This window comes from Onychostruthus taczanowskii, unplaced genomic scaffold (assembly GCF_017590055.1).
Source record: "Onychostruthus taczanowskii isolate IOZ18803 unplaced genomic scaffold, ASM1759005v1 scaffold43, whole genome shotgun sequence".
NCBI lineage: Eukaryota > Metazoa > Chordata > Aves > Passeriformes > Passeridae > Onychostruthus > Onychostruthus taczanowskii.
Window position 1 is genome coordinate 2325870 of NW_024501792.1, and position 280687 is coordinate 2606556.

Genomic DNA, 280687 nt, shown 5'->3' on the forward strand with positions numbered 1-280687 from the left:
CCTCTTGGAAGAGCAGGGTGCCACTTATCCTCACATCACCCACTGCTGGCCTGGTATTGGGCTTCCCCAATGGCTGAGAGATTACATCCAGGTGAGATAAGCACTCATTGCCATCCCTGCTGCAAGAGGTCATCCCCTGGGATTGGGCAACATGCCCAGGGTTGCAAAGGCAGCCTGAGGGAGAGCTGGGAAGTGCAGACAACACAGCCCCGTTGTGGTGCCCTGTCCTAAGCTCAGGTGTGAGCCTGATGCCAGACAAGTCCTTTATTCACAGCTAATTGCAAGGAAGTGGGTTATAAACTTAAAAGATTAATTTTGCTGCTGTGGTGGTGGATGTAACCTCTCTGTTCACCTTAAAGATCACCGTAAACATCACTGAAGTGTGGGGAGCACCCCGGGTCAGGGCAGGCAGGAAAGCTGTCCCGAGTGGAACAGGGAGTATGATCAGAGCCATTCCAGCTCCAGTTGTAGCTAAACACCCAAACTGAGCCATTTTTTACTTGGAAAATTAGATTTTCAAACATTTCCTTCTCACTGACAGGTGCTTGCAGGGTATTTCAGTGCAGAAACCCTGCACTTGTAACATTTGATGTCACACCAGCACCCTACAGGTGCTAACTGAGTGGTACAAATAGGATTTCAAACTTGCCATCCCACATTCACTTTGTGAATTCACCCTTCACTGAGCTGCCTCAGCAGATCTGTGGAGTTTCCACTCCTGGAAAATGTCCTGATATACTTCCAGGGGCTTGCTGGAGCCTGGCACAGGGCAGGAGCGAAGGGTGGCTGCTCTTCACTCCACACAGGAGGTGGCTGAACCCATTAAATCCTAAACATGAAACCCTAAAATGAACCAAAAATCAGGGAAGTGGGGCCAGTTTGGTGTCCTGTATGAGATATCCTAAATCCCTGGCAGTTCAACTGATTCCATCCCCAATAGGAGAGGTAAAATAACTCTGATATTCCAGAATTCATAGTCTAATAACTCTCATCTTCCAGAATTAATTCCAGCTACAGATTCACTACTCCCACTTTCCCCTCAGGTCTTTGCTTACTTTCTCCCTCACCAGGAGTGCTCACCATTCTCATCACCCCCTCCAGGGAATCAGGAAGGGAATGTTTGGGATGTTTTACCGTTCTCCATGTGGTTCCTCTCGATGAAGTTGCGGCCCAGGTCTGCCTTGCAGATCTTCTCCACGTGCCTCATGCAGACGTTGAGGAGGTCGTCCCTGAGCAGCCCCATGGATGGGCTCATGCTCTCCCCCTCCAGCAGCACGCTGTAGGTTGGGAGGGATGGAGGGGGCACATAATTCCTCATCAGAGCCCCAAATTCCTGCCAAAGAAAGGGATTGCATTAATGAGGAGCATAAAAGTGTGGAGGCTGAATCAGAGGGAGCTGGTTGATGTTAGAATCCAGAAGGGGAAAGGAAAGCAGGGAAGATGGACAGGGAGGTGTTCTGTCCATGGTTTGCAAACACCCATACAAACCAAAGGCATGTCTAAGTTCATTCCTCACCCACCAGAGCAGAGACAGCTCCAAATGTCCCTGTGAATCCCTGCCCTGGATGTGCGGGGAACTGGGGAAGGTTCACACTGGGGCACACAAGACACAGAGTGCTTTGGACCTGATTAGCATAAGAGATCTGATAATTAGCATGCCTTGGCAAGAACAAGCAGAGCTTCGAGGATTGAATCAAGACCAGCTGAAGGTTGATTCAAGGCTGGCTGGTAGGAAAAGAAGAATCAACTTCTGCAAGCAAGAGATGTTGCAGAGTGTAGAAGTTTGTTTATGTGATGATGAACCCAATGTAGTAAAACATTACTAGCCTTCCTAGAGTAATATATAAGAATATATAGTCCACAAAAAATTTGGATTCTGACCACCACTCAGTCGCTCACCATTGCTGATAGCTCACACATCTCACACTTCTTTGGGATTGTCTTTGGGACAAATCCTGCCCTCACAAGGACAAAGGGAAGGGAAATGAGGGTGTATAAGAATAGTATATAAGCACATGTAGGCCACAGTAAATTTGGATTCTGATCACCACTCAGTCTCCACATCTCTCTCACCATCTCACCACGAGAGTTTCACACATCTCACTCTTCTTTGGGCTTATCTTTGGGGCAAATCCCAAAGTCCTCACGGGGACAAAGGAAAGGGCAATGAGGTGTTGTCACCTGCAGGAAGAGCACGGAGTCGCTGATCTGGTGGATCTGCTCCCTGTTCTCCTTGTCCTCCCGCAGCAGCTTCGCCCTCTCCTCCAGCTCATCCACGATCTCCTTCACGTTCTCCGAGGCGATCTTTTCCCTCTGATCCAGGGCAGCCTTCACCTCATCCCTCTGCCTCTCCAGGTCACGGATCAGCTCCTTGAAGTGCTGGTCCACCGTGGCTTTCTCGTTGGTGGTGTAATTCTGGGTGGGGAAGGGGCAGAGAGAGGAGGCAGCGGGAAAGAGGAGCAAGACAATATTAAAATTTCACTGAGTTCTTTGCTAACAGAGAGACACAGAGGGGGATAAATCCAAGGATTCAGCATTTAGAGTACGGAAACTCCAGCTAGACAAGTCTCAGCTGCAGGAAAGTTGTGCCAAGAGAAGCAATACCTGCTCCTGCAATATTCACATGGATGCAATCCAAAAGGGCCACTGCCTTCCCAGCGGTAAGAGCACATCTCCAATTTCAATTCATGCACTCACAGGTGACATTTAAAAACACTCTGTAACCTAAAATCAGGGCTCTGGCTCCTGGATTGTTTGAGGACCAAATTCCCACCATTTCAAAGGATGAAAGGTGCTGAAACACTTTTTACAAGCCTGACCTCGAGGTGCCTCTGAAATATTCCTCAGAAGGACTGGGGATGTAACTATACTGAGAGACAAAATTTCTAGGTCAGGTTTCCAATAATAATAATAATAATAATAATAATAATAGTAATAATAAAGCAGATGAAAAGCATAGCTGGTGAGCCAATGTGCTAGCACCACATAAAAGGGAGAAGAATGGCTTTGCCTGTTAATATTATGCAAATTTTCTGGGGTGTCTCCAACTTGTGCTTTCACTGCTTTATTCAGTTAGGCTATAAATGAAAAAAATAATACCATGACTCTCTTCCAACCCTTACCACAGTGCAAGAATTACAAAGGAGCCCTCTCTCAGCATGGAAATAAGTTGTTCCACCATAAATAAGATATTTGTTGGGGTAAATTCATATGCTGCTGCTGTCTTATCTCAGTTTGGGCAACCCAGAGCCCTTCTGCAGGTTATTTGTGGATTTTGTTTCTAAATCTGCCTGGCTACTGGTGATGGAAGGGCCATAAAGGACCTAAAAAAGGAGCCAGAGCAGGGAGGTGCCTTGGTTCTGTATCAGGGCTCGATCTCCCCGCAGGGAATGTCGCAAGATGACTTCAGTGGGAGTTGTTGTTTCCAAGATTTGGCTTGGAGTTTGGGCTGGGGATGAGATAAAGGCCGGGGAAGGGATGCAGTGAGGAAGAGCTGGAGGGAAGGAGAGGGATGTGGGAGAGGAGGGGAGGAGGAATTGGTGCTCAGAGGAGGGAGGGGTGAACTGGACACCTGAAACGCACCTTGATGCGGTCCCTCTCCTTCTGCCACTTGTCCACCTCATCTTCCACCTCGATGATCTTCAGCTGCAGCTGCTCCTTCTGCAGCGACAGCTCGGTCTGTGGGGAGGAGAGGAGAGGGGAGGGAGCCTGGTGAGCTGGGCTGAGGGTGGCCCCTTCCACCAGCCCCGAGCCTGCCCTGCTGTGTCACTCTTGCGCCAAGCATGACACAGGGACAGGCCAGGTCTGCCTTGCAGGTCTTCTCCAGTTTTGTAGAAAGAGCAAAAGAAGGCTTTATTCAAGAGAAACACGTGGTTTATATAGAGTGATATGATACATTCTATCTGACTGGCTACTTAACAAAAATACTGTCCTCACGCTCCTTGAGAAGAACAGAAAGATGAAGCAGAACAACACCACCTGCAGATTGTTTCTGCTTAACAAGTTACCACATCCTTCCAACTCCCTAAAAGTTCTCACAAGCCCGTGTGAGAAACGCTTCCCGTTCCTCTCTCTCTGTGCCACGGCATCCACACTGCTGTGCTGAGCAGAGCAGCGGGGAGGTCCAGGCTGGGCATCACGTGCTGCCAGCGGGCACCGTCCCAGCAGATTCAGCTCCCTCAGCAAAGCAGCAGCACCCACCTCCCAGGCTGTCAGGGCGCTGCTTTTTAATCACATGGGAGTCATGAGCTTCAGGGGAAGGGAGCTGTTTCAAAATTCAGCTGTGTGTGCAGAGCAGGGCCCAGCCCAGGGTGTGCCTGTGCAGCAATAACAGTTTTCATGCAATTACGGAATGACGTTTGACGAGTGTTGCAACAAGAGGATGATGCCTCCGGCAGGAATTCTGTTTAGACAGGATTGTGGATTAATTTGCTCTGAATTGAGAGCTTTCATGTAGCGATGGAGCTGGGGAATGCTTGGAAAAAAAAATTGAAAAGGAAAAAAAAAAAAAGCCACAAAAGGAGGAGGGAAGAGGTGTAGTCAACCTGCTCGGCTGAGATCAGCAACTTCGCTGGGATTCATTTGCATTTCGTTGTGCAGTGGCTTCCCAGAGAAGCTCAGACCTGAGACTTGCACAGGAATTTGTGGCAGTGGAGACCATGCGCTGCTTCCCTGGATCATTTTTTCCCTGGATCAGCCCTGATGTTGGCAAAGACTTGCGCCGTTAACTCCAGCAATGCCTCCCTGGGTCATCCCAATCCTCCATCCCTGCCCCACAGATCCTGCCCCAGACTTTGTTGGGGCATTTCTGCATTTCATGTGTGTGCAGGTTGGTCTCAGCCATGGCTGGAGGCAATCTGGCTGTGGGATACCCAGCCCAGAGCTGTTGAGGAATTTCAGAGTTGGCAGAAATTCCGTGTTCTGTCATGTTAGGAGAGTCCTGAGAACCTGCTGTTCGTGTGGGATCTTCTGCAAAATCATTAGATTAACCCAAACCACTGAAATTCAGGCCAACAATTAGAGTCATGGATGGATAAATCCACTCTCACTTTCCAGCTGTCCATCCAGGAACGTACTGGAACATGGAAATCTGGGTCTTTATTGATCAGAGCTTGAAGGTTTTCAGTTCTCCACTCGAAATGAAGAGCAGGAAAGAAGCTGTGAACCAGCCCAGACAGGAGCTCTTGTCCTGATGCCAGGCAAGTGTCTGAACAGCCTCTGGAGCTGGAATCCAGCACAGCTGCTCTGAGAGCCAACAACCCCAGCTGTTCCAACTCAGAAAATCTCTGTTTATGGAGGGACAATGGTTGGATGGTGGTTTTGTTGCTTTATAAAACACAGGAAAAGTGGGCAGAAAAAAAGGGAAGTATGCTCAGAGGTGTCTCAGTGCCTCAAAAGCTGCATCCTCACATTGTTTTTAGGAGTTCTAAATATTATCCACACACCCTCAGTAGTGGCCTGAACGCTGCCATGAGCTGATTCTCACCCTCTCCAGGGGTTCAGGGCACACAGGGAAGGATTTTGTGGCACAGCTACAGCAGGGAACCCACACTGGCTTCCAGATGAGAAAATCTGCTCTGCTACTGATCAAAAGAACAAAGACAGGAGTTTGATCCCATCATTTTCACATTTTCAAGACAGTGGCTTGGAGGAATTCCTGCTGGTTTCCATTCCCACGTGCCGCGGGAGATGTCCTGTGCATGGAGACTCTGCACAGCAGGGAAATGCAGTGAGATGAAAATATTTTAGATCCATTTATCCACTGCATTAACCAATGTGAGAAATTACACCCAAATTCCAGTTGTTTCTTTGAGCCACAGAGATGCATCTAGTTGGCAATGATTGCTTGTGAAGTAAAAAGCTCATCTCCAGAGCTTTATTTCCCTCCTCACCCCCAAAAATCAGGACATCCTTATAAGAATGGGAGAAAAATCCTACAGAGAAGGACTGGGAGGAATTTTTGGGGAAGAGCAGAACTTTCACAGCCATGTAGACATTCAGAGAAAATGACAGGAAAAAAATATCAGGTGATGGCTGGAAGGTGGTGATAACAATATTGTGCTTTTGTGGTCCTTTTTAATTAAGATGGGTCTCCAAGGAATTTTAGGAACTATTATTTGTAAAAGTGATCGTGACTCGCAGCAGTTCAAACATCCCCCAGAAAGGTGGTGTGGGATGTAACAGCCATTTAAGAGCAGAGGCACGCAACAATTTGGAGCAGGTTTATGACTTGCAAATGGAAATTACAGAGATGGTCCCAATGGCCAGGATGCAAATCCCACACTCAGCCAGATTTGGCAAAGGGGAAACGCCAGCACAGAGTACAGCAGGGGCAGGGGAGGTGAAGGGAGGTGTGACTGTGGGGTACTGCATGAAATTAAATAAATACTACCAAAAAAACCAACCTAAACATAGGAAAAAATGTTAAAGAGAGGTGCAGGGAGACCCTGGAATAGTGGAAAAACTGGTGGCATGGGCAGAAGGGTTCAGCAAGGGTGCTCTGGAGGTGGAGCTCAACATCAAGGGTTCAGGAGGTGATTTCCTGATGGTTTTAAGAGCTTTTTTTTTGTCTGGAAGGTTGCTTTGGCTGCCCATGTATATGACAGAAACACAGTCACAGTGTGGGGGCCACAGGGCTTAGGGACAGGCAGTGCCTCAGCTTCACTGCCTAAGAGAAAACTCTTATCTGTCTTCAGATTTCTCAGAGTTTCCAGGGTCAGAAATCCTTGATGGACCCTCTAGAACAAATCCATTGGAGGATTTGGGGTTCAGAAGGTCCTAATGAGAGATAACACAGCAACACCCCCATTGTGGGGTCCCTCCAGAGCACAAACAACAGGAACAGTGAGGGGAAAAGCAAGGAAATCCAGACTTAGACAATTTTTTGAGCACAGCGGGCTGAGAAATGAAGGCACTGAGAACCTTCAAGCTAAGATTGGATCCCCTATTAGAGCCTCAGTTAATTAGGGCAGTTAAGAGTCTTCAGTGAAAGTTCAGAGTGTACATCCAAAGAGCTGAACCCAGCCCTGGTGCTGTGGAGGAGCTGCAGATGGGAGATTACGAGCCCTGCACGATGATGCAAGTGCTTTGTGCAAGGAGGCAGCAGCAGCACAAGCAGCATCATGCCCTGAACGCTCTGGGAACAGCCCTGTGTCCCCAGCCTGGGAGAGCTCTGCTAATTAACCAAGGGAAAGCAGAAGTGCTGTTCCAACTCGTTGTCCCAGTGCAGTGGCTGAAAAGTCAGGGAGGTGTTTGGGACATGATTTCTGCTGGGTGCACAACTGCATTTTCCCATCTCGGTTTCTCTTAAGCAGGGCTGGGTGTCAGAGGGCTGAAACCCCTGGAGACTCTGCCAGCATCCCTTAAAATGCCACTGGAAAAGCTGAGTCTGCACAGCTTGGAGAGAATTCCTTGCTTGCAAACAAGTGGATTTTCCCTGGATTCTGTCCTCAGCGTAGAGGATTAATGCAGAATTTGGGCAAACAGACAAATTTACTCCAATTTCCAGCTGGGAAGAGCATCCTTCCTGCAGGAAACTCTGGGGAAAGAACATCTATTTTGAGCTGTGTCCACAGAGAAGCTGCAGCTGGTGTAGGTAAAATCTCACAGCCATGCTGCAGCAGTGAGAAAGGCCCCCAAGCCCTTCCAAGGTTTAATTTTGTTTGCTCAGTGAAGGTGATGCAGGGATGGGAATCCCTCTGGATCCATCTCTGTGGATGGTTTTCTTCAAAGCCTGGCTCAACCTTTGTTAAAACCTCCCCTTTTCAAAGCAGCTCTGTGGGAAGGAGGAACATGCAGCTCCCCTTCCTGTACCCACAGCGAACTTCGCTTTAAAAAGATAAAGAATTACAGCAAAAAAAAAAACCAAAACAAAAACCTCAGATGAAAGTGTTTTTCAGCAGAGCTGACCTGGCGTGCTTAGCACCAAGGCTGGTGCTGGAAGGTAATGCCAGGTTCTTTCCAGCTCTGGGACTGGCAGGCAGAGGTGAAGTCTCCTTTGGAGAGCAGCCCTGTAAAACAGGTTTGGGATGAAGGATCCCCTTTCAGAATGAAGGATGCTGGCTCCAAGGGGGGGCTCTGCTGATAAATCAGGTTTTTATTGGACTGTACAAGCTGCTGTGGAGCATTCTCACTTTTCAAGTGTGAGTTGTTATTCCCCAGCCTCACAGACCTTTTCCTGGCTGTTTTTTTGCACTGGTTCTGGTGCAAACTGTTACTTTTCCTTTAAAGCTGCAGCAGGAAATGAATGCAAAGTGGATCTGGGGAGAGCATTAAAGGTTTGCTGGGTAAAATAGGCAAATAGCACTGGGTGGGAAGTCAGGACAAATGTCTCTGTCTGAGTCCCTGTGCCTTTCACTTGTGTCTGCTCAGCAGGAACAGGGGGTGAGTGACTCTCACCCCAGGCTCCTGAAAAGTGGAAGATGCTGCTGTGCTCTCTGTCTGGGACAGAGATATCAGGCTTTGCACTGCCCTAACTATAGGTGTCTGTGTTCTGGCTTGTTTGCATTCCTCTTCTCTGTCTGCCCCGTGAGACAAGCAGGGTTTCCTAATTCCTTTTCACAGCCCCTCTCCTCCCTGCAGGCCCACAGCAAAGACAGGCTGAAATCTGCATTAATTCTGCAGACCTGAAGGGCAGATGCACCTACACCAAGCTTATTCTGTGACACTTTTGTGCCACCAAATCACTGAGCTCCCAGGCTGGCAGTGCAGCAAAACAAACCCCGGTTCTGGAACCCTCTCCAGGTCAGCAGCCAGGGATGAGGAAATCCTTGCAGATAAATCCTGGACACCCAGCAGGGTGTGAAGGGCTCTGTCAGGACACAGCTTTGCTCTGGTCACCACTCCAGTGACAGGATGGATTTGGATGTTTTAAAGCTCCTCTGGAGCTGCTGGGATGCCAAGCTGGGAGAACAGGGCAGGGATGGGGATGACCTGGTGTGAGGTTGTTGCTTCTCCCTTCCAAAAGGGCAGCAGCACCAGCCACCCTCCCAGTTTGTGGTCACAAATTCCAGCTGGGCTGATTTGATAAGGAGAGGTGTTACACACCAGAGGCTTGGAAATATTCAGTGCTCTCTGTGGCTCCTGCTGAGGCTCCACCTCTGGTGAATAAATCAGGGGTGGGAACAAATTTTTGTAGGCAACAGCTTTGCTGCTAATTGTTTTTGTCTGAGTGAATGCTCGCTCGAGTTACAACATGATCAAACTCTGTCAGGAGAAACTCACACATGGGCATGATTCATGGTGATAAATCCTAAATCCTTTAGGCTGACTAGCAGCAGAGCCAGTGCAGGAGCTAAAGGTGGCACAAGGACTCAAGACAGGAATCAAGCAGCATTTAAATCCCATTCTCTGCTCATCCATGGCTGTGCCTTTAAAATCCAGGTGCTGGAGGTGTCTCCAGCCACAGGAGGAAGGATCTGAGCAGCTTTGCTTCCTCAGGAAGCAGCTGCTCACCTCGTTGCAGGCAGGAATTGGACACCTTGGCAGACACCAGGCACAGCTTTATGTCAGAGCTCTGCAGCGTTCAGGGCTGACATCAAAACCACGAGGATGGGCAATTATGGAACAAACAGCAGGCTGGCAAGCCCTGCAGGAGTTTGGGAAAGGCTGTCTGAGAGGTGGAAAAGGCTTTGTCTGGTTTCAGCAGGGCTGCAAGCTGGAGATGGCATGGCAAGAAAAGACCAGAGAAGCCAGAGATAAGCTCTACACAAAATGCTCTTTCAGCCTGATGAGATAAATCTTCCCAGCTCCTTGGAAAGAGTAAAATTGTTCTTCCCATTAAGGGAACTCAAGAATTTCTCACAGCGGGTACCTGTGTCTGCCTGGTCACCACATCACAGCACTGGTTTGGGGTTTAGGAGATCTTAGTGCCCTTCCAGGTTCTGACTGTGTGACTCCAGGCACATTGTTTTATGCAATTATTATTTTACAGGTCTCTTTACTGGCATCTCTCCTGTCCTGTCTGCTTAGAAAGTTTCTTGCTTTTACCACGGGAATGTGCAGCAACAAACATGGTGAGACCCTGATTTTTTTGCTAGAAGAAGTGAAATCCTCCTCGTCCACCCAGAAAGCAAACAACAGGAGGCTTTGAGCAAACAAAGGTGAAAGACATTTCATCAGTGAAATCTCCCTGGATGTCCATCCTCTGGACCTGGTGTAGTAACACTTCAGGGGAAACGATCAGGTTTTGTGCTTGCACCCAGGTTTGGGGTTTTTTTTCCATCTAAACTTCAAAAGACTTTTTCCATAGGTGTGGCTCAACAGAAAAGAAAAAAACAAACCTAATCTCACTCTCGGGAGCTGAGATAACAATTTTCAATAGTTATTAGTGCCCATGAGTAACTTCAGCAGCCACTGATTTGACAATTTGTATTCTGGAGGTGCTGACCCTGAGCAGTGCCCCCTTTCTGTGGGCAACACCACACAAACACTGTCAAAACTCAAGAAAAATTTTAAAAACTTATCATTTAGGGCTTTGATTCAGCTTCTGCTGGAAGTCAGGTGTGCTGGCAGTCAGGTTCTCCATCCCTAAATGCAGCCTGCAGCCCAACTCCAGCGCTGTGCTGCTGCAGCCAGGATCAGGAGAACACCAATCCCATGGAAACAGCAGCCAGGCAATGTCAGCTCTCCACTAAATACTTCCCACCAGCACCACTGCATCCAGGATTCCACCCCAGGCGTGACCTGAGCAGGGATTGCAGGCTGGAAAGCAAAGGCTGTGGTGTGACATGGGCATCTGCAGGCTGCTGGGAACATAAGGAATGAAAAGAGAACTAAAAAGAGAAAAAAAAAAAGGAGAATAAAATTACCTCTTTCCCCGCCTTCTCGATCTCCACTGTCACCGTGCTGTGGTTCTTGTGCTCCTGGAACATGCAGAGGTAGCAGATGCACATCTGGTCTGTCTGGCAGAACAGCTCCATGGTCTTGCCATGCACAGGGCATTTTCTGGCTTCGAAGTCCCTGATGGGGTCCAGGAGCTGGTGGTCCCGGAAGGCTGCTCCCTCCAGGTGGGGCTTGAGGTGCAGCTCGCAGAAGGAAGCCTGGCACACCAGGCAGGACTTCACAGCCTTCTGCTTGTTGTCGATGCAGGAGTCGCAGAGAACGTCCTCCAGCTTCACGCGGGGCCGCGAGCCCGCGGCTCTGTCGGCCTTGTTGAAGGGTCTTCTCAGGTCCCCCGTCTCCACCAGAGGCAGGGAAGATTTCTTCAGGTCCCCCATCTGCCCTGCAGAGAACAGGGACTTCCTCCCTTCCCCATCAGCGGGCAGGAAGCTCTTTTTGGAATCCAAGGAGAAGAGGGACTTCCTGAGGTCGCCCTTCTCCGGGAAGTTCAGGGCTGGTCTCCTCATGTCTCCGATCTGGCCGCTGGCAAACTGCATCTTCTTGGAGTCTGCCGAGTCCATGCTGAAGTAGGTTGACCTCTTCTCGTCGGATGACTCCACAAACTGAATGATGGGCCTCTTCCAGTCACTCCCAGAGAAGAGGGAGCTCTTGATTTGCCCTGTCTCCAACGCAGCGCCGCCCGTGCCTTTTATAGCTTCTTTCTCACCTCCGCCAGGGCTCGTGGCCTTCTTGGCTTCCTCTTCTTTTTTGGGAGCAGTTGGGCTCTTCACGTCCTCGGGCTTGCTGGCGGTGCCGTTCGTCCTGGCTGCGCTCCCCGTTTCCATGGCCTAAACAGGGTCTGAGGTTTCTCTGCTCGCTCTCTCAGCCCCCTCCAAGGCAGGCAGGCTCTGCCTGGTGCTGGTCTCAGCGAGGAATGGCTCTGGAATGCAGAACGCAGGGAACCTTCCTGCCCCAGTGACGCACCCCGAGCTCCTGAGGAGGAGCAGCGCGCCCGGATCGCGCCCAGGTGGATGCAGGGGGAAAGAAAGGAGGAAAGGAAGGAGCAGACGTGGAGGGATCAGAAGCTCCAGCTGTGCACTTAATTATACAAGGCAGTCCACACCCAGGAACATTCTTGTCTAACCAGGTTGGGGAGGAAGGGCTGTTTATATACATAGAAATGTCTCCTTAAAAAAAAAAAAAAAGAAAAAAAGAAAAGGAAAAAAGAAATAATTTTCATTAAGATGTGGCAACCAGTTCCACTGCTTGTTTCAAAAATAATTTGGCCAGCAGCTGAGGTTCCCTCCTTGCAGAGATGGGCAGGGTCGGGGAGACCACGAGATGCCCAAGGTGGGTTTGTTAACTGGGTCATAGCCATGCACCTAAATAATTAGAGTTGTAATTAAAATGAACGCCTAGAATAAAGCATTCTTCAAGCAGGCTCCCCCCAGGGCTTGCTGTGTTCGGGATGGAGGAGAAATTCATGGTTAATACTGGGTTTAAATGGCCCTATTATCTTTATTTTGATTTTATTTTGGGTTTGTGCAAGGTCTGTCCATCTAGACCTGGAAATAACCCAGCCACGGATCAGAACAGGTAAAAATTGGCTGGCCCTGCTTTTCCCACAGGCCAGGCAATCTCCAAAAGATGAGTGGTGAAACAAATCCCCCATTGTGTGCTCTGAGATAAAGGTTCAGGTGTATCCTACATAGCTCTTCCCATAAATGCCTTCAGAACTGGAACACACCTGGAAAAGGAACCATTGTGCAGCTTAGATGGTCAAAATATGCCTTGCCAGGGAAAAGAAGTGAAAAAGTTTGAAAAACAGTCTGTCTCCAGCAGCTGAATTCCTGGGAAATGTTCACTTGTTGGAATCACAGACTATTTCAGGAGGAAAAAAAGCTCTTTATGAGCACTGGTGGATTCCAGTGACTTCTAAAGGATGAGGCTGATCTTCCTTTCACATCCCTTCAGATTATACTCAGAATTTCAGTGAGATTTCTCTGAGATGAATGCCCAGGATGCAAATTAACCACGCCAGAGATTTGTGCTTAATTGAGTTTTCTCAGAACGCCCCGGTGGCGCTGCTGGAGACGGTGATTTTTGCCTGTAAAAAATCTCCTTAAACATCCACCAGGAACCCCCTGATGGAAGGGATTTGAGTGAAAATCCAGCTCTGCATTTTCCAGCTTTTTTTGAGATATGGAAGAAGCAGAGGCAAAGCAGGAACAGCATAAATTCTGGATCTGATAGGAGAAGAAAAGAACCTGCCTTACAAATGTAATTTTTAAAGGTCTTGTCTGTGCAAAATGAGAGAAAAAGAAAGTGAAATTCTTTTTCTGGGCCCCTGGCTCATAGATCCAGCCCCTCTCGCTGCCTGCATGTCTTCACAGCTCTCTCTTTATGAAAAATGCCTCAGCATTCTGCATTTTTCTGGGCAGTAGTTGTTGGGAAAGGGCATTTCTTTCATTAATAATTTTTTATTAATAGGCCCACAGCCTTTCATGAGTCAGAATTCATTCCCCAGCACAGGAAAGGGCAATGCCATTTTTTAAGAGCAGATTTCATAAAGGAAAAATTTGACTGACATCAATGCATTTCTTTCCCCCTGGCTTGCTGGGCTGAGCTGTTTTTTAGAACATCAACAGTCCTGTAAGTCTCCAAGTAATTAAAAATTCTGCAGGGTGGAGGCTCCTGTTCTCACGTGTACTGAGGAGACTCAGCAGAGCTGTTCCAACCAAGGTTCATCCTTCAGGAGCAAAAAACATCCCAAGGAAGAGAGTTCTGGCTTGGACAAAGGTGGCCTTGGTTTGTATTGATGCTTTGATAAGATTTTGGGGTGGGTAAGGCAGATAAAAGGTTAAGGATTGAGTTTTTAGAGCTTGGTTTTACTGATGTAAATGCAGATAAATCCCAGAATCCTGGGATGGGTTGGAAGGGACCTTGAAGCCCATCCAGTGCCATGGGCAGGGACCTTCCACTGCCCCAGGCCTGGCCTTGGGCATTCCAGGCATCCAGGGGCACCCTGTGCCAGGGCCTGCCCACCCTCCCAGGGAACAACTCCTTCCCAAATTTCCCCTCTTGCAGTCTGAATCCATTTCCCCTTTTCCACTTCCCGATCCAGAGTCCCTCTCCAGCTTCCCCTGCAGATCCTGGGAGGTGCTCTGAGGTCTCCACACAACCTTCTCTTCTCCAGCCTGAACATTGCCACCTCTCAGCCTCTCTCCAGCCCCTTTATCAACCATCTCACACCAACTCTGCGTGGAGGCTCCAGGGACACCTCCCTGTGGCTTCCCAGCATTAAGGGGGTTTATAAAAAGTGCAGAGGGGGACTTTCTAGATGGGCAGATAACAACAGGACAGGGCTGGAACAGATATTTAGAAGAAATTCTTCACTCTGGACCTGCTCCAACACTTGCATGTCCTCCTTGTGTCGGGGACCTCATATTCCAGGTGCCAATTTGTGCACACACACATTTTCCAGGCAATTTAGGAGCCAAAACACGGCCCAGCCTGGACATCTCCTTATCTCTGCCCCTCCCAGAGGTGGCTCCTCCTGCCTCCAGCATGAGTTCATTTTTGCAGGAGCATCCCTTGGGATTTTTGCTCTGGTCCCTGCACAGGACAAGTGTCCCCTGGCAGGTCCCTGGCTGTGCCTGTGACTCAGAGCACACACCCACGAGTGGCATCTGCAGGGCCTTTCATCTCCAGGACTCGGCAGAGCTTTTCAAAGGTTCGCAAATTAAACCTGACAACACCTTTGCAAAATAGGTCTGGGCTGGGAACCCCACGTAGCAATCAGGGAAACTGAGGCATGCACTGGGGAGCTGGCAAATTTTTCAGCAAAATGAATGTTTTTTTCCCTCCTGAAATCTCTGTGCAGCCTTTTGGCTTTCTCTTATTTTTCACCTTTGCATCCTCTTATTTTTCATCTTTTGCATCCCCTTATTTTTCATGGTTGTGACCCCTCTAAATCCTTGCTCTTTTTTCTTAATACCTCACGATGCTGCTGTTGGTCGTTTAGAACTTCATTTTGTTGTTACCAGAAATTTCGGGTGTTTTATTAAAACATTTCCACTCTGCAACATCGCTGCACACGGTTGGCGTTGGAAAACCAATCTCCCCAGGATGAAAAAGTGAAAGAAACTGAGTCCACTTCAAACTAAATAGAACAGAAACAGTTAAGCCAACCCCGGGGCGCTCCTTTAGACAGGCTCCAGAGCAGGTTTTCAAACAGCAGCGAGTGATGAAGTCATGGGGAGTCAGGGAGAATTAGCTCAACCAGCCCATGATTCACTGGCCCTGCTTCTCACAACAACTGCGAGCCAGGCAGGAGCAGGGAACCTGCCTGGTAATTGCCTGCTAATCCACAGAGCCTTGCACATCCTGCATGTTTCCAGCCCTTTCTCATTTCTTCCACCTTTACATGGAATAAATCCCAGGAGATGTGACGCCGAGGCGCAGCCGGGGTGTTCCTGCTGCTGGGGAGCTCCGAGATCAGCCCAGCTCCCAGCTGGGCAGCGTTGGGCAATGGCAGGGCAGGAAAGCAGCTGCCAGGGTGACAGCAGAGCTGGCAGAACGAGTTCAGGGCTCCCTGCTGCTCTCACGGGGATCACATCCAGCAGCAGCGCATCCAGCTGGGTCACTGGGCTCTCCTGGGAGAGAGGGCAGCTCTGCACACACTCTGGGTGGGATTTCATGGCTTGGGGTGGAGGGGAGATTAAATCCCATCTCATTCCAGCCCTGCCATGTTCAGGACACCTTCCACTATCCCAGCTTGGCCTTGGACACTTCCAGGGATCCAGGGGCAGCCACAGCTGCTCTGGGCACCCTGTGCCAGGGCCTCTGCACCCTTTGAGTAAAGAATTTCTTCCAAACATCTATTCCAGCCCTGCCCTCCTTTATTTAGTGTAAAACCCCTATCCTGTTGTTATTTACCCATCTAATAAGTCCCTCTCTGCACTTTTTATAAACCCCCTTATCACTGGAAAGCCACAGGGAGGTGTCCCGGGAGCCTTCATGCAGAGTTTGTGTGAGATGCACTCGACTTAGATGAGATGGACTCAGTTTAGATGAGACAAACTCAGCTTAGATGAGATGGACTCAATTTAGATGAGACAGACTCAGTTTAGATGACATGGACTCAATTTATAGGGCATAAAGTGAAGCTCAGATGTTTGTGATGATTTGACCACCAGCTGTACGTCTTAGACTGGAGGATGAAGGGAAGGAAAGCAGAACCAACAGGATTCAGTAATTTGGGGGATGAATTTGGTTCAGTTCTGGTCAAGTCCTACTCAGGATTTGGCTTCCTGCACCAAGATTTGGACTTTTAGGGTGCTGTGAGCATCCAAGGAGCTCCTGCAGAGTACCACAGAGGTCAAACACCCTTGCAGGGCTCAAACCAGGCCTGCAGGCTATGAGCAGGACCACGGGGAATGTTAATTATTGGCAGAAGTTGCAGCAGGACACGAGTGCCCTGTTGTGTAAGAGCGATACTGGGCGAGGCAGGGCAGCAGTGACAGGGGTGTGACAGCACAGAGCATTTCTGCAGCCTGGGGGACAACCCCTTCCCAGGGCTTCTGCTGAGTCTGGAAAAGGGCAAAACCACGGCTCAGCGTTAAATGAGAGGACACACAGAGGGGAGTCTGAGTTAAAGGCCAACGCCAGATCAAAAATTGTGAATTTACTCATTAAAAACACAGCCTGGGAATTAAGGGAGCACCACAGGGGCAGAGGCCAGGCTTTGGAGCAGCCTGGGACCCCAGAACCCAGGATTCTGCAGCCATCAACACGTTGCATAACTGTGCAGGGATCCTGCATGCCTTCCACGTGCTCGCAGGGCTTGTTGCACCACGCTCACATTGTTTATAATTAATTAATTAAAGCTGCTTTTCAAGGCTTCTGCTGGCTGTCTGCTGAGGCCAGGAAGGACCCCCCCACACACTTTGATGATTAATTTAGTTTCTGTGTCATTGAGTTTTGAGTTTTTGTTTTCTTTCCCACCTCCTCTTCACTGGGGTTGGCCTGGTGCACAGGGGGAGGCTGGCTGGAGCTGGCTGCAGCTCTCAGGTGTCTGCTCAGCCCTAAAACCAGCTCCAAATCTGGGCTCAGCTGGGCTGGAAAAGGAGCACTGGGGATTTCATGTCATCTGCTTTGGTTTCTTGGGCCTGTGGTCACTGGCAGTTTTCAGGCTCTGACTCTGGAGCTGGGATTTCATGGATTTCATTTCTCCCACTGGAACTTGGGAGATGGAGACTCTGCTCTGCTCCAGCCTGTCTGAAATGCTCTGGGATCTTTGGGAACAAAGAAAGCTGCAAGAGAGAGAGATTATTTGTGTCAAATTTATCATTTATAGAATCTCCTGCTTTCAGGGGGCTGTAGAAGTCTTACAAAACATTCTGCTCTTTTTATTGTTTATTTGTCCTTTATTTGTCCTGCAGCTGGCAGAACTGACTAATTGAGATCTGGCTGCAAGAGGTTTTATTTCCACAGAAAGGTCTGGTCCTGAGGTGTAGCTGCCATCAGGAGTCTGTGACCCCCAGGATCTCCTCTGAGGATGCTTTTTTTAACCTGAAATTATAATTTTCAGCATAATTTGCTGTTGCCCCCCAGCAGCAGGAATCCCTCTGTCAGTTTAGCTCTCTCTGGATTTGCATCCCAGCAAGAAATTCTGTGTCCAGGGCTGCAAAGCCAAGGAATGCCATCTCCATTATGTGCCTCAGGAAACTGCAGCCTGCCAAAGCTGGGAAACTCTGCCTTCCCAGAAATCCAGAGACTGGAAATCCCCAAACAGAGACCTTTTTGTCCCTGTTAAAACCTTGCTTTTCCCCCTAGAGCTTCTTTTCCTGCTCTGTGAGATACCCTGAAGCTCTGCAGCACTGTCAGCAGAAGGGAAAGGCTCCCAGGGCCCAGGGCCAGCTTTGCTCCCTCTGAGGGGCTGTGCTGCTCCAGCTTGTACTGCTGGGGTCCTAGACTGGGACAGAGGGGCTGTGGGATGGAGCCCAGGCTGGGCAAGGGCTGAGGGCACCACTTGGTGATGGGAGGAATGTGACAAGCCCAGATATCCAGAAGCTGGGTGATGACGGAGCTGGGAAAAGCTCTGGGTGATAAGAGGGTGTTAGAGGAACATCAGCACCTGCTCCTCTTAATCTCTTTCTAAACAAAAGGGACAGCGAGGCTGGAGAGGGGCTGGGAACACAAACCCTGAGAGGAACCCCTGAGGGAGCTGGGGGTGCTCACCTGGAGAAAAGGAGACTCAGGGGTGCCCTCCTCACTCTGCACAGCTCCTGAAAGGTGCCTGTGCTCAGCTGGGGCTGGGCTCTGTCTGCAGGCACTGACAGAGGCAGAGCACACAGCCCCAAGCTGCACCAAGGGAAATACAGGCTGGATAGCAGGAAAAAGTTTTTACAGAAAGGGTGATAAAGTTCTGGAATGTTCTGCCCGGGGAGGTGGTGCAGTCACCATCCCTGGGTGTGTTTAACAAAGCCTGGATGTGGCACTGGGGGCCAGGGTTGAGTTGAGGTGTTGGGGCTGGGCTGGACTCGATGATCTTGGAGGGTTCTTCCAACCTGGTCATTCTGTGATTCTGTAAAGGTTCTCCCTTCCCTTCATGGTTCCCTGTGTGCCTCTCCAAGCATCTCTGCTGCTCCCCAAGTCCTTAAATCCCAAGCCCAGCTTCCTGGTGAGGTCAGGGAGTGCAGCCAGGGGAGCCCAGCCTGGAGAGAGAGTGGACAAGCAGCAGGAGAAAGGGCAGCAGAGCAGGCTGGCAGGGAGAGGGAAAAGGGCAGCCAGGTGTTAGCAGAGCCTCCTGTGAAATCCTGTGAAACCCTCAGCGTTTGGCAATCCCAAGCCAAGCATCCCTGCAGGCCGTGTCCAGCAAGAGAGCTGTGCAGGGAGCACTCCCTGCCCCGGGGACAGAAACTGTGCTCTGTCCCTCCCCAGGGTCACCGGGCAGCCTGCCACGGGCAGGGACAGAGGACAGGTGAGGATGAGGAAGGGGCAGTGAGGGGCAGTGCCTCCTCCCCTCCCCGTGCTCCCAAATTCCAGTGGGAGAACTTGACATGCAATCCACGAAATCCCAGAGGCAGAAAAGTGCCAGTGAGCACAGGCCAGAGAAGCCAAAGCAGATGGTAAGAAATGTCCAGTGCTCCTTTGCCAGCCCAGAATGGGAGCAAGGAACTTTGAAAGGTCATAAATGGAAAAGAGAATGGCAGGGAAAGACCTAATCAGGATAGAAGCAATCTTCTCCTGAAATTTGACAGATTGGAATCTTCACTAAGGATCTTTTTTCCTGGTGAGTGCCATGAGACAAGAGGAATTGCTCCTTGGAAAACAAGGCAATTCAAGAGCCACAAGGTGAGATTATCACAAACAGATTAGATGAGTTTATTAATACTAAAGTTTAGTATTAGGATGAGCCCAGATTTGGAGCTGGTTTTAGTGCTGAGCAGACACCTGAGAGGAGCTGGGGATTTTGGGGTCAGCTCTGGGGTTTTGGCCAGTGTCTTCACTGCTCAGAGCACATGTGGGGTCCCCCAAGTGTCCCTTTAGTGCTGGGCAGACACCTGAGAGGAGCTGGGGATGTTGGATGTTGGCAAAGTTGTGGATTTTGGGGTCAAAATCCACAACCCCACTGGCTCTGGGGTTTTGGCCAGTGTCTTCACTGCTCAGAGCACATGTGGGGTCCCCCAAGTGTCCCTTCACCTCTTGGAAAAGCCTCCAGTGGGATCTGACTCCTGAGAAGGCTCAGAGGGGTGGGAGGCAGGGCTGGGCTATCCCAGCAGACAAAACCCTGCTCCCGTGGCCCTGCCCTGCTTTGGAGCCAGCTCAGCACCTGGGCAGCTCCAGCTGCCCCACAGGGAGGCTCTGGGTGGGCTTTGGGTGCCTGGAAATCAGGAAAAGGAGAGGAAAATCCTGAGGAGTGAGGCCACCAGCAAAGGAGAGTGAGCTCAGCCCTGCTGTGTGGCTGTGCAGAGGAATTCTGGCTCTGCAAAGGCCCTGGGAAGTGAAATGGGAAAACGTGTTGGAACAAGGACACTTATTCACCCTGTGACTGAGCAAGACAAATATCCAGCCCATGTGTGTGCCTGCACGTGTGGCTCTTGATTTACTCCCCTCTGCCTTCCCACTGTAAATACAGAATGAAAAAATAGGACAGCAAGAGAAATATGAGACAGGGGAGAGGGGGGAGAGAGCAGGAAGAGGGAAAACACTGGGAAAATGATTGAAAAAAACCCAGAGATAAATACAAATATAAATACAACATCTAGATAAGAGCATGAACTTGGGGCCTGAAGCTGCCTTACTCGTGGCAATAAATTGAGGATAACGTGACAGGAGCCGAGGCAGGTGGAGGGTCAGGAGCAGACCTGGGGGAGGGTTTTGCATCCACCACTCTTACTCAGCAGCAGCAGCACCGAGCTGCCTTGTCTGGGCTTGCACTCCTGGGTCAGCATTATCCCTCTGCAGCCCAATCCCACCCTCTGGCTTTAGGGTGGTGGCAGCTGCCTGGGAAACAACTCTGAGTGTGTGATGCCATCCCCTTTTCCAGCAAAATCCAGCAGGATCAGCAGGCCAGCCCAGCGAGGCTGCTTTCCTGCAGGCAGCAGCACAGAGAGGGTTTTGGTGGCTGGAACTGAGAAAGAAATGGGATCAGGTAGTGCTTGACACAGCTCCTCTTCCCAGCTCCCTTATCTGCCCTGCCAGGGCTGCTCGGTGGTGGAGGCTTGGGAAGGGATCTGCAATCCAGCAGGAGCATGTGGACACCAGCCCTGGCTTGCAGGAAAGGGAGGGAAATTTGGCATCCTCTGGGAAGCAGCGTTGGATGGAAAATGTCTGATGTTTGCCTTGGAAAGGAGCTGAGCACGGCAGCCCTGACGTCAGTGCCACTGACTTCCTTCAGCACCTGCTTGTGTCTCTTCCAGCCCCACTGGGATGGCAGGGCCCGCACCTCTCATCCTGCCCCAGGGCTCCATCCTGGACAGCTCCCCGCAGCCCAAAGGCCCCTCAGCGCCTCCACCATCCTGGCAGCACTCTGAGGCCAGCAGCCCTGACGTCAGTGCCACTGAGCTCACGGGCGTTCCTTCAGCACCTGCTTGTGTCTCTTCCAGCCCCACTGGGATGGCAGGGCCCGCACCTCTCATCCTGCCCCAGGGCTCCATCCTGGACAGCTCCCCGCAGCCCAAAGGCCCCTCAGCGCCTCCACCATCCTGGCAGCACTCTGAGGCCTCTTTGCCTCACTCCTGCCTGCTCTGGTGGCAGACAAAGCTCTTCCCACCCAGCCAAACCAACCTGAATGTTCTCCAGCCCCAGGAACCCCTGGCAGGAGCTGGCTCGAAGTCAGGGCAGACAATGAGGCTGTGGGTGGCACAGCAGTGACCTCCTGCTGCACCCCTGCTGTCCCTGCCCACCCCTGTCTGTCCATCCCTGTCTGTCCATCCTTCCTGTCCATCCCTGATGTCCACCCCTGTCCATCCCTGCTGTCCATCCCTGTCCCACCCTGCTGTCCATCCCTGCTGTCCATCCCTGCTGTCCATCCCTGATGTCCATCCCTGTCCCACCCTGCTGTCCATCCCTGCTGTCCATCCCTGCTGTCCATCCCTGATGTCCATCCCTGCTGTCCATCCCTGTCCCACCCTGCTGTCCATCCCTGCTGTCCATCCCTGATGTCCATCCCTGTCCACTCCTGTCTGTCCATCCCTGATGTCCATCCCTGTCCACCCCTCCTGTCCATTCCTCCCCAAGCCCTCCAGGGCAGGATTTGCTGTGTTCCAGCTCTCCCTGGGCTCAGTGGCAGCTCTGTCACTGCAGCAGCTCTGTGTGGGGAGTGAAGAGCCCAAAATAACGTGCCCAGAAGCAGCGAGGGCAGAGCCCGAGACCTGTCACCACTGTCACCCTGTCACCACTGTCACCCTGTCACCAGGGTGGCCACCGAGGCTGCAGAGCTCCCGTGCAGCTGCATGGCAGCTTTGGGAGGTGCCCAGAGGGCGCAGGAACTGCTGCACTGCTGCCTCCCCAGCGTGCAGAGCCTGCTCCTCCAGCAGGATCCCAGCTCCTCGTGGGTGGGACTGGTGTGAAAGGGGAAAATCATGGGCCAGGCATAGAAATCTCCCTCTTGGCTCCCCCTGATGGGGACACCCCTAAAAAGTTTTTTGTTATGATGAGAGATGGACAGAACTCTTGTTTTTTTGGTCTTTAGGTTGTTGTTTATTTTTCTCTTATTAGAAGTTCTGCATGTCTACATCTTGGACTTAGTGTACAAAGAGAAGGCACCAAAAGTTGTAAGACACACAGGTTTGAGGTCTTTTAGAGCTATTTTGTCCAATTAATTATTAGAATATATTTTATTTCTACCTTTCTACCAATAACTAATTATTTTTCTGTCCACACAACATCTGTATTGTAGCTCTTTTGAACCAATCACCCTGTGCCACCAACAGTGCAAAAATGGAGCAGATGAAGAACAAGAAGGAGCTCAGACAACACCCAAAATCATTCATCTTGTCTCCTCTCCACCTCCATACTAAACACCCAAAACTCTAAGTTTTTCACCCTGTGATAAACTACACTACTATTTCACACACTCGTAGATGCCAATTCATCCCAAAGTCTTGGAAGTTTTCTCCACGGACAGAGGTTAAAAGCAGCGTGCTCCTGGGGGTCAGGACATCTCAGGACAGGCAGAGAAACATTCCCTGGGTTCCAGCAGGCAGGGATGAAGGGATGGATGCTGCTGGTTGTGCAGGGGCAGGGAGCACCTGGAGCTTGGGCAAGGCAGGGAGCCCGGCCTGCTCTGCTGCCCAGCCTTCATTACATTAATTGCACTCAGCTTGGAGGCTCCATCAAGTCCCAGCTCAGCCTGCTGTGGCGTCCTGGGGCTGGCTGGCACCCAGGGAGGGGAGCCAAGGGGTGGAGGAAGGTTGGGAGAGGAAGCTGCAGCTCCCTCCTGGAGCAGGGAATGGCCTGGCCCCACATTCCAGGGATCCCTGGGGCAGTCTCCTGGCAGGGGACACGTTGGGGACACATTGAGGACACACTGGGGACACACTGGGTCTCACTTCTCTCTCCTGAGGCTTCGGTGCTCGGATTCTCCTGCCCTCAGTGCTCACATCCTGCCCGTGCAGAGAGGGAAAGTGAAGCACAAGTGGAGATGTCCCTCCCAGAGCACTTCCAGTGTTTTTTTTTCTAGAGAGGACCCTCTGAGCATCCACCCAGGCCCCCCAGGCTGGTCATGCAGCCCTGCTGACCTCCCAAATCCCTCCACCTCCTCTTCAGGCCCATCCCAGCTGCCCTCATCCTGCCCATCCCCGTGCTTGGGAGCACAGGAGGTGCTCACTCCTCCTTGCTGGCTTTCTGCATCCGTGTTCCCACCCCACAGAGCATTCCAGGGGCTCCCCACAAGTCCTGCTGGGGCCAGGCCTTGGCTGGGAGGGTGCCACAGGTGCTGGTCAGGTATGGAACAGGACAGCCTTCATCCCTGCCTGGTGGATATCCTGGGATCTGGGGTCTGTGTGAGCATGGGGGATGGAGGGGGGACGTGGAGATGGAGAGGGAGAAAAGAGAGGGGAGAGGGAGAAATGATGGAGATGGGAGAGGGGAGATGGAGATGGAGAAATGATAGAGATGGAGAAGGGAGATGGAGAAATGATGGAGATGGGAGAGGGGAGATGGAGAAATGATGGAGATGGAGAGGGGAGATGGAGGAGGAGATGGAAATGGAGAAAGGAGAGGGGAGATGGAGATGCAAGATGAGGATGGAGAGGGGAAATGGAGATGGTGAAATGATGGAGATGAGGTGGAAGATTGGAGATGGAGGGGGAGATGGAGGTAGAGGAAGGGCACGGAGGGGGGAGATGGAGAAAGGACATGGAGAGAGAAGATGAGGATGGAAAGGGGAGATGGAAAGGGAAAATGGAGATGGTGGGATGGAGAGATGAGAGATGAGGAGGAGATGGAGAAATGGAGATGGAGAGGGGAGATGAGGATGGAGAGAGGAAATGGAGATGGAGGAAAGGCACGGAGTGGGAAGATGAGGATGGAAAGGGGAGATGGAGAAGGAAGATGAGGATGCCGAGGGGAGAGGCTGGGGAGCTGTGCCAGCAGAGGAGGTGCTGTGGGGCAGGACACCCCGCACGGGTGGCAGCCACTAGGTGTCCTCGGTGGCCCACACACGGGTGTCAGTGGCCCCAAACATCTGGGCGTGCTGGAAAATCCCCGCGGAGCCCGGCGGGTCAGTCCCTCTGCACCCCGGAGCCGAGCAGGGCAGGGGTGTGACCACAATTCCACGGTTTTGGTGGGAAGGTGGATGCCCAGACCTGCAGGGATGGCTCCATCCCTGGTGTGTTGCACTGGGTGTAATCCTCCAGGCTTTTCCATGCTTTGGGAAAGGGGGAAATCCACTGGGATGACAGTGCAGCCTGGGGAGCCTGGGCTGGACCAGGCTGTGTATGTGCTGCTCTGTGCCCATCCAGGGCTCCCCTGATAATTCCCTTTCCTCTCTCCCCCCTGCATGCTGGGAAGGATCCCTTGGGTTTACAGCAGGGTGAATGTGGCATTCCCATTCTCTGGAAAAATCCCTTGGCCCAGGATTTTTCTCCTGGGAAGCTGAGAAGCCTCAGAGAAAAGGAAAACAATTCTTATCTCATTTGCTTCTCCTATGTTGTGCTCACACGTGGAATATTGTTTACGATTGAAATAATTTGGTTTACAATTGAAACAATTTGAAGATTGTTTAACCCAAAGGTGGTTGTTTCATTAGATTCTGGTGTGAGTTGTTTTGACTCTCTGGCCAATCGGGGCCAAGCTGTGTCTAGACTCTAAAAAGAGCCACAAGTTGTCATTATTATCTTTTTAGCATTAATTAGGTATCCTTTCTGTATTCTTTAGTATTGTAGAATATTCTTTAATATAATATAGTATTATAAAGTAATACATTAACCTTCTGAGAACACGGAGTCAGATTCATCATTCCTGCCTTTGTCGGGACACTCCCAGCAAATACAATAGGTGAACCCCAGATCCCATCCCGGGGTGAAACCCTGGGAATCCCAGCTCCCCCAGTTCTGTTTTTGTGTCCTGCAAAGTCCCTAAACGGCCGGGGGGAAGGGTCGGGAGGGAGCGGCGCTGCCTCTGCTGGGTGCAGGAGGGAATTTCCCAAACATTGCATTAAGGTGATTTCTAGTTGGGGAATAATGTGTATTGACTTTATGATTTGGAGGTTGAACAATTTTATTAAGCTATATTATATTATACTACATACTATACTAAACTATATTCTACTAAAGAAAAACCCGTGACCCTTTTAGACAGTCACGACACAGCTTTGACCTAATTGGGAGGTCAAAAAAAAATCTAAAAGAACCATTACCAGTGGCTAATTAAGAAATCCCTTTTGGTAAACAATGTCTATAACACATTCTACATGTGTAGGAGTAGTAAATAGAGATAAAAATGGTTTTTCTCTTTCTCTGAGCTTTCTCACTGCCTTCCCCAGGAGAAATCCTGGGAACCTCGTGCCTGCTGCTCTCTGTGAAGAGAGTTACAGGCACAACCCGGCAGTTCCCATCGCCGTGTTCCCTCCCGGCTGAAATCCCCGGCTGCTGCCTTATCTTATCAGCACACCCATTATCCCCTCAGAAGCACCGTGTAAACATCCCGCAGCAAACCGCTCTCCACGACAATTTCCTCGCCAAACAAAGGCACTTCCCGGCTCGAGTGATGCTTGAGAGGGAGGATTTCTGTACCTGCTGCTGTTTGAACAAGGCAGGAGCAAACAGAGCTCCTTTTTCTGGGAGCTCTCCGTGCACCTGCTCGGCCGAGTTTCATCACAGGAAGGTGTCTGTGGGAACTGCTCATTAAAATCCTGGCAGCTCATCAGGGCTGCTTTGTGCAGCTCCTGACCTGGAATTTGGCTGAGGGAGGGAGATAAGGCGGGCAGGAGCTGCCAAGGGAGGGTTTTTTACACTCCAGGCTGTCAGGCAGCAGGGCTGATGTCTTGTTCCAGAGGATGGCACCTCCAGTGGCACAGCAGCTCCCACAGGAGTGCCAGGGCCTCTCTCCCCCCTGCATGCTGGGAAGGATCCCTTGGGTTTACAGCAGGGTGAATGTGGCATTCCCATTCTCTGGAAAAATCCCTTGGCCCAGGATTTTTCTCCTGGGAAGCTGAGAAGCCTCAGAGAAAAGGAAAACAATTCTTATCTCATTTGCTTCTCCTATGTTGTGCTCACATGTGGGATATTGTTTACGATTGAAACAATTGGGTTTACAATTGAAACAATTTGAAGATTGTTTAACCCAAAGGTGGTTGTTTCATTAGATTCTGGTGTGAGTTGTTTTGACTCTCTGGCCAATCGGGGCCAAGCTGTGTCTAGACTCTAAAAAGAGCCACAAGTTGTCATTATTATCTTTTTAGCATTAATTAGGTATCCTTTCTGTATTCTTTAGTATAGTAGAATATTCTTTAATATAATATAGTATTATAAAGTAATACATTAACCTTCTGAGAACACGGAGTCAGATTCATCATTCCTGCCTTTGTCGGGACACTCCCAGCAAATACAATAGGTGAACCCCAGATCCCATCCCGGGGTGAAACCCTGGGAATCCCAGCTCCCCCAGTTCTGTTTTTGTGTCCTGCAAAGTCCCTAAACGGCCGGGGGGAAGGGTCGGGAGGGAGCGGCGCTGCCTCTGCTGGGTGCAGGAGGGAATTTCCCAAACAGCCCGCATTGCATTAAGGTGATTTCTAGTTGGGGAATAATGTGTATTGACTTTATGATTTGGAGGTTGAACAATTTTATTAAGCTATATTATATTATACTACATACTATACTAAACTATATTCTACTAAAGAAAAACCCGTGACCCTTTTAGACAGTCACGACACAGCTTTGACCTAATTGGGAGGTCAAAAAAATCTAAAAGAACCATTACCAGTGGCTAATTAAGAAATCCCTTTTGGTAAACAATGTCTATAACACATTCTACATGTGTAGGAGTAGTAAATAGAGATAAAAATGGTTTTTCTCTTTCTCTGAGCTTTCTCACTGCCTTCCCCAGGAGAAATCCTGGGAACCTCGTGCCTGCTGCTCTCTGTGAAGAGAGTTACAGGCACAACCCGGCAGTTCCCATCGCCGTGTTCCCTCCCGGCTGAAATCCCCGGCTGCTGCCTTATCTTATCAGCACACCCATTATCCCCTCAGAAGCACCGTGTAAACATCCCGCAGCAAACCGCTCTCCACGACAATTTCCTCGCCAAACAAAGGCACTTCCCGGCTCGAGTGATGCTTGAGAGGGAGGATTTCTGTACCTGCTGCTGTTTGAACAAGGCAGGAGCAAACAGAGCTCCTTTTTCTGGGAGCTCTCCGTGCACCTGCTCGGCCGAGTTTCATCACAGGAAGGTGTCTGTGGGAACTGCTCATTAAAATCCTGGCAGCTCATCAGGGCTGCTTTGTGCAGCTCCTGACCTGGAATTTGGCTGAGGGAGGGAGATAAGGCGGGCAGGAGCTGCCAAGGGAGGGTTTTTTACACTCCAGGCTGTCAGGCAGCAGGGCTGATGTCTTGTTCCAGAGGATGGCACCTCCAGTGGCACAGCAGCTCCCACAGGAGTGCCAGGGCTGAGTGGGGAGGGGGTTGCTTGTGCTGGTGTTAAAAATAGGTTAAGAACTGTTGGAAAATAGTTGAGAGAGCGTTGAGCGTGTGCTGTTAGTTTGGTTATTGTATTGTAAAAGGGGTTAAAAGGGTCGTTATAGCAAATAACAATGTACCAGAACACACCTCAGGAAGGTGCACCACGATCCAGCCTGGACAGAACAGTCACGGGCCAATCGAGCGCCTTAAACCTTCATGCAAATGAAGGATCCAAACATAAACCAATCCAAAGGGACGGAAAACAGGATAAAAAGGGGCTTCTGACCCACTGAATCTGTGCTGCTCCATCGGGGACATCGCTGCTCAAGGAGACCCAGCGCCGGCGCTGCAGCATCCTCGACGGGAACACCCCGGCCCGTCTTTATTTTATTATAATAAATGCTGAAATCACTTCACTACCAGGAGCTTGCTCTCGTTTTTAACGCTGGGATCACAAAATTGTGGAGCTGAGTGGTTGTGGCAGCCTGGTCAGAGAGCGAGAAAACGGGATTCGTTTTCTCACAATGGACTTGCGAGGCTTTTTAGGGAGATGTGGAGAAGCGATGATAACCTGCTATCAAAAACGACCTGCAGGTGGTGTTTTCCTACTCTGTTTTCCTGTTCCTCTCAAGGACTGTTCGTGAGAAAGACGTTTCTGTTAATGAGCCAATCAAGCAGAATGTGTCGAACCTAGTTATAAAAGAAGAGAACTTTCCTATCAAAGCTGCTGCTGTGCGAACCAGCCTGCTGCTGAGTCTGTGCCACTTCTTGCTCAGCGGTGACAGAGCTGCTGCTGGGCACCATTCAGAGAGCAGAGGAGGAGCTGACAGAACACTCGGCGTCCTTAGTCCCTGCTTCTTTCTTCTTCCCTTCATTCCCTGCCCTGCTGTGGGATTTGGAGCAGTCCCTGGGCTGCTCCACCCCAGCCCAGGTAATGCTGGAGCCAGCCAGGACCTGGCAGGGATTCCAAGTGCTCTTCATCCTCAGCTCAGCCTGGGGAAGCCCTTCCAGCTTTCCCTGCTGTTTCCCCCTCCTCTGAACGACCCAGCCCGGCTGGAGCAGAGCCCTTGGCCGCCTTCCTCCCTTACTGAGACACAGAAAGAGCGAGGATGGGGAGAAAGGGGCAGAGAACAGAAACTAAATTAGCCTCCCAGCTGGTGGCAGCGATTCCAGGAGCCTGTCCAGGAACTGCTCCAGCACCAGGCTGTGCTGCAGCCCTCCCCTCCTGCCCCGCTGACTCCTCCGGTGGGCTGGGGAATCTGTTCAGCTCCTACTTCACAAAGATTCCCTTTCCCTTCCCTTCCCTTCCCTTCCCTTCCCTTCCCTTCCCTTCCCTTTCCCCTTTCCTTTCCCCTTTCCTTTCCCCTTTCCTTTCCCCTTTCCCCTTTCCTTTCATTTCCTTTCCCCTTTCCTTTCTCCTTGTAAATAACACTGCATTTGGCCCCAAACCGTGTGTGCCAGGCTGCTCCTGGCAGCAGCAGCACACAGCAGCCTGGGGAAAACCCTTCCAGCTCAGGGAGAAAAGGAAGAGCTTTAGACAGGAACTCAAATGTAATGTAGGAGAAAATCCCCCTGGGTGTTGTGCATCGGTTGCTTTGGTTTCTTGCAGGGATGGTGGTGCTGGAGGTAATTTCTGTAGCACTGCACAAACCCTGGCACACATTAGAATCAGGTGCTGGGGCTCAGGATGCTCTGCACTTTTGTCCTGTGTCCACGCTTTTAGCAGAGCCTCTCAGAGCAAAAAAAAGCTCTCAACATTGCTGTTCCTACATCACCAAACCACAACAACAAAACCTAAACTACTACCCCCACTCCTGGGGGCTCAACCCTAAAAATATGCAAAAACATCCCATATAAATCATTCACTAAACACAAGAGAATTTCCACAAGATTGTTTATGAAAAAAATATTTTTATTAATTAACCAATCAAGTAAAATCTATCAAAACTATCTATAAAATAATTCCTTCCTATTAAAACAACAACTATGCAAACCAACCTTCTTAGAGCCCATACACTTTCTTACTCAACACACACCAGCTCTCTGCATTTATCCAGCAGCTGCTGAGTGGTGACTGAGAGGAAAATTTAACTGCAGTCTTGGGGTTTAACTCTGGGTTTTTTTGAAGCTGGAGAGATTAGAAGTGAGAGAAAAGGTAAAGCCTTGTCCATTCTGGGCTGAATCCTGGCTTCAGCAGCTCCCTGCTTCAGGGAACTGCATCTCCTCTCCATCTGAGCCTGCCCTGCTCTCAGAGGTGGGTTACACCTCTCTGATGAGGTGCAGGAGCACTCAGGCCAGATCTGAAATAATTACAATTCCCCGAAGGGATGTACAGTAAAAGGGGCAATGCAGAGCTTTAGAGTGAGAATCCTCCAAGTCCTGGCATGCTGTAAAAATAATCTACAATGCTTAAGATCAGTGGGGAAAGAAAGCTGGGCTGGTCCTGGCACTGTCAGGGGGGGTTCTGAGCATTCCCAGGGTCAAACTGGGACGTGGAAAGAGAATTCTGCAGAATTATTCACCTGAAACAGAAAATGTGTTCTTAGGAAGAGAGGCTCTTACTTATCTTGGAAATCAATGGCATTAATCACAGCAGGGAATCTATTCTGGCACAGGATAGAGATGAATTTCCTCAGCAGTGCTCACTGAACCAGTGAGGAAAGGCATTGCCCTGTCCTGGGCTTTGATCAGCAACGAGGGCAGCACGCTAAGAAAGCAGCCTGGGATTCAGAGATTAACTGCTGATTCAATGAAAATGAAATGGAAAAGCAAACAAAGCCTGCAAACGAGATCCTCGATTTCACACAGGCCAGTCATCCTCGGTGGAGAGAAATCCACAGGAATGAATATTGGACTCAGGAGCTCAGAGGAGCAACTTTTCTTTTAAAAAAACCAAAAAAAAAAAAAAAAAAAGAGAGAAGAAAAAACCAAGCAGAGTTCAAACCGTTTGAGAGGACACCTTCCAAAGGAGTTTTCCAGTTCCAGCTGGATGAATAAGCACCTCAAAAGGATGCTGAGTGTCACCAGAATGCCTGCAAGGGATGGAGAACCAGGCCAGAGCAGCAGGGAGAGCAGAGGCCGGAGTGTGGAGGGATCAGCTGTCAAAAGCCAGGCTGAACAACCTCCAAAGAGGTGCTGAAATAACCCAGAGTTCCTCTGGTGCAGAACAAAAAGTGCAACAGGAGGGGAGAATGGGAGGTTTTGCAATCAGGAAGGGGTAGGGATGGGTTCAGCACTGCCTCAGAAGGGTTCAGCCATCGCTGGGAAAGGGCTGAGTGCGGGGCAAGTGCAGGCAGAGGTCCCAAAGGGAAATTGCCAAGTTCCTGGTGGAGGCAAAGCTCAGAGCTCTCTCTCTGGGGAGGAGGATTTGGGGGAAAATCCTTCCCTCTGCTGCTGAAGAGTGGGGGAACCACGGCTCCTCTCAGCATGTCACAGGGTCAGCACCTGATTCAGGATCTGTAATAAAAAGGGGATGGAGCTGGGAGAAATGATTGTAGATTTATACAGAACTGCTGCTTCACTCCCCAGCAGGGTGTCACAGAATCCTGGAGTGGTTTGGGGTGGAAGGAACCTTAAAAACCACCTCGTTCCACCCCCTGCCATGGTAGGAACACCTTCCACTGCCCCAGGGTGATCCACCCTGGCCTTGGACACTTCCAGGGATCCAAGGGCAGCCCCAGCTGCTCTGTGCCAGGGCCTCCCCACCCTCACAGTCAGAGCAAATTTTTCAGGGGAGAAGAGCTGAGATTACAGATAAATGGAAAACAAATTTAACTGTGGCTGCTTAGGTTGTTTTTCTGACTGGTTGCTTTTGTTTTCTAAAAGAATTTAACTTGTAGATAGAGCGGGGGGGGGGGAAGGAAAAACCTCTCTGTTTTGAGGAAAGCAGCTGTGATATGATTTATCCTGAGATTACTCCAGCAGATCCGAGCCCTGCTGCTGTGTCCTCCTTCCATGTGGCTGTGAGTGAGCTCTGAGATTCCAGAGAGGTCCCAGTGTCCTGCTGGTATTCCCAACCAGCAGATCCAGGTCTGCTCTGCTTCTCAGGTGTTATTCCCAACCAGCAAATCCAGGTCTGCTCTGCTTCCCTGCACACAGCAGAGAGGAGAAACCCGAGCCTGCCCTTCCCCTTTTCCTTACTTTCCTCTGCTCCTGCTCGGGCACGTCGCTGAGGAGGCCAAAAGTCAGGGCTGCTCCAGGAGGGAGCCCCAGAAGTGGCACAGGGGGAGAGGAGCCAGCTGGCAAGGGAGTGACTCTGGGAGGGGAGGCAGGAAAAGGGGAAAGAAGGGGAGAAAAAAGTTAAGGACAGAGAAAACATTTTTTCCTCCAATTTCTGAGAAATCTCCCCGTCGTGCAGTAGCAAAAATCTCCTTTTTTTCTTTTTTTTTTTTTTTTTTTTTTTCTTTTTCCTGCAGCAGCTGCAGCCTCGAGCTACAGCATGGAAGCTGGGGAGGATGAAAGCAAAGGAAGAGGTGGGAGAGGGTCCAAGCCCTGCTTAGGCAGCGGGATGTGGGATGGGGGAGCTGCAGAGTGCCCGGGCTGTCAGCACCTTCTGCTGCTCATCTGAGCCTGCACAGCGGGCAGGGCTGCAGGGAGAAGGGATGGGATGGGATGGGATGGGATGGGATGGGATGGGATGGGATGGGATGGGATGGGAGGGAGGAAAAGGGGGAGCTGTGCTGCCCACAGGCACCTCAGTGGGCAGAGACTGCCCAGGTGTGGTTGTGTTTGAGGGTCCCAGGATGAGGAAAGAGATGAGGATCTTGATTCCATGTTTCAGAAGGCTGATTTATTATATTATTGTATTATGGATTTTTCATAAAATGTCTGTGACACCCAGGACTCCCTCGGGGTCACTCTTTGCCAGCCAGGGCTGCCTCCAGCTCTGCCTGCTGCAGATGAAAGCTCCTCTCAGTGCCCTGTTCCACCCCAGCCCAATTCTCCTCCTGGCACTGCAGCAGCAGATGGGAAGATCTCCTGTCTCAGTTGGAAGAGCCTGTGGAAGAGCCTGTCCTGAGCTGGGGATTTTTGTTCTTTATTTACAGCCCCAGTTCCCGTCTCCAGCACTCAGCTGTGCTGCTCACAGCTCCCCAGATCCTGCACTGAGCAGGTCTGCTCCTGCTCTGGCTCAGGGGAGGTGTTCAAAGCGCTCCTGCAGGGCAGGGAAAGGGGCTGGCAGCTGTTCCTTCATGGTCCCTTTCAGAGCTGCTCTCTGGCCTGGCAGCTCTGCCCTCCTGGGGGTTCTGTGGGCACAGCATCCCTGCCTTCCCTCCAGGTGCTCCACATGGACCCTGCCACCCTCCAGCAACGCCAGGGCAGTGCCACCCATCCTCTGAGGGGCTGGCAGGGTCCGAGAGACAAAGCAGCCCCGAAACAGCACAGCAGACAAAACCCAGCCTTTGAGAGCAGCCTGCCCTGCCAGGATTAATCATTACACCAAGTGCAACCCTTCCATGGAACCCCGGCTGGCTGCAGCGCCAGGGCAGGGCTGTGCTGCCCTTTTCCCTGTCCTGCCCTTCTCCATCCTGCATTCTCCATCCTGCATTCTCCGTCCTGCATTCTCCATCCTGCATGCTCCGTTCTGCATTCTCCATCCTGCATTCTCTGTCCTGCATTCTCCGTCCTGCATTCTCCGTCCTGCATTCTCTGTCCTGCATTCTCTGTCCTGCATTCTCTGTCCTGCCCTTCTCTCCATCCTGCATTCTCTGTCCTGCATTCCCTGTCCTGCCCTGCTCTGCAGCGTTGCAGCAGTGAGCTGGGAACGCTGCCTGCCATCCTCTGCTCCAGGGGAACACTCCAGGGCTCTCTGGAGCTGCTCTTTGGAGCAGGGCCCCTCTTTCTGAGCCCTCCTCCTCTCCCCCTTTTACGAGGAGCCGGCCCCTCTCAACTGCCAGCAGGGCTCCCCTGCCAGCCTCGTCAGCTTTAGCTGGAACAATTTCCTTTGAACTCGGCTTGAATGAACATCTCCATGGCAATGGGATCAGGGCTTTGTCTCTCTGCAACCTGCCCTTCACCCTGAGCTCCAGGGAGGTGGGCAGGGATGGGCAGGGCAGCCCGGGCAGCAGCACCAGCCCCGCTGGGACGGCCCGGGGCAGGCAGGGCTGGTTCTGCCGCTGGAGAACCTGCAGGATCTGCCCCTTCCCGAGGGGAGGAGAGGCTGGCAGGGCCCTGTGGGGCTGAGCTGGGGATGTGTGCTGGGGTGGGAGCAAAGCAGATCCCCACACCATGAACAAAACCGAGTGGGGGTGCTGGGGATGGGTTTCTGTGGTTTCTGGAGGAAAGGGAAGGGAAGGGAAGGGAAGGGAAGGGAAGGGAAGGGAAGGGAAGGGAAGGAAAGGAAAGGAAGAAAGGAAAGGAAAGGAAAGGAAAGGAAAGGAAAGGAAAGGAAAGGAAAGGAAAGGTCCTGCTGTATCCAAACTCAGTTTTTTCCCTTCTTTCCCCTCATCTCTCCCACAGCCATCCCCATCTCTGCTCCTGCACCTCCATCAAGGGAATGTGGCTTCCTCCATGGCTTGGGAATGTGCTGCTGCCCAAGGAGGTTCTCCCGTGCTCCCAGGGCCTGACTGCTGCTCAGATTCTCCTCCTTACTCCCCCTCTAACTCCCCCAGAAGGAAGATCCCTCTCTTCGGGCTCTTTGGAAACTTGACCTTTCCAGTTTTGCTGCCTGTGCATCACCCCAGCCCCGGCCAGCCCGGCCTCCACATAAAGAGCCACTTTATTCCCTCCCTGTCCCACTCCTGCTCCCAGCCTGGCCCACGTGGGCTGGGCATTTTGGCAGGACTGGGCTCTCCAGAGCAAAATGGGGATTTTTTTTTTTTTCCTCTTGTGCAGTGAGAGGCTGCTTTTGCAGCCAGCTCTGTAGGGGGGGGAAAAAAAAAAAAAAAGAAAAAAAAATGTTTTTTTTCTTGGAATGTCGGGTAAATTCTTTGGGAGCTGCCTCAGGGGAATCACAGTTCAGCTTCTTCTCTTTGGAGGTGATGTAAACAGTGCAGGGCTGCTCCTCTTCATCCTTTTCTCTGCTCTGGGCAGGCTGTGCCCTTGCTGCTCCCCATCCTGGGCTGGCTCTGGGTGCCTGCTGGATGTTTCCTGTGCAGAGAGCTTTCCCTGGGGGTCACACCGAGGTCAAGGCCGTTCCAGCTGTGATCCCCCAAAAGATTTGGGGAGCAGGACACTCTGGGCTCAGTGTGGGTGCACGGGGAAAGCAGAGCAGGGCCAGCACTGCGAGGCTCAGGGCTCTGAGTGCAGTTGTGCTGCTCTGATTCCCTTTTCCACCTCTTTCTTCCCCCCTCCTCTGCACTTTTCATTCCCTGTTAATGAGAAACTCCTGCACTTTGTCCCTTGAAACAGAGCCACGTTCCCCACGTGGTGCTGGGGAAGGGCTCAGGCTGAGCTCAAGGGACAAGGGATGGAGTGGCTCCTGTCCTGCACGTGGTTCCAGGGCTGAGCTGGGGGAATCCGAGCCTGGCTGGAGCCAGGGAATGGGAATCCATCCCCTTCCCAGCTCCCCCAGCCCCATCCTGGCTGGGGTGAGCACAGCAGGCACGGAGCAGCCCCCACACTGCCAAAATCCTGACTCAGGCTGCTGGGGAGGATCCTGGAGCTGGACAGTGGGGTCATTCCTTCCTGAGGGGCTCCTGGAGCTGGACAGTGGGGTCATTCCTTCCTCAGGGGTTCCTGGAGCTGGACAATGGGGTCATTCCTTCCTGAAGGGCTCTTGGAGCTGGACAATGGGGTCATTCCTTCCTGAGGGGCTCCTGGAGCTGGACAATGGGGTCATTCCTTCCTGAAGGGCTCTTGGAGCTGGCCAATGGGGTCAGGGGTTCCTGGAGCTGGACAATGGGGTCATTCCTTCCTGAGGGGCTCTTGGAGCTGGACAATGGGGTCATTCCTTCCTCAGGGGTTCCTGGAGCTGGACAGTGGGGTCATTCCTTCCTCAGGGGTTCCTGGAGCTGGACAATGGGGTCATTCCTTCCTGAGGGGCTCTTGGAGCTGGACAGTGGGGTCATTCCTTCCTCAGGGGTTCCTGGAGCTAGACAGTGGGGTCATTCCTTCCTCACCTCCTGGCAGGGCTGGGCCTGGGGGAGAGCAGCTTTTGGGCAGGGCCAGGGAAGCCCAGATGGTCCCAAAAGCAGATCCAGGAGTGTGGTGGGAAGCAGGGAAGGGCAGATTTCTCTTCCATGAACCTGTTTTCCCTCTGAGCAAGCCAAGCCCAGTGCCCCAGCTGTGCTGAATGCCTCTTATCTCCAGCAAAAGGTCCCTCTTTCCTTGACAGGAGTGCCCTGACCCTTCTGGCTCCATCCCAGCCAGGAATTTGTGTTCTCTGGCACTCCTGGCCCTGAGCTGTGATGGGAATTTGATGTGATTTCTCCCCTCAGTTAATCCTGGGCTGCAGAATTCCTCAGAGCCTGGAGGAAATTCCTCACCCAGCAGCAGCAGGAGGGGTTCTCTCCAGCCTGGCATTTTCAGCTCTAAGTCTGCCTGGCCTGGAAGTGGTTGGCAGGGCAGCCCCAAGCAGGAGCATCCTGCCCTGTCCTCGATCCATCCCTGAGCTCCTGCCTTGTCCTCAATCCATCCCTGAGCTCCTGCCACGGTGCTTTGGGCAGACAGAGGAGGCTCCCCACTGGCAGCTTGGTCTGATTCCAGCTCTTGAGCCCCCTTGCTGTCTCCTTTTCTGCTTTTCCTGCTTCCCTGAGTCACCAGCTGATTGTGGAGCCCACTGGTTTTACTCTGCAGAAAAACACATCCCAAACTCCAGAGTCAGCTCGAGCCAAACCTCTCCAGCCTCTGGAGCATCTGAATTTCAGGGTTTCATGAGGGTGGGTTGGGAGCTCTGGGATTTGAGTCTCCTTTTTTTGGGGGTGGCTGCTCAAAAGGTGCTGCTGATTTTTCTCACCTGCCACAGAAAGGGAAGAAAAACATTCCCAGCTCTGCAGGCTTCTCAGCTTTTGCATTCCTGCTTCCCCCACTCCTGAAAGGGGGAGGGCGAGTCAGGGGAACAGGAAACTCTCAGCCAGCTGTGATTTTTCACCAGAACCCAACAAAATGCCTGAGCTCGGCAGCTGCACTTTGAGGTGGGTCATTAAAATGACACAGCAGCTCGGCTGGGCTGCAGGGGAGCAGGGAGAGCTTGGAGAGCAGGGCTGGGGGAAGCCCCTGCTCTGAAAGGACTGGGGGAGAGATAAAAAAAAAAAAAAAAAAAAAAACAAAAAAAAAACAAAACAAAATAAAAAAACCAAAAAAACCCCCAAACCCCCCCCCCCAAAAAAAAAAAAAACCAAACAAAAAAAAAGGAAAGAAAAAAACCAAACAAACAAAAATAACCAAAACCAAACAAAAAAATCCCCCCCCCCCAAAAAAAAAACCCAAACCAAAAAAAAAAAAAAAAGTTAAAAAAGGAAAAACAATCCTCTGGAAAGACTGACTGGAGATATGAAAAATATTCCTGTAAAGTCTGATCCAGTGCCCAGCTGGAGCTGCTGTGGTTTTCCCCCTGTGGTGTGGGAGCAGGGTAAAGGGTCACCTGGAAGAGTTTGGTTTCCTTGGCTGGCCTCGTGCTTCTCCTGCTTTATCTGAGGAAAGGATTATTTATTTGATTGTGCTCTGCTCCATCCCCCAAACGCCACATCAGCAGCAAGCTGCAGGATGACCTCAATGAGGAACAGATTGTCCCCTGGCCTGCCTCCATCTCCTGCCTGTGGGGACATCAGCCTTGAGCTGGGGACAGGGAGATGAGGCTGGGCTGATTCCAGGAGCCACGCGTCGGGATAACGTCAGCGGGGAGCTGGGAAAGGGTTTGGGAGCTGGAAAGGGTTTGGGAGCTGGGGAAGGGTTTGGGAGATAGGAAAGGGTTTGGGAGATAGGAAAGGGTTTGGGAGCTGCAGGAGGGTTTGGGAGCTGGAAAAGGGTTTGGGATTACAGCAGGGTCTGGGAGCTGGGAAGGGGTTTGGGAACTACAGAGCGGTTTGGGAGTTAAGGCAGGTTTGGGAACAGCAGAAGGGTTTGGGAGCTGGAGAAAGGTTTGGGAATAAGAGCAGGGTTTGGGAACAGGAACAGGGTTTGGGAACAGGAGCAGGGTTTGGGAACAGGAACAGGGTTTGGGAACAGCAGGGTTTAGGAGAAGGAGCAGGGTGTGTGAGGTGCAGGAGGGTTTGGGAACTGTAGCAGGAATTGGGAATCACAGCAGGGTTTGGGAATCACAGCAGGGTTTGGGAATCACAGCAGGGTTTGGGAATCACAGCAGGGTTTGGGAGCTGCAGCAGGCCTTCAGGAACGGGGCACAGGAGGGATTTTATTGCACCACCTCAAAGCCACGGGACACTGCCCCCATGCCCGATCCCAGGGGTAAACCCCTCCTTTGGGGTAAAACCTGCCCACAAGGACAATCCCATTTTTCACCCCACTAAATCAGAGGCTTTTTTGCTGTTCTCACAACTGAGAGCCCAGGAAAAGCAGGAGGCTCTGCTGAGCCACCCTGCCAGTCTGGCTCTGCTGTGGAACAGTTCTCAGGCACTGCCCAATTCCCAGTTATTTATTTCCCAATTCCCAGCTATTTATTTCCCAATTCCCAGCTATTTATTTCCCAATTCCCAGCTATTTATCTCCCAATTTCCAGCTACTTCTCAATTTCCAGCTACTTCTCAATTTCCAGCTATTATTTCCCAATTCCCAGGTATTTATTTCCCAGTTCCCAGCTATTTATTTCCCAATTTCCAGCTCACTCATTCATTCCAAGAGTCCCATCTCATTCCTTCCAGCATGAATCAGGCTGGGATTTAGGGGATGCTGATGCTCTGCCCACGTGCTCCATGCCAGGAAATGGGTTCTGGGAGGTTTGGCTGGAGGAAACTTAAATCAGAGATGGGATGGCAAAAGTGTCCTGGTCATCTCCAGCTGTTTGTTTGAAGCTGATCTCAATGATTGGATGAGAAGAAAATAATGAAATTAATATAATATAATAATAAAAATTAATATAATAAATATAATATGTCATATCATATCATATCATATCTACTATACTCTAACATAACACATATGATTTACAAAACAATTTCCAATAAATTTTAAGACCCCATTCACACAAATGCTGTCCATCTGTCCATAAATAAACTAAATTGACATTTTGGTTAACTTGGGTTTGTTTTTTGAGGTTTTTTTTGGTTTTTTTTAAGCTGTTTGACTCAGTGGCTGCTGAATCCTGCCTTAACATTTCAGGAAAGCACAGGAAATATTTCCAGTTAAATCTGCCAAAAAAATATTTGCATTTTCCTCCAGGCTGATTTTTGAACATAAATTGTTGGCGTCGAGAGTTTGGGGAGGGGGTTGCTGCTTCCCAGTGAGTTTCCACAAAACAGATATTTTCTTTTGCTCTGTAAAAAAAAAAGGAATTCAGGCCACTGCAGATGCTCAAATGCCAAATGACTTTCAAGCACGAAAAAATGTTGGAATTGCAAGAATAAAACATATGGCACTTTGGAGGAAGATTGGAAGGAAAAAGCACAATTGTAAAGCTGAACTGAGGGTGTTTTATTATTCAGAATGAAAATACTTTCTTTTTGCTAAAGCAGCCAGAATTTTAAGCAGACCTGGTTATTTTCTGGAATTGATTTTTTTTTTTTTTTTTCACAAAGACAAACAGCATTATTGATTGTGATTATTTGGATTGTGGCTGGATTAGGTCAATTATTGCATCACTCCAGTGGGGGGAGAAAAAAAAATACCTTTAGGAACTTATTTTATGTGCAAGTGGAGGAAAATGGAAACTGCAAATGAGATTTTTCCAGTTTAAGGCAAAACCAGTCCCCACTGTGTGTGCTTGTCTCCGACAGCAGATCTGGGACAGTTCTGCCTTTAAACACAGGAGGGAAAGGGGGGTGGACAAGATCCCCAAATCCTTCATTTTCTTTTGGTTCTTTCACTGTACACAGGAAAATTTGGGTTGGGAATGAGTAGGGGGGAAATGTCAGAGTTGTGCTGGCTGAGTTCTCCTGAGCTCCCACAAATCCCTGCTTGGCTGAGGATCCCCCAAAGCTCCCAGGACCTTGGGCTGGAGGATTCTGGCTTCCCCTGGCATCATTTTCACCATTTACCCCCCAAAACCTTCCCCATTTTGCTGCCTTGCCCTGTGAGATGTGGCTCAGAATATGGCATGTTACTGAAAAAAATAATATAATAAATATGATTTCCATTGTATTATTGGAAAAATAATATGTGGCTCAAGATGGGATTCAGAGTTGTGGGGAAGAGGAGCTTCCCTGACCCTTTTTGCAGCTGGAGCACAGCACCTCATTAACCTTGGTTGATTCTTTGTGTTTTTATTGCTCATAAACCTCTCCTGGTCCCCCTCTCCAGCTCCTCTCCTCGTCTGTGGGTCGTGATTCTTCTCCAAATGTCCATTTTATAAATCACTTTAATTAGTTTTAGATCATCCTGCTGTATTTATAGCACTTGATTTAGGGTTCAGATTGCTTCCGTTACATCTTCTGCATAGCTTTGATTTTATTTATGGTGTTTCTGGTGCATTTGCATTGCTTTCCTTAGATGGATATCATTTTGGCTGGATTTACAGTGTATTTCTCCTGTTAGATTTATATCACTTTAATTAGATTTATATCCTTTTAGAATTTGAGGGCTTCACTGAGATTTATAATATCTCTCACACCAGGCTTGCCTCGCACGGAAAATTCACATCCTTTTTGTTTTAAAGGATATTAACTCCACACTGGCATTGCTTTATCTGCTCTTTGGTCAGCCTCCCAATTAAAAATTCACCACTTGGAGGTTTTTTGGTTTTTTTTTTCCCCACTTTAATTTCCACAGGAATCATTCCAGCCTAAACTGTGCTGGTTTAAATTAACCCCTCCCACGCCAGCAGCAGCAGGGATGTGGTGGGGAGGGAGCATCTCCTGCCTGGATTCCTCAGGACACTTGGAGAGGCACCACTTTTATTGATGGCATGGTTTGGGTTGGAGGGGACATGAAAGCTCCTTCCCCCCATGCAGGCTGTCCCTGGGGGCTGTTGTTTCAGATGTTCCCAGCAGGATACTGGGTTGTTTTCATGGGAACATGTGATCCAGGGCTCAGAGCAGTTGCTGCTCCCAGACCTTGCCTGTTTTCATCTCCAACAACACTGATGGACTTTAATTAACTTTGACTTCCTGGATTGTTTCATTCCCAAAACCAGCACGGAGCTTCCTGTGTGCCCAGGGCTTTGCACTCCCCAGGGGAGACCCCTGCAGAGCCTTCCACCTTTCCAAAAACCTTCCCAAACCTTTCCACCCCTGCAAATGGCTGGCAGCTTTTCCCTCTGCCCACTGAGGGCAGCTTTCCTAGGATTCCAGAACAGTTTGGGTTGCAAGGGACATTAAAACTCATTTTGTCCCATTTTTACTAAACCAGGCTGCTCCAAACCCTGGCTTTGAACGCTTCCAGGGATGGGGGCAGCTTCAGAAGACTTTTTCCAGTGGGGTTTAATGGGATTCCTGTATTCCTGCAGCATTTGGGAGCCACACAGGCCAAGAGCTGAATCCAGGAAAGGAAAAGAAAACATTATTTCATCTCCCAGCCTCTTCATCATGCCCTGCTCTCCTTTTTCTCCCTCTGACCTCCCCCTCTTTGTGTTTATTCCCTCTGTGAGCAGGACAGAGGCAGGAGGGAGGGCAGGAATGTGCTGCAGAGATCCTGCTGCTGGGTAGTTGGATCCAGATGTTGAGGGGAGGAGCAGGGCTGTGGGAGCAGGGAAATCAGGAACACCAAGCCTGACTTCAACACAAAGGGAATGGGAATTCGACCCTTCAGGTACAAATTCTGCCCTCAGCAGAGGGCAGGGCAGCAAAAGGGGCGCCTGCCCAAATCTCCAGTGCCACAGGAGGCATCCACAGAGGAGTTTTCACTCATCTAAGGAGGAGTGATGACCATGAGGGAGATTTTTCCAATAATCTCCCTGCACTTCCCAAATCCACACCATCAGTGGGAACTCTGAAGGGTCTCCTGGAGGACCAGGCCCTTCCAGCTCCCTTGGCCTTCCTGAGAAAGGGCAGCCCAGTTTTGGCTGGGTGATCTCCACCAGCTCCCACAATTCAGGGTTTCTCTCTCGGGGTTTTGGGATCCTCACCTGGGGCTTCAGAATGATTCTTTTGTGGCACTTCCCTCTTCCACCAAACAGCAGGTTTGTGCTCCTGAGTCCCTTCTCGTGAATTGATCCAGGAGAAAAGGGGCAGAGCCCCTCCTGCACCCCCCAAAAACCTCCCCCACTGCTGTCCTTCCCCTCCTGCCCTTCCCACCCTCCCTGCAGCTGCATCAAAGAGCGTGGCATCCCAATTAACGTGCCTCTAATCAGGACAACATCTCTGGACAAGCATCTGCAGCAGCTTTAAAGCATTCAATCAACTTCCCAGTGCTCTGCTCATTTAATTACACCCAGGCTGCTGCACTGCTCGAGCCCTTAATTGCCCAGGACAGAGAATAGGGTGGTGAGAGGGTCAGAGCCAGGAGATGCTGGGCATTGTTCTAAGCCACTAAAGCTGGTTTTCACCCCCATTCAGAACCTCGGTTTATGCAATTACCAAGGAAAGGAGGGCGTTCAGGAGGGGCAGCAGGGAACACTAGGAAAGGATGTGGAATTGCTTTTAATTAATCAGAAATGACTCGAAGCCTGATTCCTTTCTGCAACAGTAAGGTCTCCACTGAACACCACAACACAAATCCTTTCCCAGGGCTTCAGATCAAGCCACAGGTCTTTGGGAGTAATATTCCTGATAATAGCTGGGATTTAGCCTACAAATTTAGGGACCAGGAGAGTAAAAAAAAAAATCCAATTAACTCTCCCTGAGCTCTTTCAGTTCTGTAGTGCTGGGGACAATGGCAAATAGCTGGGTTTTGTGTGTTCAGCTCCCCAAAATACTTGCCCTGATTGAATCCTTCAAAAAGCACTGATGGTTCTTTCGTGTTGCTTTAAAAGTGGTTTGGCACGAAAAAAACGAAGGATGGGAGATTAAAGAGCTCAAGGCAGAAGGTTTGGGCCTGACCCCTGCCCTCAGTTCCACCAACTGGAGTTGGGATTAACACCAGAGCAAACAAAACGAGAAACTTGGGCACTGAGCAGGCAGCAAAAGCTTGTTCTTGGTGGGTTTTAATTTGGAAGACTTCACATCTGAGTGGGGTTTGCAGAGCACAGTGCTGATGAGAAAGTGGCAGTAATTATTGTTCTCTGCTCCATGGGAGGGGAAGCTTTGGATGTTAATGGCCTCTGCAGTATAGGCTGATCACTCACTTCGGGGTGAAACAGCACAGGGAAAGGCCCTTCACTTTCTCTGCTCTTAAAAGCTCCTGTGCTCAGGATGTTGGGCACCCTGACTGCATAAAAGAGATTTGGATTAAGAGGGGAAAAGATGATTTATTTTACTTTATTTTATTTTTATTATTTTTATTATTTTATTTTTATTATTTATTTTATTTTTATTATTTATTATATTTTTATTATTTTTATTAGTTTATTATTATTATTATTATTTATTTTCATTAATTTTATTTGGTGTTGAGTGTGTGATGGACTGGAAAGGACTGTCTCAGGTGTGTTTGATGGCAGGTACCCGTGGACTGGGGAGACAGCTGAGAGGCTAAATGCTCCCCACATAAACATCTCAGACATATCATACCTGGCAAAGTCTTCTCAAACTTAAAGCTCCTTTCCTCTGAGAAACCCACCAAGCTGCTAATTGACAGAGTAATGCATTGGGGATTATACATTTATTATTTTATTTTATGTTATTTTATTTTATTTTATTTTATTTTATTTTATTTTATTTTATTTTATTTTATTTTATTTTATTTTATTTTATTTTATTTTATTTATTTTCTTTTATTTTCTTTTATTTTTTGTTTTATTTTTATTTTATTTTATTTTTAAAATGTTCATTATTTTAATTTTTTTTTAAATTTATTTTATTTTATTTCATGAAGAGGTACAACACCACACAGCTCAGAGGCATTCCCACAGCAAGTGAAGGGAGAAGACCCTGCAGGTATTTCTTCACCACCCCTGGCAGCATTCACACAACAACAAGTGGGTGGCAAGTGGTGAAGAGGAGGTGGCTACAAACATTTTGGTCTGCCTGGAAAATCTGCATGCGGGGAACTCCTGCGAGCAGAGCTTTGTGTGGATGCTGCAGCACCTCTCACCCTCTCTGCTCTGCTTTTCCCTCCCTCGCCAGGGCTCTGAGCCAGGCTTTGAGCCCGGTCTTGATCCCTTCGTGGTTTTCCAAGGTGCCAGCTCTGTTGGGACCTGAGTTTGGAATTGCTGTTTAATCAGCTCTTACCTCATCTTTGGAACGCAGATGGGGATCGGATCAGTGTATTGCAGCTTCCTCCTAGATCAGTGAATCCCAGGATATTTAGGTTGGAAAAGACCAACCTGTGCCTCATCCCCACCGTGTCACCAGCCCAGAGCACTCAGTGCCACATCCAGTCATTCCTTGGACACCTCCAGGGATGGGAACTCCAACACCTCTCTAATTCCTGAGCAGCCTTTCCATGGGGAAATTCCTGCTGGTGCCCACCCTGAGCCTGCCCTGGCCCAGCCTTAGGCCTGTCCCTGTTCCTGGGAGCACAGCCCGATCCCGGCTGTCCCCTCCTGTCAGGGGCTCTGCGGAGCCACAAGGCTCTGCAAACAGCTCTGAGGGGAGGAAGAAGCACTGAGGATTTGTAGCTCGGCCAAATCCCCGTGGTTTTCCCCGGGGATGACAGAGGCACCAAGGCAAGGCCTGGGTCAGATTGCACCTCCCTGCTCCCACGCACCCAGCTGGGATTTCAGCAGCACGTTTTTTCCCCCTTTACCTCGTGGCTGAGGTATTTTCGTGGCAGTTTTCTCCCAGTAAAAAGCTGCTCACGTAAAATGTGCTCACATACCAGAAAATCTTGGCGCGGGTCGTTAACATTCAGTCAGGCTGATCCTGTGGGGAATGTTTCACCTTGCCTGGGCTTCAGAGGAGATTCCATCCACGCAGCTGCCCCACAGCAGCAAACAGCAAAGGCAGGAGGGCAGTAAAGCCTTGGTTTGGCCACTCAGACCTGTCCCAAAGTCTTGCAGCTGCACTTGCTCTTCAGGAATTCTCCTCACTGTCTCCTGCCGACCACTCTGTCCCTTGGCACCTTCCAGTCCCTTTCAAACCTCATCAAAGCTGTCCCTCCTGTGCTCCCTGATTGTTCTGCTGCTATCTCCCAAACAGCTCCTTGCTCTTTAATTCTGTTTCCTGCCAGCATTTTTAATCCCCTGTCTGTATTTCTTATCTGTGTGTCCATTCATTTCTGGGACTGGGCTCAAACCAGGTCAGAGCTGCAATCTGCAGGAGCACTCCAGCATTCCTGGCAAGCTGCTGAGCCTCAGGAAGAGCTCCCTGAGCCAAAATGCTGATTTCCCCTGCTCTAGGAGCTACCAGGAGGAAAAGAACACCCTGTACTCCCAGGCAGCTGGGCTGCAGGATGGTCCCAAATCACCTCTCACACCCCGGGATCCAGGGCTCAGGTAAATCCTGAGTTAGCTCCAGTGCCACAGGGATGTGGATTCCAGATCTGGGATGAGAGGAGCGCTCTGGACTGGAGGTCCTCTAAGGGTTGTTTGTGCCCACTGACCTCATGGCGCTCTTCCCTCCAGCCCCTGCTGGGATCCTCCTGGCTTTTTGCATAATCTCCTCTGAATAAATTCACTGTGTGAGTGGGGCCTTCTCCTTTTGTAGCTTTTGTCATGAGGATCTTTCTGCGCCTTCCTACCTTGTGGGCCCTCCCTCTCTTTTTGTATCCGAGCTGAGCCATTGCTTTCCTCCCTCCTTTGCACCTCTTAACTTTCCCTTCTCTTATTTTTAGCACTGCTATTGTCCTGAAAAATGTTTCAAGGAGCCAATTATGCTTGAGGGGAGCTGTAAAAATTTAGAGTTAAAGCTTGTGTGAGGTCACACAAAAAGCACTGTTTGGACAAGAGTGATCTCCCTGCCTGGAAGCGTGGCTTTAAATGGTTGTTTCCATTTATTTCTGTGCTCCTCTTCACAAAGCTCTTTCTCCGAGGCCCTGATCCTGCTGCCACAGTGACCTTTGTGTTTGCAGAGAGACCTTTTGAAATCAAAGGGGCCCTTCAGCAGCATCTGCCCATCTGGAAATGATCACAGACCCGGGAAGGTGAAGGGCAGACTGGGGGCGTTTGGAGAGCGAGCTGCAGGCTCTGAAGTAACACAGGTCCCTCATTTCTGGGAGAGAGACTCTGAAGGTGTCCTAGTTACATCCTCAGGGGTACAGATGCCTCCAGCGTGGCTCACACCAGACCTGAGGCACTGGGAGCCTGAGGAATCACACCAATGTCGACTAACTTGCAGTTCAGAAAATTCCGAGTGTATTTCACTGTGGCTGCCCCTGAAGGTGTTCAAGGCTGGCTTGGACAGAGCTCTGAGCAACCTGGGCTAGTGCAAGGTGTCCCTAAGATGGGGGTGGAACTTTAGGTGATCTCTAAGGCCCCTTTAGCCCCTGTAGATACCATGTTCCATGGTAACATGATTTGAGCTGGGCTTTGCCCAAACGCTGCTCTCCCTTCTCCTTTCCAGCTGCACTTTGCAGCCAGTTGGGACCCGGGGAGAAAATCACAGCGGGAATGCAGGAGAGCCGTGGGGCTGGAGGAACAGAACCTCCCTCCAGCCGGGGCTGTGGGAGATGGACCAGCGAGTGCGGCGTGGGGTCCTGGGTGATGGATCCACGTGCACAGGGTGGGTTTTGGATGGGGACCCACATTTGTGGGTTTGCAGATGATGGATCCGTGGGGTCGGGGCTGTGTTTGATGGATCCATGTGTGCATCCAGGGCTGTGTTTGATGGATCCATGTGCACACCCAGGGCTGTGTTTGATGGATCCATGTGCACACCCTGGGCTCTGGGAGATGGATCCATGTGCACACCCTGGGCTCTGGGAGATGGATCCATGTGCACACCCTGGGCTCTCAGTGATGGATCCATGTGCACACCCTGGGCTCTCAGTGATGGATCCATGTGCACACCCTGGGCTGTGTTTGATGGATCCATGTGCACACCCTGGGCTCTCAGTGATGGATCCATGTGCACACCCTGGGCTCTCAGTGATGGATCCATGTGCCCCCCCGCCGCTCCCCGCTCCCCCGCCGGCCCGGCGCTGTTCCTTTAACGACGGGGCGGGCGCTGCTCGGCGGGGCCGTCCCGGGTCCGGGGGGGAAGTGACGGGCGGGGGGCGAGGGCAGAGCCCGCGCGGGGAGGGAGGGAAGGACGGACGGACGGACAGCCGGAGCGAGCGGGCGGGCGGGCGCTGAATGAGCCGGGCGGGCGAGCCACCCCCGCGGGGCCGGGGGCGCGGCGGGGCCGGCCCCGCGGCGCGGGCAGAGCTGCGGGTGCGGGTGCGGCTGCCCGGCGGGCAGGTGACGGAGGAGAGCCTGCAGGCCGACAGCGGGGCCGACTGCGTCAGCCTGGAGCTGAGGGCGGCCGACGGCGCCCTCGTCACGCTCACGGCGGATTTCAGACAGGTACGGGGCGGGGGAGAGCATCCCCGGGGCGTTCGGGTAGGGAGCGAGCTGGGGAGAGCATCCCCGGGGGGTTCGGGTAGGGAGCGAGCTGGGGAGAGCATCCCCGGGGGGTTCGGGTAGGGAGCGAGCTGGGGAGAGCATCCCCGGGGGGTTCGGGTAGGGAGCGAGCTGGGGAGAGCATCCCCTGGGGGTTCGGGTAGGGAGCGAGCTGGGGAGAGCATCCCCTGGGGGTTCGGGCAGGGAGCGAGCTGGGAAGAGCATCCCCGGGGGGTTCAGATCGGAACGGAGCGAGGTGAGCATCCCCGGGTGTTTCGGATAGGAACGGAACTGGGAGAGCATCCCCGGGCGTTTCGGGCGGGGACCGAGCTGGGGAGATCATCCCCGGGCGTTTCGGATAAGAACGGAACTGGGAGACCATGCACGGGAAGTTCAGACCGATATGGAGCGAAGAGAGCATCCCCGGGGGTTTCGGATAAGAGCGGAGCTGGGGCATCCCCGGGGTCCCGCGGTGGTTCCCGGCGGGCTGGAGGAGGGTGAAGGCTGCGGGATGGGAACGCTGGCCCCTGGCACCTCGCGGCAGGGTCTGGTCAGGGCTTTTCGTGCTCTCCCTGAGTGTTTCTTTTGTGGGATGAGCGCTGGGGATGGCGATCCTTCCCGTCCTCCTTCCAGACCCGAGTCCATCCCAACTCGGAAGCTGGAGAATCTTGGCTGGGGGTCCAGGAGCCAGAAGGACCCTGGGAATGCACAGGGAAAAGTCCATCCATCCTCTCGCACCGTCGGGGGCTTTGTTTGAGCTCTCCCGCACAGCTCCAGGACAGAGCCAGGCTCGCTGTCCCCACCGGTGTCACACCTGTGCCCGGAGCTGCCTCCACGCTGGAATCAGCTTGTGAAATATCCCAGGGGACGGGCAGCAGCTTCCCAGCTGGGTCCAGCAGCTCTGGTGCTCCTGGCTGAGTTTTGGGCAGCACGGTTTTGCACAATTCCTCGCAGTTTTGCACAATTCCTCGCAGTTTTGCGATATCCCAGGGGACGGGCAGCAGCTTCCCAGCTGGGTCCAGCAGCTCTGGTGCTCCTGGCTGAGTTGTGGGCAGCACAGTTTTGCAGAATTCCTCACAATTTTGCACAATTCCTCGCAGTTTTGCGTGGCAGGCTCAGCACAGCCAGGCAGGAGCAGGGTCAGGGCTGGGGAGATCTCAGGTTCCTGGCTCTGGTGTGGGATATCTCTCTCCACAATGCCATGGGGTGCAGTTAATTCCTCCAGTGGGTTCCTGCTGGTTTTGGGGGCTTGTGTGTGACTGGCAGCTGTCAGTTCTGAGCACAGCCCTGCTGTGCAGCACCCTCTGCTCCCAGCCCCGAGTCAGGGAGGTGATGCTGCTCAGCTGAAGCCCCAAATCCCACACATCTCATGGGCATGGAGATGCCAAGCCTGGCTGGAGGCAGGGACCCCCCAGTGCCCAGGGAAGAGCAGTTTGCCCTTGGTGGCATGGCTGTGTTATCTTCATTCCAGCCCCTGTTTGCTCAAGTGGACTTTGCTTTGCAGCAGGAGGAAGCCCAGACCCATGAGATAGGAAGGTGCTGTGTCCCAGCCTGCTGTGAACCTTGGAGCCTTTTTGCCAGGGATTGTTCTGTTGCCTCTCCCCTGTTGAATCTCAGTCTCCCTGCAAGCCCCTCAGCTGTCCCTTTTCCTCCCTGAGGTGCCAGCAGAAGCCATGGTGATTTTGGAAGTGGTGGCATGTTTCAAATACTCTAGCACATGTGCAGGGAAGCAGCCCTGTGACTCCTATTAAAGAAAATATGAAATAATTGCATGCCATGGCACAGCAGGGAGGTTAGGAAGGGCTCTGAAGCCATGGATTGCAAACTTGCACATTCCCAGGCGAGGGAAATCCAAACTCAGATCCTCTAGGCAGGTCCTTTGGGAACCTGGGACGTGACCTGTGCTGAGCTGGTGATTTTCCCAGCATTTTTCACTTGCTTCAGCTCCTCCTGAGAGTTCAGAGCTCACCACAAACCCGACTGAGTGTGTGTTACATCTTCTCTCCCTCCCGTCCTTATTAGAGCTGAGTTCCTTCTGGGTTGGACATCTTCACTCCCTCCCATCCTTATTAGAGCCGAGTTTCTTCTGGGTTGGAGTTCTCTGGAGGTGTTTTGGGTCCATAGGTTAAATCCTGAGCTCCACAGCCCCTGCTGGCAGTGCTGGTCCCTGGAGGGCTTTGCAAGCATCTGACTTGCAGAAATGCATTCCTCATCCTCAGTTTTAGGGCAGCTGGGGCCTGACTCTGTCTGCTCCGTGGATTTGCTGGAAAATAGCTGGGAAAAGCCAGGGAAACATAAAGGAGCAGGGAGCTGGCTTTGTGGTGAGGTGAGTAATGTGTGAGCAGGCAGCAGCCTGGCCGGGCTTCCCCCTCTGACCTGCTGCAGCTGCACCCAGACAGTTCCTGCTCTGCCCTGCTGCTCCTCTCGCCCAAATTACACAACTTCTCCCTGCGCTGGAGGTCGTGGGGCTTCGAGTGTTCCCAAAAGCAGCTGGGGTTGTTGTCTGCTGCCCTTGAGCCTGATGATGTGGCCAGGATGCTGGGGTTTTTCCACAAATGATTTTTCCATTCCTCTGGCTTAAACTGCAGGGGGTTCGTCCAAAGTCAGGGGTTTATTTACTTTTTTTTTTTTTTCCCCTCTGCTGGCAATTTGTGGTTGCCAGACCAGGGGCTGAAGAAGAAATGAGATCATTGTTCATTGCTTTGCTCTGACACTGGTGGGACTTGAGCAGTGCCTGGGGCTTCCACAGGGCTGGGATTTTCTTTTCTCTTCCATCCCTGCCTGCCCTCCAGAGCTGGACCTGCTGGGGCTGTGTCCTCAGAGCACACCAGGTTATTTTCCCCTTGGTGCAGCACAAACTGGGCAGCGCAAGTTCAAACTGGGACTCGATGTTTTCTGGGCAGAGCAGGGGTGACCCTTTCTTTTCTTGCAGTTTGAAAGAAGGGAATGAAAGCGCTTCTTTTTCTGTGGTCGGGCATAAAATGTATGGCAAAAAATAAAGTTTTGTACTGCAAAAAAATAAAGAGGGAGCTCTGAGTGTTGCGTCTGATTGGAGTGGAGTGATGTTGCCAGTTGTTAAACACAGCCTGAGAACAAAGTGGGTGGGTTTATTTCAAGGTCAGCACAAAGATAGGGAGAAGTTTCTCTTCTCTTCCCATTGCTGGAAAAGTTGGGCTTGGAAACACAAGGGAGGAAGCCTGAGTAGTGTTTTAACCCTTGCACTGCCAGTCCTTTCCGTGTTGATGAAGCTGTTGTGTGATGTTTTTGGGGTGGTGGTGTCAGAATTTCCTCATGCCAGGGGGCCACGTGTTGGGTGACAAATCACCAGGTGGCATGGAAAGCATCTGACCACAGATTTTATCTGTGTGGTTTGGGAAGCAGCTTCTTCTCTGAACAGATACCAAAAGTAGGAAATGAGGGACATTCACGAGTTTTTGGGAGGGCTCATTAGAACACCCTGGTGTTTGTTACTCCATAGAATCGTATTTATTGCTCAGAAAATTTGCTTTTTATTCCCCCTCTCCTGGCACATCTTTGATTTGCCTTTTCAGATATTGAATATAAGAGGCAGCACACCCAAATTCTCCATTCCAGCCACTTCCAGAGACAGAGGGGTTAAAAACCATCATCCCCACCCCTTCAGGGTAGCTCAGCTGGCTGGACCCCCGGTGTGGATGCAACACCAAATTCCCTGTGCTGTGCAAACTCCTGGAATTCTGGCCAGCCCTGCTGGATCCCTGGGGCAAAGGCTGCTGACAGCAGTGCAGAATTGGGCCCAGCAGTGCTGGTGTCACCCCCTGTCCCCAGCAGCACATTCCCCCTTGCCTGTGCCACTGCAGAGACAAAACTGGGTCCCCACAGCAGCACTGATGTCCTTAGGGGAGAGAAATTTGGCAGCAGAGCTGCCCGGGCTGCAGGGAGGAAGGCACTGAAATGATTTATTTCCCTGGGAACTGCTTTGCTCCACTCGACGTGGAATGGTTGCTGGGCTGGGAGCTGGACCACACAGGCTTGTAAATCCCTGCTGGAAAAAAATCCCCAGGCAGGGGGGGCTGAGCTGCTCTCACCCCCCAGATGACAGCCCCTGGCTGGGGAGGGAGGAGCTGGATGACTTCCCTGCTCCTCCTTGGAAGTGCCTTGGGTGGGGACGGGCAGCAGTGGGATTTTGGGAGTGGGAGCACTGATATCCCTGATGAAACAGTGGGATTTTGGGAGTGGGAGCACTGATTTCTGTGCTGTAGCAGCAGGATTTTGGAGCACTGATTTCCATGGTGTACCAGCAGGATTTTGGAGCACTGATTTCTGTGCTGTACCAGTAGGATTTTGGATCACTGATTTCCCTGCTGTAGCAGCAGGATTTTGGAGCACTGTTTTCCCTGCTGTAGCAGCAGGATTTTGGAGCACTGATTTCTGTGCTGTACCAGCAGGATTTTGGATCACTGATTTCCCTGCTGTACCAGTAGGATTTTGGATCACTGATTTCCGTGCTGTAGCAGCAGGATTTTGGAGCACTGATTTCCATGGTGTACCAGCAGGCTTTTGGAGCACTGATTTCCCTGCTGTAGCAGCAAGATTTTGGGAGTGGGAGCACTGATTTCCCTGCTGTACCAGCAGGCTTTTGGAGCACTGATTTCCCTGCTGTAGCAGTAGGATTTTGGAGCACTGATTTCCATGGTGTAACAGCAGGATTTTGGGAGTGGGAGCACTGATTTCTGTGCTGTACCAGTAGGATTTTGGAGCACTGATTTCCCTGCTGCCTTGAGGAGCTGCTGTGGCCTTGCTGCAGGGCTGGCTGTCCCCAGCAGCGTTTGTCACCCAAAGCCAAAGCCCAGCTGTCACTGCCCCACTCAGGGCTGAGGATTCCCCACCCTGAGTTATCTGGAGAGTCCCTGCCCTGCCCTGCTCTGCTCTGCTGGGACTTGTTCCCTGCTGGGAAATTCTGCAGGAGCCCGGAGTTAAAGGGGCTCTTTGCTGCCTTGGCTGGGTACCCACCTTGGCACGGATTCACTGCTTTTCCTGCTGGGAAAAGGAGGCTGGGGAGGGGAAGGTGCTCTCCAAGCTTTGGGGAAAGCTTTGGTGGTTCTTTGCTACGTAGAGATAGAAATAATATAAAATATTTTATATTTTATGTTATTATTTATGGTTATTTTATACATATTTTACTAAATTAGATATAATTTTTATTTTTCATAAAATATGAAGTAATGATATAGAAATAACTTTAAATATAAAATATAGAAACTTTATAACTTTAAAATGTAGAAACTTTATAACTTTAAAATATAGAAACTTTTAAACTTTAAAATATAGAAACTAGCTATCTCTCTATAACCAAATATAGAGATTTGACAGACATACAGCCTGGCCATTTACTGACCAATATACACAAATAAATAAGTGTATTGTTAGCCAATTAAGTCTTACACAGCTCCTTCTGATATTTCCTATAAATATGAGCTTTGTGACTAAAGAAAGGGCTTTTGTGCATGGAGAAACTGAGTCCTGTCTGCTTAGTAAAGCTCTTTCCCTGTGGAATCTTTCTGAAGCAGCATGGTTTGGTTCTTGCTCCACCTGGGGCTGTAGGGAGAGGGATCAAAGCCAAGTGAGGATTTGGGACAGGGCAGGGAAGAGAAGAAACTGGTTTTGCTCAGGACAGAGTGGTCACTGCAAAGGTCTGGGATTTCCCTTGGAATAATTCATGCTGCAGGAGCCAGATTCTTGAAAAAATGGCTTTTTTTTAAAGCTGTTTCGGTGCTGGCAGCCCAGCCTGTCCCAGTGCATCTCCCTTGGTGGCAATAAATGCTCTGGAAATCCCTGGCACCTGCAGTTTGGGCAGAGGGAGTTGTGAATTCCTCCTCTGCATCAGCCCTGAGGAGGAAAGAGCCGGCTGGCTGAAGGCTAATTCTTAAATAGATGGATCAGGAGGATTAATCAGCTGCTCAGCACGTTCTCATTTTACAAAAATTGCCTCCAACCTGGGAAGTGCTGCACTGTTTTTAATCTCCTGCCCGTGGAGGTTTTCGGCCTGAATGCAAAACGTGGCTATCCCTGCTTGCTTTTCCCAGACTGTTCAAAGGGAATTAGAATGAAACCCGCAGCTGAGGAATATGCCAGAGTCAGCTGCTGGTTTTAGTCCACTCATCCATGGGCCCTGCGTGCTGTGGGAGCTCCCAGCCTGGCCAAGTGTGGATGGGGAATGTGGTTTGTCCCAGTGCCTCAGTGGGACGTCTCCCCATTAAATCTCTCGGAAAAAAAGTAAAAATTCCACAGCAATTTCACAAGAATTTTTGGAATCTCTTTCTTCTCAAGCCTCCTCCATGCCCTGCAGTCAACAATCGCAGCAGCCAGATGATTTCTCCCATCCTGGGGGCGGCAGTGCTGTTCTTGCAGCTGTCCAGATGTGCACTGAATGGCATTCCCGTTGCTCTTCTGGGCATGGGAGAGAGGGCAGGAATAAACAGTGGGCTCAGTGAGCTTAGGAAAGCTCAGCTGGAAAAGAGAAATGCTCCTTTCTGGAGCAGAGGGAGGCTGGCAGAGGTAAGGCAGTGAGCCATGCAGCAGGAAGAGCTCAGGAGGAGAAGGTCTGAGCAGCTGGCACAGCTCTGCCCCCCAGCCTCCAGTGCCTGCCCAGCTCTCTGTGGAGGGCTTTGGCTGCAGGAGGTGCCAAGGGCAGGGATGCTCTCCCTGTTCCAGTCCTGCTTGGCCCTTGGAGTGGCCTGGGCTGGCACCAAGGGGTGGCAGATTCCCACAGAGGGCACCGATGCCCCTGAAGCCAGAGGGAGGGATTGATCCCTGCAAGGAAATCAGGGTTTGGTGCCAGAGCAGGACACAGGGAGGCTTTGCTGTTGACCAGGGAATTCTGTGGCTCTACATGAAGTGACTGTGACTGATTTGCAAGCTGGTTCTGGAAAGGACTGCAATCTACGTTATATAAAATGACAAAATTAGTGACCTGGACAGAAAAGGAAGTCAGCTGCAGCTGATCATAATGGCTCCTTCTGCCTTTAATAATCTCATTTTCACGTCTGTTCCACACGTTCAGGGATGAGTAACTTTTTTTCCACTATGTCACTTGTCAAGAAGCAAGTGAGGGAAGGCAGCAGAGGAAATCTGGGGCTGCTTACTCAGTAAGGCATGAAGATAATGGCTGTGTGATATTTGCTCAACAAAACCAAAGGAGGCTCCTTGGGGCTTTGCTTCCCTTCTTGGGAAAGCACAGAAACCCTCAGCTGTTGGGTGTGGGATGTGACCTGGCAGCAATTTGTCCTTGCCACAGTGGGATTGTGAAAACCCTTCATTCTCTACAGACACCAGGGATTCTGCTGCAGGCTTTGGGGTGGGATTGGAGCTGGGACCACACCCCTGTGCTCAGGTAGCACAAGTAGGAGACCTTTGGCTTTGTTTTAGGGCTGGAGCCTTTCTCTTTGACCCCGACATCTCAGTTCACCTCACCGATGCCAAAGATTTGCAGCTCTCACTCTTGTTATTTCTCTCTGTGGCAGGAGGTGAAGATTTTCCGTGCCTTAATCCTCGGGGAGCTGGAGAGGGGCCAGAGCCAGTTCCAGGCCCTCTGCTTTGTGACCCGGCTGCACCGCAACGAGATCATCCCCAGCGAGTCCATGGCCAAGCTGCGGCAGGTACGGGGCTCCCTCCTCCCATCCAGACAGCAATTCTCAGAGTTTTCCTGCCTGGATGCCCTTCCCAGGCTGCTGCCTGGCTGCTCAGCTCTTCAACCCACCTCTGAGCACCCCTCCTGCTTCAGGGGATTGGTGTTAAACTGAGTTTATAAGTGGCATTGGTCCTGTTCTAGTGAAGTTTTAGTTGAGCCTAATTTGTGTCAGGGATGTGAAAATCCCTGCCCCAGTGAAGCCAGTACTGATCTGGGACCATTAATCAGGACAAAACACGGAGAACCACCACAGGCAATGGTAAAACATCGTGGTTTCAGTACCAACAGGTTATTTTAGAGTGCCTCTCACCCTGCTAGGATGCAGGCGCACATCTGTTCCCACATCTGGTGTTGACAGCACATCTGTAAGGAGTAAGATGCAGCCAGGATTAAAGTTCTGACGATTTCCTCTGCAGAAAAACCCCCGGACAGTGAGGCAGGCAGAGGAGGTGCGAGGTGTGGAGCACCTCAGCATGGACGTGGCTGTGAACTTCAGCAAGGCAGCCCAGCTGAGCTCCCACATCCACAACGTCTGCGCAGAGGCCAGCGAGGCCATTTACACCCGGGAGGAAGATGTCAAGTTCTGGCTGGAGAAAGGTGATTTCCCGTGGCTTTCTCCTGTCAGTGGGCTGGCACGGTGCCGTGGTGGCTCCTGCCAGGTTTCTGGGGATCAGCACTGATTGTTTTGGCTCTGAGGCACGTGTGTCACCCTGCCTGTGTGTGAGCAGATCTCACTCCTCCTGCTGGCGCTCCCTGAGTGAACCTAATTTGGGATTTTAAAAGTAACCTTTCACCTGCTCCACCACCCAGAGGGAGCACATTGGTCTTGTGTATTTTGGCTTACTGTCCCCGGGGTCTTCTGTTCTCCTCTGGTTCTTATGCAGATTTAATCCCTGGAGGTGCTCTTTCCAACCTCCTCCTTGACCTGGGAACTGTGCAGATACCAGAGCTGGCTTTGGTGGCTGTCTCCTTTGGCTTTACCTGATGGCAGCACCCTGAGGGATGTCTGTTCACCCTGAGGGATCTCTGTCTGAGGTGCTGCCAGACCTTGCTTTCCTTGGGGTCTTTCACTCTCCCGTGGCTCCCATTCAGATTTAAGTCCCAACAGCTTCTGAAAACACTCTGTCCAACCTCCTCCTCAGCCCGGGGGCTGTGTGGGAATGGCTTTGGTGTCCCCTTCCCTTCGGAGCCTATGTGAGCTTGCTTTTACAGGGGTGGATGGCTCCATGTTCAAGGTGCTGCTGCAGGGCTCGGACCTTGTTCTCCTTGGGGTCTGTTATTCCTCCTGTGCTTCCCATTCACATATAAGTCCCAGCAGCTTCTGAAAAAGCTCTGTCCAAGCTCCTCCTCAGCCTGGGAGCCATGTGAGGATGACTTTGGTGTCCCTCCATCCTGAGCACTGTGTGTGCTTGCTCCCACAGGGGTGGACGGCTCCATGTTCGAGGTGCTGCCGCAGGGCTCGGAGCTGCCGAACTTTGTTTTCCTTGGGGTTCTTTATTCCTCCTGGCCGGACCTTGCTCTCCTTGGGGTCTGTTATTCCTCCTGTGCTTCCCATTCACATATAAGTCCCAGCAGCTTCTGAAAATGCTCTGTCCAAGCTCCTCCTCAGCCTGGTGCGTTGGTGTCCCTCCATCTTGACCCTGTGTGTGCTTGCTCCCGCAGGGGTGGACGGCTCCATATTCGAGGTGCAGCAGAACTTGGAACTGCCAGCCTTGCTTTCCTTGGGGCCTTTCACTCTCCCATGGCTGCCATTCAGATTTAAGGCCCAACAGCCCTTGGAAACATTTTCCACCCTCCTCCTCAGCCTGGTGCGTTGGTGTCCCTCCATCTTGACCCTGTGTGTGCTTGCTCCCGCAGGGGTGGACGGCTCCATGTTCGAGGTGCAGCAGAACTTGGAACTGCCAACCTTGCTTTCCTTGGGGTCTTTCACTCTCCCATGGCTGCCATTCAGATTTAAGTCCCAACAGCCCTTGGAAACATTTTCCAACCTCCTCCTCCGCCTGGAAGTCGTGTGGGGATGGCTTTGTTGTCCCTCCCTTCTGAGCCTGTGTGTGCTTGCTCCCGCAGGGGTGGACGGCTCCATGTTCGAGGTGCAGCAGAACTTGGAACTGCCAACCTTGCTTTCCTTGGGGTCTTTCCCTCTCCCATGGCTGCCATTCAGATTTAAGTCCCAACAGCCCGTGGAAACATTTTCCAACCTCCTCCTCAGCCTGGAAGTCGTGTGGGGATGGCTTTGTTGTCCCTCCCTTCTGAGCCTGTGTGTGCTTGCTCCCGCAGGGGTGGACGGCTCCATGTTCGAGGTGCTGCCGCAGGGCTCGGAGCTGCCGGAGCTGCAGCGCTGCGGGCTGTGCCAGGACCGCTGGAAGCCGTGCATGTGCAGCTACTCGCTGAGCATCGAGTGGTACCCCTGCATGCTCAAGTACTGCAAGAGCCGCGACGCCGCGGGCAGGGTGTCCTCCTACAAGTGCGGCATCCGCAGCTGCCAGAAGGGCTACACCTTCCACTACTACGTGCCTCAAAAGCAGCTCTGCCTCTGGGATGAGGAAACTTAGAGCCAGGCCAGGCTTGCCAGGGGTGGCTCGTCTGCCCCAGCGAGGAGCTGGCTGCTCTGAAGAAGGAATGATGTTCACAGCGGTGCCTTGTGCTCTGTGCCTTTCCTCGTGGCCTCCTGGCCTCCCTCTCCACGTGCTGTGACAAGCAGGCTCAGCTCGCTGGGTGGTGATGCTCTGGCTCTCTGGGGCAGGAGATGCAGGTTTTGGGGTGAAGCACAGGGAAAGGGATGTGCTGCCCTGCTCTGGAGCTCATAGGGGCACTTCCCAGCCTCGAGCTGAGCGGGCAGGGCAAGGATCTTGCTGACCTGGGTTGCCAAACATCTCTGCCGCTGAAGAAACCCCTTTGCTGCCTTCACCACCTCCTGGTGACACAACCACGGGGAAACAGCTGATTTCTGGGGCCACAGCCCCTGAACAAGGAGGCTTTGAAGCCCACCCAAAGCAAGAGCCTGCCTGTAGCTTTTCCTAGTGCCTGACTGGCTGTTATATCCCCCTGTGGATGGAAGATTCACCGGGGGATATAGCCCAGCATCTTGTACCCCTAAAGGGCTGGTAATTAGGGCTTTAATTAATCCCTATCTAGACTAGTGAAGGCTCAACTTTTTGTGTTGGTCTTGTGGCTGTTCCACCAAGAAAGAAACATCTAGAGACTCGTGACTGCCACCGTAACCCTGTGGTTGGAAGGGGAGAGGAGGATCCCAGGTGGGTTTTGAAGAAGATTCTACATCCACGTCCAGTTTTATGTCCTGCTCTGCCAGCTGTTCACAAGAAGCTCTTAAATAACTGTACTGCTTTGCTGTGCCTTGGTTTCCCCCATATGTTAAACAAGGGTGACACTGAAGTTGTCCTTGGCCCTGGAACATTCCTGGAGGGATCAGACAAAAAGCACTGGAAGTGCTGCTTGGGTCTGTGTCCTCTTCCACTCAAATTAGGACAAGCACAGAGGGGAGAGAAGCTCTTGGGGTCTTGAGGAACCCCTGTGCCTCCTGGTGAAAAGCCTTCACAATGTGCCTTTTTGCCTAAAACACAGGAATTTTTGCAAAGAAGAAAAAAAAAATAATTTGGTCACAATTATTTTTGTATCGATCACTTAAGAGGGTGGGGGGAGAAGGGAAAGGTATTTTAATATTGGAACATGAAGTAAAACACACTTGAAATGGTTTTTTAAACAAACAAAAAATTATTTATCATTTGTAAGGTAAAATAAACTGATTTTTTAAAGCATCCTTGGCCTAAAAGTTTCTCTGTGTGTGAGTTCAGAATTTTTCCTTTATGGGTAAGTCTCAAACCTGCACCCGGTGAAGAGCCATGGACTGGGGGAGAGCATGCAGGAATTTTTGACTCAGCAAGGTGATGCTGCACCTCAAACCCTCCATGGGGGAGACAGGTTTGAGGCTCATAGGGAGAGGTTTGGCTCATCCCGAGCAGTTCTGGGAGCTTTGAGCTCGAGTTCTGCTGGATAAACCCATCAGCAGAAGCAGGTCCTGGTCCCACGAGGCTTCGGTGGCTGTGGAGAATATTCCTGGTGAATTCCTGGTGAATTCCTGGTGGGTTCCTCCGCAGCTCCAGCTGATGAGGGCGGCACTTTGGGGCCAGCCCGGAGCTGCCGTGAGGGAGAAATTGGAACAGTGGAGCTCTGATTCCCTCTAGTGTGGGGAATGCAGGGATGGGACCGGCACCTCCTCCAGCGTTTCTCCGCTTCGCCACCAACAATTCACCTTTTTGGGGGGCAGGGGGAACGGGGCTTTGTTCTCTGCTCTCTGCGGGGTTTTCTCACGAGTATTGGGGTTAAACTCAGCTCTGGGGCAGGCGGGCTGTGAGCAGGGTGCTGTTGGATTCCAGGCACTGCTGTCCCTTCCCGCTGCTGCCGCCTGCACAGGGATGTCGGGACGGACACGGGCTCGCTCTGGGAGGATCGGGACCCATCCCAGCGAGCGCTGTGGGCTTTATTTTGGAATTCCGAGGCTCTGGAATGTCCGTAGCCGGTGCAGTTCCCCGGCCTCCAGCAGTGGGTGCTGGCGGAGCGCCGCTGCGCCCGGCCGGGTTCGGGATGTCGGGATGTCGGGATGTCGGGATGTCGGGATGTCGGGACAGGGATGCTCGTGGTCCAGCCGGTACCTGCAGAATCGCAGGGTGTCCCCAGCCCTGCCGGAAGAGAACGTTGGGGATTTTTGTAGCCTCTCCCTGCAGTTTGTGCTTCCAGGGCCCGTATCCCATAAATCGGGTGCTACCTGCAGAGTTTATCTCCCTCCAAGAGACACCTGGAACAGCAGGAGAGGAAGAACACGGTGCCTGCAGTGAGGAGGGGGGCGGATAGGTCATTGATGACCACACGGAAAAGAAATAGCAGCGTGTTTGGTGGTGTCTGGGAGTGATTTTAGCAGTGATCAGGGTAAAACTAATCCTGCCTTGCCTGATAGTCTCATTTCCCCGGCAGAAAGAAGGGGTGATGCTGTGATCCATCCCCTCATTTTCAGAAGGAGGGTGTGTTCTCTCCCGCACATCACCAAAGCTCAGGGCACCCAAGGGGATGGGCTTGGCTGTCGCAGCTATTTGGGGAGAAAACTATCTAAATATTTAACTTTCCCCTCTGTTTCATCAAGCACAAAATAACAGCCGGAAAAAGTCATTCCCAGCCGCGTCTGGGGCCAGGAGAGGGCACTGGTGACCTGCTCGTGGCCGGGACAGCATCCCTGCCCGGAGGATGCCCGGGATTCCTGTCCGGCAGGAGATGCCACCGGCAGAGCCGCCCCCCTGGTGGGCTCTGGAGTACGGGAAAAGCGCCAGGAAGAGCAGAGAGAGACGAGAAACTCCTGGCTGGTGAACAAAAGGTGCTCTGATGTGGGGGAAGGAGAGCTCCCGTGGTCGCCAGCCTTTCAAGCTGGCTGGGAGCCACCAGCAAATAAATTCCTGTTTGACGCAGTGAAGACACCCGATCACGTCAGGCTTCGGGATGGGGGAAAACCCAGAGAAAAACACACGAAAAGAGGGCGGCAGCTTCCCAGGAACGCCCCAGGGCTCAGGCCTGAGTGGCTGGACGGGTGGCAGGAGCCCAGGACCCGTGCCAAGCGCCCGCTGCTGCTGCCACCTCGCTGCTTCCTGGAGGCTGAAATCTCCCCTGCCCTGGAAATAAATGTCATTGTGAGCCGGGAACCCCCATCTTCCCTCTGTTTTTTCCTTGTTAGGGTTTGGCTGGGCTCCTCCGCCCTCTCCCGGGGATGTGCTGGCTGCCCATGCCGCGGGCAGCTCGGCCCCTGGGCTGGAGGTGAGGCTGGAGATCCTGCCCGCCCACCCATCCCCTGGGAGAAACCTGTCTTTCCAGGGAGGGAGAGCGGCATGTGGGAAAGCCGAGAGCCCTGGAACGTGAATTACCCGGGGAGAGATGAATGTGTGATAGCTTGTACCTGGCAGCTACTAATTGAGCGTTAACGCTTTCAGCGGGGCTCCCGGCGGCTGCAGCCCGGCCCTGTCACACGGCTGTCCCCAGGGTGCTGGGGTCACCAGGGTGGCACATGGCAGGGACAGCAAGCCTGGCTCGCTGGGTCCCTGTCACAGCACGGAGCTCAGCCTCAGGCCGGTTTCTGCAAAAGGAGCCAACGTTAGGGGATTTTTTTCTTGCCTGGCTTCCCTGGAAGTTGGTAAACACTGCGGCTTGGAGCAGCAGGGATGAGGAGGAAGAGGCTGGCTGCCACTTCTGTCCTCTCCTTAGGGGACAGAGATGGAGCTCGTCAGGAGAGCAGGGGTCTCCACGTGCCAGCCTTTATCTTTATTATTTATTCTTTAACCCTGCTCTTTATCTCCAGGTTTCTTTGATGCTTTTCACTTTCCTTTTCGTGCTGCTTCACTCAGCATCGAGGTGCAGCCCAGCCTGAGAGGACACAATGCCACAGGATTAGCAGAGTGACCCCAGGAACTGGGGCTGTTTAGCCTGGAGAAGAGGGGGCTCAGAGGTGACCCCAGTGCTCTCTGCAATTCCTGAAGGGGGGTTGCAGACAGGTGGGGTCAGGCTCTCCCCCCGGGCAGCACTGACAGAACCAGAGGACACAGTCTCAGCTACGTCAGGGAAGGTGTAGGCTGGATATTAGAAAAAAAATTCACCAAAAGAATAATAAATAAAGAATGCTCTTCCCGGGGAGGTGGTGGAATCAGCATCTCTGGATGTGTTTAAAAAAAGGCTGGACATGGCACTTGGTGCTATGGTCTGGTTGAAGGTTGAGGGCATGGGCTGGGCTCAATGATCTTAGGGATCTCTTCCAACCTCATTATTCTGTGATTCTGTGAAATCACACACCTGCCCTCGGGGCGCTGCCCACCCGGGGTGCTCAGAGCCCAAAGGGGGCACGGCAGGGCTTTGGGGCAGGTGCTGTGGGTGCTGCCCGAGCCCACCCGGGGTGCTCAGAGCCCAAAGGGGGCACGGCAGAGCTTTGGGGCAGGTGCTGCCCGAGCCCACCCGGGGTGCTCAGAGCCCAAAGGGGGCACGGCAGGGCTTTGGGGCAGGTGCTGCGGGTGCTGCCCGAGCGCAGCGCTTTCCTTCCTGCCCTCCTTCCCACCCCACCCCGCAGCCTGGCAGCGCTGCAGGGACTCATCCATTCCCGAGTTACTAATATGCAAATGGCAGCGTTTGCATGGGCCTGACGCCAGGCTGCTGGGTGTCAGGGCACCCGAGGGAGCCGGAGGTGGGGCGAGGCGTGGCACCGCGCCGCATGCTCACCTGGCCCTGCATGGCAACAGGCAATGGAGCTCTAGGTCCCTTGGGCTGCGGACCCACGGCCGCTTCGAGAGGCAGCGGGTGGCAGAGGAGGGAGGGCAAACTGGCAGCCCCTGGCAACCTGGGGCTGACGGCAGGAGGCTGGGCACACCGCGGATTTCCCCCCGCCGGCAGGATGGTGAACCTGGAGTCCGTGCACGCAGGTAAAAGCGCACGGAGCGCAGCGCGGAGCGGCCGGGGCCGTGGGCTCGGGCAGGAAACGGGCTCGCTCTGATTGCCCTGACCTTTCCTCGCTCTTTTCCCTCCTCTTTTCTCCCGCTGGCGCGCCTGGTGAAGTGCCCACATTCCTGGCGGGGGATGGATGCTGCCCTGATCTGTTTAGGGGGCTGCCAAGCCATGCCCACAAGGTGGGAGCAGCGCTGCCGCTGCCAGCCCCAGCGGGGTCAGGGAGCAGCGCAGAGGGCTCTTGGGTGCCTGGAAAATGAGAGTTTAGTGCCTGATCTGTGTGTCCTGTCACCGGGACAGAGCTGGGAGGAGGGAGAAGAGATAAACCCAGGGAGAGATGCAGCAGGGGTGGAGGGAGGTGTGCGAGAGAGAGATGGGGCGCGGGCTGAAAGGAGAAAAGTTCGTGGCAAAGAGGGAAAAGGAGGGAGAAATGAATGAGGAGGGAGCTGAGGGAGGCTGGGTTGAGTCAGGAATGAATGAGCAGCCATACTCAGGAGCTGCTTCCCGGGGTCTGATCCAGAGGGGATCTCACATCCCCTCTGAGCAGCCCCTGCCCTGCAGCGAGCTGGGAACCAGAGCAATCCCTGCCCGATCCCCCGGAGCTGTGCTGAGCCCTGCTCACCCTGCCAGAGCTCGATCCCAGGGCAGGAGGGGATCCCTGGGCACAGGAGCTGAGCCTGACGCTGGAACTGGAGCATGGGGGGCAGCCAGACCCCGAGAGCCCCGTCCTGGCTGGGCAGGCAGTGGCATTTTGGGGCACAGGAGCCATGTGCCCCTTTAGTGACTTCTGTCCTGGGCTTTGTGCAGCACAAACCGCTCTGTGGAGGGGAGGAGGCATCCATCACTCTGTGCCAGGCTCATTCCCTGGGGTACCCCTGTGGGGATCCTGCTCCTCAGGGACACCTGGGGGGCTGGAAGCCCCTCCACAAGCAGACAGGCCTGCAGGGCAGGTGCAGCAATGCCCCCAGCCCAGCCAGGGCCAGCGGTGTGTCAGTGGTGTGACAGGGGTGGCCAAAGCCCTTGCTCCACGGCCGTGTCCCAACCTCTGCACGGCTCTGGGATGCCTCTGTGGCCGGCCTGAGTGGGCTGGGGAGCCCTGGCCACGAGGAGAGGCTGCCAAGGAGGGAGGCTCGTGGTCTTGGCTCGGGGTGTGAGCCCGACTGGTCGGAGCACCTGCTCTGGGTGTGCTTGCGTTGGTGTCTCGGGGGGACACGTCCCCTGCAGGCTCCAACCCACCCACCCACCCATCCAGGCACCCACCCAGCCATCCACCCATCCAGACATCCACCCACCCACCCATCCAGCCATCCAGGCACCCACCCAGCCATCCAGCCGTCCCCTGGGCTCGTGGGTGACTCTTTCCTCACGGGGACATTCCCCACATCGATCCTGTGCCCTCTGCCAGAGCCGGTGGCATCGCCCCCAGGATGGATTTGGAGCTTCCCCTCCCCCGGATCATCCCCCCGTGCTGCAGTTTTGAGGAGTTCTTTGCAGGGAAAGGAGCCCAGCACGGCACCCACCCAGCCATCCAGCCGTCCCCTGGGCTCGTGGGTGACTCTTTCCTCACGGGGACATTCCCCACATCGATCCTGTGCCCTCTGCCAGAGCCGGTGGCATCGCCCCCAGGATGGATTTGGAGCTTCCCCTCCCCCGGATCATCCCCCCGTGCTGCAGTTTTGAGGAGTTCTTTGCAGGGAAAGGAGCCCAGCACACTTAGGAGGGTTTCCCCCCTGCCCTCTACAAAAGCAGTTCAGTTTTGGGGTCCCTGAGCAGCTTTGAGGCCCCTCTGTAACAAGCTGCTTGCAGAGCTGTGCTCAGCTTTAACCCCGGTTTTTATCTCGGATTTTTTCCCCAGCTTTAATGATTTTAGGAGAAGACAGAGCCCGCAGGGGGGCTGCCCATGCTCCTCACACCCTCCTCTCTGCTGAGACACTTCCCTGCTGGCTGCCACCACCCCCTCCCGGGGCATTTTGGATATTTCACCTCCCTGCAGCCTCCAGAGGGGCTCAGGCACCTAAAGCCCAGAAACCTGGGGGTGATGCTCCCAGCCAAGCCCAGCTCCCCCTCCTCCACCACGGGATTCCACTTTTCAAGCCACCAGGCTGGCTCACCCTTCTCCCATGCCCCGACAGCTACGGGGAACGAGGGCTTGGGAAAGGCTTTATTTGCTGACACCGTTTGTTTCGGCAAAAATAGAGATGCAGATATATCCTGGAGAAGTGTCTGCGCTGGCAGAGCTCCTTTGGTCTGGCTGAACCACCCAGCCTGCCCCTGCCCCAGCTCTGCTTGGGAGCTGGGGCAGAGCAGCACATTTTTAATATGGCCCAGGCCACAGTGGCGGCTCCTAATAGGGCTGTGGTTTAGAGTTAGGCTGTCCTAAGCTGGGTTATTTTTCCCAGAGAGGTTTTATTTATTATTTTTTTTTCCAAGCCTGATTATCCTGTGCGTATTGCTAAGCTGGCAAAGCTGTGTGGAAGGAGCTGGACTGCCAGCCTGCCCTGTCTGAAGGTGTTTTTTAGGATGGAGCAGGGGTCAAAGCTGGGTTTGCATGGCTCTGGTTGTAGTGGAAGGGTTTGGGGTGTCCATAAAAAGGTGTTGGCTGCAATTAGATTAGAAAATAATTGCTCTGTGTGTCTGCTCCTTGTTCCCAAGGATCCCTTGGAGGGTGCTGCTGCTGCCCTGTCATCCACAAGGATACAAAATCTGTCCTAAACCTTAAACCTCTCAGATGAGCAGGCACAGCTTTCCTTTTCTTCCTGCTTATTTTTCCTTTTTTATTTCATTTCTCCTGACAAGGTATTCAAACTGTAACAACTTGTGCACATTTATAGGGGGGATTTGAATCTTGTGCACCTTTATAGGGGATTTTTGAATCTCGCTGAAAATAAAATCCAATATATTCAAACTGTAATAACTTGTGCACATTTACAGGAGATTTTTGAATCTCGCTGAAAATAAAATCCAATATATTCAAACTGTAATAACTTGTGCACATTTATAGGGGATTTTTGAATCTCGCTGAAAAGAAAATTCCTGTGCATGGGAATCCCAGGGCATCTCCTTATCTCCCAGCTGCAGGAGGAGGGGATTTACCTGGTGGATAACATGTGATATGCAATCAAGTTGCAGCAGCAATTCCTCCTTCCCTCCCCACCCATCCCAGTTTTTAATGGCAGAAGGGTGTGGGGGTCACTCCTGCAGCAGGGACAGAGCTTTTCATGCTCTGCTTTTCTGTCTGTCCTTCCTCAGCTCTGTCTGAACTGCTCCAGCTCTCGCTCTCTTGGGAATTAGATATTTGCTTTCCAATTTTATTTTTTTTGCAAGCTTTCAAGCTTTCTCACCAAAGGAAACACCAAATTTCTGCAGGCTTTTAGATTTTTTTTTTTCTTCCTCTATTTTATGAGAACTTGCCTTTTTTTTTTTTTAAATACTTTTTGGCAGCCAGCAAAACTTTGTGCTTTGTAGATTGCCTAAGTTAGGGTCCCTTGGCAGTGGTACAAGACAAGAAGATGTTTATAGCTGATGGTAATTACTCTTCCTGCAGTAGAAATGCTTAGAAGCCCCACTAAACGTTCATGTCTTAATTGCAGAGGGTTTATTTGAAGGGAAAAAAAAAAAATCCCACAACTCTTTCTCCCTCCTTTTCCCCCCCTCACTCCTTAATATAATTTAAGGAAAGGAAGTTTCTGAAGTATGTGAAAGTTTCTGTGCTCTGGTATAAAATCCCGATTTTTTTTTCTACCTTTATTCATTTGCTGGAGAAAGTTACAGACTTTCAACTTGATCAAAGCTATGAAATCTTGGCCAAAAAAGCAGATTATCTGCTGTTTGCACACGAGGGCAGCTTTGAATATGGGCAAAGAAAACCTGCACACACACAAAGCCCTGCCTGTTATGGTGGGAGCAAAAGAGGGAAATGGGGATAAAAATCCAACGGGGCTGCTCTCATCCCTTTGGGAATAACAAAAGGTGGATATGGGGAAGAGGAAAAGGGTTTGCATGATGCTTTTAGGTGCTTCCACCTGCCTTCCCTACCCTGGCAAAACCACAGCAAACACCGGCCCAGCTTCCCTGCTGTTGTTATTCCCCGATGCAAATGGGGAGAGTCTGTGGCCGGGATTGGCTGCAGGAAGCACATGCAAATCACTCAAATAATAAAAATTTATCGCATTTTTTACCTTTTTTTTTTTTTTTTTTTTTTTTTTTTTTTTTTTTTTGCTCCCCTACAACGAGTCTGGAAACAGTTAAGATTCCCATGGAAAGGGAAAAGCTGAGGGGGTGTCCATCTGAATTTGAATAGGGACCCACCCTTCTCCCACCTCTGTGCCCTTGGCCTCTGTTAAGGGTGTGAAGTTGACCATTGCCACCTTCTCTTGCAGCTGTCCCCGAAGGAGAAAGTGGCCCCGGGTGTGGTGGCAGTCATCACTTCAAGGGTAAATGACAAATTTCTTGGTCTGGGTGAAGATGAGGGGGAAATTCAAAGGACAACACTTTGGGGCAGATCTTGGGCGGCTCTTGAGGGTTGTGGACTCCTACAAGTGACAGAAAAGAGGAGAAATAAACTGCAGATAGAGGCAGTGGGAAAAACAAGTTGGGTTTGAGGCATCGTGAAGGCCAAGGGAAGGATCTGGGAGAAAGCTGGAGGGATCCCCATCTCTGCAGGTGTGGGAGGGTGCTGTCACAGCCACAGCAGGTTTGGGAAGCCTGAGCAGGGCTGGGGAGCTCCCAGTGCTGAATCCATCCCTTGATCCCGTGGGTGAGAAGGGATGAGAGGGGTGAAACCCCCCCAGCAAACTGGGGAGGGGGGACAGGAGTGAGGGGGGCTGCAAAGAGCAACAGGAGGGAAAGTGCATCCTCAGAGCTGATGAATATTCTAGTGCCTGGATGTTGAGGAATCAGAAATTTGAAAGTCTGATGGTTTATTATAATTACACACATTCATTTGTGCTGTTTAGTGGAAGCCACATGTGCCTGTTGCCTGGGACTGTGACCTGTTATTAAAATCAGTTGTGCCTCCTTTTCCAGAGATCAAGATGAGCGGGGATGCAGCAGATTCCACAGACACCAGGCACGAACCTGACCAGGTGGAGCCAGGTAAGGAGGGTCTGGGGCGGCAGGGGCCGGAGAGGGAGGGGAAAGAAAAGAAAAAATAAAACGAAAAAGGGCAGTGTGGGTGCTGGAAGTTTCTCCCCAGTGCTTTTTCTGGGCTCCTGTTGCTGCTCTTGCAGCCTGGGAGTTGATCAGGAATGTGCTCAGGGCTAGGATTGCGTTGGTATCTTGATCGGGCGATGCAAGATCCCTCCTGTGTGACAGCAGCGAATCCCGGAGCGCCTCCCGCATGTCCTCAGCGGGTCTGACACGGAAATTGGCTCAGAGGGTGCCTCCCCCATGTCCTCTGTGGGTCCGAGGTGGAAATTCGCTCACAGAGTGCCTCCCCAATATGCTCGGTGGGTCTGAGGTGGAAATTGGCTCACAGAGTGCCTGCCCCATGTCCTCAGTAGGTCTGACATGGAAATTTGCTCACAGAGTGCCTCCCCAATATCCTCAGTAAGTCTGACAAGGAAATTTGCTCACAGAGTGCCTCCTCAATGTCCCCAGCATGTCTGAGGTGGAAATTCACTCACAGAGTGCCTCCCCAATATCCTCCATGGGTCTGAGGTAGAAATTGGCTCACAGAGTGCCTGCCCCATGTCCTCAGTGGGTTTGACATGGAAATTTGCTCACAGAGAGCCTTCCCAATGTCCCCAGCTCACAGAGTGCCTCCCCAATATCCTCAGTGAGTCTGAAAAGGAAATTTGCTCACAGAATGCCTCCCCAATGTCCCCAGCATGTCTGAGGTGGAAATTCACTCACAGAGTGCCTCCCCAATGTCCTCAGTGAGATTGGCATGGAAATTGGCTCACAGGGTGTCTCCCCAGTGTCCCCAGCTCACAGGGTGCCTCCCCAATGTCCCCAAGTCACAGAGTGTCTCCCCCGTGTCCCCAGCTCACAGAGTGTCTCCCCAGTGTCCCCAGCTCACAGGGTGCCTCCCCCGTGTCCCCAGCAGGTCTGAGGTTGAAATTCGCTCCCGCCTCTGCCGCAGCACTAATGGCTTTGGACCACTCCTGGTGCACTCTGCTCTGTATCCACAGGGTGCCAGGAGCTTTTCCACAGGGAGAACAGCCTTTTTTGGGCTATCTGTGCATGTGGGGAGAAACGGGAGGGACTTTGGGAATAATCAAACCCAGTTTGGGAGTTCCAGCAGCGGCGGGTGGAAGGCGCGATCGGGTTCCTCACCTGACGCTGAGCAGGCTCCAGCTCCTCCACGGAGCCCCCAAATTCCTTGGATCTGGAAAGCTGAGGCTCAGGATGATCCTTTGAAGGTGCCAGTGATGGTGTGAGCACCGATTTCTGCCAGGTTTGCCCACCACCAGGTGTAACAGGCACCTGAAAAATCAGGTTTGTGCTTTCGGGCTGCCTGAAGTGAGATTTGAATCACTGAGATTTGAATCACATTTAGCAGGCCCTGTAATTTCCCAAAGGGCCATGGTCACATCCCTTTTTAGGCAAATGAGCAACACCAAGAAATCATTTTAGCACCCACTAGGTACAGCAAATTAAGATTATTAAAAGCTGTGCTATAGGCTTAGAAATCAACACCTTTCGAAAGAAAAACTGGTGGAGAAAATGAGAGGAATCAAATATTCCCTGGGTAATGAAGAGCCCTAAGCTTGGGCCAAGGGGATGTGTAAGAGCGGGAGAAAACTTTGCATGGAATGATTTTCCTCTTATAAAATTTGAGATAATTTAGGGGGAAAAAAAAAGAGATTTTGGGTAAGCAAGAGAACTCCAGGTTTTAAAGGGACTAACCCCACCCCTTGATTTAGAAATGCTCTGTGTCCTTGGTTAATTGGGTTATTTGACATAATCTAAGACAGAGATCAAATCTGCTTCTGTTCACATCCATGAACTCGGATTGACTCTGGCTCAGCAACTCCTCGGGGCTCTCAAATCGCCCCAAATTTGGGATTTGGGATAAACGAGCACCAAACACATCCCCAAGACCCCAAACTCCTCCAAAAATCCCTGAGAGCCGTTACAGGGCCTTGAAGTGGGAACTGGAACCCCCTGAAATATTTGGCTTTCATTGATGGGTGGCAGGATTAATCAAGGTGAAGGAAAATGTGGATTTAATTCTGGTATTGGCTGTTATTAAACGTAGTGGGAGGCTCTGGAGTCAGAAATGCTAAACCAGAAGCTGGCAGCACATTTGGTTGGATAAAAATACGATTTTTTTTTCAGCTTCAGCATCCCAGACAGCCATTAGCGTGAGCTGCAGCGCCTCTTTTTAGTGGTAATTGAGAAAAGAAAGCAGAACAGTGAAGTCAATTTGTTTGAAAATAACAAAAAATATTCGCGGCAGCGCTCGGAGCCTTCAAATCAAGCAGGGAAATCAGGACGAGTAAATCTCCTTCATTTGCAAAGAGCGGCACAAAGAACCTGTTTAAATCGCTTTTTTTGCTGAGGCTGTCCCGGTGATTTTTTGATTTTTAAATTTTTTTCTGAGGCTGTCCCGGTGATGATTTCTTGATTTTTTTTTCCTGAGGCTGCCCCAATGATTTTTTGATTTTTAATTTTTTTTCTGAGGCTGTCCCAGTGATGATTTTTTGATTTTTTTTTCCTGAGGCTACCCCAATGATTTTTTGATTTTTAAATTTTTTTTCTGAGGCTGTCCCGGTGATGATTTTTTGATTTTTTTTTTCCTGAGGCTGCCCCAATGATTTTTTGATTTTTAAATTTTTTTTCTGAGGCTGTCCCGGTGATGATTTTTTGATTTTGTTTTCTGAGGCTGTCCCAGTGATGACTTTTGATTTTTTCTCTGAGGCTGTACCGATGATGATTTTTTGATTTTTTTTTCTGAGTCTGTCCTGGTGATTCTTAAATTTTTTCAATTCTTTTTAATTTTTTTCCTACGCCTGTCCCAGTGATTTTTTTTTTATTTTCTGCTTTTTTTCCCTGAGGCTATCCCAGTGATTTTTTTATTTTTTACATTTTTCCTGAGGCTGTCCCCCTGATTTTTTTAAATTTTTTTATATTTTGAGTTTTTGATGTTTTGATATTTTGATGTTTTGATTTTTAAAATTTTTTGATTATTTGATTTTTTTATTTTTATTTTTGATTTTTTGATTTTTTTTTCTCAGGCTGTCCCGGGGGGGATTTTTTGTTTTTTTTTTTTTGATTTTTTTATATTTTGAGTTTTTGATGTTTTGATTTTTTAAATTTTTTGATTATTTGATTTTTTTTTTTTTTTTTTGATTTTTTTTTCTCAGGCTGTCCCGGTGATGATTTTTGGATTTTTTTTTCTGAGTCTGTCCTGGTGATCTTTAAACTTTTTCAATATTTTTTTTTTTTATTTTTTTCCTGAGGTTGTCCCGCTGATTTTTTTGATTTTTTTATATTTTGAGTTCTTGGTATTTAGATATTTTGATATTTTGGTGGGGTTTTTTTTTGTTGTTGTTGTTTTGTTAGGTTTTTTTTATTATTATTTTTTGATTTTTTTTTTTTTTCGGGCTGTCCCAGCGATGAATTTTCTATTTTTTGATTTTTTTCCTGAGGTTGTCCCGGTGATTTCTTGCTCTGTTCAGATTCTTCTGAGAAATGAGACGCTGCAGAGTGCTGCGATGTCCTTGGGGGTGTCCCCAGCAGCAACCACAGCCCCCGCCGAGGTGCCACCCTTGGGGACACCTGGCAGGACCCTCGGGGGGTGGCACCGCCCGTCCCTCACCTGTGCGAGGCGCAGCTCCTCTCTTCCCCAAACCCTTCCCCGCGTTGTTTTCTCTCTCCTTTCAGCCCTCTCTGTTTATAAACAACAAAGCTCTCTTTGTGCCGAGCTTCCCGGGAAGTTTTGGTGCTCCTTTGCAGGCGTTGTTAGAGGAATATTTACTGTGTTTGGGTTCCCTGCTTCATGTGGGAAAAGGCTCCGAGTGTTTTCTGATGACTCATTAATTGAATTTCCCATTTCCTACCCAATTAGGCCAATCCACACAGCTCGTTCCCCCCCACAAAAGGAGAGGTCTCTTACCAAATTAACAATATTACACCTAGAAATCCTCCCAGGTGCAGGTATCCAAAGGTTTTTCATCACCAAAAGATGCAGGCTGGCTCCCAAAAAAAAAAAAAAAAAAAAAAGGAAGAAAAAAAAAAAAAAATTAAAAAGAAAAATGAGGGAATTAAGTACCAAAATGCTTTTGTAAACCAAGCCCTTGATCTAAAACTGATGCCTAAAGATCTGATGGGAAGTGTCAGAAGCAGAGGCATAATCTCATCCTTTCATATCCCCGCCAATTCCAGGCTTAGAAGGGGGGGGGGAGGGAAAAAAGGGGTAATTTGGGGCATTGTTCTACTTTGAAAGTGTTTGAAATAATTCTGGGGGGTTTTCTTTTTTTGAGAAAATTGTTAAAAATCGTTCGCCTTTCGTAGGAGGTTTGGAGAGTTCTGTGCTTTTTCTCTTTTCTTTTTTTTTCTTTTCATCCACACCAATTCCACAGAAAATGTTTCAGGGCTTTTAAAAAAACGATATTTTCCAGAATCTTGTCGTTTTTTGATCCTAAATCTACCAGTTATAGTGAAATTTTGCTATTTTACAAACTATCATTAAGAAATATATAATTTCTAAGGGATCTCTCTGCCCAGCCCCGTGAATATTAATATATTCAGCTCTGAATTTTTTCCATTGTGCGAGGGGGGAACAGGCACCAGTTGCCCCCAGAGGGTTGGTTTGCCTTCCCCATCACCCCGGGGATGTGGGGCAGGCTGAGCAGGGATTACCCCTCTGCTTTTGGGGTCCTTTTCCCCTTTCCCCACCTGACTCCAAGCCTTGGCAGCGGGGCTGAGCCTCCATGGGGGGTAACGAAGAGCAGCGAGTTTTCTGCTTGGCTCGGAGCTCTTTTCATCTTTTTTAAACTGATGAAAGCCATGCCAGCGAGCTCCGCGCTGATTTTTTTGATGGGAACTGTGGGGGCTTGGCAGTGCCGAGTGTCGCCCCTGGTCCTGCAGCCCCGGGGGCAGAGATCTCCCCCTTCTTGTGGTTTATCTAAGCCCTCGGTATCTGATGCAACAGAACGCTGAGGTGGGACTTGCCCCTGTCTGTCTGTTTGTTTGTGTCAGACACTTGTTCCCCGGTTATCTCCTCCATCAAAACAGGTTACACCAAGCAGAGCTACTTCCCTTTGATTTCATCTGTTGAGGCTATGGGGGGGAAGCCAAAGCTTTTACAAAAAGGGCGATAGGGAAGCGCTTCAAACACAACCACGGGGAAGGGAATAGCTGCAGGCAGCCCCAGCACCTTCCCTCCCCACCCTGTAACCCGGGGAGCTGGGCTCTGCCAGCAGGGCTGGCTCTGCTGGGCACCCCAGCTCTGGGGGGATGTGGGGTGCCCCGTGGGACAAACTGTGGGGAGGGTTTGGGGGGCTCCTGGGATGCCTTGGGAAGGGTGAGCTAGAGCAGAGGCTGGACAGAGTTACAGAATAAAGCAGGGATTTATTAAATGGATGCATCTTGGGCAGCACAAGAGCCCAGCCAGGGCTGCACCCAAGATGAACCAAAATAGTAAAAAAATGAACCCAAGATGAACCAAAATGGTCTCAAAAGGAGTCCAAGATGAACCAAAATGGTCACAAAAAGAACCCAAGATGAACCAAAATGGTCCCAAAATCAACCCAGGATGAACCAAAATGGTCTCAAAAGGAGCCCAAGATGAACGAAAATGGTCACAAAAAGAGCCCAAGATGAACCAAAATGGTCCCAAAATGCACGAGCGCTCACGGGGTCTCTCCCTGGGATCAGCTCTGCTCCATGTGCACATTGCAGTTCAGTGTCCAATTCCAGCTCAGCCCCTGCACTCCCATCCTGCTTGTTTTTCTCTCTCCAGCCCACGGGGTTTGTGCTCCTGGGCTGAGATTTGGATCATTTGTCCTTGGTGCCCAGCTGGAGCAGGAATTGTTTTGTGTCCCTGCTCTGTGCAGAGAGCTCCCCATCCCCTGATGTGAACCCAGACCCACACACTGAAGCAGCACAGAACCTGAAACATAGAAAAGCTCAAACCTGAGGCATCACCTGGGATGAGGGGATTGGCTGTGCCAAGGGAAATACAGGCTGGATAGCAGGAAAATTTTTTTCATAGAAAAGGTGATACAGTTCTGGAATGTTCTGCCCGGGGAGGTGGTGCAGTCACCATCCCTGGGTGTGTTTAACAAAGCCTGGATGTGGCACTGGGGGCCAGGGTTGAGTTGAGCTGTTGGGGCTGGGTTGGACTCGATGATCTTGGAGGTCTCTTCCAACCTGGTCAGTCTGTGAATTCTGTGAATTCTGTGGCTAGCCTGGGAGCTGGAGGGGAAGGGCATGGGGACTGAAGGGCGCTGGGGCGGTTGGTGGAGCTCTGGGCTCTTGGTGGCCGTGGCAGCTTGGGTAACTTCTCTGAGTGCTTTAGGATCACAGAGTGTCCTGAGCTGGGAGGGACCCACAGGATCATCCAGTCCAGCTCCTGGCCCTGCTCAGACACTCTAAAATCCCTGTCCAAATGCTCCTGGAGCTCTGGCAGCTCTGTGCCCATTCCCTGGGGAGCTTGGGCAGTGCCAGCACCCTCTGGGGGAAGAACCTTTCCTTGAGATTCATCCCAAATTCCCCTGGCACAGCTCCCGCCATGCCCTGGGTCACAGAGAGCAGAGGTTGGAGCTGCCCCTCAGAGCACTGTGAGTTCTGCCCTCCCCTGCAGAGAGCATTCATGCAGGTATCTTTGAGGAAATATGAAAGACCCTTCCCTTTAAACCTCGAGAAAATCGAGCACTGAGGGGCTGTGACGCATCTGCTCCTCAGTGTCCCTTCTGAGGAGAGCCCGCTGTGCCATCCATCCCTGTGGGTGCCATTCTTCATCCCCACCTTCATCCCTGGCAAGCTGTCAGCACCAGCCCTTCCTCTGCTGCAGCCACAGGACACCCTGGGTCCCCTGGCAGTGGGGACAGGGCGAGGGCAGCTCTGAAACTGGACACCAGAGCTCCCAGCCCAGCAAATCCCCTCCCAGTGCCAGCACATTTTGCATTAAATCCGTGCCAGGGCAGATGGAAAATCAGAGACTTTGCCTCAGTCTGCCTCTGCCACAAACTGAGTTCAGCCCTCAGCTGCCAGGTGAGAGTCCTGCTCTATTCTCACACCTCTCTGCAGGCTGTGAGCTGCCTGCAGGTGCTGCCTCTGCTGGGCTCTGGGGAGGAGGAGGCTGCTCGTGGCATTGCCATGGGGTACAGCCTCTTTGGAAGGTGATGGATCCTTCCAAAGGATGGATCCTTCCAAAGGATGGATCCTTCCAGAGGATGGATCCTTCCAGAGGATGGCTCCTTCCAAAGGATGGCTCCTTCCAAAGGATGGATCCTTCCAGAGGATGGATCCTTCCAGAGGAGGGATCCTTCCAGAGGAGGGATTCTTCCAAAGGATGGATCCTTCAAGAGGATGGATTCTTATAAGGATGCCTCCTTCCAAAGTATGGCTCCTTCCAGAGGAGCGATTCTTCCAAAGGATGGATCCTTCCAAAGGATGGATCCTTCCAAAGGATGGCTCCTTCCAAAGGATGGATCCTTCCAGAGGATGGCTCCTTCCAAAGGATGCCTCCTTCCAAAGGATGGATCCTTCCAGAGGATGGATCCTTCCAGAGGATGGATCCTTCCAGAGGAGGGATTCTTCCAAAGGATGGATCCTTCAAGAGGATGGATTCTTATAAGGATGCCTCCTTCCAAAGTATGGCTCCTTCCAGAGGAGCGATTCTTCCAAAGGATGGATCCTTCCAAAGGATGGATCCTTCCAGAGAATGGATCCTTTCAAAGGTTAGCTCCTTCCAGAGGATGGATCCTTCCAAAGGATGGATCCTTTCATAGAATGGATCCTTCCAAAGGATGGATCCTTTCATAGAATGGATCCTTCAAAAGGATGGCTTCTTCTAGAGGATGGATCCTTCCAAAGGAGGGATCCTTCCAGAGGATGGCTCCTTCCAAAGGACGGATCATGCTGGGATGAGGTTTGGAGGGTCTGGCCTCTGTGTCACCCCTAGGTCAGGTGAGAGGCTCCAGCACAGGTAAGGGATGGCAGATTGTGCTGCTCAGCCCGTGCTGCCTCCCAGCTTGGTTGGCTTTTTTCTTCTTCTTCTTCTTTTTTTTTTTTTTTTTGTTCTGGGAGCTTTTATTCCTCCTCCTGCCTTTTGTAGTTCCCTCCGCAGCTCGGGCTGGAAGCAGCTTGCCAGGCCAAAGTCTTTTGAGGAAACTTGGCCTCTCCCGGCCCCACGCTGAGCTCAGTCCTGGGCTACGCCTTTGCTCCCCAAGGCTGGCTCTCCCTCGTGAAACTTTCCTCAAAGCCTGCAGGATTTCTCTGGTCTCTTCCCCCTGCAGCCATGCACAGCCCCAGGACAAGTCCCGGGTAAATGAAAGCTGCAGCAGTTGGGCTGGAAACAGCTGGTTGCTATGGCAATTGGGGCTGCTCGGGATTTGCATGAGGCTGATGATTTTCATAGCACAGCCACATTTAAGGCAAGCAGGAGAAATTTCCATATTCCCAGCTCCGAGTCAGTTGGGGCGTGGGGGAGGCCAGGAGGGGGATATTTGAAATTCAAATGAAGGTGATTAGGGTTTGAGGTTGGGTTATTTTATTTTTTTTTCTTAAACATCCCATTATGGAAGAGGATAAAAAAGGATGGGGAGGGGAAAGGGGAACAAAAGGCTGGTTTGACTTGAATTAGAGGGGCAAAGGAAGAGCTGGTCTGATCTGCCTCTTGCCTCTGGTCTAGGAGAAGAGACTTGCCCTCTCCCAGCACCTGCAGGTGAAATGTTTTCCGTGGGAACAACTGCTGCCCTCGGGTTTCCTTCTGGAAGGTGCCCAAGTCTCCCACACTGGCTGTCCTGCTCTCCCCCTCTGTGCCTGCCCCACACCAGGGGGCTGCACAGGGACCCAGGGCTGGGGCTTCTCCCAGGCACTGCTGACAAAGGGAAGGCATTTTTATAACCCAGGGGTTTCCAGCCAAATGAAGCACTTGAGTGCTCAGTGAAAGCTTCCCCCGGAGTCTGGAGCTGTCTGAGTCAGCACAAGATTCACTTTTGCTCACCAGCCTTGGCTTTCCCATGGAGATGCTCTGATGGTTTGGGGTTTTTGTGTCTCTGGACCAAAGAGTTCAGATTAAAACTGCAGCCCTAGCTGGCTGCCTCGGGAACTCCCCATCCTGCTCACACTTTAAAAAGCACTTTTTTTAAAGTGCCTTGGGAGCATCAAGCATCCCAGCAGGGCATGTGGGAATCCGGGGAATTGCCTGGTGCCTGCTCAGCTGCAGTTCCTGCTCCCTCCAATGCTGCTGGAGGGAATCAGGGGTGGCCACTCCATGGGGAAAAGGTGACTTAAGGGAGCTCCCAGAGTTCAGGGATTCCTGTTGCTTCTGGGAAAATCACTGGTGTGGCTGCTGGGAACAGCAGCATGAAGGCACTACCTTGGTTTTGTCCGAATTTCCAAAATCAGTGGAAATCCTGAGGAGAATTTCATGCTGAATATCTTGTTTTGCTCATTCCTTCAGTGCAGCTGAGCGTTTGGCTTGGTTTACAGCCTGTGGGACAAGAACTGGTTATAGTTACAGTAATTGCCACTCTTCTCTCTACCAGCACTTGGGCAATCTCTTAACTTCACACCTTGTTTGGGCTGAGAGATTGGAATCAGTGAATTTATCAGAAATGCCCCTTGAGAGGCCCCCTGCACCCAGCCTGCTCTGCCAATCTCCCGTGGCATTGTGCTTCCTCAGTCGGGGTGCTAAAATCTCCAGGATAGGTGAGATTAATCTTAATTTTAGATATTGGATGCTCTGAGGCTGCAGCCTGCCCTGCTCACCCCAGGCTGGGAGCAGGGATGTGCAGAGGGTGATTCATCCCTGTGCCATCTAACTCGGGGGCGAGAGGAATTGCCCTCTGGAAGCTCCTGCTTCCTCTGCAGGGCTGCAAAGGGAGCCTACAGCACCTGGCTGCCAGTGAGGCACCTGAAAGGTTCAGAACTCAGCCCAGGCTGAAGCCCCTGCCTGGTCTCTGCCTGGCTCTGCTCCCCCAGCGCCCTTCAGCTGTCCCCATCTCCCTCCCAAAAGTTCCCTGCAGGAATTCCCAACACCTGCTGAAGGCTGGGGTCACCTCCTCATGCCCCTGTCCCTGCAGAGCCTGGGGTGAGCTCAGGGTGCAGCTGGGAGGAGGGATGAGCCCTGCTGGTGTCACTCCCTGGAGGTGACACCTGCCCACGTGAAGATGAAGGTCGCCCTGATTTTCCTTTTCCCCCATCAGGCTGCTTTTATCCCGCAGGGCTGGACTGGCTCTGCAGCTCTGCAGCTCCCCGTGGATCCCTCTCCCTGGCTTTTCCAGGGAATGGCAGCGGGTGGGGGGAACTGCCCGGAACTGCTGCGCTGCTCCCATCCCCAGAGAAACCTCCCCAGGCAAACTCGCACCAGATCTGATGCCAGGGCTATGCAAAACAGCTGCCAGGTGAACCAAGGAGAGCAGCACAACCCTGGGCTGCCGGGCTGGGGGAGCCAGCTGAGCTTATCTCTGCTTTTCCAAGCACCCAGAGCAGCAGGGTGAAGCCTTGGTGATGGGTGAGCTGCTGGGAATTGCAGGGGCTCCAAGCTGCCTTGCCCCATTGAAATCCCAGGGCTTCCCCAGGCTCGTGGAATTGCAGCAAGGGGAGGACTGATCTAGCAGATTCTGGAGGTTCTGGATGCCATTGTGTCTGGCTCGTGCAGCAAAAAAAATCAAGTTGTTGGCTGGGCTGAAGCTCCATTAAAATGAGTGGGGTTCTGGCAGTTTGCAGCAGGAGAGAGAATCTGCTGCCACTTACACTTTTCTTTCTTTTTATCTCCTGGAGCTAGAAAAGATTAAATCTTAAGTGCAGATTGTTTGAACAGCCCGTTCCTTTAAGGAGAGAAATGACTACTGCAGTGTGAGTCCTGATGTTGACAGAAACTGGGAGGAAGCTGAGGCTATTTTTGTAAAGCATTTGTAGGAAAGTTACAGTTCAACTGAAAGAGGAGAGTTGTTATCCCTATCACACCCAAACCTTGGCTCGCAGCTGCAATCACTTGACTCTTACATTTACTGAAACAGGAAAAAAAATAAAAAGGGGGCCAGATTTGTTTGCAAATAAATCTGCACCCAAACACTCGTGGGTCCTGCAGAGATTTGTGTATCCAGCTCCCATTTACATAACCACTGGCAGCAGAAATCACCCCTCCCAGTTTTAAATCTCTCCCTCTTGGACATCTGAGGCTGACCTGGTTGCCCTTTTGGAGCCAGCCAGGAGGAATTGTCATCTCCAGAGGGCCACTGATGCCAGGAAGATGGGTGGCTCAGATAGGGCAGGAATGGCCTCTGGAGGTGCCTCTTGCTCCTTCTGTCTGCCCAGGCAGCCCTGGGCAGCTCCCTCAGGCTCAGGCACCCCAGTGAGTGCCAGCCCCAGGAGTGGCACAGAATTCCTGGCTGGGGCGCTGCCAAATCCCCCCCATGCTGCTCTGCAGGGGCTTGGAGGATGCTGTGGGTGACTTTGTAGGGGAAAGAAAAGGTCTGAGCGTGTCTCGTGCCTGTGGAGGGAGGGAAAAGCAGGAGATGGGGAAAGGGGGAAAGGCTGTGCTGGGGGATGTGGGACTGTGCAGGGAAAGGCTGTGCAGGGAAAGGCTGTGCAGGGAAAGGCTGTGCTGGGGGATGTAGGGCTGTGCAGGGAAAGGCTGTGCAGGGAAGGCTGTGCAGGGAAAGGCTGTGCTGGAGGATGTGGGGCTGTGCTGGAGGATGTGGGGCTGTGCAGGGAAGGTTGTACTGGGGGATGTGGGGCTGGTCTGGAGGAAAGGCTGTACAGGGAAGGCTGTGCAGGGAAAGGCTGTGCTGGAGGATGTGGGGCTGTGCAGGGAAAGGCTGTGCAGGGAAGGGTATAGGAGGAAAGGCTGTGCAAGGAAGATAGGCTGTGCTGGAGGATGTAGGGCTATGCTGGAGGATGTGGGGCTGTGCAGGTAAAGGCTGTGCAGGGAAGGCTGAGCTGGAGGATGGGGCTGAGCTGGAGGATGGGGCTGTGCAGGGAAGGAAGGCTGAGCTGGAGGATGGGGCTGTGCAGGGAAGCTCCGTTCCAGCCGTGCCTCTCGGGTTCCAAGTTTTGGGGTGAGTGCTGGTGACTCAGCCGCCGTCACCGGGACCAGGGATTCCCCTGCAGCTCTTTGAATCTTGCCTCATCACCACTGAACGTGAGTGAAACTCCTGTCTCCAAGAAACCAGGAGGTTACCTTTTCCTTCCTGTTCTATTTTAGCAGCTGGGAACTTTTATTTCCTCCTTCCCTCCTGGCTTTGCTTCTCCTCAGCTGCTGCCTCCAGATCGCATCAAACACCCCCCCACACAGCTCGTGGGGGTTTCAAAGGTAGAAACTGCAGGCCTTGGAGATGCTCCTCGGTCCTGCTCAGGTGTGTGGATGCTGATTGTGATCACCCATTAACGCTATCAGCATTCCCATCGCTGGATGTGCCCTCCTTGGCTTTCGGGGCTGGAACGGAGCTGGAACGCAATGAATGAATCCCATTCCTGGGCAGGGAGCAGCTGGAGGGAGCTGGACAGGGAGCAGAGGGGGTTGGAGCGAGGGAATTACTCGGGGAAAAGAGATAAAGGGCTGGGATTGGGGAGGGAAAAAGCTGGGAGACAGCAGGATGGGAGGAAGAGCAGGGCAGAAATGCAGCCAGGCTGGGGGAGAGGGCTCAGAGCTGGCTGGGGTGTGCATGGTGAGGAGATGGAGGAGATTTTAGCACTGGGGAGGCACCTCAGAGCTGGCTGGGGTGCAGATGGAGGTTTCAAATTGAGGGGGAAGCTCAGAGCTGCTTGGGGTGCAGGGAGTGAGGAGATGGAGGTCTCAAACTGGGGGGGAAGCTCAGAGCTGCTTGGGGTGCAGAGGGTGAGCAGATTTCAGATTTGGAGGTACCTCAGAGCTGGTTGGGGTGCAGAGGGTGAGCAGATTTCAGATTGAGGGTTGGGGTGCAGGGGGTGAGGAGATGGAGGAGATTTTAGCATTGAGGAGGTACCTCAGAGCTGCTTGGGGTGCAGAGGGTGAGCAGATGTCAAACTGAGGGGGCAGCAGCTCATTCTGCCGTGGCCCTGCTCGACAGCACGGTCCCACAGCTCTGTTTCCACAGTCAGTGCTTCTCAAATGTCACAGATTAAATCTCCAGGGCTGTTTCTAGACAGCAGAGAGCAGCCACGAAGCTCTGTTATCCCTGACTCCCCAGTGTTTTGCCATCCGTGGATAATTGTACCAAGCACACTCCCCCTCAGGATCCACGCTGATTCACCTGGGAATAATCTGTGCATGGAGAAATATGTGCTGGGAAAGGATAGAGGCTTGTTCAGCTGAGGAAAGTCCATGGCAGAGCTGGATTTGCCCTCCTGCCTGCGCAGCCTCTCCCCAGCGCTTTGCAGGAGCCCTGAACTGCTGGAAAATGTGTTGGAGCTTGATCAGATCACAGGGCACGGGGAAAGTTATCCTGGAAAAAACAGCAGGAGCAGGAGGCCTGGGGGCTTGTGCCAGTGGGCTGTGAACAATTCCAGGCTCTTGATCACAACCTGGGCTGGACTGGCAGGGAAAGGGCTGGGGAATGTGCTGCAGAGGGAAGGGGTGTCTTGGGGTTGCCTCTGCAGCTCGAGAGCTTCGTGGAATCCCTTAAAGCATTCAGCTCTGCGGAGAGCACAACCTTTGCTCTGTGATGTTCTTGATGAATTTGGCAGGTGCGATGGGGAGGGGGGGGGATGTTTATCATCAAAGGGGAATGAGTGAGGGCCTGTGCGGTACCTTCAGGCTGAAACCTGTCTGATTTTTCCCCCTGTGCCTGCCAATCTCTTTTGGAATCAAGGAGACGCCTCTTGAGCACAACCCCACGGCACCCTGTGTTCCTCCAGGTACCCGCAAGCAGCCGGTGCCACGCGGGCTCCTGAAGGGCCTGGGTGAGCAGCCCTGGCCACCTGGCTGCTGGCCTTCCCCACAGCCAGCCCTGCACTCCCCTGAGCACTGCTGATGTCCTCCAGCTCACCCCTGCTGGAATCTCCCTCGTGCTTTCCCCCACCCTTGGCCAGGTATCTCCCAGGCAGGAACACTTTCATTATCCCTCAGCAAAAGGCTGGCACCACCTAAATGCTGCAGGAGGCTTCATCCTTCCATGTCTGCACCTTCCTCCTCCTCTCATTGCTCTCCCAGGGCCAGTTTTTTGGTTATGTGTGTCCCAAGTTTTGGAAAGCTCCCACCGGTGCTGACTGTCATTAATACTGAGATGTTTTTCTCTTTGTTTCCTTGTAGGGAATGAACAGAATGGGCTGGACTTTAACAGGCAGGTAAGATGCTCCCTGGCTTCCCAGGTATTCTCCTCCTTTCTGGAATGGCTGTTTTTAATTTGCTCTTCATGCTGCAAAGAGATAAAAACTGTTAGGTCAGAAGCTGCCATTAAGCAGACCACAGAACTTCTTCCCAGTTCCCCTTGTGGGATACAATGACAGATTGCACCTCTGCTTTCCCTCTCCCTAATTCATGGAAGTTCAGCTAATTACAGAGTTCTTTTAACTGACCATTTGCTTGAGGGGTTTTCTGGCTTTTACAGTTTTTTAGATCATCATTTAGAAACAAAAAGCACCTCAGTGATGGTGGCAAGGGTACAAATCCCTCCCAAAGCCCAGTGCTGGGACACTGGCACTGGCAGCACCTTGGTGGGCAGGGACAAAGGCACAGAGCTGACTCAGGAGTGTCAGCCAGCCCTAAAAATGAGCTGGTTTGAGGTCTTGGAGAGCACAGGTCAAATTCCTGTCTGCAAGGCAGCAGATAAAAATATGGGACAAGCAAACCCCAATTGCAAAAGGAGCAGCTGAGGGGCCGTGTCCCTGCTGGGGGTGCTCCTCTCCCCCTGCTTTGTCCAGCTGAAAGCATTCCCTGCCTCTGTGAGTGCCTGCAGAGCTTCCAGTGTGGCTCTGAAAATCCTTGAGTGTCACACCAGGAGGTGACAGCCCTCTGGAGCCCCTGGAGCTGTGCAGACACAGGAGCTCTGCTGGCAGGGTGGGCAGGCCCTGGCACAGGGTGCCCAGAGCAGCTGAGGCTGCCCCTGGACCTCTGGAAATGCCCAAGGCCAGGCTGGACAGGGCTGGGAGCAGCCTGGGACACTGGAAGGTGTCCCTGCCACGGCAGGAGTGGGATGGGATGATCTTTAAGGCTCCTTCCAGGGGTGCCATGGGATGAGCTTTAAGGCTCCTTCCAGGGGTGCCATGGGATGAGCTTTAAGGCTCCTTCCAGGGATGCCATGGGATGAGCTTTAAGGCTCCTTCCAGGGGTGCCATGGGATGAGCTTTAAGGCTCCTTCCAGCCCAAACCACTCTGAGATTTCAGGAAAATGCTCTCTCAGCCCAGAGCTGAGGCCTCCTGTGGCCAGCAGAGCCCTGGCAAGGCAAAGAGGAGTCTGGAGAGCCAAACCCTGCCCTGCTGCAGGGCTGCAGGGCTGCAGGATGGGAGCTGCAGCCAGGAATGCACCAGGGGCTGGGACTCCACGCACAGGCTTGAGGCCAGCGTTGGCACAGCCACCCAGCCACTTCCCATGTGCATTCCCCAAAGCCCAGGGCTCCAGCCCTCCCCAGAGGCTCCCTGTGAGCAGCACTGGGCAGCTGCACCTCCTCCACGGGGCTTTTTTGTGCCTCCAGCTTCCCTCGGTGGCTGCGCGGTGACAAATGTCACCACGCAGTGACAAACGTCGGCCACGCCGCTGTTTGTTTGTTTGCCTTGGCTGCTCCGGCTTTGGGTGGGTCTCCCTTTCCTAGCAAAGGTGTCCTAACACGCTCAGCCATCTTCCAGGATTCTGGAATCCCCAGCTGCAAACAAAAAGCCCTGTGTGTGCAGCCCAGAGCGCGGGCTCGCTCTGCACCCACCCGGGGAAGGATCCAACCTGCTCTGCAGGGCTGATAAAAGGAAATTCCCTGCAGGTAGAAACGGGCACGAGGTCATTCTCCCATGGCAGCACCACAAAGGTGCTGGGGCTGGAAGCTGGGCTGGGGTTAAGGGAGGAGAGGTGGTGGAGCAGTGCTGATTTACACCCACTGATCTGACCCATCCTCTGTGCTCCTCTCAGGGATGCTGGGGAAGTTGTGGGGGCAGCCAGGCTTGCAGGCAGGAGACATATCCTCCTCCTAAAAAGAAATTGTGGCTTCACCTTTGTTTTCTTTTTTATTTTTTTTTCCCCCAGCGTTTCCACTTTTATTTTCCTCCTTCCACCAAAACAGCACCACAAAATCCTATTAATTTATTCCAGCTTGTCCGTGTAACTGAATAGCCAACTCAGCTGGGCATTTAGCAAGGTTTAAAAAGCAAATGACTCTGAATGAGCTCGTTTTCTTGTTTTATTTTATTTCTGCTCTGCTCTGATTCCCCAGAGCCCACCAGGGGGGTTTGCAGTGATGCCAAGGATGGGATGCAACAGTCCCGGAGTGGACACAAGTCTGTGCAAGCAGCTCTTTGTCTCCCTCTCTTGGCCCTCCCAAGGCCATGGGTAAAGTGATTTAAAATAGTTATTATTTAAAATAATAATTACTATTTGAAAGTATTGTTATTTAAAATAATAATTATTATTTTAAATTATTCTCTTAAATGAGCAGGAGCCCGAACGCACACGGGCTCCACACTCACATTTAGGGTTGACCTCAGCTGTTGGTGAATTCACCCTCAATTCAGCAAATAGATTTCAAATGACGAGAAAAAAGGAAGAGAGGAGAGCTGGAAATATCAAAGTGTTTTCATGTAAAATCAGGTGCTGTGCTCTTTCATTAGGGGTGGAGGTTGGTGGGTTTTTTAATTTGGTTTGGGGTTTGAGGTTGGTTTTGGATGTCTTTTTTTTTTTTTTCGTTAGCTTGCAATTCAAGTTTTCAAACCGAAGCCAGGGCAGGATGGTTTGAAACCCAACTCCAAACTGACTGCAGGAGCTCTCTTTGCCTTTATTTGGAGTGCTGGGCTCTAATCACTTTGAAGATCATAAATCTCACATCGTTTAAGCCTCTCCCCCAGCCTTTGTAGATGGCCTACATTTCAGGTCTGCTTCCCTCCCTGCCTCCCGTGTTGTGCTCCAGGCGGGATGGGAAGGGTGGAGTGACCTGGTTAGACCCCTTCCCTGCCTCCCAATTCCCTGCTGGGGCTGCTCTCACCCTGCAAACGGGGAGGGAGGGAAACTCTTGCGGAGTTTGAGGTTTTCTAGCAGTTTGTGGGTCAGCCCTGCGCTTTATGAGAAAGCTGCCTCTGATCCCTCAGCCTATTTGGCAAACATTTCTGCTCTCCCCCCCTTCCCCTCCCCTCTTCAAACTCTCCTCCCACCTGGATGCAACAGTAATTTGTATGTGAATGAGAGGGAAAAGGGTGTGGATGGAAAAAAGCAGCATCTTCAGCCTTGCCTATCTGGTTTGGCTTTTTTATTTAGTGAGTCTAATGCTGCTTGTTTCCTGTTTATGGCGAGGGAAATGCAAAGGCACAGCAATAAACTTTCACCTTCGCTGCTGGCAGCCTGCACAGGGACATCCATCTGCCTCCTGATGGGTTGGGATGGTGGCCAGGGACAGACCTGAGTGACTCTGGCAAAATCTGCCTCAAGTGGGAGCGGGACAAGGGCCGGGAGTGCTGCAGTGGGAGCTGCTCCTGGCTGCCGTGTGGTGATCCTGCCCAGGTGCTGCGGTCTCCCCAGGTCTGCTGGGGTTGAATTCCCCTCTAGGAAATACCGGATTGTTTGTTTTTGTAGCTGCTCTGCAGAGCCAGGTGTCTGGAGCGGAGCCCTGGGATAATGCTGCCTGCTGCAGCACACACAGGGATGGAGGGCTGATGGTTTTGGGAGGTGCCAGGGCTTGTGTGAGGGCTGAGCCCAGCTCACGGTGCTGTGCACCCATGCACAGCTGCAGGAGGGGAATGCACAGCTGCTGAAGGCAGCAGGGAACTGATGGCAGGGGCGTTTTCAAGGACCCAGACGAAGGGAGGAATGATGAATCTGGCTCCGTGTTCTCAGAAGGTTAATTTATTATTTTATGATCCATATGATATTAAAGAATGCTATGCTAAACTATACTAAAGAATAGAGAAAGGATACAGACAGAAGGCTAAAAGATAGAGTCATGAGTTTTCATTATTTTCTCCAGAGTCCAACACAGCTTGGACCCTGACTGGCCAATAAGTAAAAAACAATTCACATGAAACCAATGGAACAATACTTTTTGGGAAACAATGGCCAAACCACATTTCAAAGCAGCAAAACACAGGAGAAGCAGAGGAGATAATATTGTTTTCCTTTTTCTCTGAGGCTTCTCAGCTTCCCAGGAGAGAAATCCTGGCAAAGGGATTTTTCTGGAAAATATGACGGTGACAGCAGGACCTTGTTGGTCCAGGGAGGAATGCAGCATCAGCTCTCCTCCTTCCAAGGAGGGAATGAGAGCTCCTCTGCAAGCCCTGCCTGCTCTCCAGAGCTGGGAGGGGAAATGTCCCCCTTGAAATGATGCTGACAGGGTTTTGTGTGAGCAGAGCTGGGCAGGATCTGCCTCTGCTCCCTACCCAAATGTGCCAGGCACTCTTCATGCCAGCAAAAGGCTGACCTTGCAGGACAGGCTGTCATTTGTTTATCACACCTGTCATTATCATCAGTCACATCGATCTGAAGCTGATCTGGCTGGGAGATTTGACAAAGTTTAGGACAGACAGGCAGGCTCTGAGGTGCCTGAGCAGGGACCAGCTTCAGTTTTAGTGCTGGTTCTTTATTCCTGTTCTTTGCTGCCTTGGTTCACCCCAATCTGGGGATGTAATAAGGATATGGATTTCCAACAGGCTTCCTAGAAAGCCTTTCCAGCTGGGTCTGTTGAAAAATTCCTCCTTCCTAAAACCAGCTCAAGCATCCTGTGTGTTACTGCTCTGACAGAAGGTGCTGAAGAGGTTCCCTCCCCTCAGCACCTCCTTGTCTAACTCCTCTCCCTGCTCTGTTCATATCTGACAGCCCTTGCCCAAAGAAACTTTAATTTTGGAGGTTTGTGTGGGACTTCCAGCTTTGAGGCACCAGGGTGAGTTATCTCAGGGCTCCACAGCTGATGTCCTGCAGGCACACGATGTGAGAAATTCAAAGTGGGCAAACTGCACCTGAGATGTGAAATCCCTGGTGGCTCCTTTTCAGCGCCATTAATGAACAGCCTGACCTCGTTTGGTACCTTCCACCCACACGTCTGAAGGCTCTTTGCTAATGGATTTAGCATCCCTTGGTGCCTCTGCAAGGTGGGGAGGTGTCTTGCAGACACAGCCCCGACTGCCTGGCTTTTCCCAAAGATGCTGAGCCCTGTGATTGCAGCTGGGATCAGGGGATGCTTCATGGGCCAGTTGCCCGTGGACATTGGGCTGGATTGAAATCCAGGGGCCTGCTCCCTGGCAGAGCTGGGTTATGGACTCCCATCCTCTGATTCATCGTCTTGTGCTCAACCACAGACAAGTTCTTCCTCCCCTCCATCCTTTTGAAGGTGCACAGAAGGGCCTAACTCGCCGGGTAGTTTGTTATTAATATCTGGGATGCAAAACTCCCTGCACATTTAATTTCGCTCCACCAGGGCTTCCCTCCCCCCGGGGATCTCTCTCATCGTTTTTCATGCTGTGTTCCCTCCTCCCCCCCGATCTCATGTGCTCCCTGGATGTCATTGCTGTTCCTGCTTGGCTTTTCCCCACCCCGTGGGTAGCTCAGGTTTCAGTCTGCCCTCCAGATTTCCATCCCAGTCCTGTTTTGCCCTCCTCTCAAGGGGAGGTTCACATCCTGCTTCCTTCTCCCCTCTGGGGATCAATTCAGATTTCACTCTCTCTTCTCCCCGTTGCCCCAGGGCATCAGCCTAAATCTTGCATCTGCTTTTCATCTCTTGAGCCTCCCCTGGCTGGAAATCAGGGCTGGCCTTGCGTCTGCCTCGCCTGACACTGGATCTAAGCTCAGCTCTGCCCTGGCCTTTCTCTTTTGAAGTCTCCCTGCTCTGTCCTAGGGACAGGCTGATTGCATAAATTTGTTTGTGTGCAGGTTCCTCATTGAAATGCAGCCCTTTGGGAAAGCATCAGAGAAAGCCCTGGCTCCAGGGAAAGTCCTCTGTGCCTAAATCTGGCCCTGCTTTGCTTAGGACAGATATGCAGAGGAACCCCTTCTTCAGGCTGGGTTTGTTCTGGCACCTCAGATGAGCTCGCTGGGAATGAACTCCAGAACAGGCCAGGGGAATTGTGAGAGAAAGGGGGATGCAATTAGGAGCGAGGATTTGGCCTTTTTCATTGTTTTTCTCAAGAGGTGGACCGAAACCACTGAATTAATTTGTTGACAACAAATTAACCCAGAGCTGGCTGCATTTTATCTGTTCCTTAACATCCAGCTGCAGTCCGTTCCCAAACTCCTGCTCTCCTGCTTTTAAAGGGCAAACTTCATTTACAACGTGATTCCTACACCTGTTTCCTTGGCAAAATACCTGGTACATCTGCTCCAGATCTGTCTGAGAGGGAGAGACAGAGATCTTTGTGCAAATTCCCTGCTCATCCTTCGGGAAACGCTTTCTGTGCTCACCAGGGACAAGCCCCAGTTTCATGGATCTGTCTGAAGGGTCACCAAACTTGTTCTCCACACCAGAAACTCAGCCCAAGGCACGGCTGTCACTGCCCAGCCACAATCCAGGTGGGCCAGCAGCTTTTTTGAGGGCTGAGTGGCACGAACTGCTGGATGTGACTCTCAGGGAGTCGCCACTAATGAGGAGAGGACTCGGAGTCCTTGAAGGCCTTTCATCTGCTGAGCTCCAAGAATTCCCCCCAAACCTGCACACCCAGCCAGGGTGGGGCCCTGCAGCCGTCCTGCACCAGGGCAGGTCCCTGCACATGGAATGGAAGGTGATGGGTTTCATTTTGGCCTTAAAAGGCCTTTTTTCCCTGCCCAGAACTGCTCCCTGTGGGTTTATCCAGCAGGGACCCTCCTGGCTGCTTCCCCAGCCTGTGGAATTCACGTGGGATGGGAGCAGAGAGCTGGCTCTGAGCTCCCCCAACCCTTGGACTTCATCCCCCCCACCCAAAGTGAAACCCTGTGTGATGCTCTCCCATCATCTTCCTCTCTCTCCCATCATCTTCCTCTCTCTCCCATCATCTTCCTCCCTATCCCATCATCTTCCTCACTCTCCCATCTTCCTCTCTCTCCCATCTTGCTCACTCTCCCATCACCTTCCTCTCTCTCCCATCTTCCTCACTGTCCCATCATCTTCCTCACTCTCCCATCATCTTCCTCACTCCCCCATCATCTTCTTCACTGTCCCATCATCTTCCTCACTCTCCCTTTCTCTTTCAATCACCCTGCTTGCTGTGCTGAATGCAATCCCTCCAGCTGCTCTTCTCCCGTCCCAGCTCCCCAGGGCGTGGCAGCCCGTGCCAAAAGTGCCAGGGACCAACAGGAGAGGCCTGTGGAGCTGGGATGGAGCCAGCCCCAGCCTGATTCTACCTTAATTCCTCCTAAAATGTGGTGGGGAGTGTGTCCCCACCAAGGGCTACCTGGGCTGTGTGAGCACTCTCGCTATGAATGACTAATGCAGGGATGCCCACACAGTGCCAAGTTTTGGATTTGTCACTGCCAGAAGGCACAGGGAGTCCTGAACAAACAGAGATTCCTCCCCACAGGCGAGGGATGCATAGGGGAAAAAAAAAACAACCAAACAAAAAGGACATTTTTCATGCAGGGCAGATTCTCAGCCCAGAAAATCCCAATAAGGCAACTTTGGAGTGGAAGAGGAACGTGCTCGGGCTCCAGGGGACCTGTGTGAGCTTGCAGGAGGGCAGGGGAGAAGCCATGGAGTGGTGTGTGTGAAATCAGGGTGATAAGGAAAGGGGCAGGGATGCAGCCCAGGGTGGGAGCAGAGCAGATAAGCACGGAGGTGTAAGCAGAGGTGGAGTTCTGGAGAGGTTTGGGAGTTGGGCAAGTGAAATGTGGAGAGAGAGAGAGAGAGAGAGGTGCAGGGAGCAATGCTGCAACCCACGGCAAGGCTGGGGCTGAGGGAGTCCTGGGAAGGAGACAGGGCAGAAATCCCAGCCTGGATGGTGGGAAAATCATTTCCAATGCTTTGAGTGGAGGTTCTGGCCACTCTGACCGAGGAAATGGCATCTCCTGTTAGACTGCTCCCAGTTTGGGATGCCCATAGGGAAGGTACCCCGTGCCTGAATAGTGCTGCTAAGAGGGAAGGTGCTGCACGTTGCTTTTTTAGTGTCTTTCCAGCAGTTCTGTGCCCCTGAGAGCACTCAGAGGCTCTGTGCCCCCCAGGATGTGGGAGCAGCCCTGGCCAGGACACTTCCACCTGAGCAGGTGAGCGTGGCCAGGCAGGGCAGGTGCTCTTCCCACCTCTGCTTTGCTTCTCCTCTCCCTTGCCCAGCTCCTGTGGCACAGGTGATCATCTGAGGTTCAGCACAGCAAGGGGGGGGACTTCTCTCTTTTCCTTGTTTATTTGGAAGCAAAAATTCCAGGGAAGAGCTGCGTCAGAGAGCCCACAAGAGCTGCGTGTGGTTCTGTTTGTTTTCCCCTGTCCAGCGTGCAGCTTGGTTGCTCCTAAAGTTTTGACTTGCCACCCCTACTTTGACTCCAGCACAACCATTTACACCCCAAGCCGAAGCTGAGGATAAACCCTATCAGATCACACCTCAATTAATAAACTCAAAGGCCTCGTGGAGGGTGATGCAGGTGTGCTGAGGTTTGGGATTGCATTTGAATTTGCCATGGCTGAGCTTTAGGACAGAGCCTGTTTGGGAGTTGATCCCACGCTGAATTCCCTTCTGTCACGCTGACAGCTTCCAAAAATTCCCAGCCTTCAGTGGGATATAAACATTACAGGGTGAATATCGTGGCATTGACATAAAGCTTTTCTCTCCAGGTGTCTGTTAAGCCCTGCTGTATGTGCAGGATAGTACATGTGGAAATAGTAATTGCAACCCCATTATTATTATTATTATTATTATTGCCATAATTCATTATTACTGTGTTTTTTATTTGATGGGGCCCACGTGTGCGGGTAATTCACGGCGGAGCACTTACGCCATCGCAAGGTGGGAAGGCTCAGCGAGCTGCAAGAGCCTTAGATCCAGTTTAATGCCTGTTTCCAGCTTGAATCCTCCTCCCTGGGCTCCAGGCAAAGGGTTTTGGGACAGCTTGAGGCAGCCCTGCTGTGCTGAAGAGCACTTTGGGGTGACTCAAAGCACTTTGGGGTGACTCAGAGCTGTTCCTTTCCAGCGAGGGCCAGGTGCTCCAGACCCTCTGTGTGCACCTGATCCTCCTCTCCCCTCTGCTCTGCAGGGCTGGGAGTGAGTCAAACTCTTAAACTCGGTTCTGACTGTGAGATAAGGCAGATGTGGAGGCAGATAAATGTGTTTCAAAGAGGTCACTGGCTAAATAGGAGCTTCACAACAAATGGGGGTGTCTCCATCTCCCACTAATGTGGTTCCTGCCTGATAACTGCTGCTGGAGAGGGCTGGCAGGGCTTGGATAGGAGAGAACCCAGAGCTGGATTTGGGAGAGGATTGGAGGCTCTGAACTGGTGGCTGAGCGAGGAGGATGATGGAGCACTGTGTGTGTCACAGCAGGAGCTCATCCCAGGGAGGGTTCTGGGCTCTGATAGATGGGGAAGACATTGAGGTGGTCCCTAAACTGGGATTCCCCGTGGAGGGCTCCAGCCCGACCAGTGGGATCCAACCACCAGCCCATGGAACCCAATACTGGTCAATCTGAAGGGAATAGCAGCAAGCAGAGCTGCTCAGGAGAATCTTCCCAATTTTCCAGTTTTCCAGAGCTCTCCAAGATGTCTGCAGGATGTTTTCACGAGCCGAGCGTTTGCCAGAAGTTCACAGATCAGTTACAAAACAGATGTACCTTTTTTTTTTTTTTTTTCCTTTCCCCTTCTTCCTACTGGTAAGGAAGAGTTTGTGCAGTAATTGCAGGCAGGTTGGGAGATGTTTTCTTCATAATTCTCCTTCTTATGAAATGTTTATGAAACACCTTCCACAAATCAGTTACGCAAGCAGGCTCCGGAGCTTTGATCATTTTCCATCACCCTCAATGTGTTTCTTAGTTTGTTTTGCTTTTTGTTTTCGTGTTTAGGCCAGAGATAGGTAAGAAACCATCCATCCTTGCAGCTGTTCAAGCCAACTTCGGAAGGGACTCTCTCTTTTCCAGCCAGTCACCCTTCCTGTGTTTTTCACTCGGCTTGCTCGGGGGCTGACCCTGTTTCAAGGCTGTGAAAACATCCAAACATCCACTTGAGATTTGCAAGTGTGATTCCTGCCCTGGCCCAGAGGAGCTCCCGTGCCTCCAGCTGCCGTTACCTGCTCCCAGCCCTGCCCTGGGCCTCCCCTGGGGCCCCAAAGAGAGGAAGGTGCTGGAGATTCACAGCCAAGAGCCCCCACACCTCGCCTCAGCCCTGGGGATTTGCAGGTCCTGCTCTTTCCCTGCTCGTTTTTCCATGGGTTTGGGTTGGAAGATCATCCCGTTGCAACCTCTTGCCATGGGCAATGAAGCTTCCACCAGACCAGGTTGCTTTCCTTAAATGCTGTTATTTGTTTTGAGTAAAATTCAGTGGGAACAAAGTCTCTCCACGACTTCTCGTTCCCCTTTCCCCATCCATGATCATCCCATAAAACCAAGATCCTGAGCAATCCCAGTGGGATCTGCTCCTGGTTTTTCCCAAATCACTGTTTCTCACTTGCAATATTTCAGCAGAGCTCTCATCAAATACCCCCACGAGGTGATTCTCTGAGGATTTCATCATTTCAACCTTGCTTTTCTCTTTTTTTTTTTTTTTTGTTCCTCAAGGAAAACTCTTCCCATATTTGCAGGCATTTTCTGCAAATCCGAGGCAGATGCACTGGGAAAGGAGGAGGCAACTCCTCCCCTCGTTTTATTAATTTGAAATTTACATTATTTTAAGGGAGTCTCATGATATTGAGTGGCCTCGCCCACAATGTGTGTGGTTTTTTGGGGTTTTTTTGGGTTTGGGTTTTTTTTTTTTTTTTTTTAATGTAGCTAAAACCCAAGAATGCGCAAGGTCAGTCCACCTCTCAGTGTCCATCTTTCTGGATTCTAACTGCACAAAACCATAAGAGCGGGATTTGCATAAACCATCCCCAAAGTTTTGGATAGATCCCGAACTCCTAATGAACAATTAGCCAGCTGCAGGCCTGTCGGGGAGAGGAAGAGGAGGGCGAGGTAAATTTGAGCCTAAACCCAATGGAAATAGGTGCAAGGGGGAGAAGGATTTGTCAAGAACAAACCCCAGGTTCCCGCCCACTGCGCAGGAGGGAGAATTCCAGGGCCGGGGGAAGGAGCAGTGGGAGATGTTGTTGTTTTTAAATCGGGAGCCGGTGCTTTGCCAAACCCACCTCCCGTTCTCACATCCAGCCATGCCGGGATGCGGCTACACACCCCTTTCTCCCTGGAGCGCCGCCAGCTCGTCCCGCTTGGCAGCTGGAAAAATTGATTTCAGTTTGGAAATGGCTCGTGCCTCTTCAACACCCCACTGCCATCGGGATCACAGCTCAGGCAGGATCCAGAGCCCGGCTCTCTGAGACGCCAAAAACTTTCATTTCTTGGGACTGCTCCGCCTTGGATGAAGCAGACAAACTTTAATTTTTTTTTTTTAATAATTTTTAGAATTTTTTTTTTCTTATTTGCCTCCAATGGATTCTTTTTAATGCAAAGAACATCCATAAATCCACGTGCCTGGAGTGACTGGATGGCTCGGGGGTAACGGGGTGTCCTCCTGAGCCTTTTTCCTGACATTCAGTGACTTATCGCTGTCAATAGCGATCGAGAAGATCTTTCCACCTGATTTTTTTTTTTTTTTTTTTTTTTTTTCTGCCCTGCCAGGCTAAGAGGGATGATCATGCCAACTTGAAAGGTAGGAAAGAGCTGGAATTCATAGCATGTCTACCTCTTGCTGCAAGGAGCTGGGAGTATTGCAAAACGAGTTTCGGCGGTGTCCAGAGCTCGAGTTGTAATGAAAGGGGTGTTGTAATCACCTTCCCTCCGAGCAGCACCTTCCAAAATGCTGAGGGGAACGTTGCAGCTCCCTTTTCTGGAGCTGTTGAGCTTCTTGTGATCCCATTTTCCCCCTTTTCTCCTCTCGTGGAGATCCATCAAAGCTTGGACTCGATGGTTGTAGAGGTCTCTTCCAACTGAAATTATTTCATGCATTTCTGTGCTTTGCTCAAATGGGCAGAAAAGCTCCTTCAGCCCCAAAATATTCACTCAGGATGGGGTTCGTAGAGCTGGATTTCTTGTCCCCCTCTGCTGGCAGGAGGCTGCAGGGCCTCAAGGCCCCATCAGTGGGGCAAAGACCCTGCTCACCTTTGGGGGATGTGGGGTTTGAAGGGATCTGTGGGACTGGGGATGTTCACTCCTTGGAGTCAGGGTGAATCTTCAGGAGTTTCAAGCTGTGTCCTTTGTAGAGTCCTCCTGGTTTTTCCAGTTTTTGGGAATTAGAGGCTCTTCTTGCTGTGATGAGGAATAACCCTTGTTCAGTGTTGAGAAAAGGTTTGGGTCAATCTTCTCTTGGAGGAGAGTTCTGTATCTTTTACCTGTCCCCTGTGCATGGACACTCCTCACTCACTTTTCAGGAATTTACCTAAAAACTTCCAAAATCCTTCCCTCCCTCCTGTCCCACTCAGCACCACCAAAAGACTTCAGCTACTACAATAATTGGAACTAATTTTTATCATTATTATTTCTTAATAAATTAATTTTTAAAATGTATTAGCAAAGTTAGAAATGAACGTGGAGATTGTGAATTAAACCAGAAACAAGTATTCAGTTCTGGTCCCTGGGTACATTTTTTTTTCTAAGAATGTTGATTTAAAAATCATTATTTTCTTGTGGATGAGAACTTTGCAAGAACATTAAAGTAGCTCAAAAACACCACTGGACACCTGTGAAGTTTTCCAGTTATTTTTCCACAGCTTGTAACTGAGGAAGGAGATTTTCTTTGCAATTTCTTGTTGCTTTTTGGTAGAAATGGAACAAATTAATTTGGTGCCTGGAGTGCTGCATTTTCAGTTCTGGGAGATTACTCTGCTTTTTTGAGGTCTTTTCCTCCATGGCCCATCCTTTCCCATCCCCTTGTACCATTCTCTGTTTTGTGCAGGGAAAAATGAGAGGTTTTCTATGTCCAGCCCTCCTATCAGGGCTTAAGTTGTGATCTGGAAAGGGTAATTGCTTCTTGTCTTCATTAAAACTCCACAGAAGGCTTTAAACTTTGAAAAGCTGCTTGAAATTTGTTGTTTTCCCGAAGAGTTTTAATTGAGCAAAGTGCATGGGGCTTGGCAGAGCAGGAAAACTGTCCATGGGAGCTGTTGAGCTTCTTGTGATCCCATTTTCCCCCTTTTCTCCTCTTGTGGAAATCCACCAAAGCTTGGACTCGGTGGTTGTAGAGGTCTCTTCCAACCAAAATTATTCTGTGTATTCCTTTGCTTTGCTCAAACAGGCAGAAAAGCTCCTTCAACCCCAAAATATTCACTCGGGATGGGAGCAGCAGTGTGGAATAACCCTGATTTTCAGCGAAGCAAACAGCAGAGAAATCCCTGAGAGGAGCTTATTCCAGCCTCTTGGACCCCAGCTGCCCGCTGCTCCTGCTCATCCCTGCTCCCTAATTCCAAAATTTTTGCTCTTTTGCAGATTAAAACCGAGGACCTCAGCGACTCCTTGCAATCTGCCATCCCCCCTCGGTCGGGTCACCTCGTGCAGGGATCATCCATGATGCCAGGGAGCCAAATCGCAGGGGTGAGTGACCTGCCTGCCCCTGGATCCCAGGAAAACAGGCTGATCCCGACCCCCTCCCCAAATTCCTCTGGCCAGTGGCACAAGGAGCCTGAGAGGGTGAGGAACACTGAGCTGCAAAAGCGAATCCTCATCTTCCTCCTCGGCTTTTCCTTGCGGGTTCAAAGTTAGGCTGGACACGTGCTGGGCTGAGATTTCCTCTGAGGTTTTGCTGAGCAGGGAAACCACCCCATGGCCAGGAAATCCCTTGGACTGGAAATAATTGGAGGCTGAGACAGCACCGTGGGGAAGTGTCTGATAATGCCTGCCCTGCTCTTCCTCATTCATGAGTGTCTGGTTAATGCCATTGTTGGAGATAGGGTTCTAGACCAGATTAACTCCTAATCTCAGCCTGTTGTTGCCTCAAACTGATTTACACCACAGGAAAAATTAATTCCTTGAGGGAATTTTTTTTTTTCCTAAGGTAAAAAAATGTGGAGTTCAGCACTTAACTCTTGTTAAATTCTAGTGGGAGTTGGATGCCAGGCGGCCCCCCAGGTGCTCAGGAATCCCTTCCCTCATTCTTTCATGGGGTATTCAGATCCAAGGTACAATGCAGGGATTCTTCAATTCCCCCAGTGTTCAGAACAGTCCTGTGGGTGAGTGTTGGTGAGCTGGGACAGCCTGCTGCAATGTGCTGAGTGATTTTAGGCAGCTCACTCTGGAAATGCTTCATCTGAAGAAACTGAAATCCAAGAGGTTTCCCTGTTCCAACAACCAGGATCTGATTGCCTCGAAAATGTCTTTACCAAGAGTTAGCTTTTCCAGGGAAAAACAGACACTTCTCCACATGGATGTCTCTGTATGCACTGAATTGTTCTCCTACACTTGAAACTTTTGGACCTGCAGCTCTCCAGCCCCCAAATTCCCCAAATTCAGTGAGAATTCTTCTCCTGCACCTGAAACCTTTGAATCTCCAGCTCAAGAATGTCACCAAGAGTTAACTTTTCCAGGGAAAAGCAGACAATTCTCCACATGGAGGTCTCTGTACACACAGAATCTTCTCTTACACCTGAAACTTTCGGTCCTGCAGCCCTCCAGCCCCCAAATCACACAAATTCAGCGTGGATTTGTGAGGAGATGCTGCATGAGGAGCATAAATCCTTGAGTTTTATTGTTCCCTTTGCTTTGTTTCTGTAGGACATGAGCTCTCTCCACACCCTGCAGCAGCTGGTGTTGCTTCCTGGGCACATGCAGTCAGTCCCCCAGTTCCTCCTGTCCCAGTCTCAGGCAGGACAACAAGGTAAGAGAAGGAAAAGCTGAGATGATGCCTTTTTTGGGCTACCTAAAAACAGAGGCCAGACAGAATTAAGAGAATAAAAAGCAGTTCTGTTAATTGAAGGGCCTCCAGGTACATTTAGGGCAGATGAAGCCCACCCAAAATGGAGAATTGGTCACAGGTTTCACACTTTTGTAAGTTTGGTGCATTTGCATTTTGGGGGTCAATCTTCCAATAAGGTGCCAGAAATGGAAAAATCTTTAAAAAGCTCCCTTCTGGTGGATGTCGGTTTTCCCGGGGGATGCTGCCGGTTCCCACAGCAGGGATGATCCCGAATCCAAGCGGAGATGCTGCTGGCACCCGAGCCTTGCGCGCTCCTCGAGTGCCACCTTGGGGCAGGCAGGGATCCCAGCCTGGAGCTCCGGACAGCGCCCGAATTCCAGCGGAACAGCGGAGGAGCTGCTCCCTCCCACGGCTCATTAATTCCAGAAACTCATCAGAGCTCGGGCTGATCCTTTGGAGGGAGGGGAAATGCAGGAAAGGAGCAGAACAGGTCCAGCTGAGCCAGGAGCAGCTCTGGGATGAGAGGGAGATGTTTGGGTGTTCCACAGGGCAGGAAAGATCTCCCTGCTCCCAAAATCCGCTCCAGGAAAGCGCTGAGGACTCACTGCATCCTCGAGAAACTCCCTGTAATTCTATTTTTCACCCCCCAATATTTTTACAGCATTTATCCCACCCCGGGGGTGTGGATGGAGGATTTTAGGCTATAATTCATATCCTGGCAGATCCAAGGGGATTTGGATCCTTTGCTTGTGCTTTGATTTATCCCAGCACAGAGCTCCCTCCACATGAACTAAAATTCGGGATTATAACATTAAATCTCTGCTGCTTGAACCCACTGGTTCACACACTCCAAAAGCAAGTGGGGAATTTATTTCTTCCTGACAAGATATAAATTCTCCTCTCTGCCAAATGACACTGATGGATAAAGATACTTGATGTATATTTACAAATAATTTTGAATTTATTAGTTTGAAATACGGTCAGGACAATCTATTCCTTGCTGCCTGCTTTTATTCATGAATAATAAACATCTTTTACTGCAAAGCAGAATTTGCTGCCTTTGATAAATTAGAATTTATCTGTTCAGTGACTTTTTTTGGCAGCTATGTTTGCTTGTCACCCCTTCCATTCCAGGCTTGGCCAGGACTGGATATTCTGGCCAGGAGCTGGAATTTTGTGCAGGACATTTCCATTTGCATGGCTGATTGCCAGGTTTTAATGATCCTTTTGCCACATGCATGCACAGCCAGTGGGGAGTGAAAATGGAGAGGAATTTGGTTCAAGTGGAGTCTTCTTCCTCCTGAAGAAAGGCAGAAAATATTCCAGAATTGTCCCTGGGGCCATCAGGGAATGCTCTGAGTGTCTCCTGGTTTTGGACTGTGGGTCCATAAATGGATTTTGTGGCCAAAGGGGCTTGGCTGGGGGCTGAACCTTTCCAACAGGGACATGGATTTTATTTCGGTTGCATTTTGAAGCTGCCAGATAAATTCCCAGGCCTCATTCCTCATTCCCAGAAAAACCCAAACACCTGAGTCAGGGGTGGGAGAGCTCTGTGAAGGTGGGAATGAACAGCCACGGAGATTTTGGGAATCCTGTCAGTCTAAATATTGCTGCTGAAGTCTTCATCTCAGCTGTCAGACCGGTGATTCCTGAACCCAGCCCTTCGTTTCCCTCGGAGCTGGAGCTGAGGTGTTCAATCATGATTTTAAAGACTCCAAATGACAGAGCATCTGCCATGTCCCAAGGCAAAGCCATTGCAGTGATTAATTACCTGCACTGGTAAAAATGTGCACCTCATTACCAGCCTGGATTTGAAATTTGAAGATGTTCCAGCGTTAGGGAAGGCTTATTCCAACCCCAGCCTAGGTAAATAAATGGGATTGTGCACATCAGATCTAAATTAAATAAGAAAAGGCAGAGAGAGAGGGGACAGTGATTGATTCTGGAGATTATCTGTTTTCCTTTTTATTAGCAGAACTCCATAAATTTCTATGGATCTCCCTGTAATTGTCAGTTACAATCAATTAAATATATTGACTGCTCGGAGCAAGGTTATAAATCCTCACTAAATTCTATAGGTTTCACTCACAATGGACTTGATATCAACTAAATTTCTGGGGAACTACACAACCTAATCCTGTAGGACATTCCCTCTAAGAGATATAGGCTTGTACTTGGCAGTTTGTCAACGAAACAATTACACACTCTCCATAAATCCCAGTTTTTGTTGAGTTTATGGATTTCCCTTCTTTCTGCCTTTCATCATTTCGTGTCAGCCCCGACGTTCTGAAAGAAATTCAATTTATTTGAAATACAGTAGGGTAGGAAAGAAAGGGTCAGATGGCTTCCAAATGACATTTGAAAATGAAATGTAGAATTGAGAGCAGAGTGGGAGGGCTCACGAGATTAACTGGAGGATCAGGGTTTTTTTAACAAGATCAAGTGGCTGAAAGTTGGAGTCACAAGGGCTTATATTGGAAATAAGATGTCCATTTTTCTAAGAGCTACAATGATTAAGCACTGAGAGAGATCCCCAGGAAGGATGTAGGAAATTCTCTGCTGCTTGGCACCTAAAATCAAGATTAGAGGTCTCTAAAATGCCTGAGTGTGATGAGTGACAGGCAGGGATCAGCAAATGAGATATTTCACTTCTATCATTGTTGTAATGATCCCTTGCAGGCTAAAAAGCCACGGGAAGAACCTTTTCTTTCTCTTTTTCTTTTTCTTTCCCCTGATCCAGCTCAGAGCCAGACACGTCCCTAACAGCTGAAATTCTTGTATTTTGGGCAAGAAATCACAAATGGAGCTTCCCACTCCGAGCTTCCCTGGGGGTGTTCCCTGACCAGATGTGTCTCTTTTTTTATCTCCTCAGCTTTGCAGCCAAACCTCCTCTCCTTCCCTCAGCAGCAGGGCAGCCTGCTCCTCTCCCAGCCCGGACCCAGCCTGGCCTCCCAGGTAAGGACACACCTGAGGGCGTGGCAAACTCCACCTGCTGCTTTAGGGAGGGCAGATGGGCCAGGAAACGGCGTGGCTTTCTGTTCTTGTGGCTCTCAGCATCTTTTTTGGGGTGGTTTGGACAGGCTGTGGGTCGCTCCGGCCTCCCTGGCTCCTCGGTTGAACCCCACCTGGACGTCCCCCAGCACTTGCAAGTGGCAAAGCACCTGACCCCAGCAGGGGCTTCTGAGGAGCCCAGCGACCTGGAGGAGCTGGAAAAGTTTGCAAAGACTTTCAAACAAAGGAGGATCAAGCTGGGGTTCACGCAGGTGAGAGGGGAGGGAGGGGATGGCGGCAGTTTGGGGCAGGGCTGTGGATGAAGGAAAGGCTGAGTTAGGTAAATTTGGGTTATTTTGCAGCATTCCCTTCCAAATACACAAAGAGACAAACCCTTCCTAGCACCTCACCACCATAACCTCGATGTCTGCACCTTCTCCAGCATTCAGGAGTGGGGGCAGATTCCTGGGGGGAATAAATCCTCTTTCCCTGGCAGGCAGGTCATGGAAACAAGACTGAAGCTATCCTGGAAGCAGCCTGAGGGGAAGTTTAGGCTACAAGAGGAATAAATCCTTCACTGAAGGAATGATTGGGCTCTGGAATCATCTGCCCAATGAGGTGGTGGAGTCACTGTTTAAAAAACGCCTGGCACTCAATGCCATGGTTTATTTAATGAGGAGGTGTTGGGTCATGGGTTGGACTGGATGATCTCAAAGGTCACAGAATTCACACAGAATGACCAGGTTGGAAGAGACCTCCAAGATCATCGAGTCCAGCCCAATCCCAGAATGACCAGGTTGGAACAGACCTCCAAGATCATCGAGTCCAGCCCAGCCCCAACAGCTCAACTCAACCCTGGCACCCAGTGCCACATCCAGGCTTTGTTAAACACACCCAGGGATGGTGACTGCACCACCTCCCTGGGCAGAACATTCCAGAACTTTATCACCTTTCTGTGAAAAACTTCTTCCTGATATCCAACCTGAATTTCCCTTGGTGCAGCTTGAGAGGTCCTTCCCAGGCTGGTTAATTCTGTGGCTCTGTGATTCTGAGTGGGGCTGGCACAGCTGTGGGTATTTTCCCTGTGCTCACTCTGGGATTTGGGTGTCCCCTGGCAGGGGGACGTTGGCCTGGCCATGGGGAAGCTCTACGGCAATGACTTCAGCCAGACCACGATCTCCCGCTTCGAGGCTCTCAACCTGAGCTTCAAGAACATGTGCAAGCTCAAGCCCCTGCTGGAGAAGTGGCTCAGTGATGCAGGTAGGTGACATCAAGGCAGAAATGTCACTGATGCCTTGTGAGGCATCACCAGCAGCAGGAGAGGATCCATCCAGGAACCTCAAACCCCTTCAGCCCCTCCCTGTTCGAGCTGGAGAAGAAGGGGAGGAACTGCTGAGGCGCTGAGGGATCAGCCCAGGAGGTGCAGCTGGAAAAGGAAGGATTTCACGGAGAGGGGAATTCCCAGGGGCAGCAGGATTCAGGGTGGTGTCCTGTGCTGACCTCACGTCAGCCTCGTGCTTCACCCAGCCCTTCAGGATGTCTGAGCCATTGGTCACATCTCAGCCACTCTGAGCCAAGTGGTTTGGTCACATCCTTTTCTGTGTGAAATTAAATTATTGGAACACTCCTGGTCCCTGTCAGAGCAGGCTGGAAATCAGGCTCACAAAGGAAAAACGGTGTGTGGGTTAAAACATTTTCCTTCTTTGATTTGGACAAGCTCATTGATGGATTTGGAGCAATTCTAATAACCATCAGAGGGAGGATCCACTATGCAGGAACAATTAATCTGTTTTTGAAGGCACCTTTGTTTCACAGGAAGTGAATTCTGGGAATGAAAATAACTCATTATCTTCATGTATATCTCTTTTTCCCCTCCCTCCTCCCCCAGAATCTGCTCCTTTGGATTCCTCCATGAGCACCCCCAATTCCTACCCCTCAGTGAACGAGATGTTCGGACGGAAAAGGAAGAAGAGGACCAGCATCGAGACCAACATCCGCTCCACGCTGGAGAAGAGATTCCAAGATGTGAGGGCAAAATCTTTCAGTCTGCTGGGAGCTCTCCCTGAGCCATTTGCAAGCCTGTGGCACTGAGTTCTCTCAAGAAAAGAGGGTTTTTTTGGGGGGTATTTATTTGACAGCAGGTTAGAAAATCCTTGAAGAAGCAAAAGGAAAAGTGTTAAGCCCAAAGGAATTCCCTATTATTTGACAAAATGCTTGAAGGAGTTAACAGGTAAAGTGTTAAACCCAAAGAAATGCCCAATTATTTCCCTGTTGAATGTTATTCTAAGGAAATTATAATTTCAGCAGCACATTTGCCCATTATCACCCACGGAGCCAAAGCTGATCTCTGCACCCAGCTCTTTTCTTTGTGAGTTGCAGATGTGTCACAGGAGCTCTGTGGCCACATTGCCCCATTGAGCAGCTCTTGTGAGACCCCAGAACTTTTTGCTCCAAATATTTTTCCTGAACCTATTCAGAAGTGGAGCCCTTCATACTTTTTCAGCTCCAAGAATTTCAGGAAAAATCACTACAGACCGCAAACAGAATTTTAATCAATAGGACTAAACTGTGCCTTGGAAAATTCTCAAATCAAAACTGATCAGCTTGGTTTTTTTTGGTTTCTCCCTCATATCAAAACTTGCTCAGTCATCATCAGCTCATTTGAGCAGCTCATTTTTAGCTGGTAGAAGGCATTTTCTGCAATGGGTATATTATCTTGGCACCTCTGTGCCAGGTATCTTTGACATTTCTGAGCTTCAGCTCTGACCAAACCCCTCAGAGCTAAAAGGAATGAAAAGAAATGACTCAGAGGGCAGGGTGGGCTCTGTTATTTCTCTTTCTAAATGAGACAGGGAAGAGAGAGGCAGTGACTTTTCTGAGCTCCTGTCCCCTGGACAGTGGCAAGGCCACCAGGTTTAGGTGAGCCCAGCTCTGATTTTGGTGCTGTTAAAGTCAAAGAGGGAAGAGATTTGTGACAGGGGCAGGAGACTCATCCCTCCTGACTCCACTTTGTGCTTCACAGAACATAATCTCTCACCCAAATATTTACCCTCGGAGCTTTTGTCCCCTCCCCAGCTCGCAGCCAGCCCCACCCTTGTCCTCCCAGCAGCCCCTGATGCTCTTTGGGGCTTTTCAACCTCCTGCCTCTCTCAGCAGAGCCCCAAGCCCAGCTCAGACATTTCCTTGTGCTTTTTTGGGGCTTTTAAACCTCCTGCCTCTCTCGGCAGAACCCCAAGCTCAGACATCCCAGTTCAGAGGTCCCAGTTCAGAGATGTCCTTGTGTTCTTTGGGGTTTTTTTAACCTGCTGCCTCTCTCAGCAGAACCCCAAGCCCACCTTAGAGATCTCCTTGTGATTTTGGGGGCTTTTTTTAACCTCCTGCCTCTTTCAGCAGAACCCCAAGCTCAGAGATCCCAGTTCAGAGCAGATTTATTAGGTTTTTTGGTTTTTTTTTAACCTCCTGCCTCTCTCAGCAGAGCCCCAAGCCCAGCTCAGACATTTCCTTGTGCTTTTTTTGGGCTTTTTAACCTCCTGCCTCTCTCAGCAGAACCCCAAGCCCACCTTAGAGATCTCCTTGTGATTTTGGGGGCTTTTTTTAACCTCCTGCCTCTTTCAGCAGAACCCCAAGCTCAGAGATCCCAGTTCAGAGCAGATTTATTGGGTTTTTTGGGGTTTTTTAACCTGCTGTCTCTCTCAGCAGAACCCCAAGCTCACTTTAGAGACATCTTTGTGATTTTGGGGGCTTTTTTAACCTCCTGCCTCTTTCAGCAAAACCCCAAGCCCAGAGATCCCAGTTCAGAGCAGATTTATTAGGTTTTTTGGTTTTTTTTTAACCTCCTGCCTCTCTCAGCAGAACCCCAAACCCAGAGATCCCAGTTCAGAGGAGATCTCCTTGTGCTTTTTGGGGTTTTTTAACCTGCTGCCTCTCTCAGCAGAACCCCAAGCCCAGAGATCCCAATTCAGAGCAGACTTATGGCGCTTTTTGGAGTTTTTTAACCTGCTGTCCCTCTCAGCAGAACCCCAAGCCCAGAGATCCCAGTTCAGAGCAGATTTATTAGGTTTTTTGGTTTTTTTTAACCTCCTGCCTCTCTCAGCAGAACCCCAGGCCCAGAGGTCCCAGCTCAGAGCAGATTTATTAGGTTTTTTGTGTTTTTTTTAACCTCCTGCCTCTCTCAGCAGACCCCCAAGCCCAGCCCAGAGCACATTTATTGGGTTTTTTGGGGTTTTTAACCTGCTTTCTCTCTCAGCAGAACCCCAAGTCCACCTTAGAGATCTCCTTGTGATTTTGGGGTTTTTTAAACCTCCTGCCTCTCTCAGCAGACCCCCAAGCCCAGCCCAGAGCACATTTATTGGGTTTTTTGGGGTTTTTAACCTGCTTTCTCTCTCAGCAGAACCCCAAGCCCAGCGCACACAGTTCAGAGCAGATTTATTGGGTTTTTGGGGTTTTTTAACCTGCTGTCTTCCTCAGCAGAGCCTCAAGCCCAGTTCAGAGCAGATTTATTGGGTTTTTGGGGTTTTTTAACCTGCTTTCTCTCTCAGCAGAACCCCAAGCCCAGAGATCCCAGTTCAGAGCAGATTTATTGGGTTTTTGGGTTTTTTTTAACCTGCTTTCTCTCTTTTTTTTGGGGTTTTTAACCTGCTTTCTCTCTCAGCAGAACCCCAAGTCCACCTTAGAGATCTCCTTGTGATTTTGGGGCTTTTTAAACCTCCTGCCTCTCTCAGCAGAACCCCAAGTCCACCTTAGAGATCTCCTTGTGATTTTGGGGCTTTTTAAACCTCCTGCCTCTCTCAGCAGAACCCCAAGTCCACCTTAGAGATCTCCTTGTGATTTTGGGGCTTTTTAAACCTCCTGCCTCTCTCAGCAGAACCCCAAGTCCACCTTAGAGATCTCCTTGTGATTTTGGGGCTTTTTAAACCTCCTGCCTCTCTCAGCAGAACCCCAAGCCCAGCTCAGAGGAGATCTCCTTGATAGCAGAGCAGCTCTCCATGGAGAAGGAAGTGGTTCGGGTCTGGTTCTGCAACCGGCGCCAGAAGGAAAAGCGGATCAGCTGCCCGATGCCATCCCCCATCAAATCACCCATCTACAACTCCAGACTGGTGAGGCCCTTGGGATCCACCCCCCCGAGTGGAATCTCACCCAGAACATTTCTTATTACGCCATCCACTGGAAACAATCAGCTAAATTATAACAATTAATTAAGATAATTCTGTTTATTATTATTTATGGAAAGAAAAGACAAGTTTCCTAGGAGGAATTGATTGGTTTAATTGTGGGATAATTTAGTCAAATCATGATGCTATCCCAAAGCTTTCCCCCTTGAGATTGATGAAGAAAATCTTTCCCAAATTAATGGGGGATGAGGATTGCATACAGTGATATCAATTTAGCTGCATTTCTGCTGCTTCATTTCAAGAGTTGCTTGGTGCCTTTGCCATTTAAAAGTGGCAGGAGCCTCCTCAGTGGATAAGAGAGAAAATTTCAGAAATTCAAGATAAAATTCAGATTCTGCAGCTCCCACAGGAGCTGCAGAATTTATTTTATCTTGAAATCTCCTGTTTTTTGGAATCCTCCATCAGAAGGCAGGAAAACATCAGGGGAAATTTGGTCCCCAAAAAAACATTTGGATTCCCAGAGCAGGAGCTTGGGTGAATTATTCCCTTGTGACTGCTGTCCCTGAACAAAGTGCTGCCTTCAGGAATAAATGCTAATTTGGATGGTAGCTCCCAAATTGCCAATTGTCACCTGAGGATTCAGCTCCCTGAAGGAGATTGGGATTTTTTTTCGTGCCCAAAACCAGAGGGAGCTGGGACGTTTCGGGCTGAGAATGCCCAGTCTGAGACAAAGACAATGGCTCCTACAAATTTACCTTGAGACTTCCAGAAAATGTGATTATTTCAGGCTTTTTCACAGCTGATTCATAAATGTAGATGGATGTGGAGAGTGCCAGGCATATGCAACACTAATTCTGATTTCTTCCCATGGCCTTGGATATACACACACACACACACATATACATATATTTATATATATAAATAACTATAAATATATAAAAATATATTAAATATATATTTTAATACATAGATATTTTTACATAACATAATAATATATGATGATGTAGGCATACAATATTTTAATATAATATAATAATACATAGAAATATAGTAATAGCTATATATGTAATTCTATAGATCTATAACATCTATATATAATATAATGATATAGAAATATTATAATAATTATAATTATAATAATAATAACAATAATAATTTTTATATATATGTATATATATATTCCTTGGATATGGGAATGGTGTTTCCACCCTGGAATATGACTGGAAATACCCAGGAGAGCCCCTGGGAGCCAGCACACCCTGCAGGGGCTGTGAAAGGAGTGGCAGGATGTGATTTCTCCCCTCTCAGTGCCTCTGTTCCTGCCTAGGTCTCTACCTCAGGCTCCTTGGGGCCCCTCTCCGTCAATCCAGTGCACAGCACCATGCCTGGGACTGGTGAGCCTTGGGGATCCTCCCTTCCCTCCTTCCTCTGCCTTTTATCCCTGGCTCCTCCATTCCTGGGTCACATCTGCGGGATGATCTTCATCAAAGCCTTGGCTTTGGCCAGGGAAAGTGGCCCCACACAGCTGGGATGGGAACAGCCCAGCCGTGCTGTTGGGTGGGGTAAAAACGTGGAAAACACTGGGCAAAAGAACATTTCCAGCACAATCCTGGGCTGGGGTGTTCAGGTTTGGGAGGCAGGCACAGCTGGGAGCCAGGTAAAGGGTGGGTTAGAGTCAGATCTCCTTGGAAACCTGAGATTCCAGATACAGGAACAGGGGACATTCCTGGGGTCCCCCCATGTTCCCCAGGGCAGGAATCAGAGGAGCCAAATAAAGGATGGGTTAGAGTCAGATCTCTGTGAAGATGAGAAACTCCCAGATACAGGAATAGGGGACATTCCTGGGTTCCCCCCATGTTCCTCACGGCAGGGAATCAGAGGAGCCAGATAAAGGATGGGTCAGTGTCAGATCTCCTTGGAGACCAGAAATTCCCAGATACAGGAACAGGGGACATTCCTGGTGTTCCCCACATTCCCCAGGGCAGGAATCAGAGGAGCCAGATAAAGAGTTGGTTAGAGTCAGATCTCTGTGGAGACCAGAAATTCCCAGATATAGGAACAGGGGACATTCCTGGGGTCCTCCCATATTCCCCAGGGCAGGGAGTCAGAGGAGCCACGGGGCGGGCACAGGGATGGGGTGGGAATTTGGGCAGGAAGAGGAGATGCCAGGCTCACTGTGCTCTGTCCCACGCAGTGACATCCTCGTGCTCCCCAGGGAACTCCAGCAGGCCCTCGTCCCCTGGCAGTGCCCTCCATGCCAGCAGCCCCGGCACAGCCCAGAGCAACTCCAAAGCTGCCATGAACTCTTCTGGCTTCAACTCTTCAGGGTAAGGCAGAAAAACCCACAAAAAACCCCAAACCAACCCAGGGCATCGGGGACTGGGGGAAAACCTTGGGATCTCCAGGAAGAACAGGAAAAGCCTCAGGGATTCCAGCAGTGTGGAGCGTTCCTGTGTGAAGCTTCACGTGTGACCCCTCAGGGATAGGTGGGATTGCTGTTGTGTCCTGTGCAGGGACAGAAGCTGGATTTGCTGATCCTGGTGGGTCCCTTCCAGCTCAGGATATTCTGGGATGCTCAGGAGTGGCAGGATGTGATTTCTGCACTCTCCCTCGCTGCCTGCTGAGCAGCCTGCAGGACGCGCTGACCCGGGTGGGGTTGAGCGGGAAATCAGGATGGTTTTTGTCGTTCCGTGCTGCCAACAGCTCCTGGTACCGATGGAACCAACCCACCTACCTCCACTGAGACCTCGTGTGCCGCGAGGGCGAGAGCAGCTCTGCCTCCAGGCCGTGCACCACCGACGACGCTCGGGGCCTTCCAGTGCCTTCCGCCGCCGGCTGCGCCAGGAACCCCCAGCAGCGGGGCTGTGCAGGGACTCAAACTGCAGCCCAGCCCTTCCCCGAGCCCCCACTGTGACATCTGCCCTCTCCCCCAGCCCCTGCAGTGACACTGTTCCCTTGCCCAAGCCCCCACAGTGGCACTGTCCCTCCCGTCCTTGGCTGTCCTCGCATGGCTCCTCCGCTTGCAGCTCCGCATCCTCCCGGGCAGGGATCCTGTGCCAGGACTCTCCTCTCTCTCTTTCTCTGTTTTCTCTGTCCCCATCCCGTCCCAGAGGTCCCCAAAAGGAAGGAGGGTCCCTCCTGCTGTCCCTGTCACGCACAGCCCCCAAACTGAGCCGAGGTTTGAGTTCATTTCACCGCAGCCCCGTGGCTGGGTGGGAGCCTTGGTTTGCCCCAGGCTCCCCCTCCACTTGCTTTGCACCTCCTGCTCCCTTTCTAAAGGTGCTTTTTGGTTTTTTTTCTTCCTTTTTTTTTTTTTTTTTAATTAAGTTTTTTAAACCTTTTTTTTTTTTCTTTAAAAAAAAAAACCAAAAAAAAAACCAAAAAAAAAAAATTGTCTTTTGCAAAGCTTGTGTCCAGGTCTTGTTATTGCTGGAAACCTTGGGGGAATTGTGGTTTGTGTTGATTTACACAAATGAATGGGATGGGAAGGAGTCTTGACCTTCTCTTTTTCATTTCTTTTCCTCTTTTTTTGGGTTTTATCTGATACCAAATAATAACAAGCTATTACTGAGATGCCTTCTGGTCTTTGAGCTGTAAGGAATTTATTTTCTGTTCTCTGTTTTTGTGCTCACGTAGTATTGCTTGAGGTTGGTGTGTACAAGTGCTTGGAAATTCCATGATATTCCAAAGGAAAAGTCAATTTTCACAGCCTATCACCAGGAAAAATATGGTTACAATTCCCCTCTTATTTCTCCTTTACTTTTTAATTAATTTTGGCTGATATGGATATTTAAGATTAGCAGATAAGCACAAATTTAAACACCAATCTGAACCTTTGGGCCACTCTGTTTTATTTTATTTCCTGCATGGAAAAAGTCCTTGGAAAAAGGACTTGAACCCTGATAGGCAATGGTGATGAAAATCCAGTTGCCTCCTCCCAGTGCTCAATTTGTGCCAAGCAGCAGAATTTAGGGAATGATGAACATCACAGCTGATTCTCCTGCCACCCATCACCGAGGACATTTATTAACCCAAACCTCAGCACAGCTGCAGTTTCCAGCTTGTTTCCACTGTGAAAATCTCAAATTATTTCCTAGATTATCAGCAGTTATTTCAACAGTGAGAACTGATTGTCTACATAACCTCAGCCTGCACGTTTTACCCAGGAATTCCTGAATTAACTCCTGGGAGCTGAGCTGTAATTTGTATTTTGCCTTCAGAGTCAAGTGACTTGTTCCAGGCTTGCAGAGGTTTCTGAGCCCCTTGATCAAAAGGGACCAAAAATAAAGTTATATCAGTTATTTCCAATAATCTATTTACAATTTACTGTACATCCATATGCTCTTAGAGCCTTGAGAAGATTCGTTAAGGTCCAAATGTGCCTTCTGTTCCAAACCATTCCATTTGGTTCTCAGGAATTCCTCCAAGTAATTTGCTCCCACCTGCATGAGTTTTGGAATGATGTTCCTGAAAACTGGGAGGGAAACCACCGATGTATTAAAAGCTGAATAACAGCACCTGCATGTGAATATTTCCACTGAGATCAAGGCCAAGCTTTGCCAGGCGTTGTGCAAAAACATCCTGAGGGTTCATCTCCTCCACAAAGTTTATAAACACAACGACAATTCCCTGGGATTTATTGATAAACTGGCCCTGAGTGGGAAAACAAACACCAGCAGTTTGTTTGCTCCACAAAAAGCTCCAGCTGGAAGGGAAAGAGCTTCGTTCCCCTGCCACCCAGGAACGCTTCCAGCCTCACATCTGAGGGATTTCAAATAAACACGGCAGGAAATTCCAGCTTTCCAGGAGCAGGAGTCACCTCCCACAGCCAGGGAGGAACAATGCAGGGAGCAAATTGCTCCCTGTGGGAACTCGGTGACCTCCTGAGCAGCAGAGCTGTGCCCAGAGCTGTGCCTGGACTGTCCCCGTGCTCCCTGTGCCTGCCCCTCTCCAAGGAGAGCTGCTGTGGCAATTCCAGCTGCACACCAGCACCTCAGCAATGGACATTTAGCAGTGCCCAAGTTCAAGCAGGGCTGGGGGGAACTGTAAAATTAACAAATTGATGTTGGTATTTAATTTCTTTTATTGTTCATTCATTTCTTTCCTCCTCTGATTTCCACCTGTGAGGTGAGGGAGTGCAAGCTGGGGGAATATTCCTTGTCCTTCCCAGGTTTCCCTGTGGACTGAAGGGAGATTTTGAGCATTTCTCAGCACCCAAATGACACCACCAAGTTTCCTCATCATTGCTGATGCTCACAGCCTTGAGATTTCCACCTGTGGTAAAATTGGAATAGATCCTAACAATCCAATAAAAGATTTTAGCTTAAATCCAGGCTCAGCTTTACAGATGCTCAAATTGCAGTGGGACCCCCTTTCTCTGTGCTGGGGCTCCTGCTTCAAAATGCTAGAAAAGGAGACAAAAATCAGCAAGTTTTAGCTCAATTATAAGAGCAGCCTATAATCTAGGATCCAATTAAAAGGATATTTGAGTGTATAACTCACAGGAGCATCCTGTGGAGTGCAGCACACACGGCAGATCTCACTGGGAAGGGCTCTTATGCTCTCAGTTGTTTCATTCCCAGTGTAGAGCTCTGGCTGCAGGGAAAATTTGGGTTGTTTGGGGGACACAGTGTCAGATTTTAAAGCAAACTGAGTCAGGGATGACACAGTGCTGATGCGGAGCTGGCTGGCAGGGCTTGGAAGAAGCACAGCCCTGTCCTGGTTACTCACTCCTAGCCATGAACTTGGCCCCAGCTCAGCTCCTGGCTCACTCATCCTGTTCTGCACGTTCTGTGGCACATCTCCCTGAGCACCGAGTGTCCAGCACCACTCCCAGCCCGTCCCGAGCCCTCTGAGTCCTGCCTCAGCCTCCCCTTCCTGCAATCCGCACAAAGGCGCTCCCTGCACCCCCAGCCGGGAGACAGATTGGAAGAAGACTCCAGGACACTCGGCAAAACAACAGAAAATTTTAAAAAAAGGAAGAAAAGAAGGTAAAGAACACCAGCACCTCCCATCCAGCCTGATCCAGCTTTATTCTCCATCACCAGGGAGGAAAACGCCCAGCCAAAATAAAGTCTGGGCGTCCTCCGGGACGGCTCCAGCCGGGCGAGCCGAGGCTGGGCGGAGGTACCGAGCGCCTGTTCCCGTTTCTCCCGCCCCGTTCCCCCTTCCCTGCCCTGCCTGGCCCTGCCTGGCCCTGCCCCGCAGGGCGCAGCTCCGCTCCGCGCATCCCTGTCCGCCCCCGGGGCAGGCACAGCGGGGATGGCGGGGATGCCGCGGAGCATCCTCGGGGGATGCGGCGGGGGCCGTGCCGTGCCGTGCCGGGCTGGGCAGGGCTGGGCTGGGCTGGGCAGGGCTGGGAAGGGACGATAAAAGGCTCCGGGAGCGCCAGCACCGCCTCCCCGGCCGGGCAGCCCCAGCCGGGCGCAGGTCCCGGGCACGCAGAGCCGGAGCGGGGTGAGGATTTTGGGGGTCCCGGGTACCCCCACCCCAGTGCCGGGATGGGGTCGGGGTCTGGTTCCCCCGCCGGTGCCCGAGGGCAGAGGTGCTTTGGCAGCGGGAGGGTTGGCGTTGTGGATTTCCCGTTCGGGAAATTTGGAAACGGTGCTAAGGAGGCTCGGGAGGGGGACAGGGTTTGTTCTGCTCCTTTCGGTTTTTGTGAGGTTTTCCCCCATGGATGTGCTGGGTGGATATGGAGGATGGTTGGGGTGAGCACGGCTTTCCGAGGGGCTGCTGCCCTCCTCACGCTGTCCCTCCGTGTCCAGCAGGATGGTTCCCATCGTCCTGGAGGTGACCTGCAGCTTTGTCACCTGGCTGTGTCTCTACAGCTGCTTCTGCCGCTGGAACAGGCAGCGTTCCTACAAGTGGAGCTGTCGCCTGGTCACTCTCCTGCACGGGCTCATTGTCACCTGCCTGTCTGGCTATGTCATGTTCCTGGATGGCCCCTGGCCTCTGACCCACGCAGGTATGTTTGGAATCTCACCTGTGCATCTGTCACAGGTGGAGCTAGGGGCTGATCTCCTCTCCTCTTAACAGCTGTGTGTTTGGGGCCAAATGTTGTTTAATTCTGCTGCTACTTTTTCCACCACTTCTCATTGTTCTTCCTTCTGTTATTTTAATTTTTTTTTGTTTGTTTTTTGGCTTGTCCATGTACAAATTGGAAGTTTCCAGGTTGGCAGCTTGAGTTTATTGCAGCATTAGGCGCAGCAAGGTGTGGAGAACAAAGTGCTTTCACATCTTGAAGGTTGTAATAACTCCTGAAATTCAGCTGCAGGGTTTTGCTGGCTGTTAAACCTCAGATAGTGCTGCTGATGGAGGTCTGGCTTTTCCAAAAGGCTGGAAGGAGAAGGGACGCAGCAGGGGGACAAGATGGGATGGGTCAGCTGGGCAGGCTGGGGTGTGAAGGGAAAGCAGAACCAAATATCCCTAATGGCCCTTGGATGAGGCTGGAAATTTAGGAGGAGAGAAGCACAATCGACTGTACTGATGCGTAAAGTAGAAAAAATCTTAAATAAAACCCCAGGCTTACGCACATCATCCATTCCAGGTTCACCAAACACCCCTCTCCAGATCCACGTGCTGTCCCTGACCTTGGGCTACTTCATCTTTGACCTGGCCTGGTGCCTGTACTTCCAGACCGAGGGGGACCTGATGCTGCTCCACCACACCCTGAGCATCTGCGGCATGATCCTGGTGCTGGGGCTGGGCAAATCCGCCACGGAGGTGAACGCCGTGCTGTTTGTCAGTGAAATCACCAACCCCCTGCTCCAGACCCGCTGGTTCCTGCGGGAGTTGGGCTCCTACCACACTTCCCTGGGAAAAGTGGTGGATTTCCTCTTCGTGCTCCTCTTCCTGGTGCTGCGGATCGGCGCGGGAGCGTGGATCATGTACGGCATGGTGACGTCCCCCGAACCCAACTGGCTCCTCAAGGCTGGGGGCCTGGCCATGTACGTGGTGTCCTTGGGGTTCATGGTTGAAATTTGTCGCTTTGTAAGGAGGAAAATGTGGAAAAAAGCCCCTTCCCTGGACGCACAGTCTCTTCAGGAGTAGGAGGGTACCTGTGGAAACTTCTTGGCTGCTCGTTAATGGGTTGTAGAGGATGATCCCCTGGGTTTGGGCCTGGCTGCTGGAGCTTGTTCCTGTGAAAAGAACTCCTAAAATGACAGAGAATTGACTTTCTGCTGCCCCTGGAGGAGATGGATCGGTGCTAGGAACGTGGAAAAGCTGAGAGAAGAGGGATTTGAGTGGAAACTGAGGAGCCTGGCACTGATTCCCTGAGTTCTCCAGCAATGGCACAGTCCCAAGGAGGGTGGCAATGCCAGAGATGATCAATCTGCAACCAATAATTGCACAGTTTGTGTGTTCTGTCCTCATTTTCAATGCAGAGTTATTTGACAGTGTAGAGAAAATCAAATATGAAAAACCCCATTTTCCTGCCAGTGGGACTGGGTAAGGGGCGTGACCTGGCAAAGATTTCCTGAGCCTCACCCTCCTTAATAATCCTGGATTTGGACAATGTGCTTGGCTAAATACTCGAGTGAAAGACTCTGAACAAGACTGAAGTGCTTGCAGGGGTGTAGTGGAGTTGTCCTTTGAGTGTGAAGTGATGGTACTCAAGGTGAGGCCATGTTTTACCTCCTTGTTTTTAATGACACATTTCCTTTACTCCTTTTTTAACACTTCCATCGGGGCAGGTGCTGATCTCAGAGCAGAGTGATTTCTCTGGGACTGACTCAGGGCCTCACAAACAAGAGTCAGGAATTAGACTTGTGCCTATAAACTCCATGAGCAGGTGTTGGCCTAGGCTAGGATTGCTTAAGAAGAATAATCAGGCTTTTTGTGGGAGAGGGAGGATAGCGAAGAGCCCCCCGGATGCTCTTTCTGTTCTGGGTTTGGCTCATTTGCAAGCCACTTAAGCTAAATTTATGGCTAATGAGTCAAAAATGTGACTATTTCCAGGAGTGACAGGAAAGTTTAGGCAGATCCACACTAGCAGGCCTCAGAGCATGGAAAAGTTCTCTTGTTTTCTTTACCTCTCAGAATCGTGTTCTGACATTTTCCCTGGGGTTTTAATGTGAATTTCCCTCTGTTCAAGGCCACAGTTCAGATTTAGTCTCCTCCAAAAGCCTCACTGAGAGCTGAGAAGCAAATGCAGAGGCGAGGAAGGGGAGCAATGGGGATGCAGCTCCTCCACTGCCTTTATCTCACTGAATTTGGCTCTGTTCAGGGCAGATATCAGCCTTTGGCTGGGGCTTCTCAAGGTGTCTGGAGAGATTAAAAAATAACCTGAAATAACCTCATTTTGGACACATCCACTGAAGGCATTGCAGCTGTGAACCCGGGCAAGTTCCTGGGCTAATATTTTTGGGATAGCAGGAGCCAGAGTGGCCTCCTGAGGTGTGGGCACCTGCCAGGCTCTCTGTGTTCTTCCAAAAACTCCTCCGAGTCACAGGACTTCTAATAAAAACATGTTCTCTTTTGAAAAAGAACCGATGGCTGTGATGTTCTTTTGTTCTGGGTTTTGAGGAGTGAGGGCTGAGGGGCTCGAGGGAAGGCCAAGGACGCCACGGTCACTGGTGCATTCCCTTTGTGCAGCTCAGGAAGCAGAGAGGAAATGAGGAAAGGTGAGGTCAGGAAGGTGAGGAAATGAGCCAGGAGCCCTGGAGGTCAGGCTGGAGCTGTGAGGCTCAGATTTGTGAGCAATGCACCCACAGCCTGCTTTGCCAATGAATCAGTGCTGCAGAGAGCTTAGGAGCCCCCAAACTGAGGGGTTTGCTCTTGCTGGACAGAAGAATAATTTCAATTCTGGCCATGGCCTTCTCCATCTTTTGTTTTTTCTCTGCCTCTCTGGTTTCACTGGGGCAATGCCCAGTTCTGAAGGGCTGCAGGGTAACTTGTCTGTGGTTTTTCTGGAGAAGCAATCAAAAGCATGAGAACATCTTGGGGGTTACAAGATGTCCTAATTCACCACTGAGTGGCTGGTTCTGGTTGTTTCTGCTCCTGCTGGGCCAGGGCTCTGCTGTCTGGAGTTGAGGAGAGCCTGGATTGGCTTCCAATGAGGAAAACCTCTTTCTTCAGCTGAGGGACAGTACTGGGAGAGTATCCCAGGGCACCCAGACTGCTTGTGCAACCAGAGTTACCTGGGGAGGTTTGGTGTAAAATAAGTGCCCTCAGGTTCTCATCTGCCAAATCACACCCAAGGATAATTTCAGTGCTGAACCCTCTAATGTGATGCTAGGAAATCACCCAGCTCCACTAGCCCACTGTATTTCTTATTTCAAGTAATGTGATTTTTCATGCTTTTAGTCTGTCAGATATCCCTGAGGGCTTTTACAGCCACAAAAGGTGAATTTTAGTAACGGCCTACTGAACTCCCAGGTTTCCAGCTCTTGTTTATTCCCAGCTTAATTGTGGACAAGGAGTTTCCCAGTGTAGGTAACATAATAAATACATTCTGTGATGCTTTTCAGTGCTGTGAGCTCTGGTTAGAACAGGTCCAGGAGAGCAGGGGGAGGCTGTGGCTGTACTAAATGAGGCAGCAGTGTGCAAACAACTGTCTGCAGAGGTTCCTGCCCTGAGCTGTTTTGCTGAACTCTGATCATCTGCAGGCCAAACGAGCCAGTGCAACACAGCCCATTGAAATGGCTGACTCTGCACAAAGCAAACAGGAAAATTGGTGTATAAAGCTGCACCTCGCTTCTGGTACGATCCACAGGGAGGTGATTTCACTCACTGCCTTGCACCTCACCGTGCAAAGTTTGTGCTAGGAACAAAAAAATCAACCCACAATTTCTGTGTGTCCCACCTCCTGCATGAAATGATCTGTGACTCTTTAGGACTCTGAGTATTCCGCTGTGAACATCTCTGTTTTTCTTCCTGGCTGCTCATAGAATCCCAGAGTGGTTTGGGTTGGAAGGGACCTTAAAGATCATCTCATCTTATTCCAAAAAATCCTCTGATTCTATCCCAGGTTGCTCCAAGCCCCATGCAACCTGGCCATGGACAGGCAGAACTTCTCTGGGAATTCCATCCCAGCTCCTCATCACCCTCACATTGAAGAATTTTTTTTCCCTAATATTCCACCTAACCATGCTCCTAATGTGAAAACATCAGCCCTATAATCTCCTGCCTGCCCACGCTTTTCTTTGTCTTAAGCTAAATATTAAAGCAGCTCCCACTCAGGTGTTACTGAGGCTACTGGAGGGCCAGCAGAGGTGGAGGGAGGAAGGTGAGACTTCAGATTTGTCAGAGAGGCAAATGCACTATTAATGCTCACGAGGATGTGCTGAAATAGCAGGAGGATGAGCATTTTGTAGCAGTAGGAACCTGTACCTGGCCTGAACTGGTAAAGTAAGATCTGTATCTTGTTGGACACCCAGCTGAAAGCACTAATTATGAGTGCTGTAAGAGGCAGGTCAACCACTCCCACCGTCTGCATTTCAAAAGGTAAAACTTGACAGGATGAAGGAAAAAACCAATGCCATGTTTTTTGGGTGTGAGAGGTTGTTTTGACTGTAACTCATGAGAGGTGGAAGAACTTCTGTAGCTGCTTTAGGTGTCCTGCTTAAACCCTGAATTAGGGATGTGGAAGGCAGCAGAGAGAATGGGCAGTGCTGAATGCCTGCAGTGAGAAGAAACTGCTGGGCTTGGTAACTGCTGCATAAGCAGGGGATGGAGGGGATGTGCAGGCAGGCTGTGAGCTCTCCCAGCCCGCTGCAGCTGCACTGCTCCGTTCCGGGTGACAAAACCCCTCGGGGGATGTCACCTTGGACTGCTGCTGCTCTGAGTGCTCCTCTGTGAACATCTCTGCTTTTCTTCCTGGCTGCTCATAGAATCCCAGAGTGGTTTGGGTTGGAAGGGACCTTAAAGATCATCTTATTCCAGAAATCCACTGCTTCTCCTGGATCCTAAAAATCCCAGGGTATGGAAACATATTTTTCATGAGTAGGTGTGGAAAAGACCTTGGTATTGTTACAACTCATTCCTCTTTCCACCAGCCTCAATCTGCTGCTTCCCCTGGATCCTAAAAATCCCAGGGTATGGAAACATATTTTTCATGAGGAGGTGTGGAAAAGACCTTGGTATTGTTACAACTCATTCCTCTTTCCACCAGCCTCCTCCAGCTGGTCAATCCCTTTTGTCACATCAGGATTCTCCCTTCCTTATCTGCTCTTGAGTCCGGACCTGGAGCACCAGGATGTGAATGGAGATGCCTGCCCTGACACAGCCCGGGAGCTCTGCAGAAGTTCTGCTCACAGGTGTGAGGAGAGCTGGGTGTGCTTTGTGCCTGTGAAACTCTGTGTGTGCTTTGTGCCTGTGAAACTCTGGGTGTGCTTTGTGCCTGTATCTCTGTGGCACACACGGGGTGATTGCAGCAGGCAGGGTGGCTGTGGGACTGGTTTCTGTGTCCCCAGGCTACCACGGTGCTCCTCTAGGTGTGCCCGTAGGGACACGACCTGGTGTGGCAGCTGGGCTGAACGGGTGAAGGGTTTGGAGGGGCCACAGGAGGAGAGGCAGAGGGCATTTGGACAGTTTCACCTGCAGGAGACAATTTGGGGTCTGCAGCTTCCTTACGGGGGGAGCGCTGATCTCTGTGATCAGGGACAGGCTGGAGTTGTGTCAGTGGAGATTTAGGTTGGATATCAGGAAAAGAGGGTGCTGGGCACTGCCCAGGCTCCCAGGGAATGGGCACCGCCCCAAGAGCCCCAGGAGCTTTGGGACACTGCTCCGAGGCACAGGGTGGGATTGGTGGGGTGCAGGAACAGGAGCTGGGCTCACCATCCTAATGGATCCTGCAGGGAGGGCAGGGATGTGCTCCTTCCTAGGGATGTGCGGCATCACAGGGATGTGTACCTCCCCAGGAATGTGCACCTCCCCAGGAATGCGCTCCTTCTCAGGAATGCGCTCCTTCCCAGTGAAGTGCACTTTCCCAAGAATCTGCTCCTTCCCAGGGATGCGCTCCTTCCCAGTGAAGTGCACTTTCCCAAGAATCTGCTCCTTCCCAGGGATGCGCTCCTTCCCAGGGATGTGCACTTTCCCAGGAATCTGCTTCTTCCCAGGGATGTGCACTTTCCCAGAAATCTGCTTCTTCCCAGGGATGTGCTGCTTCCCAGGGATGCGCTCATTCCCAGGGATGTGCACTTTCCGAGGAATCTGCTTCTTCCCAGGGATCTGCTCCTTCCCAGGGATCTGCTCCTTCCCAGGGCCGCTCTGCGGGGCCGCGGCTCGCCTTTCCTGCCATCCTGCCGCCCCTATTCCCTCCTCCCGTCCCTCCTCCTCCTCCTCCTCCTCATCCCATCCCTGCCGTCCCTCCTCCCGGCCGCCAGGTGCCCCTCGGCCGCCGCTCGCTCCGTGATCCGGGGCGGCTCCGGCAGCGCGGCCCGGCAGGTGGGTGCTGGGGAAGGGTCCTGTCCCTGTCCCCGTCCCTGTCCCCGTCCCCAGGGACGCGGGAGCGGCTGTGCGATGCGGCCGCATCCCGCGGGGTGCGGAGCGTGGGCCGGGTGCGCAGGCGGCGCCCGGGGCTGCGCTTCGTGCTCTTGGTATGGTCCGTGAGCTCCTCCATCTTCCCGCTTGCGCTAAAAAAATACGGATAACGGGATAACGGTGCTGTGCTGGAGGTGCCCGTGTGGGTTTTAATCGTTTTCGGGGTGTTCTGCACACAGGGTTTTTAGGCAGGCGTGTTTGTTGTAGAGGCTGTTTTCATTCAGGGCCTCATTGCTACCGATGATACAAATTATAATACAATATATATTATATATAATAGATACATAATAATGTAATATAATATAATATAATATAATAATATAACAATATAATATAACATAACATAATATAATATAATATTGTATTATACTGTATTATATTATATATATATTATATAATATATATATAATATAATACATATAAATAATATATATTACATAAAATATATATGGAAATACATAATTTTATATATGATTGCATGTTATTTCTTAATTTCTTGCGTATATGTATACTGTATAGAATTATTTGTTATTTATTAGGTAGGGCTATTTGTTATTTATTTGTTATTTATTGTTCTGTAATTATTGCTGGTTTTTAAATTATATTGGCCTTCCTAGCATCAATCCCTTTTGTCACATCAGAATTCTCCCTTCCTTATCTGCTCTGAGTCTGGACCTGGAGCACCAGGGATGTGAATGGAAATGCCTGCTCAGAGCAGTTAATCCCATCCTTATTTCATCTCTCCACGTTCCCAAGGCCCATTAAAACATAAAAGTTTTGTTTACCCAGCCTCCAGTCATGCCTGGGAAGGCTCCAACGGGCCAAACAGGAAGGTTGGGCTTTGCAGCTCTGACTCCTCATCCCGTGAAGTCCCTCTGGTGCTGCCCAGGCCTGGGGGTGAGGCCAGAGCTGGGCAGCAGGTACCAGCGCGGCTTTGGCACAACTGGAAATTCCTGTATCCCAAATTCTGACTCAGCCTCTTCTGCTGCACTGCCCTGCGTGCTCAGGAGCAGTGAGACACGCATTTCGTGGGAGGGCATTATATGAACGAGGTGTAGAATAGAGTAATGTGTATTTGGAGGGTTTCAGCAACATCCACAAGTGTTTATGTGCTGTAATTTTGTTCTGGCATTTGTCTTTTGCTTGTTTGAGAGATTATTGCACAGTGTGTGTGAGGGAAAATGTATAAAAGAAATACTGCTGCAAAAAGCAATCTTTATAGGTATAGATTCTTATTCTTTCGCATCTAAAAGATTTGGAGGTTTTGGTGCCAGTAAGGATGAAATGAAGCCTGCAGTGAGGAGAATAAAGTGGTTTTCACACAGAGAAAACGTTCCAGGAGCAAGCAGCCCCATCAGGAAGCAGCTCTGCACAATCAGGGCCGGGATGGTTACGGAGCAAAGCCGTGCTGGGCTGTGCTGACACTGCCACAGGCTCGACCTCCTGCTCACTTTGTCCTTCTGATCCCTTGTGTCCTGCTCTTCCCAGGACAGGATGCTGTTCCCGCTGCCCCTGCGTGCAGCCTGCAGCCTGCTGGCCTGGTTCTGCCTCTACAAGTGGTTCTGCCGCCGCTACCGGCACCGGAACCTCGAGTGGAGCTGCAGGCTGGTCACGCTGACCCACGGCATCCTGGCCACCTGTCTGTCTGCTTACATCGGCTTCATCGACGGCCCCTGGCCCCTGAGCCACCCAGGTGAGTGAGGAAATCGTGATCCCACCTCCCCTGGGGCTCTCCCAGCACGTCAGTCCCCAGCCTGCCTGAGGGATGGTGCCTGCAGTGGGATCTCAGCCGCTCTGTGGTGGAAAGCCCCAGAGGAATGGAGAGCCTGGTGCTGTATTTTGCTGGTGTCATGCCCCTCCCCAGCTGTAGTTTGGCAGAGCGTGTGACCTCGTGTGTGGCCATTACGTGTGCGCAGCTGCCGGACTAACAACTGTGGCATTGTCACTCGCGGGAGACTTCCGTGGCCGGGCTGTCACCAGTGCCACCCCTGCACTGTCTCACATCCTGTCACCTCCACGCTTTAAAGCTCTGCTTTTACCTTTCAGGGTCGCCCAACACAACCCTTCAGGTGCACGGGCTGTGCCTCAGCTTGGGCTACTTCATCTTCGACCTGTGTTGGTGCGTGTACTTCCAGACGGAGGGTGCCCTGATGCTGGCCCACCACCTGGTGAGCATCGTGGGCATCGCCGCCTCCTTGGCCCTGGGCGAGTCGGCCGCGGACGTCAACGCCGTCATCTTCGGCAGCGAGATCACCAACCCGCTGCTGCAGGCCCGCTGGTTCCTCAAGGAGCTGGGCCGCTACCACACCTTCACGGGCGACCTGGTGGATTTCCTCTTCGTGGTGCTCTTCACCGGCGTGCGCATCGGCATGGGGGCCTGGCTGATGTACTGCGAGCTGGCCTCGCCCAGGCCGCGCTGGTACATCAAGCTGGGAGGGGTCATCATGTACGTGGTGTCCTGGGTCTTCATGGTCAGCATCTGCCGCTTCGCCCGCAGGAAGAGCATGAGGAAGTACCAGGCCTGGAGGAGCCGCAGGAGCCACGAGCTGGGCTGGAAAACCAACGGGCACCTCAAAAGCCGCTGAGTGGAGGCTGAGCGAAGAGTTCCTCGAGTTCGCGGGCTGGCAAGGAGGGGGATCGTGCCTGAAATGCCGCTGTTGGGAGAGGAGCCAACGCACGTTGGCGGTTCTGGAGCCAAGTTTATCCCTGGCCTAACTCCACTGAAATCCGTGGAGCTATGCCACGGATTCACTGGGTCTGCAGTGCTCGGCCTGGCAGAGGCTGGCGCGGTGTGCACGCAAGCACGGCCTGAACGAGGAGGGAAAGAAGGGCTAATTTTATAGACTAAGCATGGCTAGTCCAGCAGCGCAGGTGTAAATAGTGATGTGTGTAGCCAGCTCCTTCAGGATCTTGGAAGAGAGGAGGAGGTAACGCTAGGTCTCCGTGTCCAGTGTCCTGTGCAGTCTAGGCAGCTAGAGTGGCTCTCCATGCTGGTAGAAGAAGTGTTCTAGTGTTGCATCCAAGCTGGGATTCCTGGCTCTTCCACCACCCCGTTGTGTGACCTTGGGCCAGTCTCACAACTCGAACTCTGTGCCTCATTCCCCCTCTGTGACTTGGGGGTGATGGAGCTGCTCCATCTGTTACGCACTTTCAGATTTTTACTTGAGAGGTGCTACATGAAAAAAGTGATGGTTGTTAGCTGCACTTGGTTCATCATTCCCGTGTTTCCCTCGGGAGAAACGACTTTGGTGGTCCAGCTAGAGCGAGACTCTAGAAAAATCAGTATTTTAGGTAGGTTGTTGTTTCCTACCCTTTCTAACTCCTTTTAATAACTTGTTCATTAACGTATTGATAACTTATTTTCCGTAGTGTCCAGAAGCTCTAATCAGCACTGCCTAATTACAGGGTTAGGTGCTCTGTGAATACACCCAAAGACACAGACCCAGAAGGGAAAATTTTTCCTGATTTTTCCCTCTTCTTCCCTGACTGTTAAAACTCCCCTACAAACACTGCTTTTAGCTCCTTGGGTAACCAGCACACTCCACTTTGAGAAGCCCCATCAGGATTTGCCAGTCAGGGGTTTTCTTGCTGATGATCCAAGCCCTGATTTTGTCTCCAGAACACCAAAATTCCCTCTGCTGTGCCCCAAATCCAAACTGGGATTTCTGGTTGCCCAGAATCTGCCCTGTGGAAGCCACAGACTGACCCTGGCTCTCCTTCATCTGAACTGATGCCTTGATCCCTGGGCTTTGATTTCCCTCTGACTGTGTCTGAGTCACTTTATAAAAGTGAATATTTAGAGGGTCAGAGAGATTTATTTTGCAGCTTAGTAATTAAAGAAATGAGAGGCCCAGAATCTGGTCTTTTTAAAGCAATAATAAACCTGACTGTGAGAAAAATAAACATTATTTATCTGGTCACATTTGTAGGGAAAAACCATGCCCAGCTGGCAGCTTGTGGAGTTTATTTCATTGCATGTCCTTAAGCTGTACCTTTATTTTTGCTGTGATTTTTAGCATTTCCTTTGAGCCTCCAGTGCAGCTCAGGTGCCCCCTTTTGCTTGAGCCTTGCTTGCTGCAGCCAAAGACCCTGAAGAAGCCCCAAAAAATCCCTTCAGATGAGCAGAGCCAACTGATGAGCTGGTCCTGGAGAGGAAACTTGACTCATCCTGCACTATCAAGCCTTGAAAGGAGACCAGAAGGGCTGGTTGGGGCTTGCTGGTTCTTTTCCCCAGCTCTGCTCCTCTGTTGAGCACATCCAGGAGCCTTTTTGCCTCAACTTAACCCACTTTGGGAAGTGGGTCCAGTCTAACCTACCTCACAGGGTGTTTCCATTTAGCACCAAGCCACCTTTGATGGATTCTGGGTGGTTTGTGTCAGGCTGTGCTGTGTAAAAGTTGCTTTGAGTGAAGCACTTGTTGCTGTGAGCCATCAGCAGCGCTTTGTCACCCGAGCTGGGCGCTTCCCAGCATCCCAAAAACAGGAGTGAGGTGTTTTGCAAAGGTGCTAAAGGGCAGGGGTCACAGGGAGTGAGCTGGACACGCTCACAAAGCCCAGCTGTGCTGCTGCATCCTCACAACCAGCCCTGAGCTGAGGAAAAGGGGTCTGCTGGGCTTTCAGGATTGCAGGAATCCGGAGCCAAAAGGGTCTGAGCCACTGGCCTGAGCAGGGAACGAGGGCTTTCAGCTGCAGCTCCTGCAGAAATGCAGGTGAAAACAGGCTGGTCCTTCCTGGGGAGCTGCTCAGTGCCCACCATGAAGAGTTTCCAGAGCAGCCCTGGTGGTTTGAGCTTTGCTGAGGGTTGGGGTGCAGCTTTTTGGGGTCCCAGCCCTTACCTGGCCAGGAGGATGAGGACGGCAGTGACTGCAGTATCTGTGAATCACCTGTTTGAAGATAGTTTGAAATAAAGTGGTTTGAGTGGTCCCATTTTCTGAACGGGGGGGAAACTTGGTTGGAAGAAGGAGAGCACTGCTCAGCTCTGAGGCTTTAGAAAGTAAAAAAAAAAAAAACCCAAAAGGGCAATTAGAAATGGCTTTATGAGGCAGAGCAAGGCCTCGTAGCCCATTTAGTGGGCTCCAGCATAGAATCACAGACCCAAAAGTACAAATTCCAAGCCAAAAAAAAAACCAAAAGGGCAATTAGAAACGGCTTTATGAGGCAGAGCAAGGCCTCGTAGCCCATTTAGTGGGCTCCAGCATAGAATCACAGACCCAAAAGTACAAATTCCAAGCTGTGGAGCACAGGGTGGGACCTGTCCTCAGGCTAGTCCATAGTGGCTAGAGCAAACAGAGGAAACTGCAGAACTAGTGTGAAATAATAACTTGTGTCTGAATTACTGTGTAATAGCAACTAATGTTCCACCAGTGAATGGTGTAGATGCTTTGTATTACGTTTTATAAAAATAAAGATTATTTAATTATATGAGGGATTGCGTTTCTCTGTTTGGGTGCTGCTCTTAAGTCACAGGTTGCACTTGATGGTTCTGGAGGGCTTTTCCACCCTCAAAGATTCAGTGGTTCAGTAGGATGGAGCAAAAATGTTCCCTTTGTTTTTCATGCCCTGGATGCCACGGGAGAAGATTCTCTTGTGTTTCCACACTGTGAGCTCTTCCCAATCATAAATTCCTATTATTGCCCAGGAAAGCCCTGTGGTGGTGTGTTGGTAAACAGCCACTCTGCTTGCTGATGGCCACAGCCAGAGACCCAGCACGCCAAAAGTCTTGCCTTCTATAAATAGTTAAGCCAATTTAGTTGTTTGCATGTAACCCTTAAGTCCAGCTTAAACCCCTCCAGCACTGGGGAGCAGCTGCTGAGCAGCACTGAGCCCTCTGGAGATGTTTTCTGTTTACAGCCTGGGGGTGGAGGGCTCTCAGAGCCTGCAAGAATCTGTGCTGGCACTTTGTTGAACCTCTGAGGTAATTCCAGATGCAGAGAAGAAAGTACAGCAGAGTTCTGGAGCTTTGCTTCAGAGCTGCAAGTGTCTCACAGGTCTCGTGTCTTCAGAAGTGACAAAATCTGGCGTTGTCAGTGGTCAGATGTGCTTTGTCCGTGAAAAGTGAAATCTGCCCCTCTACACCCAATTAATTTCATTTTTTATCATCCTGTTATTTCTTTACAGGCCACCCTGCTGCCTGCCTTTTGCTTCTCCTGCTGGCCCTGCAGTCGAGCTTTGTAAAATTAACCTCCCCTCTCAGCCCTCTGGCCTCTCTTTGTAGCTGAACTCCTTATTTGTACTTGAAAAAAATTGAAATTTTTTGATATTCACAGCTTTATTCCCTTGCAGCAGTAGTCCAGGCACTGATGTAAAAGCAGCATTTTAAGTCTTTGAAATCTGCTATTACATTAATACCATGGGGTTTGCCATGTCCAAAGAAGTCAAAGCCCTCTTTGCCTCAAGTTCCAGGGGCAGCTTGGCAGCTGACAGGTCAACAGTGTAAAATATCCTTAGGAAATTACTAAAAGAAGGAATATAACAGATCAAGGTACATGGAAAAGCTTCTGTAAAGTAATAAAGGTTGACAGGTAGATAATTTTGTATGGGAAGAAGGAAGTTTCAGCTTCTCAAATGTTACAAAACACAGATTTTCAGCAGTGCTTGTGTTGTGCAGTTTGAACTGTGTCTTGTGCCAGAATGAGATCTGTCCAGTGCCACAATCCTCAAACATGAAGAGAAATTACATTCTCTATTTAGATTTTACCTCTTTCATTTTAATCCCCCCTCCAGCCAGAGATGGAGAAAGAGAAGAAAACTCAGGGCATGATGTCCAGCAGATTCCTCTGTCCTTGCTGCTTTCATTATGCTGATATGGAACGAAAGCTCAGTGCTATAAAAATGCTGACTGCCCCTGGATTATCCAGATTTAGGAACTGTGATAAGCTGTCACTCTAGAAGCTCTGCTAGATTAGGCTCTCTGTGTCTCAAAATCATCAAAGCTTTGTGTCCCACACCAATCCTCGGTGCATTTCCAGAGTGCAGGACTGTAGGAAGAGAATCTGGTGCCCATTTTAAGGTGGGAGATAGATTAGGCTCTCTGTGTCTCAAAATCATCAAAGCTTTGTGTCCCCTGGGTGAATTTCCAGCATTTCCAGAGTGCAGGACTGTAGGAAGAGAATCTGGTGCCCATTTTAAGGTGGGAGATGAAAAAAGGTTTGGAAATTGCACAGAAATGTGGAGCACCGCACAAATTAATTTGTGGATTAGGTCCTCTGTCCATTAGGAGTCACAAATTTCTAAGCACATTTGGGAAATGAACTTGGGAATTGTTTTCCCTTTTCTTTTTCCCTCCAAGATGTAAAGGTTTGGCAGCTGGCTTGCAAAACCAGCAGAAAAACAGGAGCTGGATGAGCAACTGTTAGTGAGCATAAATAACAGTTCCAAATACCTGAGCATCCTCTCACTGGCTTGAAATTGATTACTTGTAAGGAGAAAAAGAGTCTTGACCCACTTAATTTTTGTGGTGGAGCTCAGCAAATCTCAGCTGATCATCCCATCTGAAACACAAACTGAAATTTTTCTGTAAGAGAAACGCTCCCAGGCACTGTTTATCCACACTTAAACCCTCAAAGCAGCACTTTTTGCTGCTTTTTATCTCTGTTTATGCCGAGCTGACAGCGGCGCAAACCCCCTCGGAGCATTCCAGAGCTCCAGGAACCCAGAGCTCTTGGGAATGTTCTTTTTCCCAAATTCCTCACCTTTTACCTGCCCCGGGAGCTCAGGTTGGAGGAGCCATTCGAGGCTTTCCCAGCAGATGGCAACAGCTCCTCGGTGCGAGCCTGGGAAAGGGGATTTGGCCAAAGGATCCTCGCTCAACACTTCCTCTCTAAATCTGATTTTACAGGAGTCCCTCTAAAGCACCTCCAAGGATCTGACCGTGATTTTAAGGTAAAATAAGAAGTTTTACTCCATCAGAATTATCTCCTCCCCTTCAGGGTCCTGCTTAGCTCTAAAAAACAGATTGAGGAGGTTAATTAGAGAATCACAAAATGGTTTTGTGTTGGAAGAGAACTGAAAGATCATCTTGCTCCAAGCCTGCTGCCACGGGATGGTTCTGTGTGTAAATTCAGGTGAAGTGACAACTTCAGAGCTCAACAGAAAAAAAAAAAAAGGGCACACTGTAATTGCTTATTGATTTCCTCACCCTGTATTTCAGGCTGTAAAACAGAATTATCATAAATACCTATCTTAATCTAAGTATGTAACCAGCTCCCACCAAAAAAAACAAAACAACCAGGATTTGCAGAAAAGAGAAAAGAGAAGCAGTTACAGTTTCAGAATCTATGTCTTAGGATTTCCTCCAGCTAATTGTTCTCGTTATGTTGTCATGCACAATAAAATATAATTAAAGTAATAAAAAAGCATCGAGGCCTAATATGCAAATGCTGGCCCTGCCAGGAATCAGATCTCCCAGGAGCCTTCCCCTCTCCAGGCAGAGTACTCGATGTTCCCAAAGTTAAAAGCAGGGAGGGATTTATTGCAGAGAAGATGCAATAAAGAGATATATATAATAAATAAATATAGATATATGGAGGCATTCAGTCACTTCATCAGCACTGATGACTGTACTGCACACAGCTGCACAAGGAGAGGCAGACGTGGCTGCTTGTCTTGCACTCCCACACTTTATTTATTTATTTTTTTTCCCCCCGAGCCTCTATTTTCCCCTAAAAGGAAACCAAAAAAGGAAGCAGCAATGTCCTGCGTATATACGTGAAGTATCATGAACATGATTTCATCCCACGCTTCCCCTCTTTGCTCTGAGCTCCATCAAAACAACAAATTCTTCGGGCGCTCAGACATTCGGCTGGCTCCCCGACCCTCGCTCCGAGCAGGACACAGCTCCGTGGTCCAGAGCAGCCGTGGCTGGATGTAGCCTCAGGCAAGGTATGGTCCTGTGTCCCAGCCAGGGAGCTGCTCCCCACTTTCCAGAGCCTGTTCTCCAGCCTCTTTCCAAGCCCAGTGTCCCGGCTTTGAAGTATATCCCGGCAAGATTAATTAAAGGGAAGAAGCGTGGTGTCCTAGATGATTTGGATTAGCTAATAAGGTTATTTTAGTCTGCTGGCATTTGCTGGGGGAGGCTGATGTTCCACAAGTTCCTTTGTGCAGAGGGGGCAGGAATTGCTGGCAGTGGAGACATCCTGCTTTTCATTCCACATCTGTGCTGCTCACGAGCTGTAATTTCTGGAGGAGTAGCATGGAAGTTTCCTGAGGGTCTCAGGTGTAGATGTTATTTCCAGGTGCTGGAGAACAAGTGGCTTGAAGTGCCAGGACAAGGGGGAATGGCTTCACACTGACAGAGAAAAAAAATATGATTAGGAAAAAATTTCATTGTGAGGGTGGTGAGGTTGCCCAGAGAAGCTGTGGTGGATCCCTGGAAGTGTCCAAGGGCAGGTCAGAGCAAGCTGGGATAGTGGAAGGTTGGAACAAAATCATCTTTAAGGTCCCTTCCAACCCAAACCATCCTGGGATTATGTGCAGATTCCAGACAGGCATTTCTCTCTCGGACTGTGCTGTACACGGCATGGAGGGCAGGAATTACAGCAAGGCTGAGTTTGTGTTCAGGCTGCGGCTGAGGAAAATCCAAACCTGCTGAAATTTAAATGCCCAAACACCCCGTGTGGCTCATCTTCTGCTGCTGGAGCTTTTGAAGGGGAGCAGGAACAGGCCCTCGGCAGCAGTGTTTCTGGAATGTATGTGCAGGGAGGGATCAGTTCTTGGATTTATGCTGACCTTAACCTTTACGAAAATTCCCGATGAAACACGCGTGGGAAATGCGGGACTGGACAACAGAGCCACGAAAGGCCTGGGAGCAAACAGCACAGGCTGAGGCTCCATTCTGCTCAGCTCCTGGCACTTCTACTCTTTTCATTCGCTGCTTATTTATTTTCTTTCTGCTCCAAGTTTCGCCTGTGTCATATTTTCCATGGAGATGGAGGCGCGGGCGCTGCCTGCTCTGGTGACACGGCCAAGTGTCGGCTGGCTGGGGATGGGGAATGGAGAAGGGAAAAACGGAAAAAGGGGAAAAGGGGAAAAGGGAAATATCCGCGGGTTAGGGACGCAGGGGGATGGAAAGCTGTTCGGCAGGGACACGGGGTGAGGGAGGAGCGGCTGCGACCGAGCGGAGACGGGAAGAGAAGGAAACACCCCGCGGGTCTGGAAAACGCTTCCCGAAGGGGAAAGGCCTCGGCAGGAACCGGGGGAAGGGCTGGGAGGGAGGAGGAGGAGGAGAAGGAGGGGAAAGAGGAGAAGGAAAAGAGAGGGAGGAGGAAGAGGAGGAAGAGGAGGGCGGCCGGCGGAGGGATCCGGCGGCGGGGCGGAGCGGCCGGAGGTACGAGCCCCCCGGAGGCGCCGGGGAGGGGCGAGCCCGGCCCGGCTCGGCTCGGCGCAGGCTCCCCCGGACGCGCCGCTCCCGCCTCTCCCAGCAGCGCAGCGGGGCCGCCACCGGGCCGGGAGAGCAGCGCAGCGGCGCCGGCAGCGCGGCGGGACTCGGCCCGGAGCGGAGCGCGGAACGCGAGCAGAGCACAGCCAGCCCGCAGCGCCCCGCTGGGTCCCGGGCCGGAGAGAGAGGCGGAGCGGCGGGGGATGGAGCCCCGGGCCTAGAGGCGGCCGCCCTGCCCGACCCCCTGCGGGCGCAGCACGGGCGGGGGTCGGGGCGGGCGGGCAGCGGGGATGGGCCCGGCCGCGGGCGGGGAGCGCCGCCCGCCCCCCGAGCGCAGCCCCTGAGCCCGGCGGGGCCGGGCACGGGCCCCCCGCGCCGGGGAGGATCGGCCGCTGCTCGAAAGGTTTTTTTCTTTTTTTTTTTTTTTTCCTCCCGAGTCCACCGAGATTGTTTTGTTGTTTCTTGTTGTTGTTGTTGGAGTTTTTTTCTTGCTGGAGTTTTTTTTTTCCTTTATTCCCCCGCGCGCCCCACTTCCGTGGTTTGGATATTCTGGGTGACTGCGAGAAGAGTTTTGGAGTTGTTTTGGATTGGGTTTTTGTTTTTTTTTTTTTTGGTTTTTTTTTGTTCCCTTCTCCTGCCCTTGAACTGAGTTTGTCCTCTGTGCATGCCGCTTCTGGAGCAAGGCTGGATCCTGAACCTCGGTGCATGTAAGGGGCAAAGCCTCGTTCATATTCCTGCAATAAGAATAAAATGTAAATTGGATAATACGACTTCTTGCCAAAGGCTCCAATGAGTGGCACACAGTCCACAATCACGGACAGGTCAGTATAAAATGAGATTTCTTGGTTTTTTTGTTTTTTTTTTGTTTTTTTTTTTCTTTTTTTGAAGCGTGAATATTCGCGGAGCTCACGTACTTTGTGTTCTGGCTTCAGTGACAGGATCAGAAGAGCAGGATTAAATCACAGGTTCTGGGAACCGAGGGTGTCCTGACTGTCAAAGCAACTGGGTTAACTTTGAAACCGGATTATTTCAAGTCCAACAGCTTTCAGGCCTGCCAGGCTGACTTTGTAGGAGCCAGGGGTGGTAATTCAGCTCCCAGGATGGGCTGGTGCTGCGGGGAACACCAAAAGCGAGGCTTCCTGCAAGGAGCTGCAGCAGCAGAAGCCACCAAAATTTGGTATCCAACTCAGGCCTGAACTCAGAGAGCGTGTTGAGGATGCGCTTGGGTCTCCTTGGGTCAAGTACTGCCGAGAGGTCACTCCAGGTGAGGGCAGGAGGGAGAGTTGACAAGCAGGAATGTCTGCTGGTGTCTACCTTAGCAGGAACCTGCCTTCAGATACCTGCTCAGCCCCTGGGCTGCTCTGCAGGTGCCTTTCATTACCTCTGGAGTCCTCTTGTTTGTGCTTGGGCGTTTCAGAGGAAGGGGAAAAAAAAAAACGTGACCAAAAAAAAAGTCAAGTAGGAAACATTTTAACATGCGAGTGAGTGCAATGAGTGTCTTCAGATTTTTTTTTACGAGAAGAAAAGATACCTTTTTTTTGACACTGTGTGTGGTAAAAACCATGTGATGTGTTTTATTGTATCTTCATCTTGGCTGTTTGGTGGTGAAGGTGTGAAGGTGTGTGGCAAAGGCCTTTCATGACCAGGCAGTTGTGGAGCTGGGATGGAGCAATGATGCTTTGGGTGCTTGAGCTCACCAATTTTAGGCTCCAGGTGTGGACAGGAGAGACTGAGTTTAAACCCAGGCCTTTTTGTGACGCCACAAGTCCTCGCAGCACAGTCCAAAGGGCTCAGACTTGTGTGCAATCTGTGTTTACAACTGTTCACACAGTATTAAATCTTGGCAATTAATTTTGTAGCTTGTACTAGCAGAATTTTCTTTTTTGCAGTGACATGATTTGAGTTGCAGGATGTTTTTCTCTGTAGCAGGCATGGCAGTGACAGTAAAAAGGCATTTCAGTGGATTTGGGAGGATTTTGTTACGTACTTCAGGCCATATGTCTTGTGGCAGTTGCATGATATCAAAAAAGAATGACAGGATTTTCATCCCAAGGAGCAGCTGAGTGATGCACGGGAAGGAAAAACACGAGAACAGGGAATTTAATTTACTTGTTAGTAAAACAAAATACTTTCCATTATTGAATTGGAGCAGCCAAATAAAAAAATGTCTCATTTCCTTTTGCTCCCAGTCATGTCAGGAGGATGTTTCTGTTTGGTGTTCCATTAAGGTTTTGGATCAAAAGGCTTTTAATGTCAGGTGAGGAGCTGTCTCCACAGCCCTCGGATTTCTGGGGTGGCTGGTGGAATGTGGGGGAACCGGATCTTTTCTTGTCACTATTTTTCACCTCTGGCCTGAAGCCACCCCAGCTCTGGGGTGCAGAGTCGTGGTTCAGGCAGGAGAGGAGAAGCTTTGGGGTGACCTCATTGTGGCCTGCCAGGACCTGAAGGAGCCTGCAAGGAAGATGGAGACAGACTATTTTAAAAGACCTGGAGTGACAGGACAAGGGGGAATGGTTTCAAACTCTGAGCAGGGTTAGATTGGTCATGAGGGCAGAATCCCTGTGAGGATGGTGATGGGGTGCCCAGAGCAGCTGTGGCTGCCCCTGGATCCCTGGAAGTGCCCAAGGCTGGAGCACCCTGGGGTGGTGGAAGGTGTCCCTGGATGGGAATGAGATGGGATTCAAGGTCCCTCCAAGCCGAATCCATTCTGGGATTCTCTGATGATTCTCTGATTTATTCCCTGTCTGAATCCTTCAGCAGAACCCCAGACGTGCTGGTGGTGTTTGTCCCCATCTCTGCCATTCCTTTTCATCCCCAGCATTGTGCAGGATTTGGAGAGGATGGGTTTTGTTCACTCTTATCCCTACAGAATACTCCCCTTCCCTTCAGGGCTGGGGAGTCTCTGTTGCCTCTTTCAGTCTGCCTCTGAAGCTCAGAATGCAAAGCAGGTGCAATAGAAATAATGTTGATGCCTCCACTGTCATTAGGTCTACGTGGATAAATCATCTGACATGTTCAATTCTCTTTGTGTTTGTCAATCACCTTCCTTGGTGGGATTGAGGTGGGAATTGCCTTAAACCAGGCAAACCCAGCTTTCATCCAGCCAGATGGTATTAGGAATATAATAGGGTAGCTTGGGCCTGGATTTTTCTCCATATTAGCTTTACATATTTGCATTTTGCATATATAGAGCTGCCTAAATCCACATTACAGACAGCAGATATTTCCTCTGGTATCTCTGCAGTTTAAGGTGGTAATGATTTGACAGCTGTCACATTTCCCTTGTGCAGGCTGCACTTGTCTCATCCTTGACATATTTTATATCTCTTGATGATGTCATGATTACCATTAAATATATAAATCAGGAGTGTATGAATGGCCATTTCTAATGCTGTTCTGGAACCAGGATGATAAATGATGTTTTTATTAAGTCCCCTCCTTTTCTTTTTTTTTTTTTTGTTTTGTTTTTTTCTTTCTTTCTTTCTTTCTTCTTTTATTCATAGTCTCTTTCTCTGGAAAGTTGAATGGATTTTAGTGTCTGGCACTGCTGAAAGACAGTCAGGCCAGTTCATATCTGTGTCTGGGTTCATTCTCTCCATGGATTAAACCTTAACCCAGCTAGTTTTGGTAGTGGTTATGCTCAGATTCTGTTACCAGAACTCCCAAAGCAGCATCGATTTCTGGTGTCTTTTTGTGCTGAGTTGGTGGAGGAGCTCCTGACACACACTGCTCGTTTTGGGGAGCACCTAAAGGGTGCAGGCAGACAGAAAACTATCTCCTAAAAAGCACTTGAGGCTTAAAAACACATCAGCAAAGCCTTCTCCAGGAGAGCCGTGGTGCCTTGCACGGCTGCTGGTGATTTGGGGGAGTTAAACACTGATTTAACTTCCCCTTCTTTCCCTCAGGATGTTCTTTTACTTTGTCAGCTGCTTTTTTTTTTTTCATAGTCCCGGTGCCCATTGGAGCGTATCAAACTCTTCATCTCCAGCCTTATTGCTCTGCTCCTTTATGTTTGTAAACATTTACACCCTCTTAATTTAATCCTCCCTTCGCTGTGCTGTGTTTGTTCAGAGGCCTCCTAAGGTGGCATTTATCCTGCTGAGCTTAGGAACTCTTTTGAGGTAGACATCCCTGAGCTGCTCATCTGGCTCGACTTGATCGTTAGTGGAAGGAAATCTGCACATCCAGGGGACCTTTCTTATCCTAAAGGTATCTAAAATCAGCCAGGTGACTGAGCTTCCTCCAGCTCTGGATTTAGGCGAGATTTCCCATATCTTTTAACCTGAAAAAAAAAAAAAAAAAACCTTATTTTTCACCCCTCACTGGTGCTGGGTTGGATTTTTGTTGCCGGATGCTGTTTTTGGTGGAGGGGGGTTGCAGATTTGAGATCCATCTGTGACCCAGGCAGCTGGGCAGGGTTTATTGGAGGAGTTTTCCTGTTGCTGCTGGAGTGTGCCCACGTTCCCTGCCTCTGGAGCTCTGCTGGCCGGACACTGGCCAGCTCTGGGCGTTGCTGTGTGCTGTGCATGGCCGGGTGAGATAAGGCCTTTATTCTTCCCAAGGCCACGCTGGGGCCAGGCTGAAATTCTGAAATTCGGCCATTTCCAGCCTCTGCTTGGCCACCAAAGGCCGGCCCGAGCTCGGCTGTATCCTGTTATGACACTGGAGAAACGTTTGTGTGCCATTAATTTTTTTTCGCTCTCGGAGTTAACTGTATTTTTCTTCCTGTCACCGTTCCAAACACACTTCAGGGTTGAGCAATTGCACGGCTGCAGGACTTGCTTTATGTTTCTTTCTGTTTATTAAAGGCCAATAAAAGAAAGGAGGCTCTTGCTTTTGCAGGACCTCGCCGAGGAACTGGTGACTCTTCTCTGCAGTTGCTTGCAAATGAGTTTTATTTATAACCCTGCTGTAGTTTCTGTTGCTATGATTGGAAAACAGCAGAGGTAGAATTTACACATAATTACCCTTGAGAAGTTTTAATTGGTGATTTGCTCCTGACTTGGTATTAAAATAGACTCTAATTGTTTCTTATCTGCCTTAGATGCACTTTCCCTGTCTCTGGCTCTTTGGAAGTCCCTGTAGTAATTTGGGAATTCTTTGACTGTACGGTGGGGAAAAAAGGGTTTTATTTCTTCCAGCAGGGTAAGAGCTGCTCAGAAAGTCACACCTTAGTGTTACTGACTAGTTAGATGTCATTACCATGCATTTTTTTAATTAGTAGAGTTAGTTAAAATCCAGTATTTATGGAAAATGGGCTGCAGCATGGCATCTAAGGATTAAAAAGAATAATAGTCTTTGAGTGGGGCTTTTCATCATTGTGCCTTGGCTGTGTTTGGAAATTAGCAGTTGACAGAGTCTGTGCATAAATTCCTGTTTTATTCTGCTGTTCTTGAGGCTGGCAGAAGAGAGGACTGTCTGGGGTGTTTACTGCTGGCTGGGACACAAATGCTACCACTTCATGTTGCATAGTTTATTAGGGCTTTTGCTGGAGACAGGAGCTGAGGTGAGCTTGATTTTCTAGTTTTGAGTAGAGCTGTGGGCGTTGTGATTATTTGGGTGGAGGCAGGAATGATATTTCATCTGTGAGCCCAATTGTATAATTTGCCTGTGCACAGAACTCCTGGTAATGGCATTTTAACATTTCAAATGGATGGGTTGGGAAAGGGACACTGGGATGTTGGCTCCTTCTGTTTTAGATTTTGAAAGTTCTGGTCCACATCTACAGGAATTTAGCAGTAGAAAAAAGTCTCAGGGCTGTCCTAGCTTGAGAAGGAAAGTGCAGCTTGCCCTTGGAGTTGCTGAGGTCACTGGTGGGATTTGTGGGTGTTCAGTGGTGTCCTTTGACTTCCATGACCTGTGTGGGAGGAGAGTTCCTTGGTCCTGCAGGGTGACAGCAGTGAGCACAGTTGTCCTGCTGGAAATCAAAGAGTCCTCTGTTCACTCTCACAACTGCTCTGGACCTTGTTGTACAAGTGATGGTTTTGTAGAAGCGGTGTTTTATTGTAGCACTAGTGATTTAGGCACTGCAGATTTTGGCATTTCATCCTAAGGCTACAGCCTTAGGATGAGAGCATTGGTGAATTTGCCTGGGGAAGGTGGCAGACACACCTGTACCTGTTATTTTCCATATTTCATGGCTAGACACCAGGATTATTTGGTTCTTTCCTGCAGTGGGGTCTCCCAGTGAATTTTGTGTCTAAAGAATTTGAGTAGCTTCAGTGACAGCTTCTGTTTTCCCAAGAATCCTTGCAGTATAACCATCAGGAATTGTGACATTAACTGCTGCTTTCCCATTTTTCCTGTAGTATTTTGAGCAGTACCCTTTGCCTCTCGTGGTTAAAATCCTCACCCCCAGCCCTGTGTGTAGTTTGCATTTCTGCAGAGAGGAGCAGTGTTTGCTTTGGTCTGGAGACTGAATTTTCTCCACTCCACCTCGAGGTGGTCCTTGGGGTCACCAGGGAGATATGTTGGCTGTGCTCCTTGGAAGATAAGCTCAGCCTCTTGCCCTGAGCCTTTATCCTCCTGGTTTGCTCTTCCTTCCCTCTGAAAATTAGCAGTTGGAGATTTATTAATGAATCCCATTTGTATTATCCTCGTGTTTCCAGTGGATCTATTGCTGTAAAAATGCTTTTTGTAGAATTCCAGATATTCCTCTGCCTAAGCACTCCCCCTGATATTTTATCTGCTTTGAGATAAGCAGATTTTCCTGTGTAAGAGATGTCAATAGCATTAAGAGAAAATAGATTTAAATGCATATTTTCAGGTAGGTGATGCTGTGTTCTGTGGCCCTGCGCTGGATAATTATTAGGTTTAAAGAATAAAAGTCTTAGTTCATGTCTCAGCTTGATTAAACCAAGGGTCAGGAGCCTGGATGTTGGTAATATCTCAACATCAGAAGAGAGGGCTTAAAATAAGGATAGGAGAAGCAGCAGCAAGGGAATTAGTAAAATGAAAAGGGATGTAAAACGTGCAGTGTTTGATTAAGAATGCAAAGGGGATAAAATACAAGACAGGATACATACAAAATAGTAACAGCACACTTAGAAAAAGACAGGAAGAAGCAACGTTTACTCATTTTTCTTTGAAAAGAAAACATGTAAAAATAAATACATTAAAATGACAGGAAAAAACAGCGTCCTTATGTTTCAAATGTAAGCATAAGTATAAATAGTAAAAGCCAGACAAACAGTGTTCAGCCTGTGACATTCACAGATCGTCTGGATGTTTTGTTATCACCCTGCATCCTTTCCTTGAGGATTTTCAGTGTTGTGTCTGTTTGACTTCTGAGGCCCATGGGCAGGAACCCTTTCTTGCAGCCTGATGGTAAATAAGAAACATTTCTGTTTACATTTGTTGGCAAACACTTCAATGTGATCCTGTGGGGCTATTTTAAGCTCTGTTTTGACAAGGCTGAAAGGTCTGGCCTGGGATGTTCGGTGGCAAAAGCGTTTCATGGAATTGCTGTGGCACTGGGAAAGCAGATGGGAGGTGGGAAAGATCACAGCACAGGTTTGTGTACTTGGAATAATTCTGCTGTGATGTGGGTCGTTGTCCTGTCCGTCCCTGGGATGCTGTCAGCTGTCCTGGCAGGAGGGGCATGGTCACAAGTGGCACTGGGGCTCAGCTCTTCCAAAAAATAAACCTTTTATGGGCAGGGAGCAGGGTTGGGTAAAAGTTGAACTGTGTGAATTAAGCAGCAGGGCCTCTCTTGGTGCTACAAAGGAGTTGAAATGTTAAAAACCTAAGAGAGAATCTCCATGTTCTGGCAGCTCTTGGTTGCTCTCAGTTGGCACAAGAACTGTGGCTGCAAGGGCAAAACTCGAACTGGTTTTACTCCTGAGCTCCTGAAATGTGTTTTGGACATTTTCAGGGATGTTGGTGGGAATCTGAATTTTGTTCAGGTGCTGTTCCTTATTGGATCTGTGAGTAGCAGCACAGTTGACTCTTGTCTGTGTGAGAAGCTGCTCCTGAATTTATTTGCAGGCGGTGAATCCTGGTTTGTGCTATCACGTGCAACCCTGGGTGACTTCCCAGGTGGAATCAGTAACCTAAGAAGAGTTCAGCACTTTTCTGGAGTGAGCTGCAGTGCTGGAGAGGGGCTGGAAAACTTAGGTGGGACCTGGATTGACCTGAGCAAGCATTTCCCAGTGTGGAGGAAAAGCCCCATGTGTTTAATAAAGCACCAGACTGATGTGAGACGGGCGAAGGACTGGGAGTCCACCACTCCCATAAACATACAAGCTTCAACCTGCAGGCTCACCTGAAGCATCTGATGGCTGCTTGAAAGTCTTTTTTAGCCTGTTATGATAGTGGCTGTTGGTGCAGCTTCTTGGCAGCACTTCAGACAAGGCGTCTCCTCCGAGTGCTCTGTGCCACAGAGGCACCGCTGCCTTTCTGCTGTGCCCAGATGCAAAAGAGGGCTCTGCCCAGATCAAAGCTGCCAGAAAAGTGATGGAAAACGTGGAAAGGGAGAGAATTAAAGGAGGGAAGCCATAACGAGCCAGCAGAGAAAGGAAATAGGAAAAAGCTGCAGTGCAAGACAGGAGAGATCAATAGGAAGTGAGCGAGAGGGAGAGAAATGGGAGAGCTGGTGGCAGCTGCCAGATAGGAGAGAGGTTTCCTGCCTCGCTGAGCTCTGGAGCACACGGCAGCCCCAGGGCCAGGAGCTGCTGCTGGAGGGCAGAAAGGCCTGAGAAGGCAGGGCTGCAGCTCAGAGTGCTGGGCAGGACTGCAGGAACACCTTCAGAGCTTGTGTGGCTCTTGAGGAGGCTGCTCTGGTGGCAGCAGCTCCCATGCTGGAGCTGGGTCCTGATAATTCCTGCTTTTCTGGGGACTGCCTGTCAAAGCTGCTGCTCACAAGCACAACGTTGTTTTCTGTTCTGTGTCAATAGGATTTTTTTTTTTTTTAATTATAATTATGGTGGTGTCCTAAATGAGGCAGTGACCTCAGCCAAAAGTGAGCTGCTGTTGTGGGGATTTAAAAGAGGGATTTTCCCTGCTGCTGCAGACTCTATCCTGACTGAAGCAGCAGCATCAGCTCTGGCAAAAATCCAGGGGGAACTGCAGTAGAGGAGAGCGAATTTCCATCATGTGGGCTTGCTAAATGTAAGGATGGGGGGGAATCCTCGTGTGCCAAGGATAAAAGAGATCTCCTGGTGCTGAAGTGCAGCTCTGCAGCTGGCAGTTTGTTCCTGCAGCCTGTCAGGAGGCACCAAATGATAGGCTGTGGTTTGCCCTGTGGTCTGGGGAGTGGAAGTGGTTCCTGTGGGCAGATCTGATCTGAGCAAAGCCAGCACCCTCCCCTGGTGGCTGTGCCTGGGGAAGGTGCTCTGGGATCCTGCACAGAGCCCTCTGCAGTTCTTGTGGCATTTGGAGGATGTGTTAAGGGCTGCAGGGTGCCCAAAGGAGCACCTGTGCAGTGCTGCTCTGCCCTGAACCATCAGCAGTAAAGGCAAACGCCTTGTAATAATTCAGAAATAATGATTAAAAGAGCAGAGCTCTCTAGATCATGACTCCCTAGAAATATCTGGATTATCTACATAGATATCTGATCTCTAGATTTAGATACTTCAGTGCTGGGTGATTAGATACAATATTGGGAATTGGTAAATATTTTTTGCCAAGCACAGCAGCCCCTTTGAGTACAACTGAAAGCCCCAAGTTTTACACTCGGGTCACTCACGTTATGGAAACTGCTGTGAGAATGAAATAGTGAGGGGAAAAAGGGAGGGAAAAAAAAAAAAAGGCAAGCACATGTTTCTTGCAGTCTGGAAAGCTGTAGGAATGTTGGTGCTGGCTGTAAATGCTGCACTGGTGTTTACTTTGGACGTTAACCAGTGCAGCTTCAGCTGAATGTATGGCACAGCAAGGCCTGACCTCCTCTCCCTTTCCCTTCTAGCAGGGAATTATCAGCTCTCACACTCACCAGGGACATCCAGCAGTGCTTTTTGGTGTCTGCACCTGCTCACCCCGTGCCTCGGCCTCCCTGCTGTCACAGGGCACCTGGCCATGCAGGCACAATCCCAGGTTTTGGGCAGGAAAACCCATTTTTCCTGGCAGGGTGGATGGCACTGCCTGCCTGGGGGTCAGCAGGAGGGGACAGTCCCTGGCTGCTGCTCTGGCATTCTGGGGGAGACTCTTCCCTCTCCCAGGAGCAGAGAATTAAACTTAGCTGGGAGGGGGAGAGGAAACAGCTTTGCAGCAGTTTTGGGCTGCTTGGAAAACTCAAAATCCTCTCCCTGGAATTCAGCCAGATGAAAAGAACCTGTCCCTTCCTACTCCCTTTAAAATTTTTTTTTTTTATTTTTAATTTTTAAAATTTATATCTGTTTTCATAATCATCCTGGCCCTGCAGCTCAGCTGAGCCTCCTCACAGGAACATCACAGCAACTCAGAATCTGCTGAAAATTTTTGCTCCATCTGTCGCTCTCCATACCCAGAGAAAATGGCTCCTTCAGATCTCCAGATTGATTCTTGGGATACTGATGGGGTTTGATCAGCAAAGGTCTCAGGAAACTTAAAGTTTACACTTGAAATAAGTTGGTTTCTCTGTTTTTTTTTTTTAACAGAAGAATCTGGCTGTGTTCTGGCCCTGGTAATCCAGGCACAATCCTTGGGAATATATATTATATATATAATTTTGTGGAATATATTCCCCCCAAATAAATGTTGTTGTAGAGTGTATATAGGGATTTAGGGTTTTCCTTTCTTCTGTACTTTTTGTTTAATTAAATGCCTTTTAGATCAAAAAGCTTTCCCCAAAAGAGCATTTCAAAGAAGGAGAAAAATAACAAAGAACATGCAAATAATGAGGTAGGGTTTGTTATTCTTTTTTTCTTTTTGTTAAATAAAAAAGGTAGTTTGTAATTGGTTGTGGGGATGAGCACAAAGGGACTCTGAGCACTTCAAACAAGGACGGTGATTTGTTTATTTAAATTGTAAATTTCATTGTGAAATCTTGTCATCTTCTCCCCTGAGTTGTATTTGGAGCACTTTGCTGTGGTAGTAAATTAGAATAAATGTAAAATACAGCAAGGATCTGTGTGGCAGTGAGGAGCCCTCTCAAATATCTGAGATTTTTGGGAATTCTCTCTCAGTTGAGCTGAGGTTGGTGGCAGCATCCCTGGATCTGTTCCCCAATTCCACGAAAATGTGCAGGAAGAAATGCCCAGCCGCAAACGAATTTTCTCTTGTAGGATCAGGAGCTGCCTGGCTCTCCCCCTCTCGCTCTGCTGCATCACGTGGAGATGTTTGCTTTAGATTAAAACCCTTCTCTGGCATCCTGGTGGTTTTCCTGCTGCAGCAAAGACCTTGGGAGGAGTTGTCTTACTGAACTGAGAGAAAACTGCATTTCCCTGTGCTTTCATGCACTCAGCACTGACATTCTGCTGGTGACCAGGGCTTAATTTTTACATTTAATTTTTACATTTTTTTACGTTTACTTTTAGCTTGGACCATCTCAATTTCCTTAAGCTCAGCTGCTGGTTCTGGTGCTAACACAACATTTTGTTAGTCCTGCGAGATGTGGACAGCTGATGGGTGATGAATGTGTCTGGTTGATACAGAGGAAATTGGAAATTAAAAGCTGTTTGGGCATTTAGAGTTTGCCAGGACAGCAGGGAGAGAGTTGTGGTTTCTTTCAGGCATGGGAGGCTCTGATCTAGCTGCTAACAGCCAGCATAATTCAACTTTCTAATATAATTCAACTAGGTGAGCTGTGTGCATGCTCTGCTAAAACAAATTATAGCACTTCATGTTGTCTATTTGATGATCAAATATTACCTGCAAAGCAGCCCCTGGTTAAAATTTCCCTGGTTTCTGCCCTGCTGAGGAGCAGGAAGCACCTCACGTCCAGCCCAGTACAAATATATGATGAGTAAATAATAAAAAATTCAGATGAATCAGCTGCCAGGCTCTCAGAGGAGGGGCAGCGAGCTGGGTGAACGTTCCTGCTTTGGAATCTCAAACCAGGGGCACATGCAGGAGTTAAACAGTAAAATTTGAGTTAAACAATAAAACTTCCTGGCAAGGTTTGAAACCTTCCTTCCATCTCTGTGTGTGCCTTTGGTGCTGGGCTTTAGGGGAAGGGGAGATGGAGAGCCTTGGGAAAGGCTGTGGTTATCCATAGGCTGGATAATAAAATGAAATAAAATGAATTTTGGGGGATATAAACCAGTGTTTGGCTCATTAACAGTACCTGGAAACACTGGGAACTCTTAAATTCGTGTGGTTTTTGTTGTACTGAAGCAGTGGGAAAATGAGAGTGTGTTTTAATGCATTAAAAAATGGATTTGTGAGTACAGGTATTGCTGCCTTGCATTTTTACTTGGGTTTTTCTTCCCTGCTTTTTGAATTTGGGTCTGTAAGGCTGCAGGTGTGGGATGGAATAATGATAAAGCCAGCCCTGACTTGTTCTGGGGTCAGCATTTTGATGTTGACCCTGTCCTTGAGTCTGTTCATGTTTTGTACTGTAAAACTGGGGTGGGATGAAATTTATGGTGAATTAAAAAGGACCTGCAAAATTCTTTGGAAGAATAAATGAAGCTCTGCCCCTCCCTCCCTGCTTCTTGACAAATAGTGAGCAGTTCATGCAGTTTTATAGGCCTGGAAGTATTTATTGCTGACAATTCCCAGCCCTGGAGTGAACCAGAGCAAGGTATTGAGTGCTAAATCCATGGAATCAGTCCTGTGTTTTTTCTCTCTCTCTGAATTATGACACAGATTTAACAACTGTGGTCGGTTTGCTGTGAATGAAATAGATTTTGCCTTAGCAAATGGAGTTTCCCAGCTCTCACTGCTCTCTTTTCAAATTGTCAGCTATAGAATAATTTCTTTTTTCTAATTTATGCTGTTTTGGCATGGACTCAAGTTTGCATTTAGTGGGTGGCATAAATATTATATTTTAGAGTTGCTTTGGGGGGGACTTTTTTTTTTTTTTTTGGTCAGACTTACTGGAATTGCTTGAACTTAATTCAATGACAGGATAAGCAAAAATTTGTTTAGATAGGCTGTTCTGAGATGTTTAATGCCTTCTAAAATTGTTCATGGTAAAAGATCAAGGAAGGAAACTCGGTGACCTTTTAAATGCAGCTCCATAGAAATCATTTTCCTATGCCAGAAGTCAGCCCAGACAATGAAACTGAAAGAGGGTTCTCTTTCATAAAGGATCTTTCATGTTTTGCTTGTGCAGATTTATTTTTTTTATCGCAGATTTAGCAGACTTCACAGCTGTCTTTTAATCAGTTTCCATATTTGTACCAGAACTTTCTTATTTTAATTACTGTCTGTAGAAACCACTCAGCTGCTTGTTGGGTGACACAGTAGAAAATGATAATTTTCTGTAATTCTTTTCTTGGCTTAGATCACTCCAGTAATATCTATTAGCAGCGAATGCTCAGAGTTAAAATTCGGTGCTGAAAGTTTTAATGATTCAGTGTTCTCCTTTTTTTTTTGGTTTTTTTTTTTTTTTTTATGGGGGCTGATTTTTAAAGCACTTTGCTGAGGGTTAATGCAGCCGTGCATTAAAAGCAGACAGCTGTGGTTCAGCCTTGTAATGATTGACTCTAAGCTGGGTTCCCAGTCTGATCCTAACTTCTGCTGATCTGGGTTTTTTGCTCAGGAGGTGGGTTTTGTCCAGAGCACAGGATTTGGGTGCTGAATCATCCTAAATAATAAATTCAGCTGTATCTCCAGCAAGAAAGTTGATTTTCCCACCCACTCACTTGATCAGTTTCTCCCCTGTGTAAATCACTTTTGCTTTTTCCTTTGTGGGTAGTACTTCTGCATGTGATTTAATCTTTTGTTTCTTCTGTGCCAGCTTTAATTTGAATTTTCCCTGGCATGGTGCAGATGCTGTCCTCAGGTTTCACTCAGTGACTGTTACAGCCCATGATTGTACTCGAAAAATTGAGGGTTTTTCTTAAGGCATTCTAATCTCCCTCCTAAAAACATTTGCTTAACTCTTATATAGCAAAATGCTGTGAAAATTGAAAGTTTGCAGGAATTCTGGCCTGTGCATTGCCTTCCCAAGTTGAATGTGCTGAATATCTTTGATATTTTCTGTGTATCACAAGGTGTCACTTCTTTTTTAAAAAAGGAATTCTGGTAGCGATGTAATGCAGAATGGCTGATCTGAGCAGCATTCCCACTTCAATTGCTGATCTCCTTCTTTACTGCAAAAACAATTTCCTCTTTCTGTACCTCAGTTTTTTGTTTTCCCAGCTAAGTTCCAGTAATTGAAGGAGCTGAGGTAATGGAGGGCTGGTCTGTGTGAAGCAGTGGGTTTGGAAAATGATTGCTTTATCTGCTCTAAGCTGTCCTTCAGCTGTCTCCCCTGACTTGCAGAAATTCCTGAGAGGAATTTTTGAGAGGAAAGCTGCTGTGTCTTTAACTTCCCCTGCCTCTTATGTAACCCAGCATAGCTGGGATACTCACATGAAATATTAACTCACTTCTTCATCAGGTTGTGTCCTGCTTTCCATAAAACACATCCAGAGTACCCAGAGAGGAAATTTCTTAGTCCTTTGCTGCTTGTGAGTGGCTGAGAGCAATAAAAGGTTTTGAGACAACACACAGACTCTTTTTTGATGGAGAAAAGAAAATACAAAATTCCCCACGCTTGATTAAAGTGCAATTCTGTGCCTCTAACACCTTTATGGGTTTTTGTGGGGTGTACTGACAGAGCAGGGCTGGATTTTTGGCTTGAAAAGACTCAGGTGTTTCTCAGATGTGTCTAAAAGGTGTAGGTCATTGGGTGGACTCTGAGTCCTTGCTGCAATATGTCAGATTTCTTACATTTCTTCTTGCCTGTACTTTAATATTTACACATTCTCTCAAAAAGAAAAAAAAAAAAACAAAAAAACAACCCATAGCAGTCTTCTTCTAGTTCCTGTTTATTTAGGATGTGTGGGATGGACTTTGTTCCTTCACATAAAACAGGAGAAATGAACATTCTGAGCCCAAAGAAAAAGGAGAGAACGGGGGTCAGTGCTAATGTAAAGCTCTGTGGAGTATTTGGATATCCTGATGGGGGAACTGGGCAGCCATTCTCTCACTGGTAATTTTTGTGGCTAATAAAAAGTGTTGGAAAGTTTTTAATTTATTGATGTGATGTGTTCTAATATTAGGGATTCGCTGCTTAAAAATGCCCGTGCCCGTCTATTCCATATCCTAGTGGTGCCTGCATGGAATTCTTTGTCCATAGCAGATTTTTTTCATCCATGCCTGGTTGAACTTCGTAAAATTCTGGGCAAGGTTTGGCCTCTCTATTCTGCAAATATCACATCATGGAATCCCAGCCTGGGGTGCTTTGGAGGGACCTTAAAGGTGATTTTGTCCCATGGGCAGGGACACCCTCCACTGTCCCAGGCTGCTCCAGCACGGCCTTGGACACTTCCAGGGGCAGTTCCCACATCCCAAACAGGATCCTGAGAGTTTGGTGAGCTGAAGGCTGAGGATTTCCTGGCAGGGCTCCCCCAGCCCTGCAGGATGGGATGCTGAATCCTCCTGGATCCTTTCCACGGGGTGGGGACTCCGCTCCTCGGGGAGCGCTCGCCTCCCACCCTGTGGAGCTCTGGGAAGTTCTGCTTTTCCCAGGCCTGCTCCTTGCTGGGGTAAAGGTCTGGAAATTCTGTGTAAATATTTACCATAGCCCAGCCTGAGCAGCACAGAGCTGGGATTGAACGAGGAGAGGAGCTTTGCAAGGAGGAGAGAATTTCTTAATCAATATTGGGAACCAGAATTGCTGTTCCTTGTAAACAGCAAGGAGATGGAGCACAGAGATTGGGAAATTTTGGGATATTGAGGCTTGGAACTTGTGTGATGCTTTAGAAGCACTTAATTTTCATTAATTTTATTATTTTTAATTCTAAATAGGCAAAGACAACTCTCTGAATTGGGTTGTTACCATAGCCCAGCCTGAGCAGCACAGAGCTGGGATTGAACGAGGAGAGGAGCTTTGTGAGGAGGAGAGAATTTCTTAATCAATATTGGGAACCAGAATTGCTGTTCCTTGTAAAGAGAGATGGAGCACAGAGATTGGGAAATTTTGGGATATTGAGGCTTGGAACTTGTGTGATGCTTTAGAAGCACTTAATTTTCATTAATTTTATTATTTTTAATTCTAAATAGGCAAAGACAACTCTCTGAATTGGGTTGTTACCATAGCCCAGCCTGAGCAGCACAGAGCTGGGATTGAACGAGGAGAGGAGCTTTGCAAGGAGGAGAGAATTCCTCAATCAATACCAAATATTGGGAACCAAAATTGCTGTTCTTGCAAAGAGAGATAGAGCACAGAGGTTGGGAAATTCTGGGATATTGAGGCTTGGAACTTGTGTGATGCTTTAGAAACACTTAATTTTCATTAATTTTATTATTCTTTATTCTAAATAAGCAAAGACAACTCTCTAAATCACTACTTATTCCTACCCCATCTTTCCCATGTTCTTAGGAGAGATTTCTTTTTTTAATGATGTATTTTTTTCCATACTTTTTCCTTATCTTCCTTTCCTGCTGTTGTCCAGGACTGCAGAAATCCCCGTGGATTTAAACCAGTGATATTCCATTTCCAGTCCTCGCCGTTTCTAGGCTATCTCTTAATTTCTCCTAAAAACCTGATTGCATCAGACTTTCTTGCTTTTTATGGTCATTTTTTTTTTCCCTCCTCCAAATTGTTTTCTTATTATGTCCTGTGACTGAGCGTGCTGGGGGAAGGAAATCTGGGAAATCAGAGTAGGAAGCAAGATAGAAGCTTCCATTCCTGAATCTTTCTTGTTTTTACATTGTTGCCTGGCAGCTGCCTTGGTTTGCACTTGAAAGGGATGTATTGTGATGCTTTCTCCCCAAAACTGTTGATAAAATAGAAATAAAAATTTTAATCCTGTAATTTTTCTAAAGATAATTATTTCCATAAGCAAAAAAAAAAATAATTGCAGACAACAGTTAAGTCTTACATGACTGTACCCTAAAGTCCTTTTTTAAAAATAATAAATGATTTTCCTCATGGACTGAAATTTCGTTTGTATTCTTCAAAGTCTGTTTGACTTCTTTGTAATGAAGAGGAGCTGCAATATCCATTTCTGACCCTTTTAAGCTTGTTTTATGGTACAAATGCATTTATTCTCCCAAGTGCTCATGCCAGCAACAGAATTGTTATGTTTCAGGGAATTGAAAGTGTCCCTTCTGAGTTAAAAGCCTTGAAGCATATTCCTTTTGTATTCCTGGTTCCTCCTCACTGACTTTAATGAATTCAAGTTAAATATTTTGCATGAAAATTTAAAATGGATGAATTTGAGGTTTTTTTTGCCAGGATATTTATGTATATATATATTTGTCTGTAAATATATATATATATATATATATATATATATGACAGAAATACATACGTAAATGACATAAATATGTAAAATGCCTAAATAAATAGATAAAATATATCAAATAGTACATAATACCCTATAACATTTTATGTATTTTTATGACTGCAAAGCAACCTGCGACCTTAAATTGGTGGTGAGGGTAAACTGAGGCAGGCAGCTGGGAAATGTGAATTTGCTCTGTGCAGTGGAGGAAATGGGAAATATCAATGTTTTAACCAAAATATCCTTCAGTAAATGAAGGTTTATTGGTCTGCCAGATTGTCCCATCTGTGTTTCACTTGATGATGAGGAGCATTAGGGAGAAAAATGTGGAAATGCTTGATTTTCGACTGTAACCCAAGTTTAAAAATACCTCTGTTTTGACACCCTCAGCAGAGGCTGTTTGGTGCATGTGATTCTCACTCAGGCATGAATAATAAACTGGGATTTTCAGCCCCTTTTCCCTGGCTTCATTAACTCTGTGGTAGCACAGTGCTCAGAAACCCCAATATTGATCATTTTTTCCCCCTGTGCTGCCCAAGGATTGCGACAGGAATGTTCCTGCGAGGATCTGAGCTCATCCTGGCCTGCCTTTCTCCTTCCCTCTGGTTACCATTTTCTTCTGGACAGCTGACATTTCCTTATTTGTGAAATTCCTAGAAAATTGAGGAGCTGGGCAAACGTTTCAAAATAGGAACCAATGAGACGGAGCCCTCTGCTATTTCAAAAATGATAATGCATGCCACTGGGAAAGGGAGAAGGATGGAAAATACAAGTTCTGGCTGGGAAATGATTGCATGGAGCAGGGAGATGGAAGGGTAGGAGTTGATTTCTTTGGCTTCCTGTCTTCTGGGTAATTGCAGCCTGCTGCAGTTGTGGCTTGGAGATGATGTTTGGTACCAGCATCCGTTGGACAGGCTAAAAAATTTGGTCGTGAGAACTGAGGAAATGCAAAAAGAAAATCATTCTTATTCATGTATTAAAGTGGTTTGCTGCAGTTTCATTTTTTAATAGGCCTGGTGATTTGGGGAAGGGAAAAAAAAACCCCGGAATTTAATGAGGAGGAGGGTAATTCAAATCAAATCACCAGAAATGAGTTTGGTGGAGTTCTCTGGGGTTTATGGCAAGGACTAAAATAGAGATCTTGGTTTTGCCCTGCTCTGTCTGTACGTGGCACTTTGAGTCGTTAACGGAGAGCCGGAGCCCGGGGCGTGCTCGGGGCCCTGGGAAGATTTACATTAATCAAACACAAACAGACAGTGTAGCGTGAAGAAATTTCTATCCCGCCAGCACCGCTCCCAAACTTCATTAGCTTATTGGGGCAGAAAAAGAAAACAGCCCCTTCACCCTGCAATCCTTCCCTGGGGCTGCACCACTCCAAATCCCCAGAGCCCCCCTGGTTTGGCTCTGAGATTGTCTGGGCATGGCAGAGAGGGGCAGCCTTGTGTTTGTGGGGTGCCCAGATGAAGAATGATGATCTGACTCCATGCCCTCAGAAGGCTAATTGATTATTTTATGATCTATAATATATTAAAGAATATTACACTAAACTATGCTAAATAATACTGAAAGGATGCAGACAGAAGGCTAAAAGATATTAAAAACTTGTGACTCTTTCTAGAGCAGAGAGGGGCAGCCTTGTATTTGTGGGGTGCCCAGATGAAGGAATGATGATATGACTCCATGTTCTTAGAAGGCTAATTGATTATTTTATGATCTATAATATATTAAACAGTACTATACTAAAGAATACAGAAAGGATACAGACAGAAGGCCAAAAGATATTAAAAACTTGTGACTCTTTCTCGAGCCTCTGTTCGTGGCAGAGAGGGGCAGCCTTGTATTTGTGGGGTGCCCAGATGAAGGAATGATGATTGACTCCATGTTCTTAGAAGGCTAATTGATTAATTTATGATCTATATTATAGAATACTATGCTAAACTGTACTAAAGAATACTGAGAGGATACAGACAGAAGGCTAAAAGATATTAAAGAAAAATCTGTGACTCTCTTCTAGAGCCTCTGTTCTTGGCAGAGAGGAATTTTGTATTTGCGGGGTGCCCAGATGAAGGAAGGAATGATGAATCTGATTCCATGTCCTCAGAAGGCTAATTTTTTATTTTATTATCTATAATATATTAAAGAATATTATACTAAACTATGCTAAAGAATATTGAAAGGATGCAGACAGAAGGCTAAAAGATATTAAATTAAAACTTGTGGCTCTTTCTAGAGCCTGGTTGTGATTGGCTAATAAGTAAAACCAATTTACATGAAACCAATAAAACAGCCACCTGTTGGTAAACAACGTTTAAACTACATTTCAAAGCAGCAAAACACAGGAGAAGCAAATGAGATAATATTGTTTTCCTTTTTCTCTGCGGCTTCTCAGCTTCCTAGGAGAGAAATCCTGGCAAAGGGATTTTTCCAGAAAATACGACGGTGACAGGGCAGTGCTGCCTTCTCCCTCATTGCTGCCTCCCCCCTCCTGGAGGAAGGAATGATGAATCTGATTCCATGTCCTCAGAAGGCTAATTTTTTATTTTATTATCTATAATATATTAAAGAATATTATACTAAACTATGCTAAAGAATATTGAAAGGATGCAGACAGAAGGCTAAAAGATATTAAATTAAAACTTGTGGCTCTTTCTAGAGCCTGGTTGTGATTGGCTAATAAGTAAAACCAATTTACATGAAACCAATAAAACAGCCACCTGTTGGTAAACAACGTTTAAACTACATTTCAAAGCAGCAAAACACAGGAGAAGCAAATGAGATAATATTGTTTTCCTTTTTCTCTGCGGCTTCTCAGCTTCCTAGGAGAGAAATCCTGGCAAAGGGATTTTTCCAGAAAATACGACGGTGACAGGGCAGTGCTGCCTTCTCCCTCATTGCTGCCTCCCCCCTCCTGGAGCCACCCAGAGGTTGTGGTTCCCATTCCCAGGCTCTGCTTTTCCAGGTGCCAACGCCCGGAAAGGCGACGGTGCCCAGCGTGGCACAGCGTGACCTGGGCAAGGCTGAGGGGAAATCTCAGTGCCCTCTGCCAAGCCTTTGTTCCTGTGCCTCGGGATGCAGCTCCTTGGGTCAGTGCTGGGATTTCCTGGTGGGAAAGCATGCAAGCATGCATTTTTATATAGATTTATATATTAAAACTAGATATTTTTTATATATATATATATGCACATATATATATACATATAGATATATATTCATATATACATATATTATATATAATATATATTTTATATAATATGTATATCTAGATATCTTCATAAAATTATATATAATTTAATATCTAAATCTTAATAGATTATTCATTTTTATAATATCTATATTATATATTATCTATATTCATTATAATATTTTAATATTTTAATGTGAAGTTATGTATATGCACATATTATATATAATGCATGTAATAGGTGCTGATATATTTTTATAAAATATATATTTATATAATTAATGTAAATATAAAATATTATTAAATAAAATATATGGAAAATATAAAAATATATATATGAAATATAAATATATAAGAATGGAATTATATATAATAAATATATAATATATATAAAATATATATTATATTTCCATATATTGAATATAAATATAGATAAATATAAATATATAAAAATAAATGTTTAAAATATATAAAATAGATGAAAATGTATGAATAGCTATACATATATGTATTTATATATATATATATATATACATACATATATATGCACGCATACATACACACACACAAAACAAACCTATCCACCCACCACACATCCATAAATACAGAAATATAGATATCTATTTTCCCGCCCCCCAGGACAGCTGGAAATGCAGAATTTTGCTGTCCCGGCTCTCTCCCCGTGCCCGTGGCTGATGCTGCCGGGAGGAGGTGGCAGAGGGGCGGGGGAGTTCCTTCCCTCCCCCGGTGGTCGGCGAGCAACCCGCGGATGCCTCCCGAGGATTCCCGAGGAGGAGCCTGAAAGCACCGGGAGGCTTCCCGAGGTTTGGGATCTGAGAGGGCAGGATTTGGGATCTGAGCTCTCCCCTGCAGACAGGGCAGGATTTGGGATCTGAGCTCTCCCTGCAGAACAGGGCAGGATTTGGGATCTGAGCTCTCCCTGCAGACAGGGCAGGATTTGGGATCTGAGCTCTCCCCGGCAGAAAGGGCAGGATTTGGGATCTGAGCTCTCCCTGCAGACAGGGCAGGATTTGGGATCAGAGCTCACCGTGCAGAGAGGACAGGATTTGGGATCAGAGCTCTCCCTGCGGAGAGGACAGGATTTGGGATCTGAGCTCACCGTGCAGAGAGGACAGGATTTGGGATCAGAGCTCTCACCTGCGGAGAGGACAGGATTTGGGATTAGAGCTCTCCGTGCAGAGAGGACAGGATTTGGGATCAGAGCTCTCCCTGCAGAGAGGACAGGATTTGGGATCAGAGCTCTCCCCTGCGGAGCAGACAGGATTTGGGATCAGAGCTCTCCCTGCGGAGAGGACAGGATTTGGGATCAGAGCTCTCTCCTGCCATGGGTCTTTGGGATGTTCCTGCTCAGCTGACTGTGCCGTGTGGAACAGGTAACACCGAGCCTTTGTTCCTATTCCCTGAGCCAGGAATACCTGCCTTGGATGCAGAGCAGAGAGAAAGGATTTTTCCTTTAATATCTACTGGAAAAAAGGGTGGGAGGGAAGGTTTGTCTCCTTTTTTTTTTTTTCCCTTTCATCTTTTAATAGCTGCTGTGTGAACCTGAGTTCCTCCTTTGTATTTCTGTTGTGAAAATGGACAGTTTAATGTGTTTGCTGTGAAAATCTGTGTCTTGGTGTCTGAGCTGAAGAACAAAGGTTTTGACAGCCTGGAAAGATGCTTTAGATGTAGATGCTGGCAGCACTCCCTTCTTTCCATTTCCCAGTAATTCCATACCAGACCTTCCTCTCCAGCCACAGGGAATGTGATTTTTGATAAGTTGATATTTTATGCACGTTGATGTTAAATTAGCTGCTGGTGCTCAAGCAACCATCTCTGAGTGGTTTGGGTGGGGTGGGGTTTATTTTTCTGAATACATTTCTCACTGATTTGTTTTTTATTATTTTATTTTATTGTAAAGTGTTCTAAAATTTACACAAATTGTATCAGTCACAGTGATGATGTGGACATTTTTGAGGCAGTGTTGATACAGTGACAGCCATCATCATTGAGAGAAAATGCAGTGTTTTGTACTAATATATGAGGTTGTGATGTAGAAAGGCTGTGAGATGCTGAGGGATTTTGTTGTTTTTTAAAAAATATAAACATAAATACAGCCAGTGAGGGCTGGCAGTTGTCATCATCCTGCATGATGAGGGGGAGGCACCAAGAGCTGAAGGTGTCACTGAACCCAGGGGGGGAGCAGCTCCAGTCTGGCATTGCTGTTTCTGCTGCCTTGGTTATCTCCATACCCCTTCCACATATCTGGGAGAATTTGCTGCACTCACCTTTTAGCAGCTGGGAGCTTTCCTGAGTGAATATATGTTTGGTTGGTTTTTTTTTTTTTTTTTTTTTTTTCCCCTCTTTTGCTTGTATTTTTTATTTCTTTTACGAGACCCAAGAGACAAATACTAATACAAACACATCCAGAGGCCTATTAATAGCTCTGGGTTTGACTCACAGGCTGTTCTCAGGATCTTGAGCCATTTTACAAGGAGCTTCACTCCTGGATTTTTATCTTCCATTTTACAGTGGAAGATACAGGGCTTGATGTTGCTGAGAAATCCTAATCCTGTGTTCTGCTCCAGTCCTTGCCAGTCAGTATTTCTGGATTTATGCTGTAGTTTAGATGGAGGGGAGATGAAACGGGAAGGAGCAAAGCATGCCACAAATGCCTGTGTACATTTTTTCCCTCCTCATGCAATGTGTGCTATGTGCATCTTTCCTCTTGTGTTTTATGGGCCAGAGCTGCATTTATGGCAGAAATAATAGTTTTGCATATCCCAGAAACCTCTTTCTTAGGACCATTTAAACAACTGAGATAGCTTCAATTCCACTATACAGCACTGCTGATCTCTTTATACCTCAGCTGACATCACGTTTTCTTTTTTTTGGAAAACTGCAATGTATGGTGGAGAAACTTTCCACGGATGTTTCTAAAATCTGAGGGAATGCTGGGACAGAAACCCTGCTGGGAGGTGTGGAAGCCAGCAAGGTGAAATGCTCATTTAGTTGCATACTTGGAATTTAGGCTCAAATAGTTTGGTTGCCCTTGGTGTTTGTATCTACAGGAGTAAAACTTGAGCAGAATTAGCTGTGAAGGACTGAGAGCTAAAAATACACTGTACAGGTTAAGCAACACTGTGGTAATGATTTCTTGATTCTCTCCATGCTGCAGCTTTGCTTTGTAAAATTGTGGATCCAATTTTTCCTTTGGTGTAAATTAAGCCACTGGGAGCACTTTGCCTTTGGGTGGTTTTAGACATATTAACTGTAAATTAGTTTATGGCAGCTGGGAAATATTTAGAAGCTCTGCAGAGGTCAGAGGGGTGGATGCTGTCTGCACATCCCATGCAGAATGGGTGTAATTTGGCCAAAGGTTCATGGCTGAGTGGGAGAAGGGAAGGCAGGGCTGGAAATGCTTTTGGGTTGAGTGTCTGCTTAGCTTTGAACTCATAAACTGCTGGTTCTGATGAGCAGGCAACTCTTGGTTTACATTTCCAGAGCAGTAAAGGCACGTGAACCTTTAAAACAACCTAACGAGGGCTGAAGGGAAATTTAGATTAAGACAAGGTGCCTGCTGTCCTCGTTTGTCAAAGGAGTAACTGAATGAAATTTTTGGGTTGTGCAGTAGGGCAGACAAACTGATAATGCCTTTGGAATGTGTAAATCCATGGGGGAAGGTGCTGCTGATGTTGTGAGGTTGTAGCTACATCTGTGTCAGGGGAAATCAAAGAATCCCAAGGTGGTTTGGGTTGGAAGGGACCTTAAAGGTCACCCACTCCCATGGGCAGGGACACTGTCCCAGAGTGCTCCAACCTGGCCTTGGGCACTGCCAGGGATCCACCACAGCTTCTCTGGGCACCCTGTGCCCTGCCCACCCTCCCAGGGAACAGTTCCTAATTCCCAATATCCAATCTAACCCTGCTCTCTCTCAGTTTGGAGCCATTCCTCCTCACCCTGTCACCCCAGCCCTTGTAAAGAGTCTCTCCATCTTTCCTTCAGCTCCTGGAAGGCCACAATGAGGTCACCTCAAACAATCCCAATTCTCCCAGCCTTTCCCCATTTTGAAGAATCCCAATTCTTCTCCAGGCTGGACAATCCCAATTCTCCCATCCTTTCCTCTGCTCACCTTGGTAGCCACATTGAACCAGGCAAAGCTGACAAAGCTGAGGAGCACAACAGCTTGACCTTGTCACTTGTTTTAAAACATCTTTTACACACAGGACACACAGTGGAATAGTAAATGTCTTATTGCAGGTTGTTTAGTACACTCTCAGTACTTCCAAGCCATGGAGGTGTGGTGTTCCTGTGCCAGGCAGCTGCACTCACTCCCCAGAAATGTGAACTCTGGGCCAAATACTGCTCTGTGCCTCTGAACCTTGTACATATATTTGCAAAACTTCAAGCTGCCTAATTGGAGGCAGCGTTACGCTATTTTGAAAGCTACATTTCCAGTTGTATTACGTGCACTCTGTGTTGGGGATGGGTTTGTTTTTTTTTTTTCTCTCCTCCCTTTCTAATTGCTGTCTTTTGCTGTTTTTAAGGACTGTTTCCACACCAGGCTCGTTGCTGGTTCATAACAACCACAAGCTGGGTATGGCATTAATAAGGAACTAGGCTTGGTGCCTAATGAAATGCAAAAACTGCTCCCCACGCTGGGGCAGCACGAGGGATCCCAGCCCTGGGTGTGTGTCAGGTGAAAGCAAATCCCGTGGCACTCCACAGCTTTGGGTCTCTCTGCTCTGCTTGGGACAATAAAATTGGTTTATTCCTTGGATTTTTTGGGGCAGTTCCCTGGGAAGCTGCTGCAGACGCCATGGAGGAGGAGCGGTGCTGCTGCCACCGAGCCAGCTCTGCGTTGCAATTATTGGCAAGCAAAGCAAACATTTCATTTCCCTGTAATTAGCTGCAGTTTAGGGAGGGCAGGTTAATTTGGACTCCACGCCCTGTCTGCGCAAGAAACCCCAGTGCTGGATTTGATTCTTTCGGGCTCTGGGCAAAGGGGTTTGAAAGGATTTTTCAGAAGTGAAAGCTGGAGGAGTGAATCACAACAAACGTGTTCTACCCCTCTTCCTTCCCTTCTTCCAAACAGCAAAAGCTCAGGATGCAAAGATGGTGTGAAAATATATTTATGATATGGTGTGAAAATATAATTATTATATAAAATTGGGTATTTTGGGGCTCTTCTAGTGTGGCCAAACCACATATTTCAGCTTTTTCTTGCTACGGGGAAGCTTGAGCTCTCTAGGCCTGGGAATATTTGTCTATGGCCTACTTCAAAATAAATAAATGAGTAAGAAAACTGGGTCATAACTTCTGAAATCACAAGCTTGACCTTTCTGCTGTACCTGGTCACTTGTATTAAATGGGTCATGCAGTAAAAGCTTGGAAAGGAACAAATCCTGAGTATTTCTTTTCTGCTGCGCGCTGGTTTTGCGTAAATTATTGTCATGATAAATTTTCTGGAAGCCTTTTTAGAAAAACACTTGGTCTCTTTCAGCATTTGTGGTGTTTAATTTTTTCGGTTTCGAAGCTGTCAATTTTTTCTCTCCCAGAGGTGAAAACAGAGATTCAGTAATTTGTAAGCAGTCACGTTGGGAAACCAGTAGGAAATCACCTGGGATTTGGCAGCCTCCATTCCCCACCAATTTCTGAGCGGGTTTTGTGCTTGCTCTGAGCTACATTCAGTGGCCAAACCTTACCCCTGTAACTCAGATCTTGCTTTTAGGCTGAATCTAAAGGCAGCATTAAGGAAACATGAGCAGCCTGGTTTATTTATGTTCCCTCCTGTGCCCCCTCCCCAATTTTCATTAGCTTGGCTTCTTCCAGCCTGTTGTAGGGATATTTAACAATAAATGGCCTTGTGTGACAACTTCAGGGCCTGCAGAGGGAAAGCTGCTGCTGCTTCTGAGCCTTGGAAGTCAGTCAGGAGTGGAAGAACAGCTCTGGCTGCTGGAAATGTCCCTGTCCCCTCCCCTTTGGAGAGTTTCTTGGGGACTCAGAGTTCTTGCAGGGTCCTGGCCTGAGCAGCAGAGCAGCACAAAGGCCACATTGAGATGGCTGCTGGGGAAGCCCTCCTTCCTTGCCTGCCCAGTAAATGCAGCTCTTTCTCCATGAAAAGCCCTGACATCAGCTCTTGGAAAAATCCAAGTGCTTGTGTCATGGAAAATAGCTGAGGCACTTGCTTGGGCTGGGAGTGAATGGCTGAACTGTGGATGGAACTTCTCTGGAGATGCTTTTCTGCTTCCTTTTCTGAGACTGAAACCCTTCCCATCTCAGGGCTTTACAGGGAAGGACACTGAGGAAAGAGCTACAGCTGGCTGTAGTAAACTCAGAGTAGCCTGCTTGTCATTTTTACAGGACATAGTATGATGATACATTCCTGTATCATCAGGAAATTCCATGTATGGAGGCAAATCTCCAAATTCTTGCTGTTTGTTTTATGGAGAAGATTTATCTTCGCATTCTGTTTTTCTTTCATAATTTTAAGCTGGTTTCTTTTTCCTCTTTTCTTGCTCCCTTCTCATGCTGCCACCTTCTCTTCACCCCTCTTGATGAAGGCCTCAACCACAAGAATGAAAGAGGAATCTGTATATAGTTAATTTTTTAAAGCTCAAAGAGGGAGCATCGTGTGAAGGCAAGGCACCAGTGGAATTCTCCTTCCCTGTAGAAATAACTCTCTCTTGGAGGCCTGACCCTCCCCGTCTCACAGATGGAACTTGCCAGCCTTCCAGACTTTGCTTTTTATCAAATTCATCTTAACGTACTTTAAGTGTTTTGCTCAGCACATTGGTTGCCATGGCACCAGTCCCTTGCATTGATCCATCTCTGATCCATCAGGAAATATGCTGATGGGCTCTATTGGCCACTCTGCATTTTCTCTCCTAAAAGGAAAATTGAATGTGGTTATGGCTAGAGACATTAGTGGCCTGAAAAATGATAGAATATTGAGTGGGAGGCATTTGCTGATTTTTTATTAAGGCAAATGCAGCGCTGAGGCTGCTGGGGATGTTCAGGGGGCTTTGACACAGAAGGTGGTGGCTCTGTGGGCTCTCCAGTCACTTCCCTAAATTTCATGTTCCTTCTCTGAAGGCAGCACTCCTGTCCGTGAGCTGTCAGCAGTGCAAGGTCAATAATGCCAGGGAGGATTCCTCCGTGAGTCACTGTGTCAGCTGTGCTGCCTCGGACTCCCACAAAAATAACACAGAGCTTGCAGTGCCTCCCTCCCTCTGCCTCCTTGCAAGTCCCAAAAATCCATCCCTAGGCTCTGGCAGCTCCCAGGAATCCCATTTGGATCCCTGTTTTCCTGCTCCCTGTGCCCAATCTGTTGCCACATGCAATGGGTTTGGGTTTTTTTTAATTTAGGGGAAAACCTCCGTGTTTTCCAGAGCTCCTGTGCTTTGATCCTTGGAAAAGATGACCCAGATTGTTTTTTTTGAATTTAGGGGAAAACCTCCGTGTTTTCCAGACCTCCTGTGCTTTGATCCTTGGAAAAGATGACCCAGCAGAAAGCTGATTTTCCATGCTGAGGAGAATGGAGGGGATGTGTTGGATCAGGGCTGTCCCAGGCTGGCTGATGTGCTTCCAGCTGCAGGTGATGCCTGTGTTTTCTCCCAATTGCTGCATTTTCCCTGGATCTGCCTGTCAGGTGTGATCTGCTCAGCCCCTCTGGCTCTCCCACTGCCCTGTGCCCTTTTCCTTGGGACACAAAACTGCCTTCAGCTCCACAGAAAGGTCCTGTTGGTGCTGCACTCTTCCCTGAAACCTTTGTCAGGGCTTTTAAAATCCTGCTCTGGTGGATCTGTGCCTCTACAACCCTGGAAAACAGACTCCCTTCCTTGTTTTTCTTTCATTCTGTCTCTTCCAAGATGAAATTCTGGGAGTAATTTGCAGAATAGCATTTATGTCAATGCTTACCGTGCTTTCAGAGCATTTAAGACCTCCTAGATTTGGACAAAAAATGCATAATTTCTCTGAGTGCTGTCAGTGAGGTCCAATCAGGGTGTTGAAAATGAAGTTTAATGGATATTAAAGGAGCTGGATGCATTAGGAATAGCCCTGGAATTGTTCAGTGAATTTTTACCCATCACCCAGGAACAGACTTTTCCAGGTTTTTCCAGGATCTGTTCGGGGATGTATGAACAAGAGGAGAGAACAATCCTGCTGAGCATTCCCAAAATCTTGAACAGCCATCCCTGGGAGTGTCCCAGGCCAGGCTGGAGAGGGCTTGGAAGGACAGGGTAGTGGAAGGTGTCCCTGCCCAGGCAGGATGAGCTCCGAGTTCCTTCCAACCCAAACCATTCTGGAATTCCAAGTGAGTTAAAATCACTTTTCACCAAAACCCGTGGAGCTGATGGTGGCCAAAGGCTTCTCATTGACTCATGAATTGGTGGAAACCTCCTGAATTAGGATGAGATTTAAAAAAACAAAACAAACAAAACCAGAATTTGGGGGTTTCATCAGGGGGACTTTGAGGTAACCTTTGGTTTTCCTTTTCTCCTTCTAAATATATCCCTAAAAAAACCCAGTGATCAGCCCTGGACTGTTTCTCCTCCTGAACTTGGCATGATCAGTTGTGTTGGCTGCTTTTCTTTGAAATTCAGAATTCATTCAGAGGGTTTTCTGCAACAAGCAACATCTTATTTAAATGAAACTAATAAAGCACTGAAGCAGCTTCTATTGCAACTGTTCATCTCCTAATTAAAGATTAGTTCTGTCAAGCAAGCAGTTTTTGGCTGTTCTCTTCTGCACGGGTTTCACAACATTTCTTACTCATCTGGGCACAAGTTGGAGTAATTTCTCCTTGCACACAGGCTTCATTTCAGGCATGTGAGCAGTCCTGGAACTAAAGTTAGGCACATGAATAAATATTTCCAAGGTTGAGGCCCTTGTCTGAATCTAAATATTTTTCTCTTTGATCAGCTTTGGAGATAGCAGATACTTGAATTCTGGTAATATTTTAGTAGTGGAGGAAAAAAAAAAAAACCCAACATGGTTATCTGGATGCTGTGCTATTTATGGTCAGCTATATTTTCAACCTCCCAAGCTAGAATGGAATGCTTTGTACTGCTGGAAGCTGGGAATCCACCCTGCTCTCCTATTTTTTGACACATTCAGTCTTCAAATCACCTTTTTCTGTTTGGCTTCCAGGTGGTTATTAGGCACTGGTGGTGAATATGTGTGAGCTAACCTGAAATCCAATGTTTAATCTATGCTGTTATTACTTGTAGGTGTATTTTCCTCGCTTAAATAGATTTTCCTAATGCAGCATGACTAAGAAGACACACTTTTAGTCATTTGATGCATTTAAATGACTCAAATTATTCGGACCCAGCATTTTAAAAACAAAATCTGCCTTGGCTTTTAATTGGTGCTGGTATTTGGGAGAGTGGAACAACTCGTTTGAAAATGTGCTGATGTTCATCAGTTATCAGACAAAATGTCTACAGGGTTTTTATCGTGGAGCCTAAACTTGCCAGCTCCTTTTGGAATTGAGGCTCCAGCTGTTCACCACACCCTGCTCTGCCTTCTTGCTGCTGTTTACAGTAGGAGGTGAAATATATTTTAATTTATGTTGTGCTGGGTGCTGTAACACGGTGAGGGGATTTTCAGGGCTGCTTTCAAATTTAGTATAATTTCCAAGTGAAGATCAGTTGCAGTGAAACATAGGTAAAGTCCTGGGAGCTCCTCTGTGATCTTTGATTGGATTTCATCCATTTTTACTCTGCTTCCTGCAGATAAAGTCCTGGGAGCTCGAGCCTCTGTGATCTTTGATTGGATTTCATCCATTTTTACTCTGCTTCCTGCTGTAGTGGCACAGTGTTTGGGAAATGAGGAATGTCTTCCAGGTGGTGTTCAGGGAGGGAAATGGGAGAAGGGAGGAATGGGGTGCTGAATGCTCCCAGCAAGGATCAGTGTTGTAGCCTCAGCTCAACTGAGTCTTCCACCTGAAATTTCTGTGATTTCCTAACTCGTGCCCAGGAATTATTTCAGATCCAGGAGGGGAGGGTCTTTGGGGGCTGGAGAGCTTCACCTGCAGCCTGGCTGGACAAAGCTCATCCTTTTCCCACTCCATTGAGTTTAGAGAATACCTGTGAAGCAAAGGAAAGGCAGGAGAGGGTGGGGAGTGGTGGTTGTGCAGCACCCGGAGACTGTGCTGGGATCATCTGCTGCCTCCATCCCTGCTCCCACCATGTCCCTGCCTCCTCCTTTGCTTCCCAAGCTGTCCCTTCCTCCTTCCCTGCTCCCAGCCTGTCCCTGTGTCTGTCCCTGCTCCCAGCCTGTCCCTGAGTCTGTCCCTGCTCCCAGCCTGTCCCTGAGTCTGTCCCTGCTCCCAGCCTGTCCCTGAGTCTGTCCCTGCTCCCAGCCTGTCCCTGAGTCTGTCCCTGCTCCCAGCCTGTCCCTGAGTCTGTCCCTGCTCCCAGCCTGTCCCTGAGTCTGTCCCTGCTCCCAGCCTGTCCCTGAGTCTGTCCCTGCTCCCAGCCTGTCCCTGAGTCTGTCCCTGCTCCCAGCCTGTCCCTGAGTCTGTCCCTGCTCCCAGCCTGTCCCTGTGTCCATCCCTGCTCCCAGCCTGTCCCTGTGTTCATCCTTGCTCCCAGCCTGTCCCTGTGTCCATCCCTGCTCCCAGCCTGTCCCTCTGTCCATCCCTGCTTGCTTGGGACCAGAAGGAACCTCAGAAGCTGAGCCAAGGGGCTCCAGCGCTGCCTGGGGTGGGGGGCACAGCCCTGGAATGGGGTCCCTGCCCAGGGAGGAGGATTCCCCAGAGCCAGCTGGATCCTGACCCCTTGTACCACCCAGCTGTGAGCACAGCTGTGGATTAGGAGCAGGGGATTTTGGCTCCCACCCCACAGGAATTTGATATTCACCGGTAACGTCAAAGCATTAAAAAAAAATTCCGGTGTTTTCAGCGCTGCTTTGTTTACAAAATCTTTAAAGTTCCTTCCTAAATAATTAATCACCAGCCTAGTATAATAAGCAGAAAGGTTTTACACAACTTCTGGACCTGGAAAATAGGACATTAGTGTTTCACAGATGATAAAGAGCTCTGAACCAGCCCAGAGGTCCAGCAGTGAACTCACTTTGTGTTATCCACGAGCTCTGCCTGATGCTGCAGCAGCAGAGCCTGCAGTTCTGGGTGCTGATAAGAACCTCTGTAGGATAAAGTTTGTCACTAAAATGCTTCATTAAAGTACTTAGCAGTGGTGTTAGGGTTTTTTATGCTGCTCAGAAGTTCAAATGCATCAGATAAAAAAATGGGCGTAATTCATCCTAAGCATCTTTTCCTATCTTTCCCTGGATTCCTTTTTCTTTTTTCTTTTCTGCTTTTCAGTGATTGCTGCTCTATCTACTGGCTGCTCAGGGTTCAGGCAGGGTTGGATTGGCCTGAGATGACTTTTGTTTGCTTTCCTTTGGGATTCAAGCTGTCTGTCCTGCACAGAGTCCTTCTTCCCTGCCTCAAATTCGTAACTGGGGGATGGGATGCTAAAGAGATGTGGCTTTGCAGGTAGAGCAGAACGAGGAGAGGATGTTTCTTATTTGAATCAGGGTGGATTTCCCAGGCTTTTAAGATTAAAATAGAGCTTTTGGGGGCAGGAGGAAGGAGGATTACCACGTCTTCCCTTCAATTAATTAACTTTTTGCTGTTTATGCAATCACAGGCCCTATCTACCCCCTTAATTTGGAAGCTGCTGTTGTAGTTCAGCTAAATTCAATGCTGTTATCTGAAAGATGGCAAATGTCTTGCTGTGAATAATCATTTTCAGGAACAGGCAGACAACATTTTAATTTCCCTTGCCTAATGTGTCATCAGATGCTTGTTCTGGAGTTCCATATTAGTGCATGTTTGCACAGGGGCTTGGCATGTGGGAGCTGGCCAGTTTTGGGTGTTTCCACACTTGATGGCACAGCTCTTGTTCCAAGAGAGGGCTTAGGCTGGCTCTGTGCAGCCACTTAGAGTTTTCAGTAATGAGGAGGGAGCTACTGGAGCTTTAGGACTGGGATTTTCCTGCCTGGGCCACTCCAGGTGGAGTTGTGGAGGGGAGGAGGTGACAAGAGGAGCGTTTGGGGCAGTTTTGTGCTGCCAGTCAAGGAATCTTGGTTGGAATGGTCTGGCAAACTCTGGGAGAATGGTTTGGTTCTGGGATGTGGCTGTTGCTCAGCTCAGGATCACAGAAATGCCACCTCCAGTGATGGGCACTCCAGACCCTCCTGGGCAGCCCCTCCCAGTGTCCAACAACCCTTTCCGTGGAGAAATTCCTGCTGCTGCCCTGCCTGAGGCCCTGTGTTATTCACCCTTATGCCAAATGTTCTACCTTTCACTAATTTGGGAGAAGATTCCAAACCCCCCTTGGCTCCAGCTCCTTTCACCTGAGCCTGGTTTTGGAACTCTTCACAGGATTCACAGAATTACAGAATTAATTCACAGAATCACAGAACTCACAGAATTTATATAATTTACAGAATTCACAGAATGCCCAGGTTGGAAGAGAGCTTTCACCTGAGCCTGGCTTTGGAGCTGTTCACAGGATTACAGAATTAATTCACAGAATCACAGAACTCACAGAATTTATATAATTTACAGAATTCACAGAATGACCAGGCTGGAAGAGACCTCCAAGATCATCGAGTCCCGCCCAGCCCCAACAGCTCAACTCAACCCTGGCCCCCAGTGCCACATCCAGGCTTTGTTAAACACACCCAGGGATGGTGACTGCACCACCTCCCCGGGCAGCCATTCCAGAACTTTATCACCTTTCTGTAAAAAACTTTTTCCTGCTATCCAGCCTGTATTTCCCTTGGTGCAGCTGCAGGCTGTGTGCTCTGGCTCTGTCAGTGCTGCCTGTCCCTGAGACAGAGCTACTGCTCCTTGTCCCTCTCCTGTTGTCCTTTTCTAATCCAGACTTGGGGACTGTTGGTCATTAAGAAATCAGTGTGTTTCAACTAAAAACATAAAATAAAATCTAAAAATAAACGGTCATTTCTTGCCCTGGTCACCTCTGTGGTGTTTGAGTTGTGTGGGGTTGAATTTCTTCTCTCTAAAGCCTCACCCCAGCACTTCCTGAAAAATGTATATAAATAGGAGAAAATGCATGAAGAATAATTATTTTATACATAGGGGGAAATTATCAGCTATAAACCACCTGCAGAGCCTTCTTTTAGAACAAAAAGTGATTTAAGTTACCTGTCCTTGCCTTACACAGCTCTAAATGTGTGTTTTGCCTTTCTAGTGAAGGATCTGAAACATAAAAGGAGCAGGAACGGAGCTGAGCTTGTGAGTCTGAGAAGGAAATAGTTTTGTTTTATGAGAGTAGAAGTTTTGGGGCCTCGAGCTGGATGGCACCACCTGGTTCTGTCAGGAATTCAAGGGAAAAAAAATCCTGGATTCATAAACCCCACGTTTTCCTCAGTTAAAAATACAAATATACTTTGTTCTCCCTTCAGCTTTGGGTTTGTTGCTTTTGTTATCTATATGTAAAATACTACTTGGAATAGGTAATTTAATTTCAACTTTGTTGCACTTGTCTCGAAGATGGCAAGTTCATGGAGTTCCATGAAAATAGAGATGGTTTTTTTTGTGAAGGTACCAGAGAAGTGTAAAATAACTGTTTGTATTTAAGCACTAATGTTGATATAAAACCTGATATTGAAAAATAAAAGTTCATTAAATTTCTTTTTTTTTTTTTTTTCTTTTCAGGTTTCCTCTCAAAAAACCTTCGAGGTGAGTTCCTGAAATTTGCTTTTTTGTCTGTATTGTAAATTGTACTGCAGCATTTTTGCAGGGGAATGCTTTTAAAAGTTAAAAAAAAAATATATATACAGACACAGCTTGTAGCACGCATTACAGATGTGAGGAAATCAATATCCAGATGGGGATAAGGTGCCAAAAATAGATTTATTGGTGGTGTCCTTGGCATGGGGTGACCATTTGCACTCTGTGACATGGCTGGGGCTCATCTTACCTGAGATTTGAGATGGTCAGGGAAGGAAGGGGACACTGTTGTCCCTTCTGGGGAGATCCTAAATCTTTAAATTTGGCATGCTGAAATATTTAAAGTTTGCTGGGAGAGTTAAGATTTCAGGAGGGTTTTTCCCACTAAATTTATTTGGCTTTTGAGATAAAATATGGGCTGATGCTGAGTGATAAAGAGAATGCACTTGCTGTTACCAATTCTGGAGGTTACCAGGACTGTTCCTGGAGCCTTGGATCCACTCCCAGAGATTGCAAGGGAGATCATTTTCCCCTTTGCATTCAGCCTGGGAATAAATTTTTTAAGGGAACTCGATGCCTACGCTTTAATCTGAATTTCTGGTGAGCAGGCAGAGCTGGGTGAGCTTTTTGGGAGCGCTCAGGCAGCTCCTGTGGGCTCTGGTGTGAGGATATTTTGCTTTTCTGTGCCCCAGACACGGCAGCATTCTGAGCAGAGAGTCTCCAGCAGACAAGAAGCAGAAGGTTGAACGCTGCAGCAGCACCCACGACTTCGATCCCACAGGTAAAGTCCCAAAATTCAAGGAAAAAAAGCCGAACAAAAGCACTGGGAAGTCGATTAAAAGTGATTTTAATGTGGTTTTCAGAGCTGGGTTGTTCTGCAAAGGCAATGTGGGCACTGAAATGAATGTGGGCTTGATTTTAAACACCCTCATCCTCAACCTGGATTAGTGTATCAGTAAATAATTATAACAACTTCCACTTTCAACAAAGTCAGGAGGCAAAGGCTGTAATTAGCTGTGAGGAGTTCTTTAGTGAAGTCTGAAATTGGAGATGTGGTTGGCCCAGCCAGGGCTGGGTTTCCTTGCTGGGGTTTTAATTTTGGGGGGTTTCTTTTGTTCTTTAGTCTATTTTGATCCCTCTTTACCCCTTGCAAAGTGAATTTCTCCTTCCCAAAGTGATGCATTTGAAGAGAAAAACTTCTTTTTAAAGGATTTGCTGTCCTACTTTGATTTAGCCTGCTTTTATTTTAGTTAAATTAGGGAGATGAGGGTGCACACAGGATTCTTGTTCTCTCTGGAGCACTCCCCCAGTGCCTGCTCATGAAATTCCTGCCAGGCTCCTGTCTGAGCCTCCTGGCCCCATGCAAGGTGTATTTTTCCTGTCTGTGCATTCAGGCTTTTCCCTGGGGCTTGGGGAGCATGGCGGGGGGGAATGGAAGGGTGGCACAAATTTTGGAATGTGGGGTTGTTTATAAACCATCCTGGTAATGGTTTCTGCCACTGGCTGCGTGAGTCCTTCTAGTGTGCACAAAATAAATGAAAAAGGGCGTTAAATGCCCATTTAGTGGGGGGAAAAAAGTGGTTTAGTGCTTGTCTTCTTTTCCTTTGTCCTTTGGGACAGGTAAAATTATTTCAGGTTGGGGGAGCTCTCAGGCTGTCAACTCATTTTGTGGAAGGAATTTAATTTCTCCAGAAGCAAACTTGAGGAATCCTGTAATCTTAATTTGCAGAGAGTCACTCCAGAGTTGAGAGCTGTTACCTGCTTTGATAGGGGAACTCTGCACTGCAGCCTGCAGAAAACCCTTCTCTTTTATTTAAGGGGTGAATTCAGGATGCTGAACTGCTGTGCCTGTGCTGGTTATTGACTCTGGGGAGGAACACTGCCAGAGTCTCCGTGCTTGGACTGGTTTTTATATGTAGTTACTGCAGAGAATTCCTCTGGTCGTGGTCTAGCTCCTGTAACAGATTCTGTGTGCTATTACCTGTGTCTCCCTGTATTATTCACCCTTATTCCAAATGTTCCACCTGTGTTTTGTTCACATCTTATTTGTGTTTTGCACGATTTAACCCGATAAATCCGAGTCTGTGTTTTTTTTCCATGAAGTTTTTTTTTTTTGTATTTTTTTTTCCTCATGTTTGGTCTCCATATTTTCTATATCTCTCTCTCCTTCTCTCCTGCTCTCGTGCAGATAGCTCCTCCAAGAAGACAAAGTCTAGTTCTGAGGAGAGTAGATCCGAGACTTATGGTAAGCCAAAGCTGCAGCCTCCCCCTGGGCAGCTCCTGCTTTTCCTGTCTGTGAATCCCAGGCTTTCCCCCCTCCCCTGATCTGCATGGTCGGCTCTGCAGCAGGGACTGCCCTTCCATCCTGCTTCAGTTCCCAGCTTGTAGTGTCCCAGTGGCTGGAAAATGTTAATTTTGACTCCTGTGGAGGTGTCACGGTTGGGCTGAGCTCCAGTGACCATCTGAGCTGCTCCTCCTGCCAGGTGAGCAGGGCCACCAGGCCAGGGTGGCTGTGCTGCCCTCAGGCCCTGGGGCAGGAGCAGGAACAGGGGTTTGAGGTGTCTGGAAAGGGTTTGATCCACTCAGGCACACACTTTCCTCAGCCTGGAAGTGCTCTGAAGCCCAGGAACAGCCAGAGCTGCCCTTGCATCCTGCGTCAGTTCCCAGCTTGTAGTGTGATGGTGGCTGCAAAATGTTAATTTTGGCACCTGTGGTGGTGTCACTGGGTGCTCCTGGCAGTGAAGGCACAGCTCCTAAAGGGGTTTGTGCTTGTGGAAAAGTCTGGGCCGTATTCTCACTCTTATTAATCTTCCTGCATTGTTTGTAGGTGTTCTCTGTCGGTTCCTTTTGACAGAAATGGAAAAATGTGTCTGTAAATAATTTAAATGAGTGGAAGGATGTGAACTTACTCTCTGTCCCAGAGAGGGGGAGTGACCCTGCGCTCCTGGGCTTGTTGGCTGCAATAAATGGCAGTAACAAGTTTGGGAAGGGAATATCCATCCCCACCCATCCTGGTGCTGTCCCTGCACCACGAGGGGCCTGTGTGCTCCCTCAGCTTTGCCAGTGGGTCAGTCTTGGGGCTGTGGAATCCCCCTGCTCTAGGGACTTATTCCACTTCCAGTCTCTGGAGATATTTGCATTCAGACCTTAGAATCTAGAAGGATTTACAAGTTGTTTTTTGGATCCTATCAGCATCTTCAGCCCCTTGGACTTGGGCTGAATCTGCCTGCACTCCTTATTCCAAGACTTATTTCCATGACTCCAGCCATAGGTTGTCTTTCTTTTCCTTTGCTGTTTTTTTAAATTTATTTAATTCATGTTGAAAGCAGTCTGTGACACTTTCTGATTTTAATCTGTTCAGAAAATTGCTGCTGTGGGATTTTGGATGCAGTGACTCTTCCAGAATCATCAGCTTTATCATTCCACTGGCATAAAACTGCCAGGTGTTCATGGCTGTGCTCCAGCTCCTTAACCCACCTCTGGAATACAAAGTGATGCTGTCAGAGCAAGAAACATTAAAAAAATAACCAAACAACAGCAACCCTGAAGAGTCTAAACCAACACAGGCATGTTAGGAAAAGCTGGTGCAGTCTGGGGAGGTGTGTCCTGTTCTTTCTGTGAGATCTCTTCGTTTCCCCTGGAATTTTGAATCACACACTTGTTTTTTTTTCTTTAAAAAAAAAAAGCAAAGTAATATGATAGTCACGTTCCTCAGGGTGTGAGAGTGTTCCTTCAGGAGCTGTAAACACCTTTGGAGGGTGCCTTGATGGAAACCTGTCTCGGGGAGAGCTGGCTTGCTGCAGCTTGTCATTCCTGCTGCCACCCTCCCAGGGAGCAGCAGGGATTTGGGGCTGAGCTTGTGGGTTTGAAGCCAGTTTAGCCAGGATCACCAGACCCCTGTGCTCATTTTTGCCTGGTGCTGCTTCCCCACAGAGTGCTGGAGGTGCTGTGGGTTAATGACATCTCTTGCTGGGACATCTCTGTGTTTATCCCTCTGCCCCAGCCTGGCAGTGGCCAGAACCAAACAGAACTTCCTCATGTGAGCTCTGACTTCTCAGATACAAACAGAACTTGCTAATGTGAGCTCTGACTTTCAACAAACAGAACTTGCTAATGTGAGCTCTGCCTTCCCAGATACAAACAGAACTTCCCAAGGTGAGCTCTGACTTCCCACAAAGCAACAGAACTTCCTCATGTGAGCTCTGACTTCTCAGATACAAACAGAACTTGCTAATGTGAGTTCTGACTTCCCAGATACAAACAACTTCCTAAGGTGAGCTCTGCTTTCCAACAAACAGAACTTCCTAAGGTGAGCTCTGCCTTCCCAGATAGAAACAGAACTTCCTAAGGTGAGCTCTGACTTCTCAAATACAAACAGAACTTCCCAAGGTGAGCTCTGACTTCCCACAAACAGAACTGCCTAATGTGGGCTCTGCCTTCCCCCAGGTTTCCTGCAGATGCTGTCCCCGTGCCCAGGATCCCTGGGAGCAGCTCCCACTCATCCTTCCTTCCTTCCCAGTGGCCTTGCCCTGCCTTTTGTCTGCTTTTCCCAGGTTTCTCTGGAATGTGTGCAGAGCTCTGCTGTTTGCTTTGGAAGGCACCAAACTATTCCAAACCCTCCAAGTAGAAATACTGTACTGATATTTTCCTCTGTGCTGACTGGATGTGGGCTGGCCAGTGCAAAGGGAATAATAGGGAGGGCTGGAATGACAGCAGGAAGAGGAGGAGTGGCTTTGGTGGGTGTTTGTTCTCACCTCTTGAAATTCTTAATCCAGGAGCCAGAATTTCCTGAAGTGTTCGAGGGCTTGGGGGGCAGAGTGGGTCAGGGATGGAAATTGTTCTGATGTACAGAAATGAGTTGATAGTGACATGAAGCTCTCAGCTCTCTGTTTCATTCATAAACCCAACCATCTCACCTTTGTATATTCAACAAAATTCAGATTATCAGGAGAGAGAATGAGTGTAGTTGGTTATGCTGTAATTTGCTAATTAGTGCCATGACCTCCCATTGTATTAAATATCTTCTTCTCAGTGTAGCATTTTCATCTCTTAAATGAACTGAAAACTGAAATTACCTTTCAGGGTGGTAGGTGAGGCATCAGCTCCTCTTTCCTTTTCCTTACAACTTGGTTACTCTCCAAAAATATCTTCCTTTATGTTTAGCAATCATCAATTTCTGGCCTGAATATTAGCCTGGACTTGACACAAACTCTTTCACATATTTTCTCCAACTTTGTGATAAGTTTTTGGTTCTTGTTTTGAAACTCCAGATTTGAGATGTTTTGAAATTGAAACTTACTCTCCCTGGGGATTTTTTGCAGTCCTTACCAGCTTTGTGTCTTTAAGTTGTGGCCACCATTTCTCCAGAGAAATTTGCCTTTATACAAGTTCTGTTTGTCCTTGTGGAGCAGCATTTCTGACAATATTTTATAGCCAAAAAGCTCCCCAAATGAAGTGAAACATTTGGCCGCTCTCAAAACCCCAAGGGGTTTGGCTTTTTTGTTTATGGAATGATTCATTTCAAATCCCTCTGTTAAACTGCATTTTCCTACGGTGGCCTCATGGCCCCAGGGGAGATTTTAGTTCCCAAATCTCAGCTCCTAGGCTTGGATTGGACTTGGGAGATGGAATTCACATCCCATGGAATCCCAGGCTGCTTTGGGGTGGGAGAATCTTTAAAAATTATTTTGTTCCATGGGCAGGGACACCTTCCACTGGCCCAGGTTGCCCCCAGCCTCGTCCATCCTGGTCTCTCCATCCTCTCAGTCAGTATTTTAGAGTGAACCCTGCTCTGATTGTTGCTAAAGAAATTCCTGTATTGTTAAATAGCTTCCAAATAGGATGTAGGGAAGAGAAAAAGAAAAATGAGCTTCCCAGAGAAGCTGTTGGGCAGCCCAGATGTGCCTGGCCAGGCTGTTTGAGACAATTATTTTGGCCCTGGGGTGTCAGTGACCTTGAGAAGTCCAGACTTTGTCCTTCCACCCTCCCGAAGACGCTCTTGGAGCAGGGCTGGAGAAGGGAGAGGGACGAGTGCCACCTACTGAAGCTCCTCTCAGCTTTCCTTGCAGCTTTTCTCTCTGCTTTCACTTTTAATTTTAACCTCTTCAACTCAGCACAGGTTTGGCCGCTTTCTTGTCCTCCCGACTTGAGTGAGTTTGGGAGAATTTTCATTTCCATGAGGACAGAAAACATTTAAATTTATTGGTTTTCCTCCAGAATTTTAGGACTCCACTCCAAATACAGAGACTGATCTTAAACCATAGTTAAGGGATGTCTCTTCACTTCATAACATAAATATACTGTTAAGGAAAGCAAAAATGGGAATAAGATAATTAGTAATTTTATTTTGAGTACTATCAGTGATGAAATCTGATGACTTTGTAATTATCAGCTGGAAAAAGTGAAATATCATGGGTGGGATATTTCAAAATGAGCAGAGTAAAAGCACTTGAAGGTTGCTTCAGGCAGGGAGTGCTATCAGAGCTGATCCAGTTCTGCAGGTCACAGTGTTATCTCCAGAAAACTTCCAGATAACTTCATTAAAATCACTATAAAGTGTATCTCTGTCAAGTGTGCTATCTCCTCTACCTCATTTCAGCCTTTTATATTGGATTAGGAGAAGGGTTAAGTGTCCCTTATCTGAAGAAAACAAGTACAGGAAAAAGCAATTATGGACTAATTTCAGGTCCAGTTGTCCTAATTCCAGTTGTTTCTCCATTCTAAATTTATAAGGTGGTCTTGGGTGAAATTGAAGCTTGTGGACTGAAAGAGTTTAACTTGAATAAACTTGAATCAAATTCACTTATACTCTGCCAGGTCAGTTTATGTTACGTGGGCACTGCTTTGGCATCAGGAGGAAGTTTATCAGTAAATCCAAGGATTGTTGCTTCTGGAGAAAAAGAAATCCAGTGGCAGAGCAGACTCAGGGCTCTCTGGTCTTTAACCAGGGCCAGTCTTTGTGAGTCCAAAGCTGAGTTTAGTGCCTTGCAGAGGAGCTGTTCCTCTGAAACAGCACCAATTCCCACACCCCAGCCCCGGGCAGCATTCTTGGGAAGTGAGACTTCAAGAAGCTTGGTCATATAAAAGAAGGGGAGGTGCAGGAGGGAGAGGCACTTTCCTCAGCTCTCCCTGTGCTCAGGGGGTGAAAGGTGGGGGGATTTTCCTTCCCATCCACTCCCCAGCCCTGCAAAGCAGGGATCCCGTGCTTTGCTCCTGCTTTGTTGGCAGGAGGGGAATTCCTGGGATGTGATAGTGCTGCAGAAGTCCTGGATTACTTTTTCCACTGCTCCCACACCCATTTTCATCTGTGCCACACTGGAGGAGGGCAGGACTGGCTGGGCAGGCATTGTTGGCTCTTGGGGCTGCTCATTTCCATGGGGAGTTGCTGCAGAGCAGTGAAAGGAGCCCTGGTGGTTTGGGAGCAGTGTGAGACAGGGGAATGACTCCCTGCTCTGGTACCATTCACACCTTAAAGCTCATTCCAGAAAAGCCAGTCTGGCTGGGACAGCATCTGCCCAATTCCCCGTGTTCCCTCCACAGCAAACAAAACTGCTGCAGTTCTGCAGTCGGATTTGGGACAGCTCTGATTCCTTTCTCAAGGTGCCAGTGTAGGAATTTTGCCTGCTGTGCCTTTAGAAATGGAAAAGCAAAGCAAGCTGTTAGAAATAAAGGTGATGGAAAGCATTTCCAGAGTTCCGAAAGTCACTTTTCAGGATGAGGGCTGTGTTTTGGGAGGATTTCTGCAGCTGCTTCTAGGAAAGTGCTTGGCAAGGAATATGCCAGGGCTGCTGCTTGCTTGTGCTTTGTCTTTCCATTGTTCCATTTCCAGGGGAACAAAAGACATCCCCAGCATTCCACCTGGTCCAAATGCTGCACCTACTGAATGAATTTATCTCTGCATTTGTGTTCACATTATGCTGAGTATACCAGGAAACAAAACAAGTTGTCTTTGATGTCTCACAGCAAATTAAAGGAGGGGCACATTCAAACTCATCTCCTGGGATTTTGGCCCTGGACTGGTCTTTATGTCAGAAATCCTGTTCAGGACAGTTAAATGTGGCTTGTACTTCTTCACCTCTGCTGTTCTGGCTCTGTGCAACATTTCACCTGGAGCAGAAGGTGCCCCAGGAGGAGATTTTGGCTGAGAATTGGTAGAACTTTTCCTGATCAATAAATCTGTTTTAACCCAACCCCCTCATATTACTCTGAGGGATTTGTGCTTCTGTTTTAGAGCAGCCTGTAGAAGCTGTGAGGTGTTTCTGAACTATTAATGCAGACAAAATAAATCCTGCTCATTGGTGTGGGTACTGCTGCTCTTCTTTAAAAGCTGCTTTTCCCTCAGGTTGTGTCTGATGTGCCAGAGCTGTCTGCATCTCTGTTTTGTGTAGCTGGAGCAATAAGCTTGACCTGTCTTGACATCCCTCTCCATTTCTGGACTGCTGCCCTGTTCCTGTCTCTCCTCTGTGCCGTGTTGTCCCCATTCCTTTGAGTACTGTGTGATTATCTGGGAGGATAAGGTTTTGGACTGATGCCTGGCTTGTGTCTCTCTGTGTTGCCCTCCCCGTGGTGTCCCTGTGTCCCCAGGCCTGGTGCAGAGGTGTGTGGTGATCCAGCGGGATGAGAACGGCTTCGGGCTGACGGTCAGCGGGGACAACCCCGTCTTCGTGCAGTCTGTCAAGGAAGGTGAGAGCAGCCCCCAAACCTGCCAGCTTGCCATGGCCATCCTGAAAATGGCTGTGAGCTGGAGCAGAAAACTCCCAGACTCCTGCCAGGGTGGGCTGGCTGCAGCTTGGGAAGGGATGTGCAAGGTCAGGGTTGAGCAGTGAATTTATTCCTCTGAATTTTCAGCCACTGACAGAACGAGAGGACACAGCCTTAAGCTGTGCCAGGGGAAGTTCAGGTTGGACACAAGGGAAAAATTCTTCACTGAAGGAGTGATTGGGCACTGGAATCACCTGCCCAGGGAGGGGATGGAGTCACCATCCCTGGAGGTGTTTAAGACAAGACTGGACGTGGCACTCGTGCCATGGTTTAGGTGATGAGGAGGTGTCAGGTCACAGGATGGACTTGGTGATCTCAGAGGTCTTTTCCAGCCTGGTTCATTCTGGGATCTGGTGGGTTTGGAGCTGACCTCTTTGGTCATTCTGTGGTGATCTCAAAGGTCTTTTCCAGCCTGGTTCATTCTGGGATCTGGTGGGTTTGGAGCTGCATCCCAGGGGAGGAAATTACTCCTTGGGACATGGTGGGATCATGTCCTGGTGTATCCACTGCAGGTGAAAGCAAAACTGCTCTAGACTTGACAGCCAGAGATTTTGCTGACAGAGGAACCTGGGCTGAGTGCAGGAGTATTTTGCATGTTTTTCAGAAGTCTTAAAACCATTTTTGCTATAAATGATTGCATTGAAACGGGAACTGAGTGATTTCTTGCCTCTGCAGATGGAGCAGCCATGCGGGCTGGAGTGCAGACAGGTGATAGAATTATCAAGGTAAGGACATTGAAATTGAGAGAGAAATGGGTCCTTTATCTTAAATGAGCTCTTTCTCTAAAAAACCAAAACAAACACTGATGTGTCTGCTGTGGTGTTTGCATTAGGAATGGGCTAAGCTTCAGTGTTCTGGGAATGGCTCTCCTCCAGATCCTCATTTCAGAATTTTATGGACAAGTTCAGCATCCTGCCAGGCTCAAGTATCACAAATACAATAAAACCAGAAATGGCAGGGAAGAGAAGGAAGGCAGAGTTGTTAATAATGATCTGTAAATAAACTGCCTGCCTGAATTGTTGTTTTCCCCCTAACTGCTCCCACATCTGCGTTCTTTTTTAGTCCCAAGCAAGTAAGAAATCAAGTCAGTAACTTAAAAGACTCTGTAAACTATTGCTGCAAAATGCTACAGCAGCTCCTGACACAGATGGAGCTGGGATTTCAACCAGGCATTGAAATTAATGAACTAAATTAGCTACCCTGTTGTTTTTCTGCCCAGGCAGAGATGGATTGCCTTTTTTTTTGTTTGTCTGCCTGCTTGAGTTCTTTTGGTGTGTGCACAGTTTTCTTTCTGCAGAGCTCTGCTCACAGATAAACTGTTAGAAGGATAAATAATTTATCTGGTAATGTCTTGAAAGAGGCAGTAATGGAGATGGGGGAGAAGAAAATGCTGCTGTTCTTCTGGAATGTGTGGAATTGCTTGGAAACAAGGAGCCAAACACTGAATTTTCTCTGCTCCCTGCCAGGTGAACGGGACTCTGGTAACACACTCGAACCATTTGGAGGTGGTCAAGCTGATCAAGTGTAAGTAAAGGCAGGTGGCTCTTGTGTCACCTTGAAAGTGTGACAGGCATCATTTCCAGGGCCCTGCCAAGTGACAGGGGTGAGGCCAGCACTGAGAGATCAGGGGAGTGTGTGAAACAGGGAAGTGAAATCGAAATGATTTTAACATCCTGAATTTAAGCTGATGCCTTCTCCTGTAACTTCTCCTGAATTTAATGTTTGAATTACCACCAAACCTTGCCTGGATGCTTTATTTCCACTTTAAATACCACTTACTGTGCATTGCTGTGTGATGCCTTCACAGCACTATAGGAAATATTTTCCTGGTGGATTTTATTCCGTGAGGAAGGAGGTGCTGGTGGTTTATTTTGTGTGTGCGCACTGCAAATATAACCTGCTGGGCTGGAAGTTGGATTGCTTGCTTTTATAAAGGCTGATTCTCATGAAATTTTATGGAATATCTCAAATTTAAACAGAATTCTAAAGCAGGCAGTGCTCTCAGGCTCAATTTGGAGGAGGAATGGTGTGAGTTGTATCTCCAGGGTGAGGGAAATCAAAGAAGCACAGCAATGTCCCCGTGTGTGTGACCTGTGCCTGTCCTTGTGTCCCCACAGCTGGTTCCTATGTAGCTCTCACTGTCCAGGGGCGCCCTCCAGGGTCACCCCAGATTCCCTTGGCTGATTCTGACGTGGATCTGGCAGCTTTTGGGCATATGTCTCCCATCATGGCATCCCCCCACTCGCCTGGCACGTCAGGGAATGCAGAAAGGATCACCAGCCCAGTGCTCATGGGGGTAAGGCTTGGAGCTCTCTTCCCAAAAGGAGAAATGGAGTCGGGTGGTTTTGGCATGAATTTTAATTTTTTTTTGTACTTCAAATGGGGCATTGGGGTATTTATCCTGTCTGTGGGTATTTGTTCACTTCTGAAAAAGCAAATGGGCATTGGGATATTTATCCTGTCTGTGTGTATTTGTCACTTCTGAAAAAGCATATGCCGTTCTATCTTGCTGGGACAAATAATATAAATAATATTTTTAATATACAAATATATACATATATATTTTTTATATATATATAATATGTATATATGTATATACATGTATGCAAGTAATGTATATATTATTTGTGTGTGTGTGTGTATATATATGTACAAATAATAGTAATACAGGTTTTTGTACTGTATGCAAATAATGTATATATTATTTGTGTGTGTGTATATAAATGTACAAATAATAGAAATACAGGTTTTTGTACTGGTTTTATACAAAATTTTTATACAAAATTAAGAAAGAATACATAGTATAGGGTTGAAAATTTGAATTACTGTACAAATAATAGTAATACAGGTTTTTGTACTGGTTTTATACAAAATTTTTATACAAAATTAAGAAAGAATACATAGTATAGGGTTGAAAATTTGAATTACTTCTCACAGGGCTTTTCAGAGCCTATTTTTAGGAAGTAAGTGAAAAATGTGCATGTCCATTTTCCTTATCTGCCAAACAAACCCAACATTAATCTCTCTGTTCTTCCTAGGAGGAGAATAACATTGTCCACAACCAGAAGGTGGAGATTCTGAGGAAGATGCTCCAGAAGGAGCAGGAGAGGCTGCAGGTACTGGAGCTGTGCAGCTTGGAGAGAGCTGGGGGAAGTGATGCAAAGAGGGGTCGTTAATTTAATTTATTGGCAGAGCTGTGTAAAACAGACTTTGTGTAGCAGCTCCTTGGGTGTGCAGATGTGCAGGTGTTCATTTAAAAGACACAAACAAATCTTTTGCAGGTCCTGCAGGAGGAGTACAGCAGGACTCCCTCCACCCGCCTGCTCAAGGAGATCCAGGAGGCAAAGAAACACATTCCTCAGCTGCAGGAGCAGCTGTCCAAGGCCACGGGCTGCACCCAGGTAACCCGGGCTCAGCCTGCTCTGGGGAGTGCCCAGGCACAATCCAGGGGGGTGATGGTGTTCTGGCTGATGCCTCAGCGTTTAGCTTTTGTATTTTTCAGATTCTGTGCTGCTTTAGTGTGTGGGTCTGGGTTCACATCAGGGGATGGGGAGCTCTCTGCACAGAGCAGGGACACAAAACAATTCCTGCTCCAGCTGGGCACCAAGGACAAATGATCCAAATCTCAGCCCAAGAGCACAAACCCCGTGGGCTGGAGAGAGAAAAACAAGCAGGATGGGAGTGCAGGGGCTGAGCTGGAATTGGACACTGAACTGCAATGTGCACATGGAGCAGAGCTGATCCCAGGGAGAGACCCTGTGAGCGCTCGAGCACTTTGGGACCATTTGGGTTCACCTTGGGTTCCTTTTGGGACCATTTGGGTTCATCTTGGGTTCCTTTTGGGACCATTTTGGTTCATCCTGGGTGCAGCCCTGGCTGGGCTCTTGTGCTGCCCAAGGTGCATCCATGGAGGAGATCCTTTTAATAAATCCCTGCTTTATTCTTTAGCTCTGTGCAGCCTCTGCTCTAGCTCAGCCTTCCCAAGGCATCCTGGGCAGGCTGCACCCTCTGCAGCTGAGATTGGAAGTTGGCACTGTCATCTTAATCAGGATGTGGAGTACATTTTACAGTGGGCTCTCTTCTCTGAAATCCTGCTTTTAAGAACGAGTGCAAACAATGATGTGTTTATTATCTGTCAGTGCAACTTAAAATACACCCCTGAAGTCATTCTTGGAAGCTTTAAACAATTTTGTTTTCACTTTTGAAAAGAAATTAATTTAGGCTGTGTCATTTTTCCCTTTTCCCCTATGTTAAAAGTGCTGAAAATTTGGTGTGGTTGTTTTATCTTAGAAAAGAACTGCAGCCTTTTCTAGATAAATGAAGGTTTTATGAGTAATGTGAGCTGCTGGCTTTTGAAGGAGTTGATTTTTAAGGATAGTCTTTTGAAATATTCTGCTTTCATCTTTGCAGGATGGAGTCCTGTCCTCCAGGTCTGTGTCGGAGTCGCTGCAGATCAGCGAGGGGGAGGCAGAGAGTGGGGACAGTGGCAGCAAACTGGATTTCAGTGGTGACAGCCCCTCCAGACCCAACAGTGACATTGCTGATGTGAGTTTGGGGCAGCCCCAGGGCTTTGCTTCTCTCTCTCTTGCATTTGGGTTTCCTTGGCAGATTCTGTGTGTGTGCTGTCCCGTGCTTTCCTGGAACAAGCTCCTCAGTGCTCACCAAAACCTTTCCCTTTGAAAACCTGGTTTACTGGACTGCTGTTAGAGACTGGGAGAGAATAAATTTGGGGGTTTTATCCAGGATTAGATTGTCCTGGCGTTAATCCCTGTAACCAGACAAAGATGGATGCCAGCATGTTTCTCTAAACCCCTTTACCAGTTAGAGCATCTTTGAAGGGAATATTCCAACTGCAGCACCGTGACTCAGATCCAGGCAGCTTGCCCTGAGAGTGGGAAAGAGCCTTCCTTCTCCCAAATCAGCTTCAGTTCCTGCCTCCAGCAAAGGCTTTTGGTGTGCTCACTCATGATTTATCAATCTGTGTGCTCCTGTGCTCTCCCTTGGTGCTTCATCCTTAATTAAGGCACTATCTGATTAGTGCAGAGGAATTGAGACTCCCTGCTTGGATTTGGCCTAAGTTTGTTGATTAACTTAAGGATGTGGGAGCTAAATTTGTCCCAGCAGTTGGAAGTGAAAAGGAGCTGGGTGAGATGGGAGCATCCACAACTCTGTTTTGAAACATTCCAAACCTGACCAGATCCCACTCAGTGTTTGTGTTTAATAAATGCACAACAAAATCCGTAATTATCTTCCTAATAATCATCACTGTCAGTATTGGGGGTGGTATTTGATCAGTGCAGGTGATTGGCACACCAAACATTCCAGCCTTTAATCCAGCTCTGAGAAACTTAAGGAGCAGGGGTGAAAGAAACCTTTGGAAGTGGAAAGAGTTCTGCAGCTGGGAAAAAGCCAGGCTGGAAAGCAGCAGCCTGAGCAGTGGCCTGGCTGGAAAAACCTTTGGACACACTGAAGATGAGGCAGCAGCACGTGGGTTTTGCAAATAAGGCTCTGCTGGGCTTCCTGAGCAAGAGGATTGCTGGCAGATGGGAGAAGAGAGCTGAACTGTGAGGAAAGGTGGAGAGAGCAAGGAAAAAGCCAAGGGCTGGGGATTTTACAGCTCTGCTGTTGGTCACTGTCACCAGATTTCTGACCAAAACTTCTGCATTCATTTGAGTTTTGGGGGTATTTTGTTTTACTGTGCACGTAGGACACAGATTTGACTCTGGTTTTTCACACCTCCTTTTCCTGTGAGAAAGGAGAAGTTTTTGGCTGTTGTGGCTGACAAACTGCCCTGTGCAGTTCTCCCTTCCCTGGATCTGCTGGTACTTACCAGAACTGAACTTCCCTCTTTCCCAGAGCCCTCGCAGTGGCCTGAAGGAGAGGATTTATCCAGATGAGAGCCCAGAAAAGGCTGAGCTTCAAGACACTGTGAGTACAAAACATCAAGTGTCACAACAGATCTCCTCTAGTAGGCCCATTAAAATCTTGCTGCTTTCCCCCACTTTCTAAATGGAGCATGCCTGAACTTTGCTTTAGAAAATAAAATGCAATTAAAGCAGTGCAGGGAAATTTAATTAGCTGAGTAAATGTTTATGGAGCTTAAGAGCAGGGCCATTTAGAGGTGAGAAATACCTGATCAGCAGTGAAACAGCTGGGCCTGGAACAAGGAGAGCAGTTGCAAATGTTTTATTCCTTGAGTCCAGCCCTTTTTTTTAGGATATTCCCTCATTTGGGGGCTGCCATTTCAAGTGGAGCTCAGGAGGAAGTGCAGAGCTGTCTGAACACATCATCATCATCCTTGGGATGACTCCTGGATTCTCCTTGCCCTCCTCCCAAAGCCACATTTCCCCCTGTGCAGGGATGGCATTGAGCACGTGCCAGGTGTGCTCCTGGCTGCAGCTGCTCTTGATGCACCTCATCTGATGTTTGGGAACGTTTGGATTTTGGGAGGGGGATCCGAGGTGGAGTTTTTGAAGAGTTAAAATGATCAGGGCATCTCTGAGTTTTCCTGTGAGGGACAATCCCAAGGTTGTGCTTTTCTCCTTGTCTCCCCCAGGACTCCCAGTCCAGTGTTGGAAGTCCCCTGGCCCGAGTGGGGACTCAGATCATTGGAGCAGAGGATGATGATTTTGACACGGAGCAGGAGCAGGTGGGAATGACTTTCAGCCTTTTTTCCCCACCAACCACAATTCTCTTCCTCTGTTCCTAAACTGCTGAGTACTCCTTGTATGGTGAAATAAGAATTTGGGAATTCATGTTGTTGCTGATCTTTCCAAATAGAAATATTTGGGGAATTTATGACAATATCCATCTTTGAGTCTGTTATCCAAACCTCAATTTATTATCTATTTATTTATTTAAATTATATAAAAATAAATGATATAATTTTATAAATAATTATAAATTTATTTATTTATAATCGATTTAATTTTCTTTAGTTTTGTATTAAATCCTGCATTCTTGTCACAGCAGCACAGCTACCACCTATGTACTCTGAATTATTTTAGCTGTCCTTTCTCTTATTCCTGACTAACTCAGATGTAATTCCCTGTCCCCTGCAGATCAATGGGCAGTGCAGCTGCTTCCAGAACATCGAGCTCCTGAAATCCCGGCCGGCTCACCTGGCTGTCCTCCTGCACCACGTGGTGTCCCAGTTTGATCCTGCAGCACTGGTGAGAAGCTCTGGAATTGTTTCCCTGGCTCACATTTTGGGGATCTTCATCAGAATTTAGCAGATCTTGTGTAGCACTCACTGCCATGCCCTGGCAAGGAGGGAAATGCAGACCCTGTGCAGGCCTGAGGGTGATAAATCCACATTTATTTCCTCAGGTAAAGGGAGAAACACAAAGAGAATTGTTCCCTTTATGTTTGGCTGCTTACAAATAATTAGTTATCTCCTGAAAGCCTCTAATTCCACCTCAAGGTGTGGGATCAGTTGTCTACAGGGAAGCTTTGACCTCTCTGTGCTCCTCTTCCAGCCCCTTCCCTCTCCCCCCATTGCCAGGGCACCTCCCCAGGAGCTGGGAAAGCTTTCAACCTAGCACTGCTGAATTCCTTGAAATACTGCAAAGAAAACTTGGAGTTTTCATGGTTTTCACCTCATTTTTTGCCCTCCTGTTCCCCACAGCTGTGCTACCTTTACACAGACCTGTACAAACAGACCAACTCCAAAGAGACCCGGCGTGTTTTCCTGGAGTTTTACCAGTTTTTCCTGGACAGAGCTGCAGTAGGTTCCTCTTGTTTTCCTCATTTTTACACATCCAGCAAGTTGACTTTGACCTATCTCCACTCACCTGAACTGTGAAAAACTAAGGGGGTTAAAGCCCTCCAAAAGAAGCAGTTTAAAAAATCAAAATTGGAATATTGTTTAATAAATAACTTCATAAAATGTAAAAATGTAATAAAAGGTTTAAGTATTTTTGTTGAAATGTTACCAGGGAATGAATGGCCTCAGATGCCTGGTAACAAAGTAAATCCCAGGGGATTTGTTGTTGATAGGAGAAATAATTTAATGGTAGGTAAGCAAGTTCTGGCTCTTCTACGTTGCTTTTTAGTTAATAATTGCTGTGGGTATTGATGTGGCTGTTCCAGGGATTGGGAAATTTTATATCTCTGTTGGAAAGCTGAGAAAATTCTTTGTTGTCATAAATTAAACTCCCAGAAACTGCAGCAGAGCTTTATGTACCACATGTTCACCTTAAATAATCCTGTGAATGATAATATATTCATGGGAGTCTCCCCTTTTCAATCCAGCAGGTGCTCAGGTTGGATGATTTTGGCTTTTGAGGGAATTTCCTGGAGTGATTTGTGTGTTTTATTGGGGTGCTGGTTTCTCTGTGGGTTCTCCCAGCCTTTCTTTCCTTTTGCAGAACCTGAAAGTCCCAGTTCCAGAGGAAATCTCCTTGGAATTAGGTAGGGTGGGAGTGAAGGGCAGAGGGTGGGTTAATTCAGGGAAATGACTTTATTGAAGTCATTTATTGAAGGTGGGGACTGTTCCCAAAGGAATCATTGGTGAATTTTCTGCCTCAGACAGGAGAAGGCCAGAGCTCCTCCCTGAGGAGCTGCACCGCCAGTTCATCCAAACCATGCAGGATAAAGTCTGCCCAGAGGTTCAGAGGAACCTGGAAGATTTCAGGTACCAAAAGCTCTCAGTGGAGTTTCCTTTTCATTCATATTTGATTTCAGTCAGCGTTCCAGCACAAGGAAACCTGAGGGAGATAAAATTCCTCTTGGCTGGATAGGAATATACCAGGAATACACCCTGTGGCCAATCCTTAAATCAAGTCATCAGCTGCAATCCTAGAGCTTGGATTCTTCATTCCTGGAAGCTGTGTGAGGAAATGTCAGAGTATTTTTTCGTAGGTTTTGTTGTATAAATCTCTCTTACTGGTTGTGTTTATAATCAGCTTATATATTTTTTTTCCTGTCCCTATTTTCCTTCCCTCTCCCCTTTGGGCAGGGAATAATCCCCTTTACAGAGCTCAAGCTGGGCCAAGGGAAATACAGGTTGAATATTAGGAAGAAGTTTTTCCCAGAAAGGTGATAAAGTTCTGGAATGTTCTGCCTGGGGAGGTGGTGCAGTCACCATCCCTGGGTGTGTTTAACAAAGCCTGGATGTGGCACTGGGTGCCAGGGTTTAGTTGAGGTGCTGGGGTGTTGTTGCAACAGGTCAGGACTGGGTAATAACTGGTATAGACTTCATGCATTTATAGAAGGTTAATAATACTTTATTAAGAGACCCATAGTTTTTTATACCTTAGTTTGCTATAGGTGGATTTGATGGGTCCTTTAATTAAAACACCATCACCACTGGCTAATTAAGAAACTTTGGCAAACAGATCTCTATAACACATTCTACAAGTTCAAAATAACAGGTGCAGCAAGCTAAGATAAGAATTGTTTCTTATTCTTTTCCCTGATTTTCTCACAGCCTTTCCCAGAGCAATGCCTGGGAAAGTTGTGTCACCAGAGAGCTGCTGACAGCTGGGGCTGGGTTGGACTTGGTGATCTTGAAGGTCTCCTCCAACCTGGTGGTTCTGTGAATTCTGTGATTCTGTGAGCTCTCACAGGCATGGAGTAGAAGTTGATAATTAATTTGCTTTTTCCTGTGCTAAGAGCTCCATGCCAAGCTCAGCAACGAACTATTTTATACCTAAAAACCTCATGTAGATCCTTCAAACACCCCAAAAGCCCCTCTGTGATGACACCCTGAGTGCCACAGGGCAATTCCCAGCTGCAGGTGATGCTCCCTGTGCCCTGTTGCAGGCAGAAGAGGAGCATGGGGCTCACCCTGGCCGAGGGGGAGCTGAGCAGGCTGGACGCAGAGCGGCTCCGCGACCGCAACGCCGTGGAGAAGGAGAGGAGCTGTGCAGAGCAGATCCTGGCCAAAATCGAGGAGGTCCTGTAAGTGACACCAAATAGGAAGGTGGGGGGGAAAAAATAACCTTAAAGGTGCTGCCTCAGACGTGGGAAAAGCGGGATGGAGGAATTGGAGGGTGGGATTTGGTGTCAGTGTGTGTGGATTGATGCCCCTGGGTGTTGGTTGGGGTGGTGACAGCAGGGCTGAGGCGGGAGGGAAGGGAAGGCTGTTTTGTCCAGGAGGCTGCTGTGAAATAGTGCAGGGACTGCTGCCATTGTCAGCCTGTGCATTATTAGATCAGAGCCCTTTTCCTGTAGAAACAACAGCTTCACAACCCATTTTCTCCTTTTTAATGCGGGCTGAATCCAATTTCCACAGCTAAACCTTCACTTTTGATTCTTGATTTTATTTTTTTTCCCCCTGCTGGGAGTGCTGAACATTCTAAAGGACACTTCAACACAACTACTGATGCTCTGGGTGGATGGGACCGGGTGTTAATTGGGTTTTGAGTTTCATTTGAAAACCCTTTCTTGTTTTTAGGATGACATCTCAGCCTCTGGAAGAAGACAAGAGGTAATGGGAGCTGGGCAGCTCGGGCTGTGTTGTGCTGATGGAACACGACAGCCCTCTCCCGGCTGTTCTCCAAACTCCTGAATCCCCTGGCACAAATCATTGGAATTCAGAGCACCAGCCTCTTCTTTGCTGATGTTTGTTGCCTGTGTTTCACATCTTAAAAATTACTGTCACTGAGAGTTTGTGTTTATTTTTGTTTTGTGTTGTAACTGCTTCAATCTGCTCTAACATTTATTTTCTGTGCGTGCCTTGTCCTGTTCAGTTTTTATCTGAGCAGCTTTTCCTCTGCTTTTTGCAGTCACCTTTTACTGCTGCTTATTTCTACCATAACTCAAAGCTATAATGTGACATCAAATGTGGTTTTAGTGTAGAATTTTAGGACCTTCTGTGTAATTCTCAAATTGTATTTTCACCTGCTGGGCTTCTGTGCCTTTTATCATGGAATGATTTGGGTTGGAAGGGGCCTTAAAGATGAATTAATTCCAATTCTTGCCATGGGCAGGGACACCTTCCACTGTCCCAGGTGCTCCAGCCTGGCCTTGGACACTTCCAGGGATCCAGGGGCAGCCACAGCTTCTCTGGGCACCCTGTGCCAGAGCTTCCCCATCCATATATTCCATCTTTATTTACTCCATAATTTACAAAACAATAAATTCGATGTTGCCTGAACCTCCCCATTATCTGTGGGAATTTATTTCCGTTCATTTCATCACTTGAATTTAAAAATGAACTTCTCAACAGAACCTTGGCACTTGACCTTAATTTTATTGACTCAGTGTATTTTCCCACTATCTTTTTCCTAAACCTCCCTGGTTTTTTTCTGTGTTTGGCAGCTCCACGATGCAATATGTGATCCTCACCTACATGAAACACCTGGGAGTGAAAGTCAAAGAGCCTCGGAACCTGGAGCAGAAGCGGGGCCGCATTGGTTTCCTGCCAAAGATCAAGGTAGTGCTGCCCTGGCCACAGAGGGTTTGTGTGCCATTCAAACCCCAGTTTCGCAGGAAAAAAATTAAAAATGGGTGTGATTTTTATGTTTCTGGGATTGCTGAGCTGCACAGCAAACCTAAGAGCTGAAATTGGGTTCTGCATCTGTTGGCAGAGGCGTGAATTTGAAATAATTGGAATTATTTCCTTTATCTCTACCCCTGAATTCACCTTGTTTTTGGCTGTTATTAAAACTTCGGGGGAGGAATATTTCAGAGAACACAACCTTAAACCACAGGAGAGTCTCATTAAAGCTGTTGCCTTGTTTACTTCAAGTTTTGCTGGAGAAACTTACTCAAACCCTCCTGGTTTGTGATGCAGGAGAGCTCCTCTCCCTGCCACCCCCACTTTTCCAGTTATATAATGAATATTTCCACCAAAACTTCATCCCTGTGGGTGTGATCCCTTGTCTCCCACAGCATGAGGGTGTATCTGGTCACAGTAGTTACTTATTTTCATCAACATTTCAGCTTCCTTTGAAATATTAAGAGAGTTTCAAGCAGTTCTGCACTAACCAAAAAGGTGAAACAGTGTGAAACCAAAAAGGTGAAACAGTGTGAAACCTTTTAGAAGCTTTGTGTCCTCTCCCTTCTGCAGCTTTGAAGAACTGATTAAAATCTCAGCAAACAGCTGGATTTGAAGCAGTGAGCGATGAGTTTGCTTTTCTTTTCCTGCAGCAAAGCATCAAGAAAGAGAAAGAAGGAGAGGAGAAAGGGAAGAGGAGAGGCTTCCCCAACATTCTGGGCCCCCCGAGGAGACCGAGCCGACACGACAGCAGTGCAAGTATGTCAGCCAGGAACCCCCTGCTAGCCTGGGAGCCACGGAACATCCCTGCTGCCTTCCAAAATCCATGCCAGGAACCCTATTTGCCCCCCTAAACCTCATCCCACCCATCCTGCCTCACCCAGTCCCAGTCCTCCCAGTTTGGACCCTGCTTCTGCCAATTCCCTCCCAACCCTGTCTCACTTGGAGGGGTTGTGGAATAGAATTTTGGGCTGGGATTGAGGCATTTTGGGGAAGGATTGAGGGATTTTCAGCAGGATTGAGTGATTTTCAGCAGGATTGAGTGATTTGCAGTAGGATTGAGTGATTTGCCTTAGGATTGAGTGATTTTCAGTAGGATTGAGTGATTTTCAGTAGAATTGACTGATGTTCAGTAGGATTGAGTGATGTTCAGTAGGATTGATTGATTTTAAACTTCTTCTTGTTAAAATCCAGCTTCGAAAACACACAAACCTGTTTTGGTCCTGCGATGCTGCTTCTCTCAGCACTGAAAAGGTGGTTTCAGCAGGGTGATGATTCTTTTTGGTCCAGTTGGCAGGGCCATGGAGATGCAGAAGCCCAGGCACCCCAAGCACTCACCCACAGCCTCTTCTGTGAGCCCAGAGCCCCCCGAGTCCAGCAAGATGCGCCAGAGCGGCTCCTCCAGCGATGGCACAGATGCCCCTTACCCCCCTGCCAACCCCATGTCCCCCCTGGCCATGGGGCCCTTTGCCTCTCCAGAGGGCAGCAAGGACAGTGACACAGGTAGGGTGGAATGGAGAGTGGTTAAAGGTCGTGCTGTGAACCGGATGTGCAGAGCACTGATGCAACGAGCTGGGCTAATTAGGCAATGCTTTGATGTCATTGGAGCTGCTCTTCCTCACCTTAATCAGCTTTCCTCAATTAGGGAATCGTGCCACGAGCAGCAGTGGTTGTTAGTGGGTTCTGCCAGTGTGGCATTGGATCATCCAACAGGAAAAACCCAACGGGTGCCACCTGAAGCTTTTGTCACTGAGATTTGTTCTTACCACCCTGGGAATCGAGTTCCTCCAGCTCTGAAGCTGGAATTGAGGCTCTGGAGAGGCTGGGAGGTTCTCTGATGTCCTCTAACTTGGTTCCTCACCTTTCACATTTATCCTGTGTCCAGGTGTGAAGCAGCCTGGGGAAGCCCCACCTGCCAGTGACTCCATGGATGGCACCCCTCGTACACCCAACAACACCTTTGAGTTCCCATCTCCTTTGGAAAACCTGCAGGAGGAGGAGGGAGAGTCTGAGAGGTAACGCTGGCTGCTTGAGGGAGCCTTGAGAGAGAGTCAGGAAAGCTTGGAATGGGTTGGAAAAGATCTTTGTAGAGTGATCTTTGTCAGTGTGACAGTGGCTGCTGAAATTTAGTGCATAAAATGACAGTGACATTGCTTGTGTTAAATATTGTTGGGAGAATTAGGAAACTTTGGTCTGTGTCTCTGCTCTGCTAGAAAACTGTCAGGAGAGGGTGTAGAATACTCTGCTTTGGAGCTCAGACCACCATTCTGAAATCATTCTGGGCAGAGAGAAATTCAGGCACAAGCTTCCTAATGATTGCTTTCCTTCCTTGCAGGATGGTTGACATGGGAACACCGAAGCCTTTTCGCAAGTGAGTGTGCTTGGAAATGTTTGAACTTGACTGAATTTGTTTGGATTTCAAATGGTTATGAAGCAGAATGCAGCAGTGCTCTTTGTTCTGAGGCAGCCCAGTTGTCTGCATGATCCCTTTTCTTTAAGAACACATGAAATCAGACACTGGCAGCTATTTGTAGGGCAGGTGGCGTGAGTCATATGCAAAAATACCCCTTTGATCTGTGAGTGAAGTGGAATGATTGCTGTATCCACTGATTTGAGTGGATGGGAGTTGGGTTAGGGAGTAGAGAGATCCCTATTTTCCTTTCCAACCTGGGTTGCTGTTGGTTCTGTACCTGCAGATAGACAGAGGCAAGAAACTGTAACCTGCCCTTTTCACTGCCTTGATATCTGACTGCACATGATTTGATCTGTGTCGTTAAAAGGAGGGTTATGAAAACACTGTCAGAACAGTCAGTCTGTAAAGGGCAAAATTAGAGAATGTGCCCAGAGGTTCAGGCATCCAACAGCCCCCAGCTGGCAGGGACAGTGTATTCATAAAGCTGATTGATGTACTCAGCTTTTCCCTGGAACGGGAATTAACTCTCTCTTTTTCTCCTCCCATCAGGATGGACAGTGTTGGCTTTGCAGATGTGCAGAGTGAGGATGAGCTCTATGACTTCGACATGGACATGGACCCTCCCAACTGGCAGCAGCTTGTGAGCAGGGAGGTGCTGATGGGGCTGCAACCCTACGAAATCAAACGTCAGGAGGTGATAAATGGTGAGATGGAGGTTCTGTCCTACCTGGCCAAGCTCAGAGCTGAAACCTTCCCCGAGAGCTTTGAAGTTCTTAAAAAATTTACAATTAGGTTTTTCTTTACTGATTTTGTGAAGTAGTGGCTGGAGAATTGTAGAACTTTTGGTTTGAAGAGTTCTTTGCTGTGAAACCTGTGCTTGTTACTGGGAAGTAACCTGAGGTGAGATTGATCCAGTCCTTAGAGGAGAAATAAACAATACCAAGTGATTATTAAATATTAAGGCACTGAAAGGCCAAGTTTTTAATATGTTCTGTAAAAGAAAACAAGAAAAGCTTGGTTTTTTGGGAAGCAGGTGATGGAAATGCTGCTCCCAAACTTCAGCAGGTTTGAGCTGCAGCTCCTGCGTGGATTCGTGAGCTCAGATCTCTTGGTTTGGGGTAAATGGTGGAATTTCACAAACAATTCAAACATGGAATTACAGCAGAGCCTGGAATATGAACCAGGGGGGGAAATGCTGCTGAGGGACCTGCCCTGAGGGGCTGCAATCCTGCTGTCCCTGTCTCCCCAGAGCTGTTCTACACGGAGCGAGCCCACGTGCGCACGCTGAAGGTCCTGCACAACGTCTTCTACCAGAGGGTCACCAGGGAGGGCATCCTCAGCTCCAGTGACAAGCGGAAAATCTTCTCCAACCTGGAGGACATCCTTGGGCTGCATGGTAGGAGCAGCTGGATGCTGGAATTTGGGATTCCAGTGGCTGAAAAATTGAAGCAAAGGGACCCTGGAACACCAGGCAGCTTCACCCAACACTTGAGATGGAGCAGAATTCTTCAGGACACTGCCCTGGGCTTGCTTTTGCTCACACTTGTTCCATTTCTGATTCACAAAGATATTTTGATAAGGAATCATGTGTCCAGTGTTCCTTTTCCTTATCTGTGTTGATTCATGCTTGATAAAAGGAGCAGTGAGCTTTATGGGCCAGGGTTTGAGGTGGTAGAACTGTTCCTGAGGAGAGCAGAAAACAGATTTATGAAGATTGATTTTTTTGTTTCTGAAGGGTTGCCCTTCCTCGTTGTTTAGGGAAAGGACTGCTCACAATAGGAATTTCAGCCACTGAATCATCAGCTGTGTGGTTTTCTGGCTTCTGCATTATTCCTGTTTATAGAAAAATTATATTGAGCCTCAGAAAAGATGAGTTTGGAATGGTTCTTAGGGGTCCTTTGAAGCCAAGTGAGACACAAGCATAAAGGAGTTACATCACATTTTATTAGATATCCTAAATTTATTAAGTTGCAGAATGTTGTTTATTGGCTAATTAAAATTATATCAAATCTAATCTTCTCCTAGAACAGCTTTTATGTTAAATGCTGAAAATGAAGCCAGCAATTTGACCACCATTAATAAAATTTGCCTTTTTTCCCTTGTTTTTTAGTTGCACTGAACGATCAGATGAAATCTGTCCGAAAAAGGAACGAGACTTCTGTCATTGGCCAAATTGGGGAAGATTTGCTCTCCTGGGTAAAATTCTTTTAATATTTCTTCTATTTCGAAATAATGTGTCATGGAATGACCAGTAGAGCCAGAGGTTGGAGGAGGTAATTCCCAGCAATGGGAACTGAAGGGCTGCGAGTTCTGGAGCCAAAACAGAGCTGGAGGATGAGGGGGGAAGGAAAGCAGGAAGAACTCAGAGGATTTTCATCTGACTGGAGATGAGAGTCATTTAAGGCACAAGAATAATATCCTTAAGATGTGTGGGTAGAATAGAAAGGTACTTTGAGTACATAAAGGTGAGAGTGGGATTTTGAAAAATGTAGTGGCACGATTTATTTTGGTAACATTGAAGTGTGAGCCTGGTGTTGCCTGCGGTGCAGTTAAAAGGTGGTTAGAAATACTGATTTCTAATCTTAGAGTGTATAAATTTGGAGTTTATAGTGCTGCTGCAGGCTTTGCTTTTGAGATCTTTATGGAGAGATTTGGCTGCCCCATCCCTGGAAGTCTTCAAGGATGTTTTGGGGTAGTGGAAAGTGTCCCTGCCCATGATGGGGATGAGCTTTCAAATCCCTTTCAACCCAAACCAGTTTGGGATTCTGTGATGTGGGAGGGCTGCATTCAGGAGAACTGAAGAGTTTGAGATGTAAAGGTCTCCTCTGGGAAGACAAAGCCTTAACCCAGGGCAGAAATGCCTCCTCATTTTTGTCAATAACTCCTATGTTCCCTGGTGATCCCAGTCCCATGTAGCTCTGCCTGCTGAGGGTGCCTCGTGTTGAGCTCCAGCCTGTCTAAACTTGGCTTTTTTGGCTTTCTGGCACAGTTTAGTGGACCAGCAGAGGAGAAGCTGAAACTTGCCACTGCCACCTTCTGCAGCAACCAGCCCTTTGCCCTCGAGGTCATCAAGTCCCGCCAGAAGAAGGACTCGCGCTTCCAGACCTTCGTGCAGGTGGGTTTGCCACAGGGCTTGGAGTTTTCTCTGCCAGGCTTTGAATTTTCTCCTCCAGGCCTTGAGTTTTTCACCAGGCTTTGAGTTTTCTCCTCCAGGCCTTGAGTTTTTCACCAGGCTTTGAGTTTTCTCTTCCAGGCCTTGGGTTTTTCACCGAACTCTTGAGTTTTTTCCCCTAAGCTCTCAGTTTCTCCACCAGGCTTTTGAGTTTTCTCCACCGGGCTTGTGAGCTTCTCCTTTAGGCTTTGAGTTGTCTTCACCAAGCTTTGAGTTTCTCCACCAGGCTTTGAGTTTCTCCACCAGGCTTTTGAGGTTTTTCCCCCTAAGCTCTGAGATTTTTCCCCTAAGCTCTCAGTTTCTCCACCAGGCTTTGGAGTTTTCTCCACCAGGCTTTTAAGTTGCTTCAGCACAGCCCAATGAATCCTCCTAGATAAAGTTCTGATAATTAATGACATTAATTAATGACGTCATGGCTAAGGCTGCCTTCAGCTGGGGACATGTCCAGCACTGTATTTATCTCTCCTGATGGTTTCTGGAGGGAGGAGCCTTCAGTTCTGGGGAGCACTGAGTGTCCTGATGGAATGCAGGGCAGCACAGTGTCCCAGGCAGGAGTGTCCCATCTCCCTCAAGGGTGCCAAATTCTGTGGGGAAGAGTGCTCAGAGTGCCAGGAGCAGGAGACAGATGCTGCACAGCTGCTCTGCCTGCCAGGAGTGGGCTTTGGGTCCACGTGGCATTTGCAGGAGAGCATCATCTCCATCAGCACAGGCTGGGAGGAGCTCTGGGAGTACAGGGGGAGATTTGACAAATATCCTGTGTTTTGCTGCGGTGTGAAAGCCCAAACTGATGGGTTCCCTGGGAGCTGCTGACTGAGATGGATTGGGGATGGGCCCATGCCCATGGGGAGTAATGAGGGGAGGAAGGCACTGCTGCTGTGATGAGCTTTTCCTCTGGGTAATTGCAGATGGAGAGGGGATGTGTTGTCTGGGTGATAGATCTTGGCATCTCTTGTCTTGTATTTAATTACTGGAAAGTGAAGTAATAGATGTTTAAGTGATGAATAGATGTTGTGCATTCAGGTAATTATGGCCTTAATAAAAATGACAAATGCAGATATTGTGCTGTTGAAATTTAGGACGCTGAGAGCAATCCCCTGTGCCGGCGGCTGCAGCTGAAGGATATCATCCCCACGGAGATGCAGAGGTTGACTAAATACCCCCTTCTGCTGGATAACATTGCTAAATACACAGGTAAAGCCTTGCCACTGGGATTTGGGCACCCATCTCAGCAGGTTTTTTAGGTAAATGTGTTAAATAACACTTCAGTTTTATGTGTCTCTGTTTTCATTGCGACCTCACTGCTGCTGTCTGCACGGGAGGTGTAAAAAATAATAATAATAAAAAGAAAAATCCAGTGTTAGTGCCTCCTTAGGAAAATAAAAAGGAAATTCAGTGTGAAATAAGTGAATCTGTCAAACCTCTAAAGCAGCACAGAACGTCCTCATGCTCTTGCAGAGGGTGGGGTTTAATTAGGATGTGTTACACTGAAAGATACTTCCAGCACAACAGGTAAAAATGTGATAAATAATAGCACAAAATGCCTTCCCAGCTTTACTATCTGATACCTGCTGCAGGGTAATTTCATTACTCATAAAAATAGACTGCAGCTACAAGTTCCCTCTAATCCTAATTAGGAAAGCATGTGATACTCCATTATCTTTGATGTACTGGTTGATGTTCCTGTTAAGTGAATTCTCTGTGTGGCTGCTGGTGAGAATTGATGGGTTCACCTGTGCCTGTACTCTTAGTAAGGATTTTAGTAGGGATTTTAGGTTTCCCACATTATTGTGAGTTGTCACAAGGCCCTAAAAAAGGGAGAGTAACAATTGCATTGTGTGTAATGATGTGCAGGTCACAATCAATTCTCTGCTGTCACAAATCTCGTTTTTATCACTGTTGCATTGCCTTTGTTGATGACTTCTCTGTGAGTTTAACTCCTCTTTGTCCAGTTTGAGGTCAGCACACTGCACTGCAGGGCTGCCTGCCCAAACCTTTGCTGGAAGCACTGTCCCACTCTTTTGTTCTTGCAGAGCTGCCTGAGGAGAAGGAGAAAGTCAAGAAAGCAGCAGATCACTGCCGCCAGATCCTCAACCACGTGAACCAGGCTGTCAAAGAGTCAGAGAACAAGCAGGTGGGAGGCCCAGAGTGAACCCCCAGGGCTGGGCACAGCAGTAAAGCTGCACTCTGGGCAGTTTTGCTGCTCCAAGTGACCATTTCCTTGCATTTCCTGCAGCACCTGGAGGATTATCAGCGGCGACTCGACCTCTCCTACTTGAAGCAGTCAGAGGATCCCATGATGGATGAGTTCAGGGTGAGTGGGAGCATTAAAACCGGCCCTGGGTGAATGGAGTTTGCAGCCCTGATGTTCACTTTGTGCTTCTTGTGGTGCACAAATAAGTGGTCTTTGGAGATAAATATTTCTGTATGAAAATGAAAACAATTTATCTCAGAAATGTGAGATTTGCTACCTTCCTGAAGATTTCGGTGGCTCTAACAGCTCAGTTCTGCACATCATGGTGCTGATGAAGCTTGTCAGCTCTGTGCAACAAACCTTTATGGCCTGCAAGCTCAAGCACTGTATCCCAGAAGAGAGATATCTTGTGGATAAGGAGATTATTGTGGGTATTTATCTCATGTGAGTGCATGTCTTAGTGATGCTGTTGGAACTGGGGAGACCTTGGAGAGCCCTGAGGTGTAACAGTGGAATTGGCTTTAAAAGGAGAGCATGTACAAAATCATGGGAGATCCACACAGCCAAATAAAACCTGAAGTCAGTATTAAAAATACTCTGTTCCGTGGCTCCTGTAAATCCCTGCAGTTCTCTTGGAAGCTGGTTACCTGCTGGTTGCTTCCCCATCTCCCTCAAAGTCAGTGTGAATCAAAAAACCCCAACTTTTCTATAAAACTGTGTCATGTATCCTTCCCCAAATAAACTTGCAAGCATTCAGCAAGGGAAGGAAGAACTTCTGGCAGCTACGAAATCTCGCTGTCATTGATTGCAGACTCTGAGACTTGGAAGGGATGAATTGTGAAAATTGTCACTTCTGCTTGCCTGCAGATCTAAATGTCACAAGCACTGAAGTGCCTGAAGAATCCATTGACATTACAAAGCCTGTCAGATCATTGGGATGATTTGTAAATAATTTGTAGGCACACTTGACTTGCAAATCGAGTGCTGCAGTATTAATCAGTTGTAATGCTAGAGCTGAATATGGGGGATTGGAAAAACTCCTCCTAGGAAACAGGTGACATCCTCATGCCCCAGGAGCTTGACTTGGAGGGAGAATTCTCCACTCTGTGGCACTTGGCTTGTGGAAAAGAGCAGTGGAAGAGGAGAAGTGATAAACAGCATCTCTGACAAGATTTGGGTTCCCTGCTCCATGTTTCTTTTCCCAGCCTGGCTTCAGCTGCTTAGCTCCAAACTGGAGTCCCTCTGGCAATTCCTGTGTTTTATCATGACTTGCTTCCATGGAAATTTCATTTTTTTTCTTTCCCCTGGTGACAGAACCTGGATCTAACAAAGAGAAAGATGCTCCATGAAGGGCCCTTGACCTGGAAGGTGAATCGTGACAAAACCATCGGTGAGTCTGGGCCATCCCCCATCCCCTGGCTCTGGGTGAGTCTGCTGGGAAGGAGAGGAGGGAAAAGCTCTGCTGCAGCTCCCAATTATGCTTCTTACTGCCACCTCTAATAATGCCTGTGTGCTTCTCTGAGCTGATTAAATTATTCTTGTCAATTGTGAAATGTGCTGGAGTATCATTAGGGCCACGCAGGGACACAGCAGTCAGTCATGAGCTGATCCAGTTCCATCTGTAGCTTTCTGCTGGAGTTTTCACCAGGAAGATTTGCAAGCTTTGCCTGGAATGGCACAGCACTGATTGCTGCCTCTGCATGAGTAATCAGAAATGCAGCTTTCTGCTTCCTGATGGGAATGTTTTTAACTCGTTCTGGGCTTTTTTGGCATTCTGGGCAGATCTGTACACTCTGCTGCTGGAGGACATCCTGGTGCTGCTGCAGAAACAAGATGACAAACTGGTGCTGAAGTGCCACAGCAAGATCCTGGCATCCACAGCTGACAGCAAACACACCTTCAGCCCCATCATCAAACTCAACACTGTGCTGGTTCGCCAGGTGGCCACAGGTCAGTGCAGCCCACTGAGAAAGCAAAAAGAGAAGCCAAAAATAAAGATTAGCTCAGTTGAGGAAGATGATTTTGTGTAGATTTGCAGAGCAGAACATGGAAAACTGCGTAGGCTTAATTCTTGGTTGTCCAACATCGTGCTTAGTATGGATGAGCTGTTTAACTTCTTTGCATCAGTAATAGGCATTTGCTTGAGTTTTAAATAGACTTCTAAATGAAAGTACTCTGATTGTGTTAGAGGAAAAGCACTCTGGAAATTATTAGAAGGGAAAAGAGGAGAAATGGAGCTTTTGCAAAATGGGTTTTTTCCTTTGAGGGCACATTTCTTTGATAGGACAAGGTCAGTGTTTCTGTATTAGTGTTGGAAAGTTATCTCATGGACGTTTTCCTTGCTTTGGGCTGGGGTTATGTAGGAATTTTTGGGAAGCTGTTTCAGTTCCCTTCCCTGTGTTGGTGCAGATAACAAAGCTTTCTTCGTCATCTCCATGTCGGCGACGGGGGCTCACATCTACGAGCTGGTGGCACAGACTGTCTCAGAGAAGAATGTGTAAGTCCTGGGCTCAATCCAGCTGCTGCTGGCTTTGCTGGACCTGAGAGACCCTTTACCCCATGAATTCCCTGAGTTCCTTCTCTAAATTCAGCTGGAAATCTTGTGGTCTCTGTAAGAAGCACCCACAGATAGTCCCTCCCAGCTGGCTCACTCCAGACTCTTTCCTGACCTCCAAAATGTTTTTATTTACCCTTAAAAATCTGGTTTTTGATGTCTGACTGCCAGATCAGATACAGAAATAATCCTGCATCTTCATGCAGCACCAGAGATCTTTGCAGATTTACATTCTGGCATCATAAACACCCCACTGCAGGAATTGGATTCCGTGGCTAAAAGCTTCATTGGGAGAAACTCTTTTCTCCTAAGGAATACCCAGGGATAGATGTGTTTATGGGATAGATGCCTGTTGCTACATCTATACACTCCAGTGATGTGGGAAATAATGCTTTTTCATGTATTTATATATCAATTAACTGGTTGATCTGACAAGTGATAAGGTCCTGTGTATCATTTCTTTCTGCTGAAGAGCATCCAGGTGAGCTGAGCTTTCTGCTGTGGTGATTTCAGGGTGTTCTGGGGGGGCTGAATGTAACAGAACTTTAAAAAAAAAAAGACATTTCTTTTTGGTAAAAAAAAAAGCAGTAATAATATCAGCTGGGTTTAAGAGGATTAAATAGAGAAATGCTCATTGTGTTTCACTTGCTGGATGGTTTTATTTGCTGTTTCTGCTGCAGCTGGCAGGACCTTATAGCTCAGATGGCAGGAACTTGCTGAATGTAACAGAACTTGAAAAAAAAATGACATTTCTTTTTGGTAAAAAAAGCAGTAATAATATCAGCTGGGTTTAAGAGGATTAAATAGAGAAATGCTCATTGTGTTTCACTTGCTGGATGGTTTTATTTGCTGTTTCTGCTGCAGCTGGCAGGACCTTATAGCTCAGATGGCAGGAACTGTGAAGATGGGGAGCAGCAGAAGGGTGATCCCACTGCCTCAGTCAGGCCCTGGCGAGTAAGTCAAAGCTGCAGGAGGAAGAAAAGCTGATTTTTCTTTCTCCAGCACCCCTTTTCCTGCTTACAAATTGCCCTCCAAAGCATTCTCCTGCAGATGAACCTGACTCAAAGGATGTGTTTGTTCCCTCCCTGCAGAGAGGAGCGTGAGGAAGAGGAGCAGCAGAAGCTGAAAGAGCAGCATGACATTCCTGCCAGCAGCCTGCAAAGTCCAGGTAAAGCAGGGATTCAGGGAGTGGAGCAGGAGATTTGCTCCCCAGAGTGCAGATGTGCCCAGCCATAGTCCTGGGGGATTTGGGAGCCTAGGGCAGCTTGGAGATTTTTCTGGAAAGGGATGATTTCTTTACAAGTCATTCAGAGAAGTGATGCTGAACCTCTTGGAAATGCACCTTTTACTATTCCCATCTGATTTATAAACTGCTGGAGAGTCTTTTTTAACCCTGGAAAGAGCTGGCCTTATAGCAAAGCCATACTGAAGAATCTTAGTGTTTCCAGAGTGGAATTTTCTGCAGTTTTGTCACCATTGTTTCACCTGAATTTTTTTTCTTTGGTCTTCTAGATAAAGATTTGGGCCTTGAGTCTCCCTTAATACTGAACCCTCAGTCCTCTTCACCCATCATGTCTGAGAAGGCCAAGGTGGAAGGGCTGCTGGGGGCTGAGGAGCAGTTTGAGAAGGTGCAGCAGGCAGAGCTGGCACTGAAGGACTCCTCTGCCTGCTTTGAACACCCAGCCAGCAGCTCAGCCTCAATGCCAGAGGGGCAGTGGGCACGGGATGCCCTGAGGAACTGTGAGTACCACCCTGGGCTGGGCTTTGGAGGTGGAATTTGGCCAAACAGCCCATTTCCATTCATTATCCATCCCCCTGGGCTGGATGTGACAGCAAGGAGTTCTGAATGCATGCACTGCCCCTTCCCTGGGCTTTAAGCATCTCCTGGTTTTTCTGGGGTTTTCTCTATCAAATGAGGGTGATCATGAATTTCTACCATCCATGGAGTGCTTTGATGGCAAAATTATATTGCAGAACCTAGTGCACAGTGCCATTGCTGGTCAGCAGTTTTTAAAGACAAGGCAGTCAGCCCTGGCTTATTTCTGTAGCACTGGAGCAGAACTGGAGAGGTTGCTTGTGTTGCAGAATGCAATTTTCCTTTTTTTTTTTTTTTTCTGTAAAATCCTGCAAACTGTTAAGCTCACTTGTATCCAAAGTACTCAGATTTCTGAATACTTGGGAGGTGGTTGGGTGTAATTGGATGAGCATTTGTGTGTGTTGAGAAGTTTTCCTGATGGACAAATCATTGTTTGAAATTGTTTTTTAAGGTTTTTAATCACTTCCTCTGCTCTCAGAGGAAGAATGCAGGGCTCTGCAACCTGCTGGATCAGCTCTGGCAGTGCAACTCCTAAATATAACTCCCTAAAATTTGAATGAATTCATTAATCCACAGACCTGTCCTTGGCAGCTCTGGAAGGGACACAAAGTCCCTCAGCTGTACTTGGAGGGAAGAGTCTGTGGAATATTTGCTTTTACCAAAATGCAGAACTCTCACATCCTTGGCCCCAATTGCCTTTTCCATCTCTCTCTCCAAGCAATGACAGTTCTCTGCAGTCTCAGAGTTATCTCAGACCTTTAATTCCATTTATTCTCCTTCTTAGAGGATTTAAAGTTCTTTTCTAGTTCTGAATATTGGATAGATATTCTTGGTACTTGTTTTCAGAGACCACAGCTAAAATAATCTTAGTCTGGGGGTGTGTAAGGACACTTGCAGTGACCCTACAGCATCTCCTGAGTGTTGAGAGTTAAAAGAGCAGCTCTCCAACATTGTGACAAGAGCCTGAGCTGAGTGACAGTTCTGCTGTGTGACATCACTGCTTTTTTTGGGTGCTGCAGGAGCATTTTGTGGTGAGGAGGAACAATCTGGGGCTCTTGACAGCAGCACGTTTTTGTTTGGAACAATATGTCCCTATTATGAAGTGTTTGGTTGGGATAATTTGGGAACTAAAGGAATGTGGGTTGAAGTTCAACCAGGCATAAATTTGCATTGAATTTTAGGGAAAATGTTTCTTAGATTTTTTTTCCCTTTTTTTTTTTTTTTTTTGCTGACATTTCAAACCTTAGTGGAATATTCCCAGTTTCCTTGAGGTGGGAATCCCCTGCTATAACCACAGCTGTGAGCTCCTGTGCAGGGTGAAACCCAGGCACTCAGGATAATTTATTTTACAATTTTCTTGGAGACAATTTCTTTGGTTTTCTCCAAGGAGATGTTTGTCCTGACATATTGTAAGGTAAAACAGGAGAGTGAGGCTGGAACTTTTAATACATATATTTTTATCCCTGTTTTTCCAACCAAGAGCAAGGAGTCACACCTCTGTCAGAGGCTGACCTTTGTGTCTGCTTTAATCCCTTCTGTGCTCCATGAGCGTTGCCTGCATTTGTCAGGTGCCATTAGTGCAAGAGCAGGATTTCCAGACATTATGGTAGAAACAGATTTTGGGCAAGCAGGAAGGGAGCTGATGAGCTCATAGAATATCCTGAGCTGGAGAGGAGCCAGAAGGAATTTTAGGGAAAATGCTTCTTCGCTTTTTTCCTATTTTTATTTTTTTTTTTTTTGGGCTGTCATTTCAAACCTGAGCGGAATATTCCCAATTTCCTTGAGGTGGGAATCCCCTGCTATAACCACAGCTGTGAGCTCCTTTGCAGGGTCAAAGTTTGAGTCATTTTGTCACTTGGAGTCCAAATTGTGTCCATCTCATCTGACCCTTGCCTGTCCTTGCAGTGGGGCTGCTGAAGCAGCTCTTGGTGCAGCAGCTGGGCCTGGCAGAGAAGGGCACCCTGGAGGACAGACAGCGCTTGCCCAGGTTCAGGAGCGTGTCCCAGGAAGCCCAGACAGAGAGTGGCAACGAGCTGCAGCCCTCTGAGAGCAAATTCCAGCAGCCTGGAGAGGACAGAGCCCTTGGCAGAACTGGAGAGGCCGCGGGCGGGCACGGCGCCCGGACTGCAGCCGAGTGCCCGGCCTCAGGGGATGCCATGCAGCTGGTGGGCACGGAGCCCCCCGCCAGGGGCACTTTGCCCATGGACAGCATGAACCTGGAGGGCTCCAGCTCGGAGCTGGAGGGGCTGGGGGCTGAGGAGAGCGGGGAGCATTTCTTCGATGCCCGGGAAGCTCACAGCGACGAGAACCCCGGCGAGAGCGAGCTGCTGGACAGGAAGGAGGAAGAGGAGGAGGAGGAGGAGGAGGAGGAAGAGGAGGAGGAGGTGCAAATTCGGATCTCAGGTGAGCCTGGGGCACTCCTTCAGGGGGTGATGGCCTGGCCAGGTCCTTTAACACTTCCCCTTTTGCTTGTCTGGGTAGGACAAGAGCTGCCAGCTCTCACCAGGTCACTTTAGCCCTGTGCAAACACGGACCTGGTTCATTCTTCCTGTGCTGGAGGAGAAGCTGAAGAGCTGGGGACACACCCTGTGACAAACTGGAATTGCAGAGGCACCAGGCACAGGCCAAGCCTTCAGTTCTGGCCTGGACCACTTCTTCTCTCTGCTGCCTAAAGGGAAAAGGTTTTCCCTGGAGGCAAAGCACTTTTTAAAGCCCTGTTCCTGATCAAGTTTCAGGAAAGAAACTCACTTTAATTTTGCACTGTAATAGTCTCCTGTAACCTTACCACACTCTGAACCTCTGAAAAGTTTATTATTTTATGATTTTTATTGTTATTGCTGCTCATGGACTATTTGACAGCTTCCTGAGCACACCAAACTGAGCACAGAAGCTGAGGTTTATCTCATGTGCATTTTCTACTAGAAGCAGCTGCTATCAAGTGGGTTCAACACTAACAGCCACACAGAAGTCTCTTATCCATAAATATACTCTTATTTAAAAATTGGATTATATCCACATGGATAAGCCAATTTATGACTGCCCCAATGCTGCTTTCCAACTACACAGTGCAAATAACTTTTCTCACTGAGACATTTTAAATTATTAAAACTGAGCCAACAACTTGAAGCATCTAATTTATTTGTCACCTCTTCCACTGTTTACTTTCTTAACTGTATGGGGACATCAAAATGAGATTGATCTGGTTTTAGTCAATTCTGAGTCCCCTGTGCTATTATGGAGAAATTCATTAAATGGACTCCTGTTTCTGGGTGCAGGTTGTGAAAACATTTTCTGTCTGTAGTTACTTTATCTTTTAGCATATCAGCAAGCTCTGCTTTAAACCTCACCCATCTAAAAGCATCCTAAGTGCCAGGGCTGGGGAGTGGAGTTTGGGGATCCAGCAGCTGCATTTGTCAGGTGCCATGAGTGCAAGAGCAGGATTTTCAGATAATATCATAGAAACAGAGATTTTGGGCAAGCAGGGAGGGTGAGCTCACAGAATATCCTGAGCTGGACAGGAGCCAGAAGGATCATTGAGTCCAGGTGCTGTCCATTTAATTATGGGCTTTTTAAATGTACAGTATAAAAACCATCCCTGGTCTCTGAACCTGATCAGAGCCACCTGAGTCTGACAGCACCATTAATCTTTGGAGTGTTCCCAAATGGTTTTTCTCAGGAGATGGCCTGTGGGACACCCCCACTAAAAATCTGCTCAAACCCCCCTGAAGCTTCTTGGGGCTAGTTGAGTCAAACCCCATTGTCTCTGCAGGGAATTATTTGATTTTTCTCAGGAGATGGGCTGTGGGACATCCCCACTAAAAATCTCCTCAGACCTCCCTGAGCCCTGAAACTTTTTGGGGCCGGTTGAGTCAAACCCTGTTGTCTCTGCAGGAAATGATTTGATTTTTCTCAGGAGATGGGCTGTGGGATTTCTTTTCTCAGCAGATGGGCTGTGGGACATCCCCTCTTTTGTCTGTTAAAATCTGCTCCAACCCCCCTGAGCCCTGAAGCTCCAATCCCCGTTGTCCCCGCAGGAAATTATTTGATCCTTGATGGATACGGAACAGTGCAGGAGAGCTCCACGGACGAGGAGGTGTCAGCCCTGGTCCTGCAGTGCACCTCCCACAGGCAGCCCGCCCTGGACTGTCCCCAGCAGCAGCAGCAGCAGTGTCCCCTGTCCCCAAGGGACACCCAGTCGGACGGGGGCAGCTCGCCCTTCCCCGAGGAGCTGCGCTGGGCAGGGCTGGAGGAGCCCTGTCCCTTCCTGGGCAGCCCCCAGCTCCCTCTGGAGATCCGAGTGCAGCTCATGCAGTACATCCACAACATCCAGGATGCCCTGGAGAAGCTAAAGGTGCGTTGCTTTTTCTTCTTTTTTATTATTATTATTAATATTGCACATAGAATGTTTGATGGTCACCTGAGCGTTTGATCATTTCCATACCCGTTCATTTTGGGCTTAGAAAAAAGCCTTAAAACTATTTTGATGGGCAAGGACACAGCCAGATTTCTCTTCATCTCTGGCTCTTACTCCTGGAAGGCTGTTGTATTTGCAGGGAGGAAAAATCCTGGGTGAAGGGATTTTTCCAGAGAATGTGAATGCTACAGAAGACTTTAGACCAGAATCTTTGGCTTTTTTTGCTGTTGTGTGGGCATTGAGTTGTGGATCACAACAGGCCAATAGTTCTGGAGCTGGAGGACTCTTTGTTGCTTTGATTTTGATCTGGAGACATTTCTGAAGGATAGGAAGCATGCAAAAGTGGAGTTTTCAACAGGACACTGGCCTGAGGAATGTGAATTCCTGGCACAAAGATTAGGGCAAGGTTCTTCAGAGAGAGGTGGGAAGGACTGGAGTCCCCATCCCTGCAGGTGTTCAGGGACACACTGCATGTGGCACTCGGTGACAGGGTGGTCTTAGGGCATGGGTTGGACTCAGACATCTCAAAGGCCTTTTCCAGCCTTGGTAATCCTGTGAAATCTCTCATGTGCTGCTGCTCATGGGGTCACATGAAGATTCTGAGTTGCACTGAGGATATCAGACCAATATTGAGGTTTTCAGGCTCTTTATATTCCAAATAATTTTTGCATGGGACAGGGATTCTCTTTATAGAATAACTGCAGAAGATTTGATGTGTGAAACATCCAGCAGCCAGCCTTTAATTTCACTGAAATCAGAATATTGCATGCAAATGGAGCTGCTGATGAAGGAGTTGAGGGGGCTCACTCCAACCTGGGTGTTTGCAGTAGTGAAACTTCTCTTTTCCTGTTTGAAGCCCTCTTTGTTTGCTTGGTAAATGGAGAGCCAGCTGAGTTTTGGGGCTGTTGTTGCTGTTTTGCAGGAGGTGGAGGAGGATTACAGCGTTCTGCGGCGCCAGGGGCTGGCTGGCTCAGCCTCCACAGGAGAGCACTCAGGTAGGAGCCCAGAATCCAACCAGAGCACAAAGCCCAGGGTTTGGGCTACCCAAAAACAGGGGCCAGGCAGAATTAAGGGAATAAAAAGCAGATCTGTTTATTGAAGGGCCTCCAGGTACATTTAGGGCAGATGAAGCCCACCCAAAATGGAGATTTGGTCACGGGTTTCACACTTTTATAAGTTTGGTCCATTTGCATTTTTGGGGTCAATCTTCCACTTCCAGCTTCAGCCAATGAAGTCATTGACCCCAAGTTTGCTCCCCCAACTGGGTTTCACACTTTTATGAGTTTGGTCCATTTGCATTTTTGGGGTCAATCTTCCACTTCCAGCTTCAGCCAATGAAGTCATTGACCCCAAGTTTGCTCCCCCAACTCCCTTTTGTTTCCATCTCTCAGGCCTGAGGCAGTGAGGTGTCCTTGATTGCCAGGCCTGGAGAGGAATTGTTGTGTCTGCCCCAAATGGGGAAGCAGCAGCTCCCACTGTGTGTGGAGTTTGGAGTTCTGCACTAAAGAACAGCAGGTTACAAATAGATGGAAAATATGAAATCCTGAGCTATCAGAGGTGCAACTGGCCTTTCTCACATGCCCAGAAAAGGTTTCACCTCCTGGAGCAGCCCTGGCAGTGCTGCCTGAGGAAAGCTCAGCTCCATCCCTGGAGGCTCAGCTGAGCTGGTTCCTGTTCTGGAAGGTTCTGTTCCAGCTGCCCCACACCTCCATCCCAGGGTGAACTCCTCCAGGCAGGCCAGAGGGGTGGGAATCCCACAGGGAGCTTCCTGGAATGCTGAGCCTGGGGGAAGTTGCTCCAGGTGGAATTGCTGAGCTCCTGGCCAGGGTTGGGGTGAGATGGGTGAGGAGCTCTCAGTGAGCAGCCCTGCCTGTGGCAGTGCTCAGAAAAGCCACTCACTCCTCTCCCAGGCCATCCCTCTCTCTCACCACCTTTTTTTCCCTTTTTTTCCCTTTTTTTTCCCCCTTTTCAGACAAAAGCTAGTCGTGTTTCCAGGAGTGGCTGAAGATGGGATGAAGAGAATCAGGACACAGCACCCGCTGTCTCCCCTGTGGACTCTGGGATGAGGGTTTGGAGCATCCAAACAGGAACCATTCTCTAGCAAAGTGGGCATGGGGTGCTTTTCCTGTGGGGCATCTGCACTATCTTGTCAGTGAGGGAGTCTATTCTATTCTGCTCCTCTCCTTGCTACCAGAAATTCAATTTTTTTTTTTTTCAGAACAGGAAAAAAAAAAAAAAAACCAAACCAAATGTACAGAGCTTTGGGTGTAGGATATAAAAAAAAATGTATTTAGACATTTAAAAGAAAAAAAAAAAATCAATGTATTTATTTGACTTCATTCCGTGTATCAAAAGCACATTTTAATTTTTTAATCTGCCTTTTTTTTTTGTTCTATTTTTGGGTAGTGACAGTTCTGGCCCACCCTGCCTGGTGAGGGGACAGGGGGGACCTGTGTGCAGGTGTTTCCTCACTGGACTGGACTCTGCACTCCCTGCTGGCACTCAGACTACCAAGAGCTACTCATGAAGGTGTTAGGATGGAATTTATGGCTGGAATTTGTCTGTATCCAACCAGCTGCATGGGAATTGCTCATGTCACCACATGTGGAACAGGAATTTTCCATGCACTAAACAGCCAGGCACTTGAGATGGGCAAATTTTCCTTTTCCCCTTTCCCATTCCTTTGCTGGGAGAGGAGAAAGAGGTTTAATTTTGGTTTTTTCTTCTTGACTTTGTTGGCTTTGATCATTGTCTCCTTTGTAAAGTGATAAAAAAAAAATACTTGGACCTGCAGCACTTTTGTAACTCTTCTCTGGATCAAAAAAAAAAAAAAAAAGAAAAGAAAAAAAAAGAAAAAAATGCAAACCCAGAAGTGTTTCAAAGATGTGGGGCAGCTGTGCCCCTGATTCACTACTGAATGAAAAAGGGCTGCCATGGAGTTAGCCACAGGTACTGCTGATTTTAGGGCCAGTAAGTTTTAGTACTTGGAGTATGTCTTGCTGAGGGCTCGGGGTGGCTTTGGGGTTGTTTTTTTTTTTGGGGGGGGTTGGTTTTTTTTGAATTTTCCTTTTTTTTTTTTTTTGGAACTCGTTTGTGCCAATGCGAGGGACATGGGTGACCTGAGGAGGCTGAGGCAGCTCTTGGGCACTTCCTCAGGCCTGCCCTGGAATCTGCAGCTGGGATTCCTGCCAGGCTGGGAATTAGGGTGGCCCTGGGCCCATTGCCATTCATTTTCCATCCCCCCCGTGCTGGATTTCACACAGGAGGGCTCTGACAGCCAGGAGTTCTGGATCCCTGCACTGCCCTTGCCTGGCCTTTAGGCATCTCCTGCTTTTTCTGGTTTTCTCTGTCAAATGAGGGTGAAAATGAATTTTTACTGTCCTGCTTGGCACAGGGTGGCTCAAGTGTCCCCAGTGTCACTGGGCTGCTCCTGCCAGGTCTGTGAGGAACAAACCCTCCTCCCAAGGTTTAATCTCTTCAAGGGAGCCAAACTGAGCATCCTGCACATCCCATGGGCACTCAGACCTCTGCTCAGCACCAGGATCCTCCTGCTCCTCTAAACCATTATTTTTTTGTTTTCCTTTTGGCTGCTGGCAAGAAATCCCCTCTGTCCCTTGTCAGAGAAATCCCAGCTCTTGTTCTTCCCCCAGAATCCTGGGGGGATGAGTTCAGGTGGCAGGAGAGGGAGCAGAGGGGATTTTGCTGTCCTGCTTGGCACAGGGTGGCTCAAGTGTCCCCAGTGTCACTGGGCTGCTGCTCCTGCCAGGTCTGTGAGGAACAAACCCTCCTCCCTTTAAGGGAGCCAAACTGAGCATCCTGCCCATCCCATGGACACTCAGACCTCTGCTCAGCACCAGAATCCTCTTAACCAATTTTTTTTTCCCTTTGGCTGCTGGCGAGAAATCCCCTCTGTCCCTTGTCAGAGAAATCCCAGCTCTTGTTCTTCCCCCAGAATCCTGGGGGGATGAGTTCAGGTGGCAGGAGAGGGAGCAGAGGGGATTTTGGTGTTGGAGCCAGGAGCCCTTGGAGGGTTGTTTTTCCTGTTTGTTTTTCCTGTTGTTTTCAGAGCATCACCACTGCCAGCAGCAGCCAAAGCCTCCTGCAGGCTGCCAGGAGCTCCCTGGTTTTTTGGGATGCACCAAAGCCTGTCCTGTTGTGTGGGATTATTGTCAGTATTAACCCAGCACTCCCCTCCTCACCTCAACCCCGCATTTCCCCGGGTTATAAACATCCAAATTTCCTCCAGAACCCCCCAGCCTGGAATGCTGCCAGGAAGAGAACTGGAAAACAGCCCAGACTGGGGTTGGACCCTTTTCCCTCTCACACTCCAAACCCAGGAGCAGTTGTTGTGACCTCAGTGACCTAAAGGGTTCCCAGAGGCTTCCGTGGAGCTGTCTGGCTTCGGAAGAATGTTCTGGAAGAGCAGCAGAGGTGGGGCCTGGGGAGGCCTGGGTGGTTCCTGCTCTGTGCTGGTGGTTGAACACAAATTCCAGGGTCTGTGGTGGTCCCTGGTGTCACCCCTGGGGGCTGTGCCAGCAGTGAAAAGCTGGGAGTGCAGCGAGGTTGTCAGTTCGCTTTTTTGCCTGCTGGGGTGGCTTTTACCCCAAAAACAGCTGTGTCCCTGTCACTCTCAGGGTGGATAAGGGACAATCCCCCCCTCAGTGCCAGGCTGGCAGAGGAGCCATCAGGGCTTGGCAGAGGTTTGGGAATGCTGGAGGATCCCAGACATCTCTGGGTGACAGAAACCCCACTCTGCTGGCTGTGCTTCCAGCTCTGGGTCACCTCACTGGCAGGGAGGATGCTGGGTCAGGGATCCCTTCACTGGAGGGACAGGCAATTCCTTTCTCCAGGGAATTCCTTGCTCCAGGGAATTCCTTTCTCCAGGGATTCCTTTCTCCAGGGAATTCCTTTCTCCAGGGAATTCCTTTTCCCTCCCCAGCACGCCTGCAGCACCACAGACCTCGGGCTGGAGCTCAAATGCACTATTCAGGATTCCCACAGTTTTTTCCTCCTTTAAGCCATAAGATTTCCCCTTATTTTAAAATGAATTTATTGTTTTAATTTGCCCCTGGTTGGTTGGGCATTCCCTTATCCAAACAGTTCTCTGGAGTTTTTAATCCCAGCCCCTCGTCACAAAAATATTTTTTTCCCCCCTTCCCCAAACAGAACAAGGATTTTTTGTTTTGGGAACAAGGATGGGATGTAAGAACATCATCTGAGAGGTCATTTCCCTTCTGCTGTCACCAGCTCATGGACAAGCCAAAAGCTGAAGATGGAATTTTCTGGAATGGGAATTCCCCTGTCCTGCAGAAGATCCCTGCTGGGTAGGGAGGGGGGCTCAGAGGATGAGGAGTGCAAACCTGAGGAGCTCTCAGACAGCACCTGGCCTCTTCCAGCCTTTAAAACCTGATTTATCTCTCCCTGCTATTAGATTGCATTCTCCTGGATCCAGTATTTTTCTCCCTGTTCCCCAAAGAAATCCCTGGATTCCCTCCCCTTCCCCAAAGGTGCCAACTGACAAGCAGATGTACTGCAAAAGGGATACTGCAGCCAAAACACTGCTGTTTTATTTTGAATTAAGTCTTGTGGAGCTCTCTTCATACTAGAATATTTTTATTTTCTTTGTACAACATACAATCATGTACTCTTAACAGAGATTTACTTTAAAGAGAAGAAAAAAAAAATCTGGAAGTATTCTTTAAAAAAAAAATTACACAAAAATCTTTATTAATAATCCTGTATTTTTACTGATCATGTTTGAATGTCTAAAAAGACTTTATTGTTCTAATTATCCAGATGTATGTTTGTAAAATAGCTCTTTTATGACTTAGCTGATCGGGTTGTATGTTTCTGGAATTAAATATTGGTCACTTAAAAAAAAAAAAAAGAAATCTGTTTTCAGGACCTGGGAAATAGAAAATTTAAGCGTTTCAAATATCATTAAATAAGCTTAAAGGAAAATGAGCTTTGTCTGCTGGATTTTTTGGGGTGGTTTGGCTGTAATTCCTGGAGTGTTTAAAGGACAAATGATGGCAAAGGAAATTTTCCTTGGGGCTGATGAATTTTTCCAGAGATTGAAGTACCTTGATCGTATTTTTGCTGCTCAGAGCTATTAATTAATTAATTAATTAATTGACAGAGCACCCACTGCAGGAAAATAAATCCCCCTTTGCTCCAAGCTGAGCTGACCCTTCAGGAATTCCCTGCAGGAGTTGGAGCCTTGGTGTGTCCAAGGCCCTCCTGGGATTAGAAAGGGAATTTCTGCCCTTTTTAAAGGAATTTCTGCCCTTTTTTAAGGAATTTCTGTCATTTTGAAGGAATTTCTGCCCCTTTTTAAGGGATTTCTGTCCTGTTGAAGGAATTTCTGCCCTTTTTTAAGGAATTTCTGCCCTTTTTGAAGGAATTTCTGCTTGCCCTGGCCACAGCCAGCCATTTAATGAGTTCTGGAGAAGTTCACAGGAGCTGCACTGGCTGAGCTGATGTTGAGACACTTCAGAGTTCTGCTCCCAAATCCCAAATAATTTCTGGGTTCTTTTCCCTTTTAAATCCAACCAGAGCCAATATCCAGTTAAATTAATTGATTGATCCTGGTAATTTATTGTTATTTTTTAGAGGTAATTTGTTCTGAAGGCTGGGAATCATCTCTGTGCAACCCTTCCCTGTGATGTTTCACCTCAGCATCTTGGCAAATATTTATTTGCATCCCCATTTTTCTGCTGGATCTTTTTCCCTCCACTGGGACCAACCCAGAACTGTAAAAGAGAAGTGAAATTAAATCTCAGCTGCTGAGGAACCCGTGCATTTTTGAACAGGGAACATCTGTGCTCAGATTTGGTGATTTCTGAGCTGAGGCTGCTCTCCCCCAATCCCTGGCTTTAGTGACATTCTTGTCCTTTCCTTCCCTGCAAGGTGATGATTCCTGACAGACAAACTGGCAATAATAAAAGAATTAAGAACAACACCAAAATAGAAAACAAATCAGCTTTATTCCTAAAAACTTGTGAGCTTTTCCTTTTTTTTTTTTTTTTTAATTTTCCCTTCCCTGTCTGCATTATGAACATGAAGCTCCTTGAGAGATTTCTTTATTACTTTATTATAATTGGTAATCTGAGCTCTATTACATTTTCCTAATGATGCTCTTCGTGTTTTGCCTATTTAAATGTTATTTTATATATTCCCTTTACTGCCTTGCTGTAAATAAATGATTCAAAAACTCAGCAGCTCAGAGAAATCCAGCTGGGGGTGGGGAGAGCTGGGCTGCAGTTTTGGGGTTGTTCCGCACCCACAATCCTGGAATTCATCTCTCCACAGGCAGGGGAGACATGAGGGGGATTCAGGGAGTCATTGCAGGGGGGGTTGGGTCATTTTTAGGCAATTTTGGGTCATTTTTGGGTCATTTTGAGTTATTTTGGGGCAATTTTGGGTCATTTTGAGTCATTTTTGGGTTATAGGAGCATTAAGGTCCTTCCAAGCCAAACCATTCCATGATCCAGGGGGTTCTGAGCAATTAGGGTGGCACTCTGTCCATCCACCTCCCTAAATGATAAAAAACAACTGTTTAATCCATTTGTTCTCTCAGCAAAGATCCCTTTGGTATTTGCTGAAAAATACCCATAATTTCCCTTTTTTTTTGTCAACTCTCAATGGATTTTAGGTTTTGTTCTTTCAAAATATTGATGGGAGGTTGGTGTAGGATGGAATTTGTCCAGTCCCTGGCACGAGTTCTTTGCCAGTTGGGCTGAGCATTTTGGGGGGAAATATTTCCCATCAGAGATGGGCCCAGCACTCCCAGAATGGAAAAAAAAATAAAAAATTTGGATGTGCTTCCTTCAAAGTGTGATCCAGAATTAAACGGGAAAGAGCCTGGGGTTAACACTGAGCATATGCCTGGGTTAAAATGTTGGTTTGAGAAATCTTCCAACATTTTTAGGCACCTGTTATTATGATTAATATAAAAAAATTATATAAAATGTATATATGTATTAAAAATGCTGTTTTTAAAAAAGAAGCTCAGGGGAGTTTTTAGAAGGAGCCAAAAGTTTTGATGCCACTTTCAGCTCCACCCTGGTGAGGTCAGGCAGTGAAAATAAAGCTGTGATTTGTGAGGGGCTTCAGAGCTTTTCTGCACGTTGGTGTCCAGCCCCATTCACTGATTTCATCACTTCTGGAAAGTAATCCTGGGAGAAGGAAATTGGGAATGAGAGGAAATGGCCTTGAGTTGTTCCAGGTGAGATTCAGGTTGGGCATTTCTGGTATTTCTCCATGGGAAGGGAGGTCAGGCATTGGAGCAGGGTCCAATTGGAGCAGTGGTGGGGTCAGCATCCCTGGAATGTCCAAACCCTGTGGATGTGGCCCTTGAGGCTGAGTTCAGCATCCCTGGGATCTCCAAACCCTGTGGATGTGGCCCTTGAGGCCGAGTTCAGCATTTCTGGAATCTCCAAACCCTGTGGATGTGGCCCTTGAGGCCGAGTTCAGCATCCCTGGGAATCTCCAAACCCTGTGAATGTGGCCCTTGAGGCCAAGTTCAGCATCCCTGGGATCTCCAAACCCTGTGAATGTGGCCCTTGAGGCCAAGTTCAGCATCCCTGGGATCTCCAAACCCTGCGAATGTGGCTCTTGAGGCCAAGTTCAGCATCCCTGGAATCTCCAAACCCTGTGAATGTGGGCCTTGAGGCCGAGTTCAGCATCCCTGGAATCTCCAAACCCTGTGAATGTGGGCCTTGAGGCCGAGTTCAGCATCCCTGGAATCTCCAAACCCTGTGAATGTGGGCCTTGAGGCCGAGTTCAGCATCCCTGGAATCTCCAAACCCTGTGAATGTGGGCCTTGAGGCCGAGTTCAGCATCCCTGGAATCTCCAAACCCTGTGAATGTGGGCCTTGAGGCCGAGTTCAGCATCCCTGGAATCTCCAAACCCTGTGAATGTGGGCCTTGAGGCCGAGTTCAGCATCCCTGGAATCTCCAAACCCTGTGGATGTGGCCCTTGAGGCCGTGGTTTGGAGCTGCCATTGTGGCTGATGGGTTTTTATTATCATTTACTGATCTTCAAGGGCGTTTCCAACCTTAAAATTTCCATTATTCCATCCCAGTGCCTTTCTTGCTTGAGTCCTCCTGCATTTCTCCCCATCCCAAACCAGAAATCCACCAGCCTTTCCTTTAATCAGGAAAACTAATTTTTTCCCCCTTCTTCCTCAGCTGCTGGGAGTTTACAGCTGCAAATCATCCAGTTGGGCTTTTGGCAGAATAAAACCCCCAGAATATCCCAGCCTCTTCCTTTCTTGCAGCAGTTTGTTTGTTTCCAGATGTCTGCAGCTTATTCAGCGTGGAGCATCTCCCCTGATCAATATTTTAGCCTTCTTGTTGATATTTACTCAGTGCTGCTGAATAAACCCCGTGGAGTGGAGCTCCAGAGTGAATCTCCATTTCTCTCAGCTCTCCGGAGCTTTGGCAATAATTTGCATTATCCGGGGTTATTGTTATGCTGGGATATTAATGAGCACATCTCCCTCCCTTCTGTCTCTCCAAAATTCAATTCAGAGCCCACTTCTGGTGCTGAAACAACTTCTCAGCTCTGAATTAGCACAGAGAGGAGAGAGCTTTGTGCTTTTCTTTTGTCAGCTCGCTTTGAAAAAAACCCTTTTCTCTCCAGTTCTAAAAAGATGGGTTTGATGCAACTCCAGCTGCTTGGGCCTTGTGATGAGGGGGGGATTAAACCCTTCTTGGTGGCATTTTGAAATCCTTCTACCATCTTTCTAAACTCTTAAATTTAATCCCACTTCTCTGGCTCTTCACAAAAAACTCCACTCCAGAACTGTCCCATGTTCCCCCGTGCCTGACCTTAACCTGTTCTTTCACCTCCAAACACTGATTTTTTTTTTTCTTATTTGCTTTTTTGGAATGTCTCTCCCGGATTAAATGGGCTCACTACATTTCAGAAGCCCCTCTGAGCAATCCATCACCATCATTTTGGGGCGTGCATGCAGCAGAAGTCAAATAGCCTCGATTGCAGCTTCTATTGAGCTCATCTTTTCTCCTCTGCAATTTCTTCATTGTGCCATAATAAAGCTGCCCCTGTCACTGCTCAGCTCTGCCTCATCCGTCTCCCTCTGCCAGATGGGGGCTGAGAGAAAACGCTCTGCTGGGGCTGGACTGGATCAGTCCAACTCAGAACCTGGAAAAAATTCTCCCCCCCCAAAAAAAAACAGGTTGTTTTTTCCTGCTGGGAATGCAGTGACAGCCCCCAGGCACAGCAGGATGGCTGTGGATGTCCACCAGGAACAGCAAATGACTCCAGCCTTGGCTTCTCCTTCTCAGCAAACCCAGTTCTCTGATTTAGGCACAAATTCCTGCCCCAAAATCCACGGCAGCAGCGTGGTCTCTGCTCCAGCTGCTCCTCCGGGGCTCCGTGCTTGGAATTCCCTTACAAAGCTCAGGGTTTGGGCTCTCAGCAGATCCAAATCTCCCTCTTCAGGTGCTCATTCCCCCAGGACTGAGCCTAGCCTTTTCTCCTTTCCCCTTTCCTTTCCCTTTTTCCCTTTTTCCTTTCTCTTTTTCCTTTCCCTTTTTTCTTTCCCTTTTTCCTTCCCTTCCCCCTTTCCTTTCCTTTCCTTTCCTTTCCTTTCCTTTCCTTTCCTTTTCCTTTTCCTTTTCCTTTTTCACCTTTCTTTCTCCTTTCTCCTTTCCTCCATGGAATTATGAGAGCCAGAACTCTCCATGGAATAATCAGGGCTCCATGCTTGGAATTTCCTTACAAAATTTGGGGTTTGGGCTCTCAGCAGATCCAAATCTCCCTCTTCAGGTCCCCTAGGACTGAGTCTTCCTTTCACTGCCTTCCTTTCCTTACTCTCCATGGAATTCTGAGAGCTGGAATTCTGAGAGCTGGAGCTCTCCATGGAATTCTGAGAGCTGGAACTCTCCATGGAATTCTGAGAGTTGGAACTCTCCATGGAATTCTGAGAGCTGGAGCTCCCCATGGAATTCTGAGAACTGGAACTCTCCATGGAATTCTGAGAGCTGGAAAATGCCGTGCCCTGTGCTGATGGGAAAAGTCAGCCCTGCAGCTCTGCAGGGATAAAAGCTGCCTCTACCCCTCTGCCTCTGCCTGGAAAATAAAGGTTTTATAAACTGGTGGAGATTTTAAGGTGAATTTGCCCCAAAATCACAGCCAGGGCTGGAATCCCCTGAACCTGTTGCAAAAATGAGAGGTCTCCTCCTGAGCCCTTGTCCCAACCTGCCCATGACTCATTTCATTCCTCGTTCCTCCCTTTTCTTAATCATTCCTCACTTGGAAGCCTCTTCATCTTTTGTCTCTTCATCTTTTGTTTTCCCCACATTTCAAAGAGAGGTTGGGTTTTGGTTGGATTTTTTTTTTCCCTGCCTCACTTAAATGACTGCTTTCCTTTCTCTTTGGGGTGTGAATGGAATGCACAGAGGAGAAAACATCCTTTGATGCAGTAATTATGAGGAGGGGAATGGAAAAAAAGGAGCAAGGGAAAGTGTGACAGGCTGGAAATGATCAGTCCAACATTGATGGTTGTCTGAGGGGATGGATCCTGTGGCAGCTGAGATGTTCTGTGTGACCTCCCTGAGATCCTACCACACTCCATTCCCCGTCCCTAAAGTGGCAAAAATCCCAAATTCCTTAAATATTGCACCTTCCTTAAGTGCTCTGATCTCCCAGGGTTCTCTCACTGCGTGTGCAGCACCTGAGAGGGGGTGGGATCCATTTTTGGGAAGCTTCAGGCACTAAAATCCCTGTTCCCACGTGCATTTCTGGGATGAGGTGGCAGTTCCCAAGTGGGCAATCAGGGTGTGGAGCTGCCTCTTCAGCTGGGCCCAGGAATATCCTCCCAAATCCTGCATCAGGCTTTGGCAGATGCCACTCCTGCCTCTCCAGCTCGTTGAAATTCACACACATTTTCCTTTTTGCATGGAAGACAAGGCAAACAAACTGTTCCACATAATGTTCCTTATTTATCTAACTCATCCTACCAACTTCTTGGAGCTATCTAAATATATATTTATAATTAGCTGGGCTTTTTTATATAACTACCACAGGCTACTTGCTCCTCTCACTGCTTCCTTCAGAGCAGCTCTTATCTATAAAATTATCTCATTTGGATGTCTTCTATTACCAATAAAAGCTTGTTATGAACCTGGGTGAAAAAAAAATCACACCCATAATAGATATATTCTTTGTGTCTCAGTCAAATCTTGACTTTCAGTGCCTTTTATCCCCTGAAATCTCTCAGCTCTGCCTGAATTGGACTTTTTTTTTTGGCACTGGGGCTGTTATTTACTGTTCTGCTGAAATACAGCCACCTATGAAGATAAATGTAGCAGTTTTTTTAAATGATTCACTGCTCACCTCCACGTCAGTTTGAGATCAGAGCCCCTCTCTCCGTTCACTGACAGGGAAAAGGGAATTTAATTGCTCGGATAAATAACCTGCTATGAGGGAAGCAGTGGGCACTGCTGGGGGCTCTTTGTTCCAGGTGTCTGGAGCTGGAGGTGTGGGATTATTCCCAGAAAAAAAACAGCCTGGAGGTTGGGGAATATTGGGGCAGATTCATCCCTGTGCAGCACCACAGGATTTCCTGCACCCTCCTGGCAAAGCTGCTGCTGGGGAAAGGGTTTTGGGGCTGGATGGAGGCACCAAAAAGTGTTTGGGGCTGGATTTAGACCTCAAAATGTGTTTGGGGCTGGATTGAAGCCCTGGGGCTGGATTGAGATCCTAAAGTGTATTTAAGGATGGAATAAGACCCCAAATCATGTTTGGATCTGGACTGAGGTCTCAAAAGGTCTTTGTGAGTGGATGGAGACCCCATAAAGTGTTTGGGTCTGGACTGAGACCCTAAAATGTGTTTGGGTCTGAATTGAGACCCCAAAATGTGTTTGGGTCTGGATTGTGACTCTGGACTGTATTTGGATCTGGACTGTGATCCCAAATCATGTTTGAGTCTGGACTGAGACCCCAAAATGTGTTTGGGTCTGGATTGAGACCCCAAAGTGTCTTTGGGTCTGGATTGTGACCCTGAGTCTGGATTGAGACCCTGGACTGTATTTGGATCTAGATTGTGACCCCAAAAATGTTTGAATTTGGACTGAGACCCCAGACCAGGTTTGGGTGTGCCCTGAGACCCCAGACCAGGTTTGGGTGTGCCCTGGGCTGGCCTGCCCTGGTCCCAGGCCTTCGTGCTGCTCTCTGGGACAAGGAGCTCCCTTTCCCTCCCCTGTGCCTGGGTGACCTCAGGGCACATCCTGGCAGGGATGCCCCGGGCAGGAGCACCCCGGGCTGGCTGGGGGTGTCACTGCAGGACACGAAATAAAACAACACGCACGCTGGAACCTCCAAGGTAAGAAGAAGGAAGTTTATTTTCTGACTCCAGCATTTATAGATTTCCAAAAGTGACAGTGGGTTGGAGGGTGACAGTGCCACCTCTCCAATGACACTGGACAAACCAACAGTCCATCACATTTCTCCTCCTCCAGAAAAGAATGCAAAACAATAATTATTTACATAAAACTGTGTGAGAAAATTCATTATGAGAATGTAAACATCAGAAGGCTTAGAAGAACTTAGAAGAACAGGGTGACAGCAGAGCCCTGCCCTGAGCACCCCCGAGGGCTTTTGGCATCCTCAGCACCTCCTCCCTGTCTCTGAGTGCCCTGAGTGTGAGTGGGATCCCACCCCCTCCGTAACACTTGGATTTGCAGCCTCACACCAACAACAGCTCCTTCCCCAAACAGGATTTTCTAGGTCACCAAACCCTCCAGCTTTGGCAGGGAACTGTGTCACATCACCTCATTCATAAAATGACCAAACTCTATTTTAAACCTCGCTGGGTGCCTTCCCTCCCCCTCCTCTCCCCACGTAACACTTCCCAGCAGAAGGCACTGTGGAAACCTCTCTCCTGTGCTTGGAATCCTGGATTTTTGTTTTCCCCCCCAAACCAAACCAGATTTCTTTGCAGGCAGTTTCTGGAGCTGTCTCCTCTGGATTCCTGCTGTGCTCACCCTGTTGGCTGCCAGGGTGCTTTAACTGTGATTCTGCTCTGATTTATGCCATGCCATGGAGATTCTGGAGAAATTCTGGGTTTCCAGGTCTTCAGTTGGAGCTCCAGTAATTGCATGAAGGACTCAGGGCATGGCAGAGATGGATCTGAACCACACAGAAAATCTCTAAAAGACAGTGGGGTGCTGGCACAAGGCAGGAGCCGTGAGGAGGATGCAGAATCCACCTGGATCAAGGTGGATGGGGGAGCCCAGGTGTGCTCAGAGCTGAGGTGAGAGGTGGGTCTGCCCAGCTCCCACTCCTGGAGGGGGCACAGAGGCTGCTCTGTTTCCAGGAGAAATCCCATCTCTGGCAGCCAAACCTCTGCTCAGCCAGGCAGGGCTGAACCTGGACCTGCAGGGCCACAGTTGTTAATTAGCAGCCCAGATGAGGGGAATGCTCATCAATTCCAGGAATAATAAATGCTGGGAATGGCCTGATGGGCAGGGACACTGGGAGAAAGGGATCTGTCACAAAGCCACTGACTTGTAGCTGTTGTCCTGAGGGAAATGATGTGTAAAAGGGATGAGCTCAAACACCCCATGCCTGTTACCTGTGTATCTCATGAGTAATTTGTCTCTGAGGCAGAGGCGTTTTATTTTTCTCCTGTGAAGCTGATTCTTTTCCTCCAGCTTATTTCTTCTCAGCAGGAGAGGAAGATGAATTTCTGTCAAATAATAGTTCATTGCTCTTAATGCAAGAGTCCAATTAATTGATGGTTTAAAAGCTTTGCTTTCCTGGCCATGACAAACAAACAGAAGCAGGAGGACAGGACTGCAGCACTGCAGGCAGGGCTGGAGCAGCACGGGGATCAGGATCCTGCCTGGCCTTTCCCAGCCTCACACCATGGATGGCTGTGTCCCAGTGCTGGCTGATGCCTTTTCCCAGCCTGGGCTGGGCACCAGGAGGAGGTTAAGCTTTAATATGAAGATTTCAGCAGCTGGGAGCAGAATTATCTCACTTATGTTCTTCTCAGATAGGGGAGATGGAGGCAAACTCGGGGTGCTGGCAGGGAGTCCCAAAGCAGTTGAGGATTTGGGATGTGTGGAGAGCAAGCACAGCTTTCCCAAACCCAGCTGTCCTGATCAGAGGTGTTTAGTCTGGGCTTAAAGCTGGTCACAGCTGGAAGCAATAGTTCCAGGGCCACATTGGTCCTTGCCCTCCCTCCTCAGTGTCCTCCATCCCAGGTTCTTGTGCTGCCTCCATCCTGAGACTCACCAAACCCCAGAACAGGCTGAGCTGGAGGGACCCACCAGGATCATCCAGTGCAGCTCCTGCCCTGCTCAGACACCTCCAAATCCCACCCAGGGCACCCCTGGCAGGGCTGTCCAAAGGCTCCTGGAGCACTGCCAGCCTCCTCCAGCCCATTCCCTGGGGAGCCTGGGCAGTGCCAGCACCCTCTGGGGGAAGAACCTTTCCCTGAGATCCAGCCCAAACCTCCCCTGACACAGCTCAGTGCCCCATCCTCTCTGCATCCTGCCTGGTCCTCCTTCCATCCTCAGCGTCCAGTTCTTCCTGCCTCTCTCCATCCTGCCCAGTCCTCCGTTCATCCTGGGTCCGCTGCTCTCCCTGCATCCTCCCATCCTGCCTGGTCCTCCTTCCATCCCTCCATCCTGCCTGGTCCTCTTTCCATCCTTAGCCCCCTGCATCCCCTGATCCATTCCACTCGCCTGCTCTCTCCGCATCCCTCCATCTCACCCTGCTCTTCTCCCATCCCTCCATCCATCGCGGATCCCCCGCTCTCCTCTCATCCCTCCATCCATCCCGGATCCCCCGTTCTCCTCTCATCCCTCCATCTCGCCCTGCTCTCCCCGCATCCCCTGATCCATACCTGTCCCCCTCTCATCCCTCCATCCCTCCCGGACCCCCTCCTCTCCCCGCATCCCTCCATCTCGCCCCGCTCTCCTCTCATCCCTCCATCTCGCCCTGCTCTCCCCGCATCCCCTGATCCATACCTGTCCCCCTCTCATCCCTCCATCCCTCCCGGACCCCCTCCTCTCCCCGCATCCCTCCATCTCGCCCCGCTCTCCTCTCATCCCTCCATCTCGCCCTGCTCTCCCCGCATCCCCTGATCCATACCTGTCCCCCTCTCATCCCTCCATCCCTCCCGGACCCCCTCCTCTCCCCGCATCCCTCCATCTCGCCCCGCTCTCCTCATCCCTCTATCCCGGATCCCGCTCGCTCCCAGCCCTGCCGTGCCGGGGGGGGTCCCCGCCGCCGCCCGGCGGTCCCGGTGCCCCGGCAGCGCCCCCCGCCCCCTGCAGTTCCCGCGGCCGCCGCCGGGGACCCGCGGCCGCCGCTGCCGGAGCGGGGCCGGAGCAGCCGCGGGCAGAGCCCAGCCCAGGTACGAGCCGCGGGCAGCGATGGGGGGATGCGGGGCGCAGGGGGGGGATGGCGGCTGGGGCGGGGGGCGGGCACGGCTCCCCCGGGACCCCCGCGGGATGCTCGGCACGGCCGCTGCGGAGCCGCGGGGCCGGGAGCGCTCGGAGCCGCAGCCGCCGCCGCTCGCTGCCTGCCGGCGGTGCCCCTGGCTGGCACTCGGTCCCCCCCTCCCCGGCCACATCCAGCCCTCCCCTGTCACATCCAGCCCTCCCCGGCCACATTCATCCCCCCCCGGCCACAGCCGGTGCCCCCCGACCGCCTCCTGCACACGCTGAAGGACTTTGGGACCAGCCCTTTGCGGCGTTTTAGCGCACCAAGAGTTGAAAAACGCCACGCTCGGGCTCTTAGCGGAGCTGAAGTTCAAAGAGCGCGGGGAGGGGGCACTCGGTGTGGCTCCAACTCGTGCGGATCAGCTGGGAGCGGCTGCCGGGTGCGGGAGCAGGGAGGGATGCTGCCCGCGGGCTCGGGGCTTGCTGGGCTCGCAGCCTGCGTGCCACGCTGGGAGGCGGCGAGGAAAACGCTCTCTAACTCCTATTCTGTCAGGATTTGGATGGGGGAGGAAAGGGTCGTTGTTCTGGAGGGCGTTTGTGCGGAGTTGTGCTCGGGAATGATCGGCGCTGGGATCGCGGAGGTGCTCGCTGTGTGCGCAGACGTGCGGGGCTGGTGCTGGCACACTCCGCTGGTGAACCGGCAGCGCCGAGCCCGGGCAGTGTGCGGGGAAAACTCCGTGCAGAAACCTCTTCCTAGGCCTAACTTTATCCCGGCTGATTTATGCCCAAACTCCGCTCTAGCTGCGGCTCGGGCCGGGGCTCTGCGTAGGTGCGAGATGCTGCAAGCGCTGCTCGGCTCTCGCCATCCATCGGGCTGGATTCTTTGCCTGGCTAGGATTGAGACGGCGGGGTTGTGGCCCTGGGGGAGTTAACCGGACCCCCGTGGGGCTGGCTTTGTCGCCACACGCGTGTCCTTCGCGGGGAGGTGCTGCTGGCCGGAGCACCCAGCGCCGTGCCCGCCTCCCCGGGGACCAGCGAGGGATGCTGAGGGACGCTCAGCTCGCTCTGCCACCGCATCCCGGCCGCTCTGACGGGGCTCCAGCAGCCCCCACCCCCCCGGGAGATCCCCCCAGGAGGAGCCAGCCCCTTTGTCTCGGCGAGGCGAGGCAGCCTTTCCTCCGGCAGCCACATCCCGGCTGGATGTGACCGCTGCAGGCAGCCGGGGGCAGAGCCCTCCCCGCCTCCCTGGGCAACGAGTCGGAGTCTACGGCATCGGAGAGAGCCGGGAGCATCCCCCAGGAGTCTGACAGAACCGGCAGCTGCCTCTGCCGCCGGCTCCTGGGTGCTCAGCCGTGTGTGCCCGCAGGTAGGAGGGGGATGCGACCGTGCTGGGGCTTCCCTGCCGTGCTTTGCTCGAGTCTTGTATCCCAGAGGGGGAGAAACGATCCGCAGTGAGGCTCCCACCGCGCCAAGGCGTGTTGAAAGTGTCTCGATGCAAGCCTGCCTCGGTATTGATGTGTCTGAAGCTGGGGATTGGAAGGGAACCGTCTGCGTGCAGAAATCGATAGTGAGAGGCAGAACCTGCCCCTCTCGGTTTCCATTTCAGGGCTGGGCCTGATGAGCAGAGACAGAAGTTGGGAAAGTTGCTGCGTGGTTCTCTGTGGTTCGCAGGTGGTGCTTTCCCCTGCACCTGGCAGGAATTAATACCCTGGGATGAGACAGCTGGAATTTTGGGGAAGAGGGAGCTGCTGACAGGTTGTGCCGAGCAGAGAGGGTCAGTGCAGGGAAGGAGAATGCTCTTTCTTAAAAATTACCTTTAAATGGCCATTTCTCTTAAACCCTACGTGATCTGGCTCCTGTGTGGGGGGAACAGGCTGCCTGGGGAAAGTGAACCCCAAAATGAAGGGTTTTATCCCAAAATCTTGGCATGAAGACATGAACATCTCCTTGAAAAGACTGATTCTTAGTGGGTGATTTGGAGCAGCTGCCTGCAGCTTCCAGAGGCACGGAGATGCTGCTGCAAGTTTCGTGCTGGAGATTTCTTTTGCAAGCTGTGCAAGGAAAATCAGCCAAGGAGTCATGCGGGCTGGCAGAGGTCTGGAATACCTCGGTGCCAAGGAGCACTCAGCAGTCTGGGGGTGAGGGGGGCAGGATTTGAGGGAGCTGGGCTTCTGAGAGCTCCTCAAAGGAGCAGCGAGGCAAGGTAGGGGCAGGGCTGCCTGCAAAGTATCCTGGAAGCCTCAGTGTGCCAGGAAATCTCATCTCCTGTGCGTGCTCACAGTGGTGTCTCTGCTTGGAGGAGAGGCAGAGAGTGAACTTCAAACTCACCCAGGAGCTGGGAGGATGCTCAGCTAAATCCTGGGAAATTCTGCTGGGAAAGTACCTGGCTGTGGTGTGGGATCAGATTCCTGCTCCTGGTTCCTGCTCATGGTTTTCCATGTGGAACAGGGCCAGAGGAAAGGCTTGGCTGGAGGAGAGGCTGGGTGTTTTCACTGGGTGATGGCTGGGTGGGTGCAAGGGAAAGGTTCTGGGGTCAGCAGGGGAAGAGCAGGGGAGAGGAGGAGGAAGGGCTGACACAAGAGATGAAGGAGCTCATACATCCCTGGGCCAGACAGGCAGAGAAGAACGCTCTCCTCCAAGAAATTTCATTTTTTTTGAAGGCAATTTAAGCTTTATTCTGGTTTTGCTCAGCACTCAGCATGTGCAGACAGTCGATGTCTTGCCCTTTTTAAAGGCTTGCTGATGTTCCTGAGGTGTGGATATTGATTTTCACTGACTTTGGGGAGAGATCTTTGTGGGCAGCACTTGTTGGGGTCAGATTTTATTTATTTTTCATGCTTCTGGCAGGCAGAAGGCAAGACAGAAGTTCTGCAAGCCTCCTCAGAAATGCTTTTTGTTCTGGGGCAAGAGGTTTCTAAGGCAGCACGTAAAAGGTGAGGAATCTGTTAAAACAAGGCACCTCTTGCTGTGTGTGAACAGGAGGAGCAGTGAAATTGTGCTGAGCAGGATGAGAACAGCTTGGAGGGTGTTGCTTAGACCTGAGGGAGGAATCATTGGGGTATCAGCAGCTCCACGAGTTAAAAATTGTCCAGAAAGGAGATTGTGGGATTGCTGGAGCAGTGCCTGTGCACAGGAGGATGCAAACCCCACTCGGGGCAGCCACTGATGCTGTCCTGGGGTCCCTGACAGGAAAAATGGGGGGCTTGGAGAGATGAAAGAAGGTGTACAACCTGTGAGGAGGTCACGGAGCAGTTTTAAGGATCCCCATCATAACTTCATTTGTGGGATGGAGCCTGCAGGGACAGATTGTAACACAGAGGGATTGTTGTGTGTGTCCTGGTGCCTCTGGAAGATTTGGTTTGGTAATGGATGTGGGACTTGGCTGTGATGAAAGAGGAGGAAAATGCAGTGAGGAGCAGACTGGAGAAGCCCAGAATGGTTTGGGTTGGAAGGGAGCTTCAAGCTCATCTCATTCCATGGACAGGGACACCTTCCAGAGGATAAAGCAGGATTGTTCCCATGCTGGTGACAGGGAGTGGCTGCTGGGCAGGACAGAGCTGGCAGTGCCTGGCTGAGGGGGATGGGCAGTGACTGTATTGTTCAAAGAGGGAGAAACGGGCCCAAAATGTTCCAAATCAGTAGATCTGGGATAAATCAGGTGTAAAAGAGCAGTAGGTGTAAACATAAAGGGCAAGACACATCTTCCTCCTCCTCTTCCCTGGCCATTTCAAGGCAGGAGCCCCAGCGGGCAGAAGGAGCTGATGGATGCAGCAGGATTTTTTGCCTGTACAGAAACCAAACCTGAGGAAGAGCTGGGATATCAGATAACTGAGTTTCTTCTTCTGTGCCTGCCGGGAGGGCCTAATTATCCCTCAAATACTTGGATGCTCTATCCCTGGGGGTCAAATCACCACCGTTTATATGCAGAGGATGGCTGCCCAGTAGGGAAGGCTTCCTTCCTAAGGCTGAGGAAATAAGAGTTCAACATCTTCCAACGGGCCTAATTTATTTGGCTATTTCATTAAATCCACCCAAAAGAGACTATTTTAGGAAATAAATAGCAGAATGTGGGCAATAAATAGCTGTGGGATAAGGGGCAGAGTTCAGTGCTGGCATTCTTAGTTAAGCTGCAGAAAATAGAAGTGTAATGGCCGAGTGCTGATGGGAGCGTAGATATGTGATTATGTGAGGGTTCCTCACACTGAGGCTGGGCTTATTTATTATCTTTAATGATTTGGAGGTGGAAATGGATCAGAGCTGGGTTAGGGAGAGCGAACATGCTAACGGGAAGGGGTTGCTTTTGCAAGAGTTAAGAGGGAAAGCTGCTGGATCGGAGCGTGCGGCGGTTCGGCCGCCGCAGCAGCAGTTGGTGTAACTCAGCTTTGAGCATGTGAAAAAAAGGGAAAACCTGAGTGACTCCTTCCCTGACAGCAAATCCGGGGTGATTCTGTGGGATTCCAGCAGGAGAAGATGCAGGGACACGAGGAGTTGGTGTGGTTTGTGTGCAGCTGAGGAGGTCCCGGGGCTGTGTGGACGAGCTGCAGGTGCTGGGGAGCCCCAGGAGATGTTCTGCTGGGACAAACAGGGCTCTCCCCATCTCTGTGTGGTTCAGAGAGGGCTCTGCAGTGACATCTGCTCTTCCCAAAGCCCCCCAGCCCGGGGATTTGCTGCTGCTGGAGCAGGGGCTCTGGGTGTCGGGGCTGTGCCAGCATCCTGCTGGATTTGCTGCCGTGGAATCAATCCAGGGGAGCTCTGCTGAGCCCTGGCCTCCTGGTGGGGCCATCCCCTGGACTTCCTGAGGGGGCAGGTGATGGCTCAGGGATGAAGGAGCTGAGATCAGCTGTCCCTCTCCAGGGCTGACTTCCCCCAGGTGCCTCCATCCCATTTCCTTGGGGAGGTTCCATGTCTGAAATTCAGCCTTTGAGGGGTGCCTGGTGTCTCCGTGCTGGGAGGGGGATTGGAGAGCCCAGAGGGTTCTGCTGCTGCTGGATTGCTCCTCCCTGAGGCAGCTCTCACCCCCATACCAACATTTATTCCTTGTCCCCATCGCACGTGAGCAGCTCTGTAACAAAATACCCACGCAGTGCCTCACCTGCTGAGCCATCCAGCACTGGGGGATTTTCATCTCTGCTGACATCTCCTGCCTTCAAAGTCTGCAGAATTCATTTGCATCCTTCATGAGGGAGACAGCCAGGCACAGCATTTTGTATTTTTTTTTTCCCTCCCCCTGCTTCCCCACACGCTTTTCAGTTTGTTTATTTGGTGAGCTCAGCATCAGCACAATGATGTGGAAATAAAGCAAAGGAGCTTCCTCTTGGCCTCCCTGCATATGCATAAATGGGAGACATAGATCATGCTGGCAATCCCCAGCCAGGCTCCAGTTAATGGAAATTCTCCTGTGACCTTACAAACCCCTCTTTGCCAGGGTTTATAATGAGTCTGCAAAAATCCGTGCAGGGCACAAACAAGTCATCTGAGGTCTCAGCCCCTGTGAGCAGAGAGCCATAATAAAACACTAATTTCCCACCCACTCAGGCATGTGCTCGGCTCCTTAAAGAGTTTGCTATTTTTAAAAAGCAGGTTTTTCACCTTTTTGGGGACTGTTACGATGTGTTTGTTGGCGAGGAGGAGAAGAACCGGTGGGGAACAGCTCTGCCTGAGCTGTGTGACACCTGGGAGCATCCTGGAGCAGCCTGGCTCTTGCTGGAGCAGTTTCAGGTCAGGAACCTCGCTGTGTGCTCACACCTCAGCTGCTCCAGCAGAAAATCAGCTTCCCTTGCCTCTTCCCCCTGTCCCCAGAGCTGAGCCTGACCACAAAGATCATCTCAGGAGGGGGATGGATTCCTGAAAAACCCCTTTTTCAGCCTTTGTGTAAACCTTCTGCTCAAAGCACAGAGTTTCAGCTGGGCGAGGAGCCGGTGCTTTCTGAAGGAACGTGGCGCTTTGATGCCGAGGGTTTGTTTGGTGGCTCTCTGTCCCTGCTCAGAGGCACGGGGACTGCAGGGCTCCTTGTCACTGCTGCTGGAGGCTGTGGTGGGACCCACACCGGGCAGCTCGTCCTTTCTAGGCTGTGATCAAGCAGCAAATCGCTGCTGTGGCTGAGAGAGTTGCTCTAGACGTGGCTTGGTTTGGCTGGAGTGGCTGAGCCAGGGGCTGCAAACTCAGCTCACGGCAACCACTGCTGGTCTGTGCACTCTTACATGTGCCAAAACTGCTTTTTTCCACCCCGAAAAAGAGGTTAATCAAAGAATCTCTCCCTCTACCCGCAGTGGTTGTTTGCCTTTGCTTCTTTCTTGTTTGCTCTCTGCTTATTTCCCATTTCCTGCTCCACCTCCTGAGTGCTGTTCAGAGTTGTCTGTGCAGCTCTGGCCATCACATCTCTTTTTTAGCCCGAGAAACGTTTGGGGCAGAGCCTGTGCTGATGCTCACCGAGCAGCTGGTCCTCTCCAGGTCCCATTCATCACTGTCTCTCACTTTGCATTATTGTTCACACCGAGGGAAAGTGGGTGTGAAGCTGGAATAATAATGTTTCACACTTGCTTTGCAGTGGGTTTGATACCCAACAGCATTTGAACTGATGACAAAAGGCACAGAGCAGTGGAGGGCTGCGAGATGGAAGCTCACAAATAACAAGTTAATTAGCTTCAGTGAGGAAATGACCACTGTGCTTTGCATCACACCCATGACAAACTGAAAATCAAGATGGGGTTTTAAAATCAAGATGGGGTTTTAAAATCAAGATGGGATTTTAAAATCAAGACGGGATTTTAAAATCAAGATGGGGTTTTTAAATTCTGGCTCAACAGGTTAGAAGGAATCTGCAGGTGAGGGCAGAGCTCAGTGCAATGGTTCCCCCAACTTCAACCTTGTTCTTTCACATGGAATTCCAGCAGGGATATTTTCCTGAACCTGCAGAGCACTGAAAATATCTCTTTACTCCAATGTTCCTCGTTCATTTCCAAAGGGATTGGGGGTTAAATGATGGACACTGATGCAGTTGTTTTAATGCCATAAACATGGAAAGAATTGAATGCTCTGTGGAATATCAGGGGTTTGGTGTTTGGGGATTGGGGTCTTTTGGCAGCTGGACCTCCCAAGGGGCTCTCAGGAGATGTGGCTTCCAGTGATTTGGACTGACGTTCCTTTTGTTGTGTTCCTGCTGGGTGTTAAATAAGATTTAAGTCTCAGTCACCATTTAGTTCTTGAAGAACATCGCAGCCACCACAAGCGCAAACAAAACTGTCTGGATGCTTGTTTATGCAACAGATCATTAGAAAGTCTGTAGGAAAAAAACTGTTCATGTCTGTTAGATAATTAATCTGCATTTTAAGAATTGTCTAAAGACATATTTGCAAGCCAGTCCATTGAGCTGCTGCTCATCTAGTCAATAATCCCATATTTAATAGTCCCTGAGAATGTATTTCCATAATGTGCTGTGAACAGTTGAGAAATCTGCATCTTTTTTTGTCTTAAGATGTCAGTGCTCGCACATTTTCTATGACAATTTTTTTTTTTCCCCCTGACTGTGGGTGAGAAAATCCAGCCATATGAACTCCCAACTGCTGGGGGTAGGGAAGAGGGGAAGGTGCTGGGAGCAAACCCCTGGGCGCAGATCCTGGATGAGTTTGCACTTTCCATCTGGCATCTGTCAGCCTGCAACGTGCTGGCAGCGCTGCCCAAAAGGCTCCTCGGGGCTGGGGGGAGTGGGGCCAGGGGTTTTCCCAGCTCCCAAAATCCCGCTGGAGTCAGGGAAGGGGGAGCATGGCTCGGGAAGGAGGGTCTGGCATGAGCGGTGCTGTGTCACGGGGGATGCCCTGGGGGGAATGCCGTGGTCCTGGTGGCGTAGGTTTGGTCCTGGCAGGAGTAGGGATGTCCTGGCAGTGCTGGGATTGGGGTGCTGGAGCTGCTTTGGATGCCAGGATGGGGCTCTGCTGCAGCAGCACAAAGGCAGGGACTGTGGCTGTGCCTTCCTCCAGCCTGGAGTTCTGGTTTTTGGGGTGTCTGCAGCACCTCTGAGCCGAGCTTTTCCACGTTCCCACACGGATGGGTGTGAGGGTGTGGGGTTTAGCCACTTCCCTGAGGTTACAGAGGGAAAGGCTGAGTGCAGGGGCAGCCCCTGTGATAATTTACTAATCCACGCTAATGAGAACTGGAGTAAAACCCACACTTGGCAAGAGGAACCCCCGGGAGCTGCCACATCAAGGTGAGAAGCAGGAGCTTAATTTCATTATCTTATCAATAACTGGCTGGTCTTGTGCTGTGCTGTGAATCCTCAGGAGTGCTAATGCTATCTCGGGCTGTCTAAGCAGAGAAATAATGAATACAAGCAGGAAGAGCATTGTGTGCAGCCCTGGTATCTATACCTTAAAAATGACTCCTCCAGCCTGGAGTTCTGATAGCAACCACTGGTTTTTGGGGTGTCTGCAGCACCTCTGAGCCGAGCTTTTCCACGTTCCCACACGGATGGGTGTGAGGGTGTGGGGTTTAGCCACTTCCCTGAGGTTACAGAGGGAAAGGCTGAGTGCAGGGGCAGCCCCTGTGATAATTTACTAATCCACGCTAATGAGAACTGGAGTAAAACCCACACTTGGCAAGAGGAACCCCCGGGAGCTGCCACATCAAGGTGAGAAGCAGGAGCTTAATTTCATTATCTTATCAATAACTGGCTGGTCTTGTGCTGTGCTGTGAATCCTCAGGAGTGCTAATGCTATCTCGGGCTGTCTAAGCAGAGAAATAATGAATACAAGCAGGAAGAGCATTGTGTGCAGCCCTGGTATCTATACCTTAAAAATGATGTTGGCAAACTGGAGGGAGATAAGGGGAGAGCCACGGGGATGATGTGAGGGCTGTAAAACAGGCTGGAGAGAGAGAGACTGAAGCCCAATCTTCTTCTCCTCACAAAAGAGAGTGATTTGATTATTGTCCAGGAGTACTTAAGCAGGGGAAGAGAGTTCTGCTAGGCAAAGGTTGGGAGGCAGGCCATGGTTCTGTGGCTGGGTGCTCAAGCTGGATAAATCCAGACAAGAAAAAGCCATGTTTTATTTTTGTACAGCTTTATATTTAAGCACAGGAGCAAATTACCCAGGACTTGGTACATTTGCTGTTCTTTAAATTGAAATGATACATCTTGCCAGCGTTCTTTTAGGTCAACTGCAGGTTTGGAGTGGGAAAAGCTCAGCGTGAGTCAATCACAACTCAAACAAGATTTTCAAAATGGTCATTATTGCCCTTCAAATCTTTCAGTTATGTTATGAATTTTTAGGTTTTTTTCAGATGTGGGGGAGAGCAGGGATGTAAAATCCAGCAGGGCTTTGGGCTGCTGACAGCTGAGCCCATGTGTAGGGTTTATCCAGTTAAAAACTCCCCTTTTCCCACTGCTTTTAGGGCTGGAACAGGCCTGTTTGGATGTGTTCAGGGTGTCTGAAGGGTCCTGCTGTCCCCAGACCCACTTCCCTCCTGCTGTCCCGTGAGTCCCACCAGCCCCCCGAGCCTGCTGCCAGACACGGAGGATGCTGCAGCCACAAATCCCCTCTGCCACCTCCCAGAGGAGCTCAGCAGACCCGGGGAGAGAGATTAAGAGGCATCATTACGTTCAGTGGGTGGCTGGCATGTTAATTAGGGCACGGGGCTCGGGAAGGTTACTTTCACCTCTTACCTCACCAGCCTTAAAGCTGCAGAGAGGGAAAGGAGCAGAGGTGAGAGAAGGAGGCTGGGAGCAAACCCAGCTTCAGCAGGGGCTGGGATGGGGAGGTTTGGCCAGTGCTGCCTCCTCTTTTCCACATGGAAAGTGATTCCAGGTGGGAATGCCAGCCTTGCCCTGTCTCCATCCCCACTTTGACTCAGCTCTTTGCAGAATTGAAGGATATTCCCTTTCAGAGGGTGGCTCCTCATTCTTTCTCTTTTCCATGCTTGACGCTGGTGCGCTGAAGAAAATTAAATTAGGGCTGTATCAGTACAAGGGAGAGATTACCATTTGCAAAAACATGTTTTGCTTATGTTGGTAATATCGTAAGTGTTAATTGAGTGTTCATTGATTGCCTGTCACCACCCTGATGTAATTCTGCTCCTCTCGGCGGGTGCCCTACCCCCGGTTAAACCGAGCTGCTCTTGCACCAGGAGCCGGCTTGGCTGTTCATTTCTTCCCCCCAGTGATTCCATTTTACCAGCTGGATAATTAGCATCATCTCCTCCTCTTTGGAGCCCGCTCAGCCCGCACACCATCCTTCTCCTCTCCCAAGTACCTTTAATGCTTTAATACTTCAGTGTTTTTAAGTGGCCCTAGACAAGAATTTAAGCAGGGGATGTGTTTGAACTCGCTCCAGGAGCTGCTGTCTGCCTGGATTTAGGGTCTGAGCTCCCCCAGCAATTGCTCTGTTCATTAGAGGTCCTTTGTTGCTGGAGGTTCAATTATGGGAGTGAATGGTGTTTTATGGCAGTAGAGGTGGGGACGGAGAAGCCAAAAGCTTTCTGTGCTAATGGTGTCTGTTATGTAAATGGCTCTGTAATCAGGTAATCGCGGCCGAGTCGTGCTGGTGACAGGACTTTTGTAATCCTTCTACCGGAGCCCTTTTCCTGTTCCAGGGAAGCTGCTCCGGCTCCCTGCGGGGGCTGGCAGCGCTCAGGTGCGGGAGGATCCCGGGCAGGACACGCCAAGGTGAGCTGGAGCAGCGGGGCTGGGCACAGCATGGATCCACACTTGGGTCCTCCCAGTCCTGCTCTGCCCCAGCTCATCCCAGTGATCCCAGCACCAAAGGAGCACGAGGGCTGGGCACAGCATGGATCCACACCTCCTTGGGTCCTCCCAATCCTGCTTTGCCCCAGCTCATCCCAGTGACCCCAGCACCAAAGGAGCTCGAGGGCTGGACACAGCCTGGATCCACTCCTTGGGGCCTGCTCTGCCCCAGGTCATCCCAGTGATCCCAGCACCAAAGGAGCTCGAGGGCTGGACACAGCCTGGATCCACTCCTTGGGGCCTGCTCTGCCCCAGGTCATCCCAGTGATCCCAGCACCAAAGGAGCTCGAGGGCTGGACACAGCCTGGATCCACTCCTTGGGGCCTGCTCTGCCCCAGCTCATCCCAGTAATCCCAGCACCAAAGGAGCTCCTCTCCCACACCCACCCCAAAATCTGGAGTAATTGTGTTTTCCCTCCCAAGAATGAGGCTCGTGGTGCAGTTCTGCACATTCAATTATTGCCTCCCTGCCAGGGCGTGCAGCAGAGCTCTGAGATTTTTGGTGGGGCTTTCCTGGTGTGAGGGATCTTCCTGGTGTGTGGTTGGTGGGCTGGAGCACCTTTGGAAAGATTAATTAACCCTAGGTGAGAAACTGTGATTTAACATTCATAACAGGGGGGAGGGAAATTAATATTCCTTCTGCCATGCAGAATCTGTTTAAACTCCTGCCTTCAGCTTGTCTGACTGGGAATCTCCTCTAACTTGTACAAATGAAAGAACAATTTGTTTTAGATGATGAGTTATGAGAATATTGCTCATAGACCCAGAACACGACACTTTCAATCACATCTTCATTGCATTGGTAAGGAAAAAAATGATTTTTAGGATCTTGACATGCTTATCCTTCAGAGACCAAGTCAATTATCATATTATATAAGAATTTACTCCATGGCTCTCTGGTCCCTGGGAATATCATCACGTCAAGAGGAAAATCCTGTAGAGTTGGAAGGATTGCCCAAGTTTCTATCCACAGGTGGCCTTCAGGAATAGGAAAATGGCTTAAGAAATGTGTGGTGGTAAAAAATATAAGTTAAGAGTCATTTTGTCCATTCAGATTTTGGCAAGGTGGAGCTTTAACCTCCTCTTGAGGGCCACAAGAACCAGAAACTCATTTTCCATCAGCCTGGGAAGGTGGAGGTGGAGATTCTCTTGCTGGGGACTTTGAGCAACAGGTCAGAAATCCTGAGCTGGATGAGCAAACGCTAAATAAATCCTTCTTTACAGCCCTTAGCTGAGGCCATGGGTGGAATTTGTGTGTTTTTACTTGTCTGCAGGGTCCATCTTGCTGGGAATTACAGTGGTTGGAGTTTTTCTCCTCTATGGGTTGGGTTTTTTTGGTGAGGGACACTCTCACTCCTCGTTTTTCTCTGCCTGTGAAGCATGGACAAGCCTGTGCTGCTGAAACGTGGCAGATTAGCATGGGGTGATGCTCCAGGAGCTGGAAATGCTGCTTTGAACACAGAACTCAGAGCACTTTTCTCCTTGAGCAGATTTCCAGTCACAAAAATACCCGAGTCCCATTTGCAGGCACTGGTGTTAATGCAGTGCAGCTGCTCTGCTCCATTTGCTTGCATAAATGCAGCTTTTAGAGCTGTCACATATGCTTGATGGAGCCACTAGCCCTCACCTGCTCCCTCCTGGAGTGGCAATTCCTGGCAGGGATCGCCAAGATGAGGGAGATGATGGTTGTCTCCGTGCTTTAGTGCATATGCCAAGGCTGGGATCCCACCATTTCCAAGCTGCTCTGGGTGGCTGGAATGCTCCAAATGCACTTGTGCAGATGGAATTTCTGGACTGTATCACCTTGGCTCGAGCCCTCCCTGGTTCTGTAGCTTTGTTGACGTGGAGGTTTCGAGCTGGGGTTTGATTCTGCTCTTATTGAGGCTGTTATCTTTTTATAGCGTTACATTACTCATTGGTTCCTTTAACTCCTTTCAAGTTTGCCATGACTAATGAAGAGTTTTGCTGCAGCCTCTGGTGGAGTGGACACCCAAGATGCTTTAAAGGGATTTTTAGTGGGTTTTTTTTTTTCCTTTCCCATGGTTTGATCCTGCAGAGTTGGTGCTGTGCCTCCTTTTCTCCCCCAGCCCAGGAGGGAGGGATTTGGGAGCTTCAGGAGTTAAAGGAATGATTCAAAGTTTAAAGCTGGGGTGCAGCCTCCAGCTTGGAGGTGCTTCAAGGCCAGGTTGGATGTGCTGGGAGCAGCCTGGGCTCATGGAACATGTCCCAGCCCATGGGATGAACTTTAAATCCCTTCCAACCCAAATCTTTTGTTATTCAATGATCTTTCTAACCCGTGCATGGCCCTGTTGTCTCCTGGGAATCCGTGGCTGAGCGAGGGCCGTGTTCTGTGGGACCCCCAGGAAAGGTGCTGCCCTCCAGGAAGGTTTCCAGCTCCTTTTATTTCCATGGCTGGGCTGTTTGTGCCTCCATAAACAGCTCCAGCGTGGTGAAGAAATGCATCCTTCCTGGGGAAAGGATCAACTTTTGCTCAAAGGAAACTCTGAAGCTGTGACCATGTCACTGTCCCTTTGGTGTCCCAGTGTCACTGTCCCCTTGGTGTCCCTGCTCCCAGCAGGATCCCTGTCTGGGGTCATTTCTGTGTTCAGTTCAGCCCTGAGTGTTTTGCCAAGGTCATGGGCAGGGCTGGGGACACTGGAGTTATTCCTGCCATGGCTTTTCTCTCTCTCCTGCACAAAGCTTTGTCTCCCGCGCCGAGGAGCTCAGCAGCTGACCCAGGGTCTGTCGTGCCATCTGTTTGAGCTCATCCCCGTGCCCCCAACTCTGCCTGAGCTGCTCCTTCCCTGGCACTGAGTATTTCAGACATCAGGCAACCCTGGGAATCCTCCTGGAACCAGCAAAAAAAACCAAAAACAAAACAAACAAACAAACAAAAAATAACCCCCCAAAAAAAAAACCCAAAAAACCCCCCAAAAAACCAAACCAAAAACCCAGGAGAGAAGCTAAGAATATTTTAAATAAATAATTCTCCCTGGCTCCTGAAGCACAACTGGGCAGCTTGCTGAGCTAAATTCAGCTTAAAAAACATCTGTGAAATTCAGGTTTAGGATGGTGGCCAGGCTGGGTTCACTGGGTACCCTCTGGGGTATGACAGGGTTGGGAAGAGCAGCTGGATGTTTGACTTCCCTTTCCTTCCACTCGCTCCTCCAAGAACACTGGACCTGAATATTCAGAAAGGATGGGTGAGAATTTGGGTTCCTATGACCCTGTTTTTGCCCTTCTTAACTGTGAATAATTGGAGGTGTGGAAACAGGTAGCTTTGGACAAGCAGCTGTGAATTTCTATCAAAAATTTCAAATGCCCTTCCTAAAAAGAAGAAGAAAAAAAATAAACACCGTGGAAAACAGATTGAGATGAGTCTTTTTTTAATTAAAGGAAGCTGTTGTCTTGTGTACTTGGGTGTTCCCACGGAGATGACGAGCTGCTGAATTTTAATTCACTGCACTTTTTTTTTTTTGTTCACTTTCCTCCAGCTTCTCCTCCTGAACTTTGCCCCGTGGGTGGAACGGGTGCTCCCCTTGTTAGAGCATCTAAACCCTCTAATTATCAGGGAAATGGCTGAGAATTATCAAACCAGCTGCTGTGCATGTGCTGGCTTCTTGTTTTCTTCTTCTTTTTTTTTTTTTTTTCCCTTAGGTGTGGATGAAGCTCCTTAATTTAAACAGCAGGGAGATGTGATTGGTGTGGTTCTGGTCTGGCAGAATGAGCTGTGCTGGTGTTTCTGTGTTTTCCTGTCATGTTCCTACTCCTGTCCAGGAGACTTGTTCTGCGTTTGGGGTATTGTTGTTTTGCAACTGGAATCAAGTTACACGGATTTTATTTTATTTTATTTTTTTTTTTTTTAATGTGGAGCCACTGGGAGCAGTTAGTCAGTGAATACAAAAAGGCACCAGCCCTAATGATGACAGGGAAAAGTTCTTTATGGGATCTGGGAGCAAAAGGCAGGCAACAAATGGGTGCAGCCTGCAGAGGCTCAGCACGAAATCCATCAGGGGAGCAGGGCTTCCAGATAATTGCACCTACTTTTGTTAATGTCTCAGGTGATTAGTTGGGAGCTGCTGGCCCATCCTTCCTGGGAACAGCTCCTGCAAGGAGGGAAGGAAAGGTTGGGTGGAGTAACGAGAGATAAAGGAGCACACCAGGGGTGTCACAGCGTTATGGAGTGGTCTGGAAGGAGGAGAAAGGACAGGGAGGGCTCTGCTGGAGGCAGTCCCTGATCCCAGCTCCTGCAGGGTGCTCTGGGCGTGTTGCAGCACTTCTGGCACAGGGTGCAGGAGGAGAATTCGCTGCCTTGCTTCCTTGTCCCACCCTCAGAGAGGGTGATGAGCTCCTGAGGACCCTGTGGTGTTGGGAAATGCAGGCAGGGCTGGTTTGGGAGCCCTGGGGATGGGAGTGCTCCTCTGGGAGGCTGCAGGACTGGCTGGAATGCTGGGAAATGGTCAAAATGTCATGAAACAGGAGAATGCTGTGAGAGGGGTGCTGAGGGCAGCACACAGGGCAGATCCAGGGATGGCTGGGTGTGCTGGAGACCTGGCTCTGGGTGTGCTGGAGGCTGGCTGGGTGTACTGGAGACCTGGGTGGGTGTGCTGGAGACCTGGGTGGGTGTGCTGGAGACCTGGTTGGGTGTGCTGCAGACCTGGCTGGGTGTGCTGGAGGCTGGCTGGGTGTGCTGGAGGCTTGGGTGGATGTCCTGGGGGCTTGGCTGGGTGTGCTGGAGCCTGGCTGGGTGTGCTGGAGCCCTGGCTGGGTGTGCTGGAGCCCTGGCTGGGTGTGCTGGAGCCCTGGCTGGGTGTGCTGGAGCCCTGGCTGGGTGTGCTGGAGCCCTGGCTGGGTGTGCTGGAGCCCTGGCTGGGTGTGCTGGAGCCCTGGCTGGGTGTGCTGGAGCCCTGGCTGGGTGTGCTGGAGCCCTGGCTGGGTGTGCTGGAGCCCTGGCTGGGTGTGCTGGAGCCCTGGCTGGGTGTGCTGGAGACCTGGCTGGGTGTGCTGGAGGCTGGGTGGATGTCCTGGGGGCTTGTTCTTGCTCTGGGATGGTCCTGGTGAGGTTTGGGCTCTGCTGGAGCCAGCGCTGTGTTGGCTCCAGCCGTGGCACGAGCTGTGTGGTGCCAGCTGGGCTGTCCCTGTACCCCTGGGGTTGTGGGGATGCTGGGATCCAGGAGAGCCCTGGATGGGCTCCAAGGACACCCAGAACATGGCAGGACACACAGCTGGCCCTACAATAGCTGTTTGGGGCCAGCCAAGGCTGCGGGCACAGCTGTGCCCAGTGTTGGAGCACCCAGTGACCCGGACAGACTGGGGATCAGGGCAAAGACCATGGCATCAGCAAAGCTCCATTTCTCCCTGGATGGGGTGCAGGCAGCTCCCTTCAGCCCATGCTTCATGTTCTGGGGAAGCTAGAGAGGGCAATCTGTGTGTGAGGAGGGGCTGGAGCAGAGATGTCCCTCCCCAGTTTGCAGGTGTGAGCTCGTGCCCCTGGTCATGGTTACTGGGAGAGCTTTGCTCTTTTTCCATTTGCTTCCCAGCATGTTCCCATTTTTTCCCCCCACCCAATCCTCTGTTGAACAAGTCGTTTGTGTGGCCTTGGTGGTTTCTAGGTCCCAGCAGGGCTCTGGCAGGGCACTGCTTCCCTCTCCTCTTCTTCCCTAAGGTCACAAGGCAAAGTTTCCAAGGTGGGAGCTCTCATCTGCAGTTTGGGCACAAAAATCACCTTTGAGCTGAAGGTAATTAACGTGTCTGAAACAGAAACTGCTGCTTTGGGTGCCTGCATCTGGGTGCTCTGTGTAAAGGAAAATCAGGGCTGTAGAGATTTGTTTAATTTGTTTTATTTGCTCCTGTTTGATTTTGGTTGCCAGTTTGGGATTCTGACCCGCAGAGCTCCTGTTTGTGCTGGGCCATGTGCAAAGGTCTGGCTGGCGATTCAGCAGCAGCAAATTCCTGAGCTGGGCTTGCAGAGGGCAGCTCAGATAAGCTGGGCCATCAGTTCTGTGCTGTAATGTTTGATTTATTAATGCCTGGAAACCTGAACACAAGCCCCCAGGAATCAAAGAGAAACAATCTCTAAAGAAAGAGAGAGAATGAACTCTTCTCAACAGCAGAAATTGCAGCAAGAAAAATTGAGGCTGGACATCGGGAAACATTGTTGAACAGTAAAAATAGTGAAGAGCTAAAATAGATTGCTAAGGGAGTTTGCAGAGGATCTGTCACTGGAGATTTTAAAGAACAGATTAGACAAATGGCTTGGAAGGATTGAGCTTGTTGGATGGACGGGAGGACTAACAGAGCTCTTCATTTACTGCCTGCTTCCCACGGCTCCTCCATCAGTGTCACAGCCTGCCCTGCCCCGTGCCAGCCTCTCTCCCCACACAGAGAGCCCAAAACTCAACCTCTGCTGCTCCTGGGGCTGGCACAGCCCTGGGCACAGGGAATTTGGGGTTTCCTGCCTCTCTCTTGGTGCTTTGTTTTAGCCCTGTGGCCGCTGAGCAGCCTGTGCCAGTATTGACAATAATACACAGATTAAGTTTAATTAATTACTCTGGCACCTGACCTCAGGGAAATCATCTGAACCTCTTGAGCACAGGCCAGGCTTTCAGCAACAAGTAGAGCTCTCCTTGTTAGGGATTGAGATGAATTTTTTGGCCTGTTTCAGTCCATGGTTGATTAGAGATAGTGCTAATTATAGAATAACAATGGGTTGGAGTGACCTCAAAGCTCATCCAGTGCCATGGGCAGGGACACCTTCCCCTATCCCAGCCTGCTCCAAACCCCATCCAGCCTGGCCTTGGGCACTTCCAGGGATGGGACAGCCACAGCTTCTCTGGGAAATCCACTCCAGGGCCTCCCCACCCTCACAGGGAAGGTTTTTTTGAGTGTTGTTGTGCTCCCTGTGATGTGCAGTCCATCCTTCCCGAGCAGATTTATGTAAATTGAGATGGGTGTTATGTGAAAACGTCATTATCTCAAGGCTTTCAGGGCTCTGGAAGGCAAAAAAAAAAAAAAAAAAAAAAATAGAAGAATTTTGGAAAATTAAATATTTCTGACTAGGGTATGCTAAATCTTTTTCTGTTTAGGAAGGTGAGAAATTAAAATTGCAAAGCAGGCGGCGAGGGAGCGAGTCGCTGTGCGTGGCAGGGTTGGCTGGGTCTCCTGACTTCACAGAGGCTGTGAGAGGGAATCAGCAGAGAGACAGAGCTCCTTCATATGCAGAGGAATCTCCAAACCCCGTGTGTGACAGGGCTGTGCCTTCGTTTGCATGTGCAGGGTAACAGCAATGGCTCTGCAGCTCTCTGGCCTGCGAGTGTTTTTCCCTGGCCTCTGTGGTGCTGTGGTAGGGGATGCTGAGAAATCAGGGGGGAGCCCTGTATTTGTGTCCTTTCACCGTCAGTTTCCATCAGCAAAAACATCTCCAAAATGGACCGGGGAGCGAGCTGAGTGGCAGTTTACAGATGAAAGACTCAATTTATGAATTGATCAGCGTGGGGAGAGGGAAAAGAGGGAGAGGCAGGGGTCGCCTGGTGGTCTGCAGAGCTCAGCTCTGCTGGGCAACCTCAGCCTTGAAACAGGAAAATCAGGGGGTGTTTGATTTGATGTGCAGAGACTGCATTCTCTGTCTGACAGGGCTGTGTTAGCACTCTGGGTGTACAAAGCACAAATTATTCTCTCTCTCTGGAAGAAAACCACTTCTGTTCAGCCTCTGCTGGCTGCCCCAGGCCAGGTTTGGCTGCTGCAGGCAGGAGACACGGCTGGGGCTCGTGTCACTCCAACCAGAGGGAACCTTGCTGCTCTTGTGTTGCACAAGCAGGCCCTCAAAGGTGGGAAAAACCTCTGGAAAAACCTTGGGGGGCAGGCTGGGTAGTGACTGCAGTGAGGCACAGATAAATCCACGACTGGTCAGAGATGGGTCCAAAGGATTGGAGCAAGGCAGCCAAGTGGGAATTGGAACCCAAATTTCACAGAGGGATGCAGTGACCGGCTCACAGTCGTTTGTGAAGACGCCAGGAGTGATTCTACATCTCCCTTTTCCAACTGGGGAGCTGTGCAGGCTGAGCTGGCCCCGTGCAGGACATGTGGACCCTGTCCCCGTGTCCCCAGGGCGATGGCAGCGGGTGCCAGGCAGCAGCCCCTGCCCTCCCCTGAAGCACGGCCCTGGCAGCTCCAGTGCCTCGGTTACTCTGGCAACAAACTGCAGGCAGACAGCACCAAGCAGCTGAATTCAGCCCCTTGTTCCAGCAAAAAAATGCTCTCATTGAAGGCCAGCCCGAGCAAAACCCCCCTGCTGAAGGAGCCGGGCATCCAGAGGGACATTCAGGAGTTGGGGTGTTGGCACTGGGGACAGCCAAAGGTGATACAGAGACTCCACCATCAGGAGGCAGGAAAAGGCACTTTTTTATTAGAAATACACAGTTCTTACAGAAACAATGCTGGACTGGAGACCTGATTGGCCTTTAGGAGTCTTCTCTCACCTATTGGTCAAGAAGGGACGGCTCCTTCTTTGACAAACAGAGATTGGGATAGTAATTGTTTTAATTCTTTCTCTGAGCTTCCTCACAGCTTCCCAGGATTTTCCTGGGAGAGCCGTGTCTCTCTGTGTTCAGAGGACGTGTGATTAGCACAGGGTGTGTGGGAGGAGCTGTCCCCCAGGGCTGTGTCCCCATCAGGGCCACCTTGTCCCTGGTGTTTGGAAGTGCCTGCTGGGGTGTGGGGCAGAGAGGGAGATTTGGGGAGGGGACACGGATGGGTGGGGGGGAGCTGCTGGAGGTAGAGCCAGCAGCAGTGTCATGGTGACGGGGGCCCCACGTCACCAGGAATTCTGCCCTCATCCCAGCAGCAATCCTTGCAGGGCTCCCCTGCCTCGCAGCTTGTTTGTCAGCTCACAAGGGGAACAAAAGCATCCGTGGCACCGGGGATGTGCTGCTGCTTCTCTGGGATCCAGCGAGCTGCCCAGAATGATAATTGGGTGCTTTTTCATTTTTTTAAGGAGCTAACAGGCTACTGCACAAAGTAATTAACTGGACAGATGGATCCAGCAGAATTTGTAAACGTCGACAGCAACAATAAGGCTTTTTTTTTTTTTTTTTTTTTTTTTTTAAAGGCCTTGTGTCAGCAGAAGGGCTCCAGGTTGGGGCTGGCTTTCAGGGAAGCAGCTAAAATAAATGAGACTTTAAAAAATTAATAATCTTCATGGCTGCAGATGATGCAGGTGTCTGGTGGTGGCAGTGAGGACAGCCAAGAGATGGGGGAGCAAAAAGGCCAGGATTTCTGTGTAGCTGCTTGTGTATATATATTCATTTTGTCCAAGCAGAACATCCCCTCTCTGTGCATATAAAGGGGAATTTACTCACCAAGAGTGTGAGAGGACTGAAATAAAAATTAGGTTGTTGCAGCAGCAAATCCAATCCAAGTGGTTTTTAGATTGTTACCTGTATTCTGGGTCTGTCAGATTTATTTCAGCTTGTCTGCAATGGGTGATTCAAATGCTCCTTTTGCTGCAGCCTGACAGCGTTTGGTTCAAGATGTGTGCTTTTTTTTTTTTTTTCCCTCACATTTTCTCACCTTTCAAATGTCAGGCCTTTGCTGTGTAACCCATCAGCCTTTTGAGTGCTTCCCTTTGCTGGTTTAATTGGGCAGGTTGTTCTTCCCTTTGTGTGCAGGAAGTGCTGGTCACTCCTGGCCGCAGTGACCTGCTGTGGATGGCCTCTCCACCAGGTGCCCAAGGCAGATAAAACACAGAGCAGAGGGCAGGGGAAGCTGCTCACACAGAATTATGGAATAGTTTGGCTTGGAGGGACCTTCACATGATCCAGTGCCACCCCTGCCATGGGCAGGGACATTTCCACTATCCCAGCCTGGCCCTGGGCACTCCCAGGGATGGGACAGCCACAGATTCTCTGGGAAATCCATTCCAGGGCCTCCCCACCCACACGGGGAACAGCTTTTTTCCTGGTATTTCATCTGAACCTCTCCTCTGTCAGCTCAAAGCTGACATTTGTTCCCCTGTCCTGTCTCCAGGTGCCCTTGTGAGCAGTTTCCCTCCAAGGCAGACCGGCCTGGGCCCCTCTGGGCCGTGCTGCGTGCTGTAATTAGTCTGACTTCAGCAAGAGTGAAGTGCTGCTGTTGATTTATCTCACTTCATTGGCTCGGGGCTGGTGTTGGTCTGCTCAGCAAGGCTTGGAGGATGTTGTCCTCCAGCATCAGCCTCCCAGGAGACATCTCTGAGCAGCCTGTTGTGCCTGTCAGCTCGGTGTAAATCACCCAAACGCCCATCCCTCACAGCAGCACCGCTCCCACGGCCAAGGACACTTGTTGCAAGCGTGGCCCTGGGAATGCAACAGGTTTTTGGGGCTGCTGGCAGCTCCAGCCCTGTTCCTCTTTTATTTGCTGGGTTCCCCAGATGAGGAAGGAACGATGCATCTGACTCCATGTTTTTAGAAGGCTAATTTATTATTTTATGATATTATATTAAAGAATACTATACTAAACTGTATTAAAGAATCCAGAAAGCTAGAAAGAATAATAATAAGAACTCGTGAGTTCAGACGAGGAAGGAATGATGCATCTGACTCCATGTTTTTAGAAGGCTAATTTATTATTTTATGATATTATATTAAAGAATACTATACTAAACTGTATTAAAGAATCCAGAAAGCTAGAAAGAATAATAATAAGAACTCGTGAGTCCTTTCCAGAGCCTTGACACAGCTTGGCTGTGATTGGCCAATAAGTAAAAAACAATTCACATGAAACCAATGAAACAGCCACCTGTTGGTAAACAATGTCCAAACACATTCCAAAGCAGCAAAACACAGGAGAAGCAAATGAGATAATATTGTTTTCCTTTTTCTCTGAGGCTCCTCAGCTTCCCAGAAGAAGAATCCTGGGGATTTTTCCAGAAAATATGGATGTGACATGTTCCCACTCACTGGTTGTGGCTCAGCATCCCAGGGATGGAGCATCTCAGTGCCAGGGGGGTCCTGCCTCAGACCCAGAGGAAATGGTTTGGTTTTCTGGGTGTTGTTTGCCTGCTTGTTTGCTTTCAGCAGCACAAGCGTGCCCTCATTAGGGCTGGGATTTGTGTGGTTTGTGCCCCGGGGGCTCGGGAACATCACAGCGCTGGGGAGGTTTTGAAGCTGCACCCAAGGAGAGCATCCCTCTCATCGTCTCCAGGCTCTTCCTCTAATTAGCAGGCAGGAATTGGGACGAGTTGTACCAAGTGCAGGAGTGGGGGCACGTGGGGAAGGGAGCTGCAGGAGAATTGGTGCTGTATGAGTGTGGCAGAGTTGATGAGGGAGAGAGGGAGAGGGGAAGGTGAGAGGCGTCTCCAGAATCCCAAACTACCCTGCCTGGCTGGAGCAGCCTCTCCCTGGCACATCCAGCCCTGTCAGGAAAACAGGGAGCAGCAGTGAGGCAGCCATGCCTAAATCATGCTTGGTTTAATCAAGTTAACTGTTTTATGGGATTGTGATTAAGGCTTTCAATACATCGATGGCAGAGGTGCCTCCGTTATGCTTTGTGCTTCTGGTTTCCCTGCCCTCCTCCTCGTGGCATTGTATTTCTCTTCCCTGAGAGTGAATTTTTATTTATTCTTTTGGAGTTGTTGCAATGGAAAAGGTTTGGGGTTCAATATTGTTAATAGGAAGAAAAAAATCTTTAAGGGAACAAGAGCAGCCTCACGATTTCCTTTGGATGCAGCAGTTTGAATTATTGGCGAAGTTTTGGTTTTTTCCCCTGCCTTGCTGTGGAACTGGAGAAGCTTATTCTGCTCTGAAATTGTGCTGTCTGCACTGGTTTTGGGGATGAATTGAGAGTTTTGCTTACTTTCCACTTTGCTCACTTTTCCTCTTCAGCTCAAGGTGCTGCTTGCAATGAGGGCTCCCTGGCTGATGTGGCAGGGATCACATCCCTGCAGGATGTGCTGGGATTGCCCCTGGCCTGTCACAGGGCTTTGGCTGGGGTCTCCTGGATCAGGGGAGTTTCTGCTGGGATCTCCTGGATGGAGGGAATCTCTGCTGAGATCTCCTGGATGGAGGAATCTCTGCTGGGATCTCCTGGATGTAGGGAATCTCTGCTGGGATCTCCTGGATGGAGGAATCTCTGCTGGGATCTCCTGGATGGAGGAATCTCTGCTGGGATCTCCTGGATGAAGGATTCTCTGCTGGGATCTCCTGGGCCTCTGCTCTGCAGCTGAGCCTCCGTGTGAGCTGAGAATTCATCTTTTCCCACGTCATGCAGCCTCTGTCTGCAGACCTGGCTGCTCCAAGATATCCTTGAGTTCAAAGTCATTCAGATTGGGCACTCTCAGTGACAATGGGAGAATCAAAACTGAGAAGTGAAATTATTATGCAGTCAGGATATTTTATATTATTTTATCCTAGAGGACAGAAATGTTTCTGGTGCTGGAGATGGCAAAGGCATCATTCTCCCTCAAGACAAGTTAATCTGCTTTTTCTTGCAACTGGGTCCAAATTTTTCAGTTTAGGACACCAGCTCTAAGAGAGGCATGCCAGAATTTAATCTTGTGGAATAATTATGGCTCACCAGATTTCACAGAAGCAGGAAAGGGAAGGATCTTGAAATCTTTTGGTGGCTCTAAAACCAGCTTTAGGGCAGGCTGTGCGCTGTGGGTGAATTGCCTCCAATCAGACCAGCTGTTTGTTCTCCTTTATGGGAAAAGCCTCCTTTTTCCCAGCAAAACCACCCAAAAAAAGGGCAATTTTTGGGGTGGTTTTGCTGGGAAAAAAAGCAAGATGTTGTGAAGGGATGAGGTCCTGTTTATCCCTAGGCAGAGGGACTGCTGGGAGCACCAACCCCAGCGTCGCATCCCTGGGATTTGTGAGCTCCATGGCGGAATGTTCAGGTCACCGATTCGCGAGATAAAAGACTCCTGACGAGAGCAGAACAAGCTCTGCTACAAATTGCTTTAGTTCATTATGCTTGGGTAATTAATAGGCGCTCTCCCAAACCTCCTGGAGCCGCGAGCTGCCAGGCAGGGAGCAGGGACAGGTTGGGAGCCTTGTTTGCTGCCCGTGGGGACAAAGCCAGCGCAGGAGCTGCAGGCAGTGCCTCACCCCTGGCAGTGCCAGCCTGAGCTGAAGCTGCTCCTGCAGCTGCAGGGAAGGAACACCAGCCTGGGCTCTGCTCCAGCGATGCCTTGAGTTTTCAGCTGTCATATTTTTCAGATTTAGTGCTGCTATTGTGACTCTGAGCCTCATGTTAAGTGTTGGTGAGTTCTCTTCATAGGGTAGGTTGACAACAATCCTTTGCCAGCTCGAGACCAAGGACAATTGATGCAAGTTCCAGGCCCAAAAAGTATAAACAACAGTGAATTGAGGAGAGAAAAACAAGGATGGGACTTCATGGGCTAAAGCTGGAATTGGACAATTAATTCCAATATACAAATGGAGCAGAGCTGATCCCAGGGAGAGACCCTGTGAGCGCTCGTGCATTTTGTGACCATTTTGGTTCATCTTGGGTGCAGCCCTGGCTGGGCTCTTGTGCTGCCCAAGGTGCATCCATGGAGGAGATCCTTTGAATAAATCCCTGCTTTATTCTTTAGCTCTGTCCAGCCTCTGTTCCAGGACAGCCAGGCACCTGGAGCAGGGAAAGGGCGACTGGCAGGGCAATATTTGGGCTGCAGAAGGGGGGAGCAGAGGTCACATCTCCCTTGCTGCAAGGACCAGGCTTTTCCTTGCTGTTCTGTTTGCTGCAGATAACAAAGGAATAGAAATACCCCAAGAAATCAGTGGAACAAACCTCACTCTGAGTGCACTGACTCCTTTTTTTGGGTGTCAGTGTGCAGCCAGGAAGGGACACCATCATCCAGGCAGAGGGGGGAGGCCCCCAGCAGTTGTTACAGGAACCTCCTCTGATGCACTCAAGTGGAAGGTAAGGCAGGGACGTTTTCTGTGGAAAAAGACGTGAATGGCACTGTCTGGAGCAGTGGCTTGTGCCAGCAGGGTGGAGCACTGCACTGGCACTGCGGAGGGCACAGCTGGAGTGCTGTGCCCAGCTCTGGCCCCTCAGCTTGGGAAGGACCTTGGGACACTGAGCAAAGCCAGAGGGGACAGCGAGGCTGGAGAGGGGCTGGGAACACAAACCCTGAGAGGAAGCCCTGAGGGAGCTGGGGGTGCTCACCTGGAGAAAAGGAGACTCAGGGGTGCCCTCATCACTCTGCACAGCTCCTGAAAGGTGCCTGTGCTCAGCTGGGCTGGGCTCCTTCTGCAGGCACTGACAGAGCCACAGCACACAGCCCCAAGCTGCACCAAGGGAAATACAGGTTGGATAGCAGGAAAAAGTTTTTTGCAGAAAGGTAATAAAATTCTGGAATGGTTTCCCGGGGAGGTGGTGCAGTCACCATCCCTGGGTGTGTTTAACAAAGCCTGGATGTGGCACTGGGGTTGAGTTGAGCTGTTGGGGCTGGGCTGGACTCGATGGTCTTGGAGGTCTCTTCCAACCTGGTCATTCTGTCATTCCGAGTCCCTGAATCCAGGCACTTGTCTTGGAGGCCATGGGAACCCCTGCGCTGGGAGAGGAGGCAAAGGCAGGGTGTGTTCCTGTTGTGTGCTCCCTCCTCTGGGATCCTCACCCAACCTGGCTCATCCCCTCTGCCTTGGGCTCTCTGCAGGCTTAAATAAACCTGTGGGAGTTGGAGGAAGCTCCAAAATAGCAAAAATACACACGTGGAAAAATAGTTGCAGTTTCAGAGGTGAAAAAGCAAAACTCAGATCATTCATTCTCACACTCTCATTTCCCTTCTGCTCTTTTTTTTTTTTTTTTTTTTTTTTTTTTGGTAGGATCTGTTTTCTCCAGTAACCCTTAATAAAGGAAACACGATATTGAACGTGTTACTTGAGGGGTAAAAAAAAAAAAAAATTGGAAACTTCTTGGTGAGGGGGCTGAATTGCAAAAATTACCAATTTTTGGAAGAAGGCCACGCATTTGACAAAAACTATTTGAGAATTTCTCCCCAGCTCTCGCTCTAATGTGTTTTGGCCACCATCCTGTGTAATCACAGTTCATTATTTCTGAAGCACGGATGCTGCCTCATCTGAAATATCCCTCAAGTGAGGGAATGGTGATGCCTCAGGCAGCAGCACAGACCTGCTTCCCTCTGACCCTGCTGGCAAGGTGGTGCCTCCCCTCTGCTGTGGACATGCAGGGAATTTGGGGACAATCCCATGGACAGCACATTGGCTTTTCCTCCTGGAGGTTGGTTGGCTTTGCAGGGTTCCAGGGTCTCAGGAATGCTTTCAAACCCCCTTGGCCATGTCTGGATTGTGGTGTAGCAGGGCATGGGGTGGCCAGAGCAGCTTCTGTGCCCTCCCTCTGTACCCCAGTCCCAGCTGGAAGGATGGGTTCCCTGACTTCCACCTCTGAGCAGGGCCAGAGCACGCAGAAAATATAATTTCCTTTAACTCTGGGTGCTGGGTTGATTCTGCAGCTTAAATCTCCTGCTGTTCCTTCTCCTTGGAGGGGACAGGAACATTTTGCAATGTTCTGAGGTCCCAGTGACAGCAGCAATTTGGTTCTTTACCTTCTCCTGCCTCCCCCCTCCCCTCAGCCTCCGCTCCTCCCTGAGCACCTGCCTTTTATCCAATTTAATTTTCACACCTCCTCCTGCCGCTGCTGTCCTTGCCAGTTATCTCTGTGCTTCTGCAGTGGGTGTCTTTCCTTTATTGCACTGATTGCCTCGAAAGTTCCCATCCCATCCCAAAGTGGCTTCCATAATCCTGCTGGCTCTGGTCACAGCTGGGGGAAAACAGCTCAGATTCCCAGCAGGACAGGGCTGAAGCACAAGGTCAGCTGTGAATTTGTGTTGCTTTGGATTTAAACCAGTGCCTTGGTTGTCTGTGTGATATCAGCACCCAGCAGGGTGGAGGCAGTGGAATGTCCCTCCTCTGGGGTTTTCCTCAGGGCTTCACCCCAGGTCCTGTCCACCCAAATTTACGGAATGAGGTACATTTTGAGGTTTTTTCCTCCCAGTTTTGTGGAATGAAGTAGATTTTGAGGTCCTTTCCCCCTTGGTTTTGGAAATTAGGTACATTTTGAGGTTTTTTCCTCCCAGATTTATGGAATGAAGTAGATTTTGAGGTCCTTTCCCCCTTGGTTTTGGAAATTAGGTACATTTTGAGGTTTTTGCTCCAGGTCCTGTTCACCCAAATTTATGGAATGAGGTACATTTTGAGGTTTTTTCCTCCCAGATTTATGGAATGAAGTAGATTTTGAGGTCCTTTCCCCTCCCCCTAGATTTTGGAAATTAGGTACATTTTGAGGTTTTTTCCTCCCAGATTTGTGGAATGAAGTAGATTTTGAGGTCCTTTCCCCCTTGGTTTTGGAAATTAGGTAAATTTTGAGGTTTTTTCCTCCCAGATTTGTGGAATGACATGCATTTTGAGTTTCTTTTCCTCCCAGATTTGTGGGAATTTGCAGGGCCACCATGGATGGAGGGGAGCTCATGGAAGAAGCTCAGGCAGAAATGCACCCCCTGCTTTCCCAACTCTCCACCTCCCGCATCCCTGGCCGGGAGCATCTCCTCTTGGTGTCGGTGCCCACCTCCCAGTGCCTGCAGTGTGCTTCCATCCCTCATTCTCCTTTTAGCCAGGCTGCTCCTCCTGGCTCCTGCCAGCCCTGCAGAGCCAGAGCAGCAGCTGGAGGACAAGTCATCAGCAGCTCTGCCTCTGCCAGCACCACAAGTGCTAATGAAGTCTCAGCTGAAGGGTCAGGCAACTGCAGCTCTCTGTCCCCAGAAGAGAGCCAGAACCTCCTGGGCTCGGTGGCCTCGCAGGCTGAGTTTGGCCTCTGGTGTTTGTGACTCATCATGGCCCAGGAGAACGAAGCCCAGCTGCCGTCTGAACCTGCAGGGTGGGCAGGAGAGGAGAGCAGAGACAGAGGTGGTGCTCCTGATGAGAAATTTGGGCTCACGGGATGCTTGTGCCACCCTGCTGAGAGTGCTCAGCAAAGTTCAGGGAGCTTTTGTTTCAAACTGCCCCAAAGTTCTGAGGTCAAGCCTCCAGCAGTGGAAAACAGAAAAAAGAACCAGGGGGAAAAAGGAAGGGGTTGGAAAAGCTGCTGTAAGATTTGGGGTTATTTCTCAGGATCTGATTTGGTTGGTAATAATTTCCTGAAGCCAAGTCTCCAGCAGTGGATAACAGAGAAAAAAGAACCAGGGGGGAAAAGGAAGGGGTTGGGAAAGCTGCTGTAAGATTTGGGGTTATTTCTCAGGATCTGATTTGGTTGGTAATCATTTCCTGAAGCTGAGTGATGCCCTTGTTTTTATCCCTGCCTGTGATAATCACATATCCTCTGAACACAGAGACACAGCTCTCACAATTTCCTGAAGCTGAGTGATGCCCCTGTTTTTATCCCTGCCTGTGCTAATCACACATCCTCTGAACACAGAGAGATACAGCTCTCCCAGGAAAATCCTGGGAAGCTGTGAGAAAGCTCAGAGAAAGAATTAAAACAATTACTATCTCAATCTCTGTTTGTCAAAGATGTTTACAAGAAGGAGCTGTCCCTTCTTACCCAATAGGTGAGAGAAGATTCCTAAAGGCCAACAGAGACACAGCTCTCACAGGAAAATCCTGGGAAGCTGTGAGAAAGCTCAGAGAAAGAATTAAAACAATTACTATCTCAATCTCTGTTTGTCAAAGATGTTTACAAGAAGGAGCTGTCCCTTCTTACCCAATAGGTGAGAGAAGATTCCTAAAGGCCAATCAAGTCTTAGATCCACCATTGTTTCTGTAAGAACTGTGTATTTCTAATAAAAAGTGTCTTTTCCTGCCTGCTGATGGAGTCTCTGTATTACCTTGGTCTGTCCCTGATACCCCTTAGGTGACAATTAGTGGCCCCGACGTGATAACTGGTGACCCTGACGTGATAATTGGTGATGCCTGCCCACCTCAGGAAGGCTCAGGAAGGTTGACAGTGACCAGGGTTCTCCCCACTGGCTGTGGGATCTATTCCCTTTCATTTTAATGCCATCCTAGATGGGATCCAGTAATTTGTACGTGGCTCTGCCTTGACTCCACAGAGGATTTTTCCAGCTCAGCTGGAAATGTTGGCACTGAAATGCAAAGTGCAGGAGCTCATAAACAGTGACCTTGAGGTGCAGGTGCAGGACAGAGGAAGGCAAGACCCAAAATATGGGAATTATAGCCAGATATCATCATTTAAAGCTAATAACTGTGTCCCCAGGGTATTTTTCTGATATTATTCTTGCTCTGTAGATAACATTTAGCATTTGCATGAGATAATGAGATCTGGCCATGACCAGTAACCCCAGGACAAGTCCCTGCTCAGTCCTAGTCTGTGAGTGTGTCTGCAGCCCTGTGCTGATTTATTCAAATCTGAGGTGATTACAAGGGACCTTCATCAAAAAGACAGAGATTATCCTAACTGGGAGGAAGGAAAGATGGTGCCTGCACAGCTGGGCCTGCACTGGGAGCTGGCAATGCCCTTTCCAGCTGAGGAAGCTGGGAAAGGGGAAATTTGCCATATTTTCCTTTTTTTTTTCTTTTTTTTCCTTTTTTTTTTTTTGCTAGGATGAAGAGACAACAAAGTATGAATGGTCATAATTTAGTGGGCTCCTGGGTAAATTTGTATTTCATTCCGATTATTGAGTGCATTCCCTAATTGCAGCAATAAAAAGGAATAGTCCATCTTCTAAATGCAAGTGGTAGCACTGATTGTTATTTAATTACTTGATTCCAGTGGTCGAGGGGTGAGCCTGGAATTACAATTGCAGCTTGTATTATTTCACTGAGATTGCCGAATTAATTAGGAGAACAATGGGATTCTTCATTGTTGACATCTTAAGGACTTGTGACAATAACTTTAAAACCCAGTGAATGATAAAAAGCCACCGTGGGGGTTTCTCCTGAGAAAAAGAGAAATGGGGGAGCTGGAGTCCCCTCCTTTCCCCTCTTTCCTCCTCCACTGCCCTTCCCTGTTCTAGAATGTTTTCATTCAGGAGAGAAAAGGTAATTTCCAGTCAAACTCCAGTTGCTGATGATATGTGGGTTAATTCCTGAGTATCGTGGAAAAATAGCCCGTGGTGTTCATCCTCACCCAGTGTAATTGAAACCCAGAGCTGATATTTATAGGGCTTATCAGACTTTTTAGGGACTTGGGAGTGTAAGAGCATAAATGAATAGAAAGTTATAAGTTCTTGTGCTTTAGGATATGACCTAAGCTCTGCTTAATGAGACTGAGCAGAGACTTAACCCCAGGGTAAGTCTCTCTCCTCTGCTTTTATATTTCCCTCTCAAAACTCGGTGCTGGCTGAGCCCAAGAACACCAATGGAAAATCCCAGGGGAAGTTTGGGAAGGGTTGTGCTCACCCCAATAATCTCCTGGCCCTGGAAAGGAGGTGCTGCCTTTCCAGGCATCTCACTGGGATGGCATTGTACAAAAATCAGGATAGTTTTGTACAAAAATCAGGAAATTTCTGTGTTCTTTTCTCATTGCTCTGCTGGCTCAAGGTGGTTTCTTTCACATGGGAATACTGGTGAAGGAAATGAGGTCTTGCCCTCTCCTGCCACGATCCAGACACAGGGAATACAGGATGATGGAAAAGACATTCTCTGTAGGGCTGACAATGCCTCCCAAAAATTGTTCCTGAGGGGAACAGTTGTTCCTGAGGTACTGCCTTTCCAGGCATCTCACTGGGATGGTTTTGTGCAGAAATCAGGAAATTTCTGTGTTCTTTTCTCATTGCTCTGCTGACTCAAGGTGGTTTACATCCACTTGGGAACATTGGTGAAGGAAATGAGGTCTTGGCCTCTCCTGCCAGGATCCAGACACCGGGAATGCAGGATTTTCTGTAGGACTGATAATGCCCCCAAAAATTGTTCCTGAGGGGAACAACAGGAACATTTCAGATCTGAGGGAGATGTGAGTGGGTAATGCTGAACAGAGGTGGAAAATGATGTGAGAGGGGAAATATTCAGATACTCAGGGTGAATATTTGTCTTGATCTACTTAAAAACAAGCAGAAATCCATCTCAGCACCCCAGAAAGTGGTAGGCAAGAGACACTGATTGAGGTTTTGCCCTAAAAATGTTGGCTTTGTTGTTTTTTCTCTCTCTCTTTTTTAAGTTTTATTGAAAATGTGTTTCATATAATGGCCTTTGTTGTGATGTGGCTTTTGCTGTAGCTGACTGAGTGTTTGTGGGGTTATTACAGCCTTGCAGTGGAGGAAAACACAGAACAGCTCCTCTCAAAAGCCTTGGGGGGAAGGCATGATTATGTTAAAATAATCATCTTCCCTGACCAAAGTTGGCTTTCTCCTTCCTGGGTGCTCTGCAGAGAGTTGTTCCTTTTTTTGTCTGTGTCTTTGTATTGTCAGGATTAATTTTTCAGAGGGAGAAATCTCCATAAGCTGAGTGGTGCCCACTCCTTCCTTTTTAGGAGCAGGAGGTTGGATTTCTTTTTTTCCCCCCCTCTCATCTCTGCAGAAATTCTGTGGCTTGAATCTACTCCACTGCTCACTTTCTTCCCTTTCAACCTCTGATTTCCTCTGGATTTTTGTGTCAGTTTTCTGAGCTGACTGGAAGTACTTTGAGGTACTTTTTGAAGTCCTTTCCTCCCAGATTTGTGGGATGAGGTACATTTTGAGGTCCTTTCCCCCCTGGATGTTGGGAATGAGGTACATTTTGAGGTTTTCTCCTCCCAAATTTATGGAATGAGAAGCACATTTTCAGTTTTTTTTTCCTTCCAGATCTGTGGGAATGAGGAACATATTGAGGTTTTTCCCTCCCAGTTTCGTGGGACGAGGTACCTCTGGAGGTTTTCTCCTCCCAGATTTATGGAATGAGGTACATTTTGAGGTTTTCTCCTCCCAAATTTATGGAATGAGGTGCATTTTGAGGTTTGTTCCTCCCAGATTTGTGGGATGAGGTACATTTTGAGGTTTTTTTCCCTCCCAGATTTGTGGGATGAGGTACATTTTGAGGTTTCCTCCTGGATTTGTGGGAATTTGCAGGGCCACCATGGATGGAGGGGAGCTCATGGAAGAAGCTCAGGCAGAGATGCACCCCCTGCTTTCCCAACTCTCCACCTCCCGCATCCCTCACTCCTCTCCTTAGGCCTGGCTCAGCTCTCCTGCTCCCAGATCATCCCAGGGGCTGTATTTCACCTGCCTGCAAGACCTTTTGAGTCTGGCTGTGCTTCAGCTGAGCTTTTATCCAGGCATGAGTAACTGCTGTGCCTGAGCACAGCCAGGAGCTTAATGAGGGAGAGCTGTGCCAGGGAATGGGGCAGGACCTGCAGGATTTGGGAGCTGGGGGGTGAATCTGTGGGCTGGGGATGAGGGGGTGGTGTGGGGGGGTAGAAATCCACCTGTGGGGTTTTTTTGGGAGAGGACAGGGAAGGGCTGAGGTGAGGCTTTGGCAGGGAGGGATGGAGAGGGAATCACTCCAGAGGCAGGGTGGGTTTGGGCAGAGCTGTCCCTGTCAGGTGTGGATGTTCTGGTGCTCCCAGCTCTGTTTGCTGCAGCAGAAGGAAGAAGCTTTTGGCATCGATTTCTTCTCTTCGCCCCAAATCAGCTGAGGTGCAGGGCAGAGGGGTTTGCAGGCTCTGCTCTTTGCAGTCTGCCTCCCCCTCCTCTCGTCCTTCACTCCTCAGCCCACTTCATTCCCTTTGCTTCTACCAGTGCCTGACAAGAAAATATCTGCTCTCCCTCTCTGCAGGAACCTTCTCTTCCTCCACTGCCTGATTTTTCCCTTCTCCAGAGCATCTCTAATCTCTTTTCCTGCACTGATAACTGAAATGAGTTCTACTCCCAGCCAGCAGCAGCCTTGGACAGGGCTGAAGGGCAGGCTCTGATTGACAGGGGATCTCCGGGATTTTGTGGGCTCTGCTGATTTATTTCCCTCTTTCCCCCTTTCCCTTCCCATTGGGAATCTGCCACCTGCAGGAGAAAGGGCAGCCAGGCTTCACTGGCAGAGTGCAGAGGGTGAGGAGGAGGAGGAGACACGGAGCTGATGAGGCTGTGGGTGAGATCAGCCTGGCTGGGCTCTGCTGGCCAGGAGTCCTTCAGGCAGGAGCTGTGCAGAGCAGGAAACCCCAGGGGGACAGCCAGGAGAAGCAGAGAGGTGAAGGAAAGAGAGCAGCAAGGAGGAGGAATTAAAAAAAAAATTAAAATAAAATAAAGAATGGCACCCTGGAGATCTGGAAAAGAGCCAGAAAGAACAGGGTACAAAATACCAGGGAATTGACAGTTAATTTACAGTCTCCAGGGAGAGAAAGGGAAGAGAAGAGGTGGGGGAAATGTCTTGGTTGAGAAGAAGCAAATGGTAGAGAGTGGATGGTGGTGTGGAAATCCTCCAGGCTCCTGGGGTTCCTCCCCTTCCTGAGCATCCTGCTCAATGCAAATCCCATCTTCCCGAGGATCTGAAGGAAAGCCTTGTCCTGGAGCTTTCTCCTGGCACCACGGGGAGGTTCTGAGTTGGACAAAGGCAACGGGAGAAATTCCAGAGCTGAGCAAGGGCTGCTCTCAGGGTCAGATCTGGGGAATCTGCTTTTGGCACAGATTGGATCTGGAGGGGTCGTATCCTCCAAATCAGAGGATTTGGATCAAATTTGGATTGTTGGGATCCAAACATGTCCAGGTGGGGAGTGGTTTCCTGTTTCTGCTTTTGCCCCAGGAAGGGCAGCACTTTGTCCTCTGCTGTGGCTGAAATTTTGTCCATCAGAGTTCCTGGATTTTCTCCCAAATGCACCCCAGGCTCTGCTCCTCAAGGAAACAGCTTGGATGTGCTTGGTCCTTCCAGAGCCAAGCCTGGCTTTTTACCTGGGCATGGATGGAGCTCGGGCTCAGAGGGATGGAGTGTCCAGAGGGATTTTTGTGTCCAGAAATGGAAAACCTCGTGTTCTTCCTGAAGGTGACACACATCCCAAGGAGCAAGAAGCTAAAAGAAAGGGAAGAGGAGAGAAACTCTAAAATTTCCTGGGTTTTGTCCTATGAGCTGAGGGTTCCCTACAGCTCTGAGCTGGAGTGAGTGAGGTGTGAGGCAGATGGGGCTGAATGTTCCTCATTCCCACAAATCCAGAGGGAAAAACCTCAAAATGTTCCTAATTCCCGCAAATCCAAGAGGAAAGGACCTCAAAATGTTCCTCACTCCCACTAATCTGGGAGGAATAAATCTCAAATGTTCCTCATTCCCACAAATCCAGGAGGGAAAAACCTCAAAATGTTCCTAATTCCCACAAATCCAAGAGGAAAGGACCTCAAAATGTTCCTCACTCCCACTAATCTGGGAGGAATAAATCTCAAATGTTCCTCATTCCCACAAATCCAGGAGGAATGGACCTCAAAATGTACCTGATTCCCACAAATCTGTGAGGAAAGGACCTCAAAATTCCCACAAACCTGGGAGGAAAAAATGTCAAAATGTTCATAATTCCCACATATCAGAGAGGAAAGGACCTCAAAATGTTCCTCGCTCCCACTAATCTGGGAGGAATAAAGCTCAAATGTTCCTCATTCCCACAAATCCAGGAGGAATGGACCTCAAAATGTACCTGAATCCCACAAATCTGTGAGGAAAGGACCTCAAAATTCCCACAAACCTGGGAGGAAAAAAACCTCAAAATGTTCCTCATTCCCACAAATCCAGGAGGAAAGTACCTTCAAATGTATCTGATTCCCACAGCAAAGTACCTTCAAATGTACCTGATTCCCACAAATCTGGGAGGAAAGGACCTCAAAATTCCCACAAATCTGTGAGGAAAAAATGTCAAAATGTTCATAATTCCCACAAATCAGAGAGGAAAGGACCTCAAAATGTTCCTCACTCCCACTAATCTGGGAGGAATAAACCTCAAAATGTTCCTCATTCCCACAAATCCAGGAGGAAAGTACCTTCAAATGTATCTGATTCCCACGAATCTGGGAGGAAAGGACCTCAAAATTCCCACAAATCCATGAGGAAAGTGCCTCAATATATTCCTCATTCCCACAAATCCATGAGGAAAGTACCTCAATATATTCCTCATTCCCACAAATCCATGAGGAAAGGACCCCAAAATGTTCCTCATTCCCACAGATCCAGCCCCCAGCTGTCTAAGCCTCCTGCTCTCCTCCTGGTGCCAGCACCCACAGCCCTCCCAGGCCAGCCTGTCCCTTTCCTGTCATTGCCACCTGCTGAATAATTCAGTGTACTTTTGGCTGAGGTGCAGAGTCCTTTCCTGGAAGAATCCTCATTTCCTTAATGGGGGGCTTTAAAGTGGCTGAGATCACAGTGCTGGGGTGCTCAGAGCTGAAATTTGGGGTTTGGGGAGCACACAGGATGGGTCCAGAGTCTCCTCTGACAGCAATACAGATGCAAAGGCTCTTTTTCACTCTGTCTGGAATAGCTTTGTAATAACAGCAGGAGTCAGAGAGGCATTTTTATTGATTAAACAATTGAGGCTATTTGTCTTTACCAAAGCAAAAATATTGAGGTGTCTCTCTCTTCCTACATATACATTATAAACATTTATTATGTGCAGCAGGCTCTGTAATCAAGCTGATGTTTATGATGGGCTGGATTGAGATGGTGTAATGGGAGCTGAAGTGCAGAGGAAACCTGGTGTCAATATTCTGAATAACCAGGGCTGAGGCAGAGGGGAGCGAGGCCAGGGACTGGATTTTTGCAGCAGGAGTGATGAGAACAAAGGATTTCTTGGCCATGTCTGCTGCTGTGCTCCCTCCCAGAGATTCCTGAGGCATTCCTTTGATCAGGCTCCATTCCAGCTATTGGAAAATTTGTAATTTGAAAATCTGTAGCTGCAGCTCTGTCTTGCCTGTGCTCCCCTGAGGCTGAGCAGAGCCTGACATCCCTGGGCCCCCTTGCTCTGGGGTTTTCTCTGCCCTGCCCTCTTTGGTTTTCTCAGTTTCCAGGTGCCAGAGCACTGATAGAGATCTCATCTCTTGATTTGTGTGTTTGTACCAGCACTAACTGAGCGCTTGAGGAGAATGACTGGTTTTACTCTCACACATTTCCTTTATTTTGTTTTGTTTTGGTTCTTTTTTTTAATTTGGTTTTTTTTCCCCTTTCTCCCCTTCTCCACATGGAAAAAATTACCAGCAGACAGGAACAGGGAGCCTGGGTGCCTTGGGGCAGTGTGGGCTTTGAGGGGTCAGACACTGAGTGTGCTTTGTGGGACCTTTTCCAGCTGATAAATGTGGGAGCTCTCTCTGCCTTTGGGCTCATTTTGGTTGGTGTCCTTCAGGGGCTGAGCTTTCCCTGCGTTTCCTAATTACAAGCTCCCAAAGCTGCCTTCCCAAGGGAGGGGGAATGCAGCCCCCACCCCCGAGCCTTCCCAAGGGTGTTTAGCCAGGTAGAAGCTGTGGAAAATGGATTTACAGAAAATCTGAATTCAACAAGAAGCGGAACACTTGAATCTGGCAGAATTATTAAGAAATTATTTGAATTTCAGCGCTCAGCTCTGCGCTGTTCGTTCTGGCTCCTCAGGAAGCTGTGCCAGGACCCAGCTGAGCCTCTGTAGGTGTGTTTGTTGATGCAATTTCCTAGGTGCACAATATGTCTGTGCACGGCACAGCCACCTTCTCCTGGGAGGAGGGGAGGGCTTGGCTGGAAACACTGCCTGTGGCACAGATGGACACGTTGCTCTATTCTCCCCATGTGATGTGTTGAAGGGATTTTGGATGTGAGCCTAGACAGGGACCTTGGGAGCCACCCAGCCCCTGCAATCGCAGGTACCTGCCTTGGGAAGGCTCCACAAGCACCCACCTCCAGCCTGCTTTGGGGTTTTTCCCTTTTATTAATTTTTGGGAAGGCATTTCCAGCTCTGATGGCAGCCAAAATTAATTCCAGAGCTTGCTTAGCCCCATTAACTTTTGTTAAATCATCATCATCATTGTTATTGTTATAATATAAAACATTATATTTATATATTTTTTTTCCTTGGGTATCAATAATCACAGAGAGGAATTAACCACTGGATTTATGTCAGACTGGAATTGTGCATCCCAGCTGGATGGATGGGCCTCCTTGGTTTGGAGGTTTGCTTAAAAGTCCCCTTCAGCACAAAATTAAAACGTGCCCTTGTCACAGCAGCTCTGTAGGGGGTGATTTACATTTCCTCCTTCAGATGAACTTGTCAAACTTGGTGATAATGAAGCAAAAAAAATAAAATTACAATGGGTACGAAAGAGGTGCCTTGTGAAAAACCTTCCTTAATGGAAAATGTCTTTTTTTGATGTGAAAATCTCGTGTGTGTGTGTGAGAAGTAGCACAGCTTTGATTTTTCCGTGATTTAAAACCAATCAGCTTTGTCATGTCCTAGAAGGAAGGGAAGGAAATGAAGCCAGCAGAAATAAAGTGGAATATTTGGATGGAAGTCGTCTGACCTCTCAGAGGGGCTAAAAACAGCCAGGAATGCACTTTTTTCTCCCTGTTTCTTGTGAGCTGAGCCTGTCCTGGCATTGTTTTCCCACCTTTTGTGTGGATTGAGTGGAACACAGGAAAATGAGGGTGTTTAAGAGGCATCTGTGTTCATCTCAGGGTTCATCGAGTTGTCTCCATTCCTTGACTCCGTGCCTGCCTTAATTGGGTGCTGCACCAGCTCTATATGTTAAAATAAATGAACTTTTCACTGCAAAAGAGGAAAAGAAGAGAGACAGATGATCCCTCAGCAGCAGCTGTTTGGAGAAAGAATCCCACAGAAGCCTCTTTCTTGGCTAATTAGAAATCTGCTTTCCTTTAGGAAGGATAACGTTTACGTTCCTGACTCCTGTTCCTGCTTCTAATTACTTTTTGGAGGAATGAATAAAGACACTTTCATATGTTTTACTCAGAGTTGCTGAGGCAGAGAGTGCTGGGTGGGAAGTGGCACCTGGAGAGGGGAGAGGAGACAAGAGGAGGAAATCAAGGTGTCAGTTTGCACTTTGAGGAGAGGGGGCTCATTCCAGCAGGAGCACCGGGTTGGAGCCAGCAGAGAAATTTAGGTGGGATGTTCTGGGGGAGGCTGTTCATCCCTGAAAATTCCAGCTTTTCCTGCTGTTTCTCTGCTTAATTAAATGAAAAATAGCAGGGGCTGTGTCCAGCAGGAGTTGTGTCCAACCAGGAAAGGAGGAAAAGCAAAGCACAGCTCCCCCAAATCATCCAGTCCCACAAAAACAGAGCACAGCCAACAACCATCCCCCGAGGGCAGCCAGCAAGGCAAGCTCCCTCCTTAATGCAGAATTTACATTTTCCCTGGCTGGGGAACTCTGAGCCTGAAGGAAAGCCCAGCACAGGAAGGGGTGGAAGAACAGCAACCAAACCTCCACCCTGCCATGCGTGGAGGTGGTTTTGGGATCCCAGGGGTGATTTTGGGCTCCCAGAGGTGACTTTGGGCTCCCAGAGATGATTTTGGGCTGCCAGAGGTGGGATTGGGCTCCCACAGATGGTTTTGGGCTCCCAGAAGTGACTTTGTGCTCCTAGAAGTGGCTTTGTGCTCCCAGAGATGGTTTTGGGCTGCCAGAGATGCCTTTGAGCTCCCAGAGATGTTTTTGGGCTCCCAGAGATGTTTTTGGGTTCCCGGAGATGGTGTTGGGCTCCCAGAGATGTTTTTGGGCTCCCAGAGATGTTTTTGGGCTCCCAGGGGTGTCCCTGGGCCCAGGGGGCTGCAGGAGGCAGGGGCAGGGCTGGGTGCAGGAGGAAGGTGAGGTCCTCAAGGCACCAAAGCTCTGCTGGGAAGGGTTCCCTGCTCCACCTCGGTCTCAGCATCCTCCCGTGGAGCACAGGGGTTTTCCAAGGAAGGGAAACATGGAGATCAGCCCACCCAGCTCCATTCCCCATTGTCAGTGGGAATTGAAACCACTTTGGGGTCCTGGATTAGTGATCACAAGACAGGTGGATCCACTTGAGCTGTTTGATACCTGGAGAATGGAGCAGCTTTAAGTAAATTCATCACAAAACAAATGCGCAGGAAAATGAAATGTTCAAGGTACAATTCTGGAAAACAGCAAACGTGCTCGTTTGGCATCTGCTGAGAAACAAGCTTTGATTGTTTGCCATGAAGGAAGAATTTAGTTTTGAAATGTGCTTCATCTTTTTATTAAGGTTATAAATATTGAAATTGCAACAAAGCATTTTACTCACCCTGGAACAAAGAATTCTCTTTTTTATCCCTCCCAGTAGCCCCCTGGGAGTTCAGGGTGTCTCCTCCAGACTGGAAACTGCTGCTGGGTTTTTTTTTGGTGTGCAAGGGGTGGTGATTTAAGCAAAGCCTTTCTCTGCCTCTACTGAACTTTTTAAAGCCTTGAGCAGGTGTTAGTTTGCAATCCAGCAATTCAATTACTCTGGGCAATAAATTTCAAGGTAAATGTTGGAAGCTCCATCACTTGAAGTACCAATGTTTTTCTTTTTTTCTCCCAGTCTTCAGGGTAGTATCATCAGCAGTGGAAGTAATGAAGCCTGGTTTCCTATGGATTGCTTTCTCATGGTTGGGTTCTTTGATAACTAAATAATTTCAGGCTTTGACTGAGTGCCCCAGCCACAGGAAAAGCTGGATTGGGTGTAAATTCTCTAATAAGGAGTGAGCTTGCCTCGCATCCTGTGTGTCCCTGAGGATGCTGAGAGCCTGGTTATTGTCTGGCCTCTGTTTTTGTGCAGCTGGAAGGGTTTGGAGGAGCTGGCTCCGGACAATGTGCTGCAGGTGGGTTCCTTTGTGGGTGGCTTTGCCTGTTTCCATAGGAAAGCAGGTTGGAAGGATAGGTGGGCAAAGGATATTTTTGGCAGGCGGACCTGGTGGAGTCAGTGCCACCATTTCTGGACTCTGAGAGGAGGGAGGAGGATGTTTTTTTCCGGGGAATGTGTGAATAAACACGTCCATTAACATGGTGACAAACAGGACTTGACATGCAGGGTGGTTCTTAAATTAAAACTGCTCGTTTACCATGACCAGGGGATGGGATTTCAATGCTTGGTACCAAAGCTGCATTTTTACTACAGGGTTACTTCCGTTGCATGCAGTATTAAAAAAAAAAAAAAAAAAATCCATTTCCCCCCTGGAGATGAAATTTTCCCAAATTCTTTTTTTTTTTTTAGGAGTGTGATTAAACAAAAGCAGTGGACAAAAGTGTGAGTGGCTGAGCAATAAGGAGGGAAAGGAGTGAAATGTGTGTTTCATTTCTTGCCTGGGAACTCCAGAGACTGAATTCCCCCAGCTCCTGATGGGATGGTGCTGCTGCTGCTCTCCAGCATCAAATAAAAGAATAAAAATCCAGGGGCAAAACCAGTAGGGGACAGTGGCAAATCTTTCTGTACAGATAATAAGTGAGAAGCTGGTAAGTGGTAGCCCAGGCAGGCAATTAACACAATGAGTTAATGAGCTGAGGGCAGAGATCTCCTCTGGGCTGAGTCTTCCAGCCCTTTCTGGAGGGACGGACATCTTCAGGAATTAAGACAAATAAAAAGAAATAAGCAGTGACTCTGGAGCAGAGCAGGTGACTGAGTGCTGAAATTGATGATGAGGTGATTAACGAGGGTTTGTTGCTGCTGATGGACAAACCAAGCAGCTCCACTCTTGCTGGGAGTGACGCTCAGCTCTCCTCCCTGCTCAAACTTTTACAGGAGCAGAGAGGGAAGGAGAGGGGAGGGAAGGGAAGAACTGGCCCCCTCTCGGCTTGATTTATGATCCATCCCTTTTGTAACAAGATTTCCACTGTTGTAAAATATTAAATACATCCTTATATTCAATATCACATTTTGATACATTTCATGCCTCATTTGCTTCTGGAGTCAAGGACAACTTCACATTTTTCATGGCACCGGGCCCAGATTTGTCTATTTATTTATTTTTAATCACTGCATTTTTCTCTTTTTTATACCTGTATCGTTCTGGATTAGATCTTGGGAACCATAGCAACCTATTCCACTGGGTGGATTCAGGTCTCCAGCACGTGGCAACTTTTTTGGCTTGGCTGATTCCCCCTGGGCTGCTGTGCAGGTGCCATCCATGGGGGGGATTGTGTTTTTTAGGAAACGGGAGAGAGGTGGTTTTGTGCTGGATTTGAGGCTGAGGCAGCAGCTCTGTCCCCGTGGCATCACTTTTAAACAAAAGGCTGTTTTATTGAGCAGCTCACGTGCTGGAATGAGGGGGATTAAGTGGGATTTTCTGCCACGCTTCAAGGGGGGATGCACACGGCTCCTGTGAGTTAGGGAGGGGCTGGAATTTGTCTCTGTGGGAGGTTTTTGTTTATTTTTTTCCGTCGCTTTGGGGGAGAGCAGCTGCCTCCTGGTGCCTCGTGAGTGGAGTCAGAACAGAGGGACTGTGCTCCTGTAGGGACAGGTACTTGTGCTATTTGTGACCAGAGCAAGGTGGGCTCTGTCCTGTCTGAGCTCTGGGTGCGTCCTTTTAAATCCAGTACTCAACCAAGGACTGCTGAGGGGATGTGTTTTGGGTTTTTCTCCCCGGATCCATGGCCCTTGCCTTCACCGAGGTGTCTCATCTCTTTAAGTCAACAGAGAGCAACTGGCCTGTGTTCCCTCCGAGGTGACATCTCAGATGTGACTCATCCTCTGGGCTCAGCTTGTCTTTCCCTTTTTGTGAAATCCTGTTTTTTTCTTCCTACTGCCAAGGTGACTGCTTTTTCTTTTTTCTTTTTTTTTTTTTCTTTTTTTCTTTTTTTTTGGTCAAAGAAATTACTGCAAGAGCCACTTGTAAGGAACAGGAGCTCAAGGAGCTCTGCCTCAGGACCAAGGCAGACGGTCCTGAGAAGTGAGAGTAATTAAAAACTGTAATATCTCCCCTAAGGCTTGTGGCCAATTATCCATGAATGGCAACTTCAGCTTGTGATTGGATGCTTTTCCTGAAGGATAAAGCTGGAGTTGGAACGAGCTCAAGAAGGCCCATGGCTGGTTGTTTTGGAAGGGGGCCTGGACAACCACAGGAGCTCTGACTGATCTGTCAGAGGGAGCTGCTTTAGCAGAAGAACCCAGCTTTTTTTCCAGATTTCTTTTCCAACTCTTTTGAGCTGCTCCAGCCTTGCCACCGAAGCCAAATTCCTGAAAGAGTGGCCACAAGACTTGGGAGAGTTTGGCTGGAGGGAAAGCTTTCCAGCTCATCTCTTGGTGGTGCTGCCCTTCCAGTTCTTAGGAGCTTCCAGAAGTGCTCAGCACCCAGAAATGAAATAATTTCAGTGATAACTTCTCTGAATGGGCAGCACTGAGCTGCTGTTGGGGAAAGGTCAGGTGTCCTGCAGGAGGGACTTTGAACCTTCTGTCCTTTGGCAGAGGAGCCCGTGAGAGATGAGAGTCTCACAAATGAGAAACAAACAGCTTTTCTCTGTAGGACAGCTTGTATCTGAACAGGAAATCTTCTAAGACATGGGATAAAAACAATCTTCAAAGCCCTTTTTTATAAATGAAAGTATCAACAGGAGTCAGGGGGCTTTGGTTGAGGGGCTCTTACAAATCCCACGAGGTGCTTATCTGCCTCTTTTGGCGGCTGCCACCCTTTGAAAATCTGTCCCAAAACACTCGAATCACTCCTGGAAATTTACACTTCTAAATTGCCTGCCTGCCTGCAAACCCTGCCTCTTCCTAATTGCCACATCAATGAAAAGCCTCCCTCACCCTGCTGCCTGCAGCCCCTGCTGGGTGGTGGGCAGTGCAGGAATTTCACCCCAGCTGCTTTTTATGGTCCCCACTCTTTGGGAAGGCAACAAAATTTAGTGAGGGAACCTGCCTTTGTTCCCTCCTTCCCATCCAGCAAACTAATTGAAAACAACATGAATGTTAATGATGCATTTCGCATTTGGAAGTTAGAGGGGTGATTAATACGTTGTACATTGTATATTAACACCTTCTCAGGGGCATAATGAAGACAAAATATATGCTCTGAGACGGGGCTGTTTATTTCTAGTGTGTTCCCTGTGTTCCACCACCCCTTCCCACGGTGAAATACAAGCTTTCCAATCCAGGGGGTTTTGTTTTGAAGCATAATTTTGAATCAATCAATAAACTTTTATGTCTTAATAATTTTTTTTTAATTTCCCCACCCGCTTTTGATCGGGTGGCTGGAACAAAAGGCACAAAGGGAATGGGATGTGAGGAGGGAGAGGCCAGTGATGTGCCAGGTTCCTGGAGCTGTCACATCATGGTGCTGGTGGAGGAAAGCTGGAAACAGAATCCAGGGAAAGCTCTTTTCCCTTTCTTCTGCTCCTTGACCGATGGCTCCAGAATCCTTGTAATGCTGCTTTTTTTTTCTTTAATTATTGTGATAAATGGCTCCTGTGGCTGGAGCTTGGCTGGAGGCCGGGGCTCTGATTAATCTGTGAGGCTGCTGGAGGCTCTGAGTGCATCCATGTGACGAGCACAGATCAGGCTCCTCTGTCCCTGCCTGGGGCTGTCGTAACTGGGCTGCTGTGAGCCCAGACTGGGCCACCTCGGCCTCTGCTTCCCCGTGGATGCTCCTCGCCCTTCCAAGGCTCCTCACCCTCTGGATTTGGGCTCTGCTGCGGCCCCAGCCTCGCTGCTGCTTTGTCAGATTATGCCCTTTTCTGACCCAGGGATGGGGCAACTGAGAGGTGTTTTAGAAACTTTTATTCCGTTTTCGCAGAATCACGGAATCACAAAGTCACCAGGTTGGAAGAGACCTCCAAGATCATCGAGTCCAGCCCAGCCCCAACAGCTCAACTCAACCCTGGCACCCAGTGCCACATCCAGGCTTTGTTAAACACACCCAGGGATGGGGACTGCACCACCTCCCCGGGCAACCATTCCAGAACTTTATCACCCTTTCTGGAAAAAACTTTTTTCTGATATCCAACCTGTATTTCCCTATTTTCAGTCTCATGTGAAGGGTGAGACAATGCAGATGTTATAATTTATGCTATTACAATCAGAAGCCAACAATTTACTGATTACAATACATTGTAAGTGTCTCTTATAATATGTTGTTTGCCTCACACAGGGGCACCAATTTGTCAGGTTATGCCCTTTTCTTTTCCCAGCTTCTTGTCTGTGCCATATTCCCACAGCTCTGCTTGCAGGAAGGATTTGAGCAGGCAGGGATCACAGCCAGGCACAGCTTTTGGGAGCAGTGAAATCCTGATCAATACCAAAAGGGTTAATTCTGCATCTCTGCACTCTAGAAGAGCTCAGAAGTCATCCAAAAGTTCTTTTTGCTGCAGATGTTTGAACAGGCTCTTTGTTTTCCAAGAAGCTCGCAGCTTCTGCTGCCCTGCATCTCCCCTGCCCCTTCTGCTCTCCCTCTCTTAACCAGATTCAGTCTCTGGTTTGCTAAACAAATCTTGGGCACAGCAAACGTGGTCAGAACTGGGAGGAAATGAACAATTAATTGGATTAATCGGATTAATTAACTGAATTCATTCACTGGATTAATAATTCCAGTTAATTCCAGCATGCAGTGGCAGGAGAAGGTGGAATGATTTCAGACTGAGGATGGGGTTTGATGGGATATTAGTTATTTTTTTTTTTCCTGTGAGGCCCTGGCAGTTTTCCCAGAGAAGCTGTGGCTGCCCCTGTGGTAGTGGGAGGTGTTCCTGCCCATGGCAGGGGGTGGAATTAAATGATTTTTAAGGTTCATTCCAACCCAGGCCATTCAGTGATTCCATTGGTATTCACCTGTTGCTCTGTGTCTGCTGGAGATTTATTATTTTTAGCATGACTTTGTGTGGTGACATTGGAATTGTTCCCTCAGCTTGGGATTTTGGCTGGGGTTGTTTATGATGGACAGCGTGTGATATTTTTTGTGTGTGTGTAATGGAGAATGTCTGGTTCAATGCCTAGATGTGCTCATGTTGGAAGTGTGGGATCTGCTGAAATTCTCATAAATCCCATAAATCACCAGGGACAGAAGCTGGAACCTGGAGAAGCCCTTTGGGTGGGAAGGCAGGACACTGATGCTCCAAACCTTCAGCATCAGCTGCTTCAGGAGGAGGGAGCAGATCCACAACCACGTGGATAAAACCTCAGCACGGGGCTGGAAGTTTTTTTCCCCAGTTTTTTTTTGAGCCCTTCTGGCCGCCCCATCTCACCCCAGCCCCTCTCCACGGGCAGCAAGGCTGATGAGCATTCCCATTTTTACCCCTCTGAGTAGAAAACTCTGGGAAAATGGAGTTTTCTGAGTAGAAAACTCATTGGGAATGTTGTTGTGGTGGGTGGGAGCGTGTGCTGGGGCTGATTATGCAACTGCAGGAAGGGGAAGGCGGGCACGGGAGCTGTAACACGTCTATAATTAAGCACAACAAACAGCCAGAAAACAACAAACACTCCTTAAACCCCGTTCTTGGCCACAGCTGAATTATTATTTTCCTGCTTTGGCAAGGTCCTTAGAGGGGAAAGCAACAGGGGGAGAAGCATCTATGTGTTAATTCATTAAGTGTGTTTGAAACCTTTTTGTGGGGGGTTTGATTTTTTGTTTTTGTTTTTGTTTTTTTTTTTTTTTAATGAATGAAAATTAAATCTGAGAATGGGTAGAGAGCCCTGGTGAGAGCAGCAGAGCTCCCTCAGGCTGTAGGCAGCTCCTATTAATAGCACCTGGCACTGCTGTTCCCACCAGTTGGGTGAAAAAGAGCCCCAGTTCTGGAGTGTTTTTCCAAACAGGGAAGGCAGGAACCAACCTGGAGTAATTCCTGCTCTGCAAGCCGAGTGTTTATCCACTTTCTGAATGAATGGAAATGTGCTTTATTTATTAAAATGAGTAAAATGCCTTTTTCCTTCAGGACTTGGCATATTTTTGCTGTCCTTGCTGCCTCCTCTCCCTTTATCTGCCTTTAAGCCATGTATTTGCATGAAACCAGCATAAAACTCTGTTTTATCTGCATGATGGTGGGCTCAAATTAAAACTCTTGGGTTTTTTGGGCTGTGTCCCTGCCCTCAGAGCAGACTCCTGTGGCTGTGGACATGATCCTACTCTGCTGCAACTTCACCTCCTTCCTTGCTTGCCTCTAATTAATCTCCTGTTAATAACCCAGCCCAAATGAGAGGAGACAGAGACAGAGCTGAAATTTTGAGCGATGTTACCAGGGAATCTTTCAGGTTGGTGTGACAGGGTTTTATCCTCCTGCTGCCATTCCCAGCTGTGCTGGGGGAGGCAGGATTTACTGCTGCTCTTCCCCTGACCTCCTGCTCCACCAGGCATTCCAGCCTGGCCATAAATCCGGGGCTGCTGCTTCTCCCAGCCGTGCTGGTGAGCTCAGAGCAGCCTCGTGCTCGCTGTTCCATGGCTGTCTGTCTGCCTGCTGCCTCTCCCGGGCTCACATTCCGATTTTTTTGGGCTGTGTCCTTGCTTATCCGGTGCTGGAGGGAGGTGAGTGAGGGGGAGGGTTGTGCACCCCTAGTTTTGGGCAGCTTCTCTGGTGTGACACCTGAGCAAAACCCGCTGGGAGTGGGAATATGGGTGAGGAAGAACAGGCTGGAAAATCTGGAAAGCCATCTCCCAACCTGGAGATGGTTCAGGGAATTCCAGGAGCTGTCAAGGCTTGGGTGCCACCCATATTTTGGATTATTTACCATTAAAGGTATCCATTTTAAAGGAGGTGTTGTCAGGTCCTTTTTTCGCTTGTGGATAAGGATTTCCCAGTCTGGGAACTGTGCTCTGGAATTGTCAGGGTTGTGCCACCACTCTCAAAAGTCTGGATAAGGATTTCCCCGTCTGGGAATTGTGCTCTGGAATTGTCAGGGTTGTGCCACCACCCTCAAAAGTCTGGAATGCTGCTGGCACCTGGAGGTCTGAAGGGATGATCGATCCCATGGGTGCATCAGCAATTCCACTGTCCTGGAATGCTCAGGGAGGAGCCAGGGACTGCCCTTAGAACCATTCCCACGTGGAATTTTCTCTTTCCCTCCTCGAGGCAGAGTAAATCCAAGCTGTCACCATCCATAAGCGTGAGCCCTGCTGTACAAGCCTTCAGCAGATTGCAGGAGCTGCTTCCAGGAGAATAATTCAGGGGATAAGGAGTCCCCAGGTCCAGCTTAGGAACGGCTTGTAATCACTCCCAGGGAGCAATTCCAGCATCCGTAATCCTGGGATTCCTGGGAGGAGACACACCGGTGGTGGTGAGGAGGGGAACAAAGAAAATTTGGGGCAGTTTGTGGGGTTTTACCGTGGAGTTGGAGTGTGGGAAGCAGCGCTGGGGCAAGGAGGAGTAAAGGGGCTGGTTAAAAAGATAAAGGCACAGACCTGAATGTCATTTTAGAAACCTTGATTAAAAAAAAAAAAAAAGAAATCCAAGTCAGAGGCTGTTAAGAGCAGAGTGAAGGCTCAGATCAATAGGCTTTGAATGAATTCCTATAAAAAGGAAGAATTTGGGTTTGACTTTGTAGGCACACTGCAGGAGAATGGAATCCATTGTCCCCAAAGGAGCTGTTCCAGCCCTCCTCTCGTCGAGATACTCGGGGTTTTTAAAACCTGCCAGCTTTTAGTGGTGTTGGGGAAGGAAAAAGAAGGCAGAGGAGAGGTGGAAATTAAACCACAAATGTTCACAATAAAATAGTGATAGAAATGGAGGTGGACAGGGAAGAAGAGAGAATCTGGACTCAGCATCAGGGGAGCAATAACTCACCTGGGTGTTTGTGCTGCTCCCAGGTATCGCTGCAAAGGCTGAAATCTGACCCAGAGTTGGAGTTTTGGTTTTTTTGGTGTCAAAAAGGTGATTCCCATCCAGGAAATTGCTTGAGTGCCCTCCCACCTTTTGAAATAAGCTCAAAATCTGGGCACAGAAGTATTTTTCAAGCACAAACCTGAATGTGGTGGCTCAGCCCTCCTGCAGTGCCAGCTGTGCTTCTGCTGGAGCAGGGATCCTGCACAAATTAATAATTAATGGCCCATGAACAGCAGAGATCTCCTGGAGGGAGGATTGGTTGTGGGAGAGATAAACTGCCCAGTGAACAGAAGAGAACTGCCCCACCTCTGACAGATGGCAGTGGAATACACACTTACCTTACAACCCAGGACATTCGGTGTCCTGTCAGCCACGGGCCCTGTGGGATTCTGGAAAACCTCTTTGGGATTCTGGAAAACCTCTTTGGGGTTCTGGAAAAGGGAGAGAGCCTTTGGGTCTTGGTTTGTAACGTGACCATGGAAAAATGCCGCAGAGCTCCTCGCGTGTGTCACCTCCTGGTGCCAGTGTGGAGTTTATTTGGATTTTTGGAGAAGGCCACTCCAGCTCCTCTCCAAAGCCCTTCAGGAGCATGTGGGGCCAGCAGGCAGCTCCAGAGCCCTGCTGGCAGCTTTGATTCTCCCTTTGCACATGACAGCGATGAATTGCCGGCACAGCGGATGACTAAACAGCTTCGTTAGCGCATCGTTAATTACCTTCATCCGCGCGCTGTTCTGGCCCACACTTTGAGGCAGAGCACTGACCTGATGCTACCAGAGCTGTGTTGCTTGTCCTGAGCTGTCAGGGGGAGAATTATGAGAGTCTCTTCATCTGGTGAATCACTGCTCTGGTTTGGGGGGTGAGAGAAGTGATTTTGCAGAGGGAATTTACCTCACGTAACCCACCTGGTTTGTGTCTGAAGTCGACTCTTGCAGTGACTTTTCCCATGCCCTGTCCCATGGTGGGGATGGGAATGGCTGGGCTGCTGCACCACAGGGCAGGAATCCCTGTGGAAATGTTGTTAAAAGCTGTTACTTCCTCATTTTCCTCAATATTTAGGCTTTTCTGCGAGCGCTGTCTGTAGACTTCAGGTGTGAAATGTTAATGGCAGCATCTTCTAGTTCTCCTTTGGGATTTTGAGGGACAGGGTGGAATTGTTGAGGTTGTGATGTGCAGGGACTCCGATGATCCTTGTGGGTCCTTTCCTGCTGAGGATATTCCAAGGGGTTTTTTTGCTGTGCAGAGCAGGGCTTGATTTGACTGACAAGACAATTTTTGGGGACAAGGAGCCGTGATGATTTCATTTAGGGTGTTTCTGTGGTGCAAATAAATGGCAATAAAGTCCAGCTAGGCAGAAGGAGCAGGCTGTGGGCTGGAAGGAGGGAAACACATTCCAAGTGCAGCTGGAAAAATGCTGCTCCAGGTTCCCAGCGCTTGGGTTATTCCTGGCCAGAGCTAATGATGATGTATGAGCCTTGCAGAACACTCTTCATCCTGACACCCCGCTGGAGAGGTCTGTGACATGATTCTCACTAGGTACAGGTGGTAAAATTAATGCACGAGGAGAGAAAGTTTGGCCAAGCAGCAGAACCGGGGAGGAAATCTTGGTGTCCTGAAGCAGTGTCAGGCTTTGCCTCACAGGAGCCTTGAAATTCCCAGCAAATTCCCAGCTCCTGGAGTTTGCTGGTGCTATGATTACTAAATCAAACCCTGCTGTTCTGGAAGGTCAGCAAGCTTTATTCTCCTTGTTCCTGCGTAATTCTTTCCCTGGTGGGGTGCCACAAAGGGCTCTGAACCCCATGCCCCAGCTTCTGCCAGGGAGAAAATCAAACACCATCATCATCATCATCATCACCACCTCCCTTCTGCTGAGCAGCTGCTGGCAGTTGCACGTGCCCGTGCTTTAACTCTCCCAGACTGCTCACAGAGCTGGTTGCAAGATTTCTGAGGGTTTTTTGGGGGATGTCAAAGCTTCTATAGGTTCCTAAAAAGCCTTGGGAAAGAGCGAGGCCCATGGCTGGTTTGGGATGTGGCCTATGGATAGGGCCACACCTGTGTGTGCAGGGCTGCCCAGTCCAGGGACACTGGCACCCCTTTTCTTATGCTGGTTTTGGGACAGAATCCTCATTTTTAGCATGGAAAAACTGAGTTTAAGCTCTGAATTACACCAGGACACATTGCCTGCCCCTGAAATGCATCTGTATCCTTTGTCCCTGTCTGGTTCTTCTCTCAGGGTGCAGAATTCTGCGTCCCTCTGTCTTGTCTCTGTTTCCTGTCCTGGGGTTCTCAGTTATTAGCAGCTAAAACTTGTTTCTTGCAGTTTGAGGGGCTTTTTTCCCTTGTTTTTCCTTGCCAGGATCCATTGGAGCCATTCTGCACCAACCCAGGGCTCTGCCAAGACCTGACTCTCATTTTTTTGTCTCCTTTATCTAACCCCGCTGCCAGGGAAAATGTGGGAGACACCCAGCGAGGAAGAGTGGGTCAGCACCAGTGGGAGCAGGGACAAAGCCATGAAAAGCCACAAAAAATTCAGGGAAATCCTCTGTTGGACAGGATCATGTGCCTTCCCTCCTGATCTGCTCTTTTCCTTGGCTTCCCCTTGCTTCCACGGTGTTGTCTCTGCTTCTCCATCACCCTGGGGAGAGCTGGATCAGGATAAAGAGGAAGAAGGGGCTCTGTGTGCCTGCCCTGCACGGGGTGTTTGTAGTGCTGAGCCCCCCCTCCGTGCACAGATGGCCCCCACAGTTTGGGGAGCAGATTCTCTTCATTTGTGTCAAGGCAAGCAGGCCTTGAAGTGCCTGAGCTGCTGCAGCAAGAGTGATGGGGAAAATCAGGGTTTTTTTTGGGGTTGTTGTTAGGTTTAATTGCTAAAAGCACAGCCAGAGGGGGTGGCACACACAGGGGGGGTCTCTGCACGTTCACACAGCCCTGGTGACATCCTGAGCTGTGGCCTCGTGGCACAGACTTGCCCAGCTGTCACTGGGAGCTGATGTTGGCTCTCTTTTGGGAAACTTCTGGCTCATTAAGGGGTTTGTCACCTGGAGGAGTCACTGGGGTGGAAAGAGCCATTTCTGCCCGGTGGAAAATCCCTGCTATTTATTCTGAGCTAAAGGTCAGGCTGGAAATCTCCCCTACTTAGATGAAATAAGAAACCTTCTCCTCTCTGCTGCCTGGGCTTGCTGGAGCACTTTTTGTTATCCCAGCACTCCTGTGGGAGGGAGCAATGGACTGGGGAGATCCTGGTGCTGGTTCTTTGCTCATTCAGAGGCTTTCTCACGTCCCCACCCCACGCTCAGACGTTGCTGCTGCCCACCAGGAGCTGATTAAATGTTAAGAAGAGCTCAAGATTCCCACTGCAGCTGTGCAGGATGTGGCACAGCCCAAAATTCCAACCAGGCTAAAATCAAATTAAAGTTTTCCAGCGTGGTGTTTTATGAGGAGGAGTAGGGGGAAAAAAATAAAAATAATAAAAAAAGAGATGGGATAAAAGAAAAACTCCCAACAAAAAGAGCCCCCTGCAGAGTTCATCTGGTGGATGGAGTTACATTAAGTGAATGGAAATTAAAGGCTTTTCATAGAGATCTTCAGTATAATTTGATGGAAGACTTTAATTATTTCAAAGTGCCTAAGAAAAGGAGCTTAGAATGATTTTGGGAAGATGGTGGGGGGGGGAGCTCTCATAAAAATATCTCTCTTCAGCAGCATTTTGAGCCGTTGTTGGGCTGAAAAGCTGCTGTCAGCTCCAAGGGAGGGATTTGAAAATCCTGTGCCCCCCATCCCTCCCCAGAGAGCAATTCCTGCCTGAGTGGCAGCAGCCTGGGAAGAGAGGGACAGGGATGGGAGGAGGAGGCTGCAGGAGGAGCAGGGCTCCAGGGCTGCCAGGCAGCTCCTTTATCAGCCCAAGGCAGGGGGTGCAGAGGGCTCCTGGCTGGGAGTGTCAGGAGGGCGGGATGTGGGAATTGGGAGCTCTCCCGGAGCTTCAGGCAGAGCCAGCATCCTCTGCCGGGCACCCCGGGGACGTGGGCCATTGTCTGAAGTTGTCACTCATCCAGTTCTTGCTTGGACAGCTCAGGAATTAATGGCTCCTTGTCTGGTCTCCAGGTTGACATAAATCCAGGGATCTGGAGACCGTCCATTCCTTCCCTGGGATTTGGATGCTCTGCTCCTGCCTCCAGCCTGGAGGAGCAGCCTAAATCCATTTCTGGGTTTAGGCAGAAATGTGGCCTCTTCCTGCTCTGAATGCTCAGTGTTCTTAACTCCTCCTGTTCCCCTGAAATTCCACTGAAATTCCTGTCTGCACCTCCTGTGCCCCTCTCTGGGATGGGGAGGGCAGGAAACAGAAGCACTGGGGGCAGGACTGGACAGAATCAAGTTTAGAATTCAATATTTAAGTTGGAAAAGACATCCATGACACTCAAGTCCAAGCTGTCCAAACCCCACCTTGTCCAGAGCACCGAGTGCCACCTCCAGTTGTTCCTTGTACTCCAAACCTCCCTGGGCAGCCTTGCCAATGTTTAATAACCCTTTCAGTGCAGGAATTCTTCCTGACCAGCTTTCTGCCACCCATCCCTGCACCTCTCTTCTCCCCTGTGGGCTGAGACTGGAGCAGAGTGGCCGAGGCGGGTGGAGCTGACACCAAGGAATGGATTTGAGCTGGCCCGAGTTGAAATGCCATGGGAAAGCAGCTGCTCTCACAGGATCCTGCAGATCCTGGGCTGCCAGGCTGTGGTGGAGGACGGCAGAGAGGGATGGCAGTGCCTCAGTGAAACTGGGAGCCTTGCCTGCTTGCCTACAGCCCAGGAGCTGCAGCACCAGGCATTTCCCACTCAGCCTTCCTTGCTGTGCCTCTCCCCCTCCCTTCTGATGGTCCTGAGGTTGGCTTGGCTCTGGGGGGGCTCTGTGGGGGCTCTGTGCCCCCTGTGAGACAACACCCACTTCTGTGCCCATCCTTAATCAATCTGGAAGAGGATGGCCAGCTCCCAGCCAAATTTCATGGGGGATACAGGCTCATAAAGAACTCCTGGTTTCCCTGAGTTTCATGAACTCACAGTCTGCCAGAGGAAAGATTTCCTCCCTGTGGCACATCAGGGTGGATAACAGCAGCACACCCCTCTGCAGGGATGTCCCCAGGACAAACCCTGCCAGGGAAGTTCAGGGCACAGGGAGAAACACAACCAGCTTGGATAAACAGGGGAGAACAGCGGGATCCATTCCCAGGGAGGGAGTTTCAGAGCAGGGGGAGGCAGGCATTGGTGCCTCCTCCCCGAGGAAGGGGGTTTGGCAGGCAGCTGGCAAAGCGTGCTGGTAGCCATGGGGATGGCAGAAAAAGGGGGATGCTCAAAGGCAGGTGGGAGTCAGGGGAAAAAAAGGACAGGCACTCATCACCCTGGCTGCAGCAGGAGGTGAGCTGCTTCTATTTTCAGTTTTCCTGATGAGCACTGCCAGGCTCAGGGGGGTGTCAGGGTGGAGCAAACCCAAGCAGGGAGCTGTTGGGATAAACATCCACATTGAGGGAGGTGAGCTGTGTTTTTAGGGGGCTTGGATGGCTGCAGTGGTGCAGGAGAGAGGGAGCAGGAAGGGAACTTCAGGGAGCAGCTGGACCTGAAGTGCCTTTGGGTGTTTGCAGCCCTAATGAGCAGCTCCTTGGAAGTGCTGCTTGGGAAGGTCCTGCAGGATGGAGAATCTGAGCCTGCTCAGGGGCCAGAGTTAATCCAGCGCCTCAGAAACAGCAAATTATGCACTGTTTATTGCCGAGAGTGTTGTTTTCTGGGGTTTTTTTCCTCCCTTGATATGTCAAAGGCTTTCTGCACCGCTCGTTCTTTGCTGCATTCCCTGGCTGAAGCTGCTGCTGGAGGAGAAGGAGTCTGTGCCTCGTGCTTGGCCAGGCTCCTGCCCGGTGTCACTGCAGGGCTTTGGGCTGTGCTTCCCACCCTCTGCAGCATCCAGCCCCATTTCTGTGCATTTTCTGGCGTGGAGCTGGAGCCCCCAAGAGTGCTGCCCAGATCCGTGGCTGAAATCCAGGTGTGAAATGACCTTCCTGCTGTGTCCTCACCCCAGCTGCTGCGGGAGCAGGGGTGGAGTGGTGGGGGCAGAGAGCTCCCGGTGAGCTCAGGGCACTGCTCCCCCAGCAGGAACCACCGAGGTGCTGGCAGCTGGTTCTCTTGCTGATTTAAGGCTCTATTTGCCCACAACAGGCTGCCCTTGCTCTGTTAATAACAGGTCACCATCTCCCTGGGCTCTCTGAGCGTTTGTTGGAGCAGCAGCGTTTGTTGGGGGTGGCAGAGAGAGAACGGCCCCCTGATGTTTGTGATTTAATTCAGGCCAAGGATGGAGGGCAGGAAAAGCTGCTCCAGCTCAGGCTGGGGGTCTGATCAAGATCCTTGCTCCACCTTCAGTGCTGTTCTCTCCCACCAGCAGTATGGAAACTACTTTTGGGAAGGAATAATGTGAATTTTAGCATTCACAGCTTTTCTTCTTGGGGGCAGGAGGAGGCTCAGAGGCTGCCACTTGACAGCAGTCAGCAGCAATCAGCTGGGCCAGTGGCTCCTGGAATAGTTTGGAAGCCTGCTGGGCTCCAGACTGCTTCAAAATGAGCTGTGCTGAATCACAGCCACTCCAAACTCCCTCTGCTTGGAGAGGGGCTGAGATGAAGAGAATTCCAGAGGCTGGGGGAATAAAACCCAAGTGGTTCCCATGAGCTGGGGAGTTAAGGCAGCCTGGAGAGTTGTTTGTGCCTCGTGGCTGAGCTCAGCGAGCTCTAATTGATGATTTCCCCACATTTAGGGCATGCATAACGTCCTTCCCTGGTGGATTCATTGGTGCCTGATGGGAGCCGAGCTAGACATGCAGCCCTTCCCTCTGAGAGGGAATCTTTCCTCTGGCAGACTGTGAGTTCATGAAACTCAGAGAAACCAGGAGTTTTTTATGAGCCTGCATCCCCATGAAATTTGGCTGGGAGCTGGCCATCCTCTTCCAGATTGATTAAGGATGGGCACAGAAGTGGGTGTTGAAAGCTCAGCTGTTTAATCCTCTTTTTCTCTGCTGTTGACACACAAGCAGAAGTGTCTGGATGAGAGAGCAGATTCAGGATGTCACATCCCTGAGTCCTGGTGGCTCCTCTGCCCAGGCAGGCTGTGACTGTGGGCTTGAGGGTGACAGCTGCACCAGGACATGGTGCTGGGGTCTGGATGGATTATAGGTCAAGATGCAAACATTAAAGTTGGGCTGAGCCTGGTTAATGAGGACAATTTATGCTACAGCTGGAGGAGAGTGATGTGATGAGGCTTTTCAGAGCTCAGCTTGGGCATAACTTTGTCCTTCCCTCATTTAGCTGGGATTGATGTCAAGCCAGTGATGGGAACAACGGCAAAGCCAGCTCTGGGAAGGGCTGCTCCTTGCTCAGTTTGGAAATTGGACATCACTGATGAGGATGAGCGCTCTGGGAGCAGTTTTGGGAATGCTGCTGAGCCAGCCTGATTACAGCTAACCTGGCCACGGTGGCTTTGCTCAGGGAACAAATTTGTTTTTCATGCTGAGGCCATGTCTGGGCTTTTGTGGGGCTCTGTGTTACGCTTTGCTAACGAGGCCAAGTGATCTTTGCTCACTGGAGAAAGGCCATGACTGTGGTGCCACTGCTCGTCCTGAACCACATTGCAGACTGGAGAGAGAGTGGAGCAAAACCTCCCGAAGTGTCTGTGAGATTTATCCCATGTCTGGCTCTTCAAACACTGGCTCTGTCTGAATCACAGGGTCACAAAATGGTTTGGGTTGGAAGGGACTTCAAAGCTCATCTCATTCCAGCCCCCTGCCGTGGGCAGGGACAGCTTCTCCTGGGCCAGCTTGGCAGAATCAATGCTGGAGATTTTTGTGGCTGTTTTTGGGGTGCGTTTAGGGTGGTTTTTATGCACTGCAAGCCCCATTAGCACTTTTGGGGATCTCCACTCACCTGTAGTGTGGAAAAGCTGGGATTTCCTGCAGGAGTGGCTCTGTCTAAGCTCCCCTTAGCAAAAAAAGGAGAAATGGTGAATAACTCAGGCAGAACCATGGGGGGAATGTGGAGCTGCCCTGGAATTGTGTCTGTGAAGTGGCCAGATATTGGAGAAACAAAGGATAAAGCAAGCAGGAAAGAGTTTATCTGCAGGCTTATGAAACTTGAGTGGTGCTTGGTTCCAAAGCATTTCTTGCATCACCAGGCAAGCTGCTCTGAGCCCAAATTTCCCTTTATGCAAAAGGTTCCCCAAGCCTTAAATAAACCCACGAAAGGCCATGAGACAGGGAGTGAGAAACTGAGAGGTGCCAGAGCCAAGGCTGTGGAGACAAGTCATGTCTGTGAGTGAATTTTCTGTGCTGTTGTGGTGCTGAGGGGAGAAGCTGAGCAGGTTCTTGCCAAGGATGAGTGTGAGGATTTGTCTGGTCTCCTGCCCAGCAGTGACAGGCGGGAGAGGAAATTTCCTTTTGTCAGCCAACACTGCTGTCCTTTCCCCATCCCTGCTCTGGGGATGCTCCTCCTGCTGAGCCAGGGGATCTCTGTTGGATTAAAAGCAAATCCCATTCCCTCAGGCTCACATCCCCACCAGGGAGGGAGGTCAGCAAATAAAACCCAAAAAAACCCCTGAGTGCTCCACTTGTCTGGCTGGCATTTCCCCTAGAGCCAGAGTTCCCCTCTTTTATATGGGATTTGATGTGTGGTTACAACAAGCAGAAGAAAAATGCCAGGGCTGCCCATTCTCCTCCATCCCTCTGGGTTTTGGGTGTTTCATCTCAGCAACACAGGAGCACTGCACCCCTAATTGCTGCTTTTTGCTGTTAATTAATCAAACCCGTGGTTTTCTGGCCTGAAATCTTGTTTTTGGGTTTGTTTTTTTTTTTTCTTTCTTTTTCCTTCTCGTCACTTTTGCTACAAGCAGGATTAAAAGCTTCTCTCATGCAAAATAACGCCTTTAATTGCAACTTCACATACGAGTTTGGACTTTGATTCTGCCTTCCTGTGCAAGACTATTTATTGCTGCTTTATTCTTTTGCATCTGGTGGTTGTGTGCAGCTGCACCGTTGCACCAGCATCTCCCAGCTCCTGTATTTTCCTTGTATCCCATTAATTTTGCAAGGTTTCCTTGCTCCCTTGCCCCCAAGCCTATCACCCCTGTGTTTTCTTGTGCCTATTCTCAGCTTGGCATCTGTCCTGGTTCCCACCTCCCTCCCTGTGCATATGCTCCCTGTCATCCACGTGCACCCCCAGCAATCCTCACTCCATTAAAACACACAAATTCCATCTCCAGCCATTCACAAACTGCCTCCTCCTCCTCTCCTCAAAACCCAGCCTTTTAGAGCTTGCATGGATCAAAATGTTCTGTGGGTGATAGATAGGAGATTGATCTATTTGTTTCACTTACAGTTCTGGCAGCAATAAAAAGAAGCAAACCCGAATTTTTGGCCATAAACCACTTGAAGGTTGATTTGGTAGAGGCTGCTTTGTTTTGCTTTCTTCTCCCTCTTGAATCTGCCAGGGCCTCTAAGTTAAATAAATAGATTAATCTTCCTTCTCTAGCCCAGAGATCAGGTTGATGCATTTAAGAGCTTTCTCTCCCTCTAGACTCCTGAGATGTTCACAGATCCGATTCATATTTTAGAACTTCCTCCATGTGTAAAGAGCCTCGTTGGTGCAGCAGCAATTCTTCACTAACAGCAAATAGGGCTCCGTGCTCCTTGGGTTTCTTTTCTTCTGAGAGAGCTGAAAATAAAGGGGTTTTTTTTTTTTTTTTTCTTTTTTTTTTTTTTTTTTTTTTGGTGGAAAAAGCAGCCTTTGGAGGGGTGGGGGGAAACCACCTCAAGGTTTCCTTCAAAAGGCAAAGTTGGTGTTTGGTGTGTTGAAGGCTGGATCACCGTGAGCCATATGGCTGAGAGCAGGTTCCCAAAAGTGCTTCCACTTAGCAGAACAAAAGTGTGGCACAACTGGGAAAGTCCTGGCTTTCGAGGAGGGGAAAAAATGGGTTTTTGATCAGCTCTGTTTGCTGTGCTCAGAGGTGATGCACTGAGTGCAGGGAAACCTCAAACAAGGGGTGTTTGAAGCAATTCCTTCTGAATGCTGCCCTTGAAATGTAATAAAAGGGGGGTCCTGAGTGGGTTCTTCATGCACTCCCAGCATGGTTTTGTAAGAGACAGGCAAGAAGATTGGAAGTATTAAATGTTTGGTGCCAGTGGATGCTTGGATATTGCACCGCCCCGGGAAAGACATTTTGCTAAAATTTCTAAAGCTGTGGACACTTTCTCCTATCCCAGGTTGCTCCAAGCCCTGTCCAGCCTGGTCTTGGACACTTCCAGGGATCCAGGTGCAACCCTGGAACATCCATTGGAAAAAGCCACAGTTGTTTGTTCCCTATTGGAACAAAACCCAGACTCCAAAACTCAATTTTTATCCATTTCTCAGTGCAAGACCTTTGCTGTTTTAAAGCCTTTTTCCTGGTTAAGCTTTTGATGAATCCAAGGCTCTGGCTGTGCTCATTTATTCAGGTTTCTTTGCAAGCAGACTTGTTGAGCAGCTCAGATTCTGCTCACCTCAGAATGTCCCCAGGCCACCTCAGCTGGAGAGATCAGTTTGCATTTCCCTCTCCAAAAATCCCCTCCTGTACTGCTGTCTGTACTGCAAACTCTGCTCTGTCCCTCACCAGAGGTGCTTTAATGGAAGTGAAAGCCTGCAGAGTGGGCAGGAGTCTTCTGCTGAATTAATGTGGCATAAAATGTGTCAGGAGAGCCACTTTAAATCAGAAAAAACCAGCTGTACACAGAGGGGTTTGTGCCTGCCAGGGGTGGGGAGGCAAACAAAGCTTTTCTTCCTTTTTTAGAGATGATTTTTCACCTGCCCAGAATCTTGATCCAAGGTAAACAACCCTCAGTGCTGTATTTTGTGCTCTGAATGGTCAAGGATTGGGGGTGCTGGTCATGGATTGGGGGTGCTGATCAAGGATTGGGGGTGCTGGTGAAGGATTGGGGTGCTGATCAAGGATTGGGGGTGCTGGCCAAGGATTGGGCTTCTGGTCAAAGATGGGGGTGGTGGCCAAGAAGTGGGGTGCTGATCAAGGATCAGGGTGCTGGTCAAAAATTGGGGTGCTGGGTCAAAGATGGAGGTGCTGGTCAAGGATTAGGGCACTGATCAAGGATTGAGGTGCTGGTCAAAAATTGGGGTCAAAAATCTGGTCAAGGATTGAGGTGTTGGCCAAGGATGGAGGTTCTGGTCAAAGATTGGGGGATGCTGGTCAAAAATTGGGGTGCTGGTCAAGGATGGAGGTGCTGGGGAAGGATTGGGACACTGGTCAAGGATTGTGGTGCTGGCCAAGGATTGGGGTGCTGCTCAAGGATGGATGTTCTGGTCAAGGATGGAGGTGCTGGTCAAAGATTGGGGTGCTGGCCAAGGACTGAGGTGCTGGTCAAGGATCAAGGTTCTGGTCAAGAATCAAGGTTTGGGTCAAGGATCAAGGTTCTGGTCAAGGATGGGGGTGCTGGTCAAAAATTGGGGTGATGGTCAAGGACTGAGGTGCTGGTCAAGGATTGGGGTGCTGGCCAATGATTGGGATGCCAGTCAGAGATTGGGGTGCTAGTCAAGGATCAAGGTTCTGGTCAAGAATCAAGGTTCTGGTCAAGGATCGAGGTTCTGGTCAAGGATCAAGGTTCTGGTCAAGGATCGAGGTGCTGGTCAAGGATGGAGGTGCTGGTCATGGGACCAGAGGAGCAGAGCTGCTGTGGCCACCTCTGGCCCTGTTTAATGGCAGCTCCCTGTCCTTCCCAGCTGGGAGAACCCTTCCCTGCCTCCTCCCACGTGCAGCCTCTCCTCTTCCCCCAGCCTGGTGGTGATTTTTCCTCTCAGATAACAGCTCCAAGCCAATTAGGAGTGTCTCACACAGTCCTCGCCGTGGGAGACCACGGTGCTTTTAACTGCTATTGTTTGTTAATAAAAATAAATCGTGGGCACCAGAGGAGGGAGGGAGGGAGGGAGGGAATCCCACATGGGCTCGGTTTTCTCTTTTCCTGGTGGTTTTTTCAATCAGTGGATGGTCACGGCCAGGGAGGTTTTGACAGATGATGTGGGCAGGGATGTGCAGGGGTGCTTGCTCCTCTGTGCAAGGTGCAAATCATTGCTCAGCAGCTTCCCTGCGAGGGGGCTGAGGCACAGGCAGGCACAACTGGGGCTGTGCTGCTGCCAGGAGCAGGAGTTGCTGGCACAGGCATGGGGCAGCTGCAGCAGCAGCATCCTCTGAGGCTGGGGGAGCTCATCCAGCACAGCGAGACTGAGAAAAATAGGGAGGAGTTGGGATGGGAGAAGTTGGAAAGGCTGATGTGAGAAGGAGAGGATCATTGCAGGCATGAAAGCACAGCCCAGGCTGGAGGATGTAGAGCCTCACCCCTCCTGTGCTGTTGGTGACACAGATTTTGCACAGAGGCTCAGGTGGCTCTCCCAAGGGAGGGTTACCCCAATCAACCCCACCATTTTGTGAAAAACGGAATTCACTCCTTAGAATTTCTAAACACTTGTAATCACTAACAACATCCATAAGCTAAAACATAAATGCAAAAGCCAATATTATCCAGTCATTTCTCACCATTTCAAATACTGGGGTGTTTTACTCCCAGTGCTCTGTGCATCCATCGTGTTGAGTGTTTCCTCAGCAGGCACAGGATTCTCTTTGTGGAAGGCTTTAGAGGAGGGCAGGAAGGGCACTGCTGCTGGATCTCTGCTCTGCTTAAATCCCCCAGCTCAAACCCACTCCCAGGATCAAGTGAGCTGCCCCAGCAAATGAGTTTTAATGCTGTAATGGGACTTTTGTGAGCCTGGCTGAGGGGCAGGTGGGGTTTCACACTCATAACTCACTCCTCTGTGCCAGCAGAGTTCTCAAGTATTGACCCAGCCTGGGAGGGCTGATGGGCCGTGTGATAAAGCTGTGGAGGAGAGGAAAATTGAGTAAAGATGTCCTGTGACTGGAGTCTCCTTGTGTTCACAGGTCTGGGTTTGATAATGCTGGGCGAAATCTGGCTCTGAGATAGCCCAGCTTGTGTGAGGAATTAGGATGGGCACACGCTGCTTTTATCTCTAAGCTGTGATAGGAAATTTGATCAGGCTTTGCTAATTCTGGGGAAGATTGAGAAGGGTGAGATGAGAGGACTCAAGGCTGGGGAGAGAGAAAGTTAAAGAAAATAATCCACAGCAACGAGAAATGTCAGCAATACATTCGTCCTTCTGCTTCACTGCCTCCAGAATTCTTTTCTCCTTGAAGTTTTCTTGCTTCTTTTTCTGGAAGTCACGAAGGGTGGAGGGGGAAAAAAAAAAGGAGAAGAGAGAGATGAAAGAACAGAGCTAGGGGAATGAAAATTTTAAAAAAATCCATTTAATGTATCAGCTGAGCAGGTGTTTATCACTAATATCACCTTCCCTGGGCTGTCACCTGCCCTGGTGTCACCTGGCTGCTCTCTGGAGAGGTGAGATGTGATGGGGAGCCCAAGGTTCCTTTCATCCCCTGACACCTGGGGAAGGGAGATACCACAGCTCTGTCTCTCAGCCTGGCTAAATCCATCCCTGGCAGTGGTGTGAGGACAAAGAGAGGGGTGGCTGCGAGCAAAGCAGCCTCTTTAATGCTGATGAAATCTAAAAAACGAGACGTGGTTTTTATAGGAACATAGAAATTGCCAGACTGGAACCGAGCTCTGCTTCTTGTTGTTAAGTATCCTTTTTAAGCACTGGCTGCTTCCAGAGGCTCTGAGAGGAGCCTTGCCCCGAGGGCTGATTCTTCCAGCCCTCAAAAATAGGGAATTCACCAGCGTGAAGGGTTTACACCCCATCCAAACATTTTGTATTTTTTTTTTCCCCCCTTCAAATGTAGCATTGTAATTCCAGCCATTCATTCTCTTTATAGATGCCATCCTTCCCTCAGCCTCACAGAGGGTTTTTTTGACTGAGACGATACCTCGTGGTAATGATTTACCCGTGCTAATTATGCATTTTTTGCCGAGCGAAACATATTGGTGGTGGCTTTAAATGGAGCAGTTTTTCAGTTTAATTGAACTTACATCTCTGTGGCCCCGGGGCAGGCTGTCAGTGGAGCTCTCCCCTCCCCCTCAGACACTTTTTGGAGCTCAGCAACAGCCACTTGTTGAGATGTTTTTCAGGTTTTCCAGGTTTTTCCCTTCTTTCCTGTTCCATTTAAACCCCAGCCTGTCTGCAGAAGAAGCTTGACACAAGGAAAGAGCTCTCTTTGCCTGTCCAAAGGATGAAAAAGCCCCGTTAAGTTGTTTGTTGATATTCCCCGACAGCTTTTTCCCCAATTCCTTGCTGCTCTGCAGCTGTTAAATTTGTTGTCTCAGCTGTGAGGATTACTCCAGCTTTGCTCGAGCTGCGTTTTCTCACCATTCATCAAGCTTCTGGTGAGGCAGGGAGAGATCCATCAACACCAAAGCCCCCTCCAAACTCCTGCTTGGGTGAAAAAAAAAACCCAGGAAAAAAATCTGCCTGGAGAAGGTGGAATTTGCTGCCAGGTTTTTCCAGGGTGTTTGTGGTTTCTCAGCTTGCAGGAGAAGGCGTGCAGGGGGCTTTGCAGTGTGGGGTTGCATGGGGATAAAAGCAACACGTTGGGGTTTTTGGGAAGCCTGGGCCTGGCGCTCCTTCCAGGGCAGCTGGAGATGCTGAGCCCTCTGTGGCTCCTGCTGGGGACAGATGTGGAAGGAACAGGTTTATTGTAAAAGACGTTTTTTAGGTGGAAATAGTGGGAATAACGTGATTTTAGAAGGTTGAACAATTGCTTTGTTAAACTATAATATAGTGTATTAATACTATATTAAAAAGATACTAAAGAAAAACTTGTGAACCTTCCTAAACAGTCACAATACAGCTTTGACCTAATTGGTCAATCAATCAATCAATCAATCAGTCAATCAAAACAACTATTACTGGTGTCCAATTAATAGATCACTCTTGGTAAACAATCTCCATAACACATTCCACGTGTGCCAAGCAACAGGAGCAGCAAATAGAGATAAGAATTGCTTTCTCTTCTTTCTCTGAGCTTTCTCTTCTTTCTCTGAGCTTCCTCACTGCCTTCCCCAGGAGAAATCCTGGGAGAGGGAATTATGTCTGTCTCTGTTCAGAGAATTTGAGTGCCACACAGGTTCTGCAGGGTGGTGATGTTTTTGGAGGTGGGAGCAGAAATCACTGCCCAGAGGAGTTGATGCCCCATCCCTGGAAGTGCCCAAAGCCAGGTTGGACAGGGCTTGGAGAAACCTGGGATGGTGGGAGGTGTCCCAGCCCATGGCAGATGCTCTTTAAGATCCCTTCCAACCCAAACCACTCTGTAATTCCATGAAATAACAGCAGGTTCCTCGAGTGTCCTTGTCAGGCTGTGCAGAGGGAACGAGCAGAGAGGTGGCTGCTTTTCAGGGATGTCTTCTTTATCTCTGTGGCAGCTCCAGCAGAGGGGTTTTGGGGTGTTTTCTTCTAGTGATTTAACATTTTGTTCTGCCTTTTGGCTTTTTGCTCTACTGTCTAAGAATTTTTTTTTTTTCTGCAGAAATCTCCAAATAGCAGGAGGCTGTGGTGATAGCAGTGAAGAAGAGCACCAGCTCACAGTCATTAAAAATGTATCAGTAGTTTCAGAAGCAACTTGCTCCCTCTCGGAGGCAAATCGTCCATAATTCTGCTTGGTATTTAGAGACTTTTATCTCCAGAGAGAACACAAAACTCCCCAGTATAGCCCTGATTTATTTTATTCTCTTGACTTTCCAGAGCTGAAAGATGAAAAAAAAAGAAATAAAAAAGGGGCTTAGCAGGAAAAGAATTCTGTATTTGTGCTGCACGCAGGGGTCAGCTCGTGATGCAGCAGTAGCTTCTCAGCAAGGCACCTCCCACCCTGAAGGACCCAGGGAACTCTTTCCCAGCCATCCCACTCTTTTTTTGGGGGGGGAGCAGATTGGGAATGCTCCACAGACAGCTGTCCATCAACCCAGCCTGCTGTCAGAGCAGGAGAGAGGAGCCACTCAAGCTGTGAATGCACAGCTCCTGACATGTTCTCGCTGGAAACTTCAGCAGGGGAAGTTGGTTTGATTTATTTTCAGCCAGCTGAGGATGAGTTGGGATAAGTCATCTTCACATGCACAAGAATTAGTGAGGCAAGCTGCTAAAGAGCTTTGTCTCCTCGGGGTTTTCTTGGCTTTGTGAGGTTTTAATGGAGGAAGGTCGTCCTCCTCTCCTCTCTGAGTGGAATTTGGGGCTGCACAGGAGTGGATGCCCCAGCTGTAGCCACAATTCACCCGTGCACCTGGGTGGAACTCCTGTTTCACAGCACCTCCTGGGGAAATGAGGGACAGACGGATGCACCTTGCAGCTGGAAGGCAGCTTGGCAGGATGACAAGCTGAGCAAAGCAAAATTAATGTACAGGGAGGGTGGTTGAGCTGTGCTCACCACCCTTTCATGCCTGAATTTAGGGAGGAGGCAGCAAGTGGGGACTGGGAGGTGCAGAGGGCTGTGAGGACTGAAACACCTCTTTGTTCATTTGAGACTAACTTTGATGCTGGGCTAGGAGGAAAATCCTCTCTCCCTTTCCCTCCTGATCCTAAATCTGGGCTCCCAGCATTGTGCATGTGGGGAGGCATCCCTGTGTTCCCCTCCCCAGCTATTCTGCCATCACCTCCAGCAGCCAGCTGCTCCTCAAGCAGGGCTTGTGGGGTCTGTGTTTTCTGCTGTTTGGCAGCCCCCGAGGTGCATTTCTCTTGCTGACAGCTGTTCCCTGTGCCCGTGCTCCAAGCCCAAGCCCTCCTGAGGGGTGAGGTGGAGCAGCATCCCCCTGTGCTCCATGTCCCAGGTAATTACAGCCCCGCCGCTGCCGGAGCAGAGCTCAGCGGGCGCCCTGGATTTACTGCTCAGCTTGGCTGATAACTCCGAGCTGCTGATGCACAGCCAGCTGCTGCTTGCCTGGGAATCTCCTCCTCAGCTTCTCCAGCAGGCTGCAAACAGAAGGAATAACCATGGGTCTGTCCCTCGGAGCAGGGAGTCACAGGAGCTTTTCCCTTTTCCCACAAGAGTGGTTGCTCCTGGTGCATTTTGTCATTTCAGAGTCTGAAATGAGAACCCCTCCTTTCAGCCTGGTGGTTCACAGGATTATTGAGGTTGGAAAAGCCCTCCCAGACCACGGAGTCCAAGCTGACCCCATCCCCACCTTGTTCCCAGCCCAGAGCACTGAGTGCCACCTCCAGTGGTTCCTAGGACACCTCCAGGGATGCGCACTCCAAACCTCCCTGGGCAGCTCTTTCCAGTGCCTGGCCACCCTTTCCACGGGGAAATTCCTGCTGATTCCAACCTGAGCTCCCCTGGCCCAGCCTGAGGCCGTTCCCTCTCTTCCTGTCCCTGTCCCTGGGATAACATCCCAAATCCCCCCTGGCTGTCCCCTCCTGTCAGGAATTGTGCAGAGCTACAAGGTCCCCCCTGAGCCTTCTTTTCTCCATCTGAGTCCCTTCCCAGCTCCCTCAACTGTTCCTGGTGTTCCAGGCCCTTCCCCAGATCCTTTTCTTTCCCTGGTCGCTCTCCAGCCCCTCCATGTCCTTCCTTGAAGTGATTCCATAGAGCTTTGGCAGGGAATGATGAGGAAGGAAAGCAGGCATTTCCCTCCTGTTTGGCTGGAATTTGAGGGGTTTTACCC

General features: G+C 49.0%; 6 protein-coding genes across 10 annotated transcripts in view; 5 read left to right on the plus strand and 1 right to left on the minus strand.

The window, feature by feature from the left end:
- Positions 1-11663, minus strand: part of TRIM29 (tripartite motif containing 29) — a 22061-nt gene extending 10398 nt beyond the window's left edge. Inside the window, exons 1-4 of the mRNA XM_041413911.1 lie at positions 10809-11663; positions 3583-3678; positions 2182-2415; positions 1135-1333 (exon numbers count right to left, since the gene is read on the minus strand). Of these exons, the coding sequence (XP_041269845.1) occupies positions 1135-1333; positions 2182-2415; positions 3583-3678; positions 10809-11663 (1384 nt within the window). The remainder of the gene's footprint in view (positions 1-1134; positions 1334-2181; positions 2416-3582; positions 3679-10808) is intronic.
- Positions 11664-46759: 35096 nt separating this feature from the next.
- On the plus strand, positions 46760-58450 carry OAF (out at first homolog). Its single transcript, XM_041413737.1, has 4 exons — positions 46760-46969; positions 54508-54642; positions 55091-55271; positions 56952-58450. Exons 1-4 carry the CDS (start codon positions 46760-46762, stop codon positions 57224-57226), a joined length of 801 nt encoding a protein of 266 aa, XP_041269671.1. The 3' UTR covers positions 57227-58450.
- Positions 58451-61929: 3479 nt separating this feature from the next.
- Positions 61930-107168, plus strand: POU2F3 (POU class 2 homeobox 3). The gene is made up of 14 exons (XM_041413896.1): positions 61930-62137; positions 66539-66592; positions 67185-67253; positions 81511-81545; positions 94901-95005; positions 96182-96284; positions 99196-99278; positions 99404-99586; positions 100433-100574; positions 101203-101339; positions 104249-104410; positions 105753-105819; positions 106620-106752; positions 107129-107168. Exons 1-14 carry the CDS (start codon positions 61930-61932, stop codon positions 107166-107168), a joined length of 1521 nt encoding a protein of 506 aa, XP_041269830.1.
- Positions 107169-110826: 3658 nt separating this feature from the next.
- Positions 110827-113913, plus strand: LOC121340881 (TLC domain-containing protein 5-like). 2 transcript variants are annotated; one of them, XM_041413935.1, is made up of 3 exons: positions 110827-110881; positions 111190-111389; positions 111972-113913. In XM_041413935.1, the coding sequence occupies exons 2-3, from the start codon at positions 111194-111196 to the stop codon at positions 112472-112474; spliced, it is 699 nt and encodes a 232-aa protein (XP_041269869.1). In that variant the 5' UTR covers positions 110827-110881; positions 111190-111193; the 3' UTR covers positions 112475-113913. The 2 variants fall into 2 exon arrangements, with proteins under 2 accessions (XP_041269869.1, XP_041269868.1); XM_041413934.1 differs by having other exon boundaries at positions 110829-110881; positions 111193-111389.
- Positions 112906-123006, plus strand: LOC121340879 (TLC domain-containing protein 5-like). Of its 4 annotated transcripts, none has more exons than XM_041413932.1 (4): positions 112957-113042; positions 116538-116698; positions 119396-119600; positions 119954-123006. In XM_041413932.1, exons 3-4 carry the CDS (start codon positions 119402-119404, stop codon positions 120490-120492), a joined length of 738 nt encoding a protein of 245 aa, XP_041269866.1. In that variant the 5' UTR covers positions 112957-113042; positions 116538-116698; positions 119396-119401; the 3' UTR covers positions 120493-123006. The 4 variants fall into 4 exon arrangements, with proteins under 4 accessions (XP_041269864.1, XP_041269866.1, XP_041269865.1 ...); XM_041413931.1 differs by having other exon boundaries at positions 116538-116682; XM_041413933.1 differs by having other exon boundaries at positions 113007-113042; positions 116574-116682.
- A 5199-nt stretch (positions 123007-128205) lies between these two features.
- On the plus strand, positions 128206-205254 carry ARHGEF12 (Rho guanine nucleotide exchange factor 12). The gene is made up of 41 exons (XM_041413770.1): positions 128206-129102; positions 162516-162539; positions 163223-163311; positions 164719-164775; positions 171114-171212; positions 171966-172015; positions 172757-172814; positions 173408-173586; positions 174329-174406; positions 174572-174691; positions 175701-175835; positions 177147-177218; positions 177847-177939; positions 178352-178462; positions 178918-179016; positions 179660-179702; positions 179820-179925; positions 181056-181193; positions 181690-181722; positions 182556-182670; positions 183387-183492; positions 184024-184236; positions 184619-184748; positions 185069-185104; positions 185696-185850; positions 186396-186542; positions 187257-187342; positions 188136-188261; positions 189395-189509; positions 190349-190449; positions 190552-190629; positions 191824-191899; positions 192292-192459; positions 192919-193006; positions 193928-194017; positions 194155-194231; positions 194576-194803; positions 196785-197282; positions 198914-199230; positions 200216-200288; positions 201266-205254. Exons 1-41 carry the CDS (start codon positions 129071-129073, stop codon positions 201274-201276), a joined length of 4650 nt encoding a protein of 1549 aa, XP_041269704.1. The 5' UTR covers positions 128206-129070; the 3' UTR covers positions 201277-205254.
- Positions 205255-280687: the final 75433 nt, after the last annotated feature.

Coding starts and splice junctions, on each gene's coding strand:
- LOC121340879 (XM_041413930.1), top strand. Junction 119,601..119,953: donor CTGGCCCCTGAGCCACCCAG/GTGAGTGAGGAA, acceptor TTTACCTTTCAG/GGTCGCCCAACACAACCCTT.
- ARHGEF12 (XM_041413770.1), top strand. CDS start 129,071: ATGAGTGGCACACAGTCCACAATCACGGACAG. Junction 190,630..191,823: donor CCATGATGGATGAGTTCAGG/GTGAGTGGGAGC, acceptor CCCTGGTGACAG/AACCTGGATCTAACAAAGAG. Junction 193,007..193,927: donor ACTGTCTCAGAGAAGAATGT/GTAAGTCCTGGG, acceptor TTTCTGCTGCAG/CTGGCAGGACCTTATAGCTC.
- POU2F3 (XM_041413896.1), top strand. CDS start 61,930: ATGCTCACCTGGCCCTGCATGGCAACAGGCAATGGAGCTCTAGGTCCC. Junction 62,138..66,538: donor CCTGGAGTCCGTGCACGCAG/GTAAAAGCGCAC, acceptor CTTCTCTTGCAG/CTGTCCCCGAAGGAGAAAGT. Junction 106,753..107,128: donor TCTGGCTTCAACTCTTCAGG/GTAAGGCAGAAA, acceptor TGCTGCCAACAG/CTCCTGGTACCGATGGAACC.
- OAF (XM_041413737.1), top strand. CDS start 46,760: ATGAGCCGGGCGGGCGAGCCACCCCCGCGGGGCCGGGGGCGCGGCGGG. Junction 46,970..54,507: donor TCACGGCGGATTTCAGACAG/GTACGGGGCGGG, acceptor TCTCTGTGGCAG/GAGGTGAAGATTTTCCGTGC. Junction 55,272..56,951: donor CAAGTTCTGGCTGGAGAAAG/GTGATTTCCCGT, acceptor TTGCTCCCGCAG/GGGTGGACGGCTCCATGTTC.
- LOC121340881 (XM_041413935.1), top strand. CDS start 111,194: ATGGTTCCCATCGTCCTGGAGGTGACCTGCAGCTTTGTCACCTGGCTG. Junction 111,390..111,971: donor CTGGCCTCTGACCCACGCAG/GTATGTTTGGAA, acceptor CATCCATTCCAG/GTTCACCAAACACCCCTCTC.